The 245,827-nt window shown below is 41.9% G+C and overlaps 2 protein-coding genes across 2 annotated transcripts; one reads left to right on the top strand and one right to left on the bottom strand.

Annotated features, from left to right (window-relative positions):
• Positions 1 to 10,894: 10,894 nt before the first annotated feature.
• Positions 10,895 to 106,215, bottom strand: STT3B (STT3 oligosaccharyltransferase complex catalytic subunit B). Its single transcript, XM_063452216.1, has 16 exons — positions 105,625 to 106,215; positions 71,950 to 72,058; positions 54,214 to 54,501; positions 41,539 to 41,604; positions 40,715 to 40,814; positions 35,320 to 35,418; positions 29,271 to 29,417; positions 28,775 to 28,823; positions 26,895 to 27,049; positions 24,063 to 24,274; positions 18,087 to 18,274; positions 16,878 to 17,049; positions 16,260 to 16,433; positions 15,591 to 15,704; positions 13,398 to 13,610; positions 10,895 to 12,933 (listed from the first exon to the last, which is right to left on the bottom strand). The coding sequence occupies exons 1-16, from the start codon at positions 105,885 to 105,887 to the stop codon at positions 12,853 to 12,855; spliced, it is 2,430 nt and encodes an 809-aa protein (XP_063308286.1). The 5' UTR covers positions 105,888 to 106,215; the 3' UTR covers positions 10,895 to 12,852.
• LOC134608048 (histone H2A.Z-like) lies at positions 45,172 to 45,732 on the top strand. The gene has a single exon (XM_063450677.1). It carries the CDS (start codon positions 45,211 to 45,213, stop codon positions 45,496 to 45,498), a length of 288 nt encoding a protein of 95 aa, XP_063306747.1. The 5' UTR covers positions 45,172 to 45,210; the 3' UTR covers positions 45,499 to 45,732.
• Positions 106,216 to 245,827: the final 139,612 nt, after the last annotated feature.

Raw genomic sequence — 245,827 nt, 5'->3', positions numbered from 1 at the left:
TCAATGCACTATAGCCACTCAGAGCGTCAAAGCACGTTTTTTTTGTCAAACCGTTTTGGAAAAGTTTGACAAAAACATATTTTCACAGCCACTGTGGGCCACCTCATCTCCAACAACATTAATACAAAATGTAATCATCATTAGCAAAATTAATTTCATCTAACTAATGTGCCTGGAGAAGACGGTCTCTCATCTGGCCCCTCCTGGCTCCAACTCATCAATTTTGACAGGAAAGCATTGGGAGGCTATTGTGCATGCGCAGCAAAACGCTGTGCTGCGCCAATCAGCATCTCCTCAGAGAGATGCATAGTTCAATCAATGCTTCTCTATGGGGAATGTTCAGTGTCTCGCCGACGCAAGTGCTGCACACTATGCAGCACTGGACTATGAAGGATGTCTGGAGGCCATCTGAGTGACTGCCACTAGAGGTGTAACTAGCTAGCAATGTAAAAATTGCCTTTTCTTTGAAAAAGCAGCGTTTACAGTGCTAAGCCTCCAGGGACAGGTTATAGACACTAGAACCACTGCATTAAGTTGTAGTGGTTTTGATGAGTATAGTGTCCCTTTAAGACTTTAGGCAGATTTGTTTGTCATTAGTTGCAATTTCAACTGGCAAATAATGTGTGATGTGTAAACACATTAATTATACAAGAGCAATTTCTCTAAGTAGGAAAAGGACCAGGTAGATGAAGTTACAGTTCAGTGAAAGCAGAGATGATCCTGACAGATATCTGACCTTCAGTTTTAATATTTACATTGCGTGCCTTTTTCCACTCTTCATTAACATTAAATCCATGCAAGTCGTACTTCTAGATGATAATCTACTGAAGGCTGAATCTCTAACAGTAAAAGTTGATTAAACATAGAGGATTCAATACGGATGGGATTTGCAGGTATCTGAATCAAAGATCTTCAAAATGATCCATCCAATTTGTACCAAACTAAATGTTTCTGAACTGTCCTGAATCTTGGGTCAGATAGTTCAGATGTTGCCCAAAAGTAAAGCTGTGAAAAATTACAAAAGCAGTCCTGAAAGGTATACTTAATACTTGCATCCTAAGTGTGAGCTGATAAGAAAATTAAAAACCTAAATTGCTAGATCTGCCATGTTTTCCAATAGAGAAATAACCTCCACATGCTTCTACGTTGTATAAAAATGACACTGGAAGAAAAGTCAAAGAGTCAATTGGTCATATCACAAAAGATATCCTGAATGTGATTCGTTTATTGATTTAATTAGGGAGCGATATGTTACATACAGAGGATATATATATATATATATATATATATATATATATATATAAACAAAAAAATCAAGATGCACTCACAGGTCTTCCAGTATAAGAGAAAAATGGTGCTTTATTATATATATATATACTGGGACATAGAATACATTTAAAGATACCTTCAGTCTCCAACTAATTTATTCTGAAATGAATAAGGAAACATACGGGCAAGATTGATAGATACGTTTGTATCTTTTTTTACCTTTATACAAATAGCAAAACAGACAACAAGTTAAACAAAAAAATAGAAGGATAAATATCACAATAACTTTTCACCTGTACATGATGCCATTTGGCTATTGCAACAGATAGTTTACTTTTTATTGCAATAACATTAAAGGATCCCTATAGGGTCAGAGACACAAACGTATTCATGACCCTATAATGTTAACACCACCATCTAGCCCCCCTGGGCCCCTCATGCCTCCATAAATATAGTAAAACTCTTGCTGTATTCAAGTCAGAAGCTGTACCTCTGCATGCTGTTTGCCTAAAAAAAAAACAACAACAAGCAGTCTGTTGACATCATCAGAAGTGGTAGCCTGATCCAATCACAATGCTTCCCCATAGGATTGGCTGAGACTGACAAAGAGGCAGATCAGGGGCAGAGCCAGCATGATTCAAACACAGCCCTGGCCAATCAGCATCTCCTCATAGAGATGAATTGAATCAATGAATCTCTATGAGGAAAGTTCAGTGTCTGCATGCAGAGGGAGGAGATACTGAATGTTTGGAAGCAGTTTAGGCAGCCATGACCCAGGGAGGATCTCTAACAGCCATCTGAGGAGTGGTCAGTGCAGTTATCACTAGGCTGTAATGTAAACACTGCATTTTCTCTGAAAAGACAGTGTTTACAGCAAAAAGCCTGAAGGTAATGATTCTACTCACCAGAACAAATTCAATAAGCTGTAGTTGTTCTGGTGACTATAGTGTCCCTTTAAGTCTTATATATTAACCTTTCAACTGTTTTGGAATTGTTACTGCCTTAGACCTAAAGGACCTTGGTTTGAATGCTGGTCAGACCACTTTGCCATAGGTGTCCCTGGACAAGACACCTCATAATATATAATAATAATATAGCTGACTTCCTTAAATCCTGGTAGTTTGCATGCTCACGTGAGCAGGTCCTTCTTTACCACTAAACATCCTCTTTCTATACTGTAATTGTAAACCAGAATATGCTGGATCTAAAATAAAAAATCATAACAATGTTGCTTTAAAGTGTTTACTAGGCCAGGATTTCCTGCTGCAGAATAATATTGAACAATTAAAGGAGCACTACAATGTTAGGAATACAAATGTGCTTTCCTAATGCTATAGTGCCCTTTAGGTGATGGAGCTCTCTCTGCCAAGGTTAAAAAGGTGAGTTTACTTGCCTTTTCTCCTTGGAAGAGGTGATCTCCGAAGTGCCGCTCTGCCTCTTTCACCTATAGGAAAGCATTGCGAGGCTAGTGCTCATGAGCACAATACATAGATTCAATGAGACAATCTGACTGAAATACTATTTCAGAGGAATCACTTCTAGTGGCTGTGAGTATGACATGACATCCATTTCACTTCATTAAGATGAAGAAGTGTGGGTGCCGATAGTGTTCCTTTAAGGAATCTTAGCTGTTCTTTTTTTTCATTCCTCTGTGTAGGTAAATCCAGGAAGTGTGTGAATAACAGGCATGTGCATGTGCAATCACAGCTGTCAATCCAAGTCCACAATGATACGGTCTGATTAAATTACTAGTTTAAACCTAGTTATTGGCCTGAAAGATTTTTATGGAAATTCAGCTGTTCCAATGGAGGAATAAGAGGGCGATATGATCCTTTATTGTGAATGTATCTTTTAAGCAGAAAGCTGCAAGCTCCGTGATATAAATCATTTTTTCAAGTTAAAATAACCTTTAGCAGTGTGCACTTCAACTAATAAAAGGGCAATTTTTCCAAACATGAAATAACTGGGTGAATTGCTGTACTTTAGTAAATATGGGGTGACAGACACATGGAAGGGCTTTAGAGGTGAAGGAGACACATGTAGGGACTGGGGAGGTGAATGAGACAGATGGAAGGGCTATGGGTAAATAAGACACATAGAAGGCTAGGGGGTTAAGAGATACATGGAGGGGGTGAGTGGGTTAATGAGACACATGGAGGGGCTGGGGGTGAATGAGACACATGAAGGAGCTGGGGTGAATGAGACACATTGAGGGGCTGGGGGTTTTATTAGACACATGGAATTTCTGGTGGGTGAATGAGACACATATATGGGGTGGGGGTAAATGAGACACATTGGGGTTGAGGAGACACATTGAGGGGCTGGGGGTTAATGAGAAACACATAGGTGCTGGGGGAAAGGACACAGAGGAGCTGGTGGGCACAAAGAGACACAGATGGGCTAAGGGGAAACAAAGACACAGGAGCTGGGGAGACAAAGACACACAGAAGGGCTGAGGGGGGACAAATAGAGGGTCTAGAGGGCACAACGAGACACACAGAGGAGCCTTTGAGGCACAAAGATACACACATAGGAGCTGAGGGGCACAAAGAGATAGACAGATGGGATGGAAGGACAAAGACACACAGAGGGGCTGAGGGAGGACAAATAGAGGGTCTAGAGGGCACAACGAGACACAGTGAGAGGCACAAAGAGACCCGTATATAGAGACCTCTGTATATAGAGGGAGCCATGTTACTCTGTATATAGAGAGGAGCCATGTTTACACTGTATATAGAGGGAGCCATGTTACTCTGTATATAGAGAGGAGCCATGTTTACACTGTATATAGAGGGAGCCATGTTACTCTGTTTATAGAGGGAGCCATGTTACTCTGTATATAGAGAGGAGTAGTGATGTACCGAACTGTTCGCTGGCAAATAGTTCCCGGCGAAAATAGCGTGTTCGCGTTCGCCACCACGGGCGAACACATGGGCGGTTCGATCCGCCCCCTATTCGTCATCATTGAGCAAACTTTGACCCTGTGCCTCACGGTCAGCAGACACATTCCAGCAAATTAGCAGCAGACCCTCCCTTCCACACCCTCCCACCTCCCTCCCAGCATCCATTTTAGATTCATTCTGACGCTGCATGCTTAGTGAGAGGAGGGAAAGTGTAGCTGCTGCTGATTAGATAGGGAAATTGATAGCTAGGCTAGGGTATTCAGTGTCCACTACAGTCCTGAAGGACTCATCTGATCTCTGCTGTAAGAACAGCACCCCAAAAAGCCCTTTTTAGGGCTAGAACATCAGTCTGCTTTTTTTTTTTTTGTGTGTAATGTAATTGCAGTTGCCTGCCTGCCAGCTTCTGTGTCAGGCTCACAGTGCATACTGTGCCCATTTGCCCAGTGCCACCACTCACTCACTGCTGGTGTCACAATAGCTTAAGCTTGCATTTAAAACCAAAAAAAGTTTTTCACTGTAATAGATTGAAGAAGAGCAGTTAGTTGTCTGCCAGCTTCTGTGTGAGGCTCAGTGGATACTGTGCCCATTTGCCCAGTGCCACCACTCATATCTGTTTTCACAATAGCTTATGCTTGACATTTGAAAATATTTTTTTTTTCACTGTAATAGATTGAATAGCAGTTAGTTGCCTGCCAGCTTCTGTGTCAGGCTCACAGTGGATACTGTGCCCATTTGCCCAGTCAGTGCCACCACTCATATCTGGTTTCTCTATAGCGTGCTTTTACAAAGAAAAACAGTTTTCCAGTGTAAGCTAATAGCAGTCAGTGTCCTTAAAGCGGGTGTGTCAGGCCTTCCTTCAGCGTGTGCCCTGCAGAACCCTGCCAGTGTACTTTGACAGTTGCCACTCATATCTGGTGTCTCTATAGCGTGCTTTTACAAAGAAAAAAAGTTTTCCAGTGTAAGCTGAGGACAGGTGTCAATCCATACCTGCCAAGTGACCCTATGTAAGGGGAACAATCCCTATTCTGCTCTGTGTCAGTGTGTATCAGGGTCTCTGAGGACAGGTGTCAATCCATATGTCAAGGTGTCAATATGTCATATGTCAGGTGTCAATCCATATCCATTGCGATTTAGGAATGTTAGGTGATTTCTGCCCTTTATGGATTAAAACCAGACTCTGCATCAACTGTGTAATTTTCCATGGGAGTTTTGCCATGGATCCCCCTCCGGCATGCCACAGTCAAGGTGTTAGTCCCCTTCAAACAACTTTTCCACCACTTTTGTAGCCAAAAACAGTCCCTGTGGGTTTTAAAATTCGCCTGCCCATTGAAGTCAATGGCGGTTCGCCCGGTTCGCGAACGTTTGCGGAAGTTCCCGTTCGCCAACCGAAATTTTTGTGTTCGCGACATCACTAGAGAGGAGCCATGTTTACACTGTATATAGAGGGAGCCATGTTTACACTGTATATAGAGGGAGCCATGTTACTCTGTATATAGAGAGAAGCCATGTTTACACTGTATATAGAGGGAGCCATGTTTACACTGTATATAGAGGGAGCCATGTTTACACTGTATATAGAGGGAGCCATGTTACTCTGTATATAGAGAGGAGCCATGTTTACACTGTATATAGAGGGAGCCATGTTTACACTGTATATAGAGGGAGCCATGTTACTCTGTATAGAGAGAGGAGCCATGTTTACACTGTATATAGAGGGAGCCATGTTTACACTGTATATAGAGGGAGCCATGTTAGTCTGTATATAGAGGGAGCCATGTTACTATCTGAGGTGATTAACTATCATTGGCCCTGGGATGTTTGTTAGTCTGGCCTGCATGGTTGTCTGGCATGAATAAAAGTAGCATGTTTCAACTATGTTAGTAGTTAGACTAGTTTGCAATAAAACATAGAAGACATCCTAGTATTAATCGTGATCAACCGCTCTCAGAGACTATGCATTGCGACATGTATATGATGTGAAAAGGTTAACTGTTATGACTGTCTATAGACGAAGTGGCTTTAGCTGCACCTTAAGGATCACCAGTCCGTGGGTGCTGTATCTCTGCGACTGCTATTCAGGAGCCATAGATTGCTGGGTATTGTTGCCAATGCTATTCAGGAGCCATAGATTGCTGGGTATTGTTGCCAATGCTATTCAGGAGCCATAGATTGCCGGGTATTGTTGCCAATGCTATTCGGTGGGTGAGTCCTGTAGCCTCCTGGACTGTTTGCGGTGCGTTAAACGGGGAGTTTGGTCTGTCACTGTGAAGCGGGCGTAACCTGTACATTACCTGATCGATACAACATCATACCTGATGTTTTAAAGCACGTTATACCAAACAATTTAGGAATGTTAGGTGATTTATGCCCTTTATGGATTAAAACCAGACTCTGCATCAACTATGTAATTTTCCATGGGAGTTTTGCCATGGATCCCCCTCCGGCATGCCACAGTCCAGGTGTTAGTCCCCTTAAAACAACTTCTCCATCACTATTGTGGCCAGAAAGAGTCCCTGTGGGTTTTAAAATTCGCCTGCCTATTGAAGTCTAAGGCTGGTTTGCCCGTTCGCGAACTTTGCGGAAGTTCGCGTTCGCCGACATCTCTAGTGTTTATCAGTGTCCCCTTTTATGTTAATAAAGATAATCTCCTCTACAGGAACTGTGATCCTTAGCAGTTAAATCATACTAGGTGATGTCATAAACATAACTGCTGCTGTAACTGCTTGAACATTCTATATCTCCTCAGTTATAACAGGCTCTGACAGAGCTTTACCTATATTCATGGTTCTCATGCTAACTCAGTAGCATACATATCTATGCCTCGCTTGGATGTGTTTGAAGACTTAGAGCTTGACTACCCCCAACCTCTCAGCAATGGGATGTTATATTGTGCACAGCTACTCATAAAACCATTAAGTAAAATGGTTGCTTCTTCAAAGAGGAATTTTTTTGCAATGGGTGGATTGCCAATAGGGAATGGAGGGAATTGACTAGTGTATATCTTAAATCCAGGTATCAGTATTACCTCTAAGTCTTTGTTTAATCTGCTTTTGTACTCTGCTTTCGTAATCTGTCTATCTATAGTTGCCTGCCTTTTCTCTATGTATGTCTGCCAAGTGAAATAGTTTAACTCTTCAATCTCATTTCTCTGTGACACAGCCCTCTCGTGGTTCTTCTATCTCCCTAACATTCATTCAGTGTCTCCTTTTACAATGACACCTCCTCTCCTCACCCTGTCTTGGTTGGAGTCCTTTAAAGTTCGGTTCTTGGTCCCCTTTTGTTCTCTCTTTATAGTGCCTTGCTTACAAACTCAATTTATTTGGATTCCGCTACCACCTCTATGCTGATGACACCCAGATATATCTCTTCTCCTGATCACTCCCCTGCTGTCCTACAACGTGTCACCAATTACCTTTCTTCCATCTCTAACTGAATGTAATTCCAGTTTCTGAAACTCAATTTCTCTAAAACGGAGTTTCCAATATTTCCTCCTCATAACACTAATCCTCCTCTTTCGCTTTCCCTGCAGGTTGATGGTACATGCCTCACCCTGTCCTTGCAAGCTTGCTATCTAGGTGTCATTTTTGATCATGGCCTCACCATTGCGCCTTATGTCCAGTCTGTTGCTAAAACCTTTCGATTCCACCTTAAAAGCATTGCCTGCGTCTGCCCCTTATGCAAGATGCTGCCAAAGAGCTTGTTTATGCTCTAGCAATCTATGTGATGAATGCTGCTGCCAGGCTCTCTCCTGTTGCTCCTATCACACTGCACCCCTATGTCGAGCCTTACACTGGCTTCCAGTACCCTTCAGGTGTCAATTCAAAATACGTACCTATGAAGCTCTAACCAACTCTAGCTACTGAACAGAAAATTCGGTCAATTTAATTTGCAAGCCCAATATTTGACCCTGGAACTTTCCAAAACATAAAACCTGTACATGGGTGGCACTGTTGTACAAACAGATACAAAGAGACACATGCAAAATGAACATTTTGCCACCCTGCCTCCTACCTTTGGGGTACTTCCCTGTGGTAAGGTCAGCTGGTTCAGGATGTTCGGAGTCAGAGGATATCCCAGGTTGCACTCTCCTCCTTGCGGTCTTCATCCCGCACAGCTCTTTGATAGTTGGGAGGAAGTGACCAGTTATGACTTCCTCCCAGCAATGACATCCTTAGAGGAGCCCGGTCCTGCTATTAAAGCGCTGCAGTGCAGACAGCAGCCCCAAAGACACATTGCCACCCGATGGCCCACCTCAGCCTGTGACTGTGTGTGTGTCCCCACTACTGCCATTGCAGCTGTGCACTCTCTTAAAGTATGCCAGTGGCCCACAGTTGCAGGGGCCAACACTGAAGCTGGGCCCCCTGGAGTTACACTGGCTGGGCTGCAAAGGTATTCCTTGTGGGACGCAAGTTTGAAATGTTTGGGTTAAAGGAACACTATAGGGTCATGAAGAAAAACTTGTTCTTTACCCTATAGCAGGTGTAGGCAACCTTTTAGAGATACTGTGCCAAAAAAAAAAAAATGATCTTGAAGTCCCTTGGTGTGCTGGTCCTTTCTTAAAATGGAGTTGTGTATGTTGACATTCTGTTTGTATCATTTATGGGTGCTGTAGTTGCTGTGTAGAGATTTATTTGTGCAATGTGGGCCGTTAGATTGTATATGTTCATGAGTAGTTTGTGTGTGTGGATGACATCACATTGTGTGTTTGGTGGTGTGTGCATGTTTGGAGCTGCTTGTGGTATTGCAAGTGAAAGGCTGCTTGTGTGCATGTTTGTGGATTGTCAGTGGTGTTGTGTTTGGACTATGTGTGTTTTTGTATGTGGGCGGTTTGAATTATTTGTATGGAGGTGAGGCTTACTTTGCAGTTTTGAGTCTAGCATTGTGGGTGGCTTCCATGGGGTCCAGTGGGGACCGGGCTGGCTAGGCACAGGTCAAAGGCAGAAGCTGCGATAGCTGCTTTTGGGCTGCTCTATTACAGGACAGATTCCAGTTCACAAGTGCTCGGTGGAAGTGATCTGTGATTGCCTACGCCTGCCCTATAGGGTTAAAAAACCCATAAACACCCCCTGTGTGGTCTTACCATTATTCCAGTCTGCTGCTGCTGGCACTGCCCCATATCTGCCTGCTTGGCTGACATCATTCCAAGTGATTCTCTAAGCCAACCACAATGTTTTCCCATAGGAAGCATTGGATTGGCGGAGATTGTCAAGGAAGCAGATCAGGGGAAGAGCCAGCACAAGTCAAACACAGCCCTGGCCAAACAGCATCTCTAGGTTGTAATGCAAACACTGCCTTTTTTTCTAAAAAAGACAGTGTTTACTGCAAAACCCCTTAAGGGACTGATTATACTTAGCAGAACAGATACAATAAGCTGTAGTTGTTATGGTGACCAGTGTCCCTTTAAGCGATGTCCTAAGCTAAGTTATGTGAGGTTTCAAATTATTATTTGTTCATTTTTTGCTTAATAGTCTTGAAGCACTTCACTTTTGTTGCACTTTTATTGGTTTTCACTTGTCAACGACTACACATTCTTTGTTCATACACATTTCATGCACACCTACACATTATTTTAATTATCCATATTTATTCTAACTTTCCTATTTACGTTTTTACAAGACTGAACACAACGCAAACCAATGAAAAAAATAAAATCAAGAAAAACATTGTTTAATGAAAGCCCAGGTACTGTGTTTTCTTCAAGCCTAAAACTGGTCATCTGCTAGTACATTTAACTTTTTCTATTTGGCACTGCTTGGATTTGAACACATGGTTTTACATATTTGATCAATAAATGTATAATAGTAGCTTGCAGATAAAGGGGAACTGCAGTCCAACACAGCTGCTGTGCCAGATGCTAACAAGTATGCTGCATTTAACATTTTCTGAATGTTAATAAATTTGGTAAAAAACCACCAATAGTGAATGTTTGAGCCCAAATTCCATTCATGTGCAAAACAAAGTGCCTGCTCAAGTACCCCACCCCCTTCCAAAGTAGCATTTCCCAGGCAGCCTGCATTGAATACAGTAAAGTGTTAGATGTGTTTAGGTACCAGCCATCACAGCACAAGTAACCAGGTGATATAGTGCATCAATTTTAAAATTTACTCTAGCCTCCAGGAATGACTGCTCCTCTGTAAACACACACCAAGTACCCCTTCACATATTAACTATGCTTGCCATCAAGTAGATTGTCTACTTTTACAGTTTTGTGGGTCAATTAAAATTATTTTTGTTCTACACGTTCATGCCTTGCATCGTTCTCTATGCCATCCTTGTAACTGATCAATGGTCGTCTTGCTGGTTCATAATTACAGTCATAATATAAGTTTCATGCAGACATATTAAACTGGTCTTCAACACAAAACACCAGGGCTGAACATTTCCACTTGCTAGTGGCCTTTGGACTTTAGCTCTGCTAATGCAATAGTCATACCAAAAAATATGCAACACGGCTGCCCTTCTAAAATAAGCCTCTAACCAACCAACCTCTGGCACTCCAAATATCTGTCAAGATACTTAGCCAGAGAGTACCAAATGGTTTGCAGTTGTGATGCAAGGCATTAGTGTTTCACAGTGCAAAATGTTTATGCCAGCCCATGTGTTCTCTCACTCTCAGAAAGCACATTAACAGGGTGTGCCACACAAGTATTGTACAAATGTTGAGGCTATAATACACACACAGATGATTGACATATGTAAACAAAAACAAATTGACACCAAAGTAGTTTTCTACTTTTTATTTGAAAGTAAGGTTTTCCAGTTTTTACTGCAGGTCTGGTCATGTCATTCCCCCCCAAATAATCTCAAAAATAAGTTTTACCTATACCAAAAAACAAAAAAACGACCCCAAAGGGCTATTAAATCTAATTATGCCAAACAGTGCCTGCCTTGACAGATGAGACAGGTATTTTCCAAATTAGCTCATTTTATCCTGGAACAGAAACAGGACACTTAACAAAAAACCTTTATCAAAATTTTATTTGCCTATAGTCAACAACATTCTCAAAACAGTTTTATGATCCAATAAAATAACAGAATCCCAGCATGGTCTAATATTGTCAGAACCCATTAACAAGTTCAACAAGGGTGCAGCTTCATGGTCTGTAAATTAAACACATTCGCAAAAAAGCTAAAAAAAAAAAAAAACAAACAAAAGAAAAAAGAAAAAGCAAAATAAAACAAAGGCATAAATGTTCATTTAGCAAACCTTTCCTTTGGAAGGTTTAACCAATTTTGATTGATTGTACTTTTCTACAAAACGTTACATTTTCTGTTCTTTTTATTCAATACTTGCTGTGGAAAAGTTCCACACTTTCTTGGATTATACCAAAAAAAAGGGTGGAAATATTTATTTCAATAGCTAAGAATATTTCAAGTCTGTATAGTTCCTAAAGGCAGAAAATGAAAACAGATCCACCCAAATGCTCAACCCGTTGTACATTTTAGTGCATTTTAATTGACAGAATTGTCAATTCTATTCAAAGGAAAACCCCCACACTAGAGCAGTCATAGAATGAATACAATAGAAATCATAAACTTACAAGGGGGAACCAAAAATAAATTGTCCAGAAACTCAAATTCTAGTGCAGATACCTTCTACTCTATTTCTGCCACAGTGGATTCCTGAATACTTGTCAACTTTTAATGAGTACAATATAATTTGTTTTAAATTTTACACACTGCACTTTTGGTTAAAATTGCGTATTTTGAAAGGCCTTCGACACCCACCTAAACTAATCACGCATCTGCCTAAACCACAGATTTAAGCCTCTGTAGGTGGAGTCACATTGTTGTCACGGTGAAGGACATTCGCTTAAATCAAAAACTTATTCCCAGTGCAGAATACATATGCTGCAACCTAAGGTTCAGTACTTACTGCCAAATGTCTTTAGGATACTTTATGGCTAGTCTGGCATGAAAGACTAAATTTTTTCAGTCAGATGGCCATTAATGTTGCTCTATAAAACAATTATACATTTGCAGTTGCATCCAAATACACTCACACCATTGACAAAAAAAAAAACAAAAAACCAAAAAACCCACAAACCAAAATGACTACCCTTTGTGCATTTTGCAGTCATGAAAATAAAAAGTTAAATTTAAAAAAAAAAAACTTGAAAGAAGAAATCTTTATTGTTTCAGAATTTCATGCTTCTCAGCCTACTGTTGTACTGTTGCTTTATTACTTTTTATATGCATTAGGATAGGTCATTGAGAGATGCCACAAAGTCCATTCAATGTTAGGCATCTTTGTTTGTTTTAAATTTTATTTCCAATATAAAAAAAAAAAAAAAAAAAAATTGTATCAAAAAAATTGACAAGTATGCATGTTCCAATTACCAAATTAAAGGGCTCTTTGGTGCAATCAGTCCAAATTGTCAGATGTGAAATTATTTCCCCTCCAAAAAACAAAACCAAATATGAGAAGAAAAAAAAAAAAAAAAAAAAAAGTGCTGTTATTCTTGGACAACAGCTCTGTCTGGCTTCACATTACAAATCTAAAACAGCTGTTCTTAAGCCAATATATATATATTTTGTAATCAGACATTGCCTGAAAATTTTGTACAATAATCTGGACCAAAGATGGTTCTGTACCCTCATGTCTCTGAGAAACATGAGTTCACCTAAAGGCAAAGACTGGTCATCTCATAGACCACTTCCTCCTGTGAGATCAGTTTATTTAAACCGTCTTCTTGATGGGTTTCTTGCCTTTCTTCAGCGTTAGCTTATTTTTAATGTATCCACGCTTCCTCTTAGATGTCTAAAAAGATGAAAACAATAGATTACACTAGGAGAGTAAACCAATTTTTATTTACAGCTTTTCAGAATTATCCATTGCGGCATTCAGATAAAAGTAAAATCTGAGACAAACTGAATTTTTTGTGCAGGAAACTGCAATAATTACCACTGTAGGGTTAAGGCACATGGGACATTGCACCCAGACCACTTTAATGAGCTGAGGTGGTCTGGGTGCCTATAGTGTCCCTTTAAGGTGTGATATAGCCCACGAAGAAGAGGAAGAGCTAGTAAACATTTGCAGGCCCTGCTCCTATATGTGCCTTTAAACCATCGGCCTAACCTGCTTTAAATTTATTAGTACCATTCTTATTCATTTTAACACACGCAAAACCAAATTATATATGCAAGAGACTTTTTCCCCCCTTTTCATATACAAGAACAAAGAAAAAAAAGACCTCTACAACTTACATTCTACACAAAACGTACCTTCTTGGATAAATACTTCTGCTTGGGTAGAATGTTGGTCACTCTAGGTTTGTGATCAAGCACCTCTCTATTTTCTAGCTGTTTGACTTTGTATATTCTAACAAGCCAATGTTCTGATGTGAAGGCTTCTTCTAAATGCTTGAATTTGATATCTTTATTCCCAATTTCAGCATTACGTGTGCGGTCAAAGCCAGGTGGGGTCCGAAAATCTAGCTGTAAAACAAACGTCAACTTAATTGTCTGGACACTGGAATGCAAAGTTTTTATATACATTTACAAAATCCTAGCATTCACTTCTCCAAATCACATGGTTTACCACAAAATACAAAATTATTCATGCATTCTCTCAATCACTGTTTTGGCTAGGCAGCACAATTTTTAGCCTGATACTTTATTTTAAACCACCCTTTTGTGGATATTCGCATTCCCTAGAAACAGTTTTCTTAAAGTTGGGGTGGGGAGGAATTGGCTTTTGTAGATTTGTGACCCTCTTCCTGCTCTTCCATAATTGTGGATACTTCAAATGAGTCTTCATTATTTTTGGATAACATACACAGATTTGAAGTGGATTGGGGGGAATCAGAATTAGAAAATAGGAAGAGTTGTAGGTTTCATTCTCAGATTATTCTTGAGTAAGACCATAGAGGTGGAGGGCTCTGGAATCTGAACCACATGCATTGGATATCCTACAAATGTTGTTGAAGGCTGGACTATAACCAACTGATGAATGAGGAAACGTCCCTCACTTCCCCTTTGTCCCTTGTCCTTAGATTACAAGAGTGTTTGACATAAATGAATGGGGTAGGTTAAGGTTATGCCCAAACATGTTTTGTTAGAATGGTTTGTCTCACTTGCCTATTATACAAAGCTGCAGAACAGGTTAGTCCAAAATGACAATTATCGATATATAGCACCGTTTCACCTCCCCCACTGCATTTTTAGGTCAAGGGCTGTAGAGCTTTTTGTAGCCTCAAGAAGGGGCTATGTACATCCTGAGCATCAGGTGTTTGGCCTTTTTCTACAAGTTTATCAACAATACTATATATACACACAGACACCAAGGAAACTTGTGGCCAGGTGGAATAGACCTCTCGAAAACCTCAGTTCCCTCACCTCATTCCTGAAAAGTGAGGTGTGTGCTTTCCAATCCAGAGGACAGAAAGCTAGTGCATTTGGGGGGGTTGTTCCCATTATAGAGGTTAGGAGGTTCTTAATCTTTAAATTACATTATGGTTTGTGAGCAGCTATCTAGGTCGGATACCCCCAACGTACTGCCTCTATCGAATGGGGAAAAGTAATTACTTGTTAGTATACTGGCAGTTGACAAACAGAATGTTAGATCGTTCGATCTGCATGCTGATACTATCTATGTCTTATTAGTCTATCATTGCACAATGAAACAAATAATATAATGTGAATAAAACAAGCAAAGACTACAATGCAATTAACTCCGTATAGGCTCAGTATAAATTCATGTGATAATGTGATCTGCTGCATGAGCAAAATTAGAAACTGAATTCATAGATCTGACTTTTCATGCTATTCATGGTATTTCAGAATTGTATTCATCATTTTAAGATGCATTCTAAGCAACATAACCAAAACACGAACTGTAATGGTTCTAGTGCCAGAAGTCTATAGTAATGTCCCACAAGGAGTAATCAAACGTTTTTTTTTTTAAATTTGGCAAATAACTGGGTCTCCTTGGGCATGCATGGTTGTCCTCTTTAATTAGAAGTGGTTTTATTTCACTCTTGGTATATCAATTTTGTGCAACTTTTCACAACATTCAGAGAGATGAATGAGGTGTCAGGATAATGACAAAACAGTCCATAGACTGACTAGGCATGGATTTCAGATTACAGCAAATTTGAACACTGCAACTTGCAGGTAAACACTGATACTGTAAGATCAGATACCAGAGCACTCAGGAACAGCTGTCTACCAGCATTTCCAGAATTGTGAAGTCTCTCACCCCCACCAACCAAACTAAATGAGGGGTTATATATTTATGTAGAGTCTAAAAAGGCAGACTATTTGTCTTAAAAACAAAAAAACAAATGCCAGTGATCAAGTGTGTGCAGTAAATGAAGGAAATTACTGGGGAACAAATACATAGTAAATATTGTTCTCATCACAAAGGAGATAAGTTATAAGGCAGAAATAAAAAAAATAAAAAAATTTGCTACTGACCTGCATTTCACCAAAGCGATAATATGACATTTTATACATGAGGCAATTGAGTAAAGTTGGAGATCCAGCCTTATCAACTCTAAATTCTCCTTGTGGTGTAAAGTAGTCACTTTCCTAAAAGATAAACAATTTACCAGAGATCAGAAATGTTATGCTTGGCAAACTTTGAAATGCAGAAAATAAAATGTAAATACATATTATACAGGTTATAAAAATGTAAACTACGGTTTTAAACTCTATGAATGCCAGAGGTATTACCTGGATACATGTTTGGCACATAATCCGTAGAGTTAAAGAACACTAGAAGTACAATAACCACTACAGTGCGCTGTAGTGGTAATGCTGCCAAGAGTGCCCTTGCGTTACCGCCCCCATGTTAGTAAACAAATTGTCAATAATGCGACTTCTTACCGGCGGTCCACCAGGCACCACACCTGCCTCCTCACAGCCAGAAGCTTATGTTGTAAGTCTTTGCTAGGTCTCCGAATCGGAAGTCCTGCAGAGCATCAGCTAATCACTCTCCACCAATAAGAAGTCCTGCACTGTCATGCTTGGCTCAGTGAAGAGAACTTTCGATTGTGAAGAGGCAGGAAGTAGCGCTCCAGGTGAGAAGTCAAACAAATAGATAAAAGTAATTTACAATTTGAAAAGTGTAGAGAATGGTCTTACCCGGATATCTTTTGGATGCTCTCCTTCTGCTATTCTAACCATCCAAAGAAACTTATTGATATCATCTCCAGAGTAGCCAATTACACCGCCGAAGATAATCAATACATAATCTACATCCAAGCTTCGCATGATTTCATATGCAGCCGTTTCATTAGAAGACATTGCTTTTCCAACCTGCAAGGAAATAGAAAGTGCATGCATACTTGCTTGAGCTTATTAAAATAAAAGATACAAATAGCATAGGCATGCTTAGCTGAGTGGAGCTAACTAGATTATCCTACAAAAAGATTCTGGATAGATGTCTGGAGCGGCTTGCACACCAACTGGATTCAGGTAAGTTGGAAAGCATTAAGGCACTATACCCAACAGTGGGGCTACTGTGGATATGGTGTTTAAATGGTGTTCCTTTAACCCTGAAGGTGAATTTAACAGGCAAATAAAAATATACTGCATAACCATACTACTGTGCAAAGAGCACACAGGTCATAAATAGTATATAGCATTACATAACAACCGACAAACCAGGACTTTAAACAAGAATCCACACAACAGAATTAACTATGGTTAGCAAATTATGTAAGGGAAACAGAAAATTAGATTTTTTCCCCCCATTCTCACCAGTGCTATATGACTATTATTCCACGTGTTGTTGTCAACTAAAGTCGTCCGATTAGCCATTCCTGCTATTTGGTAACCATAATCCCACCATGACATAACACGGGCATGTTCATCTGTGTTTTGTCTTAACCAGTAGTATGCCTCTCTGAAGTCATCCAAGATATTTCGTGTTCTGAAATAAAAAACAATGGTGTGGAATCAATTAAAGTGATTACTCGCAACAAGTTACACACTTCATTATCGTGACAATGGCTTGAAAACAATATTTTATTAATTGAATCATCAAATTGAAAGAGGGATATGAGCACTAAACACATACATACATATATATCACACACACGTTCTAAAATCAGAGGGCTAAGCAGATGGCAAAAAACGTAATGGTGAGAATTCAGGGTCAAGGTTACCATAAGCCCAAATGACACTATATAGACCGAAAAAGCCATGCAAGAAATGACAATATATTGAGTTAATTATTGTTAAGACAGTTCTCTCTTTAAACGTTAAGAAGTACTAACAAAAATTACTAAACTAATTGATTGACAAAATGCAACACATTAGTAAATGCAAAATTGCATGTACCCAGAAACGAATAGTGAAATTGCATATCATTAAAGTGGGAAGAAATCCTTGACCTTGTGATAAAATGTAAAAATGCCATAAACCAATGCATGCACAAGATTACACCCCTTTCAGGTGAGGCATTTAATGGAATGTGGTTTTCGCTGTCCCACATTATTCAGAGTGTCAGGTGATGTGTTTGGAAAGCCAGAACTGATTAAGTACAAACACTAATGCCTCGTTTCCACTGAGCAGATCGGTTCGGGTTGGTACAGTTTGGAAGGTTTAGAATGGACTAGCCCATTCTGGTGAGCGTTTCCATTGCAAGTCAGACCTTCAGGGCCATGCAGGGTTTAGAAAAAATGCTCTTCCTGTCCACCAATCAATGGATTGTATAGTAGCTCCGGCCTAACCGAACCGTTCCATTTTCTATGGCCCTACATCTGAAGCAGGACCCTGAATGGATCGGTACGGTTCGCTTATATGGATCACTTTCATAATGGAAACACCCAAAATAGCGAACCGTACCGTACCGAACCGATCCGCTCAGTGGAAACGAGGCATAAATATGCTGTGTCATTTAATCAAGGCATTATAACGATATATGTTATAAAGACCAAGTTAAATAGGAATGTATGAATTTCTTACCCATCATGATTGTAAGACGCCAATACCACACTGGGGCTGGAGTAGGCATTGCTCGTTACCCATGTGCAATGTACAGCAAACATCATTAACAGCATGAGCATCAACATTGTGACTATGCTTTTAATGTTTGGACCAAGGCCTTCTTCTGTTTTCTCCTGCTCAGACACATGCTTTCTCACCTTTCCTGCCTAAATGGAGAGATAAAGAAAATAGGTTATTCAAGTAAACCAATTCTTAATTGTATCAATTTGAAGGCAAAGTTTCAGGCTCAACTGTTTTACATCATTCACATTAGGAGAATATATTGTACCCTAATGTATGGCACAACTGTATGCACAAATAGATTTTAACACATTATACTTATAATACTAGTAATTTACACTGCTTTCAGTTTTTGTCACTGTGTTTTCAGAGTATTCTGCAGACAGCAATTGGCTTGTCTGTTTTGAACACTGGTAGCTGCTTGCACTGGGAGGAATTTAACCCCTTAATGACAGATGATGGAAATATTCCGTCATGATTCCCTTTTATTCCAGAAGTTGTGTCCTTAAGGGGTTAAAGGACAATTACCATCAAATGTTTATTTCTCCTTTTTTAAATTGAAATGTTATCATCATAAAAATAAATTTACATAAAAAAAAAAAAAAAGTGGGGGGCGGAGCAGAGCAGCCAGGCTGAACAGACGTGCCGAGACAGCTCCTGAGCCAAATCGTCTTTTTATGGAGTAAAACCCGTGCAACTCGGCCCGTCCAACTCAGCTCTTAACAAGCGGGGGACACCCAGGCGAATAACCAGATACCAAAAAACGAGCAGTTCGACAGCCGGGTGCCCCGATCCAACTGAGGCCTGCTGACGCACCGCACGGCACCAACATACGGCCTGCTCACACAGGCAGCGCGGGATAGACGGCCGCTCTCCCGCCGCCTTCATATCTGGCTGATTTACTGCTTAGCCCACGTCCGTCCCCCTATGGACTGGTGGGGGTCATCCCGGTCCACATCACACAGGGCCACAAGCTCCCACAAACTCCTGCGATCGCAAACAACCCGCAACTGGCAACCAAAATGGCGGCCACCATCCACGCTCCGGGGCCTACACTCACCAAGTCTCCACAAGTGAGACCAATAAGTGGGATACCCTATGAGAACAGTATAAATGCAGCATTTGACCAATTGTGGGAGCGGCTATGGGCCACGCTGGCACAGATCCAAACAGCCAGAACAGCCGTGCGACAGCCCAGCACCCCCCCTGCACATAAACCAGCTCTGAAAAGCACCACGGAGCCACTAAATGAGAAGAAGCGGGAGAGAAGAGTGAGGGCTACCACCCGACCCTTAGGCTGCAGACCACGCATCAGACACCACCTACCTGGTCCTCGACACAAGCGGAGAACCCACACGCAGGGCCCACCGCTGCTCAAACTAAAGAGATACACCTAGGGGGGGCTACCGTCGGCCGGCTAGCGCACTACAAGCAGGGGAACAGAGGCGGAGGCCTCAAACCGTCCGGATGCAAATCTGACCAGGGGGCGCACTCAGCTCCACAAAGCAAATCTGACAAGCAGCGGAGACCACCAACAGTTCCTAAAGCGGCACCTACATCGGCAAAACTGATGAAGCAGCAGAACCACCTGAAGGTTGCCACCCACCACAATCCGCTCAACACCCACTATGAGACTAGCACACAACAAAGATCAGGAGCCAAGACAGGGGATGGGGTGAACTCCTAACAAGGTTATGCCTGGGCATTTCAGTGACTACCATGCTTTTATTACACTGACCGATCCGCCCCGGCCCTTGCCTGAACAGTCTGTGCCAAATCACCTGCTCATTTGACTTCCTTTGCAACTCTGATGGTACCGAAGGGTCGGGGCGTTCTACCCGACCTGAACAGCAAAGCTTAATGCTTAACTGTTATTGTTTCACCACACTCACCCCACAATCTACCAGGCACGCCTGATTGGGCTCAAGCGCCATGCCACCGGCATACTGACAACAGCCTAGGCCTGCCTACACTACCGTGTCCCTAGCTTAAGCCACCCGGTGGAGCGGAGATTAGCCTCAACACTCGACACACTAGCCCAGCAAAATACAAGCAGGGTACACCATCAACCAGTAATACACATCTTAGAAAACTAACTTCCATTGTAAAGCCTGACAGCTGACCAGTACCCACCTCAAGCTTTTGAACCAGCAATGTTACACACAAAACTTACACATAGGCTTCTGATAATAGAGCAGATCCCTCATATAAACATAAAAATGTGCAAGCATTAACATGTACCCCACTGTAATACTTGTTATTGAAAGTATGTGGATTGCCGTTGGGGTACCACATACACGTTGTGATATCTTTATGCACTGCAAAAATAAAGAATAAAAAATAAAATAAAAAAAAAGTCGAAGTGACCTCAGTGACACTACTTTATATGGATACCTTTGTTTTGATTGGTTGTTTATTTTTGGTGCTACATGGAGGTGCAGTAAAGAAAGAATTAAAATATTTGCCTCCTGTCATTCAAAGTAACATTTTGTCATTGAGAGCAAGAATAATCTACAATTATGTTGAAATATCATGTCAACATGTGATGCTATACATTTGATAGCCAAATGTTTTCCTTATGTGGGAATCATGACAATGGAACATGGGAATCTAATGTAATGTAGCTGGAGAGAAGCTCTAGTACCAGCTAACTAATTAAGGACAACATTTATAAAAAACAAATGCATGCAGATAAAACGATCAAAAGGAAAAAAAAAAAAACCCTAAAACTCCAAACAAATACATGGTTTTGCAGTTTTATAATAAAAAAAATAATAATAAGTCAAGACATTCCCTGGCAGCCTTTTGGCAGACTGGTACCAACAACACTACACTTACACAACAGCAGGCAATCTAGCATTAATCCTGCTGGGAGACAACCATCATGGAAAATAATCTGGCATTCAAAACTATAATTGTATAATCAAACAGTTACCCCGTACTTGAAATCCACAGTCAAAGTTTCATTTTGTAAAGTATCAAACAACGTTTTAAAAATAATAGAAAACGCAGACATTAAACAAGGCTGGCTAGCTCAATTGCAAAATTGTAAATTCAATAGAGAAATTAAATGCAAGCCAACATTTTTAAATACTTTTAACAGTAATCAAAAATTGATAATTTTCTTTATGAAAAGACTAAGTATCCATAATCCCAAAAGAAATCAGAGATAAAATGATGAACTATTTTCACCAATGTCACAAATTTGTAGATAATTCGATCAGTTTCATATAAGTTTTACCATTTAATTTGTATATTGCGCTACTGAAATCCCAGCAAACATACTGCATAGTAGGCCTACACAAGAGAAGAGATACTTTTCAGTGGACTGTGAACACATCTGAAATCCCACATGTGGCATTATAGGGGTGTGAAACCAACAGAGGCAATCATTTCACAGGTCTTTGAAAAGAGCATAAAACACAACCTTAAATATTAAACTACTATACACTTGCTAACAATTTTGATATCAAAACAAACGTGTCATTGCATGGGATATGAGCAGAGTTGACAAAGTTCAAAATCTGGAAGATTTAAAATGTGCATTGGAAGTAGATCTTATCAATTCATACAGTATAAAAAAAACAAAAATTAATGCAAGGGGCGTGGCTAACTGAGCAGCAAGCAAGACGTGTTTATGTGGAGCTCATGCTCAAAGAACCCAAAGACGACCTAAAACACCACGAAAATACAGCACTGGGACCCCAAAACCAAGCTGCAACCAGCACTGAAACCCCCCCACAGAGAGATGAGGCGAAAAAACGAAACGCTCGCCTGCCCGGAGGGCTCCTATCTGCCCGATCAGGCGATCCTTCGAACGGCCACAACAGCCTAAAATGGTGCCTAGTAGGCCTCGAAGCGCCAGTGACTCAGACACATCTATGGAGGAAGAAAATCCCCCGGCCATATACCCCACCACCGCAGTATACAGGTCAGAAGAATCAGACTTAGACGACTCACCCTCCACAAAAGGCGAAATTAAAAAGCGGCTACTGGACTTGAAGGAGATGTGGAAGTCCGACCTAGCTGGCGTGCAGACAGAGGTGGCTGGCATTACTAGCGTGAATAACCACCACATAAGAGTCTTTTAATGAACTCCCATTCAGGGCCCTGATGGAACGGCGGAGGTTTATGGCAATTACCCGCCTACTGCGAGACAGGGGCATTATATATCGCTGGGGGGCAGCGGGCACACTAGTAGTACCACACAAAGACACAGTCTTAACGCTGTCTGCAGAGGAAGACCCTGCAAGATTTCTACAGGACCTACAGCTGCCACAACAGGTACCTCTGGATCAGGGGAGCTGCAAGACTCAGAATACATGGAAGAGGACCTAGAGAGCGGTGCCGGAATGGAGAAGAAACGGGGAAGCAGAGACCACAAAACCCCCCATAGACCTGCCAGAGCAAAAGACTGTTACCCACACACCTACTACCGGAGTCTGGACACAGCCCTACGCAACACAGGCCCACACTGGACTTGAAACCTATAGGACGTTCCTTTTCATTTAATTTGTTCTCGTTTGATATCTTTTCTTGTTTTAATTAACCTCATTCTATAAGCAAGTTGACCGATAAGCTAAGTACTGCCCCCTCAGTGACGGAAACACCATTCCCACTAGCTCGCACATAGAGCCCTAATCTGCACCGCAAGGATTGACAGGTAGTGCAGGGGATCAACCACGGTAAGGCGGGCAGGGGGGAAAGGAGATACGGCGCAAACCCAGGGGAAGGACTACCAGTAGAGAAGAAGAGTGGATTTGACTTAAGGGCATACAGGCAAACGGGGTACCCACAGAGATCGCATACTCAGCAGAGTTACTCAGGCGATATACAGAGCACAACTCGACTATTAGAAAGGGATACACCCGGGTCCCCATACACAGGACAGCCCAAGGCCCCCACAAAATTCCCAGCAGGATACCTGCTTAAACTCGGAACTGCCACCCACACGCGAACCAGGCAGGTAAGGCACATGGGACAGACCAGGAACCTGAGAGGGATCAACCAACCTGGGGCGAGGACAATCAGAAATGTCAGAGGAAATAGACTGGCAGGACAGAGACGGTCCCAGAGCACCAATACAGCGGGCAACTATGTGCTAGAGAATAAATATAGAGACACTGAATGCAGACAGAGGGGAAGCCCCATAGCTCATGACACAATCACCATCCCTACCACACACCTATAACTTCTTATCTATATTTTTGACTTAAATTAATTTTTATGTTACTGAAAATTGAGACGATATTTATCTTATAAAACTGTGGCATATTTGACAACTGTTGATTTTACCGTTTTGCTGCCACAATACAAATAAAGAATAATAAAAAAAAAAAAAAAAAAAAAAGTATAATTCAGAAGGATTCACTGGACACTGTAGGCACTATTTATGCTTCATCTCATTAAATTATAGTGTTTGGAATCCCCCTGTGATATAATTTCATTCAGCTTTAATTTAGCATTAAAACCTGAAAATATTAAAAACTGTTTAGGTAATTTCCTCCCTCCCTCCCCCCCCATGTTGTTCTGACTAATGAGGAAGTAAGAGCAGAACACAAATGGGTGCAATGGGCAACTTTGATTGGTTGAGCATGTCAGCTGACTGCTTTTAGATTATTAGAGCTTTAACTGACAGTATGAATGGTATGACTACAAGGAAGTGTATAATCTCTGCCTTAGCCACACCTCCAGAAGAGCTAGACTATGGGTGGCCAAAAACCCTTAGTGTTAAAACAGAGGGACTGAATGGAGGGACAGTGCCTGGGGACTCTAAGCACTATAACCAATTCAAATAGATGAAATGGTTATAATGAGTACAGTGTGTCCTTTTAAATTCCTGAGCAGTAAAAGGGTCAAACTAACACTGTTTAAGGCATTTTCAATGTAGAAGTGCAGCAAATATAAAACCCACTGAATAGCGTTTAACTATACCTTATCGTAGAGGGTTCCAGAATTCCTTTTGTCATCCTCATCACTGCTGTCTTCGATTGGTGGATTTTCTCTTTTCATATCATCCCCCAGGTAATGCTCAAAAACATTAGAGAACGCGATGGCAGACAGCATACAGACCACAGGTGTCAAGGTCAGCATCAAACGAACCATAACACCAGCAAAGTACACTGCGCTAATTGCATACAGGGCAACTGTGGAGACAAATGGCAGCCCACATATTTAGACATTTCATTAACAAGACAATGAATATGAGCTAGTCAACTATTCCACCAATTCCTACTTTTACATAACTTATAAACACCTAATGAATTGTGAATACACGACAATTATGTTCTCTAACAAATTTTCAGCAAATACAGATGAAGCAGCTATTTTAGTAATGAAAGTCTGTTCTTGAAGCCAGGAGTGTATTAGAATAATTTGCGTTGGTAGCATATGTAACCCAAAAGGATTCCAGGTAAACTAAGGAATTAATAAACAGAGGTTTGCGATTACAAAAAAAGGCCACTGCACTGTGATTTACAGTTAACAGATGACATGGCTTTTAGACGCAATTGCAGTAATGTATTTTAGTAACAGCCAAGTAGGCTCCTTTTAACAAGCACTCACATGCACAGATCGATCAACTGCAATAGATGGGGGTTTGTGTGGAAGATTGAAACGCTATTAAATTGTTATAAAAAAGATTCCAGAACATCGTGTCTCTTACCGTTTCCCTTTTTTTTCTGCATGCATCGCCCCCTGTTGTCTTGCTACATTCCACATTACTGCATATATTTTTTTCCCTTTATTTTGAAATTTTGTTGTTCTATTGTAGTGCGTTCACTACTATTAAACCAATTGTGCTCGTTTGTAAGGCATCAGATAACACATGTAACCATGAGTTCAGTAGTCAAACTCTGAGTCTGTTATAGGTTTTACTTGATTAGACATCCTTTGGCTCACTTAGTTTTTCCCCTGGTTTACTAATCCACTTAGCTAAGCATTAAGTCTTTTACAAAATATTCACATGCTCTGATAAGTTTGTTTGCTGGATAATAAATTCTCAATAAGAGTTACAAAAACATCCTATGAAGAAGGGGTTTGCATTCAGTTTTCAAGCTATAGAACAGATTGCCTGTTCGGCTGAGGATCATAGAAACATACATGTATAGTAGCATATGGCTAAGTAAGCTTGACAGCCTGTACATTTAATAAGTAATACCAATTAAAAATAAATATAAACTTATCCCAACTAGATTTTATTTTCTCCCCAGGGATATTTACTGAAAATGTATCTTCGAGGGTTCCATTAAAGGAACACTATAGGTCAGGAACACAAACATGTATTCCTGACCCTATAGTGTTAAAACTACCATCTAGCACCCCCCCCCCCCCCCCCTGCCCTTAAATATAGAAAAATGTAACCTTTATTCTTGTCTGCTGCTGGCTCTGCCCCTGATCTGTCTCCTTGGCCGACATCAGAAGTGGTGTCTGGAGACAATCACAAGGCTTTCTCATAGGAAAGCATTGGATTATCAAAGAGGCAGATCGGGGCAGAGCCAGCACCAGCCAAACACAGCCCGTGCAAATCAGCATCTCCTCCTAGAAATGCATTGAACCAATGCATCTGAGGAAAATTCAAGGTCTCCATGTAAAGGGTGGAGACACTGAATGGCAGTCCTGCAAAATGTGCAGCACTGCCCCAGGAAGCACCTCCAGTAGCCATCTGAGGAGTGGCTAGTGGAGGTATCCCCAGGCTGTAGTGTAAAAACTGCCCTTTCTTTGAAAATAAATGTTTATGTCAAAAAGACCGAACGGAATGCTTATACTCACCAGAACAAATACAATTAGCTATAGTTGTTCTGGTGACTATATTGTCCCTCTAAGCAGTATTGTAACGCTATCCATCATGCTTAAAGGACCACTCTAGTTCCAGGAAAACATACTCGTTTTCCTGGCACTAGAGTGCCCTGAGGGTGCCCCCACCCTCAGGGACCCACTCCCGCCGGGCTCTGGGGGGAGGAAGGGGTTAAACTTACCTCTTTCTCCAGCGCCGGGCGGGGAGCTTTCCTCCTCTTCTTCCTCGCGACGTCATCGGCTGAATGCGCATGCGCGGCAGGAGCCGCGCTCGCATTCAGCCGGTCGCATAGGAAAGCATTCATAATGCTTTCCTATGGACGCTTGCGTGCCTCTCACTGTGATTTTCACAGTGAGAATCACGCAAGCGCCTCTAGCGGCTGTCAATGAGACAGCCACTAGAGGCTCTGGAGGCTGACTTAACCCTCAGTATAAACATAGCAGTTTCTCTGAAACTGCTATGTTTATAAAAAAAAGGGTTAAAGCTAGCAGACCTGGCACCCAGACCACTTCATTAAGCTGAAGTGGTCTGGGTGCCTAGAGTGGTCCTTTAATCTCTTTGTGAAAACAAGTGTGTTTTGTAAGTGGATGACTGCAAATGCATCAAAATGGCACCAAATCAAATTTATGAGCAAATCTAGAATAACAAACATGCAAAATAAGTAAATAAAAATACTAAAGAAACTAGCAGGCATGAACATTATGAGGACTTTTAAGCTACTTTAAAATAAAAGTTTAACCCCTTAAGGACACATGACATGTGTGACATGTCAGGATTCCCTTTTATTCCAGAAGTTTGGTCCTTAAGGGGTTAAAGTAAAATAACAAAAACAAACTCTTAACAGTTATAAATACAGAAAGCAGTGGGGTTATTTTAGACACTCAAATCTAACCCCTAGGAAGACAAGGATGCTTTTTGCAATTGCAGGAATAAGAGAACAAAGCAAGCTAAAGCTTTCTGCTTGTGCTTACCAAATACTCGTTCATCGTTGATATTTTTAATGCAAAACCAGAGGCCTGCGGGAAATGTACACACTAATATGTGCAGATCAAAAAAGAATGAAACCCATGTAGTTGGTTGATGTTCCGAAACAGAGGCAATTATGGGGATATGAATTTTTGCATACCTATAAAAAACAAAAGCAATTATAAGAACTATAAAAAAAAAAATAGAAAACATCTTAAACTTAAATATTCCAACTTCATAAATACACAAAATAGCTTGTTAAAGATCATACGCGGCCAGTCAGTATCTATAGAAGAATGGTCATACAGGGCTGAGAATTTGTCAGAAACATTTAAATTTAGGGACTATTATTCATGGCAATTTTAAACATAAGGCAATAGTCATGTTTGTTATTCGCATAATAAAATCTTCCATACAAGTCTGGCTATGGTAAACTTGGATATAAACTTGGATATACAAACAGAGGAACCATTCTGCCTTTATAAAGGTTTTAAAGGGCAAGACATCTGAAAATCTAAAACTTCTTCTGATATGGCTTGTATAGCTATACAATTTTTAAAATGTCACAAGTATTAATTAGGCTCACTGACCGTTTCAACAGGTTCCCGAGTTAGATTGCATATTCGAAATGCTATGAATCTACATTTGTTTGCCATGCCTAAAAAAGGAACGCATTCACCGTCTGGGGTCTTGGCAACATTGGTGTGGACTCCTGACTAATGATGCACCCTCACATATGCCATTATTAAGCACTTTTTAAGACCACTTAATTGGCATAGCCCAATGATCTAGCAAGTATTTCCGGTGCAAAATAAAACATGTCAAATCACTTCAGAAGAGCCCTGCAGATTTGCAGCCTGAATGAAGCAAGAGTCTTCAAGCCTGTTGTGCATGCACACTGGGCTGACCAAACTCTCTCTCCCCCCCCCCCCCCCCCCCCCCCTGCGGTCCCCCACATTGCAGTTCTATAGCTCACATAGGCAGGTCTGAAAAATTAGCTCTCAGCTCGTACCATGGCAGATACATGGTGCTTCTAATTTAAGAGGACTTTAAAATGACTAGAAAATGTACTTGTATGTATGAATTAAAACACAAAGGCTATAATTCTTTTTGAAAATAATTAATAGCTTTTCAGTATTCTGGAGGTTGGTTGTCAATTAAGGTAAACTACTGAAGACTGCGTGTGGAGGCATAGGAAAGTAGAAGTGAGCCAGATAATTTACTATCCTGTTTGGAATACAATTGAAGGGAAACGAATATCTTATAATAAGAAGCTGATTTTACATCATTGGACTACCTAAAAAGATAAGGGTATCACAAAAGCAGTTGGTCTTGAGGTGTTAACATAGGTAATTATTTTAAGAGCTAAAAGAAAATAGATTTAGAAAAAATAAATCACTTCGTCGATTTCAAATCTGACATTTAAAACCAGAATTCACTTTATAATCAAATGGTTCCATAGATGGAAAGTCACATTTCAAATTGAAACCTGCTTGAAGAAATACCAGCAGTCCTAGCACACAAGCAATGCATTAACACAGGCCTGTCCAATCTGTGGCCCCTAGATGTGAAAGCCAGGGAATCATGGAAGCTGTAGTTCAGCAACATCTGGGGGGGGGGGGGGGGGCGGTTGGACAGCCCTGCACTAACACGAGTCACTCTGAGCAAAAGCAAAGAGCATTCAGAACAAATATAAAAATCCCTTGATATCCAGGCACATAATAGAAACTGTATTTTACCAGTCTGATCACTGATTAATTCATACACACAGCACTTCAAAACCCTGCTTAAATACACTGCTTTATACAATAGGATCTGTGAAATAAGACAAATTAAAAATAAATAAGTTAACACATTTCAGAACCATACACCTAAGATCACTTACCCGGTATCCCAAAGAGAATAGAACCTCCCACTCCAAGGGGCAATGTATCCTGTTTAAAAATAAACAGAAGTGAAAAGTGAGTGATATTGCCAAAACAAATCCTGCAATAGACTAGATTGAACAGTAATACTGTTAGAGATATTGTACCTATATCTATCCTATATATTTATAGAGAGTAGAAATTAATATTTTTAACCAGGAGCCACCTGATTCAGCCTTTAAGCAAATAGGAGCGTTCTCAGAAAAAGACTAGAAACTTGGTAAATGTGATATTACTACTAAGCCGTTTAAATGGTTTTTATGAAGGAATGACCGTAATTAAAGTGTATTTTGGAAATACAAGAAAACAAGCAACATTTACTTGGCAGCATTAGGAATATAAAGTAAACATGAATTTAATAAAAAAAAAATTTGTATCTAACACGTTCAAACGTAAATTACAACTCAAAAAGGAATCACACAGGTCTTTAAATGTGAAAACAACTTTATCAATTACCTGTGTAGGTCAAGTAGATAACAGTTAGAAAAACAACTCCAGCAGCCAGCGACACTCCCAGAAAGAAGAGCGTCTGAAACTCTTGCTTCGTCAGCTTGTCTCTTAAGTACTGTAGTAAGGCATAGGCTTGCAACAGCGCAAATACTCCTGAATAGGTGGGAATATAGAAAATCTTTACAATTAAAATGTAACAATTATATAAGTTATGAAAACAACAGCTTTAGAATATAAAAAAAAAAAAAAAAATCAACTTACACCATTATCTGCATCAGAGAAGGGGTAACGTATAATAAATTAAGTCCGCTATATATTCTGAAAGATCTCCAAAGGCATGCTACCGCCAATATACAAAATTGTTTTAAATGACAGTTTAGTAGATATACCACAAATAAAAAAAAGGGCATACATTTAATTATGCATTTATAATTGGTGTATATCTAACAGCTTGCAAAACATTCAGTTCTCATCTGCGGCCTTTGCAAGACTTCAGCTCAGACTTTGTGGATTACCAATCAGACCCCCCCCCCCCCATGCAGCTCAAGGAGAAGCCTTTGCAAAGCAGGTGCTATGAACAATTGCCTACCTATTGAGTTTAGCTACTGAGCTTGAAAAATAAGTAATATCTGTATCATAAAAAGCTAAACATCAGAAAATGTGTGGGGTTTTTTTTAGTTTTAAATAGGAGCTCCTGTTCAGCTGTCCATTTTTTTAATGAAAACCATACAGGCCATTTAACAAACATGGATGAAGCAAAGGGAAAGTGAATCTGTATACATACAGTTGAATTCAGGGTAAGAACAAAAAAAGCTTTAAGGCTTTTCAGTACACCGTTTTATAGGATAGGCTCAACATCCTTTTGGCTGATCTCACAGAGGACCCTGGGTAATTGGTAACAAAAACAGGAGCTGTAATTTTTTTTCCCTTTAAATAAATATACACTGATTAGACCCATTAAAACCACTGAGGGGTGAAGTGAATAACTTTTATATAGTTACAATGGCACCTGTCATGGGCTGGGATATATTAGGCAGCAAGTGAACAGTCAGCTCTTGACGTTCATTCGCTGGAAGAAGGAAAAATGGGCAAGCGAAAAGACATGAGACACTTTAACCATTACTTTTTGCCACTTGTCAGATGAGCAGAACATCTAGAAACTGAAAAAGTCTTGCGAGGTGTTCCCAGTATGCAGTGGTTAGTACCTACCAAAAGTGGTGCATAGAATGAAAATCTGTGAACCGACATCAGCGTCATGATGCACGTGGGGAGTGAGGGCTAACCAGTCTGGTCTGATCATACACAGGTGCTACTGTAGCTGAAATTTCTGAAGAACTTAAGGCTAGTCAGGATAGAAAGGTGTCAGAACATAAAGTGCATCACAGTTTGACATGTATGTGGCTGCGTAGCCCCAGACAGGTTAGAGTGCCCATGATGACACTTGTCCACGCTTGTCCACTACCAAAAGCACCTTCATGGGGACATGAACGTCAAAACTAGACTATGGAGAAATGGTTGCCTGGTCTCTTTCACTTTTTCTTTTATATCAGGTGGATGGCTGGGTGTGTGTGCGTGCATTGTTTTACCTGGGGAACAGATGAAAGCAGGATGCAGCCTGCATGGGAAGAAGGCAGGCTGATAGAGGCAGTATTATGCTCTGGGCAATGTTCTGGCCTTTATGTGGCTGTTACTTTGACATGTACCACCAACTGCGTACACCCCTTCATGGAAATGGTTGAAGACTGCGTACACCCCTTCATGGAAATGGTGTTCCCTGATAGCAGGAGCCTCTTTCAGCAGGATAATGCACCCTGCTGCATTGCAAACATGGTTCAAGAATGTTTTGAGTGTTTAATATCTGTGGGATGTGCTGAAACAACAAGTCTGATCCATGGAGGCCTCACTTTGCAACTTGCAAGACTTAAAAGGATCTGCTGCTATTGTCTTGGTGCCAGATACTATACGACACATTCAGGAGTCTTGTGGAGCCCATTCATCCATATCAAAGCAGCATGTGGGAGTCCTACACAATGTAGGCAGGTAGATGTATGTATGGAGACACGGACGGGCGGACAGACACCTTTAAAATTATTCACTGCCAAGCAGGTTTAGTTTGAAAACCAATTAGCATTACATAGGATTGATTAAATACATAATTAACAAACATGATAAAACCATATTTCTTTACAGAATGCTTTTCTGATCAATTTAAAATTATATAAGTTTACACAATTTGTATTTTTAATTTGTTCATCCTTTATAGAATTTTTCTGGGCATGAAGAGTGTAGAGCAAGCATGTCTTGTGATTGTCTCACCTCCCACGGCTGATTGCATGCTCCCGCAAGCCAGCCACTTCCGCTTCACTCCTGCTTGCAGTGCCAGAGGAGCATTTGGCCTGCTTGAGCAGAGAAGAGCAGGGCTGGAACTGGAGGACAGGTGGCTCATTTTAAGGTAGGGGGAAGAGTGGCTTGGGGGACCTTCCTGTGTACGGTGTCAAATTCGGGAGGGGGACAGTATTAATTTGAGGGAGGGGGCAGTGTATTAAATTGGGGGAGAGAGTGGGCAGTGTAATTTTAGCGAGGGAGCACTTTATTAATTTGGGGGGAGGGAGACAGTATTAAACTGGGGGAGGGCGCAGTGTATTCTAGTGGTGGGAGGAGGGTCAGTGTTAAATTAGGGGTAGGGCAGTGTATTAGAATGGGTGTAGGGGCAGTTTATTAAATTTGGTCTGCATGGAGGCGCTGAACTTTTTCCCCTTTTCATGCACAACAGCCTCCCAATGCTTTCCCATAGGAGTTTGATGATCTCAGCCAAAGTGAAGAACACACTTATAGGATTTCAAAATCAACAAGATAACAATTTGTTTTTTACAGCTGGGCAACAGCATACATTCATAATTTCAGTCCCATTACCAAGCTTTTCTTAATATGTCAAAGTAGTTGGACTGAATTATTGGTTATATGGAAATGCAGGTCTCCTTAAAATAAATTTGCACTTTTGTTTACTTTGAAACCCTATGAGCGCGAAGACGTCCAGTGTCAGTTTTTTATATACTGACCTTTTCAAAATAAACCTACGTTTCTATGAAAACTGAAGTTTGGTTTTTGCGGCCCACAAACTTAAACCTTGTTTATTTGGCCCGTGTCAGCCTTTGAGTTTGACATTCTTGGTGTCCATTATCTGGTTGTATTTCACATGAGGTGGTGTAAAATAAATAAATAAATCAATCAGGTGACAAATATATACATTTAAAAAAAAAAAAAAAAAAAAAAAAAAAAAAAGAAGTAGCTATCCAGCTTTGCAGGTATTTGCAAAATCTCAGATGTTTAAGCAGTATAGCTTACGGAAAATAGGAACAGCATGAAAAAAAAATAATAATAAAAAAAAAATATTGCTGCATTTAAAGGGACACTATAGTCACCACAACAACTACAGCTTATTGAGTTTGTTCTGGTGAGTAGAATCATTACCATGAGGTTTTTTGCTGTAAACACTGTCTTTTCAGAGAAAATGCAATGTTTACATTACAGCCTAGTGATAACTGCACTGGCCACTCCTCAGATGGCTGCTAGAGATCCTTCCTGGGTCATGGCTGCCTAAAATGCATCCAAACATTCAGTGTCTCCTCCCTCTGCATGCAGACACTGAACTTTCCTCATAGAGATTCATTAATTCAATTCATCTCTATGAGGAGATGCTGATTGGCCAGGGCTGTGTTTGAATCATGCTGGCTCTGCCCCTGATCTGCCTCTTTGTCAGTCTCAGACAATCCTATGGGGAAGCATTGTGATTGGATCAGGCTACCACTTTTGATGTCAGCAGACAGCTTGTTTTTCTGAGGCAAACAGCATGCCGATTTAGGCTTGAAGCCAGGGGGCTAGATGGTGGTTTTAACACTATAGGGTCAGGAATACATGTTTGTGATCCTATAGTGATCCTTTAAGCATAATTTAGACATACAATATGTACAGTTAACTCCATTAAAATAAGGTATTGCTGCAACAATTTTGATCAAACCTGGAATGCCAATGTAGTGGTGTGATACAATCGAGCTCATTCACTACTATCCTCCCTTTCCCTGACTGTTGGAATGGTTGGAAAGGATTTAAGGTCTGCATTTCATTTTGCATTGTAAATTAATGTAAAAATGTTTACCGATTGGGACCCAATGTACGTCTGGAACTCGAAGTGCATATGCAACGTGTGAGGACACCCAGAGTCAAACTTTCTGAAACAGGAAGCACCTCTTTCGTAGACAGCCAAGAAAAGCAGTATTAGCACTGTGATGAAAACACTGCGGTTTCTCATTGCATGGCCAAGGGCAACAGGGACCGTACACCCACACCACTTCAATGAGATGGTGTTGTCTGGGTGCCTATATAGTGTCCATTAATACAGTTGTTGGCCCTCTAAATCATCCACAAGCCAAGCCATTGGATTGCCGTGTGTCAAGATCAAACTGTTAGACTCCATACTAGTAAGGGAGACTGGCAAGAGCCACCAAGGTATGCATCCAGCTACACTGTTCAGATGCCCTTTCCTATGGGGCATTGATATAGGAGTACACTGTACATCACAATCATGTCATGTACCAGACTACTGCTAGAAGTCTTAAGCATGAGACATCCAGCAATAGCTTTCCAGAGGAGGTGGAGTCATTGAAACACTTACAAATTTAACTTTTTTTTACAGTTAAAGTGATACTATAGTAAATTACATTTTGTTTAATGGTGTGGTTTGATGTGTCGATAATGTCAATGCTGTTGCACTATCCAATTCTCTTCCATTTAGGAGTTAAATCCTTATGTGTATGCTTCCTCAGACATCTACCTGCATGTGACTTCTAAGGCCATCCTAAACACTTTCTGTAAAGAGGTCTAATGTTTAAACTTCCTTTATTGCAGTCTGTTTCATTTAAAATTTCTTGTATACTGTTAATAATTTGGTAGACCCTCCTCTGTGTATTTAAAGTTCAATTTACAGAGCAGCAGATAAAAATGCAGAAAGTAACTTAACATCTGAATTTAAATTAAACCCCTAAGCGAAGTTAGGAGCTTCTGTTGTGCCCCACAAGGGACATGGGCCCATTAAATTAATTTGTACAAACTTGAAACCTGAAATTAACATGCTTGACTCCTCAAAATACAAAGTACATAGTGTCAAAGGTCTACATGTAGGCTTTTACTGTAATATCGCACAGTAACAGAATACAAATGTGTTTTTGGGGTTTTTGTTTTTTTTAAACACACAAGTGGTATACACAAGTTGTTTAATTTCATTCTAAATGTATCTTAAGATATACAGCTCAAAATACACTTGGAATGAAATTATACACTTTGTGCGCACCACTTTCAGAAAATACCCAGATTTGATATTCATAACAGGCCAGCAGAAATACAAGATCATTTAATTTGCAAACCCTATTTGGCTCTGTTATTTTCCAAAACTCCATAAAACCTGCACATGGGGGCATCATTGCACTTCTGGAACATCACAGCATGCAAATAGGTTTCTTTTAGTGCAGTAAAAGCCAACAGTATTTTTAGGACATTCACAATAAAAATGCTATGCAGAAGTTGAAAACTAATACTATTTATTAATTACTCACTTTATGTTATTCATATTAAAATTATATTTTATATATATATATATATATCCTCTTAAAACCTAGCTCATTAACTTGTGTCCTCTTTATTGGCCATTTAGTTCACATGCATCTCCTTTTATTCTTTTAAGCTAATCTATTAATTCCTGCTGTATTGTAAAGATGACACCCTGGGCTTTCCAGTGAGATGTCATGTGATAGGCTGGGATGCTGGCAACAGAGAGAAAAAAGGTCTTCCAATTTTTTTTTCCGTTTTGATAAAGGAGGATAAATATTTGATGTGAAATGAAAGCCATATTTCTCCTGAACAGAATTATATAGAAGTGTGGGTGCACTTAATATGAAAGAGCAAAATTATGGCTGAAGAGAAATAGCTCAAATTATTCCAGGTTTTGTTTACAATTTTGGCAATTGCCTCCTTCCTTAAGTGGTTAATAAAATGAGCTTACCTGCGGCTGCCATATGTTCGCTTGTTCGGATTGGCTGAAACCCCACGAATGGAATTTGCATGGATAAAATCAAACCCACAATGTAGAAAGTGCTATAAGCTGAAAAGAGAAGAAAAAAAAAAGTTATAGTTCACGGTTAGGATAAGGTCAAAGTTGTTAGTATTTTTTCTTGGTTTTGTTTTTTTAACACGATATGACTATTCGAGGAAACCGTGTTCGTAATAGGACAGGCTTAATATATTCTATTACATTGATGAGAGTTAAATACAAATATTAATATAATCTATATATTGCATGTGCAATATGCTCTGGAAGTTCCAGATCAGATCTTTATATGAGCAGCATGTTATGCCCATAGGCTCTAAAATCTGCCATACTGTAAATTTCTCAAATCCATGCTACAGTCCACTCAACAGACAAGGAAGGAAAGAAAATTAAAAGAGGCACTCCGTATGTACACGACAACCAATACAGCTCATAGTAGTCATCATTGAGACATCACACTTGTGAAACCATTTTGGAGACGTTATAAAAGAAAATTGTTGCTCATCAGTTGGATTGATAAGAGTTTGTTATACTTCCATAAAAGGAATTTCAATTTTGTCCAGTCTGGATGGAAGTGATAGGCTGATGGCTCTGGGCATTTTCTGGTTCAGTGGACCAATATGCTTACAGATCCAACACCAAATGTTTAATAATTTTGGCGTTGAAACTGAATTACTCTTTGTAATATGTGACCTCTAACGGCAAATAAACAGGACATTTTTAATGATATATGTAAGGTTTTAGTTTTATGTATTCATAATTCATATGTTATCACAAGAAAGTCATACCCATCTTTTAATAATACACATTTCATTAGTCATATTCTAGGTAAAATATGACATAGTAAAGGATTGGGAAAGGTTTGAAATAGGCCTAGCCACTAATATGCAAACATGCTCTGGAATGTAAGAGGGTTAATGGATAACAGTGTGGCTGTTCTATTGTGCTTTAAAAGCAAGTTACAAATTATTCCACTAAACCATGTAATAAAGAAAAAAATGATATGCATATAAAACAATTTCAGGTTATCAGAAGTATAAGGTGGTGTGGGTAAAAATCCATCTTTAATCACTTAATTGACAATTCGTTTGATTATTAATACCTTCTTGCACAAGGATGGATGGGACTTTTCTTACGTTTTTATTGAGGAAGAACATCTTAAAACGTGTCACATTTTGCCATGAGGATTATTTATTATAACTGTAAGACTGCCATCCTGTGGAGATGGGGGCGATGTACAATACTTGGAAATGTCCTTTGTAAAGGGACAACACTAAAGTGATAGTAAGGATTGCAGCTAAATTAATTTATATATCTCTCTGCTGCCGCCAGAGAGTGACAAGTCATCGCAGGGTGGTACAAAACAGAATTGCCCTTGCAGCACATCAAAGTGACTGGATACCACCTGCCATAGGGCAATTTTGGGGACTGAAATGACACCCAGCTCAAGTCTTAACTGACAAGTAAAGCAATGCGATCACTTTGTTGCTCTCCGATTTACTTGGTCTAGAAGTCAATCTACTAAACAGTGAAGGGTTACCATTGGCTTGGGTTTAAAAACGCACCAGCAGATGACGCTGGGAAGCAAGAAAAGAAGCATCTCACTTATTGCAGTATTTGCCCAATAACTTTCAAAAAGTAATTGTAATATTGGACAGTGAACATTTAAACAATAAAACTAATATGTGAATTTATTCTGCATGATTGCTCCTTAACTTAATTACCTGTACTATCAGAAAAACACAATAGCCAGGCATGCACTGCCAGCAAAGAACAGTGATCAAGTAAGGCCACTGCTACAAGACATGACAGTGCTGGTGAAAGCTGAGTAAACAGACCCTGGGTGGCAAATGACAAAGACAGTGGAGTTTGAGTAGAGCTGCATCCTTTGTCAATCTTTGAGCTGCACATAAGGAAAAGTAGTTCCTACTGAACTAAAATGGCTAGAGAATTATCTTTCTTTCTTGTATATTGACTAATGGTAATGATCAAGTCACAGCTTTCTATTTAGGAGCTATTAAACATTAATATGATCTTTGATTTACTCTTCAAGCTTCTTTGTGTTGCTCATAAGTAAAAAAAATTAAGAAAAGAAATTAGTATTTTTTGTTTTCTAAACGGACAAGGATTTCACCGATTATTTCTCACTCAACAAAGTACCATGGAGAATGATTGCAATAATGTTCACACACATTCTAATAATAGGTCTTAATTACAAAAAGTAATTGGCTGCACAAATTTTGCTTTCAATGTACTCAAGAGACACCTTCGACTACCACTTGCAAATAATAGTCTTTGCTCAGTGATAAAATGTTAACTTGACGGCTCAAGCTATAAGATTGCAATATTAAAAGCGTCTTTCATGATCTATGATCATCTTTTATGACTGAGTCTAAGCTAGACCTAAAATCACATCGTGGCATATACAAGTACACGTATCTGTTTGTAAGCTACATGTAGTAAAGTTACTGTAATCAAATGTAATGCACATGTGCAAGGCCTGAAACCACATTCTATTCTCTCCCAGTCCCTTATTGCCTATCCATATGAGGAAATCCTGTGTATACAGTTTACGGATTGGTGTAAGGATACAGTTGGGGGATGTATAGTCTATAAAAAGTCTGTAATTCAAGACTCCAGTGCTTGGACACGAGTCACCTGAGACACGGCCGGTTACAATAAATCTTTTTGCTTCCTCAATTGACCTGCATCTGGACTCTGTGTGGCCTTCTTCAGAGTCTTCCCGCTACACTTTAATTTGTTGAATACACTTCTCTCAATACATTCTCTCAATACAAACCTTGCACATACAGCAGTGCAAATATACATATCAGCCACAATTCTTCAGAATGAACAAATAGTGCATTGAATATATATTTCAAAATACTTTATATGTAATCGTTTTACTCAACAAGCCGTGCTTTTTCTACTTTAAAATTAGCACAAGGAGGAAAAAATGTAAATATATTATATATACATAATTTTTATTATAGATCATCCGTGGTCATTTAAATAAGAGTATTGCTTGTTAAGCAAGATTTCACACCAAGTCTTTGTTTTTATATTCAATACACTATATAAAAGTCAGCAAAAGACTGGTGCATATTAATCAAAAGTGAAGTGTTTCAACATCAACCAATAGTCATTTCCAACTTGGTGCATTTTAAAGGAATATTCCAACAAAATAACTGCTACAGAAAGCTACAGTGGTTATGGTGCTGGTAGTGTTCCTTTAAGTGCAATGCATAAATCATTTAACACACAGCTACTGCTGAATGTGACTAAAGAGTTATTAGCTAACAAAGCATTACAGGCGCTATAAAGCCCATAACAGCAGGAGTGCAGCTGTACTACAATGCCATTTCAAAACAGAACACCGCAATCCCCAAATCCGTTCTGAAATTGTGATTTATGCCGATAATCAGGATTGCCAATTCGTTCCAGGGATATTACTTCAAGATTAAATAATATTGAGTAAAAAAAAATAAAAAACAATAGGGGTGGAAAATTCAGCAGGAGTTTATGGTCATGAAGGGAACATGGAATTTTTCATCATCTACAAAGATTGCCATTTCAGACAAATTTTTACATAATGATTAATCATATGTTTTATATCTTTACGATACTGCAATAGTGGCAGACTGCCATTTCACAATTTGACATAAAAATAAAAATAGTTAAATACTATTATAGCCAAATCCTAAAGCTAACTGAAAAGGAAATACAGCATCTGTTACTGAACAATGCTCATCACAAGAGCAACATATCTAACTGCAGCTATTCAGACAATAACCAGCTGAAGATCAGATCAAGTACGTGTATTTTTGTTAGTCCTTTACACATGATCTATACTGCCGAGTAAACAAAAGCCTACTTATTAAGCATTGCCAACAAATTATGCCAAGAAGCACAACATCCCACTAAAGTTATTTTCTCAATTATTTCAAATGAATAATGCATTTCTTTATTAACAAGTATAACAGATGAGAGCACAAAACTAGAAATCCTAATATTTGATTTGCCTGGAGTGGGAATACAATTATGAAAGACACAGGTCAGATCTTACAGGTTCTACCTCACCTTCTATAAACATATGGCAGTTCTATCACAGAACGGTAGAAAGGACAGCAATTGCAGATTGTGGAAGGCGACAACGAACAGCTGGCATTACAGAACAAGGCTTCTGATCTCACACCAATTATACACCACATAAAATTAAAATGACTGTTTATGAGCAAGTGAAAAATTAGGAAACCATCACACAAAACAAAAATAAATAAAATACTTCATGCCTCAGTGAAAAAATGCATACATTTAAATGAGCACTATAAGGTCTGGAACACAAACATGTATGTATTCCTGACCCTGTAGTGTTAAACCCATGTGAACTGCCTCTATCTGCTGACATCAGAAGTGGTGGTCTGAGCCAATCACAATGCTTCCCAATAGGATTGGCAGAGACTGACAAAGAGGCAGATCAGGGGCAGAGCCAGCACAAGTCAAACACAGCCCTGGCCAATCAGCACCTACTCAGATCCATTGAATTAATGCATCTTTATGAGGAAAATTCAGTGACTGCATGCAGACACTGAATAACAGTGCTGCTTACTCTGCAGCACTGCCCCAGAAAGCACTTCTAGTAGGCATCTGAGGAGTGGCCAGTAGTTATCACTAGGCTGTAATGTAAACACTGCCTTTTCTCTGCAAGGACAGTGTTTACAGCAAAAAGTCTGAAGGGAATGATTATACTCCCCAGAACAAATACAATAAGCTGTAGTTCTGGTGACTATAGTATCCCTTTAAAATTCCCCAGTCTGAACAACACGGATTGGTTGTCAAGTCAATAGCCAACAGTTATTTTGAGAAGCATCATAAAATTGATCTAAAACAGTATTAATTAAGCAGAAAAACAGAACTTGATAAAAGCTGTATGCTTGAAGAAATAAGTAGGGTGATTGTTTTCCAAAAAAAACTAGTTAAATAGTGTGATGTTCTAGTACACATTCTTATGAAACTCGTGCAGAAACATATTTCAGTCAGTTTTGAGCACAAAATTTAAATTCCGGCACATGGTTGAACCTAAACTTCATAGATAACCAATTCTATAAACTGTTTTCATGTGCCAGAAGAAGAGGGAAGGACTCTGGTTCTAGAAACATGTTTTCTTCTTTTCCATAGATGTCATTAAGTAGTAGTTTGGAAACCACTCATTTTAAATGGAGATTCCCCCTCTCCCCTCCCCCCCCCCCCCCCCCCAAAAAAATGACAAACAACAAATTGGCTTGTGTGTCTAGGCATTGAATGGATTTATTTTTGGAATGTCTGTGCATGAACCAGCATTTGTCATTACCTATATAGACTCTCTTGCTGTAGCGCTGCATCAGTAGCAATACAAAAACATGAAGAGGAATAAGATTGATGATAAACACATAACCACCCCAGGCAGACACCTAGAAGATAGATGAGGAAAGATAATGTTAATTAGAAGCCAAATAAGATTTTGCAAAAAAAGACTAAATATTTGAAGCAAACGCATTTATCTATAGAAGCAGGCTCTTAATAGTGGTTTACAGCAAAATATTTTACAATGCATTAGATTACAGCTTGTCACAGATTTGCAATTTTAGATTATCTGTCTAAGTCAGATGATAATGCTGTAATGAGCAATGACGAACATGTAGACACTCTTAATCTAAAAAGGAGCATTACAACTTGTAGTAAGGCATGTAGTAAGTTGGACTGCAGATCTCAATTTACTATAAAATCATAGCTATGGAGTACTTCTTTAACTTAAACAATAATGATAGATCTTTCCCACGTCAAAGTCCCTGCTGTGGAGTGACGTGAAGTAATGACAAGTTTATTTTCAAAGTTATTAGAATAACTACCAGTTAAGTTAACAGTCATGTGAAATAGAGGGATTTTATATTAATGCATCAGTTTAAACACAGCAAATGTTGCAATAAATCTGCTCTTTTGAAGCCTGATGTAAAACCAAGCTTTAGATCTCAATTTGGCTACTACACAAACCATTATAACAGAGCACATAAAAAGGACATTATAGATTTAAATGTGCAGTTCACAAATTCTTAAACACTGCTTGTTTTTGATAACAATTATAAGCAAATACACATTGGGACTTCAAGGGCTAGGAAATGTGGACCCTATACTCACCATGTAAAAATAAGACAGACAGCAGCATATTGTCCAAAAGACAGAGCCAGTTTTAACAGACTTCACCTGAAAACAGAAGAATACATAATGAAAATAGGATAAAAGATCAAGAACTGGAGTAACAAGTGTGACTTTTTTTTTTGCTAAAACGCATTATATATATATATATATATATATATATATATATATATATAGAGTATATATATATATATATATATATATATATATATATATAGAGTATATATATAGAGTATATATATATATATATATATATATATATATAGAGTATATAGAGTATATAGAGTATATAGAGTATATAGAGTATATAGAGTATATATATATATATATATAGAGTATATATATATATATATATATATATAGAGTATATATATATATATATATATATAGAGTATATATATATATAGAGTATATATATATATATATATATAGAGTATATATATATATAGAGTATATATATATATATATATATATAGAGTATATATATATATATATAGAGTATATATATATATATATATATATATATAGAGTATATATATAGAGTATATATATAGAGTATATATATAGAGTATATATATAGAGTATATATATATATATATATATATAGAGTATATATATATATATATATATATATATATATATATATATATATAGATATATAGAGATATATAGAGATATATAGAGATATATAGAGATATATAGAGATATAAAAAAAAAAAGACAGATTATTCAAATCCCAAAAGCTCCATAAAAAATAAAATAAAAAAATATATGAAAGGAAAAACAAAGATTAATGCTGGCTACCAATGCACACATTATGCAGGCATTTAGCTTCCACTTATGCACTTTCCCCAAGTGAGCAATAATCCTACTAAGCTAGGTATTAACAGATTTGGCAGCATACAGAAAAATGTATTTATCCATAAAGCGTATGTTGTTACTAGACCTCCACAATCAATAATTTTCACTTTTACAGTTGCCATACAATGGCAAAAAATATAAATTCTCCAACAGCATAATGATGCTGCTTGCAAACAAATTCATAAACTGGCCAATGACCATGAATTATAAGAGAGATCATGTAGTGTCTATGTAGACAGACTGCATGCTCCAAGGAGACTAGCTATTATACTGTGCATAGACAACAAAGCACTCTACACTATAATGCAAACTAAAAGCAGAAATCCCACTCTCTCACAGTCTAATAAACATTCATGCATCCAACAGGAGGGATGGTGTTTTTTGCATAAAGATCTTTAAAACATTTTTGCACTTTTGGTGTCTGCAGAGCCTTAATACAAGATCAGGCCAAAAATGGCATCATTACACCTTGCCGCAGCGATAAACACTTTCAGTTGGTAAATTGTCCACAACACCTGAATGCGGCTGATCGGGATAACATTAGTTCATGCTCAGTCTCAATTAACCAGTGCTGTCGTCGTAGTCTTCCACACTACTTGAGTAATTGTGTGATGGCTGACACTTTCTTTCCACTTTCCTTAAGACTCTTCCAATTTATATTTCCCCGCAGCTTATCCACAAAGGTTGTCATCACTAATAAGCTGCTGAGAGATCAACAAGAACTACGTTCCCCAAACCATTGAGCAGCCTTAAACAATATCTCCTCCTCCATTCCCATGGTGTGCCTTGTCCATGAATATCTGCATGTATATAGTACTTAATTTTTCAAGAGCACAAAAATAAACATTAATGTCTCCTAATAATCAAATACTTGTTATAATGGTTAGCATTTACAGTTTCTCTGTATTTATAGTTCCCAGAATTAAAGTTTTCAATGGCAGAGCAAACTGATTAATTTGATCTATTATTTCCTATTGTCAATCACATCACACAAACATTTTACACTGCCTAGCTGTCCCACAAGCTCAAGGGCTGGGACACTGTCACTTCCTCCCAGACAGAGCAGGACAGAGAGAGGCAACAGCGGGAAGTAATCATTATGACGTTTATGTGCCAGCATGTGTATCACACATACACACAGTGACACAACCTGTCAGTGTGTGTATCTGTGCCAATGTATGCATCCGTCAGTCTATTACAGTGCGTGTTTGTGCAAGTATGTGTATGACTGCGAGTGTGTAATTGTGTATGTTAATGTATAGGTAAGTTTGTATGTGGAGACATCCCAACAAACATCAACACAACATGCAAACACAAACATGACATACAAAGACACTCCTGAACTCAAAATCTATAATTATACACAGACACTCAAGACACCCTACACTCAAACACCAATGCTACACACAAATGTACATCCACATTTTAAAATCAAACACTACATCATTGCATGTAAATGCAAGCATAACATAACAAGGGTGTGTTTGTATTAAAATGCTAGAATTATATACATACACCAACTCTACACTCAGAAATCACACCTGTACTCAAGCACTACAATCTGTTTACTATATGTAGAAATGTGCCAAAAAAGAAAATATTACCATCTGTTAAAAGGTTTGCGCTAGAGCGCAAAATGTTTTTAGGGGGTTCCACGATGTTGGTACACTATGTCAAAGCGTTCCACAGAACAAGTTGGGAACCCATGCTTTAGACTGGTCCATGCAACCAAATTTGTAGTATCTTGAGGTTCATAACTACTCTTCGCATTGCATATGTTGAAATGATGCAATATCCATGTTGTGAATTGTATACATGTATTCTTGCCCCCTCCTTTTTGCTTTCTGTATTTTCAATTGATAATTTTCAATAATAAAGAAAAAAAAAGCCAAATGAAATCTGTGTTCCTGACACAAATTGTCAAAGCGTATAAGCAGAAAGGGAACAAGTTGCAAGAAGACACCATTATCTCAAACCATGAATAAATATCATTGGGGTGCACTCGCTAAATAGTGGATTTTAATTAACTAAATGGCAAAACGTAGGTCAAACTAACTATAGCACAGTTGGAGAATTTATCCAAAATCTGTTTAAACCACAATGGGTAGGCAAAGTGCAAGTAACCATACAGAAACTTAAAAGACCTCTAAAAGCAACAATTAATGGAATTTAACCTATAAAGTATCCAGTCATTGAGAAAAGGCTTACCTAATAAGGACTATCTTAACACCAGATTCCCAGCTCTGGCTGATATATGTTTATATTGTATTCAATGCTGCAACCATATAAATAAATAAAAAGCTGCACAAGCATACTTTGCCATAGCTAAACATTAACACACATCCTAACTTATCTGGGAAAAAAAGCAAAAAACACAAAGCCAGCCATACTTATGTACCAAAGCATGCATGGGGAGTTAAATCCACAGAGAAAAGCAAGCAGATATTTGCAATGTCAGTATGTCAAATAGTACCCCTCTATAGGACCAAACTTCTGGAATAAAAGGGAATCATGATGTGTCAGACATGTCATGTGTCCTTAAGGGGTTATTAAAGGAAGATACTTTGTTTGCAGGTTAAATATTTATGAGGAAAAATAAAATGTAAATGTGCCCATAAAAAGGAATTGAGGCTTCCAGAATACCAAAAGCAAAGAGTGTGATTTTTAAGTTAAAAGAAAATTTAAAATAAAAATCTTTATTAGGTTTTTCAATATTCATAGACAAACATGCATAAAGTTACAGACAAATTCTATGTTTGAACTGTACGTCGCTGAAAGAAACCGATCGCAATCATGGCTGGTGGAAAAGTTGGAAAGGACACAGGCAAATCAAAGGCTACATCGGTTATCCGGTCAGCCAGAGCAGGACTGCAGTTTCCAGTTGGTCGTATCCATAGACTTCTGAAGAATAGGACCACAAGTCATGTCCGTGTGGGTGGTACTGCTGCAGTACACACTGCTGCTATCCTGGAGTATCTTACTGCTGAGGTCCATGAGTTGGCAGGAAAAGCTTCAAAAGATATGAAAGTAAAACGTATCTCCCCACGTCATTTACAACTTGCCATCAGAGGAGATGAATAACTGGATGCTTTTATAAAGGCTTCAATTGGTGGAGGCAGTGTCATTCCACATATTCACAAGTCCCTCATCGGAAAGAAAGGTCAACAGAAAACCGTTTAGTTGTGGTCATTATGAGGACACTACACACTCAAGCTTAGTTATGGACTTTTTACAACTAGTCCCTGGACGCTAGTTAGCCCTCCTGGATACAGCTGTTGTTGGGCCACTAAGCATCAGGATTGGAATCTTTATCCATTTTTAAGCTACATTTGCTTCGAAGATGTAAATTTAGAAATGGCTCAGATGGGCTATTATGTGGTTTTAAAACAGTTTTGTTTTTTTAAATATTTTGGAGACTTGTTTTCTGTGGACTTTAGTGTAATTTGCTTCTCTTGTCGTTGCTCAATAAATGAGTACTCCACATGTCTTGTGAAATTGTATAATTGATCTACTTTACCTTATACAAATATGCTTGACGTAGTTATTGGTTATGTTGCTTGAATCATTAAAATGTTATTTAGGCAGTGATCTTTCTCCTTCAGGATTACGGGTTTATCAGTAAATCTAAACGCAACGCTTGTATGACCACCTTTAGGTTAAGGGGAAAATTTCAAATGATGGTGGCTGCCCTCTAAGTTTATTTACCAAACTTGGAAGTTAACTTGGAAAACCACTCATACTGTATATACAGTTTTGCAGTTTTCGTCTCATAAATTGAGTTTCAGTTTGCTGCAATGTATAAATGATCTACTGAAGGAAGTTTAAATTACACTGGGGCAGGTGTGGGCAGCCTTCAGCACTCCAGATGTTTTGGACTACATCCTTTGCCAGCATTATGGAGGATGTGGTCCACATCTGGAGTGCCAGGGGCTGCCTACCCCTGCACTAGGGGATGGTTATAACTGCCACTTATCAAATTGATTGTAATAGTACTCACAGTAAAAAAAAAAAAAATGCAAATAACATACAAGAACTGGAATGATCTACATAGAACAAATATTACAAGGGACACTATAGTCACAAGACTAACTACAGCTTATTGTATGTTCGGGTGAGTAGAATCATTACCTTCAGGCTTGTTGCAGTAAACCGTCTTTTCAGAGAAAATGCAGTGTTTACATTACAGACTAGGGATAACTCCACTGCCCACTCCTCTGATGGCTACTATAGAGGTCTCTCTGTGGCAGTGCTGCACACTGCAGCACTGCCATTCAGTGTCTCCACTCTCTGCATGGAGAAAGTAAATTGTCTCAGATGCATTGATTCGATGAATCTCTATGAGGAGCTGCTGATTGACCAAGGCTAATTCAATCTTCATCCTTGTCAAGCTCAGCCAATCCAATGCTTTCCTATGTGAAAGAATCGTGATTAGCTGAGAAACACTTCTGGTGTCAGCCAAGCAGCCAGATCAGGGGCAGAACCAGCAACAGCAGACTGGAATAAAGTAAGATTTAGCTATATTTAGGGATAGCAATTGAGAGCCAGGTGGGCTAGATGGTTGTTTTAACACTATAGGGTCAGGAATACAAGTTTGTGCCTACTTAAAGGAACACTATAGGACCAGGAACACAAAGCCATAGATAAATTTATAAATAAATAGCTGCCAATTGTAAAAATAAATAAACTAAATTGATAGATGAAAGTACGGGTAAAGGAAGCAAAATAGTCTGGCCCAAGGAGATCAGATCTCTCAATATAAATCAGTCATACAGTTGTTTAAATAAAAATGTACTTTCATATTACATTGAAAGTCCACTTTATTTTTTAACATATCACAAAATAAGCCTGGAAGACCTGTAATTTCTAGCAATGCATAGTTTAGCAGCCATAAAAAAAGAATGAGCGGTCCAATTTTTCCCCTTCCAATTGGAGGTACCTTTAAGGTGGGAAATGAACATTTGGGGATATAGATTTATATCTAATAAGGTTATTTTTTTTATTTTTTCCCCCCAGAATACTTCTATCTTTCTTGATTATGGCCAACCCTTCACACTCCAACCAAATGTGTCCTCCCCCAGGGAACCATATACCATCTGTATAAAACATTTTATAATTGAGCTTCAAAAGGTTGATACAGTGGGTATATATTTTTTTGATTGTAGAGAAAGTCTGCAACAAATCCACCAGAAGGAATGGCCTATTCAGATCTGTTTCCCATTTAAGCAAAGGGGCCACTTTATCATTTGGTAAAGCTTATAGAATAATCTTCAAAGACCTTTAAAAAAAAAAAAAAAATCAGTTTTTGTTATGGTTGCTTAGAAAGTTTTCCAAGGTAGTGCTATATTACACATTTGCACCGTCTAAATTTTTATTTTTTAAGAATAAAGTTAAAAAATAAATAAAATTTATTTACGGAGCAGGCTGAATTTATGTTGCAGTTCAGTAAAGGGTGCTATGATAGGATTAGTAAACTAGTCTGACAGGTTAAGGATTACAGCTCATAAATACATTAATAATTATAGAAGGGGTTGATAACAAGAGTTTGTATCTTATACTGTACTCAATTTTAAAGAGACTTTATAAGTTTTAATTACGCCTTTTACTATAGGGTTCAGCATACGCTTTTTTTTCAGCTGTCCAATTTGCTTTCAAACGTAAATCTACATTTTAGCTTTAATCTTTTGTTTCTAACAGAAGGTCTGGATCTAATTTGTGTAATCTCCTAGAATTTAAATGGCCAAATTAGAGAGAAGCTAGATTTTCCCCACATTTTCACTTATATGTAGTTCCCAGCTTTATAAAGTTTCCACATTACGCACTCAGATTTGAATACAGGACCTCACCATTTTCATGGTTTCCAAACGGTCTGAACAAAAACAAGTCCCCTGGAGTTTGAATCGGACCTCAACATTTTGTTTTAACTTCCAACTAGTCCTAAAGCCATAGTCAGGACTATTCTAAAGGACTATTCTAATGGACTATTCTAAATTCCCAAGGAGATGAGCACATGGTCTGACCATGTGATGGGCCCTACCTTTGATCTCGTAATTTGCTCTGAGTCTTTAAAAAAAAAAAAAAAAAAAAAGTAAAAATCTCCCAAGGCCTCAGTTAGCATGTTGAATGTTTGAATCTGAGATTTAACTCTTATTTTTCAATTTCTATGAGCATTGCACAGTCTGACCTTGGGGTGAATTTGATTGGATATCAGATACCCGATCTTCCCATCACCAATTGTGTCATTGTTGAAATGGGCATATGTGAAAATGTAATGTGCACGCCCAGCTATGGGCAGATATTTCTGGTTGCCACCATCTTACAATCTTGAAGATTGTAGTGTAATATCCAGAAAAGTGATAAGAGGGGAAAACAAATAATGAAAAAAATCCATCTATATTTTGGTTTTATTTCACAAGAGTAAGGAATAGATTAAATTAAGGATCTTTGAAATAATGCCAAGTTTTCAGTCCTGCTAAACAACTACAATCCCAGTTGTCATTCTAATGCTTCTCTGATGGACACGTTTTCCTTAACACCGTTTTATGAGATGCATTTGATTGGACAATACCCAGGACTAAAAACAAAACAAAAACAAAAAAAAGTTATGCATCTAAATCACAATGCATTTTAAAATCAAGTGTTTTTGCAACACTTCTTTAAAGTTAGTCCTGTAATGAATACGTTGTATCATTCTGAAAATACAGAATGGATATATTCATGACATTGCAGTTCAACTGTGCAGGCATCAGCTTTTAATATTACAGCTTAGCTTAAAGGGACACTATAGTCACCAGAACTACAGCTCATTGTAGTTTTGGCGACTATAGCATGTTCCTGCAGGCATTTTCATGCAAACACTGTCTTTCAAAGAAAATGCAGTGTTTACATTGAAACCTAGGAACATGCTTTTTAGGGGCAGTGCTGCACAGCTCTGCATATATAGACACTAAACTTTCCACGTAGAAATGCATCTCTATGAGGAGATGCGGATTGGCCTGGCCGGCATTTGGCTCCTCCCCCACTTTCGTGGCACTCTTAGCCAGTCCAATTCTTTCCCCATGGGAATTAATTCTGATTAGGTCAGTCAAATAGGTGGTTTTAGACAGTGTTGGTGCCGGTTGTGCTGCACGGTGATGGAAAACAGGCAGGTTGTAACCCTTTTTAAGGGGGTATGACATCTAAATAGTGGTTAGGAATTCAGGTTTGTATTCCTGACCCTATAATGGTTCATTTAACCCCTTAAGGACCAAACTTCTGGAATAAGAGGGAATAATGACATGTCACGTGTCCTTAAGGGGTTAATGAAGCAGTTTGTGTATAGATCATGCCACTGAAGTTTCACTGCTCAATTCATATATAAATATATAAATATATAAATCCCTTTTGTTTGTTTATGCAACCCTAGACTCCCCTAGCACAACTGACAGCCCGCATGAAAACAAAATGGTTTTATTTTCAAGTCAGATGCAACTTACTTTGAAAGTTTTTATCTCCTGCTCTGCAAATTGAACGCTAATTACATACAGGAGGCTCCTGCAGGGTCTAGCAAGCTATTAACAGAGCAGTAGATATGACATTCTAAATTAAACATCTGCAATAAAGGAAGTCTAAACATTAAAAGACTCTTTACATCAAGTGTTTAGTAAGGCTGTGGAAGTCACGTGCAGGGAGGGGTGACTAGGGCTGCATAAACAAAGTGATTTAACTCATAAATTGAAGAGTATTGAGCAGTGAGACTGCACACCAAAACGGCTTCATTAAGCTAAAGTTGTTTTGGTGACTAGTGTCCCTTTAAATTCTACTTCTTCACTAAGCAACATACATTAAACAATTTAAGTTAACTAAATAAAACAAGAACTTAAAGAAGACAAAAAAATAAATAAATGTGAAACTTCCATTTCTGTCCAAAAGCTGAGGTTTTATTAACAGTGAATTTAATACCTGAACAAGAGCTGTATGGAAACAAATGCATCATGAGGTTTCTGTCTGCATCACAAAAAGGGTTTTTTTTTTTTTTTTTTTTTTTTTAGCTTTTTTCTATGCCTACAACCCACAGCTTTTTTCCTTCTTTTTTTTTAAAGTATTGCACTGTAAGGAGAGGGCTAGCATGACACCACATCATATGTATTTTGCAGTCAAGTAATAAGTGGAAAGATATCTTCAGGTGGTCTACCTTACAAAAACAGTCCCTTATAATTATTGCAAAGAGTCAGAGTCTGCAATACTGTTACCAATTAGTTTGGTTTTCAAATTCATGCACAACATCCCTCAGGATGGGATACTTTTGTTGAAAAATCGTATTGGGAAATGTCATGACGACAAAGGATTACATTTAAAAATACATATACGTATATTCCAATACAAATCTATAAGATCACAAAAGAAATGTCACAGATAAACGATGTGCTGAATGCTCACAATGAATGCGGTTTATTTCTTAAGACTGAAATGCTTCCTCAGGATGCTTCATTGTGAAGTCGCTGCCCTCAAGCATCAAACTGGTAATTTAACAAGACAGACTTTGGACTAAATTCATTTTGACCGCAGGCAGTTCGATCCAGGTGCCAATCAGAATGTTATCTTTGCAAGAATGCATGTATTGAAAGTGAAAATCTCAAACTCGAGTTCACATGAATATGAATGCATTAGGAAAAGGTGTCTGTGGATCTAAAAAAAGATCTTACACTTGTTTTTATGTTTGTTTCTTTGTAGCAATTTTTACAATGCATTTGTTCCACTGTGATTTCACATTGTCATTTAAGGGACACAAAACACCATAACCACTAAAGCTAGCTGTCGTATTTATGCTTCCAGGAGTCACCTGGCTTAACTGTCAACACGTTTAAGAATAAGCTACTGGGCACCAATGGTCATTATGGCCTGAGCGGGTATGGTAAACTCATACCAAGCTAGGACATTATTCATTGGCTGAGAGTGTCAACTGATGACTAAGCCAACTAATGTCCCTTAAAAGGACATTCCACTGCCCAAACACAAAATACATACAAATCAGTTTAGTAGATATACTCCAAGTGACAACATGCATTTAAAAAGGACACTACAGTCACCCAAATTACTTCAGCTCGTTAAAGTGGTATGAGTGCAGTGTTCCGGTCCCACTTAGTTGACTGTCGCTGCATGAGAACAGCGAGAACTTGCATGAGAACTTGACGGTCGCTGCATGAGAGGCACTACCTGGTGGCTAACCGAGATTTGGTCACTGCAAGAGAACATACACAGTCAGTTAAATCCCCATAGGAAAGCATTGAAACAATGCTTTCCTATGGGAAGGGCCTAAGGCACGTGCAGCACATGCGCTTTAGGCCCCGCAACCAATGCAGCTCCATGAGATGTCTTTGAAAGGCACATGTTCTGGGCAATTGTTTAGCTTCACTGAGCAAAACAAGCCAGGAAATAACAGGACTGGTTGTTTGCTTGAAAGCCGGAGAGTGTATGTGAGAGTGAATGAAGAAATAAATAAAATCGAATGACACGCTTTACACAAAGCTTTTCAGCAAGAAAAAGTGATTTAGAGGTCTGGAGTCTCACCTTTACTGTAGCAGCAGCATAAGAACCATCACTGTAGAGTAAGACTTCAGACTACAGTTATAAGTATCAATCTGCATTTCTGCTCCTACTAGAGGCAAACTCTCTTACTCAAGAAGTCAGTAAGGGAGTGCTGATATTTCCTATGGATAAGGTGGAGAAAAACTAAGGACTTTGTTCATTTCATTTATTGGATTCAAAAATATTCTCAACTGTGACCAATCAGTTTTGGAGAACCAGAACTCACAAAGTATATGTATTATTTAATATCCATGGTAGTATTTATAGAGTGACGAGTCTGGTGGCAATGTCCCTTTATTGGAGCAGCTTTACAAAAACTGGGGCTCTCCCAAGCCTATATTTCTTGTGAAGATTTACAATTAACAGTCTTCACCTTTGGTATTGTGAAACACGTTGAATGTTTCTGGAATCAATTCTTAACTATCAAAAGCATCCAACTGGCCAAGCATTGCCGTTGATGTTCATCCCCTGTAAGTAGGTCCACAATATTTTAACAGGAGGACATCCATCAGGAGGAGCAGTTGCCTGGAGCACTATCAATTTGTTTTGTTATTTTCTAGTTAAAGGGGGAAGTGAAAGGTTTGACTCTATACAATGGCACGGCAGGCGCAATTACCACTTTAACCCCTTAAGGACCAAACTTCTGGAATAAAAGGGAATCATGACATGTAATGTGTCCTTAAGGGGTTAACTTACTATTTATTTATTTTAAAGGGGTGTGGTTTGACTACATATAATGGGAGGGTGTCAGAACTATGGTCACCATAACCACTATACGAGCTCCTTTAATAATGCCTTCAATTACAGCAACCACAACAAAATTACAGGAACGCTATAGCAACTTGAAAATACTAGAGTGGTTATTGTGCATGCAATCTCGGGTACAGAGTGCTGCATCAATGCTATACTGTTTGACAGAGATGTTCAGTCCTCTGCAGCCCGGCCTCCAGAATGGACAGGAAAATTTAAGTTGCAAATACTTGGGTCTAAAAGGAACACTCCAAACATCTAAAATACCTTAGTTTGCTATAGTACCTTGTGTCCTATTTTTATTTCATAAAGTGCAGATTTCAAAAGACATTGAAACGGTTATAAATTAAAGGGACACTATAGTCACCAGAACAACTACAGCTTATTGAATTTGTTCTGGTGAATAGAATCATTACCTTCAGGCTTTTTGCTGTAAACACTTTTTAGAGAAAATGCAGTGTTTACATTACAGCCTAGTGATAACTTCACTGATCACTCCTCAGATGGCTGTTAGAGATGCTTCCTGAGTCATGGCTGCCTAAAATGCATCCAAACATTCAGTATCTCCTCCCTCTCCATGCAGACACTGAACTTTCCTCAGAGATTCATTGATTCAATTCATCTCTATGAGGAGATTCTGATTGCCCAGGGCTGCGTTTGAATCATGCTGGTTCTGCCCCTGATCTGCCTCTGTCAGTCCCAGCCAATCATATGGGGAAGCACTGTGATTGGATCAGGCTACCACTTCTGATGATGTCAGCAGCCATTTTTTTTGTGTGAGGCAAACAGCATGCAGATCTACAGCTTCTGGCTTAAATACAGTAAGATTTTGATATATTTATGGAGGCATGAGGGGCCCAGGGGGGGCTAGATGGTGGTTTTAACACTATAGGATCAGGAATACAGGTTTGTGTTCCTGACCCGATAGTGCTCCTTTAACCTTATTACACACCCTTGGCTGTACAGCAAACAACCGGTCCTGTTACTTCCTGGTTGTTTAGCACAGTGGAGCTAAACTCAAGTGGCAGGCAGGGCACCTGCCTTGCAAAGACTTCTCATTGAACTGCATTGTCAGTCTAACTGGACAGCCACAGAATGTCTGGGCTGTGTTAGAACGAAGAGCTCACAAAGGCTGCATACAAGAGATCTGCAGATTTTGCAAGCAGTTTTAGATATAACCCCAATAAAAAAATGCATTACATGCATGATTTCATATGGAAATATCTATCATTTTTGTCTAACAGGAAACTAAATTACACCACGGAAACAGATAACAGAAGGCAAAGTCAAATCCCCCCCAAAAAACCAAAATGCATTTTAGTCACCTTTTAAAATTGTGACAAGTATGCTGAAAAACCAGTGGTGTGTGAGTAACATGCAGATGAATGTGCAGACAATTTATGCAGTTCATAAAGGTAGTTATTGTTTCTCTGCCAGAGCGTAGAGAAAGGCTACAGGGAAGAGGAAAATCCAATTACTTACCCACAAATAATATGTAAACTGCAGTGCAAAAATAGCAATGCCTTCATTGTCAAAGGATCCAGCTACTGATCGGGATATGTAGCCTGGCACTATAGCAATAAAGCAGGCAGCTAAAAGCCCTGCTCCCTGGTTCCATAGTTCTCGAGTGAGCAGGAAGGTGGAAATTGATGTAAGGCCGCTGAAAACAGGCGCTAGGAATACACATACATCTCTTATATGAACGGTTATGTTCAGCATATTTAAAATCCAGTGGAAAAGGCCAGCAGTCACCATCAATCCAGGGTACACCTGAAAAGAGATAAAGATAGAAAATGTTCAAAATGTTCTAACCAAAAAAGTGGTAACATAAGTCTATAGTAAACCAGTAAGAATTAACAGCAATATTCTTATGCAGCTGCAAAACGGTTTTAGAAGTCATTGAAGGGAGTGAAGACATTTTAGGAGCCGAAGGAAATTTTTTTTTTTTTTAAATTATTATTATTCGAACTGCAATACTAGTTACCGTATATACTCCAGTATAAGTCGACTCGAATATAAGTTGAGACCCCTAATTTTACCATAAAAAAACTGGGAAAACTTATTGACTCGAGTATGAAAAAGACTAGGGTGGGAAATGCAGCAGCTACTGGTAAATTTCTAAATAAAATTAGATCCCCCAAAAAATTATATTAATTGAATAATACATACACACACATATATACACACACATACTTTTTAAATTATATTATTTAATTTTTTATTTATATTTATTTTCGTCCCCCCTCCCTGTTTGTTAGCTGGCCAGGGAGGGGGGCTCTCATTCCCTGGTGGTCCAGTGAATGGGTTGTGTAGGAGGGGGGCTGGCAGAGAGCTGTTACTTACCTTTCCTGCAGCTCCTGTCAGCTCCCTTCTCCTCCACTGTAAGTCTCGCGGCCGCGCGGAGCATTCCCCGCGGGGAATTTACAGTGGGAGCTGACTGGACCGGAGGAGAGAGAAGGGAGCTGACAGGAGCTGCAGGAAAGGTAAGTAACAGCTCTCTGCCAGCCTCCAACAGGCCTGGTCTGTATTATGGCAATGTAAATTGCCATAATATAGACATTAACTCGAGGTGTGTGAAGAACACTATGGGCCAGGGAAGGGGGGTGGGAGGGTGTGAAGAACAACGCTATGGGCCAGGAAAGGGGGGAGGTGTGAAGAACACTAGGGTAAAGAACACTAGGGTCCAGAGAAGGGGGCATGAAGAACACTGAGGGAAGGGGGGGGGGGGGGGAGGAAGAGAGGAACATTAAGGGAGGATACTAGGGTACAGGGAAGGGAAGGGAAAAGGAACACTGGGGTAGGGGTGGACCACTAAAAGGGAGAGAAACATTAAGGGGAATGGGGGGGCCACTAAGGGACAGCTAGTGGGGGTCAGGGTGGGGACGAGTTCCTACCGCACATATTTACACACACAAATATTCTTGAAAAACAAAAATCTGACTGGCATGTATATTTTGTGCATTTACCACTTCAGAAAAGATGTGCAAAAAAAAAAAAAAAAAAAAAAATTGTTAAGCTATCGGCCTGAAAGTTCACAAATTATAGGTAGCTGCTCTTAAAAAAAAAAAAAAAAAAAAAAAAAAAAAAAAATCAATATCGGTCGATCCCGAATTAACACCACTGAATATGACCTATAAAGTTAAAATTCAACACAACATCTTAAGGGGAAAAACATATTTTTTTTTTATTTTTTTTTTTTTTTTAGAAGTTATATCAAAGAAATTACAACTCCTCTTTAATAAGTGCTAGCATTCCATTTGAGCATCCCATCTGTAAATACAAATGGATAAATCAGAAGTTTAGTAGAAGTATTCATATTAATATTTACAAGATGTTGAAGTAAAAATAAATAAAATTTAAATAAAAATACAAATTAACAAAAATAAAATAGGTATGCTTTGGAAAGGTTTCACTCATTGAAATGTACCTTGGTCCTGAAACTTTAAATCCTACTTAACTAAAGAAACTGTCAAATTAGAAAAAGATCATTAGGCAGCCCATTTAAAAGTGTCCTAAAAAAAAATGTTACGGTATGATTTTTTTTGTGCTGTGCTATATACGGTTAAATCTTTGTAAACAGTTTCAGCACAGACACTGGCAGTGCTGTTGCTCTAGTGTAATCTGTTTAGTGATCAACCTAGCATTTTCGTTGCTAGTCAATTGCCTGGTAGCAGGAATCTCCATCATTCACCTTTTCATATAAATGTTTAGTGTTTCTGGTCCTTCAGCAACTACCTGTTACTTTTCCCTTACATAACACAATTCTCTACCTAGTTACAAGTTGGAGCCACTTTGATTGGTTTTTAACCCCTGTTTCAGGCAGATCTCTGCAGATTTGTGTTTTGTAAATCCTAGCTTGTTTGCCAAGCAACAGGTTAACCAAATGCAGAACTGCAGTCTTTGCTACTCTCGCTATGGGCTCACTTTCTTGCTCTCACTTAACCTTTGTAATCAATGTCCTATAAAGGACATCATGCATATGTCCACATTGTCTTGGTAGAAGCCTACTATAGGGCTAAAATATTGAACTTGTTTGCTGTGACACCGAATCTGCTTCAATAAAAAGGCAATTATATTCACCTGAAATTTGTTCTGCGAATGCTCTCATTTGTGTATATACAGTAATTATTAAAATCAGGTTTGTCAAAATGAACAGACTTTAGTTGAACAAATCAAACAAAAGCAATTGAAATGGCTCAACACAATGAATGCTTCAAATAGTTTCCCCAAATTCAACTGAAAATGCAACTTATAATGACCTCTAGAGTCTCAAAATTATTCCACCCCTTCATGGCAAGCATCTTTAGTACTTCGTAGAGAACCCTTTTGCTCTTATGACCTGCTGCAAACTAGATGCATAGCCAGCTTTTGGCAATATTTCTAACGAATCTTAGCCCCTCCAGTTCAGGAATATTCTTGGGCTTGTGTGCTGCAACCACCTTTTTTAAATCCCCCCCAGAAATTGTCTATGGGATTCAAATCAGTTTACTGATGGCCACTGTATAGTTTTCCAGGACTTCTGCAACCAAGCTTTGGTGGACTTTCAGGTATGCTTGGGAAGATTGTCTTCTTGGAAGGTCCAATGACCCCCAAGTTAAGCTTGCTCACAGACGGCATGACGTTTTCTCGTAGGATTTCCTGATACTTCAATTAATCCACCTTGCCTTCCACACATTCCAAGTTTCCAATGCAAATCAGCCCCAGAGCATCATCAAGCCACCATTTAACTGTAGGTAGATAGAAGATTGAAGCATACGCTGAAAAAAGAAAAAAAAAAAAAAAAAAAAAACTGCCTCCTGATATACTGCTGATCCATTGAGCCTAAAACTTCGTTGTTTCATTGCTCTACAGAACAGAACCCAAAACTTGTGTTCATGTACGTCCGACAAAAAAGAAAAAAGTCCCTAAAACGGACACTATAGTCACCCAGACCACTTCAGCTCACTAAAGTGGTTTGGGTGCCATCTCCCCCAGGTTTTAACCCTTCAAATGTAAACATAGCAGTTTTAGAGAAACTGCTATGTTTACATTGCAGGGTTAATCCAACCTCTAGTGGCCGTCTTCCTGACAGCCGCTAGAGGAGCTTCTGCGATGCTGGATGCGAAATGCGCATCCAGCGTGCAGAAAGTCTATAGGAAAGCATTGAGAAATGCTTTCCTATGGACTGTTTGAATGCGCGCGCGGCTCTTGCCGAGCACGCGCATTCCGCTCCACTAGGGAGTTGATGTCAGCAGGGGAGGAGAGGTCACCAGCGCTGAGGGAGCCCGGCACTGGATTAATGCAAGTAACTGAAGGGGTTTTAACCCCTTCAGCACCACGGGAGGGTGGCCCTAAAGAGTATATAGTTTCAGGAAAACAAGTTTTTTTTCCCCCTGACACTATAGTGATCCTTTAAAGGACCGCGGACATACCGGATACGTCCGCCGCTAGTTAGAGCGCTGGAAGCCGCTTTAATGGTATTGCAGTGATGCCTCGATGTCGAGGCATCATGCAATACCTCTCCTTACTGCCGGGTGATCACACCCTTGGAGCGATTACTTCCGGGTTGCTCCACGTGGTGCCCGGCAGTTAAGCAGAGCATCGGTAGCCATCGGACAAGCTTCCTATGCTCTGCCTTTGTGCCGAGTGCCTCGACGGGAAGTGAAAAAAAAATTAATGAAACCTAATCACCCCCTGCCATGTGGCTCCCAAGATAGCGCTGCCTTTCTAAAGGCAGTGCATCATGGGGCTTCTGGGGGTGTCCCTAGCCTTCATCATCATCGAGGCAGGCTAGAGACGCCCAATCAGAGCTTGCCCCTATAACCATGTATATTCTAACTATGATCCCCATTTGTCTGAACAGGGCAATATTAGTAAATATTGACTCTGATCAGTATGGATCTCCCTCCCTCTTCACTTGTATTTTAGTGAGAGATCTAGGTAGTAATTTGTAAAATTGTGAGACCCAAAGGCTCTTTTCAGAGCCATTAACCCCGATCTTCCCAGTGATCACTAATCACTGGCTCTTGCACAGCCGCACTTATTTTGCAGTCTGCATTTTTTTGGGGGGGTTTTGTGATCACGTCACAGAGGTCATATAGCGCCAAGGCGAATGCCATCCTTGCGTTAGATTATAACGCGTCTATGACTCCGACCCGGATTTTGACCCTGCCAAGTGCTCAGATACATCCAGAGATACAGTGTCTGCTGCTAGTGATGTATCTAGTTATGATGTATCTGTGGCTGCTAGTCCCTCTGCCAGGAGGATACGTGCTGCCTCATCGCCTGAGGCCAGATATCCCACCCTTCACTGCAAATCCTGGCATTAATGTGGATGTTGCAGGATTTAGCCCTCAGCAGTTTATGGACGAGTTTCTGGGCGATGATGTATTGGGGAACATTGTCACCCAAACAAATTTATATGCCCATCAGTTCCGTGCTGCAAAGACAGACTCTTTTGGCAAAGCAGCAATGGGCCTCTATCAATGTGCCAGAATTTAACAAATTTGGGGTATTTACTAAGCTGATGGGCATCATAAAGAAGCCCTCCATCCGCTCCCACTCGAGCAGTAGCCCCATCTGCTCTACCCCCATTTACTCCCAGTGTATGTTGAGGAAGAGGTATGAAAGGATTCTGCATTTCAAGCACTTCAGCGACAACAGCCTGTTCCCCCCTAGGGAGCATCCCCAGTTTGACAGGCTGTATAAAATCCGCCCCTGATTACCCACTTCGCTGACAGGTTTGCCAAGGCTTATAGATCTGAAAGGAATATCTGTGTGGATGAATCTCTAATTAAATATAAGGGAAGGGTGGGATTCAAGCAGTATATTCCTTCCAAGCGCTCAAGGTATGGTGTAAAAGGTGTGTAAGCTCTGTGATAGCAAAAACTAGGTATACTCCAGACTTCCGTGTCTACGAGTGAAAGGATACCCACCTTGACCCTCCAGGTTGTCCAGAACATATGGGAACCAGTGGCAAGATCTGGGACCGGATATTCCCCCTGATGAACTAAGGGTATCACTTGTATATAGACAATTTTTATACAAGTGTCCCTTTGTTCAAGCTACTGTATGGTTTTGATACAGTAGCTTGCGGTACAATAAAAGAACTGCGCAGGTTTCCCAGGACAATTTGCACGCACCAGGCTACGAGGGGGGGGGGGGGGAGGAGGGGAAGACCTCAGTTCTGCTCCAAGAGGAGCTGTTGGCAGTTAAGTACAGAGACCAGAAGGATGTGTACCTTCTTACCACCATCCACACTGAGATGACTGTAGAGATCTCTATACGTGGCAGAGCTGAGAGCACAAGGAAGCCAGTGTGCATCAAGGCCTATAACTGGCATATGGGTGGGGTTGATCTAGCAGATCAGCTGCTGCAGCCCTACCTAGTTATAGGTAAGACAAGGGCCTGGTACAAAAAGGTTGCAATCTACTTAATGCAGATTGCAACCCACAAAGCTTTTTTGTTGTGCACAAAAGCAAACCCCGGAATGCAACCGACTTTACAGTTTCAGCTCAAGATCATTTCATGGATTTTGTACCATGATGCACCTGCTCCCCGGGCAGTGATGGGAGAGAGCTGGGGCTACACATTTTATTTTTATAATCCCCCTACTGCAGCAAAGCAGAATCCTCCAAAAAGATGCAGAGTGTTTTAAGAGAGGGCAGAGAAAATATACCGTATATTAATGTCCTGATTGCCCTTGTCTGACTGGACTCTGCTTCAAACAATACCACACACTGGTCCATTTTTTATTTTATTTTTTAAACATTTGCCGTTGGGTGTACTCTGGAGGCCTTGCAGAAAACAACCTGGAGTGTTTTCTTGCAACAAACAACAACAGGCTCTCCTAAAGTCAAAAAGCAATGTGTGTGTAAAAATGTAAACTGAAAAATTACAACCACACTTTCTCTAATTTTTTTTGCATGATGACCAGCTGTTAAAATTCCAAGTTGGAAAACTGGAATGCGCACCCTCCAAATAAGGTATTTTAGCCCCCAGAGAACCCGACACACCTGTACATAGGAGGTATCACTGTACTCAGGAGATGTTGCTGAACACATATTGGGGTGTTCTTTGGCAGTAATCAGTACATGTATGTCGAAATAAATCACCAATTTTGTTTTTGAAAAATTTGGCATAGATTGGTGGTAAAATGGTTGCATAAAAAGTCAAAATACCACAAGTTTAATACTATATATATATATATATATATCCACATATATATATATATATACCCACCAATGAAGAGGAGCACTCAGGGGTGAGTGCCCAAAGGATTATTTTGTGTGTGTGTGTGTATATATATATATATATATATATATATATATATATATATATATATATATATATATATATATATATATATATATATATATATATATATATATATATATATATATATATATATATATATATATATATATATATATATATATATATATATATATACATACATTCAGGGATTCCTGAGAGGTACAGATACATTAACTTGCGTTAATTTTGAAAAACATGGTTTGGAAATAGCAAAGTACTTGTACTTATAGCCCTATAACTTTCCAAAAAAAGCCAAGATCATGTTAACATTTGGGCATTTCTAAACTCAGGACAAAATTTAGAAACTATTTAGCATGGGTGTTTGGCGGTTGTAGATGCGCAATAGATTTTTGGGGTCAAAGTTAGAAAAAAGGCGTGTTTATTTTTTTATACAATATGATGAAAAAAATGGTATCTTTTGAAAGACCATTTAATGACGAGAAAAACAGTATATAATATATGTGGGTACAGTAAATGAGTAAGAGGAAAATTACAGCTAAACACAAACACCGCGGAAATGTAAAAAGAGCTCTGGTCCTTAGCGGTAAGAAAATTGAAAAACGGTCTGGTCACTAAGGGGTTAAAACTACCAACTGCTACTCGCACACAAAACTCTGCGCTTGAACTATCGGCTACCCGCCAGGGTACCCTGCGGATTATCCGGTATTATACTTTTCTCAATCTGTTAACTGAACATGTTTATTACTTGTTTTTTTTGCCAATCTTTTTTTATTAAAGGTAAATGCAAAATATCTACATGCAAGTCAGATTTTTTTATGTTTTCAAGAATATATGAGTGAGTGGGGGGGGTGCAAGGAAGGGGGTATAGTTTCCTCTTTTTTTCAGATTACATTTTTTTTTACCATTTTGTTTTAGTCCACCCTCCCTGCTTCTTACCTGACCCTACTAGGCGGTCAGGTGGAAGACCTTGAAAATTGCAGCCAGCAGAACATGCAGAGCCACTACCGGAGACACTCAAAGCAGCCCTCTTCAAAACAGATACTGTGCCAGAAATGAGATGCAATCCTTCAATTTGACCGGATGTATTGGGGCTGCAGAGGCTAGACTTTAAGTCTCGACTGGCAGTTCATGCTGACAACTTTGCAGAAGATGGGATTCAGCCCCAATATGCTTGCGTGGATTTCTGCGGTATACATGACCCCCAAAGACATGACTGAATCAGTGGTTCTCTCCCCAGCATTCTTGATCTGGAATGGAACACACCAAGGGTGCCCTCTCTCCACCCTCCTGTTTGCCATCTCTTGAACCATTTCTGGAGGCTGTCAGACAGGTGGTGGCATCAAGGGGATTGCTTATGGAGGAATAGCCCACAAGGTGGCCACTTCTGCGAACAATCTTTTTGTAGAGTCCAATTGTTATGTTGCCAAACTGACTGGCTGCATTTAAGACGTATGGTATAATCTCCAATTTAAAACTTAATATGCTCTCCCTGTTCCATTGCCCATAGAAGATCGAACTGAAAAGCAATTCCCATTCAAATGGCGCACAGAAAACATCATGTACCGCAGAATATTGTTATAAAAGACCTGGACCAATTATACCAGGAGAAGGGGCGGGGGTGGAACTGTGTATATCATGGTTCAGCAGGATCAAAAGCGGTAAAGATGAACCTGCTACCACAACTCCTATACCTGTTTCAGACTATTCCGATCTTGATCCCACATGCTCTCTTCCGATCACGCAGATCTGCATTTCTGAAGTTTATTTGGAAATCAGCGTCACAGAGAATAAAGCAGACGCAGCCTATACTCCCGAAACAGCTAGCCATTACATGCTTCCTGCCCTGCATACAGTCATACTACCGTGCCACACACCTATCGTGGCTGGTTGTTTTTCGGTATTTGTCACATGACAGTCAATGGGTCCACTTCGAACGCACCCAAGTCCAGGTACGCTTCCCATCGGTGATCTGGTCCACTGCATATTAGGCTTGCTGGTTGAGACAATTGTCCTGAATGATAACAGGCCTCTTTCTGCACTACTTGCCCGTACGTAGGTTTTAACCTTATAAAGAAGTTTCATCACGGCAATGAAACCTACCAGTACAAAGAGGCTCTCCCCATACTTCAGGGGCACTAGCTGAATGTAACTACCAAAAGTCATACCCTAATACATCTTATGGTATATGCCTGATGCCACCAGAATCTGCCATGTATGCTATTGAAACCTACACTTTGTACAACTTATCTAGGTCTATTCTTATTAATATCTGGCAATATTTTTTTTTAATATAGATTGTCAAAAAGACCACAAATCTTTCAAAGGGGCACTCAAAGCACCAGATTAGCGACAGCTCAATGTATTGGCTATGATAAAATGAGTCTTTGGGCTCCACCTTCCAGGTCAGAGAGAGTCTGACTGCTTGAGTAGTCTGAAATATATTTAAATAAAAAAAAAAACAAAAAAAAAAACCACACATGAAGTACATCCCATCCAACATCCCATCCAAAAGATCCCAATATGGGATCAAATTTTATAAATTGTGTGAAAGTGGCAGTGGCTATGTGTACACCTTCCGTTTATACGAAGGAACGGATAGCCACCTTGATCCCCCAGGTTGCCCAGATATAGTAGGGACAAGTGGGAAAATTGTCTGGGACTTAACGCAATTACTCAAAGGTTATCACTTGTATATGAATAATTTTTATAATAGCATCCCACTTCTAAAAAATGCGGTACTGCTTCCAGGCCGTGGCCTGTGGCACTTTTTGGAAGAGTCGCACAGGTTTCCCAAAGGCTCTAGTGAAAAAAAAAAAAAATAGAAAGGAGGGAAACCGCAGCTCTCTGCCAGAAAAAACTGCTGGCACTCAAGTACTGAGATAAAAAAAAAAAAAAAAAAAAAAAAAAAAAAAAAAAGGAGGTTTTCATCTTAACCACCATCCATGGTGAAATCACTCGCAGGGTTGCAGTACGTGGAAGGGAGGAATTTAAACAGGTGCCATACAGCATTATGCATACAGCATTATGATCAGCATATGGGAGGAGTTAACCTGTCCGATGATGCAGCCGTATTTGATCAAGACCAGGGCATTGTATTAAAAAAAAAAAAAAAAAAAAAGTGGAGATAGAGATATATACACACACACACACACACACACACACATATACATACATATATATATATACATATACATATACACATATACACACATACATATATACATACATACATACATATATATATACCGTATATACTCGAGTATAAGCCGATCCGAATATAAGCCGAGGCCCCTAATTTTACCCCAAAAAACTGGGAAAAATGATTGACTCGAGTATAAGACTAGGGTGGGAAATGCAGCAGCTACTGGAAAATTTCAAAAATAAAAATAGATACCAATAAAATTACAATAATTGAGGCATCAGTAGGTTAAAGGTTTTTGAATATTTATTTCAAAGAAAAACAATATGGTATCAACAATAACTTTAACAGTACAAAAACCAACTAAAGCTAAAACAGCTAAAAGAGTTAAAATCCTTCAAAACTGGATTCCTCATCGTCTGTATGTCCAAACAGAGCTTCAACTGTAGCTGGTGTGAGGTTATCAGCGTAGACATTGTCATCATCACTGAGTTCGCAGTCATCACCATCACTGCTGTCCTCATACAAAGCGCTGTCTTCACTGCCATCCATAGCATTACTAATGCCACATTTCTTGAAGGCGCGTTGCACCATGTCCTCTGGAATCTCTTCCCATGCATCACGAACCCATGTTGCTATCAATTCTATGTCGGGCTTCATCAGATTTCCAACTTTTGTCAGTCGGGGTTGACCAGATGACATCCATTCATGCCACCTCTTTCGCACACGGTCTTTGAAAGGTTTATTTAAACACACATCTAGGGGCTGCAATACAGATGTAAGCCCACCTGGAATAACGGCCAAAGTAACTTGAGATGACTTTGCCAATTTTTTTATGTCATCAGATGTGTGGGCTCTGAACATATCCCAAACTAGCAATGATGTTTTTTTCTTTAAGGCTGCTCCTGGTCGTCCGTTCCAAATTTCTTCCAGCCATTTTTTTGTTCCGTCTTCATCCATCCAGCCTTTAACATGTGCGCGCACTGTAATTCGTGGTGGGAATTTGACCTTTTTAGGCAAGGTCTTTCTTTTAAAAATAATGACAGGCCGTAGCTTAGTTCCATTAGCCAAACATGACAGAACAACTGTGAAATGGTTTTTTTCATTTCCTGTGGTTCTGAGTAAAATAGTTTTTTCTCCCAAACTTGCCACAGTTCTGTTGCTTGGAAGATCAAATGTCATGGGTGTTTCATCCATATTCCCAATATCTCCCAGGTCATAGTTATGGATCCTTCTTTGTTTTATGATGAATGAATGGAATGACATCACTTTTTCATCAAGGTCTTTTGGCAACTTCTGGGAAATCTTTGTTCTTTGCCGCAAACATAGGGCAAACCTATTCATGAAGCGGGTACACCATCCTGCTGATGCAACAAAATTTTCAATGCCTGGTGCTTTTAATTTTTCATCTTTAGCCATTTGAAGGGCACGTAAGCGAATTCCCATGCGTGTTACGCAGTAACCATTTTGACGACACTCCATAACCCATTTATTCAATTCAGTTTCTAGAGCCCCATATGAAGTCGTTAAACCACGTCGAGCTTTTTTTGCCTTTGGAATCTTTTCCAAGTCAGCTTTCATTTTCCGCCACTCCCTCACTTGTTTTTCGCCAACACAAAATTCCCTACTTGCAATACGGTTATTGCTTTCTTCTGCTCGACACAACCTTGAGCTTGAAACCAGCTTCGTATGACCTGCGTTTTTGTTTTGGTCCGGGATTAGAAGTACTGGGATCCATTCCTAACAGGATAAAAAAAAAGACTTTGAAAAAGAATGCCAACTATGTTTGCATAGAGCAGCCTGTGTTGGGGCTCATACTATACACGCAGTGTTACTGCATGCGCTGCGTTACGGCCGGCGTGCAGGAGAAAAGAAGAGCGGTGATATCAACAGTCATTGGACCACCCACAGAGGCTGTAGAGGATGAGTGGGAGACACTGGAGAACACCCACACTGCACCGGAGAACCGGTAAGTGGGACCAGTGGCCCCTCCGTCCCTCCTTCTTACCCCCCCGACAGACAATAACACACACACATACAGAGACACACACACATACAAAGACACATACATACAGGCACACACACATACAGGTACACATACAAAGACACACACATACAGACACACACATACAGACACACACACATACAGACACACACACATACAGACACACACACACACAGACACACACACACACAGACACACACACACAGACACACACACACAGACACACACACACAGACACACACACACAGACACACACACACACATACAAAGACACATACAGACAGATCGACACAGTCAGACACACACAAGCCATACATACAAAGGCACACATACAAACAGACAGGCACACATACATATTACAGACAGACAGACACATACATACAAACACACACACACTTAATATTAAATATACCGTAGATAATATTTAAGTCACCCTCCTGTTGCCTACCTTTTAGGTGCAAAAGGGTGACTCAGGTTGATGGGAGTCTGACTCCAATTTCTGACTCCCTGTATATAATGCAGTGTGTGCATTATATATACACACACACACACTCTGCATTATATACAGAGTGTGTGTGTATATATAATGCACACACTCTGCATTAAATACAGGGAGTCAGAAAAGGGAGTCAGACTCCCATCAATCTGAGTCACCCTCTTGCACCTAAAATGCAGAGTGTGTGTATATAATGCACACACTCTACATTATATACAGACATTTGAATTTTATGTGCAAGAGGGTGACTCAGATTGATGGGAGTCTGACTCCCTTTTCTGACTCCCTGTATTTAATGCAGAGTGTGTGCATTATATACACACACACACTCTGCATTAACTACAGGGAGTTAGAAAAGGGAGTCAGACTCCCATCAATCTGGGCATTTATTTGTTTATTTATTTTTATAATTAAATATTTTACAGTGTTTTTTTTGTTGTTGTTGTTCCCCCCTCCCTACTTTATACTTGGCCAGGGAGGGGGGGCTGTCCGGGGGGAGGGGGGGCTGTCCGGGGGGCGGGGGGGCTGTCCGGGGGGCGGGGGGGCTGTCCGGGGGGAGGGGAGGCTGTGCAGGGGAAGGGCACTTACTGCCGGTGGAAATCTCGCGGTCTGCTCCCAGTGGAAATCTCGCGGCCCGCGTGTCTCGCGAGATTTACACTGGGAGCTTTGCAGAGGAGCCGCGCGGACGTGCTGGGAGCTGACCGGAGCTGCTGTAAAGGTAAGTAACAGCTTCTCCGGCCCCCAACATGTCATGGTCTGTATTATGGCAATGTAAGTTGCCATAATACAGACCTAGACTCGAGTATAAGACGAGGGGGCTTTTTGAGCACAAAAATATGTGCCAAAAAACTCGTCTTATACTCGAGTATATACGGTATATATATATATATATATATATATATATATATATATATATATATATATATATATATATATACACACATACACACACACACACACACACACACACCGTATATACTCGAGTATAAGCCGACCCGAATATAAGCCGAGGCCCCTAATTTTACCCAAAAAAACTGGGAAAACTTATTGACTCGAGTAGAAGACTAGGGCGGGAAATGCAGCAGCTACTGGTAAATTTCTAAATAAAATTAGATCCTAAAAAAATTATATTAATTGAATATTTATTTACAGTATGTGTATATAATGAATGCAGTGTGTGCGTATGAATGCAGTGTGAGTGCAGTGTGTGTATATGAATGAAGTGTGAGTGTGTGTGATGCAGTGTGTGTTTGTGTATGTGTTGGTGGGGGTGGGCATTTTGATAAATTATTAATTATTTTATTAATTATTTTTTTATTTATTTATTATTTAATTGAATTATTATTATTATTTTTTTTTTCGTCCCCCCTCCCTGCTTGATACATAGCAGGGAGGGGGGCTCCTTCCCTGGTGGTCCAGTGTCATTGGCAGTTCAGTGGGGGGGGAGAGGGGGGCTGGCAGAGCTGTACTTACCTGTCCTGCAGCTCCTGTCAGCTCCCTCCTCCTCCGCGCGGTCTGTGCAGCTCCATCTGTCAGCTCACAGTGTAAGTCTCGCGAGACTTACACTGGGAGCTGACCGAGGTGCTGAACGGACGGCGCGGAGGAGGAGAGAGCTGACAGGAGCTGCAGGACAGGTAAGTACAGCTCTGCCAGCCCCCCTCTCCCCTGGTCTGTATTATGGCAATGCAAATTGCCATAATACAGACTCTGACTCGAGTATAAGCCGAGTTGGGTTTTTTTCAGCACAAAAAATGTGACACACACACACACACACACACACACACAATGCCTTTGTAATTTTTACAATGGCAAATGCTGAGCTGAAATGCATTTTTTCCATTTCAGTTTCAGCTCATTTCTGGGTTGCTTGAGTGGGGACCATCAGTGGAGCCTAGCAGAAGAATGTGGCAGGTCACTTCTGCTTCAGAATTCCAAAAAAAAACAGAAAAGGTGCAGGGTGTGTTACAAGAGGGGCGTAAGAGCTGAGACCAGTTATTACTGCCCTGATTGGCCCTCCTCAGCCCAGCCTATGTATTGGCCACTGTTAAAATTTTCCACACCCAGGCCGAATAAGTAGACCAGTTTTGTGTGATTTTAGTCATCTGTCTGATTGGTTACCGAATCTTGGCTTTGTCTCCAGTGATCCTTGACCTCGGCTAGTCCTATCGTTGTTTCATTTCTCTTTACTCCTTTGACCTTGGCTATTCTCTGCTTTTATAGCCCAGCCATTTAAAGGACAGGTATTACAAGTTTCTCTCTGTGTTCGGTCTGTGTTTTGGTTTCGGAATCCATAACAGCTTTGTCCGGGACGCAGATGACTGGGTTCTCCCCCTGATAAGTTTACGCCAAATATTCTCCCTTTCACAGCAAAATCGTATGCACTTGTTTATAATTTGAATTGATGAGCTGTTTATATTTAAAAATAGAAGTGGCCTATCAATATCAAGGCTTAATGGAAGAGGCGATTTTAAAGATAACATTGTTGTATATAATAAAATATGGACAAAATGGCTCGATTAATATAAAGAATAGATAATCTGTGGACAACAAACCCGTGCATAGCTACTTCTACTCATACAACTCTAGCGATGCCTCCCCAAAAGATTGGCTCTTGATGAAATAATATATTAACAAACGCCATTGGTACCGCACATCCCCTTCTGTTCTCGTTTGGCTGCCCTGAGGTGTTAGGTATTTTTATGTTGTTTATATCATCTATGTTTTGTGCACCATTTAGTCTTTGTTGTTTCATATTCGATAATGAATTCAACTCAATTCAGAACTATAATAACCTTAGAATTTAATATCTACCGATTATGTAATTGAGAAACATAATGTATGAGATTACGTTGAAATATTGCAAGATAATATTGAGGTTTGTTCTGCTCGATATGAAGACATTGTTGAACATACATTGTTATTTGTTAATACTTGTTAAATTTGTAAAAAGGTCATTTGCAATCCTTGTTTGAAAAATATGAAAGTGGTGTGTCTCCAATGTGCCCCTTCAACATCCACATATGCCTGAAAAAGGTAACATGGGGGTATTGTTGTACTAAGACGACATAGCTGAGCAACATATTAGGTGTTAAACTGCCGTAGCATACATAAGGATTGCTACATATACAGTAACATCTCCAAGTGTGTCAAAAAGGCAGGAAAAAAAAATGCTAATTGCTACTAGACTTGGTACAAACTAGCAAAAAATGATCCTATGCCAAGGTTTAAAATATGCCTTTTGAAATACCCTGGATTGTTTACTTTAAGAAATGGTAGGCCTTTGTGGGGTTTATTTTTTTAAAAAATGTTTGTCAAACTGCTATTATGCCCCAAATTGAAACATGGGCCCATCAAATCCGTCTCTCAAAATTCAACTGTAAATACTGAAATGGACAGGTCTCCTATATGGCACTGTAGCTTCACGAAATAGTGCCAAAGACATTCATTGGCGGTATCATTTTACTCAGAAAACTTCGCTGAGCATAACTTTGGGGCTTTGAACTTCGTGGCACATATGAAATACTCAGCAGATGTAGATGAACACAAAATAAAGTTTTGTATAGGAATAGCACACACCAACTTTACAAAATACATATGAGAAGTTCTTTGTTATAAGTTTGTGTATCAAAAATTTAATAAAAATAAATAAGTTTTACTCCAATACTTAGAGATTGGTGGTAAGTAGAAAGTGTCAAAATAAACCTTCGTTAAATAGCCTGTGATGTCTACTTTATATAAATAAATATATACTTTTGTGTGGCAATTTTTTCTTTTACGGCTATTAAGCTTACAAGACAAACATACCAAATTCTAAAAATAGCTCCACATTAAAAGTTTATTTTACTAGTGTTTTGTGACCTGTAACTACAAAAAATAGAAAGCAATACTAGACCTGAATGCATTTTTGAATTTTTTTTTTTTTTTTTTTTTTAAGCGGCACGGTCATGCTGAGCTTACCTTTCTTTAATAGATTCCTCTTCTCTCCCTCTGTCAGGATCTGTTCTCCATTTCTTCCTGCGTGCTCTAGTTATCGTTTAAAACATAAGACAAAGTAGGGACTACTTGTCTTATGGATGTTTCCTACGCTTGACCAGCGGAGGAGCAAAGTGTGCTTCACATCCGGTTGTCAGAGCAATTTTCCCACCCATGGAGGGAAGCCATCTCCACCCATGGAGGGCAGCGCGCAGACAACTTCACAGGGCGGGGAAAGGCTTATAAAGCCTTCCCACACCCTGCAATTATGCTCAGAGCTTAATAACAGCTCCCCAATACTGTGAGAATTAGGGCTCTATCTACCAAGCAGCTGCAAGATGCAGTCACGGCACAAATAGGATCGGAGTTTTCATTCTAAAGTCCAGAATTGCGTCCCACAAATGGAGAAACTGTTCTCATTCTATTAGGATTAAATTCGGTAGTTTCGCCAGCATTCTAAGTGACAGGACGTTCGGGAAACGTGAAAGGAGGCTTTGCGGGAACACTGAGGAAAAGTGAGAATTGTGAAAATTGCTCTGACCACCGGATATTAAAGGACCACTATAGGCACCCAGACCACTTCAGCTCAATGAATTGGTCTGGGTGCCAGGTCCCTCTAGTTTTAACCCTGCAGCTGAAAACAGCAATTTCACTGAAATTGCTATGTTTACACTGAGGGTTAATCCAGCCTCTAGTGGATGTCACTGAAAAATCAGTGAAAAGACACTGACGTCCATAGGAAAGCATTAGGAGGAGAGTTCCCCAGCGCCGAGGGAGCCCGCTGGAGAAAGGTAAGTGACTGAAGGGGTTTTAACCCCCTTTAGCCAAGTTTGTTTTCCTGGCACTATAGTGCTCCTTTAAGCACACTTTGCTCCTCTGCTGGTCAAGCGTAGAAAACCTTCATGAGGCACAGTAGTCCCTACTTTGTCTTCTGTTTTAAAGCCAACTAGAGCAGACAGGGAGAAATGAAAAACAGATCCTGACAGAAGAAGAGAAGAGGAATCGATTAAAGAAAGATAAGTTCAGCATGACAGAGCCGCTTTAAGCTGTACCAAAACGGTGGAAAAGAAAAGTAAGACTTAAAATATATATATTTATTTTTTATTTTTTAAATAAAATGAGTATGCACAATATAGATGTATGGGTAACATCAAATTAAAGCCCTTTTTGTCCTTACAAAAAAAACTATATACATACACAAGAAATTAGAAAGCTAGATATTGTGGTTGAGAAGACAAACATTTGCTTTGGTCTTTAAGTACTAAACAAATAAAGCTTGGTCCTTATAAATGTTAATAATGAAAAAAAAAGTAAAAACACAACGGAAAGAATTTACAGTCTGATACTTACTGTTCCGCCTACTATTCTTCCCAGTGGATACCATGCTCGTTCATCAAACCAATTTAAAAACTCATAAAACCCATGGGATGCCAGGTGATGTGTTGATCTATAGTTGAACCTGCATAAGAGTATAAATGTAAGTTAATACTGTAAGACTAAATATGCCTTTTCACAAATAATGGCATGCTTGACATTTGCGTAAAAGAAAGAAAAAATGCCTACTGAAAGACTTACGCGAGTTCCAATATAGAACAATTTGTCTTCTACTGCATGGAAACTGACATTCAATAGAAAAAATAATTTCTAATAATATTGCTTGTTTACATGTTCCAACAGTCACTTTGTAGCTTCAGTCAACATGATAATGTATGTTCCTGTTTTTTGCCATAATGTGACTAATTGATAAAAACAAGAAACAGATTTACACTAACTGCTGTTTGCAGTTTTGCAGTTAACATGTATAGTCCAACAAAGAATAACTGCTGTGCAAGATACGCAATAAAATACAATCACAAAGGATTAGTGGCAGGCTTCTGATCAAAGAGGCAACCCTTCTGATATGCAGAGGAACATACAAATTCCAATTATCATACTAAGTTTCAAAATACATTTTATGCAAAATCAGTTTTCACAGGGAATGACATTGAAAGTCAAAAGATTTCAAAACAGAATCTCCTCCGGCTTTTTAAGTTCTAGCTGCAGCAGAAAAATGTCCCAGTAAACTAAAATATATCATTCTGACATTTGGAAATGGCTTTGACAGAGGAACAATTCCTTCTACTTTCAAGAGTATTTTGTTCATGTATAATTTGGGTTAGCAAACACTGCTCAAATAATTCACTTTATTCAAGTGCTCTCCTACATGCATGCTGAAATTGAACATGATCTCAAGAAAACATTGTAATGCGACAAAACCAAAGAATGCAACACTCCACAGACCAACCAGGAAATTGCACTAGGTGCAAAAAGGGACACAGCACCCAGACCACTTCAATGAGCCAAAGTGGGCTTTGTGCCTACAGTGTCCCTTTAACCCCTTAAGACCAGAGGGCGTACTATTACGCCCTATTTTAAGCGGCTCTAAACCCCGTCGGGCGTAATAGTACGCCCTCCTTTTTTTTTTAAACTTACCCAGTCGCTGGCGATCGCGGTTGGGGGCCTTGCAGGGAGCCCCCCGCGGCAGATCCGTCCTCCTGGGGGCCCCCCGCCATGTGAGAGTGGGGTCCTTGTGAGGACCTCACAATCACATGGCCGGCTGAGGCATTGCCAGCAGGGGGACTAACCAATGACAGTTAGTCCCCCTGCTGGCTGGAAATAAAATAAAAGTTAATCCGTGTAAAAAAAAAATAAAAAAAAAATAATCTACTTAGATCTCATACACACACAGTCTAGGTGTATTTTAATATATATAAATATCAAATTACACGTAGACTGATCCTGATTAAATATATATTTATATATGAAAAAATAAATATGTAAATACGTTAAATAAAATGTAAAAAATAATAAAATATATAGATGTGTTATTTCGTTCTAACTGTATTGTGATATTAATATATATCAAAATACATGTAGAACGAATATATATATATATATATATATATATATATATATATATATATATATATATATATATACACACACACACACACACACACACATACATACATACATACACATATACACATATATACACATATATACATACACACATATACATACATATATACATACACACATTAATTCTACACATATATGTAATATTTTAACATAATTAGGTATCCTAATTAATTACAATTAGCGGGACCTGCCTGACAACCCATGCCGAAAGTAAAGGGAATTTAGTTTGCTAGCACTATATTTAACCCTATAACTTTCCAAGACACCATAAAACCTGTACATGGGGGGTACTGTTCCACTCGGGAGACTTCGCTGAACACAAATATTAGAGTTTCAAAACAGTAAAATGTATTACAACGATGAGATCGCCAGTAAAAGTGATGTTTTTTGCATTTTTCATGCAACAAACAGCACTTACACGGACGATATTATTGCTGCGATACTTTTTACTGTTTTGAAAACACAAATATTTGTGTTCAGCGAAGTCTCCAGAGTACAACAGTACCCCTCATGTACAGGTTTTATGGTGTTTTCAAAAGTTACAGCGTCAAATATAAGGCTTGTGTTTCATTTTCATCACATAAAAATTCGCCAGATTGGTTACGTTGCCTTTGAGACCCTATGGTAGCCCAAGAATGAAAATTACCCCTATGATGGCATACCATTTGCAATAGTAGACAACCCAAGGTATTGCAAATGGGGTATGTCCAGTTTTTTTTAGTAGCCATTTGGTCACAAACACTGGCCAAAATTGGCGTTTTTTGCATTTTTCACACACAAACAAATACTAACGCTAACTTTGGCCAGTGTCTGTGACCAAATGGCTACTAAAAAAGACTGGACATACCCCATTTGCAATACCTTGGGTTGTCTACTATTGCAAATGGTATATAAATTGTATTCCTGGGCTACTATACAATCCCAAAGGCAACATAACCAATCTGGTGAATTTCAATTTCAAATGTAACGCGCTATATTTGACCCTGTAACTTCCCAAAACACCATAAAACCTGTACATAGGGGGTACTGTTTTACACGTGAGACTTTGCTGAATACAAATGTGTATTTTATTACAGTAAAAGCAAACAGTATTATGACATTGACAGTTAAAATGTCATGTAGAACTTAAAAAAAAAAAAAAATTCTTATTTTCTCCATTTTTCCATTTTTTTTTCATATTAAATTATGTTTCCTAGCTAAATATTTGATATTAAATGAAAGTCCTGTTTCCCCTGAAAAAAAAAAAAATGATATATATAAGGGGGGTACATTTAATATGAAAGAGGTGAATTACGATTGGACAGACATAAAGCGCAAATGCCAGGTTTTGTTTAAGTTTTGTTTTGTTTACAACTTGTACATTTGGCTCAGTCCTTAACCCCTTCAGGACCGCTGACGGTTCAGGACCGTCAGCGGTAAAACGTGCGTTTGGACTGCTGACGGTCCTGAACCGTCATAACGGTCTGGGGCTACTTACCTGATCGCCGTCGGTCCCACGGCGGCGATCAGCGCTCCTCCCGGTCCAGGGGGACTGCCTGTCTGCCCGGGCAGTCTCCCCTCGGCAGATCAAGACCCCACAGCCATGTGATCACATGACCGCAATAGGGGTCCATGTGTCTGCCTGCAGGGGGACTGTCTGTGCTGACAGGCAGTCTCCCTGCATTTGTAAAATCATAAAATAAAGTAAAAAAAATAGCAATCAGTGTAAAAAAATAAAATTATAATACGTACGTGTGTGTGTGTGTGTGTGTGTGTGTGTGTGTGTGTGTATATATATATATATTCATACCAAGTGTATTTTTATATTTATATATACGTATATTAATATAAAAATACACTTATATTAAATTACACACGAATATATACAATGGTATATATTATAAAATACAAATATGTTAATAAAAAACAAAAATAATTTTTAATAATTAAAAAAAATTATATATATGCAATTTTATTCTAACAGCATTTTGATATTGAGAGATAGATAGATAGATAGATAGATAGATAGATAGATAGATAGATAGATAGATAGATAGATAGATAGATAGATAGATAGATAGATAGATAGATAGATAGATAGATAGATAGATAGATAGATAGATAGATAGATAGATAGATAGATAGATAGATAGATAGATAGATAGATAGATAGATAGATAGATAGATAGATAGATAGATAGATAGATAGATAGATAGATAGATAGATAGATAGATAGATAGATAGATAGATAGATAGATAGATAGATAGATAGATAGATAGATAGATAGATAGATAGATAGATAGATAGATAGATAGATAGATAGATAGATAGATAGATAGATAGATAGATAGATAGATAGATAGATAGATAGATAGATAGATAGATAGATAGATAGATAGATAGATAGATAGATAGATAGATAGATAGATAGATAGATAGATAGATAGATAGATAGATAGATAGATAGATAGATAGATAGATAGATAGATAGATAGATAGATAGATAGATAGATAGATAGATAGATAGATAGATAGATAGATAGATAGATAGATAGATAGATAGATAGATAGATAGATAGATAGATAGATAGATAGATAGATAGATAGATAGATAGATAGATAGATATATATCTCTATCTATCTATCTCAAAATACACTTAGAATGTAATGATATATATCTATGTAAAAATAAATAAAAATACGAAATATACATATGTCCATATACATAATTACATAAATAATTTCATAAATATACACGTAGACGTCAAATATATATATATATATATATTAAAATTCTACGTGTGTATTTATGTAATATTTTTACCTAATTAAGTAATTTTAAGGATTGCAATTTGAGGGACCTGCCTGCCAACCCAGGCCAAAAGTCCAGATAATTTAATTTGCTAGCACTGTGTTTAACCCTGTAACTTTCTATGACACCCTAAAACCTGTACATGGGGGTACTGTTTTACTCGGGAGACTTCGCTGAACACAAATATTAGTATTTCAAAACAGTAAAACATGTCACAGCGATGATATTGTCAGTGAAAGTGGATTTTTTTGCATTTTTCTGCATTTTTCACACACAAAGCACTTTCACTGAGGATATTATTGCTGTGATACATTTTACTGTTCTGATACACTAATATTTGTGTTCAGCGAAGTCTCCTGAGTATAACAGTACCCCACATGTACAGGTTTTATAGTGTTTGTGAAAGTTACAGGGTCAAATATAAGGCTTAATTTTACTTTTTTTATTGAAATTTGTCAGATTGGTTAGGTTGCCTCTGAGAGCGTATGGTAGCCAAGGAATGTGAATTAGCCCCATGATGGCATACCATTTGCAAAAGAAGACAACCCAAGGTATTGCAAATGGGGTATGTTCAGCCTTTTTTAGTAGCCACTTAGTCACAAACACCGGCCAAACTTCGCGTTTTTTGCATTTTTAACACACAAACAAATATAAATGCTAACTTTGGCCAGTGTTTGTGACTAGGTGGCTACTAAAAAAGACTGGACATACCCCATTTTGAATACCCTGGGTTGTCTACTTTAAAAAAAAAAATATGTACATGTTAGGTGTGTTTCGGGGATTTATGACAGATAACGGTGTTACACTGTCACTATTGATACATTTAAAATATATATATATTGAAACAGCAATTTCCTACTTGTATTTATAGGCCTATAACTTGCAAAAAAAAGCAATAAAGCATGTAAACACTGGGTGTTTTTAAACGCGGGACAAAATTTTGAATCTATTTAGCAGTTTTTTTCATTAGCTTTTGTAGATAAGTAAAAGATTTTTCAAGTAAAAGTCCAAAAACATGTTTTTTTTTACATTTTTCACCATATTTTATTATTTTTTTTTTTTTTAAATACAATATATGACCTAATACAAATAATGGTATGTAAAGAAAGCCCTTCTTGTCGTGAAAAAAACAATATATAACTTGTATGGGAACCATAAATGAGAGAGCGGAAAATTTCAGCTAAACACAAACACCACAAAAGTGTTAAAACTGCTCTGGTCCTTAACGTACAAACATCGCAAAAACAGGCCGGTCCTTAAAGGGACACTCCAGGCACCCAGACCACTTCTGCTCATTGGAGTGGTCTGGGTGCCAACTCCCACTACCCTTAACCCTGCAAGTGTAATTATTGCAGTGTTTTTTTAAACTGCAATAATTACCTTGCAGGGTTAAGTCCTCCCCTAGTGGCTGTCTATTAGACAGCCACTAGAGGGAACTTCCTGGTCCCTAGCACAGGTTTTCTGTGCTAGAGCGTCGCTGGACGTCCTCACGCTGTGTGAGGACCTCCAGCGTCGCTCTATTCCCCATAGGGAAGCATTGAAATTCATTTTCAATGCTTTCCTATGGGGTGCGCTAATGCGCATCATTGCCGCGCATGCGGTCTCCTCGGCCGGCGGGCGAGATCAGTCTCGCCCACCGGCCGATGTAAGCAGAAGGAGGAGGAAGCAGCGACGTGGGACATGTCGCTGCGTCTGGTAAGTCACTGAAGGGGTTTTCACCCCTTCAGCAACTGGGGATTGGGGGGGTGGGAGGGAGAGGGATCCTCCAGTGCCAGGAAAACGGATCGTTTTCCTGGCACTGGAGTTTCCCTTTAAGGGGTTAAAAGTGGGGAAACCACCTAAAGCATTTGCTGTGTTGAGCTATTTCAATTGTTTTTATTTCATTTCTTGATTGCAAACAGCTGAAACTCTAAATTTTGAAAATAAACCTGATTCCCAATAATGATTAGAACTGTATACTCCAAGAATTTAAAGGGACACTATAGACCGAATAACTGCTTCATCTCATTGAAGTGGTTTTAGGATCTGCAGTCCCCTGGTGTGGTCCTTCCTTCCACCATTAAAGCAGTACTGTCATGGGCGAATACTGTTTATTTTTTTTAACCCCCCCCCTCCCGACTCCACTACATCTAACTGCCCCCCCCCCCCCCCCTAATATGTATGTATGTGTATATATGTATGTGTGTATACACACACATACGCGGGGATAGGCTCCCTAGATAAATTTTTTCCTTCGTCTAAATGGCATTATTTCACCACACTGCCACATTTAAATTATGTATATATCCCAGGCGTTCTCTTAAAATAACAGTTTCCCCTTTACGGTTAAAGGGCTTAGCCCCACAAAAACCCTCTTAAAGTTATCAAACTCCACGCTCACTTTTCCAGTAGCTCTTATTTTTAAATCTCTGTTTAATTGTAATACTATACTCAGGTTTCTTAATGTAAAAAAAAAAAAAAAAAAATAATGTTTTAGGTTGTACTACTTATTTTGTCAAGAAGACTCCAGCACTTGGTTCCAGTATCCAATACCACGGTATCAGGTAAATAAAAGGTTTAAAAAAAAAAAAAAATTACGTTTCTCCTGAGGCCTCATTTCAGCCTACACGGCCTTTTTACAATACCCTCCCACCTCCCAAAGTGGGCTCAAAACTTTAAAAGATGCCTCACTCTACAGGTTACTATTACATTAAATGTTAAATTTTGGTTTTAATTTCTACATATCTTGCGTAGACCTGCACCGTTGTGCAGATTCACTACGCCTTCAACGACCATCAGTCTACCTGGTTCCCGACGTTCCAGTAGTAGGTATCCCTAATCTTACTCAGTACCATTACGTCCTTCTAAGGCCTCACTTCGCCTTCATATCTGTCAAATAATATTGTTCAGTTGTGGGATCCCAGGGGCTTGTCTCAAAGAAATTTTGGACCTATGTTCAGGTCTCTCTCATTACACGAGCGTTTATGATACAGTGTTTCTGTTACACACCATTCCATACGTTCTACATTTTTACACTTGGATTATCAATTGCACGCCTCTGGCCTACTAGCATCTTTCTTACCCCTAGGTTCCTGGACAGTACCTGATTCTACAAAGGATATATAGACATATATATTGAAGTTGCCTGAGCAATTTCCAAATATACAGAACTAACACTCAAGGTCAGCATCTACATACTTCCTGCAAGAGACAAGCCCCCGTCAGGGTAGAGAACTGGCTTTCAGGGTCAGCTGCTGGCCCTAGCTTCCCCCAATAATACTGCGGTCCGCGAGGTCTACACCCCTACCTCATACACGGAGGTTCAGCCCCACGACCAAATCATAGCTAGCCACCTCGCTCTTCTTTAGGGCTACAGTCAGGGCTTCCCATGTCACAGCTTTGAATCTCTTACAGTCACCGAGAGGCCGACATCCTGCCACCTCCTTCTGGTGCCCACAAAATCCCCTCGGCCCAAATCATAGGTAGAGCCTCTCACTGCCGCTTGGCAATAGCAGGGCCTCATCTGCCACTTGGTTCTAAATTTTAATTCTTCGCTTCGGCATTAGCTAGCAGGCCAGTTTTCCGGAGGTTTCATCCCACCTCCACTATACCCTACTTATCCATATCATTATTCCTTTCAGGATGTCGCAAGAACCAATCATCGATCCCCCCATCAGACGATATACCCAGCACGCCAGCCAGGCCTGGGTCTCCGGTGGAATCCCTCACTCCTTCTACTCCCAGATGCCTAAGATATTGGACCATTCCAAAAATATCGGCTGAACTTAGGCTCAGGGGAATCCCCTTTCCAGCCACCGCCAGGAAGGCAGAACTTTATAAACTGCTGATGACTCAGGCCAACGAACCAAGGCCCGGCACCAGTTCACAAGGGCCTTCAGTTGGCTTTTCTGATTCCACCCAGGAAACTGGCGGCTATACTGGCCAATCTGCAATCCATTAACAGCAGGTTGCTGAAGGTGGAATCAGCCATAGCCACTCCAGGTGACTTAACAGCCCCAGCAGTCCCTACAACGGTAACCTTGACTGCTCATTTCCCCTCCACCACCACTATCCATACCTCACCAGCCCACTCTGTTCTGGCTTCCATCAAGAAAGATATTCTTGATGGAAAAGACGTCAATTTAATGTCCCTCCTCATAGCCTCCCAAGACGTCTTAGAAAATAGAGCTTACAACTACGGGGACATTTCCGTAGTCTTAAGAGCCAGAGACCCACGTTTGAATAAAAAAAAAAAAACTCACCATCCCACAGTTTGTTATCGCGTTCGGCACTTATTGCGACATTATCTGCACGGTGAACCCACATAGGAGAGAAGAGCTTGATTTATATATGCACAAGGTGGTTGATTTGGGCATCAAGTATGGAGGGTCCTCATTTTACAATTACCACAAATCCGTTTCGGCCAAGGCAGCTACTCATCTGACACAATTCAATATTAGAATCGATTGGTGTCAGATAGATACTGAGTTATTCTGCCGTCATTTTGCTGGTCTGAGATCCCCATCTTGTGCCTCTGGTGGTTCCACTTCACACTCCACTGATCTATGCCCTGGGGATGCAGACCCTTCCACTTCCACTTTGTCACCCAACCACTACCTAGACAGGAAGGTGTCCAGAGAGACAAGCTGGGCAGACCCATCACCTTCTTGGGCAAGGCTCAGGTGTGCAAAAACTTTAACACAGGCCTATGAAGCTACAGCGCATGCAGGTTGTTGCACATCTGCTCCATATGCTTCAGAGCCCACACCAAGTCTACGTGCCCAACCCGTCTGACACCTAACAAATAAGCTGGTTCAGCACACTTTAATTATACGACGACACCACGTCCAGTTAATGGCACATTCTCTTCGCAACCTTACTCATCTCAGGGGGCTGCTTACTTGCACTCCAAGTAATAAAGTGTGATTTGTCATTTTTGTATCCTTTTCCTCCAGATCATGGAATAGTTTGTCATACCAATGTATAATTTTGTTGTAATTTGCCTACATTCTACTATTCCAGCATGTAGGGATACATGCTTAAGCAAGATAGATATATCTTAGACCTCATTCTCTACACCTCCTCTACTCAGCTGCTAACACTCTTATGCTCTTAAATTACAGGTCTCCGGCCGGGCTCCCCCTCCGGCACACCTTCAATCAGCCAGGACGCCATCGTTCCTACGGCTAACCCTGGTTTAACAAACTATTACTCCACGCACAAACACTCACGCACCAAGCACTGTCTCCCAACACCACTCTCTCTTACGCTAGGGCACTGACTATCTTTAACAAATTCACAGCAGAGTTTTGCTTACAAGGTAACCTTTCCATCAAAACTATGGTGGCTTTTGCCATTTACACCTTAAACTCTCTTATAATACCACCAAACTCTACCTCACCGGAGTATAACACCACATTCTCACTAACTTCCCTAACCACGCTCCTTTTCTGTCTTCCTACCCCATTAAGAAAATCCTCTAAGGTTTTTTCAAGGTCAGAGTCCCTCCTAGCACGACTAGGCTACCAATAGACGGTCCAATATTCCGGCTCCTAAGCGACTTACTGGACAAATCCCCGTTTGACCGCAATACCAATTTAGTCATGAAATCTTCAATTTCTTTGGCCTTTTATGGGTTCTTTAGACCTAGAGAGTTAACCGTGGTACGTCAAGGAGACACAGTACAATGCCTCAAACTTTCTCACTTAAAGAGAGTAGACAACCATTTTGTACTCTCTTTGCCTTCTACCAAGACTAATCACTCTGCCTATCCCACTATCATTCCCCTCTTCCCTACCGCAAATTTGTGGTGCCCTGTACATGTTCTGGATATGCTCCTGGTTTCTCACCTCACGCACTCACCAGATACTCCACTACTTCTACTCCAAGGACACCCACTCACCACAGCTAAATTTATGTCACACATCAGAATTCTATTGTCTAGGTTAGGCTACAACCCAGCTTCCTTCTCTGGTCACTCATTTCGCATCGGCGCAGCATCATCAGCCTCTAGCACTAAACGCCCCGGTCCACATCATTAAGAGGCTGGGACGCTGGAAATCCTCAATATACAACTCCTACATCCCTCGACCAGAAAGGGAGGTCAGGCAGGCTTTCAGAAATCTCGCAATTTAAACTTGCAATAAAGTGGGTTTACTTTGAATTCCTTTTTGCCCTCTTTTTTACAGGCCTACTCGTACGTTGGTTTCGGCACACCTCAACCAACTTTGCTCCTACTCTACATTCCATTAACATAATAGAGATTCTGAGCACAAGTTGGAAGGCCAATTGGCCTGAATTTGTGGGAGGAGTTATGACCCTATATAAACCCTACCCCCCTACTTACCTTTTCCTTTCAAGCTGTTTTGACCCCTCCTTTACACATTTCTCTTTGTGGGCCCTCTTTTATACAGGCCTACTCATACGTTGATTACGGCACACCTCAACCAACTTTGCTCCTACTCTACATTCCAGTAAAGGACCACTATAGGCACCCAGACCACTTCAGCTTAATGAAGTGGTCTGGGTGCCAGGTCCAACTAGGGTTAACCCATTTTTTTTATAAACATAGTTTCAGAGAAACTGCTATGTTTATAAATGGGTTAATCCAGCCCTCAAATCCTCTAGTGGCTGTCTCACTGACAGCCGCTAGAGGCGCTTGCGTGATTCTCACTGAAAAATCACAGTGAGAGCACGCAAGCGTCCATAGGAAAGCATTGATAATGCTTTCCTATGAGACCGGCTGAATGCGCGCGCAGCTCTTGCCGCGCGTGCGCATTCAGCCGAATGGGAGGATAGGAGGAGAGCTCCCCGCCCAGCGCTGGCGGGATGGGGTCCCTGAGGGTGGGTGCACCTTCAGGGCACTATAGTGCCAGTAAAACGAGTATGTTTTCCTGGCACTATAGTGGTCCTTTAACAGAGATTCCGAGCACAAATATAAAACGTTTGTTACAGTGCCAAAAATTACATGAAGCAAAAATACAAAAACAAAATAGTTTGATGCACAATTCAGTTCTGGATATAAATGCATATACATTTTACTTTCCCCCTTTAAATGATTGAACACTGCAAACCTGTGTTCATGAATAAATGGATCACAGAAGTTTAGCAGCCAGGAGTACACATTATTAATCAGTTACATGTAAGAAATTACAGTTTGCTGTGTAACCTACATAGCCAGGTGCATGCACAAACAAGATTCATAGGATTTTGTTGGCATTAATCCAAAGTACTATGATTAAAAGAGGAAAGGATTTCGTGATCAGGGTTACCTCTCCAAGTGACAGTGGTTTAGTCTCATTAGACAAACTGTATAATCCGATATGCTGAACGGTTTTAATATTGCACTGTGTACAGCAGGGGTAGTCAACCTTTTTCTACCTACCGCCCACTAATGCATCTTTCTTGATGGAAAAATTTCCTTACCGCCCACCAGTTTTCGCGCAAGTGCGGAATATTTTTTAGAAAGGAGGGTGTTTTTAAAAATAAAATAAATGTACGTACATTTATCTTTTTATTTCTACTTTATCCATGTTTATAATGTTTTTTTAACTTTATAAAGTTTAATGAGAAAACAATAAAGTAAATTGAAATTACCTTTACTAGTGATTAATGAGGTCCTTGAGGTTGATGCTGCGAGACTAAATATTATCTGGTTCGATTTTCGCGAGGTGGGTAGAGGGGGGCCGCGAGGTGGGTAGAGGGGGGGCCGCGAGGTGGGTAGAGGGGGGGCCGCGAGGTGGGTAGAGGGGGGGCCGCGAGGTGGGTAGAGGGGGGGCCGCGAGGTGGGTAGAGGGGGGCCGCGAGGTGGGTAGAGGGGGGGCCGCGAGGTGGGTAGAGGGGGGGCCGCGAGGTGGGTAGAGGGGGGGCCGCGAGGTGGGTAGAGGGGGGGCCGCGAGGTGGGTAGAGGGGGGACCGCGAGGTGGGTAGAGGGGGGACCGCGAGGTGGGTAGAGGGGGGACCGCGAGGTGGGTAGAGGGGGACCGCGAGGTGGGTAGAGGGGGACCGCGAGGTGGGTAGAGGGGGACCGCGAGGTGGGTAGAGGGGGACCGCGAGGTGGGTAGAGGGGGACCGCGAGGTGGGTAGAGGGGGACCGCGAGGTGGGTAGAGGGGGACCGCGAGGTGGGTAGAGGGGGACCGCGAGGTGGGTAGAGGGGGACCGCGAGGTGGGTGGATGGGGGACCGCGAGGTGGGTGGATGGGGGACCGCGAGGTGGGTGGATGGGGGACCGCGAGGTGGGTGGATGGGGGACCGCGAGGTGGGTGGATGGGGGACCGCGAGGTGGGTGGATGGGGGACCGCGAGGTGGGTGGATGGGGGACCGCGAGGTGGGTAGAGGGGGACCGCGAGGTGGGTAGAGGGGGACCGCGAGGTAGGTGGATGGGGGACCGCGAGGTAGGTGGATGGGGGACCGCGAGGTGGGTAGAGGGGGACCGCGAGGTGGATGGGGGACCGCGAGGTGGATGGGGGACCGCGAGGTGGATGGGGGACCGCGAGGTGGATGGGGGACCGCGAGGTGGATGGGGGACCGCGAGGTGGATGGGGGACCGCGAGGTGGATGGGGGACCGCGAGGTGGATGGGGGACCGCGAGGTGGATGGGGGACCGCGAGGTGGATGGGGGACCGCGAGGTGGATGGGGGACCGCGAGGTGGATGGGGGACCGCGAGGTGGATGGGGGACCGCGAGGTGGATGGGGGACCGCGAGGTGGATGGGGGACTGCGAGGTGAATAGGGGGGCAGTATAGTGGGTAGGAGAGCTGTGAGGTGGGTAGGGGGCTCTATAGTGGGTAGGGGGTTGTATAGTGGGTAGGAGGGCAGTATAGTGGTTAGGGGAGCTGTGAGGTGGGTAGGGGGCTCTATAGTGGGTAGGGGAGCTGTGAGGTGGGTAGGGGAGCTGTGAGGTGGGTAGGGGAGCTGTGAGGTGGGTAGGGGAGCTGTGAGGTGGGTGGGGGGCTCTATAGTGGGTAGGGGGGCTCTATAGTGGGTAGGAGGGCGGTATAGTGGTTAGGGGAGCTGTGAGGTGGGTAGGGGGGCTCTATAGTGGGTAGGGGGGCTCTATAGTGGGTAGGGGGGCTGTGAGGTGGGTAGGAGAGCTGTGAGGTGGGTAGGGGGGCAGTATAGTGGGTAGGGGGGCAGTATAGTGGGTAGGGGGGCAGTATAGTGGGTAGGGGAGCTGTGAGGTGGGTAGGGGGCAGTATAGTGGGTAGGGGAGCTGTGATGTGAGTAGGGGGGCAGTATAGTGGGTAGGGGAGCTGTGAGGTGGGTAGGGGGCTCTATAGTGGGTAGGGGGCTGTAAGGGGGGGTAGGGGGTCTGTGAGATGGGTAGGGGGGCTGTGAGGTGGGTAGGGGGGCTGTGAGGTGGGTAGGGGGGCTGTGAGGTGGGTAGGGGGGCTGTGAGGTGGGTAGGGGGGCTGTGAGGTGGGTAGGGGGGCTGTGAGGTGGGTAGGGGGGCTGTGAGGTGGGTAGGGGGGCTGTGAGGTGGGTAGGGGGGCTGTGAGGTGGGTAGGGGGGCTGTGAGGTGGGTAGGGGGGCTGTGAGGTGGGTAGGGGGGCTGTGAGGTGGGTAGGGGGACTGTGAGGTGGGTAGGGGGACTGTCTGTGAGGTGGGGGCATTTGAATGGTGGGTAGGGGGCTGAAAAGGGTAAATACCCTTCAGTGTCCTCTTGGTACGGTGGGCAGCTTCCCAGTAACATGTGTGGGGGTGGAGCTTGTGGGCAGGAGGCAGAGCTTCTGTTTGGGGGCGGGGCATGCGGCCGCAATGATTTTAGAGTGTGCAGGGAGACTGAGAGGTCTCCCTGCAGCTGCTGGCAGCCACACCAGCCCCCAGCTCCTCCCTCCTTCCTCCCCTCGGACTGACAGGCTGGCACAGTCTGAGGGGAGGATTAATCAGAATGATTAGGTCTGTCAGCCCCAGCCACACCAGCCCAGCCACCCACTCTCTTAAACAGAAGATTTAGCCGCCGAAATCCCTACCGCCCACCTGGAATCCTGAAACGCCCACTAGTGGGCGGTAGGGACCAGGTTGACGACCCATGGTGTACAGGGACAAGTGTATGTGTGGGGGCTCATAAAGAGACATTTGGCTGTGTAGTAATAAATTGTGTCTACTGCATATTTTTCAAGTTATGAGTTTTCCTCTCCTTACTTCTCACAGAACCACATTTATCAAATACATAGCAAGATTAAGCAGCCTTTAAAAAGGACCACTATAGGCACCCAGAGCACTTCAGTTCAATGAAGTGGTCTGGATGCCAGGTCCCCCTAGTTTTAACCCTGCAGCTGAAAACAGTTTCAGAGAAACTGCTATGTTTACACTGCAGGGTTAATCCAGCCTCTAGTTGCCGTCACACTTAGACGCTGGACATCCTCATGGAGTCTAGCGTCAAATAAGATCCCCATAGGAAAGCATTGAGTAATGCTTTCTTATGGGCGGGCTTGAATACGCCCGCCTCTGGCCGCGCATGCGGCTCCACTAGGGAGCATAGGTCGGTGGGGGAGGAGAGGTCACCAGCACCAACGCTGGATTAAGGCAAGTGGCTGAAGGGGTTTTAAACCCTTCAGCGCAGAGGGAGGGGGGCACTTTAAGAGCCTACAGAGCCAGCAAAATTAGTTTGTTTTCCTGGCACTATAGGATCCCTTTAACATTTAATAATTATGCAGTTTAATGGCACTTTATTATTTACTACACATTCATACCCACAGAGATTAGCAAGAGTTTTATAGTTTGACAATAGTTTAGATGTGTATTTAATAATTACTAATAAAATGAAACTGGAAATAGTTGTGACGGTAGGACCCTGGTCTCTCTGGCAAGGTATACTAGTTTAGGCAACCCCATAGTCCGTGGGTTTCTTTTACCTAACCTGTACCACTACATGCTAATGCAGGATATACTGCAGAGTTGCCCACAGTATTGTAGACCAATTAGATCGAGCCAATTATCCTTTGACATTCCAAGTGAAAGGTTAGTTCTTCCCTTCCCTGTACACGTCAAACAAAGATCTGTACATCATCTTGGATGGTTTTAATGCCCAATTCTTTGTAGATGACCTTCAGATGTTCTCGTTTCCCTTCCTTTATTCCCACATCTCATGTTATTATTTACAGAGCGTCAGCAAATTCCGTAGCGCTGTACAATGAGTGGACTGAGACAAGCAATTGTAACCAGACAAAAGGATGCACAGGAACAGACGGGTTGAGGGCCCTGCTCAATGACCTTACATGCCATTCTGATGTTGCCCAATGGATTTCTTCAAATTAACATTGTCACAATGGAAGTAGTATTCTTCCCCACATACTCATCTCTCATTCCATACCCCACTCTCCCACTCTCTCTTCACCCACAGTTCACAACCTCTGGGTCGACTTCCTTATTACCCTTTGAAAAACACAAAGCAGCGGTCACTTCTGTCTGTCATGTTCACCTATTTAATATTTAGAAAATTCAACTCCCTACTAACCTTCACTTCTATAAATATCCTTAACCACACTCTTCTTCACCAGGCTTGATTACTGCAACTCCCTTATACTTTGTCATCAGGAAAACTTCATTAATAGGTTTCAACAAACCCAAAGTACGGTTACAACCATACCATTAACATTCTGCTCATGCCTGATCTCTTCTTTAAAGGCACAACTGGCTTCTGGTATGCCATTGGCCTACCTTTACAATTTTGCTCATTTTCCCCTCCTAGAACCCAACCAACTCAGTAGCCTTCTATCCCAATCCCTCATTGCTCAACATATATCCGACCACATCATCTCATTATTCCCCGACACCCAGCTGCAACTCTGGCCATTACCCAGATGCAACTCCATATTACAAATTCAAGCTTATACTGGCAGATTATTTGCTCCCATTGTTTCAGTCTAAATCTAAAATCTCTTTTGTATAACTACCAGTGTTATACAATACTGCTCTCCTAATTGGTCTCCCCAGAAACCATACTGCATTCACTAGAAAATAGGTTTTAGAAATATACACATGCAAATACTGGATACATATGCAGCAAAAAGTTGCCCTCTTTCAGCTGTTTAGTAGATTGCTCCTTAATTTGATAACCTTATGTGGAATTTCCATAAATAAAAGGTAAAAAAATTAGGGAGCTTTTGCTAAACTGCACCCCGATTTGGTATCCTTTGGAATAATTGTGTGCAAAAATTTCACCCATCTAGTAAATACACACATTAGAAGTGCATGAACAAAGCACTAGACAGGTCATGGGTGGAAAAAAAAAAAAATATATATCACTCAAAACAGCTTCCATATTGTGAGGTAATAGGGCCCATGGTGTACTCTGTACCATTAGAACTTCTAGAGCAATCTGATATGTATCCTGTGAGCAAGGCTGGTTTTTACATTCCCAATTGTAACAGATGTTGTCAAATGCCCAGCTTCACAAATGGAATTGGTTTCTTCAAAGTATTTCTATAGTTTAATAAAGTTAACAAGAGACTTGTGACTATCACCAATGATCATATTTTGTATCCAAACAGCAATACACAGTATGACAAATGTTGGGCAAAACTGACATTCTGTAAACTGAAAACATGAAGAAAAGTGGTAGTCGCGAAAATACTGTATGGGAGAATGCAAGACAGAAGCAGCTGGATTCCAATTTAAAACAGTCTACCTAGACGTGAGGGTCTACATGCACACTCATAGTACTTTTTAAAAGCTGTGAAAATACATTATTTGCACAGCAGATCTTCAGGATTTGTGCTTGTAGGTCGTAAAAAGAAAAATATATAAAAAAAACAAAAAACAAGCTTTCGTTAAAATCCTACAGAGATTAGAGGAGGAAGGGAGCAAGTGACATTTACTTAGATTTTTCATGGTCACAGGCAATGCATTACCAACATTTTGTTTTGCACTTGAAAGCCCAGTTTAACATCCTGATATTTTAATCTCTGCTTTGCTAGAGAAGACTTTAAAAAAATAATATCTGTATCCCATGTTTTTCTGGCTGCACTATCAAATAAAATAAAAATAAAAGACTTCTGGTGGGTAGAGACCCCATTTACTAGCAAGATTTCATCCATGTTTCAGACAAAACCTATAATCCTAACTTTAATTACAAATTGAAAGAAGAGCCTATGTACGGCTCAACATCATGTGTTCTGAGACTCAGCAGCAGGATCATTGCATGCTACCAAGCAAAGTACTCATCTACAGCAACACATTTTTCATAGTTGTCAATATGTGAACACAAGCTTAAGAAAGAAGTCTGTTGTAAGGTGTAACATAAGCTTGGTCATTTACAAAAGCCATACATTAAAAGGAGACTACATTCTTTTTGGAGAGATAGAGAATGTGTCCTAGTCTAAGGGGAGTTTTATCAATAAAATAGTAAAGCTTATTTAAGGGAAAAGGCATTTAGTAACCATAGGTTTACTGTTGGAGGTGTGTGGGTGGAAGGGAGGAGAGAAAGGATGCTTTTTTTTACCTATACAGTTCCTTTAATATCTGCTAAATGAAAGCGTGCCATTTTACTTTAATTTCCCACTATAGTTAAAGGGTCACTAAGCACTTAAACCAATGATCATGGTGTTATGAATTCCATGGTGCTCTCACCCACTGTTCAGAATTCTTTCAAACTGTTTGACATTCATTTGGTACCAAGGAGCTTGTGATCAACAACCCACCTTCAGAAATATACAGCTTGATGAAGCCAGGAGGCAAAGAGGCAGGCAAAACACATCAGTAATAAGTCAGAGAGGCGGATCTTCGAAAAGGCACATGGCGAAAATCAGAAGTAAATTTTGAAAGTCGGCGTTCTCTTGCCGCAATCTGCGCTTATGTGAGATCACTGTTGAGTATGCCCACCAATGTGGATGTAAGCAGTTTTACCAAATTAAAGTTGGTTTTACTGTGCCATTGGGTTCTTTTTGGTTGGGTCATCCCTACATCTACTATATCATTGCCACTACTGGGATCACTATTCTGGCTGCCTGAGCATTGGGAGAGGTATTCCCCTCTCAAAGAAGAGCCAGGGCCCTGGTACATGCAAGTGTAACCCCCATGTATCTGTGTATTATATTAAGGGTAATCTGCACTAGATTATTGTATTTGTTATTTCTTTATAGAATTTTCTGCATATTTGATATAAAGTATAATTTGAGCGCAACACTTGTCTTTGGGATGCTACTTGTCCCTTTGGGTGATTGCTACTTATGGTTATCACAATATATTGTGTTTTATTTCTTAGAGCGCTATTCACATTTTTGGTTGTTCAAATTATATGAAAACTAACTTTTAAAAGTGGGATAGCGCCAGGGAACTTCAGGAAACAACCACTATGACATGTTGGAAAGGTACACGCAGATACAGTGCCTTAACAATGCATCTAAAAAAGGAACCAATCCAAAACAGCGAAATAAGAATATCCACCTTTAAACTGATTATGTAGTGGTTCTAGGCCCTGGTCATACAGCCTGAGCATTGTAAAGGTTGATTTTTTTTTTAATTGTTATTTTTAGAGAAAATGCACCATTTACATTGTGCCCAAATCCACCCCTAGTGACTCACCTGGACAGGACACACAAAGAATCCGGGACCTTGTCCCGGAAGTTCTTTTAAAGGATTTACATTCAACGTCTCCACATTCTGCGTTGAGATCCTCAACATTCCCCAGAAAGCAATGAGGAGATGCGGATCAGCACAGCATGGTGATTTGCTGTGTGTGTACCAGCTACCAAATGCTTCCCATAAAGGGAGAATTGTTATGAAAACTCACTAAAAATCTCAAGTAATTGAAAGACAATACATCATAACCATTGTTTTTGAATTTATTTATTTTTATTTATTTTTTATGTACACAGATTGAAAAAACAAGTGTGGTAAAAGGCTGAACTTAAGAGACTTGCGTCTACCACATCTTGACATTTCCCATCAGCAGACACGTGTGTTGGCTGATGGGAACAAGCATCTTTGAGTGATGCCGAATACATGATACAGCACTACAAAGTCCTATGGACTCCTGGCAACTTTATACAACAGTTGGTGCAGACTGGAATATAGGGATGGGAATGAGGGCATGTTTAAGCAAGTATCTCTCATTTTCCACAATACCTCCTCTTCCAAGCTATCAACAGGCAAGTGGATTTGTCACGTGGAAGTAGGAATAGGGGCCTGGCAATAAATTTATAAAATGCAGAAAAACCACAAGAAACAGGGCCTCTAAATAGGGCTAAGCAAGCCAAGGTAGGTAAGGTAATTTGGAATTTACCAATTAATCTAACAAGTGTACTAAATTTTTTGTGAACCGGTCACACCAAAAAAAAAAAAAACAAAAAAAAAAAAACACACCTCTAAAAAGGAAGCCTCTTCTAATACCATCAGTGAATCAGCTGTCAGAATTTTACAATGAACAATAAATGTTTTAGTGTACTTTGCACAGAAAAATGATCACAATGCTTCCTTCATGGATATGGAAGAATATGCTCAAGGGAAAAAAAAAAAAAAAAAAAAAAAAAATCAATAAATGGTAACATGGGTTATTTTGACTGCTAATAATTCCTGATTGGGCCAAATCCACAATTTAACATTCAATTATACACTATGTGACACCTATTTTATTCTTTTTATTTATTTATTTTTAAACAAAGAAGTAGCCACTAAAATTTAAGCGGTTCTGTACTGAGAGACACTTGTTTAGAAGCACTAGATTTTGTCGATATCCCCCAGAAAGTGACCTTTCCCTACTATGACAGTTGCATTAAGCAATGCAAAGCAGCAGTTAAAGCACTTAGTAAATGAAACATTGAAATGGCTAGAAAAATAAAATCCAGGGGCGACATGAATAAAATCAAAGTGAATTCTAAAAATAGAAACATGTCAATAGCACGATGTTAAAGGAACACTATATAGTCTTCGTAATATCATGCATTCCAAACAATACAGTGCTGGAGTGGCTGTTTATGGGCCCAACCCAACCCTTAAATTGGAGAAAAGGCAAGTAAAATAAACTGCATAGCTGTGATCAATGTCTATGGGGATCATTTAGGATCCTCATGAAGACACTGAACGTAGGTACTGAGAAGAAGCACCTCTAGCGCAGGGCTCGACAAATCCCTGGCGCCAGATCGCCACTGCGACTAGAAATGTCGCCCTGGCGTCTGGCATTTGCCAGCTCTGTAGTTAGTGAGCTTTGACGGCGGCCGTCATGTGGAATATTGGAGGCGGCCGTCCGCCGGCAGAAGTACTGTGTGCGGCCGCCGCCCGCGGGAGCAGTACTCTGTTTGTAGCTCCTCTCAGCTCCCTCGAGCTGTCTAATGATGTCGGGAGCCGGAATATGACATTCAGGCACCAGCATCATTACAGAGCGTGAGGGAGCAGAGAGGAGCTACACGTACTGCTCCTTCGCACACAGAAAGAGAGCAGCCCCACTGGACCCCAGGAAAGACCCTCTCAGCTCTCCCAAATGTGTGTGTGTGTGTGTGTGTGTGTGTGTGTGTGTGTGTGTGTGTGTGTAAGCGTGCGCGAGCGCCTGTTCGCATAAGAGTGTGAGTGTCAGAGTGTGTGTGTGTGTGTGTGTGTGTGTGTGTGTGCGCGCGCTGTCGGAGTGAGCCTGTCAGAGTGTTTATGTATGTGTGTGAGAGCGAGAGCCTGTTAAGAGAGTGTGAGCGCCTGTCAGAGTTTGTGCGCGAGCCTGTCAGTGTCTGCGTTCAAGCTTGTTGTCCGCGTAAGAGTGTGCGCGAGCTTGTCAAAGTGTGTGCGTGCAAGCCTGTTGTCAGCATGAGTCTGTCAGAGTATGCGCGCGCAGGTACCTGCCCCCTCCGATCGCATGAGGAAGGTGTTTACTCACCTTTCTTACCATTTTCCCATGCCATGCCAGTTTCACCATGGCTGAGATGATCAATCTTTATGATCTCAGCTAAGCCAATGCTTTCCCTTAGGAAAGCATTGGGAGGATTTTGTGCATGCGCAGCAAATGTACCAATCTGCATCTCCTCATAGAGATGCATTGCATTAATAAATCTCTATGAGGAACATTCAGCGCCTCCATGCAGAGCTTGGAGACACTGAACCTGGGTGCTGCAGCAGTGATCCAGGACTCTAGTTGCCGTCTGAGTAACTCACTAAGGGAGAGGGGAGTCTTTCAGCCTTTTGGTAGATAACTCCCTAATTCCCACGGTATCAGGGAGCTATCTACTAAGCAGCTGCAAGATGCAGCCACAGCACGAGTAGGATCAGAGTTTCATTCATTCATATGAAATTCCGATATGAACAAAGTCCCGAATTGCGTTATAACACGAATGGAGAAACTGTTCTCATTCTGTTAGGAGGCAATTTGGCAGTTTTGCCTAGGTTCTGTCTAAGTGAACAGACATTCGGCAATACTGACAGGAAGCAAAGCTAAGGATTATGGGAAAATTGCTCTGACCACTGGAAACGAAGCACACTTTGCTCCTCCACTGGTCATGGCGTAGGAAGCCTCCAGAAGAGAAATAGTCCTTACTACGTATGTCTTCATTTTTTAATAAAACTCGAGCAGACAGGAAGAAATTAATAACAGATCCTGAGAGAGGGAGAGAAGAGGAATCGATTGGGGAAAGGTAAGTTCGGCATGACAGTGCCGCTTTAAAGGGACTTTCTAGTGCTAGGAAAACATTTTCCTTGCACTGCCTCTCTCCCTCCCACCCCATGTTGCTAAAGTGGTTAAAACCTCTTCAGTGACTTACCCGAGTCCAGCGTCGATGTCCCTCTGCACTGGGTCAGGCTCTGCATACTCTCCTCCCCCGCCGACATAATGCACATGTGCCGCAATGGGTGCGCACGTGCATTAGACCTCCCCATAGGAAATAGTTATTCAAGGCTTTCCTATGTGGATTTAGACGACGCTGTAGGTCCTCACATAGCGTGAGGACGGCCAGCGTTGTTTAAAACACTTGGTGTTCTAGGAACACGGAAGTCCCTCTAGTTGATCTTGACAGAGTGAGAGAAGAGGAATCAATTGGGGAAAGGCAAGTTCGGCATGACAATGCCGCTTCACCAGCTAGAGATCAGTGTAATGATGGAAAAAAAAAAAAAAAAAAAAAAAAAAAAAAACACTAATATAGGCACTCAGTGAAGATTAAAAATACAATGAAACAACTCCTAGAATACTACTGTTGGAACACAAAAAAAAAAAAAAAATCCCAATTTTCAAGGTTGCACTCACAGGATTTCAAATTAAATCAGGCACATCACAGAATGTAGATTTCAGATGTTCTGTATTTTCTTTGTTGTTAGATGACTCATGCAAAGAGAAAATATATATATATAGTGCAACACGGTAAAATCAACAGATCAGCTTTGTTACACTCACAAGATACAAATTTAAAAAAATTCCCATTAATCAAGTCCAGCCTCGATCCCCTCCGGCAGAAACGTCCAACGAGAGTGAAGTGTGCTTGCAGGTACAGGATATAAATATGTCAGATTAAAAAAAAAAATTAAAAAAAAAATAGAACCACAAAACAGCACGACGCGTTCTCTTTAAATCAAGACTTCCTCGGGGGCAAAGAGTTGATAAACAATCTCTCTCCTAGAGGGATCGTGCAGCAAGCCAACAGGTCCGAAGACTGTTACAGGGATCTCAAAAAAAAAAAAAAAAAAAAAAAAAACACAGGACACCCAGTGCTAAAAGGAACCAACATGCAAAGCTTTATTTTATTTTTCTTAGTTAGGACTAGCCAATATGCTTATTACATGTAACGTATGGTGACAACTTAATCAAATCACATCAGACAACATACAGGAACTTATAAAGATCTGTTCTCCTTTGACGCATACATTATACAAACTTGTTTTCACTATTTTTTTTCTTTCACATTATGGAACGGATTTGAGTTGGTGATGATATTGGATTACTAGCCGAATTTACTTACGTAACATACGAAGACCCCCTGCTTCTCAATCTAAATAAACTTTAGGACGCTTTGTATTTGAATTAGATGTGATATTAATTTTCAACTTCTAATCAAGTACTACCCTCACTGTATTAAGGCGTAACCCGTTTCTTTTAACTTGTATAGTATTTTTGGGTTGTTAGTGTATCCAAGTTTCAGAGTTTGCTGTCCAGCGCTGTATCTATCCTCCTTATGGTTTGAGGAATTTATAAAAAGGTGTGAGGTAGATAATTAACACAAAACATCTTCTGCCTGCAGAATTAGCAATATGCAAATTAACAAGCCTTGCTATTCAGGTAGTGCATATAGCTGTTGCTACCAACAGAGGGTGCTCTACAGGCTCCATAGCCACATCCACCTACTTGGCACCAAGCAACAGCAGGACAGGAGAGCACAAAAACACACCCTGCACGTATAATGAGCACAGGGTGACCGACATAGGAATAGTCCAGGAAGGAGCACTGGGCTAGTCCATAGTGAATATATAGTTTCTTTGGAAAAGGTGGAGGGTCAGGGAGACCTGTATCTAGCTAAGGTGACCGGAGGGTTTGTCACAAGGACAAACTAGAAGTCACAGGTTCCTATCTGGTGGAGCCTCTACCTAGCCAGTAGCTGCAAACCGCTTTTCAAGCTGTGCAGCTTCATGAAATTGAATGACGACTGCTGCTGGCCATAACTACTAGAGCATAATTAAAATGCTCCTTTAATATTTTTAGTATGATGGACCCTCTTTTAAGAAACCCCCTCCCCCCCCCGCCCCCCCCCCCCCAAAAAAAACCCATTTTCATTCCAGTTGCAGCCTTTCATTGAGGAAATGTGGTGCATACACAGTAATAACTTCTACACTCTCATGCTTTCTCTGTGAGAAGCACTGAGTCTAGTCAATCTCACAGGGAATCACAGCCAGCATACTTTGCATGCTACCATAGGATAGAAGATATTTCATTATGGAGTCTATGTCTATGGAAAATCCTTAGTGGCTTTCACTAGAGGCATGGAAATTAGGAAGAAGGAGAAAAAAAAAACAAAAAAAAAAAACATTTGGGTCCTAAGTGCACTTTCTTCTAAATAAAATCATAAGGACACAGTTTACATCTAAAACCATTCAGCAAGTTTAAGTGTGTCATGTGTATGGAGTGTTCCTATATTCACCCAGACCAATCTAATTGAAGTGGTGTGGATGCAGTGACCCAGTCTCCTGAGCTCTGGAGAAATTGCAAGCTTTACACTGCAGTGGGGAAAACAAAGCAGTTTTCCTGGCACTATAGGTTTCTAAGGAGCCCCCCTTCCCGCAAGGCTGAAGGGGTTAAAACCAGGGAAGATCCAATGCGTATCAATGACTGCGCGCACATTAGGATTTCCCCAGAGCAAAGCATTTGTCAATGTTTTGCTATGGGGAAAACCTGACGCTACACACCCTCATGCAGAGAGTTACTGCAGTTTCACAGGTTGACTCCGTAAAACGATGCTGTAAGTCCTCATTTTGCACTAGGACATTCAGCGTTTATAAAAAAAAAAAAAAACACAGGAAAGCACTGAGGCAATGCCTTCCTTTGGGGAAGGCCTAATGTATGTGCATAACTTACACCACACACACTAGATTGTAGGGATCGACAGATTATCGGTTTTACCGATATTAATCGGCCGATATGGTATTTTGTCAATATCGTCCAATAAAGATACCGATATTGCCGATAATACATACCAGGACCGCCGGGCTCATTACAAGGCATACTTATTTTTTTAAATGGACAATTTCAGCACCAAAATCACTCAAAGTGGAAAAACTATAGTGTTAGGAATACAAAACTAACGCTCCCCACAGCCATTGCAAATAAAGGGTTTAAAAAAAACAAAAACAGGGGCGGGGCCGGACCGCCGAGCTGGACGGTCGCAGGCAAAAGGAGCTCCTGCTATACATCATCAAATATGGGGAAAATAAACCACATCTTTCGCCAAAAGCTGACCGACAGCAAGAGTGCCCACAGCAGAGGGCCTGCTGGTGCCAGGGAGAGGCTGGCTCACTACGCTGCAGTCCCCTGGAGGAGAGGACCTTGCCTCAACCGGGGCCCTCTCCGGCGGTGAGCGGGGCGGACGGCTGCCGCACCACTATCCTGCCACACAGCGCCCAGCCTGGAGCTCGAACCAGGGTGGACCCGGCCCTGTCCCCCCCCTCCCCCTATGGACCGGGGGGGTGATCCCGGTCCTCATCCGGAGGCATGGCAGCCGGAACACAGGGGCTCCACCGCCACACCGGAGGGCCCGATCGCATGTTCCAAGACACATAAGATGGCGACTGCCACGTGCGCTGGAGTCAGCAGAGGGGAGCGCATACCAGCGGAGCTCGGAACACCCAGCAAGGCTGGTAGACAAGGGCCCACGGGGTCAGAGAAGTTGGCGACTCCACTTCATCGCAGCTCACCACGCAATTTCATACCTGTGCAAGCGGCTGGCCACGAGACAGGCAGGCAGCAGCGGAGGCCCACTGGAACCAAGGCGACGGATGCACCAGCACTCACAACCCTGTTGCCGAGCGAAGACAGCCACACAGTGACACCCAGCAGCACGCCAGAATATGCAACACTCGTTAACCTCGGAGAACACTCCTCCCGATGCCCAACAGCGGCAAGCTCCTGTGATGCACCTGGAGAGACACTGCTAAAATGACGCTAACACACACGCCGACATGCTGGAGCAGGCACTGGCTGACCATGTGTCCACTACCACCCACAAAGCATCGGACCCACCATGCTGACAGTCCCTGAAGTGAGAGCAGACGTACGAACTTTTGAGCAGCCAGGGTGATGTTATACTTACGGATTGCTGACTGACCTTGGCATGCTTAGGTTTAGGTACTGAGCCATACCACTTAAAACCTTTTCGTTTTAACACATAAAATTACTAGCATTGCTGGCACCCTAACATAGCAGAGATTGTTAATATACCTTCACCCGTGCATAACCTGCAACTGTAATGTTTTCATCTCTAGTGTTACTTATGTGTTCTCCCACTCTGCCTGCACTTGTAACGTGACTAAGCAACTACATCGCACAAAACATAGTATATGACCTGGCTACTCTCACTTAGTTCTCTAGTGCTTACTTCATAAAAAACACTAGGGTGTTAATTAGCAAACAGCACATCTTACTAGGTGGGATCTGGCTAACATTTTAATTTCCTCTTTCAACAATACTGCATACCTTTAACAAACAGGCAGCATTTGGCAGCAAACTAGTTCCCCCCTCAAGCGTGGACCACGACTATGGTTTTGCTATTTCTTGTCTAACCTATTAGAATATGTAACCTACTCGCTAGTCTGACCTCGCATGTCATGCCACAAAGCGACACCTACTAGCATGCTATATTAACGTGATATGTATAAAACAAAAAAGTGCATTGTCTATCTACCCCCCACTGTAACTTATGTCATGAAACCTGCATATGGAATGCTGTTGGGGTACCATATGTATGCCTGTAACCAATATACGCACTGCAAAAATAAAGAATTTAAAAAAAAAAAAAAAAAAAAAAAAAAAAAATCTGTCTTATTCCTCCTCTGAATGCACGTGATCGAGGGGGAGACAATCTAGTAGGGATATATCGGCCGATTAATATCGGTAAAACCGATAATCGGTCGATCCCTACAATCTAGTGTGTGTGGTGTAAGTTATGCACATACATTAGGCCTTCCCCAAAGGAAGGCATTGCCTCAGTGCTTTCCTGTGTTTTTTTTTTTTATAAACGCTGAATGTTCTAGTGCAAAATGAGGACTTACAGCATCGTTTTACGGAGTCAACCTGTGAAACTGCAGTAACTCTCTGCATGAGGGTGTCTAGCGTCAGGTTTTCCCCATAGCAAAACATTGACAAATGCTTTGCTCTGGGGAAATCCTAAAGTGCGCGCAGTCATTGATACGCATTGGATCTTCCCTGGTTTTAACCCCTACTAGATTGTCTCCCCCTCGATCACGTGCATTCAGAGCAGGAATGAGACCGATAGTTTTATTTTTTTAAACCCTTTATTTGCAATGGCTGTGGGGAGTGTTTCAGTTTTGTATTCCTAACACTATAGTTTTTCCACTTTGAGTGATTTTGGTGCTGAAATTGTCCATTTAACAAAAATAAGTATGCCTAAAAAAAAATTAAAAAATATAAAAATGTTCTAAAGCAACTTTCAATTAGAAACCTTGTTAACAGCCATTCTTCGACAAGAATAACGAAAAAAAAAAAACCTATGAGTGTTTACTGGGAGTACCAAGACTATGTAGTAGTCCTATACGAAGGCATACAACTTAAAGCTTTAATTTAGTAATCACAGCAGTGAATAAAATCAAATGCAGATAGGAATAGTGATCTAAGCTACCCCAACTTAGAATATTTAACCCCTTAAGGACTAAACTTCTGGAATAAAAGTGAATCATGACATGTCACACATGTCATGTGCACTTAAGGGGTTAATATTACAATTTATTAAGGTTTGCTTTTGTATGTTATCGTCTTTATAGTCTTAGTACTCCCAGTAAGCACCCTCCCTATTTTTGAGTACAAGTGTTTTTCATTATGTAAATTGACTCCTCATGTTTAGTTACAGTCCTTATTCTTACTTTTCTTATTGAATTGGTGAGTAAGAACAAAAAACTTGTACTGTGCTCTTTCAATTAATTTCCACTGTTGGCAGTGTTCAGGAAATCAAACCAATAGACAGACGTTTTCAAAATAATGTTACAAGATGCAGTAGCTAGATAGCAATGCTATCAGGATTTGTAGGAGTCAAAAATATAGAGATGAGCTAGAATTATTGAAGAAATATACACCATTTTCTTTCTCTCGACAAAAACAACATTTTAGTCCCAACCATCTATAGACAAAAAAATATATTAACCAATATTTTACAGATGTCAGTTCTTGTACCTTAGATCAAGAGTTCATTTTTTCTTAAAGAAAAAGGAAGAGATCAAACAGCATGTAAGGCATTAATGAAAAATGCTCTGAATCTAATTAACGGCACACAAAAGGCTGAAGTTGGTAATCACAACTTAAATGCTTCTTCGGTGAGCTGTCACTAAACCAGGAAGGGAATCGAATCGTGATAGTCTTAAGTACGACTAACCTTACTCAACAAGCGTGTTTTAAGGCACAATGAGCGTTTCTTGAAATCATAGTTTGTTGGTTTTCTACTATAGTCATAATACATACAGCAGTATTTTGCTTGTCAGCAAGTTTTTAATAGTTGATAATGATAGTTGTGCCGAAAGATACATTTTGCACATCATGCAAGTTGCTCTAGAGTGGCTCATACGTTCTTGTGGGATTGTTCATAAACTTCAGCGTTGTACTCGTAAGTACAAGAGTACAACTGTGAGACAGATGTCTAACAAATAAAATGCCAGGAGCTGAAGATAGAAGATGGTGGCTCCCACAAGAGCAGCTTCAGGTATTTAAATCTTCTGTTCAATTCCACACATCAAGCAGCTTGTGGGGGGGGGGGGGGGGGGGGGGAATTAAATGTGGGCACTGTTAAGGTCAGTCAAGTGAGAATTAAAACTGAATTTCTAATTTTGGGGCCATAACATCTAAACTAAAAGCATAGCGGACTTATTCCAGTTTGGCTATTCTGCCAATGAAAGAGGTTGTTTTTTTCCTCCCAAAAATAGTGGGATCATTGCTTTGGATGTATTTAGCAAACATGCTATTGATTGTATGATGGAGGTGATGAGTCACTGACCCAAAAGACCGTAATTCCTATTTTCCCATAATTGTAAGCTTTTATCCAAAATCTGCTTATCTTGGGACACAATAATTTATTAAGCAAGCAGTCATCACATCACTAACATGTTGCAGATATCACAGGTGTTCTAGTCTGAAGGGACTGTAACATGTGATATTGTTTTAATCGTTGGTAGGGCAACCAAGTCTTTGTGATAGCAGAGCATTTGAGCAAGCTCTATTGTACGATTTCATTCTTCCTCCAAGATGGAAGTAATCAGTGCCACCTCCCATTTTGACATTATCCCTTCCAATTTGAAAAGAAAGTGTAATTAATATTGATTAACAATTCGTATAAGTGTAGCGGAGCTGCAATATGAAATCCCAATATCTCCACTGGTTAAGAAAGTAATCCAAAGTAAAGCGCTGGAAAGTAAGGCAATATCCCAAATCCCCCAGTAACTGGACGAAACAGTTCTGGGAGTCAACTGAGGTCTTTATTCACATGCTCCAGTATTTATGCAATTCCCCATGCAAGGGGTTTCCTGAGTCACATCACAGGGGCATTACAGGAGTGGACTACATGGGAAACAATTTACAGAGCAGTTCTCCCACCATGCACTGCTGTACGAGAGGGATACTCCCACTAGAATATCCTGTTAAGTGTATTATCCCTCCGTACAGCAGAACCGGCTTTTAACATAAAAATACATAACTTTTGCTTTATTCGTGTGATTAATATGAATGACCATTCGGTAGATAGCTGGGGTCTGAGCGCATATTTCGTGCGAGTACCACTCAGATCCCAGCTTAAATAACCAAACGGCACACTAACACATAATTTCTTTTGCATTCACCTAAGAGTACAGAACACCGATTGGGGAACCCAACACTAAAAGACTGGAGCTCCCAAACGGCCTGGAAGTCCAGCGGTGTTCGTGTCGTCGAGTAGCCGATTTTAGTTCCAGGCGCTCGACGACCAAACATCGTTGGGCTAACAAAGGATCCAAGATGGCCGCCCGCCGCGTGGTCGGTAGTCGAACGACAGCACTTAACTACCGATTGCAACAATGTTGCAATCCGTTAATTGGAGCCACACGACCCTCAGTGTGTGGGCTCTGGTTCGGTACTTGGTTAGTTTCACGAACAGCCGGTAAAGTGGCTGTTCGTGAAACAACCATGTGAATGCTAGCGGCTTTCGGCTGCTAGCATACGAATGCCATAGGTTATTCATGCAAGCAGACATTTTCACACAGTACGCGAAATACATTTAAACATAGTAGTGCAGCAGTGTTCCGGACAACCTTTAAAGTCATAGCCATATAGTCTGAAGTGGCTAGGTTTGCCACAATAAGCCCCAGAAGCAAAATCATTTTGGTGGTGCATCACTTTCACACAAAGTCTCAAAGGGTTTAACAGACCTTGTCAAGCAGTGCCATTTAAAAGGGACACTAGTCACCAGAAGTTATTGAATTTGTTCTGGTGAGTAGAATCATTACCTTCAGGCTTTTTGCAGTAAGCACGGTCAGAGATAATGCAGTGTTTACCTTACAGCCTAGTGATAACTTCACTGGCCACTCCTCAGATGGCTGTTAGAGATCCTTCCTGGTTCATGGCTGTCTAAAATGCATCCAAACATTCAGTGTCTCCTCCCTCTGCATGCAGACACTGAACTTTCCTCATAGAGATTCATTGATTCAATTCATCTCTATGAGGAGATGCTGATTGGCCAGGGCTGTGTTTGAATTGTGCTGGCACTGCCCCTGATCTGCCTCCTTGTCAGTCTCAGCCAATCCTATGGGGAAGCATTGTGATTGGATCAGGTCACCACTTCTGATGTCAGCAGTCAACAATTGACAAAAGTGTGCAGAGTAGACATTAGCAGAGTTTTATTTACTTGCCTAAAATAGTAAACAAAGACCACATGTGCAAGTGAGAGGACAACATCAGGTTTCCTAAAGAACTCCCAATCATTTTGTTTTGTATGAAATAAGATGAATGGTGTCTGCAAAGCCCTTCACTCCTGCAAGAATTCTATGCAGGGGTTTCTATAAAAGGCAATGCTGACCAGGCCATCCTGTGCAGGATCTTCACCTTCTAGAAGAAAAGGCACTGTGTGAAGTTTTTGTGAAAACTTTGACCACACATAATAAACCAAATAATTGGTGTTAATGTCTTCACGTATGTCCTTTTAAAAACAATATGGAAGCAGTTACTATTACTTATTGTCCCATGTGTTTGGTTCTGTTTGCTATAGAGAGTCACATGCAATTACATTTATTAACCTTAGTGGGACAATCACTATTAAATTAACAGTCCAAAAAATCTCTGGGGGTTTCAGGTAAGAAGTGAAATGCATATTTAAAAAAAAAAAAAAAAAAAAAAAAAAAAAAAACCAAGATATCACTTTGCACTCTATGCATGTAATTAAGGCAAGAATTGTTACCCAAGCTGCATCTGTTTCATAATCACTTCAGTTTGAACAGCCGTCTAACTGCGGAGGCGGCCCTGGATTTCATAGCAATGCCTTCACTCTTGCCAGACAGCTATATGACAGTGCACTGAGACAGGAGTACATATGGCAAGCCAGTGGTACACCAGCTCAAGAAAACACTATCACTAAAAGATAAGACAGACCCCCTCCAACACAACAATATGAACAAAAAGCACAGCACCTGTTTCACACATACTTTATATACTGCATTGGAAATATGCAAATATCCCATGCAGAAAGGGCATCAATGCCACAAAAACCCATGGTATTTCAAGCCAGACAGGTTCAACATTTTTTACACAGAACAGATCTAATAAAAATAAATTTAAAAAAAATCAGCAATATAACATGTAAAGTACTTAAGCCACTTATGGTGCCTTCATCACCACATCAAGTAATTCTTTACAGTGAGACACATTTAGGCGAGTAGCTATAATTGGATAATTATGAAGTAATTCAGAGAAAGTTAACATGCTTTATTTGTAAAGCAATTTCAGTAGAGAAACCACAAGCTAAGTTTCACCCACATATAGAAAACTAAAACATCAATCCTTTCACATGTTATATGGCACTTTCAAAACCAAAAGGATTACCAACGATTTCTGTACTTATTAAAATAAATTCTACATTTTCTTTATCAACTCAGGGTTTGGAATATTAATAAACAAAGAGACAGGTACGCTTGAACCAATCTCACAGCTTATTAAGCAGTCAACACACTAGTGACACAATAAAATGGTGTGTGATGGCAGATAAGTTTTTTTTTTTTTTATATCTTCCCCATTATGAAAATGCACAATGACTGCTCTTTCCATGTGGTTCTCTAAACTAGCTCAACATCTAATTATTCGATTTCTGTACTACTTCCACTGGCTAACCTATATAAAAAGCATCAACTACCCTTTCTATTAAAATAAGGAAAAATGAACATTGCGTCCACATACCACCTAACCTGATGTTCCTTGAATCGTCTACATAGCACTAACTTGAATTGTATCAAATTAAGGATCCCAAGTCTATCAGCACTGATAACTAATCAGCGTTACTCCAGCTGCTGTGGACTAGGTTTCCCATGATGCTCAGCTTCGCGAGAAAGGTTGTCCACAACCTTGAAGTGGAAATAGTAATTATCATGGTATGCTGACCCTGCAAAACCTTTGCTTCTCGAAGTGTTAAACTAAAAATGCAGATCCAGAAACGTGACAGATCGTGTTGTGTCACCATCAGGAGGGCTGTGGCAACCAACTGAGCAGAGGACACCTATAGAGGATACAGACTGACAGCTTCACCGACATCTGCAGCCAACAGACCCAGTCTGCCTGCGCGCACACACACACACCAGAGTGCACACTCACTCAGCAGTCTGCCTGCCTGCACACACACTCAGCAGTCTGCCTGCCTGCACACACACCAGAGTGCACACTCACTCAGCAGTCTGCCTGCCTGCACACACACCAGAGTGCACACTCACTCAGCAGTCTGCCTGCCTGCACACACACCAGAGTGCACACTCACTCAGCAGTCTGCCTGCCTGCACACACACCAGAGTGCACACTCACTCAGCAGTCTGCCTGCCTGCACACACACCAGAGTGCACACTCACTCAGCAGTCTGCCTGCCTGCACACACACCAGAGTGCACACTCACTCAGCAGTCTGCCTGCACACACACCAGAGTGCACACTCACTCAGCAGTCTGCCTGCACACACACCAGAGTGCACACTCACTCAGCAGTCTGCATACATACATACATACACGAGCTCCCACTCACTCAGTCTTAATACACTCATTTGCCAGAGCCCAAACTCAGCAATCTGCTTGCACACACGAGAGCCCCCACTCACTCAGCAGTCTGCACACACACCAGAGTGCACACTCACGAGCCTCCATTCACTCAGCAGTCTGTCTGCGCACACACACACAGTGTACACTCATTCAGCAGTCTGCCTGCACACATACACGAACTCCCACTCACTCAGTCTGAATACACTCATTTACCATAATCCACACTTACTGGAGCCCAAACTCAGCAATCTGCCTGCACTCAGAGACCAGAGTGTACACTCACGATGCTCCACTCAGCAGTCTGCCTGCATACATACACGAGCTCCCACTCACTCAGTCTGAATACACTCAATCTGCCTGCACTCACACACTCCGCACAGAGAGCTGAAGGAGCAGCCATTCCCCCGCCTGCACTCACCAAGGGTCGAACTCGTGGATGATGCTCTCGAAGCGGATGACGGCGAACAGCCTGGAGCTGAATCCGGCCAGCCAGGCCAAGAACAGGATGGTGAAGGAGAGCAGGGACTGCCAGCCGGCCGGCTGCGACAATCCCCCCGATAGTCCTCCATGGGAGTGCACCCCCACAGCGCCGCCGGCCGCCTGTCTCAGGGCGGGGGAGGAGGCCCCGGAGTTGGCGATCGCCGCTTTGTGCTTGTTCTCCAGGGCTGCATGCTCCGCCATGTTGGATTCCCCGCCGCTCCTCCTCCTCCTCCTCCCGGGGTGGGGGTGTGTGGTGGGAGGCGGGAGAGAGGGAGGGGGTCTGGAAACGTTCGGTGACGGTTGGCGGCTCGGGGACGGAAGGCGCGTGCTTCAGCTCACAATGTGACCGACCCCTCGCTACTTCACTCCGCCACAGCCTCCCTGCCTCTCCCCGCGGGTCTCACTGACTTCCAACGACCCGCCGTCCACATCCCAGTGTGGGAATTAGTCTGAATTAAACACGCTGTACGAAGCCGGCTACCGCTCCTCCGCTCTATGAGGAGAATGACATTTCCTATTCAGGGCTGAGCGAGAGGGGCGGGGCTTAAACCGCCGACTCCACCCACTACCTTACCGAACCTAAACTGCCCAACCAATTACGGACCGACAGGTACATAGCAGGCGGGGTTCAAAGCCAAGCTCGCGCCTCTCGTACCCACGCGATCGCCGAGCCACACCTCTTTTTTTTCTTTTCTTTTTTTTAATTTTCCCTTTTCTTGACGACATTGAAAAAAAGGGGCGGGGTCGGAATACTTCGCCGTAGGCCCGCGGCACGTGCTGTCAGTTGGAATGGAAGGGTGGGCGTGAAGCGCAAAAGAGGCTTGATTGACTGCTGTTTACAGCCAATGGCTGAGTCTGTGCTTGCAGCACCGGTGGGCGGGGCTTTGTCTTGCCACTGCACTCGGGAGGGGGGGGGGGGGTGAAAGAATAATAAAAATAAAAAAAATCGCTCTTGGAGGAGGGCGGGGCCAGATGTCTTCTCCTTAGCCAATCGTTTGCTTCCAAGCGTTTGCTGCCAGACCAGGAAGTGTTCTAGCTTGGGAAAGTCGTGCTGTATTGTGGGCTTTAGTCACTGAATGTCCACCTGTGGTGACATAGCTATATGGATTGCTTCTCCATCCCAGCTATGGCCGCAGTTTGGCTCTTTTAGCCTTCATTTTGCCATTCTGGTTTCAATTCACTACAATACTATGTTTATATTGAATATATATAATAAATATATGTAGGCAGCTTTTGGCACGTCAGATGTTGTGGACATCTCCCATAATGCTGTTACAGCTGTAATGCTAGCAAAGCATCAAGGGATATGTACTCCACGCTATCTGGAGGGCACACCACAACCGACTTGCTCATATATCTAACTTATCATAGATACGGCTTTGGTCCCGACTACAAATATAAGATTTATGGGCCTGCTGATGTGTTAAACATGCCTGGGGACATTGACAATGACCGTACAGCATGGCTCAGCACTTTATTTGGAAGCACAGGCTTATTGGAGCTGTCATTGTACACGGCAAACGCAGGCTGCATCCCTCATCCATGTGCAGGGGGCAGCAGCATTATTTCTATATAAACCCTGCTGCACACTGCTATCCGTAAACTGGAATTATCTTTGGCAAGCGTTCAGTGACATCTCTTAGGATTAAAATCTTTACTGCCAGCCAGCAGTTGCCCTGATTTTATCACATAAAAAAAACACGTAGAGAGAAAAGCAACCGAAGGAATTGTAAATGTTAATCAATATAGTTAAAATGAAGGGGGGGAAATCCACAATTTAGGTATTTTTCAGACAGTCTGTTTTGCCCTAAAATTCCCACTTTTCCTTGATTAGTGTGAATTGTTGGGAATTCAAAGACGATTTCAATATCAGGCCACAATACCAAAACTAGTATAATTCTCAGCTATGCTTACAGTTTAGGTATTTTGGCCTAAAATGTGAAATTTACTGAATTTATGATCATTTTTCATTGGTTCTATGGATGGTACAAAGAATAGCAGTGAACTGAAAATTAAAATGCAAAATGTAGGCTAAAATAGTCAAACTTTGACTATGGCTGAATAAGAGAGGTTTTGCAAATCATCTACGTTGTGTGTCAACCAGTTTCTCAAACTGTCACACTACTGAGCTGACCATGGTTGTTTGCTAACCTTGGTAGAATCACTAATCTATTTAAATGACAATAGACATTTATTAAACAAAAACTGTACTGGATTTCACATTTTCAGAGACAGATTTAGAGATTTCTGCTTACTTGCTTTTCCTGGAGAAATAGCAGAAATATATAAAAATTTGCTCTGTCAAAAAGTTTAAAGAATATTTTTAAGAATTGAATCATGTATTTATCAAGGGCCTGGATGTACATCTCTATTCATAATAGTACATCCACTCCATTGCTTTAAACTACACCAAACTACACATAAGATGTAAGTGAAAGGGTTAATTAGTATCACTGGGAACATTTAGAGGTATTACTTTGGCACTTGGTGCTGGGGAAGACGAGCCAGAGACATTGAATATGGCACCATGTGGTGGGGCAGACAAGCCAGTGACACCATGCAGATCATTGGTATAATATCATAGTGTATAAGAGTGGTTTCTGCCTTAAAAAGAGACATGCATGCACATACACATTGGATGTGTATTTTTTTACAATCTGCAATATTGCTGTTGATTTGTTTTACTGTGCGGTCCCTGATGAAGTTCCTGTGTTGAACGAAACGCGTTGGACCTACTGCTGCACTTTTATATTTTATCTGCTTGGTGTTGTATCACCTTTTAAAGAAAATAAAACTACAAATATTTTCTACCATTACTCACCTGGAGTCCTGTGTCCCATTTGGCTGCTAGACACTACCGAAGGATACCAGCATCCCCCCATACTCCCTGGGGAGGCACCTTGAATGCTGTTTTACCTTTACTATCTCGTGAGTGCATCCATTTAAGCGCACATTTTCACTGTATATACTGTATCACACTATTGTTTTTTTTCCTTGTATGTTCCCTATATAGACTGTACAGCCGTATCCCACTTCTGCTTGTGGTTCTATACATATATATGATCGTTTTTTGGTGGATAACGATCGTGGGAGGCTACAGACTAATTGAAGTTAAGTAATCGATATTTTACACTTAACAACGTAGTTGTTTTGTTTTGATGCATGCACATAAGGCTTCCTGGACAGCCTGATGCCAGGGTCGAAATAATTGACATCAGCCACAAGCTGAGCTGCGCGGGAGGAAGCAGAGCAGGCAGATCATAGCTCCCTTTCCGCCCGCCTACAATATGTGCAGCCAGCCACCCGCTTCCACTCTCCCCCAGCCAGCCGCCCACTGGAACCCAGGGAAAGCCTATCCACTCCAGCTCTCCCAAAGGTGGGGAGGCTGTCTGTCAGGGTGTGTGTCTGCTAGGGTATGTGTGTGTGTCAGGGTATTTGTGTATGTTTCTATCATGGTGTATGTGTCTGTTATAATATGTGTTTCTTTCTGTCAGTGTACCTGTGTGTATTTCGGTGACCAGCCCCCTTCTGATTGTCCCCCTACTTTAGAAAGAGACCACAAAACCAGTAATTTTGCTCAATAACACTATCAATAAAGAAAATAAATGCTCTTCTTTATAGAATCTCTAATACTCATATCAAAGAGAGTCATTGAGATAGTTCTAAAAAAAAGAAGAAGGAACAGGAGAGTCTTTTCAAGATTATTTCTTGTGACAAAGCCAGATGACTAATTATTTTCTGTGTTAAACCTAAATAAAAAGTGAACAGCATATATAACCCAAGGCTCAGTTTGGATTTTTTTTTGTTTGCAATGCAAATTATTTAAGAAGGAAACTACTGATACCGGAGAAACTGACGGAAGCCGAGCACAGAGAGATGGACACAGGTTTCTTCAGGAAGGAAGGGATCTTTATTCGATTCACCGACCGGGACTCAGAGGGACTAATGTCACCAAAAACAGCAAAATCTGAGCCCTGATCATACAGTGTAGGTCCCTTATATAGGCATATAGCTCCTCCCATAATCAGCTCCACCCACACGTACTCTAACCCAATCAACAGAATAAAGACTAACTTCCTGTTTGACCACATGGCTTGCCCAGCACAATGGAGGAGGGGAATAATCGTATATCCTGTATTCCTGCACATGCTCCGTACATTACTGATTGTATCGTTGCCACGTGCAACCAACCGATACATCAGCATATGCATGTGCACATACCATGTGGCAATCTCGGCCTACTAAATTTATTTTTACCGAGATTCCACCACATTCCCCCCTTTGATGCTTCTGATATTTCATAATTCCAGATGCATCACTTAATCAGAGTTTGCTTACACCTCAAGTTGCGTTAAACCAGACTAGACTTTGCTACTCTCTAGAGATACGAACCCCTCAGCATTCCTCTTCCTGTACATGTTCTCCTTGATTTAAAGCCTCGTACCTGTAAACAGCCATTATCTGTGCAGCGGCCTTTCTCTCTGCTATATTCTCTATAATGCTCTGCACAGACCTAACTATCAAAGGAATCAGACATGGCAGGAGGAGACACAGCATCAAGATTAGCATGACTCCACCTACCAGTGCCTTGAGTCCTCCAAGCTGCTCGTGCCAATTACCAAACCAACTACTCGGATTATACCCTTTCCATACTTGAGTAGGCACATGTGCTAATTTAACCATATGGCTAGTAAGCTCAGCTATTGCTTGCTCTTCATCATCTATTTGAAGACAACAATTGCTTAGATTAAACTTCCCACATACACCTCCCTCTACTGCCAGTAGGTAATCCAAGGCTAATCTATTTTGGTAGATGGCTGTCCTCATCCTAGTGTTATGTTTTGCTAGGAGATTGAGCGCCTGCGATGTTTCATTGGTAATTATCTCAACCACTGCCTGTAACCTTATGATACGGTTGAGCATGTATATTGGGGTTCTATATCCAAAAGTACCATCTTCTGCCCACGTAGCTGGCCCATAATAATCTATAATACGCTGGGGAGGCCACTCATTATCTTCCCAGGTACCTATCTCTAAGGGTCCCCTTTTCTTTCTATGATTTACATCATACACTTAAACTCCCAAAGTCTCTCCTGTTTCAATTGGCAACAAGAAGAAGGATGGTTTGAGCATACCTAATACACATGCCCCTTCCCAGTCCTGTGGTAACTCAGAATAGGCTTTCTTACCACAGATCCAGTACAAATTTGCTGGGGCTTTCCAACTAGATGTAGCAGATAGGTCAAACCACACATCCTTTAACCCCTTAAGGACCAAACTTCTGGAATAAAAGGGAATCATGACATGTCACACATGTCATGTGTCCTTAAGGGGTTAAATTGGTATAAATTGCAAACTGATTAGGTGGTTCTGAGACATTTGAAGCTGACCACCAAGTTGTATCCCATATTAGTACCTCCACACACATAGCAGTTGGTTACATTAAGACTACCAGCAATGCTCTCGTCTAGATCTATAAATAGGTTCTTCGCATTATGGGGGATCTTATTTTCCACACTCATCTCCTCATAGAAGGAATGGAAGACCTGATGAGTCTGGGTTGCCACAGTATCGGTCTCTATCCCTATAAATAATATTGTCCCGGGATCCAAACCTGTTCCATATATCTGGAACCCAAATAAGTTCCCAAACCTATCTATGAATAGTTCTGGGTCATTTATAAGTATATGGACTGGGTTACACTCCATAGACTTACAATATGGCTTGGTAGGCAACTTAGTGACGATCATATCCTTATCTACTGTCTGTCCCCAGGTTGCCCATCCCACACAGGACCAATACGGACAATAATTATATTCTCTATTTGGACATTTTGGATCCATATATTTGTATTTACTACTGGGGCAAATATACTTATCATTAGACCCATACGTTCTTTCCCATTTAAGATCACCACATACATTCCACGTTTTTTTACCACCTGATATCGCCTTACATGCATCAAATAGCAAAACACCTGGAGAATGTACGGTTTCTAGTATGGTCTTATTTATCAGGGTCCCCTGTGAGTCTCCATTCCGAATAGTCAAGCAAATTGTACGGGGTTGATACTCTGGGCTAAAACACTTAGGTTCTCCTGCTCCTAAATGGCATACACTATAATCTATACCTAAGTATCTACACTTAGATACATGTCCTTTACACTCATATTGTGAATGCCAAATAAGGGTCTGGGAAATGTGATTGCCTGTTTTCGTAGTCTTAATGCAAACCTCACAGCCTGGTGTGTCGGTACCTCTACCTTCCTGAATAATTAAAAACACAAATATATACATTATCAAACACATCACTCCTGACATCTTCTTCCTAACTCTTCGACCGTGCGATGGCACCTCAGCTTCCAGGAATGTGAGGGCTGCAGGGAATGGAGTCCTTCGGATCCTCACTTTCCTTCGCAGAGATCCCTTCAAGACACTCTGACTATGTAACGTAGGCAGGTGGTCAGGCTTTATTATGGCCGTCAAAACACCTACTTGCTGATCTCTATTATTACTCTGGATATCCCAATATCTCCTCGTCACTCCGACTGAGTTACACGCTTCAACCGGATCTTGCAGGGATTCTCAGGATCTGGTGTAGCTTGCCAAGAATCTACTGCTGCTGGTTTAACCCTGGAGTGATGAATCCACGGAGTCACTTCGGCCACCTTTATAGCTGTTGGGGTAGACAAAAGAACAACATAAGGACCCCTCCACTTTGGCCCCAACGGTACACTGTTCCACTCCTTTATCCAAACTTGGTCTCCTGGATGATAAGAATGGGCAGGTGGATAAATATTCACAGGTAACCTATCTTGTACCTATTTCTGTACCTCCTCCATAGTTTTATCCAACTCTACAACCTGCTGCCGGGTAATTCCTTCTCCCAACTGACTCAAATCCCCCCTTAAGTTACCAAGTACGGGAGGTGGACGCCCATACATAATTTCAAAAGGTGAGAGACCCAACCTTCTGGTAGGTGTACTACGAATGCGCAACAAAGCTATTGGCAAAAGAACATTCCACTTGAGTTGGGTTTCTTGACACATTTTTGCCAATTGGTTCTTAATAGTTCTGTTCATCCTTTCCACTTTTCCAGAACTCTGAGGCCTATATGCCGTATGAAGTTTCCACTTAATACCAAGCATATGAGTCAGTTGTTGTAGGCACTGGTGAACAAAAGCTGGACCATTATCTGATCCTATAGAACATGGTAGTCCATATCGGGGTATTATTTCCCGCAACAGAAATCGCACAACTTCTCCTGCTTTCTCTGTACGAGTGGGACATGCTTCTACCCATCCTGAGTAGGTACACACAACTACTAGTAGGTAATGATGTCCGCCGGATTTGGGCATTACCGTGTAGTCTATTTGGAAATCGGACATAGGGAGCCCTCCCATGTACTGGACTCCCGGTGGTTTCACTGGACCTTGCCTTGCGGTGTTTTTGGCACATAACACACATCTTCGTACAATGGCTTGAGTCAAGTTGGACAATCTTGGTATATAGAAATGCTTCCTAAGAGATTCTTCCATACTATCTCTCCCGGAATGTGTCCCATTGTGATAGTTCTGGACAATTTCTACAGCTAGCGATGCTGGAATAACTATCCTTCCATCTTCTAACTGATACCAATTATTCTCCAAATATTTCCCAGTTTCAGTCTTTAACCACTCTTCTTCTTGAGCTGTATAAACTGGAGTCCATTGAGACAGAGGGGTCGGTATGAGAGCAGCTATACACTCCACATATTCCTGTTGTCCTGATTCAGCGGCACGCTTGGCTGCATTATCTGCCATCCGATTTCTCTTCACCACATCACCATCACCTTTCAGATGCGCTCGACAATGTATGATACCAACTTCCTTTGGTTCCCATACTGCTTCTAATAGTTGTAATATCTCAGCTGCGTACTTGATTTCTTTGCCCTCTGAGTTCAGTAGTCCTCTTTCTTTATACAAGGCTCCATGGGCATGAGTGGTTAAAAACGCATACTTTGAGTCCGTATAAATGTTTACCCTCAATCCTTCAGCCAATTGTAATGCTCGTGTGAGTGCGATTAGTTCTGCCTTCTGTGCCGATGTTCCTTTTGACAATGGCCGAGCTTCTATCACCTTGTCTATGGTTGTCACTGCATATCCTGCGTAGCGAATCCTTTCTTTCACGTAACTACTGCCGTCCGTATAGTACTGGACATCAGGGTTCTGGATGGGAAAATCACAAGGTCCGGTCTGCTTGAGAACACTTCAGCCATCACCTCTAGGCAATCATGTTGACTCTCAGTAGGTTGTGGCAAAAGGGTAGCTGGATTCAAGGTATTGACAGTCTCAAGATGCACTCTCGGGTTCTCACATAACATAGCTTGATACTTAGTCATACGGCTATTGCTAAACCAATGGTTACCTTTATAGTCTAGCAACGTCTGTACTGCGTGCAGGACTCGCACGTAGAGTTCCTGACCCAGAGTGAGCTTGTCAACTTCGGCTACCAGCAGGGCGGCGGCAGCTACAGCTCTTAGACAGGGTGGAAGACCACTGGCCACTGCATCCAGTTGTTTGGACATATATGCAACAGGTCGTTGCCATGATCCCAAGTACTGTGTCAGTACTCCCACAGCCATCCTTCTTTGCTCATGTACAAATAAGTAGAATGGACGTGTATGATCAGGTAGACCTAATGCTGGGGCGCTCATCAATGCCTTCTTAACATCCTCAAATTCCTTCTGCTGTTCGATGGTCCACAGGAAGGGATCGTGTTCTGTGCCTTTTATGGCGGCATAAAGGGGTTTCGCCAATATCGCATAACTGGGAATCCATATCCTGCAGAAGCCTGCTGCCCCCAAGAACTCTCACACTTGTCTTCTATTCTTGGGTATTGGTATTTGGCATACAGCTTCTTTTCTCTCTGGCCCCATTATCCTTTGACCTTCAGATCCTTTTGACCTTCAGAGATATGGAATCCCAGATACTTGACAGTTGGCTGACACAACTGAGCTTTCTTCCTGGAAACCTTGAATCCTGCCTTCCAAAGAATGTGCAGTAAATCATATGTTGCTTGCTGACATATCTCTTTTGTAACTGCCGCTATCAACAAATCATCTACGTATTGTAGTAGTACACATTCTCCTGGGATGGACTTGAAATCTAGTAAGTCCTGATTTAATGCTGATCCAAATAGGGTAGGTGAATTTTTAAACCCTTGTGGCAGTCTTGTCCAAGTCATCTGACGTTTCGAGCCCGTTACAGCATTTTCCCATTGGAATGCAAAGATACACTGGCTTTCTGTAGCAATACATAGGCAAAAGAAGGCATCTTTGAGGTCCAAAACTGTGAAGTAAGTAGCCCCACCCGGAATTAAAGCAAGCAGGTTATATGGATTGGGCACAACTGGATGTATACTTACTACCTCATCATTGACTGCTCTTAAGTCCTGCACAGGGCGATACTCATCTGTCCCGGGCTTTTGAACAGGCAACAATGGGGTGTTCCAGGGGGAAGTACAGAATTTTAGGATGCCATATCTTATGAACTTATCCAAATAAGACTGTATGTTCTTCTTTGCCTTTTGGGGAATGTGGTATTGTCTTAGGCTCACTGGATAAACCCCAAGCTTTAGTTCAATCCGTATAGGTGGGATATTGCAGGCAAGTCCTGGTGGGTTACTCTCTGCCCACACTCCTGGTACATTAAACAAGGATTCATCACTCTTAGGGTTTTGGCTGGTCAATACTGTATAAAGTCGCCACTCTTCTTCCTTTGGTACTGATATTGTCATTATACCTGAGGGTCCATTAAACTTCAAGGATGTTGTTCCGTTAGGCAGAAATGTTATCTGTGCTTGCAACTTCGATAACAAATCTCGTTCTAGAAGTTGGACTGGACATTCAGGCATATAAAGGAACTGATGTTTTACTACGTGGCCTCCCAGTGTACAGAGTCGACTTTTAAGAACCGGTTTAGCAGCACTCCTACCAGTTGCTCCTATTACGGTGATGGTTCTTCCTGAAGGAGGAGCGACTAGGTCAGTCACCACAGAATGTTCAGCGCCAGTGTCGATCATGAAAGAACTCCTTTTTCCCCCTATTGCTACATCGACCATAGGCTCTGCTCGGCCAAGGGGGATGGAGCCCGGTCGGTATCAATAGTCCTCCATGACAGTGTCAGCCAAACCCACAAAGTCTCTATCTTCTCTTTCTCGGGGTCTCTGCGCTGCTGGGTAATACCTATCTCCATGAACGCTTCCTCTATTATTCCCACCATTTCCTCCAGGGCCTCCTCTTCCTCTCGCTCTCCCTCTATAGTTATTACTATATCCTGCCCTTGTTCTATCTCTCTCATGTTGTTCCCTCTGTGGACACTCACTTCTCCAATGCCCTTCTTCCCTACAATATGCGCATTGGTTCCTACTTAAAGGCTCCCTATTCCACTTATTCTCGCTTTTCTCGGTTCCCCTATACACTTCCTTTTCCCTTCTATCTACACCCGCGATAGCTACTGCTAACATGTCTGCTTTCCTTCTCATCTTTCGGTCTTCTTTCTTTTTCGTCTCTGTCTCCCTATTCATATAAACCTTATTCGCTATCTCCATTAGTTGAGTTATTGACATCCCTACAAACCCTTCTAACTTTTGTAACTTTCTCTTTATATCTCCGTAGGCTTGGCTGACAAAGGCAGAGTTAACCATCCGGGAATTCTCAGGAGCCTCTGGATTAAAGGGGGTATGTGAAGGATTTTCCATGTACTTGCCTGTGGGCCCTCAGTTAAACCCTCTCCATGCTGTTTAAATACCTGTATCTGTTCGGTTGAAAATGTATAAAAGAAATGTATTCGTTTACCGAACAGAGACCACACACCTTGGGTAGCAATCAACATTAGAACAGAGAAAACCACAACTTAACTGCTACTAGGTGGCCGCCATTCGGCATACGAACACGTGGCGAGAACAAAGGATGGCGGCCATCTTAGAACTCACGAACGCGGTCAGCGGGACTTTTGCAGGGATTGCCTGGAACTAATTTCGGCACGGCAACCATGCGAACGCCCGGTCCCCACGGAAGTCCTGGATGAATACGTTCCCCTCCACGAATCAAACTGGCGTTCGGTAGATAGAATCTACCGAATGAGGGGAACATTCACATGTAACCAGCTATACCATACGAACGGTGGTTTTCGTGTAGTTAGATGCGAACGGAGACCAGCTCTTGCTACTGATTCTATGGAACTCTAGATCGGATACCTCCACATGGCAAGCCGGTCAAACTTCCACACGATGCGACACGGAAACTACCGAACGGAAATTCGTGAAATTTGGATATATGACCACCAGTATCCTCAGCTACCCAGGGATGTTGAAATTATGTTTGTATGTTGTATGAAAAGTACTTTTCTGAAATTGTTAAAAACTGTAAATGTTCTGGCCAGCAGATAATTGAGCTGTGTGTATTGTAAGAACTCAATTATCTAGCCTGGCCCAGAGGAGGAGTTATGTGTTGCATAAATTGTGAGTTCTGTGTGCCAGTAAATCAGTCCTGTTCCAGCATTAAGCTTTGGCTCATGTGTGGATTATTCGGCGATACCAGCAATTTATTACTCTGTGGATTACTTGGTGATTTTATTTTATGGGAAGAAGGGAATGCTTGACGGAGTAACGGATTGTACCGTCACAGGGTATACAACCGGTATGCCTCCAATAATCGATCATATTTGCATTTCTGCAATACCTCAGCCGTCTTATATTAATCACCTTTTTTCCTCCGGCTTTCATGCCAGCAATAATGGCGTCCCTGTAAGCTTTTAAATGGGCCATATCTGCGCCATTGACATTCCAATTCGGATCTACATTTGGATAATGGGCTGCGGCCCATGCTGCCGGGTTGGCCTGATTTTGAGTACGGGTCACTTCTTCCAGCGCTTTAATTGCCGCCTGATTTATCCGTGTTCTTTCCTCGTTATTGAACAATGTCATAAGCAATTGCTGGCAATCAGCCCAAGTGGGATTATGTGTCCGAATTATAGAGGTAATCAAATCTGTCATGGATTGAGGTTTATCGGTGTAGGAGGAGTTATGGGTCTTCCAGTTAAATAAATCAGTAGTGGTAAAGGGAACATAAACAAATACGGGATCAGCATGTTGTAACTGGCCCTCACCGTTAATATGTGTCGGGCCCGGTGTCAGTCGGAGAGGCATTTGATAATGTCGGGGTTGGAGGGTACCGGTCAGTTGTCGGGTTAGTATAGGGCTTCGTTGAGGAAAGTCGGTTATGGGTTCCGGTCGAGGGGAAGGGGACGCTTTTTCTTTACTGAAGGGAAGATCAGTAAGTAGAATATTCCGGGCCGGGCTGGGAGGAGCCTGACCAGGAACTAGAAATGACACCAAATATGGATAGGTGGGGTTAAAAGGGGTAGGTACCGGAAGGGGAGGGTTTAAAGCAAGTGGGCTAGACTCTGAGCTAGAGGAGGGGGTAGGTGGAGACAACGGGGCAAGGGGAGTAGTGTTACCAACAGCACCTCCTCTTCCTCTTCCTGTAGAGGAGGAGTAAGGGGGCGGCATGGGGATCTCTGACTCAGGGGGCGTGTCCAGAATGGGCGTAATCACGGCCTTAGTGGACAAACGAGTTCTGGCCCCCATGAGGCGACATTGCTCCTCGTGGCATACCCTGATCCATTTTGGCAAGTCATTTATGGCCCGCTTCCAACAATCAATATACGGAAACTGGCCGTAAAGTTCAGGCCTACCCGATACAGCCACGTGTACACACTGCACCAGATTAGGATCAAAACTACCACGTGGAGGCCATGCAGCCTCCAAAGTAGGCCATTCCCTACTACATAAAGTAGTCAGGCGTGTTGGAGACATCTTTACTCCAAAATCATGTACATTATATCCCTTCTTAAAGTTTTTTAACATACATTCTAAGGGATCAATGGTCTTTGAATCCGACGCACCCATACTTAGCAACGGAGCGTCGTCTCCAACAGAAGCAAAACAAACACACTTCCAACAGTCACACTCGTTCCCCTCGTTCACAAAACATACAGGGAATTCCCGTACACACACAGCTGTTACACCAGTCACTAAATAACTATTACTGTACCTTTTGGTGAAACTATACAATCACCCACGTTATAATTCTCAGTATTTAAATTACTCGTCTATAACATGCCCTAGTAACATCGTCTTTACAAACAGTAGTTATAGTACGGTTAGCATTGGTTAAAGTACAATTTTAAGTCACAGTTCAGTTAGTAGTGGTTATGATGTTAAACATACAACATAAACGACAGTTGTTAGTGGTTATTTACAGTATCAGTAATTATAATACATGGTTATGGTACCGTGCGCTATTATACAGTTACACACTATTCACACTCTCGCTAGACGGCAGAGCTCACGCTATCTAGCAAGATATACACTCTACTACAATACTTTTTAACACATTTACAATTTCCCAACTAATCTATTGGCCAGTACCTCGATGGACTACCTAAAACCATTTACATCCGTTTTGGTTAGCCGTCGCTGCCCAAGCACCACATATAGCGAACTAGAGGACGGAATTTACAACAAAATCCTCTTAGTCTATCTACTCTATCAATAGTCTAGTGGGTTCCAAATTTACACGCCTTCCCACTTAGCCAAGATAGGTTGAGATCTAGCGGACTGAATATACACCAGGCGCCGCTTAGTCTCCCGGCCCCTCCGACATAGCGAACAAAATATACACCCTAGATACGCTAGTCTAGACAAGACACCGGTGTCCGGCTTGGGCTATTTACACAGGACCCAGCCTGACTCCAAACCAAAATTAAACGGGCTGACTACAGGGCGTTTAATTACGAGCGGTGCGCCTTCGCTCCTTCCCTCTACTGAGGGGGCCAATTCCATACACAATACAACCCCAGGAAGGAAGAGATCTTTATTCGATTCACCGACCGGGACTCAGAGGGACTAATGTCACCAAAACAGCAAAATCTGAGCCCTGATCATACAGTGTAGGTCCCTTACATAGGCATATAGCTCCTCCCATAATCAGCTCCACCCACACGTACTCTAACCCAATCAACAGAATAAAGACTAACTTCCTGTTTGACCACATGGCTTGCCCAGCACAATGGAGGAGGGGAATAATCGTATATCCTGTATTCCTGCACATGCTCCGTACACTACTGATTGTATCGTTGCCACGTGCAACCAGCCGACCGATACATCAGCATATGCATGTGCACATACCATGATTACTTATTTTTATCTCAAAGCTGTACCAATTAGCCTCTTGACGGGACCAAGAATTTTCTCAAAAGTAATGGTTTTTGGGAGAAAGAGAAAGAATTTTATATCTAGACGATTGTTGTTAATAGCATCATCTGCAAAAGTGTATGATTTCCATTGTATTTTATATGAGTTGCTCCACTCCTCACACCCATAATTATTGCTAAACAGGGGCCTGGTCAGGTGCCAGCCCTTTAAGAGCCGACCAGGGCTCCTGTGATAATAGCCGGCAGAGAGGAAGTGACAGCCACTTCCTCCCTGGGAAGTGACAGCCACTTCCTCCCTGCTTCACAGAGAGCTGCCCACGGGGAGGACTGGATAGAGTAGGCAGCAGAGGCACACAGGAATGGAGAGAGGAGGAGGCTGGAGCACACAGCATGGAGGCAGGGGAGAGGCTGGAGTGGGCTGCTACTGCTAGGACCTGCACCCCAATCAATCCACCCTCCTGGACACAAAGGTAAACAAACAGGAGGGTGGCTGTGAATATATCAAATATGACATGTATGTGTAAAATTGTGTGTATACTTGTATGTGTATGTGCCAGTGTGTTTGACAATGTGTATGTTGCCAGTATGTATTTGTATGTCAGTGTGAATCTAAATGTGCCAGTGTGTGTATCAGTGTTTGTGTGTATCTGTGTGTGTATATGTGCCAGCGTGTGTGTCTGAGTTTATATGCCTGTGTCTGTATCTGTGTATGTGCCAGCAGGGGTCAAGTCCTGGGGAATAAAGTGTAAACTCACCCAAGATTCTCCCACCCCAAAAATGATATACACTCGTGTATATATAAAAAAAGTGCAGGAACGCCGTTCCCACGTGTTCCTGCAGGACGCGAGCCCAGTGTGCCAGTGTGTGTATCTGAGTTTATGCACCAGTGTGTGTTTCAATGTGTGTATCTGTGTCAGTGTGTATTTCATTGTATGTGTGTGTATATAATAGTGTGTGAATGTGTATGTCAAGGTGTTCATACATGTTTGGTGGCTGTGTGTGTGTGTGTGGGCGGGGGGGGGGTGAGGAGGGGGTTGAGGGGTGGCATGCGGTGGGGGTGTAGTAGCATTTTTGGAAGTTGGGATGTGTGTTATATGAATAAATGAATGAATAAATGAATATATACCTTCACAAAAAAAACACAATTCTTATAACTTGAGAATTATCACAATCTTAAATGCTGTTGTACAGGAATTTCTTATTGAAAAACATAAAAAGCTATTTATGTACAGCTGTCTAGAACATTATATATGATGCATTATTATTCTCCAATAAAAATTAGACCTATATAAAAGATCTGTAAAAAATAAGCTTTAGTTTTGTTTTTTTTACATTTGCTTTAATTCAGCTAATATCATGTAATTTCTCCACAATTCCCATTTAATTTAAGAAATCTTGTTTTGATGTTCATGAGTTGACAAGAGAATATCAAAGGCATTTGATCTTCCATCAGTATCAGAATGGGTGAGCTTGTCAGTCTGAGCTAGGTTGTTTGTGGGTGGAATGCTATTAATTGCAGTAAAACAATAGCAATGTCTGTGTTAATGAAATGGTTAGTCCTGTGAGCACCTTTCAGAAGTTTAATGTGGATCTGATACTTCCAGATAATTGGCAGTTCCTTGTTTCTTTATCCTAGTAAACACTGTTTCAGGTATGTACAAAGGCATGTAAAAATGTAATGTGCTGAACCTCTGTGGTGCATGCGCGAATACTACATTGAAATAAATAACTTGCTGTGCTCGTCAACAAATGTAAATCAAAATCAAATAAACTATAAGGAGTTTTCCATTCAGTTTAACTAATGCTAACTTTTATATATTAAAACCAAATAAAATATTTACTTGTGCATATATAAATAACTGGATTTTATTCTTATCACTACAATGGCCATTAGGTGTAAGCTCACCTGCCATGTGAAGGCAAACCTCCTAGGTGGGTCCTACACTAACAATTCACCTTGCTTCTTTCATCTTCAGGTAAAGAAAATATCTGAAACTCCGTTTCAGATGCCGAATACCACTGAGCGACCTGGAGCTGGAGGAAGCCTTTGGGGTTAAACCATTTAAGAGCGGTTTAACCCCTTAAAGGAAAGACAGCACCCAGGGGCTTCCTGGTATCATAGCATTTTCATTTAGATGAAGTTGTTATGGTGACCAGAATGTTCCTTTAATTTGCTTAAAGAAACACTATAGTGTCAGGAACACAAACATGTATTCCTGACACCATAGTTGTGAAAACGCTATTCACCCTGGCTTTATGTGATAATGACTATGCTCCTCCCCTTCATGACACTGTCAAAAAGGGGCCAAGCATGGTTGTCATTACAATTATGCCCCCCCTGGAAAAATTCCTGCGGACGCCCATGCCTGCGGTCCGAGGCTTTTAGCCTATAGTAGCTTGCCATTCACAAAATGGAGTGAGAAACATACATATTTTTCTGAATAGGGAGTTCCTGAGCGTTGTTCCCAGGAACATCCACTGCAGTCTAAAACTTGAAGCCAGTCAGCTGACTGTCTCAGTAACTCCCCATTCATAAAAAATATGTACATTTCTCACCCCAATTTTGTGAATGGGGAGCTACTATACTATAGGTTAAAAGCCTTGTACCGCAGATTATGATCGTGGGAAGTGTGAACGGGTGTGTCAATTTCTTTAGAAATCTGCACGTTTTGTAAAATAAAAAAAAGAGGAAACATTCTTCAAACATATAGCAGTTCAACAAGCTAAAAGAACTTTAGGGGTCTGAAGTGTCCCTTTAATCCCTGTAGTCCCTCTCCACCTCATCAATCAAGATAATCCTTCTCTTGATCAATCATTTTAAACCCCTGCAGCCTCTTTTCTTTACATCACTATTCATCAGCGCACCCCTCTTGTGATATCTGAATCCATTTAGTGAATCCAGCATTATATCCCTCAGTTTGCAGCTCCTGTGCTTACTATTTTGCACAGATATACCCCTTTTCAAAGCTGCTTATCACTTTTTTTTCAATGCTTCACGTTTTTTCTCTCCAGATTTTTAAATACTGAACCAACATTGTCCTAAACCACTTCAGCAATTGTTAATTGTCCTACTATTTCCTCATAGTAGGTCTATGTATACTGCACCTACTTATCTTTTGATGTAGCAAGACAGCAGCAGTACCTAGCCCTCCAAAACCCTCCCATAGCAATTCCTCTGGCAGAAAATATCTAAGTATACTTATAGCAGCAACATTCTTAAAACAAAATACACCATATACATAGTGATAAAAAAAAAGTAATAACACAATACATTATAATATTTTAGGGTTGGGTTAGGGTTAGGGTTACGAGTAGGGTTAGGGTTACGAGTAGGGTTAGGGTTAGGAGTAGGGTTAGGGTTGGGTTAGGAGTAGAGTTAGGGTTACGAGTAGGGTTAGGGTTAGGAGTAGGGTTAGGGTTGGGTTAGGATTAGGAGTAGGGTTAGGAGCAGGGTTAGGATTAGGATTAGGAGTAGGGTTGGGTTAAGATTAGGGTTAGGGTTATTGTTAGGAGTAGGGTTAGGATTAGGAGTAGGGTTATGTTTAGGGTTAGGGTTGGGTTAGGATTAGGAGTAGGGTTAGGGTAGGGTTAGGAGTAGGTTTAGGAGTAGGCTTAGGGTTGGGTTAGGAGTAGGGTTAGGGTCGGGTTAGAGTTAGGAGTATGATTAGGGGTAGGTTAGGGGTAGAGGTACCCTAACCCTACTCCTAACCCTAACCGTACTCCTAACCTAACCCTAACCCTACTCCTAACTCTAACCCTGCTCCTTGCCCAACCCAAACCCTACCCCTACTCCTAACCCTACCATAACTCTAAACCTTCTCCTAGCCCAACCCTAACCCTACCCCTAACACTACCCCAACCCAACTTCTAACCCTACTCCTAACACTACTCCTAACCTAACCCTACTCCTTACAATACTCCTAACCCTACCCCTAACCCCAATCCTACCCCTACCCAATTTGCCACTTTTAAGAAGTCCAAATCACTTCGGCACTTCCGAAATTCGTCACTTCGGCAATTCGGTTCGGTTCGGCACTTTGGAAATTTGGCACCACGACTTTTGACAACCTAATGCTTGCCCATCAGACCAAGTGATCTCTACTTTGACTTATATATCTGGATTGAGCTGGAATTTTAATGAAATAGTTAATTATAGGGTGGTTGGCCTTGCACAGCGGAGTATTGTTTTCTTTAAACTACTTGCACTCTGGTGGATAGCGCAGCTATTTTAAAACATGCCAATACCCTCACCTGATTGGCCCATGAAGCAAATGTGGTCATTTGTGCTAGTGGTCTAAAACTTGCAACGGAGCAGTGCTTAAGGAAACACTGACCCTAAAGTGTTAAAACCACCATATAGCCTCCCTGATTCCCCTTTCCTCCCTAAATTTAGCAAAATCTTACCTGTAGTCCCGTATGCTGCTGCTGGCTCTGGCCCTGATATGTCTGCTTGGCTGACACCATCAGAAGTGGTGATCTGAGCCTATCACAATGGTTTCCCACAGGATTGACTGAGACAGTCAAGGAGGAAGATCAGGGGCAGAGCCAGCACCAGCCAAACACAGCTCTGGTTGATTAGCATATCCTCATAGAGATGCATTGAATTAAAGATGCATTTTGATTAAATTTTTGACACACCTCTCTGGGCCTTTTGGGAAGCTATACAAAGCCTTGTCGCATGGATAACAAACTGCACATGATCTTTTACACCTTTTATTAGTCTTACTTTCAAGCCCCTGCTATGAGCTATTGCGCTGTTAGTAGTATGTGCATTATGGTTTTACCAGGCGAGCTACATTGTGGGGATATTTATGGGATAATAATGTAAACAGATGAGAAATTGCCCACTATTTCAATTCTCAGATCCCTAATCGTTATCGTGTTAAATGAAATTTATATCATATAATTAATATCACAAATTGTTATAAAATATAATTATTTTTTTTTAACAATTTAAATTAATAATGATGAGTAACATGCATGATAATAATCAATGGAATTTGAGTATAACATGAATATGTAATACAATATGGCAATAATAATTAATATGCAGTATAAAAACAATATGCAATACAAAGTGGCAGTTTACTTCCTGGTTAATACAGCATTGAATCTACAAGCTGTCAAGATAAGATTTACGATGGGCTTCACAGAGAAGGAATGTGATGTTTCACACACAGAGCTACAGCAATGGTAAAAAGAAACTTTCAGCTGGCAGTTTAGAAATAACCCTTGCAATGCTGGCTAGACCTCCTAAGTAGTTAAGATCTACTCTTGATCTACTCATTTAACCAGTCATCAACCATTTCCTTGATTTTATCCAATGAGAGAAATCTACTATGTTATATTAGCTGATATTTTAATTAATTTGTCTAAATAGATATTTTATCTTATTTTAGAGCCAATCAATACAGCTGGATAAATGGTCATGATATGCTAACGTGATATTAATCACATAAATACATTAATGGCTATATTAATCCCAGCTGCAGATAGGATGCTATAACCATATATATATTCTTTAATAATTAAGATTTCTAAATATGAAATCTAATCACGATTTATCCAGTCATATATCATGCTATTAATTTTAATTAATTTAAATTAATTAATTAAATGCCTGTATATTTACCAGTTAAGTAGATATTTTCTCATCAGATATCCTCAGGTAGCTAAGTGTCATGGATCTCTTTCTCTGCATGGAGTGTAAGAGTTTCTTGGTTACTCTGATCGCCCGATTCTGCCTGGATCTCTCTGAATCTCCCGAGAGTGTTGTAATGTCTCTCTCTTCAATCTTTGAATTTTGAATCTCCGACTCTCCCCCCTCTCTCCCTTTGTCTTAACTTTTTAAAGGGGAAATTCCTCTAAGTGATAGCCAATCACAAATGTGGGGTGTGGTTGCCTTCTAGGTAATCATTTTAGTATTCGAACTCAAGAGGGCAGCCTTGTTCCACTACACATACCTATCCAGGAAAGAGTTAACTTTTCCTGGTGGCTATTTTTGACGTCATTTACGTTATCTTTATGGTGGCTATAACTTTATATTTTCTGTCAGATCACAGGGTCTTTCTCAGTTTTGTCCAGACTATGCGTCTGCAAATTCTGCTATAATTCCTAAAATTGATAGTTTGTGAACTGAGTTTCACCTTAAACTATAATGGGACGTTGTACAATATCGAAAGTAAAATTTAATTATTGAATCCTCTGTCACCCAGGTCTGGGTTTTTAGAATTTATTATATTCCATTAGTAATTAGACAGTCTGTCCACCCCCATTCTCAATGTCTTATCTATTTGGTTTGTTTATATACACATTCCATTCAGCTCTGGCTAAGCGGTCAGTTTTAGAGAAAGGATAGAAATTTTGTGTCTTTGTTAACTTGAGAATAACAAAATGGAGTCTGGTCTGTTCAACAATGACTTCAGAATATACACTTTGTACTTCTATCATAGCACAAAATGTCTGCCGATATAAATACCCTGACAACATTACTAACATATTTTATCTATTTACTGTATTCACCGTATACTATGTATTGAGGTGGTGGAATATGTTTTATTGGTGACCCATACTCCCTTTTTTTCTTTCTGCATCCCCACCCTTTCTAAGTTTTCAAAATTCACAAAAGTTTCCAAAAGAAAAAAAAAGTGTCAAAAAGGCCTTGGCCACAAATCCGTCACATCTCAAAAAAAGCCTTTGTCGTTAAGCGGTTAATAGACTTTGGATGATGCAACAAAACAATGACCAAAAACAGAGGTAAATCAGAGTGGCTTAAGTAAGTCAATACTTGAATTGTGGTGAAAAAAAATGAAGGGAGCTATTTTCCAGCATGGAGAGGGTGGTTTAAATGTTCTACTAATCATTGGGTAACTCTCATCAGTAGCTATTAGATATATTTTGTGGTAAGTGTTGCTGCTAAGTGTGTTTCTAACCTTTTCGTAATTACAAGAATTCACAAATTCTGTAAATGTTTAAAGGGACTCTCCAGTGCCAGGAAAACAAATCCCTCCATCCTAACCTCCATCCCATGTTGCAGAAGGGGTTAAAACCCCTTCCGTGACTTACCTGAATCCAGCGCCGATGTTCCTCGGCGCTGGGTCAGACTCCGCCCACGCTCCTCCCCCCCCACCCCCCGACGTCAGCCGGCGAAGGGAAACCTAATGCGCATTCAATGCTTTCCTATGGGGATTCCGGCGACGCTGGAGGTCCTCATGCAGAGCGTGTTCTAAGAACACGGAAGTCCCTCTAGTGGCTGTCTGACAGACAGCCACTAGAGGAGGACTTAACCCTGCAAGTGTAATTATTACAGTTTATAAAAACTGCAATAATTACACTTGCAGGGTTAAGGGTGGTGGGAGTTGGCACAGAGACCACTCCAATGGGCAGAAGCGGTCTGGGTGCCTACAGTGTCTCTTTAAACAATGTTTTCAGTATTAACAATATAGAGAGAGAAGTTTTTATGTGTTGTTACATTAAGAAGATTGTCTATTGTTGTGACTTAACAGAATATTAGTCATATTTTCTAAGTAATTAAGTCAGAAAGAAGTTCACAAACCTTTTCTTGTAACTTTGTAACAAATATGTTTTATAGCTTCCATATACACAGAGTCTCTAAGGCAGTTTTCAATCGCACAGCGCTCATTGCAGATAGGATAATAGTAAAGAAAGGTCATCCGATAAATTGCAGAAATAAAAAAATCACATGTAAAAGGTGGCATCACATCTACCGTCTCAATATACAGACATTTCATAAACTGCAATAATAGAAGTGGCAATTAGAAAACAATGCACTGAAAGCATAGAATCTCTACAAAACAACGATTTTTTATTTTATTGTTTGCCTTAACTTGGTACTAGCTGTATAAGCTATCACTGGGCATCCTTGAACCATATATTATTTTAATTGTGCTAGAAAGTAATTCTTATGGGACTGAATGGAAATTCTTCTCGTTCCAGTGTTGATCAATGATCCATGATATATCAAGTTACTAATCGGCAGGAAGACACAATGCCATCCTTTAATGTTAATGCACCGCCGGACCGAAAGGTGTCTACAATAACAATGTAAAGAATAATAAAGAAATTACTGATGCTAACATATAATATGCTAACCTACTGAGAGAAAAAAAATACTCTATATTAGTATTATTTACAATGTACCAGCACAGTGTACAGCTTTGTACAGAAAATGTGATTGGAGATATTCTAAAGCAGGCATAAGCAACCTTCGGCACTACAGATGTTTTGGACTACACCTCCCATGATGCTTTGCCAGCATTATGGGTATAAGAGCATTATGGGGGATGTAGTCCACAACATCTGGAGTGCCGAAGGTTGCCTATACCTGTTCTAAAGATAAACTGGAGGTAATCTGAGGTATACAGGAGGACAAAAAAAACCCAAAAACAAAACAAAGTTAAGATTTGTTTTATTTTAATTATTCACCTATTATTATTAAATTATTCACTGCTGCAGAGACGTAGTAGGAATGGCAGATGGATTACTGTAGGATCTGGTAGACTTAGAGTTGTGGATAAAAGGCATATTGCACAGTCTGTTGCTCTACATAATTCATTTTCAGCACTTTCAGAGTGTAATGGTGTTATTGAGACAGGCTCAGGCACCAAGTGTAGTTGTGTTATGGAGACAGGCTCAGGCACTGAGTGTAGTGGTGTTATTGAGACAGGCTCAGGCACTGAGTGTAGTGGTGTTGTGGAGACAGGCTCAGGCCCTGAGGGTAGTTGTGTTGTGGAGACAGGCTCAGGCACTGAGTGTAGTGGTGTTGTGGAGACAGTCTCAGGCACTGAGTGTAGTGGTGTTGTGGAGACAGGCTCAGGCATTGAGTGTAGTGGTGTTGTGGAGACAGGTTCAGGCACTGAGTGTAGTGGTGTTGTGGAGACAGTCTCAGGCACTGAGTGTAGTGGTGTTGTGGAGATAGACTCAGGCACCGACTGTAGTGGTATTATGGAGACAGGCTTAGAGACTATGGAGAGGCCTAATAGAAAGCAGTTGTTGTTGGGGGATTCTATCATAAGAGATGTGGAGCTGGACAACAGTGGCCTTGTGAGATGTCTTCCCGGAGATACTGCTCACAGAGACAGGAGACATATTTGTAACATTGTTAAGCAAGCAAAGCAGGAAGGGGAATTGGATGTACTTGTCCATCTAGGGACAAATGACTTAGCATAGGGCTAATAAAGTTTTGATTAGTGAAATGTTCAACTAATGAACTCCAGATTAAATACTCCAATTCAACGAATAGTGTAATTAATTAGAATGTATCTCATAGGTAAAAGTAGCACAAATAAAAAATAATGAGCAGAAAAATTTACCTTACCAGGATTGTTAATTAATAGATCCAATAAATTATGTCCACTTATGTTTGTAGGGCAATGTAACTGTATTAATAAACAGATGGCAAACATTTGCCAACCATAAAAATAGAATCAATTTGTTTTATTTTAAATTCTGGGCTGTGAACTTATATATCCCTCTTCTTTGTTTTGCAGATTGATTACTAATTTGTGTGCTCCCTGACTATCAAAGAGTGAATCGATCCTCATAACGTCAAAGAAGAAGAGCTGGTTTATTGCAGAATTTTTATTATTACTATTACAGTTGGCACTAATATAGACTCTAGCAGGGTTATTCACTAAAGCAAGAATTCAGAGTGAACTCAAAGTGCATTTCAAATTTAAAATCAAAATAGCTGAAATGGAAAAAAAAAAACATCTATTCTTCTAGTTAAGCATCTTGGGCCTTACATTTAAAAGTCACTTTAATATTTATATAATTTTGTATCTGATTTCTTTACTGACCATCTATGAGGCTTACTCTATAGTTTATTTCCTGCCCTCATTCTCAAATTGCCACTAGATATTTTCATATAAAACGACTATCCACTATACATCTATTACATGATATAATCTAAGCTCTGCAATTGAACAGCTTTTCCTCACAGAAGTAAATGGCAGAACATCTGTTACCAGCATTATATCTTGTTTTAACAGCAGTTTATCTCTATTAAATGAGCACTATAGTGTTAGGAATACAAACCTGTGTTCCTATATTCCTATCGCTATAGTTTGCAGCTGTCTCTAACTTACTAGGTCTTCCCCTCCCACCACTCTTGAATGGGTTAACAACCCTTTTAATACTTACCTATTTCCAGCACCGAGGCTCCCTCAGTGCTGGCTTGGTCTCTTCCTCCTATGATGCATTCGCAACACTTGCCACACGAGCATTACAGCTTCTCCATGGGAAAGCATTGAAATAAAGCTTTCCTTTGGGGAATTTGAAGACATTAGATGTCCTCATGCAAAAGCAGCAAGTGTCTCTAGTGAAACAGCAATGTTTTACATTTCATGGTTAAGGGGACAGGGGCACTGCACCCAACAACTTCAATGAGACAAAGTGAGCTGAGTGCCTATAGTGTCCCTTTAATGAAATGCAGTCCTTAATCTAAATTGCCTTTGTGCTGTCCGGTTATACAGTGTTTGTGCTCAGGTTTAGTCAATGAACAGTGACAACTAAGCCAAATGAACAGTGCAAATGCCCACTGGCACTTCAATGAGCAGATTGAGGGGAGAGGAGGACACGGGAGGCTGATTATTATTGATATTTTTTTTTAATTCAATATTTTTTATTAAGAAAATAGACAGAGGTGCATATCATATACAGTAACAAGTCCATTCCATTCACCCAGGTATCAATAAATCATTCACAGTGCATTTGTGAGGTACCTACAGAGTTTTTCACATTGTGCCTGTCAAGGAATACCTTAATGGCAGACACGGTACAGTGGTGTAATGTCTCAGTTTATCATGTGATAATATACCGACTTTTCAACCATGTTACTGTCACACTGAACTTATCCCAAAGAAGGGAAGCGCGTTGGAGGAAGAAAATAGGGAGTAGGAATATTTGATTGCTGTAACATTGATAAGTGCACCGAAGAAAATAAACTTTGCACCCATTGGCTGATTATTACTCCCACAAGCTGGGCAGTTCAGAATGTTGCTGCGGGTTACCACCTCAGCGCACTTACAGCATTTTTAAGTGAAAAGGTAGAGTAATAAAGCCCTGTACGCGTTTCGCACCCCCTTGGTGCTTTCTCAACATTGAGGTGCACCAAGGGGGTGCGAAACGCGTACAGGGCTTTATTACTCGACCTTTTCACTCGGGTAGCTGTGTGGGTGGTCCCTCCCGTGTCTGGCAGCTGCAGGTAGTACTGTTTTTCGCTATATACCTTTTCATTTATTTTTTCTAATTTTTTGCCTAAGTTTGCTGTTTATACTTGAAAACCTATGCCACTTCAACATACCACGTCGTTTGTATGATATGTCATACTTGTACAACCTGCAGTAATTATGAGGTGACATGACAGTTTGATGCCATGTATTTAAAGTCGACATATATTTTTTACTATTAAAAGTGCACTTTTTTCATATTTCCATTTTTCTCTGTGACTTTTTTGAGGATTACCCATGTTTATGCAGACTATTGTTTATCTTTTGGGACTTATCGTTTAACAAAGTGACTGTCTGTCTGCAGAGCCAGCCACTCCCCCTTCCCTCCTACTCGTAGTGCCAGAGGAGCGTCTGGCCTGCTTGAGCAGAGACGAGCTGGAACTGGAGGTCAGGTGGCTAATCTAAAGGTAGGGGAAGAGGAGCTTGGGGGCCTAAGGGGGGGGGGGGGAGGCAGTGTATTATTATATTGGGGAGGAAGTGGGCAGTGAATAGGGAGTGTATTAAGCAAGTACAACAGACGTGGGAGTATATTCATAGTTAGGATATTAACCCCACCCAGCCAGCGGAATTGGGGTTTATTCCAAGTTTGTAGGTCAGATCGAATAGCATCCAGCAAGGGTGGATAGTTTTCCTCAAAGATGCGTATTGGGGAAGGTGTAATCCTCACTCCGAGATATTTAATTGAACTTTGCACCCATTGGCTGATTATTACTCCCACAAGCTGGGCAGTTCAGAATGTTGCTGCGGGTTACCACCTCAGCGCACTTACAGCATTTTTCAGTGAAAAGGTAGAGTAATAAAGCCCTGTACGCGTTTCGCACCCCCTTGGTGCACCCCCATGTCGAGAAAGCAGCAAGGGCGTGCAAAACACGTACAGGGCTTTATTACTCGACCTTTTCACTCGGGGTAGCTGTGGGTGGTCCCTCCCGTGTCTGGCAGCTGCAGGTAGTACTGTTTTTCGCTATATACTTTTTCAGTATATTAATATAGGGGAGGAAGTGGGCAGTGTATTAATTTGAGAGAAGGAGGGTGCAGTGTATTAATTAGGGGAAGGGAGGTGGGCAGTGTATTAAATTGGGGAAGGGAGTGGGGCAGTGTATTATAGTGGTGGTGGGGCAGTGTGTTAAATTGGCAGTAGGGCAATGTATTAATTTGGGGGAGAGAGGTAGTGTATTACAGTGGTGGGTTGGAGGCAGTGTATTAGAATGGTGGGAGCGGGGCAGTGTGTTAAATTGGGGGGAGGCAATGTATTAATTTGGGGAGGGGGCAGTGTATTAAATTGGGGGAGGAGGGGGCAGAGTATTAGAGTGGTGATGGGGGCAGTGTATTAGAGTGTTGGGAGGATGCAGTGGGTTAAATTGGGGGAGAGGGAGCAGTGTATTAGACTGCTGAGTCCATACACACACACAGACTGCTGAGTCCATACACACACACAGACACACACACACAGACTGCTGAGTCCACACACACACACAGACACACACACACAGACTGCTGAGTCCATACACACATACAGACTGCTGAGTCCATACACACACACACACACACACACATACATACTGCTGATTTCATACACACACACAGACTGCTAAGTCCACACACACACACACAGACTGCTGAGTCCATACACACACACATAGACTGCTGAGTCAACACACACACACATACACACTGCTGAGTCCATACACACACACATACACAGACTGCTGAGTCCATACACCCACAGACTGCTGAGTCCATACACACACACACACACACACACAGACTGCTGAGTCCATACACACAGACTGCTGAGTCCTTACACACACACAGACTGCTGAGCAGGGCTGCCATCAGAAATTTTAGGGCCCCTGACACAGCTCAAGATCTGGGCCCCCGGGGCCAGCCCAGAGTCCGCCCACAAGGATGAAGTGTGTGTGTGTGTATAGTGGATGTAGAATGTGTGTCATGGATGCAGTGTGTATAGTGGATGAAGAATGTGTATAGTGGATGCGGTATGTGTGTCATGGATGCAGTGTGTATAGTGGATGCAGTATGTGTGTCATGGATGTAGTGTGTATAGTGGATGCAGATTGTATGTTTTGTGTAATGTATGTAATGTTTGTATGCATGCATTAGATGCAGAGTGTGTGTGTAGTGAATGTAGGTGTGTGTAAAGTGAATGCAGAGTGTGTGTTTTTGTAGTGGATGTAGTGTGTATAGTGAATGTAGTGTGTTTGTAGTGAATGTAGTGTGTTTGTAGTGAGTGCAAAGTGTGTTTAGTGAATGTAGTGTGTGTGTGTGTGTGTAGTGCAAAGTGTGTTTAGTGAATGTAGTGTGTGTGTGGTGCAAAGTGTGTTTAGTGAATGAAGTGTGTGTGTAGTGCAGAGTGTGTTTAATGAATGCAGTGTTTGTAGTGAGTGCAGTGTATAGTGAATGCAGTGTGTGTAGAGCAAAGTGTGTTTAGTGAATGTAGTGTGTGTGTGTGTAGTGCAGAGTGTGTTTAGTAAATGTAGTGTTTGTAGTGAATGTAGAGTGTGTTTAGTGAATGTAGTGTATGTGTAGTGCATAGTGTGTTTAGTAAATGTAGTGCAGAGTGTGTTTAGTGAATGTAGTGTGTGTGTGTGTAGTGCAGAGTGTGTTTAGTGAATGCAGTGTGTGTGTAGTGTAGAGTGTGCTTGTAAGGATTCAGTGTGTGTGTAAAATAGGGGGGAGGGGAGTATTATTTTTTTTATTTATTTTTGTATATTTCAATTTTTTTCCCCCCTCCCTGGTACTTACCGTGTCAGGGAGGGGGGAGATTGCATTTCCTGTTGATCCAGTGGCATGGTGGAGGGAGCCAGCCGCGGTACATTGAAGAGGGGGCCCAGCAGCACACATTGTCTTCCTTTCCAGCTCCTCTCTGACTAACTCTCACGAGACAGGCCTGTGTGCTGTGCGGAGCGTTGCCATAGTAACCTGTGGAAACGCTCTGGCGGCCGCAGGGTGCAGGAAAGTTAGACAGAGAGCAGCTGGAAAGGAGGACAGAGTGTGCTGCTGGGCCCCCTCTTCATTTTACAGGTAGCACATATATATATGTGCACATAATGAATGTGGGGCTCGCGGCCCCCCAGGACCGCCGGGCCCATGACAACCGTTATGGTTGTCATGCCCTGATGGCGGCCCTGCTGCTGAGTCCATACACACACACACAGACTGCTGAGTCCATACACACACACACATACAGACTGCTGAGTCCAGACACACACACACACAGACTGCTGAGTCCATACACACACACACACACACACATACAGACTGCTGAGTCCAGACACACACACACAGACTGCTGAGTCCATACACACACACACATACACACAGACTACTGAGTCCAGACACACACACATACACACAGACTGCTGAGTCCAGACACACACACACACACACAGACTGCTGAGTCCATACACACATACAAACACACATACACACACACATCAAGCCTACCTGTTGCTGGGGGTCAGCCATCTTCCGGCCTTTGAAGCAGCAGCAGCAGCAGCATGGGCTGCGGCTTAACGGCGGGGGTGGTGCTTCTGTACGGGGGCGGGGCTTCGTCTGGGGGCGGGGCCTGTGCTGGGGAGCCTGTCAGTGCTCTATCCGGCCACACAGAGCCCCCAGCCTCCAGCTGAGTTGCACTGTCCTGCATTCCCTCGGGCTGTCACAGACTGTTACAGCCCGAGGGAATATAATTTAAATACATGGCCAGCAGGTTGCTGGCATTTGGGGGGGGGGGCAAGGGGGGGCACAGCATGATGTAGGGGGGTCATGGCCCCCTCTGGCCCCCCCCAGTGACGCCACTGATTAAAAGGTAGTGTATTAGATTGTGTGGAGGGGGCAGTGTATTAGAATGGAGGGAGTGTGGGACAGTGTATTCAATAAAAGTGGAGGGAGGAGGGCAGTGTATTAGATTAAAGGGCAGTGTATTAGATTGGGTCTGCATGGAGGCGCTGAACGCTCCCCATGAAGATGCTGATTGGACGCGCAACTTTTTGCCACACATACACAATAGCCTCCCAATGCTTTCCTATGGGAAAGCATTAGATTGGCTGAGATCATCAAGTTTGATGATCGCAGCCAAAGTGAAGAACACACTCATAGGACTTTAAAATAAACAAGATAACGTAATTTGTTTATTACAGCTGTGTAACAGCGTACATTCACCAATTTAGTCCCATTACCAAACTTTTCTTACTATATCAAGTTAGTTGGACTGAAACATTGGTTATATCCAAATGCACGTCTCAATAAAATAAATTGGCTCTTTTGTTTACTTTGAAACCCTACGGGCGTGAGGATGTCCAGTGTCAGTTAGGCAACTTTTTTTATACTGAACTTTTCTGGGGTTTTCCTTGTTTGTTTGGCCGGTGTTAGCCTTTGAGTTTGACATGCTACAGTGTTAAGATCACTTAAGGCTGCAAAGTGTTTTTTTTTTTGCTGGATGAATGATTTTGTGGTTGTTTCAGTATAAAACAAACACCACTTTATTGGTACCATCAAAAATACACTGAGTTCATTTTTGCAGAAAAGCTATTTATATTAAAATAAATAAAATCTCAAGTGCAAAGCACAGATGGAGAGTTGAGAAGAGTCTTCGTAGTTTCCTGGGTTACTTTTCTAAAGCAGTTTATCTATCCATTCAGATTCTTACAATTTCAGATGAAGTATAAAATATATGTACAAATATCTTCACCATTGCTTGACAAGGAGATGCATAGAGTTTAAGCAGAAAAAGACTACAAGCACACAGCAGCCTATAAAATAATTTAGTAAAAGCCTCCATTAATAGATACATGTGATCAATGACTTCCTGATACATTTGTAGTCACTATCATTCCATTATCTCTGCTCACTACTAACAATCTCTATTTTACCTACAGTAGAAAGATGCATTTAGCATCAGTGAGTAACATCAACATTTTAGTGATAATAATCATTAAAAGTCCTTACTGAGTAAAAATGCCTGCATAATGTAGGACAGTGGGTATGGATGTGGTGTCATATCCCCATTTGCTTTCCTCCTAGGCCCCTGAACTTTTCACGATGAGGAAGCCGTGCCTGGCCTGTGTCGGGGAAGACAAAGTCCCATGCTCCTTTGCTAAATATATAGGGTTATTCACTAAAGTGAGAATTCAAAATGTATTTTAAATTTTAGGTCAAGATAGCTGAACTGGAAAAATCAACTTTGCTTTCAGCTACTCTGATCTTAACTTATTAATTAACCCAGTTAATTATCATCCCTAAGGATAGGTCTGGTTCAGAGGGAAGCATAAAACTGAAAGAAATTATGGCCTTGATTTAATATTTTTTGGATACGATTTTCAAATTAGTTCATATTTTTGTTAAAACTTTTAAAATGATTAAATATTTGAAAATATGAAATTACATTTACATACACACACACACACACACACATATATATATATTGTTTGTGATGAAAAGCCCTGGCGTCTCTGGCACTGAAGGTGTACCAGTTCAGGCTCACTATCATTCATAGGTTTCTTTGACCTAACCTGTACCACTAACTGCTTCACTAAATGCTAGGACTCCGCTTTGGTAGCCTATCCACTGGCAATGCAGGATATACTGCACTGGTATATGGTTACTTTAGGATATTTTATCTATTTAGTCCTCTGGCAATATTCTTATTAGTAATAACGCTATAGAGGACAATGAACAGCAATATACCTGTGAGACCTCAAGGAAGAGTTACACAAGCTTCTTCTTAACAAAATTAAAAAGTACTCTGTTTGTTGTAGAAACATCCAGCTTACATAGATCACAGCATACAGTAAAACACATTGTACAAATATTTCATGGGAATGATAATTGGTATGGGCAAACAAAACACAAAGAAAAACATTGGCTCTAAAGCCATTCATTACACTAGTTCTCCCTGACAGCCACTAGAGGCGCTTCCGCGATTTACACAAAGTAAATTGCACTTATTTGACGCTGGACATCCTCACGGAGTCCCGCGACAAAAAAGATCCCCATAGAAAATCACTGAGTAATGCTTTCCTATGGGTGGGTTTGAATGTGCGCATGGCTCTGGTCGCGCATGCGCATTGGGCTACACTCAGGAGCAGACGTCGATGGAGCAGTGCCGAGGCAGCCCGACGCTGGATTAAGGTACGCAAATACATGATTAATTAACCATTTATTTGCCGCGGAACAAGGTCCTAGGCTCCAACTCAAAAACATAGCCCGCATCCGCCCCTTTCTTACGCAAGATGCTACCAAGGAGCTTGTCCATGCTCTAGTAATTTCCCGCATGGATTACTGTAACCCTCTCCTGATTGGTCTCCCCAAAAGCCGTACTGCCCCGCTACAGTCTGTAATGAATGCTGCAGCTAGACTGATTTTCCTATCCAGTCGGTCCTCTCACACCTCGCCCCTCTGCCAGTCCTTACATTGGCTCCCTGTATCCTATAGGAGTCAATTCAAAGTGCTAACCCATACATTTAAAGCACTGAACAATTCCAGCCCCTCTTATATCTCTTCACTGATCCAGAGGTATGCCCCTCCTCGTACCCTCCGCTCTGCCCGCGACCACCTCCTGACCGCTGCTCGCACCCGTACAGCCAACTCACGCTTGCAGGACTTCTCACGGGCGGCTCCTCTCCTATGGAATAACTTGCCTACTGCCATCAGACTCTCCCCTAGTCTTCAATCATTTAAGAAGGGCCTTAAATCCCATCTCTTCAGGAAAGCGTATGGCCTCCCAGAGTAATCTCTCCCTTACATACCTGTCCCTATGGGATAGTGCTTTGCTCTCTCCTCCAGCTCTGCTTCACTCCTACTTGATATTTCCTATCCTAATGTTTCTAATACCCCACTTCCTATAGACTGTAAGCTCATTTGAGCAGGGTCCTCTTCAACCTATTATTCCTGTAAGTTTTCTTGTAATTGTCTTATTTATTGTTACATCCCCCCCCTCTCAAAATATTGTAAAGCGCTACGGAATCTGTTGGCGCTATATAAATGGCAATAATAATAATAATAATAATATAGTGTTAGGAATGCATATTTGTATTCCTAACGCTATAGTGTTCCTTTAATTGACCCACAAAATAGATTTCTCTCTAGCAATGTAACACAGCACGTGACTATACTTTATGCCTGTATATAGAGTTGCTGTCCCACACACTGCTCCGTGCATAATACATGTACAAATAATACAGAGATTACTATGTCCATCGCAAACAATTTCTCATATCATCCATTCTCTTAGCCTGACCAACCACCATAAAGTGGCACAAAATGGCAAAACAAATCAGGGGAATCAGGCCATCCATAACATTGGTATTTATTTTGTTTTATATATATGACTACATATTTGAAAATATTTTATTATTTAGATTTTTTATTTAGATTTTTATTTTATATTGGTATTTATTTTCTTTTAGATATTATTTTCTTTTTTATATGTTCATATTTGGAAAACGCTAATTTGAAAAATGTATCCAACTATATTAAATAAAGGCATATATTAGGGAAAAAATAATAAAGAAATCAGAATGACCACAGCATATAGAAGCCTAATGAGAAACTTCCTCGTATCCAAGTAGGCCAATCTGGCTCTGCTTTTAATCTTGTGTTAAGCAATTATTTTTGCAATGCATCCTAACACGGTATGTTTGTAGCAGTTGTTTTTGTATTGGGTGTACTAGTTGTAGTTCACATTAAGTATTACAGCATTATTTTCATTTTTACCAGGGGATGGTTTAAGTCAACCCGCGGCCCCCCAGATGTTGCTGAACTACAACTCCCATGATTCTTTCAATGAAACAGATAGCCAGGGAATCATGGGAGTTGTAGTTCAGCCACATCTGGGGGGCCGCAGGTTGGACAGCCCTAGTTTAGGGTTTGGAACACACTAACCTTAAGAAGAAATATATTAATTCATTTGCAATGTTACATTGTGTCTTTATGTTCTTAACATATGTACTTCCAATTATATTACCCATTCACGATGGCCACATTCCACAACTTTCACTGTATAGTATAGCGGAGACTGAGTGCTTTGTCAATTCTCCGGATCCCCTACACATCCATGGGAAACTATTTCATTTGAACACTGTTGTCCCTTTATGTCTACCTACTAAAAACTGATCTATCACCTGTCATGTGCATATGGGACCCTATAGTTTTTTTGTTTTTTTTTAACAAACATTTTACAACTAATAGCTATTAAAAAATTTAAAAAAACAAACAGAAAAAAAATACAACCTTTTGTCAGAATTGACGCATTGTTACTGGCTCCCAATGGAACCATAAGAGAAATTACTACATCCACAATATGTATAATCTGTGCTTCATAAAGTTGTACAGAAAACATTACTAGCTAATTACTGTCTAATAGTATGCAAGGTTTAAAGCAGTCAAATGAACGTCGTCATTTTATTTGTCTTATTGATCCTATGATATTTAAGTGGAGCTGGAATTATTAACTTTTCACCAAGTGACTTTTATTGACTTTGCAATTATATGAGGCACTTCTAAAATGCCCTCAGAGCTTTCAGAGAATTTGTTCTATTTATCCTCAACTGTGCTTTAGTGCAATTCTTTCTGGTTAATGACATTTACGTGCTATTTTGTAGTTTAGGTTTTCTGGCAATAATGGCTTAGTATTGTTTTTAATCTATTTTTTGTTAAACATGTGAAAAATAAAAAAAATCACTGCTATTTTAGAACAAATAATATCTAAGAAGAAACATTCTGCTCTTGAATTATTACGTTCCCATTAAAAGCATTTTGGAAAAAATATTCCATAAAAACCCAATAGTCCTTCAGATCCAGCTCTAAATCACCCCAGTCTTGTTTATAACTTTACACGCCCTGAAACTATGTCCAGGTTATTCAGTAGAACGTTAATTACCAGTAATTCACAGCGATTTTAAAGTAAATATCTAATTTTTTTACAAAATAGCCAAACTGAAAATTTGACATGGAGGATATTTCTTTTTTTGTTTTTTGACAATCTTTTTTTTAGTTTTGAGATGTAACAGACAAGATAGAATATGAACTGAGAAATAAGGGTCTGATAGGACTAATATGCAAGTGTTTACATGGCACCATATACGTGTGTCACAGTTAAATGTGAAGAGCATATATATATATATACACAATATACGTTAATCAGTCCCATACACGTCGGCTTATCACAATTTGAGGTTCAACATTGTCAAGTTATTATTCCAGTTATTAAGATGAACGTTTCGAGAGCCATGTATCTCTAGTGTACTCAATACAGGTGAATAATACAGGGGAAATGGGGGGGAAGGGGTAAGATGAGTAAAGAAGGGGTAAGAGGTGTGCAGAGAGACCAACAGGGAAGAAGAAGGAAGAAAAAAAGGGGGGGAGGAGGGGGAGTAGAGGTTGGAGTTTTTATGAATGCGGCCAAGCCCGTTAGTTGGGTGGTTTTCATAGCTTCTATTCTGGGGATTCCGGGACCCTATCGCACTCTGCGCGTTCCAAACCTCCCTCGCTGGTAGACTTGAAGGATATTTCTAATTCAGATCCATTTTGGACTAAAATGTCTGACTTCTGACTATTCACAATTTAGTAAAAAAAAACCTGCCAGTGTGCATCTTGATCACTAGGTAAATAGTGTAACCAACTGCTTCAATACCGGAATATTAGTATGCATCTGCTACATGTATTTCCAAGCATTTTCAGGCATAGGCACCCTTCGGCACTCCAGGTGTTTTGGACTACATCTTCCATGATGCTTTGCCAGCATTATAAGTGTAAGAGCATTATGGGGGGTGTAGTCCACAACATCTGGAGTGCCGAACGTTGCCTATCCCTGCATTAGATTATTACAACAGTGGATCACATGTGGAGGTTTGATGACCTGACACAGATAGTGTTAGTGAACGAACTAGGACTCTGCCAGTTCCGCATATGCCTTTACTCACTCAGCATTGTACTATGGAGATTCTGCAATCATTACCCTTTTTTTGCCTCACCCCTAAATGTAAATATTTTACTTCATGATCATTATTCTTTACTAAAGATGAAGAATATGTATATATGTATTTTCATCTAGAAATACATGCACACAGGACTTTTCTTGGTCCATGGAGGTGCAAATGAAAACAAATTAAAGGGACACTGTAGTAAGCAAAACAACTTTAGCTTAATGAAGCAGTTTGGGTGTACAGATCATGCCTATGAAGTTTTACAGCCGTTTAGGAGTTAAATCACTATTGTTTCTGTTTATGCAGCCCTAGCCACACCTCCCCTGGCTGTGACTGACATAGGCTACATGAAAATAAAATGGTTTCATTTTAAATAAGATGTAACTTACTTTGAAAGTTTTTACCTCCTGCTCTGTAAATTGAACTTTAATTATATACAGGAGGTTCCTTTAGGTTCTAGTAAGCTATTGACAGAGCAGGAGATGAGAAACTCTAGATTAAAAAGAATTGGAAACAAAAGAAGTATAAACATTAGATGTCTCTTTACAGGAAGTGTTTAGGGTGGCTGTCTGAGTCAAATGCAGTGAGGTGTGACTAGGATTGCATGAACAATGTGATTTAACTCCTAAATGGCAGAGAATTTAGCAATAAGACTGCAGGGGCATGATCTGTCCACCAAAACCGCTTCATGAAGGTACAGTAGTTTTGATGTCTATAGTGTCCATTTAAGGTATTACTTATGGTAGTACACATCTTTTGTATGAGCTCTAGGGCCAAAGGGCCCATTGAAAAAGATCACTCATTAATGTGGGACAATCTGTGTCACTGATAATGTGCATAGTCGTACAGCGTGTTCTCCCACAAGAAGGATGTATGAAGAAAACATGCAATGTAGTGGAACATTGGCCCAAACTTCTGACTGTTGGCAAGTATGGCTAAGCAAATTATCATTTTGTTTCTTATGTTTTTTTTATTTTTTTAATTCTTTATTTTTCTTGTGCGATGAGTGGTAACAAACATACATAGCCACGACAGCTTTTGCAGGCAGTATATATAAAATTTCAAGTCTTGGCAGTTAGTACAGCACATTTTATTTTTTATTTTTTTATAATTAACATGAAGTCAACAGATTAATGTAAACATAAGTATAGAAAATATGCAGCCAGCTAGGTCGACCGTGCTTAGAACAATGTTAGGTTTGCGGACGCTTAAAAATGTGGTCGGTAGGGGAGACAGCTTTCGCTTCGCGTCTCAAGCTTGCCTAAACGGTGTATGATTGTCAAGGTATGATTAATAATTTATATAAGGAAAATAAACTAAAACCAGATAATCAATGCTCAATACTGTGTACATCGGCATGCGTGGCCGGTATGCTAATGGGCTCTTAGAACGTAATCTACGCGGTGGTTAAATTACGTATAGGAGAATCGCCCGTAACAGTATCGAGGTGTATGCTTAGTATTCGTTTCTTTTAGTTATTGTAGCGGATAGGTCGAGCTTAATATAGACAGTGACTAATGTTCGAGCTTTTACCAGAAACTACGTTCGATAGTCAATGTGCTAAGGTAATAAAATAAAATAATAAAATAAACTAGCAAAATAATAGAACCAGGGTTTAAACTGTCTATGACACATTATAACCTAGATATTTTTTCCCCCTTTCTCCGTTCCCTCCCCTCCTGTTATGTTATATCTTTTCCTTTCCCTTAAATCTTTAGTTGTGCAGTGCATGGTATAAACATTTCATAGGGCCCCAATAGCAGCACCAGGTCTATTGTCGCAAACCGTATCATGACAGGATTGTACAATGCACATTGTGATAATTTGGCAGGATAATACCGTGTGTACCAAGGGGTGAGTGAGCATGCCTAGCATCAGAATGAGGCGCGGGCTGGTGTCAACGGCAAGCTCACTATGAAGAGGGAGGGGGGGGGGTTTGCAAATATGCGATTATATTAGCAGTGTTATAGGTGGTGATGGTGTTGCCTTGTACTAAACATAGTGGTGAGTTGTAAGCAATTGGGTTAGTCGGCAGTGTGGATTGGGGTCGCGTGTGGCCGTCTCCTTAAACGATGTCCCTTATGGTGGGGCAATGTCCCGGTAACTCACACAGTCCCGAATTGACCTTCAGGTTGTGGCAATGACAGTGGGTGTTCCGTTCTGTCGTCTGGGGACAAATTCAACAGCGCTGGCAGTTTCCCAACCTGGGGGGTTTGTAGGTCTCTCCTTGTGTGCTGGCTGAGTCAATGTGTTCGGAGGGAGGCTGAGCAGCCCCAGGATCGTCGGTGCCTCTTGTATGCAGTGTATTTTGTGCGTATCATCACCCTTTGTTACCATCGGGGTGTGAGCTGGGCCCCAGCGGTATAATTTATATGTTGCTCCCGCAGGAGTGATGTCAGTTGTTGCAGGGGTCTCCTCCAGGCCAACGTTGCTCCCGAGAGGTCCGCATAAAAAGTTAGATTCATGTCTTCGAAGGGGTAGGTCGGCTGGACCCTGGCCGCGGCCAGGACTGCGGATCTGTCTCTTTGGGTTAGAAACTGCAGGATTACATCCCGAGTGGCTGATTCTGGAGCCATAGCAGGTTTTGGGATGCGGAACATTTCATCTAGTGTCACCGCTTTGGCTTGCTTTGGGTTGAGCATTACCGTGAGGAGCCGTCGCACGAAATGGGGCAGTTCAGAGTCCGTCGCAGTATCTGTTATGCCTCTGATCTTGAGATGCTTCAGCCGACGTTTGTCTTCCAACTCAGCATATTGTAGGTCATTCTGCTTAGACAGGCTCCTCAGCGCCCGTACCTCCTGCTGTAGTTCTTTAATTTGTGTGTCTTGGGTTTGCGTGGTGTGTTCCACAGCTCCGAGTCGTCTATTGAAGCCCTGCAGGGTGTCCCGAATCGAGGCCACATCTGCCGATATTTTTTTATGGTGGTCTGCCATTAATTCTCTGATGGCCTCCATGCTCACTGGTGTAGGGGTTGCGGCAGGTGGTGGGGGCTGTGTTCGGGTCGGTGGTGGTTTGAGGGTGGCCTGTATGAGCTCCCCTTCTGCTTCATTCGATGATTCACTGTAGAAGTCTGAGCATCCACCATGGAGGGACGCCATGTTGGGAGTAGAGGCTTCTTGGGCCTTCCGCCACAGCTCGCCAATTTGTGTGCCCGGTTTGAGTTTTTCAGGCTTCAACTTCTTCGTTTTTCGCCCCATCGCATTAGTCTAAACGGTTGGGTCTATCCGGGTTGGATTTGGCCCGATTGTGTTTTTTTTTAGTAGGTTTTTTCGGTTTTCAGGCCTGGAGCTCAGCAGTCCTGCGACCGTCCGCTTCCGTGGTTAGGCCACGCCTCCCGTTTCTTATGTTTTTAAAATGTATTTTGGTATTGTTTTTGGCATGATGATGGGTTACATAAATATTTTGAATAGTTTGCTTCTCCTTTGCTGTGTATCATTCAAATATCTTCATTATTCTTTTTAGCCCAGTGTTCCCTGATGTTTGTTACAGTGTCATAATGGGAGGGACTCTAAAGGTGGACGCTGTAAACAAACAAATCAGTCTTTGACTAATGGGACTTAAATGCGCCTGATGCTTTGATCCCATTTTCAGTACTGATTACTGAGTTATGTTTTTGTGATTAGTTGCAAATCTATTTTTTGTTGAACAGTCTAATCTGGTTGTTAGCTAAATAGCCAATACCCGCTGAAAAAGCTTTTTCAAATTAACCAGTCAGAGGACAGAGTAGTATAGGATCACATCTTGGACAAGCGGTCCAAACTGATTCTGAAAGAGCTGGAGATTTTGCATATATACACACGTTATCAGTTACAAACAAAGTAACGTGAGCTATGCGCCCTTGTTCTAACACTTCTCCCAATATAATTGACCTTTTGTTAGTGCTTATCTAGCAAGAAGGGGGAAATGTAGAATCCGTTGACCTTGAAAATCTTAGTTACTAACAGCGATAGTTTCATACAAATTATAAAAGCAATTTATACTGCAGAGCTAACACTTTTGCCTATTAACCCTTATTTTACCAGACAGCAGGTTTATCCAATATATCAGTTGGATTATAACGTTAGCATTTTAAGGTTACATAACTATATGGATATTTGCCACAATGGGATTTTATTTATTCTTCGCTAGGTTAGGAAACTGAATTACACTGTGCTCTCTGTTTACAAGTGATTTGGTGTGTGATTACATTACACTCTTTTTGTAGATTATGCTGGTAAACAGAGAATCTCGAACGCTAGTAATCAAATCCTCCTTGATTGTATTGCATATGGTGTTTTTAAGTAGGGTTTAACAGTAGCTAAAATAGCCAGACTGCAAAAATGACCAAGTTAGACTAGGGCTTCCCAAACGTTTATGGGCCGAGACCCACTTTTCAAAACGGTAATGTTTCGAGACCCACTTGCTTTTAATGCATATTTTAAAAAGTTGACACCATGGGAATCAGCTTTAGAGGCATAAAATTGGCAAACCATAGCAATCCGGTTTAGATGCACATGATTGGCACACCATAACAATTACTTTTAGAGGCATAAAATTGGCACATCATGGTAAACAGCTTTAGAGGCATAAAATTGGTACACCATGGCAAACAGCTTTAGAGGCATACAATTGGCACACCATAGCAATCCATTTTAGATGCACATGATTGGCACACCATGACAATTACTTTTAGAGGTATAAAATTGGCACACCATGGCAAACAGCTTTAGAGGCATACAATTGGCACACTATAGCAATCCTCTTTAAATGCATACATATGGCACACGGTGGCAATCAGTTTTAGAGGCATAAAATTGGCACACCATGGCAATCAGCTTTACAGGCATACAATTGGAACATTATGGCAGCTTAAGATGCATACAATTGACACACTATAGCAATCCGCTTCAGATGCATACAATTGGCACACCGTGGCAATCAGTTTTAGAGGCATAAAATGGTGCCATTGGAATGTAGTGGTGTACTTGTTTGTAATGTTTGCGTCTGAATGCATGGGTGTTTGTGGGGCAGTGTGTGTATGGGGGCAGTGTTTGTGGGGCAGTGTGTGTAGTGTGTGTATGGGGGCAGTGTTTGTGGGGCAGTGTGTGTAGTGTGTGTATGGGGGCAGTGTTTGTGGGGCAGTGTGTGTAGTGTGTGTATGGGGGCAGTGTTTGTGGGGCAGTGTGCGTAGTGTTTGTATGGGGGGGGAGGAGGCTAGGGAGGCTTTTTAATAAAAAAGAAATGTATTTAATAAAATAAATATATTGATGTCCCCCCTCCTTTCTTACCTTTACTGGGAGGAGGGGGGACATATTTCGATCCCTTGTGGTCCGGTGGTGGTGAGGTGAACTCTAGCCCGCGCTCCAGGGCTAGAGTTCACTCTCGTGAGATTTGGAGCGTTGCCGTGGTAACCGTGGCAACGCTCCGTGCTCGCGAGAGGAGGACCCGGAGGAGCTGCAGGCTGAGCTCCCGGGTCCTCCCTCCCCTGCCGGCTGCCTGCACTGTGCCTGCGGACCGGGGAGGGGGATCTCTCTCACCGGTCCGCAGGCACATTGCAGGGCTGGCACTTGGATACTGCCAGCCCTGCATTAGCCGGCAGGGGAGAATCTTGGGGCGGGAGGGGGGGCAATTGCCTTGTTGCCCCCTTCTGGATCCGCCACTGGGTCTTTTACTTACCTTTCCTCCATCACTGTGCTGGTCTCGCCGCGGCTGGCCCTGCATCCATTGCTGAAATCATCAGTCTTAATGATTTCAGCCAATCCAAAACTTTCCCATAGCAAAGTATGTGTGGAAAACAATGCATCTCTATGGGGAGCATTCTCTGAAAAGGCAGTTTTTACATTAAAAAGCCTACAGATACAAGCTATAGATATCAGAACCACTACATTAAGCTGATATGATGTCTATTAATAGATAATATTTTATTCCAAACAAAAAAGCGGAAATGACTCTTTTTGTCCTGCCAAACAGAGCTTACAAGCAACCCAAACTTTATTTTTGAAAAGTAAAATTTAAATATGCAAATAATGCACATACATTCACATCAAGTAAAACACATTTGACATTTGCGTGCATGTCATAAACATATGTACATTTTTTTGTATTTTTAAAGATTTACATATCGTTTATTGACACATAAAAAACTTACATTGTTACATAGTTATCTAAGTTGAAAAAAAGACTCATCTCACTTTACTCATCTATTTCTGCAATTGATCCAAAATATAATGAAATACCCAATTTGTATCAATATTGTGTTGTGCCACAAAAAATAGCTAAATAAATAGGGGCAGTGGTGGGAGGGGACAGAGCTTGCCTGCGAGCCTGAGCAGACACCATCACTGCTAGCTCCTGACAGGTTTGGGCAAAAACATAGAAAATCCACTGACACAGGGGCCATCCAACACTCGCAGAGCCTACATTTAATGCAGCAGGATTTTTTCATCTATAGATGCCTTTCTTTCAGCCACCGAAAACCACAAAACGATAGCACTGGTCTGGAGCCTACAAAGCACTGGCCTTTCCTGTTTGGGATTCACTCCTCGGCTGTTCGCCCCTTAACACTGACACAGAAACAGCAGCCCATCTCCTACCAACATCTACAGACTCCACACCAACCATGGGATGTAGATCACAGCCCCCACACAGACCAATGGATGAAACATGAGACATAATCACTATACTTTAGAAGCAGGAGTAAACCAAGATGATGGCTGAAGAGAGCACAGGCAAGTCACCCTCCTCGGACCCACTGGAATGCAGCCGGACAATCAAACCCTTTTGCTCGATATACAAAAGCTGCTGATGACTGACCTGGCAGTGATTAAAACAGATGTTCAAAATTTCAGATCATGTGAGGGCCACATAGCAGACATGATGGGCATTTGCACATGAAAGAATCCCTCCATAAGCTCCAGTCTACCCAACAGGTATTTATTTTACAACTGACAGCCATTGAAAATCATCATAGACGTAACCATAATGAGATCCGTGACATACCATCTGTAATCTCAGCAGAGGAATTACATCACTATCTATGGCGCCTTGTGGCATCTGTGCTACCACCCTAGGTAGCTAGAAGATTCACCATGGACGGGGGATATAGACTTTCTGGCCCAATCAAACCCTCCAATGCCTCATCATGGGATGTTATTCTTTGCTGCACCTCATCCTAGGACAAGTGGCAATTTTTGGCAGCTCTGCAGGGCAACCCGCCATTCTCATTTGAGAACTAGTTAAAACCCCTTCAGTGACCCCTTCAGTGGGTCAGGCTCTGCCCACGCTCCTCCCCCGCCGACGTCACCCCGCACACACATAAGACGGGGGATATAGACTTTCTGGCCCAATCAAACCCTCCAATGCCGAATCATGGGATGTTATTCTTTGCTGCACCTCATCCTAGGACAAGTGCCAATTTTTGGCAGCTCTGCAGGCAAAACGCCATTCTCCTTTGAGGACTAGTTAAAACCCCTTCAGTGACCCCTTCAGTGGGTCAGGCTCTGCCCACACTCCTCCCCCGCCGACGTCACCCCGCGCGCACATTAGATCTCCCCATAGGAAAGCATTATTGAATGCTTTCCTATGGGGATTCCGGTGACACTGGAGGCATAGTGTGAGGACGTCCAGCCTAGTTTAAAACACTTTTCGGGTTTTAAGAGCCTGGAAGTCCCTCTAGTGGCTGTCTGACAGACAGCCACTAGAGGTGGACTTAATCCTGCAAGGTAATTATTGCAGTTTATAAAAACTGCAATAATTACACTTGCAGGATTAAGGGTGATGCGAGTTGGCACCCAGACAACTCCAATGGGCAAAAGTGGTCTGGGTGCCTGGAGTTTCCCTTTAATACTATGATTTGGATTCTGTTTTTACTTTTGCCTTTGTTTTTGGGTTTATTTTTGTTAATGGTCGCTTAGCCTATGCCTATGGATAGAGATGTCGCGAACATAAAATTTTCAGTTCGCGAACGGCGAACGCAAATTTCCGCAAATGTTCGCGAACGGGCGAACCGCCATAGACTTCAATAGGCAGGCGAATTTTAAAACCCACAGGGACTCTTTCTGGCCACAATAGTGATGGAAAAGTTGTTTCAAGGGGACTGACACCTGGACTGTGGCATGCCGGAGGGGGATCCATTGCAAAACTCCCATGGAAAATTACATAGTTGATGCAGAGTCTGGTTTTAATCCATAAAGGGCATAAATCACCTAACATTCCTAAATTGTTTGGAATAACGTGCTTTAAAACATCAGGTATGATGTTGTATTGAACAGGTAGTGTAAGGGTTACGCCCGCTTCACAGTGACAGACCAAACTCCCCGTTTAACGCACCGCAAACAACCGCAAACAGTCCATTTGCACAACCGCAAACTCCCCATTTGCACAAGGTTGGATACCAAGCTAGCCATGTCCCGTTCCTTGTCCTCACTGATGTCATTGAAGGTCTTTTCCTCCACCCAGCCACGTACAACACCAAGGGTCCCCGAAAGGTGACAACAAGCCCCCTGGGACGCCTGCTGTGTTTGGTCTTCCACCTCCTCAAAGCCACCTTCCTCCTCTGACTCCTCTTCTTCAGACTACTCTCTCTGCGTTGCCTCTCTCTGCGTTATTATAAGGTGTGTTAAGTAGTACTATTCCTATCAGTTTAATCCCTGTTACGTCCCCTATCAGGGGACGTGTATATGGCATCGATTTTAGGAACCGGGAGATGGAAAAAGATGCTTGGTCGGTCCTCCTATTTCAAATTTGGGGCACTGCGCGTGCAATCTAATGTGCCACCAGATAGGAGTGGTGTGTTAAGTAGTACTATTCTTATCAGTTTAATCCATGTTACGTCCCCTGTCAGGGGACGTGTATATGGCATCGATTTTAGGAACCGGGAGATGGAAAAAGATGCTTGATTGGTCCTCCTACTTCAAATTTGGGGCACTGCGCGTGCAATCTAATGTGCCACTAGATAGTAATGGTGGGTTAAGTAGTACTATTCTTATCAGTTTGATCCCTGTTACGTCCCCCTCATCAGGCCTTTTTTAGTCGAATGTATCGCCCACTGTCAGTCCCTTCGGGATCCATCCCTCATTCATCTTAATAAAGGTGAGGTAATCTAGACTTTTTTGACCTAGGCGACTTCTCTTCTCAGTGACAATACCCCCTGCTGCACTGAAGGTCCTTTCTGACAGGACACTTGAAGCGGGGCAGGCCAGAAGTTCTATCGCAAATTGGGATAGCTCAGGCCACAGGTCAAGCCTGCACACCCAGTAGTCAAGGGGTTCATCGCTCCTCAGAGTGTCGATATCTGCAGTTAAGGCGAGGTAGTCTGCTACCTGTCGGTCGAGTCATTCTCTGAGGGTGGACCCCGAAGGGCTGTGGCGATGCGTAGGACTTAAAAAGCTCCACATGTCCTCCATCAACAACACGTCTGTAAAGCGTCCTGTCCTTGCCGGCGTGGTCTTGGGAGGAGGAGGATTACTTTCACCTCTTCCCCTGTTAGATTCCCGTTGTGCTGTGACATCACCCTTATACACTGTGTAAAGCATACTTTTTAATTTATTTTGGAACTGCTGCATCCTTTCCGACTTGCGGTAATTCGGTAACATTTCAGGCACTTTCTGCTTATACCGGGGGTCTAGCAGGGCCGGACTAAGAGCACAGTGGGCCTGGTGCTGACAATTATGATGGGCCTAATTACGGAATCTTATCGACCAAAAAAACTAAAACAGTCATACCTCCCAAGCATCATGTATCTGATGGAGATGGTGCTGGAGGCAAACTCATAGGATGCAGCTTTAAGAAAACACATACTCTATGCTAATCTCTCTCTAATTTATGCTTTTATCTTTCAAGTAAATCCATAACCTCTAACAGCAGTGTCCAGTGAAGCAGGAAATTAATGGGCGCGGTAAAAGGGTGTGCCACTGGCGTGAATAACGTGACCAGACCTGCCAAAAGGGGTGAACATGCCCAAAAATTGGAAGGTCAGCCTGGCATGAATGCAAGTCATGCTGCCTGCCAATCATGCAGGCTGTCCAACTAAGGGCATACTATGCAGGCAGCACCCTGAGCTTGACATAAATGCATCTAATGATGCGCTCACTCCATGCTTTCTAAGGACTGTCCCCTAGCACTCGCTGGTCCACTAGTCTCCTTACCTTCTTACTAGCAGGCAGAAGTTCCTGGTATATAATCTGAGACAGAAAAAAGGAGTATGTAGTGAGTGTAGAATAAAGGGGACATGCCACAGTGTTAGAGAGACCAACGTCTGCATTACCTAAACTAATTTTATTGTCAGCCAGTCCACACAAGTTTTGTTCCCATACATCCTTCTTAAGCTTCCAAACTTAAAAGGACACTATAGTCACCAGAACAACTACAGCTTATTGTATTTGTTCTGGTAAGTAGAATCATTTCATTCAAGCTTTTTGCAGTAAACACTGTCTTTTCCAAGAAAATAACTCCACTGGCCGCTCCTTAGATGACTGTTAGAGGTGCTTCCTTGGGCAGTGCTGCCTAGTGTGCAGCACTGCCATTCAGTGTCTCCACCCTCTGCATGCAGACACTGAACTTTCCTCATAGAGATGCATTGATTCAATTTATCTTTAAGAGGAGATGCTGATTAGCCAGGGCTATGTTGGACTTGTGCTGGCTCTGCCCCTGATCTGCCTAGTTGACAGTCTCAGCCAATCCTATGGGGAAGTATTGTAATTTGCTCAGACCACCACTTCTGATAATGTCAGCAGACAGTCAGTTCACAGGCAGAGGCAGCAGCTGCAGACTTGAATACAAGTAATATTTTACTATATTTAGGGAGGCAAGAAGGGGCCAGGGTGGTGGTTTTAACATAATAGGGTCAGAAATACATGATTGTGTTCCTGACCCTATAGTGCTCCTTTAAGCAAGAGTAGTTACAATTGCCACCTTTCTTGGAAACAAATACCAGCCTTAATCATTTGTATAATTAATTAGTTAAGTGTGACATCACATGATGTAAATCACAAGGAGTGACATCAGAGAAAATTCTACTCACAGTTTGATTCTGCTGTATAGATGGATTGCTCCCAGTGTCTCCCTGTCTCCCAGTGTCTCAGTCTCGCAAGTCACCCAGTGTCTCAGTGTCCCTATATATCACAGTGTCAGTTTCCCCATGTCACCCAGTTCCCTAGTTTCCCAGTGTCTCAGTGTCCCCATTTCTCCCAGTGTCCCAATGTCTCAGTGTGTCCCCATGTCACTAGGATACTGGGGACACAGTGAGGCCCAGGGACACTAGAGGCCCGGGGACACTAGAGACCCAGGGACACTAGAGACATGGGGACACTAGAGATATGGGGACACTAGAGACATGGGGACACTGAGAGACCTGGGGACACTGGGAGACATGGGGACACTGGGAGACATGGGGACACAGAGACATTTAGGGAAACTGGGAGAAATAGGGACACTGAGACACTAGGGACACAGACACTGGGAGACATAGGGACACTGAAACATTTGGGGACACTAAGACACTAGGGACACAGACATGGGAACACAGACACTGGGAGACTAGGGGACACTGGGAGACTAGCTGGGAGACAGACACTTGGGGACATTGGGAGACATTGGGACAGTTGGGACATAGACATGGGGACACTGGGACATATAGGGACACTGGGAGACATGGGGACACTAGGCACACCGAGACACTAGGAACACAGACACTGGGAGACATGGGGACACTGAAACATTTGGGGACACTAAGACACTAGGGACACAGAGACATGGGAACACAGACACTGGAAGATTAGGGGACACTGGCTGGGAGACAGACACTTGGGGACAATGGGAGACATGGGGACAGTTATGGACATAGACATGAGGACACTGGGACATATAGAGACACATGGGGTCACTAGGCACACTGAGAGACATAGGACACAAACACTGGGAAACTTGGGGACACAGACACTAGGGACACTGTCTGGGGGACATGGGGACACTGGGAGACATGGGGACATAGTGTCTCCGTGTCCCAATGTCTCAGTGTCTCCCAATGCCCCAAGTCTTACAGCATCCCCATGTGTCTCAGCATCCCCATGTGTCCCAGTGTCCCCTAGTGTCTCAGTGTCCCCATGTTTTCCAGTGTCCCAAAGTGTCTCAGTGTTCCCAGGTCTCCCAGTGTCTGTGTCCTAGTGTCTCCGTGTCCCCTAGTGTCTGTGTCCCCATGTGTCTCAGTGTCCCCACATGTCCCCTAGTGTCTCAGTGTCCCCTAGTGTCAGTGTCCCCATGTTTTCCAGTGTCCCCAAGTGTCTCAGTGTTCCCTGGTCTCCCAGTGTCTGTGTCCCCAAGTGTCTGAGTGTCCCCATATTTCCCCTAGTGTCTCAGTGTCCCCTAGTGTCTCAGTGTCCCCATGTGTCCCCTAGTGTCTCAGTGTCCCCATGTGTCACTGCTGCCTTTCCCCCATCCCTCACTTACCTGAGCTGTAGAGCTGCTGTCTGGACTCTGTGCTGTGTTGCTGTCAGGGTACCTGTGGTCTCTACCTCCGAAAGAGGTAGAGACTTAGCTGTTCCTCCATCCAGACGGCCTGATGGCTCCCTTCCCCACGGTCTATCCGGTCATGCAAGGCCGGCCGCGAGGGAGTGACTGCCTTTTACAGCATCTAGGCAGGAAGTTGTCATCAGGACACTCCTCCGGAACGACCTGTCACTCAATTGCTGCAGGACCAATCAGGACGCCTTGGAGGCGTGGTTACTGCTCTGAACAGGGTATTTAACAGAGCTTCTTTCATTAGCTCATTGCCCTGTCGTGGTTCTAGCTTGTTCTAGTCACTCAGTGCTTGTGTATTCTATTATCCCTTTTGGTTTTGACCCGGCTTGTTTACCTTACTCTGCTTATCTCTGTTACCCTTGATTCGGCTTGTCTCTCGCTTACCTGTCTTCTGTTACCCTCGACCTCGGCTTGTCTTTGACCATTCTATACTGTACTACTTACGTTAGTCCGGCCATTCTAAGGTCCGGTATACGTATCTGGCTACTGTTTGTACTCTGCGTGTTGGATCCCTGTCCCGATCCTGACAGTTGCTGCTCCCCCAAGGATCAGTGAGTAGTAGAGAGAGGCAGGGATATGCTGTAACTTCCTATCCCTGCCTCTCTCCACACACAGTGACCCCTACTGGCTGGTGCTGGTATTGCAGAGTAATCTCCATTTATTCTGAGAAAAATACCTGCATTTGTATTGCCGGTATTACTGCAATACCGGCACGGCCAGGCAGCCTCAAATACCGGCTGTGCCAGTAAAATACCAGTCAGGTGGCAAACCCAAGAGTAGTGTGTAAAAAAAAAAAAAAAAAAAAATATTTTTTTTTTTAAATGGGCCTATTCCAAGGGCCTGGGCCTGGAGCTTCAGCTCCATCAGCCCCTATGTTAATCCGGCCCTGGGGTCTAGTAGCGTGGACACCCAGTACAGGTCGTTCTCCTTCAGCCTTTTTATACAAGGGTCCCTCAACAGGCACGACAGCATGAAAGACCCCATTTGCACAAGGTTGGATGCCGAGCTACTCATGTCCTTTTCCTCGTCCTCAGTGATCTCACTGAAGGTATGTTCTTCCCCCCAGCCACGTACAACACCACGGGTACCAGATAGGTGACAATGAGCACCCTGGGATGCCTGTTGTGGTTGGTCTTCCTCCTCCTCCTCAAAGCCATATTCCTCCTCTGACTCCTCTTCCTCACAATTCTCTTCCAGCGTTGCCGCAGGTCCAGCAAGCGATGCTGATAAGGCTGTTTCTGGTGATGATGGTGACCACAACATTTCCTCTTCCTCTTCACGCTCATCTACGGCCTGATCCAGCACTCTTCGCAGGGCACGCTCCAGGAAGAAATCAAATGGTATGATGTCGATGATGGTGCCTTCGGTGCGACTGACTAGGTTTGTCACCTCCTCAAAAGGACGCATGAGCCTACAGGCATTGCGCATGAGCGTCCAGTAACGTGGCAAAAAAATTCCCAGCTCCGCAGAGGCTGTCCTAGCACCCCGGTCATACAAATAGTCGTTAACGGCTTTTTCTTGTTGGAGCAGGCGGTCGAACATTAGGAGTGTTGAATTCCAACATGTCGGGTTGTCGCAAATCAAGCGCCTCACTGGCCTGTTGTTTCACCGCTGGATATCTGAAAAGTGCGCCATGGCCGTGTAGGAATGCCTGAAATGGCCACACACCTTCCTGGCCTGCTTCAGGACGTCCTGTAAGCCTGGGTACTTATGCACAAAGCGTTGTACGATCAGATTACACACATGTGCCATGCACGGCACATGTGTCAACTTGCCCAAATTCAATGCCGCCAACAAATATCTTCCGTTGTCACAAACCACTTTGCCGATCTCCAGTTGGTGCGGAGTCAGCCACTGATCCACCTGTGCCTTCAGGGCGGACAGGAGTGCTGGTCCGGTGTGATTCTCTTCTTTCAGGCAAGTCAACCCCAAGACGGCGTGACACTGCCATATCCGGGATGTGGAATAGTACCTGGGGAGCTGGGGGGGTGCCGTTGATGTGGAGCAAGACGCAGCAACAGAAGAGGACTCAGCCGAGGAGGTTATGGAAGAGGATGGAGTAGGAGGAGTAGAGGAGGTGGCGGTGTCACCAACTCCTCTGCAGAGCCACGCATTCCATGCTTGGCAGCCATCAGCAGGTTTACCCAATGCGCAGTGTAGATGATATACCTGCCCTGACCATGCTTTGCAGATCAGGTATCAGTAGTCAGATGGACCCTTGCCCCAACACTGTGTGCCAGACATGCCATTACTTCCTTTTGCACAATCGAGTACAGGTTGGGGATTGCCTTTTGTGCAAAGAAATTTCGGCCGGGTACCTTCCACTGCGGTGTCCCAATAGCTACAAATACTTGGAACGCCTCAGACTCCACCAGCTTGTATGGTAAAAGCTTGCAAGCTAAGAGTTCAGACAAACCAGCTGTCAGATGCCGGGCAAGGGGGTGACTTTGTGACATTGGCTTCTTACGCTCAAACATGTCCTTGACAGACACCTGACTGTGGGCAGATGAGCAGGAACTGCTCAAGGCGAGAGACGGAGAGGGGGCAAGGAGGACAGCAGTGGTTGACGTGGTTGAAGATGCTGGACCAGGAGGAGGATGGTGGCTTTGAGTTTGTGTGCTGCTTGTACTCATGTGTTGATCCCATAGGTGTTTGTGATGTGCGATCATGTGCCTTCGCAAAGCAGTTGTACCTAGGTGGGTGTTTATTTTGGCACAGGTTGCAAATGGCATCACTGTTGTCAGAGGCAGACACACAAAAAAATGCCACACTGCTGAGCTCTGCAATGACGGCATTCTGGTGGTGGCAACAGCACGCCTGGCTGACCCTGGGTGCCGATGCATGCTGTCTGACTGTGCTACTAGCTCCTTGCGACGACCTCCCCCTGCTTCCAACTCGTCTCCTCCTCCTCTCTATCTCCCCATCTGAACTTTCCCCCTGTTCTTCTTCTCTTTTAGCGGGCACCCACGTGACATCCACGGACGCATCGTCATCATCAACCGCTTCACTTGTATCTGACAACTCAGCAAAGGAAGCAGCAGCGGGTACAACATCATCATCATCACACCGTAAGTCCATGTGTGTAATGCTGCCTGACTGAGACATATCCCTGTTATCTACATCCTCTGGCAATAATGGTTGCGCATCACTCATTTCTTCCAACTGATGTGTAAATAACTCCTCTGACAGATCAAGTGAAGCGGCTGTGGTGCTAGTGTTGGTGGTGGCGGCAGGCGGGCGAGTGGTAACTTGAGAGGTGCCCAAAGCTAAGCTGGAGGAGGATGGTGCGTCAAGGTTCCGAGCGGAAGCTGTAGAAGATTGGGTGTCCTGTGTTAGCCAGTCAACTATGTCCTCAGAACTTTTCGAGTTCATGGTATGTGGCCTCTGAACACTGGGAATTATTCTCGGGCCAAAGGGAATCACAGCACCACGACCATGACGGCCCCTGCGGGGTGGCCTGCCTCTGCCTGTCATTTTTTTTCCGATTAGTGGTACTATGCGTGCAAGCTACTGTGACAACAGATATGAGTGGCACTGTGCACTGGCAGAAGTTGGCAGATTAGACGCTGTAGGCCTGACACACACGCTTGCAGACAACTAACTGCTATTCAATCTATTACAGTCAAAATTGTATTTTTTTTTAAATGTACACTACTGTTACACCAGATTTCAGTTGCACTGGTGTGACACTGTGCCCTGGCAGGCCCTGAAATGCACACGTGTGAAGGAAACTGACTGCTATTATTTCACAGTCAAATTTCTAGATTTTTTTTTTGTAATGTACACTACTGTTACACCAGATATGAGTTGCACTGGTGTGACACTGTGCCCTGGCAGGCACTGAAACGCACATGTGTGAAGGAAACTGACTGCTATTATTTCACAGTCAAATTTCTATTTTTTTTTTTTTTTAAAGGACCACTATAGTGCCAGGAAAACATACTCGTTTTCCTGGCACTATAGTGCCCTGAGGGTGCCCCCACCCTCAGGGACCCCCTCCCGCCGGGCTCTGGGATGAGGAAAGGGTTAAAACTTACCTTTATTCCAGCACCGGGCGGGGAGCTCTCCTCCTCCTCTCCACCTCCGATCCTCCCATTCGGCTGAATGCGCACGCGCGGCAAGAGCTGCGCACGCATTTAGCCGGTCTCATAGGAAAGCATTTACAATGCTTTCCTATGGACGCTTGTGTGCTCTCACTGTGATTTTCACAGTTAGAATCACGCAAGCGCCTCTAGCGGCTGTCAATGAGACAGCCACTAGAGGATTTGGAGGCTGGATTAACCCATTTATAAACATAGCAGTTTCTCTGAAACTGCTATGTTTATAAAAAAAATGGGTTAACCCTAGCTGGACCTGGCACCCAGACCACTTCATTAAGCTGAAGTGGTCTGGGTGCCTAGAGTTGTCCTTTAATGTACACTACTGTTACACCAGATATGAGTTGCACTGGTGTGACACTGTGCCCTGGCAGGCCCTGAAACGCACACGTGTGAAGGAAACTGACTGCTATTATATTACAGTCAAAAAAGTTTTGTTTTTTTTAAATGCAAGCTATTGTGACACCAGATATGAGTGGTGGCACGGGGCAAGTGGGCACAGTATACTCTGTGAGCCTGACACACACGCTGGCAGGCAGGCAGGCAACTGCAATTAGATTACACAGAAAAAAAAAAAAAAAAGCAGACTGATGTTCTAGCCCTAAAAAGGGCTTTTTGGGGTGCTGTCCTTACAGCAGAGATCAGATGAGTCCTTCAGGACTGTAATGGACACTGAATACACTAGCCTAGCTATCGATTTCCCTATTAAATCAGCAGCAGCTACACTGTCCCTCCTCTCACTAAGAATGCAGCTTCCAAATGAATCTAAAATGGATGCTGTCCAGAAGGTGGGAGGGTCTGGGAGGGAGGGTCTGCTGCTGATTGGCTGGAATGTGTCTGCTGACTGTGAGGTACAGGGTCAAAGTTTACTCAATGATGACGAATAGGGGGCGGACCGAACATCACATATGTTCGCCCGCCGTGGCGAACGCGAACAAGCTATGTTCGCCAGGAACTATTCGCCAGCGAACTATTCGGGACATCTCTACCTATGGATGCTAATTCACCCTGTGCTAACAAACCTCTAGGGGTAATGTCTAGGGGAATGTCTTCTCATGACCTACTTGACCATGTGCTGTTGCGGTAAACCAACAACCTTACTGCTTGAAAGATTTTTTTATAACCCCCGTACCCTCCCCACCGTCCCTTTAGTTAGGGGTACTCAAACATGTGAAGCGCGTTGACCCAGTACTAGGTGGGCTAGAGTCCTCCTGCATTACTTAGCCATAGTTTTCTCTTATACCCCTGATGAGAGCAAAGCTTCTAGAATTTTCTTTTTTTAGCAATGGAACGATCCTATATTTTAATTACCTCTTGCAAGTTGTCCAAACCGAGCCTAACCAGTGGCGTACATACCAGGGTCGCAGGGGTCGCGGCTGCGACCGGGCCCGGCCCACCAGGGGGCCCGGCCGCCCCTGCGACCCGGTATGTACGCTCTGGGCCAGCCTCTTCTCCTGGGGGGCCCAGGAGCCGGCCACCTCCGGGCCCCCCGAGGCTGGCCCTGCTTACACCCGGTGGCCGGCTGGTGCGCCATCTTCCGGCGCCGGTATCAGTACGCGGCGCGCGAGGGAGCTGAAGAGGAAGCACTAAGGGGAGAGTGCTCCCTCGCGCGCCCGCAGGACCAGCCAGCCCGCCGGGTGACCGCCCCCCCAGGAGCCCAGCAGCACCACTGGACCCCAGGGAATCCCCTCAGCACTCCAAAAGGTAAGGAGGCTGGGGGGATTAAATTAAAAAAAAAAAAAACATGTGTAAGTGTAAGTGTGTGTGTGTGTGTGTGTGAGTGTGTTAGTGTTAGTGTGAGTGTTAGTGTGTGTGTGTGTGTTAGTGTGTGTGTTAGTGTGTGTGTGAGTGAGTGTTAGTGTGTGAGTGTTAGTGTGTGTGTGTTAGTGTGTGTGTGAGTGAGTGTTAGTGTGTGTGTGTGTGTGTTAGTGTGTGTGTGTTAGTGTGTGTGAGCGTTAGTGTGTGTGTGTGTGTGTTAGTGTGAGTGTTGGTGTTTGTGTTAGAGTGTGTGTCTGCTAGTGAGTGTCAGTGAGTGTGTTACTGTGTGTCTGTTAGTGAGTCTGTTTGATGTCTGTTAGTGAGTGTGTGTTTGTCAGTGAGAGTGTATGTTTTGTAAGTGAGTGTGTATGTATGTCTGCCGCTGAGTGTGTCTTTGTCAGTAAATGTGTGTGTCTGTTAGCTAGTGTGTATGCATTTGTTCGTGAGAGTGTGTGTGTGTGTGTCTTCAGCACTTACCTTTCTCCAGCGCCGGACTCCCATGGCGCTGGGGATCCCTCCGCCTCTCAGCTCCGAATGCGCATGCACGGCAAGAGCCGCGCACGCATTCAAACCGCCCATAGGAAAGCATTACTCAATGCTTTCCTATGGACGTTCAGTGTCTTAAAATGGCGCAAGCGCCTCTAGCGGCTGTCAGTGAGACAGCCACTAGAGGCTGGATTAACCCTCAGTGAAACATAACAGTTTCTCTGAAACTGCTATGCTTTCAGCTGCAGGGTTAAAACTAGAGGGACCTGACACCCAGACCACTTCATTGAGCTGATGTGATCTGGGTGTCTGTAGTGGTCCTTTAAGTGTGTGTGCATCTGCATGCAGTGGCGTACATACCGCGGTCGCAACCCCTGTGACCAGGTGCCCGCCGCCATGTGTTGCTGCCCCGGCCCGCGCAGAGTGGGGGGCCCACGGATCAATTTTCGCACCGGGGCCCCATGGGTCATGTGTACGCCACTGAGCCTAACCTAGTGTTTCTTTACTAGATGCTAGAATGCAATTGTGGGAACATAGGGGCTGCTACCTTACACATGACAATAAATATGAATTTACATGTTTTATAGTACAATTTCTGCATGCAAATGCTTTACTTTCATATTTTTCAGTTTATTGTCCTGCTGGAAATGAGAAACAGGATGAATAACATTATGGCCCGGGGCTGTTTGATGCTCTCATATTGTGTATTTTTATCTTTGGTGCTTGGGGTGATCCTTTAATGTAATGTATTTTTGGGGAAGAGCTCATCTTTAACTGAGGATATTTTATTTTCTTTGATAAAAATAATTCCAGAACATTCTAGAATATTGAAGAATAAAAAAATACTCACTAGACAAAAGGATTCAGAATATTTTTAATACAGATTTTAAAACGAATTCTGTGAATCATATAATGATGACTGAATTGCTACAGCTGTACAGAACATGTCTATTTGTTATTTAATGGGTAAAATTAACTTTTAAGGAAATAAATACCTGAAAATATTGTATAGTGAGGATATTTCCCCAACGCTTAAAGGAGCACTATAGTCAACATATAAAAGCAAGAAAGACAGGTCCCCTAGCCTTCTTTCTTGCTTTTATATTAACTTTCCTTTAATAAAAAATATTTTCGAGTCCTTATTATAGATAAAACTTACCTCTGCTCCAGCGCCGAGATCCTCGGCAGGCCAACCCCCTTTTTCGTCAAAATGATGAAGTAGCAGGGCTCAATCAGACGCTTCTCTTAGAGAAGCGCCATAGCGATCTGGTGCGCATGCACGGATTCGCTCTGCACCAATCACGTTCTTCATAGAGCTGCATTGAATGCCGCCCTATGAATGAACACTGAGCGCTCTAACGTGCATGTGCGCGGTATGTACGTTCGCGAGGTGAGCTGACTGACAGCTCAGCTCGCTGTCTATGCCCGCTCCCTCCTACCGCAACCCTCCACCCCAAAGTATATAGTACACAAACACTATATATAGAGTTATCTCTATATATAGTGTTTGTACACAAACACACACATTGAAAATAAATATTGTTAAACATTCACACACTCTATCTATTTCTTTCTATCTATCCATCTATCTATCTATCTATCTATCTATCTATCTATCTATCTATATCTATCTCTATTTCTATCTATTTCTCTCACTCACTCACCCACTTACTCACCCGCTCATTCACTCACCCTTCCACCCACCCACACTTACTCACCCACACTCACTCACACTCACCCTCTCACCCACACTCACTCACTCACTCACTCACTCACACTCACCCTCTCACCCACACTCACTCACTCACTCACCCACACCCTCTCACCCACACTTACTCTCTCATCCACACTCACTCACTCACACTCACAAAATAAGTTTACTTACGGTTTGGATCCTCCTGTTCAGTCTCCGGTCTTCTGCCTGTCAGCCAGAGCCGCTGTGTGTGCAGAAGATCCTTATCTCCCACACTGTCGGCTCTGATTGCTGACAGGCTCCGGGGTTAACTACAGGACACAGGAGGCACGTTCACAGTGCCTTATGTCTCCTGATATCACTTTTGATGTAGTCACCCAAGCGTGAAGACAGCAAATGTGATGAATGCGAATTAGGCAGCCCTGAACTCGGTGGCCATCTGAGTGACTACCACTGGAGGTGTTCCTAGCTTCCAAGGTAAACACTGTATTTTCTCAGAAAATACAGTGTTTATGTGAGAAAGGCTGCAGGGAGCTATAGTTCTCACCTGAACAACCTCATTAAGCTGAGGTTGTTCAGGTTACTATAGTGTCCCTTTAAGATGTGGATTGCTACTTGAATACATGGATACAAACTAGTTATATAACAATGCTTTATTGGCAACAAATCCAGCCTTATACAATATGCACATGATATGGTTTTATAATTAAAATATTTAGTGAAAACTAACTTGACCACATTGACTCTTCTCTGTACAACTGCCGTGAAAGGGTCCAGATTGGTATCTTCTAGGTGTAATTAGTAAATAACTAATCTCTTTGTGCCCCTCACATGGGAGCTTCAGATTAGAGTTTCTTGACTTGTGCAATATATTTCATGGCAAACTGCATGTATCACAGTTTATGAAACCTTCAGAAAATATTTTCTATTTAATTTGCTATTAAAGTACTGTAAAACATTTAGTTGAATGGTACTTCATAAAGTATGTAATGAATGTATTTTCAAACATATGGCTGCAGTAATTTTCCTGCTGTGTCCACTTGTTACAGAATTATCCAAGTACAAGACCTAAAGAAAGAGCAGAATAGTCACTGCATATATCTAAAATCTCATAAATGGCATAATCTTCAACCCAAAGAAGTGGTAATGATGATATGTCTGTGCTTTGCTGGTTATGAGTGCCGGGCAGGTGGTGTGTGTGTGATAAGGATGCCATGATGTGGGAGCTCTGAAACCATCCCAACGTGCATTTTTGAGAAATGCTTTCTTGCGTATGATGTGAGAATAACTACTACACTAGCTCTTAATTACATGTAGGATTTTTTTTTAATCCAATTTTTTTTAAGATGCACGTCTGATCCAAGAAGACTTAAGATAGCTGCTCCCATAATGTAAAGCTAAGGCAGAAGAGGTATTCATTAATATATGTGTATGCTTTAAAAAAATTAACCAATACAAACAGAAGCCACAAGACATTAAATTATTATAAATAATTTGAAATTATGAAAATGCCCTATTACAGGAGAACCTTGGGTTTTCCAGAACAAAACCTGTAATTTGTACTATGTGTTTGATCAACCACAATTTAAGGATATTTCTTTATGTGCACCCACACATATCATATATTGTTTTTTAAAGGACAGAAAGGGTTTCTTTTAATATTTTATATGTACACCTATCACAACATGAAGTATAGAATAAATGTTAAGTATGGAAAAAATGGTGACTTAAAGGGATATATGCAGCACTCACTTTGCTGACTGCCTATAGCTTAACTGTTAGTCTGGCGACACTAAATATGTCCTCAGCTAAATAAGGGTATCAATTGACAGAGGGGAGCCCCAGGTAAAATTGACAGAGGGGAGCAACAGCTTGATCAGGGATTTAACCCAGCGCGCACCAAACTGAAAGGATGTTATAATGGCTTTAAAGCCCACTATTTACAGGACCGCATGAAACATCCTAATGGTGGGAAGGTGTTACACCTGGCCTATTAAGAATATAGGAAATAGTGCCTCGGTTTTCAAGTTATAAAGATATAACCCATTTCAGACTGTTAATAATTGGTGCAAGTTATGTGTTGGTGGCTGTTGACAGATCTATTTTACTTGAGCAATATAACGTTCTAGTCCTGTTGATATGCTAATGAAATTGGCAACAGGGATATTCTCAGTATATGGATTATAGTGTGTATTGCAAGCAAGCATCTCCAACATGTATTTGTGCATATGATTACGATTGATAGGTCTGCAAAAACTTGAATGCTTGTATATAATGGGGAAAGGTTTCACCTTGATTGGCTAGATTTTAGATGGAGTTCCTTAAAGGGACATGCTTCACTTGACAATTTTATTTTTTAGACCAGCAAGTCTCCCTCTTACTTTCCCAATCCAGTTTGAGACCATTCCATAAATGACAGAAAGTGTACTGGTTTCTTCGCTTATAGTCTATTTTGTAGGGCACCTATGAGTAACACAGGTTCAGCCCTTCTTGTAGAATGATCCCAGGAACCAGAGCCAATCATTTGCTGTGCCTCCCTATTTAAAGAGAGCTCTCTAGCTGTTCTTGGCCCTTTCGTGGTTCCTGAGCCTTTTGCATGTTTATCCTAATTGAGTTCCTGTTTTAGACCTGGCTTATCCTTTCACAATTCTTGATTGCTGTATTTTTTGTACCAGACCTGGCTTGTTCATCTACCTGTTCCAGTCCGTAATCTTGAATTCTGTTTGTGTACCAGACCCCTGGAGTGGTTGTGGAAAGCATAAGAAAGAAGAAGCAGGTAAATATGAAAACAAATAAAAATAAATCATATTTACCTGCTTCTTTTCAGCCTTCAGATTGAGGCAACCATTTGTTGCACTATGACTTCTGCCATCAGTGAATTACCATTTCACTCCTTCTTCTCCAAAGTTGGTCTCAATCATCATTTTTTGACATCTCTAGCAGTGTGTTTGCTTAATATTTTTGTACCTTTTTGTATCTGAGCTGAAACATGATCCCAGCAATATTTTTGAATATTAAAACTTTAAAAATCCTAGTTCCATTTTTTTTTAAGAGTCTCTCAAGACAGAGCTCAAACTCACACCACCATCTTACTTCGAGGCTAGCTACGTGCTCTACTACTAATTGTCTCTCAATACAAACAAACAAAAACAGCCTTTGTGCCTATCGTTTGTTATAGATACTACTCCACAACATGCATAAACATATTTATAGAGAAAAAGATAACCATTGGCCAGGAGGGAATATAGTTCTGCTTTTCCTCCTCAATGATGATGACTTGGTTGAGACAAAACTGGATGACAATATCAGTTGCTCAACCATTAATATACATTTCAAGGTTCTTCAAGGTTTTATTCCATGGTTTCTATTTAAATCCCCCCCACCCCTGATATAAATAAAAAAGGATCTTTAGAAAAGCTGATCGTGACAAGAATGATGCTCTCTTAGACCACAAGATGGGAGTAGGGGTCAGCACTTTGAATTCCTTCTTTGGTACTTTGAACAGATATTGGTCCAAGGTATGGGGGGCATTGTGGTGAAGGCGCAAGAAAGGAATCAAGGGGCAGACCTGTATCAATATAATAGAAATGTGCAAATAATGTTCTCCCATCCTGAGTTTCAAGGGGGATCAGTCTTATTCTTCAACTGCGAGACCATTTTGAGTGGTGTCAAAACTACTTCCCCCTGCTTCCTAGGCTCCGGACTTCAGATCACGAAATATAATTAAAGGAATTTCTTAGAGGCAACCATCATAATTTGAAGAGCTCTCACAGATCTTTTCAATAGAATTACCATTGATCTAGTTGACACAAATTTTAAAACCCAAGCAATGTAAAAAGAAGAACCCAAGGGATGTTACAGTCTTTCTCAGAGAAAGCAATTATGAAATAAAGTGGATATAGAAATGAACAGCAATAATAAGGAACGTGCAAATGTTCACAGATCTGTGATGAACGAAATGCTATAAAACTAAATTCTCCTGGATTACTATGGAGTTGAAAGTAAAAAGTAAAAAATAAATGCACACAAGGATTTCCTATAAAAATTAAATGACACACATTAGATGTGTCATTCACATCATACTTTATGCTCACGGAAGAAATACAATTTCTGTCATGAAAGAAATTTGAAGAAGACCGACTCACAAACGGCAAGCAACATTTTTATTTTCTACCATTTTTGTTAATTTAAAAATGTATTGATTATCTGTTGTACCTTTTAGACAATGTTGCCTTTTTCTTTAACCAAGATAATTGAATTAAAACGGATACAAAAAGAATAGCTGTTAATTGTAGCGAAACGCTAGTCCTGACAAGGACTTTTCCCTCTGCTGGATCCGTGAAGACAGGAACTCTGGAACCACAAAAGGGCTGAAATGTGAATAGTTCTATTCCCCAAGTAACTGGATGACACACAGTTCTAGGAGTACAACTCCTTTATTCAGCCCAAACAGCCTTTTCTGCACAGACCCCGAGCATGGGGTCTCCATACAAAAAATACACAAGCCCCTTCCAGGCAACCCATTGTCTGAGAGATAATTGAGTAAAAACTGAGTAACTCTCTCAAGTACAGGAAAATAAACAGCACATATACAAAATCCCCCCCAAACAGTCATATTTTACTGGAACCACACAATTTGAATATTTCCCCGAACAGCTCTGATCTGAGCGCCCAACATATCCAAATAGAGATCAGATCTGTTTGGTAGAAAGGAATCACCATTCCGGTAAAGTTCTGACCGACCAGAGTAATGAGGGTGATGGCTGGTCGGCTTTCAGGGGTTCCTGTGCAAACACTGACAAATGCCCCCCTTGGCTTTTAAGGAGCGAATGCTCCCCCCAGTCGGCAGTTCATATCTTCAGAACGTCGTTCGTTGAGTTGGTCGGAAAGTAGAATAGGCAGCGGTACGAACTCCACCTGGGTTCATGGACTCATGTGACTGAAAATAGTTCCAGGCGTTTGACGACCATGTACGACTCCCTGTGTTCGAGAGACAAAATGGCCTCCATGCACCGGACCACGTGCGTTTGGTTATACGAATGGCAGCCACCCAGGGAAAGTACTCGAGTTAATGTGTTAGCGTGTTAATTTGTGGTGAACAGCCAGGGGAGGTCGGTGTTTGAGGAGGTATAAAAGGAAGGGCCACACACCATCTATTCAGGAAACGAACAAGGGGGTACGGACAACCAAACAAAAGGGAATAAGTCTGCTACATTAATTATATAAAAAGTAGTTTTGTCTATAAAAAAAAAGGGGAAGGCTGGCAATGTTTGGCCAGTGGTTATGCTGCCTGACTGCCTGAAGAACTAGGGAAACAGGAATGTCAGCACCGTTTTGCGTTTATTTTCAGAAGATTGGTTTGATGATGTAGTCCACATCCCCTTTGCCAGTCTGACTATGCTAGTGGCCTGGAGGGTAATTTCCTTCCTGATCCTCTTGTCTGCTCTCCCATACATATATATATATATATATATATATATATATATATATATATATGTATATATATATATATTAAGACTGTTATATTAAAGACTGCACAATTTCACATAATATATGAGAGTATGTAAGCTTAGCATACAGCTAATTCGCTGCAATTATATTGATATAGTCAAGCACCATTATATCATGATTGGCATTTGAACAAAATATATATATATATAAAGGACAAAAACATCAGAGACTTTTCATAATGTCATATATATTATCACACTCAGGTTTGGAGTAGATTCATATAATTTACATGTAAATATAGAAGGATTTGTGCAGGAAAGTAATTTAAAGATTAATCACTGTAATCAAGAAAAACGAATGTTTGACAATTGTAATTTGAAAAGAATAGAAGTAGATAAGATTAGAAAACCTAAGAATTTTCACATGATTCATAAGATTTGAAAGGATTAAAAGTTCACGAGTGAGTAAAAAAGTTTTATTTTTCCGTTAACAGAGGCTAATTAAAAAATGACATGTTTCTCTATCTATTCTTCACTTCTTTCTTCTGTTACCTTCTCCCCTATTGCCATTTCTTCTCTTTCCCCACCATCATTTTCCCCTACACTCTCTTATATAGGGACTATATATTGGTTTCATTAATGGTAGATGTAAGTGTACTCTTGACTTTCCAAATCCCGCTGCTCGAACCACAATTCGTGGATACTTTGGACTTGACACAATTATGTACTTCATGCAATTTCTATTCCGTGGAAAAATGAAAATATTCTTTGATTCACAATTTAAAAAAAATAAAAATCATTTTTATAGTGACTTGAATGAACGTTCAGATACAATAAAATACACACATAAACATGTGACATTATCTAAAACAAAATGTGATTGAACGAACAAACTCCACCCTTTAAACACTGAATCAAACCAAATATAATTTGAATTACAATAATAATACAAATTGGGGGCGGAGCCGAACTAGCCAGTAGACCAGTCGCACATTTCCTGAACTCCTGCAGTGTGAGCCCAAAACCTGCAAATAGCCCAAATCCACTTGATGGAAACTACCTGCAAATGGGCTCAACACACAGAGGAAGCCCTGTGGCGCACAGTAACGGCACGGTTCCCCGAGTCCGTGCCAACAAGATTCCGGCATCGCAACAAGTTGGAGAGGGCAACCGGTTAACCCCTGGCCAACCATCAACCCCAATGAGACCGTCAGGCATGTAACTGCAGCCTCCAGATCGGGCATCGGCTGATCTCACAGGAACTGACCCACAAAATCTCTCATAGCCTGTGCCTGGGCACAAATGTGAGAACTCTCTTTATCTAAGCATGCTTATTTTTATTTTTACTTATACATTTTTAGTACCTGTGACATTTCGTTAATTTGCTTTATGTTTAGAGAAGCTTCCCAATTTGCAGCATTGTAATTGCTTTAAGCACTTAGGAAAAACGTGGCAGGCAGTATGCTTAAACTGCCTGCAGCACTTGTATATAAGCAGACAAAGTACTCACACACACAACAGTTAACCTAGCATACTGCAAAACCACACAGCCCACATAAGTCTTATTATTAATTATAATTGTTAATGTGCAAGCAGATGTAAAGTCTATTGAAGCACCTTATTTAGCGATGTTAGTTGCAGTTCAATAGCAGAATGTATGCAGCCTTATACAGTAACTAGTCTGTGAACCACGAATAACTAAGGGGCACTAATATACTGGTATAACTACTGTCTCTATGTATGCATAACGTGTATAATACATAACCTGGTTTAAGCACTGTCTAGGTTTACTCATAATTTAACGATACTGTTAAAAACTGTATGCATAAGCTAACAAGAATATAATATAAAACTGTGCTTGATTATCATATGTCCCGCATGTTTGGCGTGGAAAATGCTAGAGGATTGCTTTCGGGGCACCTCATGCCAGCTTGTAAACTTTCTATGCACCGCAAAAAAAATAATAATTAAATTAATTAATTAATAATACAAATTCTCCCTTCCCAATACTTTCTTTGAGTCAAATGAGATTTGCTACTGACTCCTGGAGCTCTAATATTCTTCAATCTTGTAACTATTTACTGATCAGCTTCTACTTGCTCAAATGACTGTTGCAAGTGGCTAAAAGTACGCTGGTTGGTATGTCTATTAAACACATTACTGTGAGAGGTGAACTCTGCTCGTATGATTCTTTTTGTATTCCAAGCCAACCAGTCACTGAGATTTTATTTTATTTTTAAAAAATATATATATATATTTTTTGCAAAAACAGTCACAGAGATTTTAATGAAATTCATTATGTGGGAAACCTATATAAAGGGTTTTCTTACCTTAAATCCTCACTTGGCAAAGAGCCCTAAAAAATTGGTGACAAGGTTTGAAACTTGATGATAATTAGTGGCTGCTACTAACTACCAATTGTTAATAGTGACGGCTAGTGGCTGCTATTTACCACTAAGGTTAAAAAACGAGCCCTAAACTGGGCTCTACATTTTGGTTCAACATTACTGTTTTACTTAATACCTGCTCTGCTTCCTTTTCCCAGCACTGTATTCGGTACTCTGTGTGATTAGTCTGTTACTGCTTTGTTTACGCTCCCCTTGCATGTCTTTAGTTTGAATTTCATGACAGGCGCACAATCGGATTTGCCGGCATTTGCGCTCACCTTACCCAACCCCCATAAAGACACGGACACAGGTTATATTGTTGGAAGTATTAGTCCACAGCTTTATTAAATTATAAATAAAATAATTAAGGAATAACAAATGGGGTCATTGCCAACAGACCTTATTAAAGTTAACATCCCCCATGTACATAACATTCCCCTGGCAATGACCCCCCAATAATAATAATAGATAACAATCCAATTAACATGTTAATACAGAAACTGGCCGCCCAATATGGCCACGTTTCCACCCGGTTAAATTGTAGGGGTGTACCGAGACACCGCTAACGAAAAACATATCGATTGTAGGGGTGTACCAAGACACCGCTACCCACCATATCGCTTGTAGGGGTGTACCAAGGCACCGCTACCCACCATATCAATTGTAGGGGTGTACCAAGACACCGCTACCCACCATGTCCATTGTAGGGGTGTACCAAGACACCACCAGACCCCCAGGTTCGGAGCCACCGACGAGCTCGAACCTACCAACCACGTGCAACACTGTCCAATCCACACTAAAACCACAGGATGCCCACTTTCTCCTCCATCTGCCCTCCGATTTAACCAGGCCATTCCCCGCCGCTGTGAAAAAACGGGAAATCGCATAACCTAACCAAATACAGGGAGGGTGGGAGGGACAACTGACAGGTAAGCTTAATTTCTTTTACAATGGCCACTTCATAAAACAAATATACTTTTAAGTACCATTTATTTGTTATATTATATAATATATTGTTCTGTATTTTTTTTAATTTTAATTAGACTCAACCATGCCTGACATCTCACTGAGTTTCTGATCGTCAGGTACTTGTAGACACCATCAGAATGATGATCTACGGACATCAAGTGGACCATGTGTATATGAGTTATAGTTTATGTAGATCAAGATTCCATTCTATGATATAAAGGATATATGCATTACTTTTCGACTCCAAGTCTTCTCCCTTGGTATTTATATTATTTAGGTTCTTCCCACATATGCTAACATCATTTTGCTCACACATCTGTTCTTTAGGATTTTTCAATGCAAACATGTGATAATTAGCACATTTCCTGACAAGTTGGGATATATGTGTAGGAATCACAGCTCTTGCCTTCGCATACTCTGCATTTGTGGACAATCTTTAGCTTATCTCACCGCATCATCAGCTTTCTGACTGTAGAACTGGTATGAGTTTAAGGGTTTTATGTAGATTGTAACATTATCCTGGCACACACGATTTCTACTATTTCTAATGAACTGGGTGATCGTTGGATAAGCATGATTGTTTGTTTTGTGATTCAGAGTCCTGACCGTGGCACTAAAAAGAGAGAGATGATTTATGGGGAAAAAGATGATTGATAACTAAGGACAGCCACTAAATGTTGATTTTATTCATAGATCAAATGAGAAGTGTCCAGTAGAGGCTAATAAAAGGAGCAGTAAAAAAATCCTATATATACATCTATATATATATATATATATATATTGCTCGTCTTTTTGTCTTTTTCCTTCTATTGATTCATTTTTCTCACTTGATGTGTGAACCAAACGGCATGACAATGCTGCTATTATTGTACTGCAAAACATGTACAAGTTGCTGTACACTGACTGGCCCTTTTGGTTCATCCAAATAGTTTTCCAGAATATTTTAAATTGGACAATATTTTGACGAGCCAAATTGCCATATGAGCACTTAACCTTAACCATAACCTTTTTTTTACACATTTCTTCAGCTGAACCAAATGTTTTGGCAGTGCCCAAGTCTAATTATTTTTTTGGAGCGGATATATTCTTACAATTTACAGTGGATCTTGCAGTAGAAATTTGAAGCTAAGCATTTGGAGTTTGCTGTTATCACACATGCTTCATTTTGCAAAACTATAGTCGCATTGACTGCATTATTATTACATTCTCTGTGGGTTAAGTCACCCAGTCTAAAATTGTGGAGTTGTAAAAAGTCAGCTGTAAATAACATTTTAAGGGAAAAAATAGAAAAAAAATAAAAAATAATTCTGATCAAATAGTTGTTGTTTTTTTTTTTGGCATGGCTGTTATGTCCAGTAATTCTCTTTTTGTTATAGTTTTCCTATAATTCTCAAGTTATAGGAAGATTTTGTATCATTTCATGGCTATGCTCACCTTCCAGGCAGTGGTAATTATATAAAAGTATATATTGGAATGTTGAATAGTGCACAGGTGCAATTTTGTTTCTGTTTTGTTTATACATTGGAGCGAAATACTCAGTGCAGTATTCCAAGAGTGACAAGAGTTTGAGCAGTGGGCTCAGTGCTTTCTTTTGTCTTGTTATGTTAAGCCAACTACCCCAGGTGTTCCTTATTTAGGTTTGAATACTAGTCTGTAGGGTTTCATAAGAAAAGAGACTTGTCTCTCATTAGAGACATTGCATTTTAGTTGGAATCAGGTGATCGGTTATTATACATCTCACCTAAAATGATTTTTATTAAATGGAATAAAGAAAAATCTTCTATTTATATTTTTATTGTGTGAAGGCTACTTAGTTTTTGTTTTTCTTGTTTATACATTGGAGCTCAATATGACAACCCATTTATAGGAGTCTGAACACATGGCTAATATGTGTATGTATTTAAAGGGACACTATAGTCACCAAAAACAACTACAGCTTAATGTTGTGGTTCTGGTGTTTATAGCCTCATGCGTGTATTTTCATGTAAACTCTGCCTTTTCAGTTGCCTTTACATTGCTCCCTATGGACACCTCCAGTGGAGTTTTGCTGCACGTGCACATTAGCCTCCCAATGCTTTTCTATGGGAAAGTATTAGATTGGCTGAGATTGTCATTTATGATGATCTCAGCCAAGGAGGCAGATCGGGGCGGTGCCAGCACGCACAATGGAGCTGGAATGAAGGTAAGCTTTATACCCTTTTAATGGTGTCTAAGGTGGGTGGCCATCTAAATAGTGAAATTAACACTTTAGGGTCAAGAATGCAATACGTTTGTACCTTTAAAATACAACTGTTTCTGGAAGACTTTACAGTTTGTTAGAGAGCGTATCGAAACAAAAAAAAATCCTGAAAACTAAGGTGCAACCAAAACACATGAAAGATAATGTTAAGGATAAGCAATAATAATGGTTGTATTCTTAACATAATATCCTAAACATTTACCATCTTGGAAGAAAAACTGTTAAATCCATTATTTAAAAATGGAAAAAGTGTGGCACAACTGTGATCACAAATATGGAAAAGTGTTCTTCAATTTAAATACATTATTACAATAGATTATCGGAATCAACAAGCAAGTACTAATAACTTTTATATCTCAGAATATGTTGCATTGTTAAAAAAATACACAGAAAAGATCAGCTCATTTACAAAGGCATTTAATAAGTTTGATATAACTTCTCTGGAGTGAATATAATAAATGTTATGTTTATATTTGAAAGCATCTTTTACTCTGCTGGGGATGAAATATTCTATTCGCTTTTAAATTTTTGTTCTTGATTGTGAAACTTACAAAACTGTCACACTTTGATGACCTGTAGTAAAAACGTACACATGGTCATTTTTGCAACGAAGAACAGTCTTTTAAAGGGACAAATATATTCATACAGGTATATACTAAAGTACCAGGTAGAATAAAATGATTTTGCTTTCATACAAAAAGTAATTGACTCAGTCACATACATAGTAACACTTTTTCTTCACCGAACATATTTTTTTAGGAGGTCTGATTTTCCTTTTTCATTAACATAAATTCGAAAGTAAGATTATCCAAGACATCTGCTATGTGCTTCCTAAGCTGTACACATTAGATTTAAATGCGTTACATTTCATTTCTCTTCATCTTAAGCTTGTAAACAATCTTATATTCTTTACATCATAAGCTGCTTACTGAACAACTATTTATTATCATCTCCGTATTCATTCAGTTCTTGCTGGTGGCATGGAATTGTTGCCTGTTTAAAAGAAACCTCATGCCATACAGCTGATACCCATGCAGTTCCCTTCCCTTTCAAGTTACCCATTTGTTTATCTGGAGATTTTTTGGCAATAGTCTAATTGGATTTCATGAGTTTTTGGTGTATGGCTTTTACATTGGATACATTGGGTTTGAATATATTTACACTTATAATATTTATTTATTGCTCTTTGCACTGGCACATACTATGGCTATACAATGCTAAGGATTTCTTTGTAAATCGGTCATAGGTAAGGTTCAGGGCTGGAATAATAAGTCACGTACTGCATATATATTAATGTATGTATGTATGCGCATATTTATTATTATATTTCCGCTGTATTGTGTTTAAATCCATGAGTATAGTGAGTGTATGCAACTCTGTAAATTCAAGCAGGGTTACTGCAGGTCTGTGACTATTCAGTATTTTTATAAAGATATCATGTTTATGAAATACTGATTAAGACTGAAATTCCAATGCATAAGACATATCTCTGAAGACAAAGTACAGGACAAAAGGTGCAGGTCCTTTGTCAACTTTTGTCCAGTCCCAGCAGCTGACACACATGATGGCTATGGGATTCAGGCTTAGTCTCCCCGCTGTCTTGTGAGATCCTCTATAGCCCTTCGTGTTGTACTCTCGTGCATGCGCACATACATGCTGTACAGGAGCTAAAGAGACCTGTGGCATGAAGATGGTGGCAGGCACAAGGATCACCTGGAGGTAAGTAAAACTCGCCTACCCTGCACCCTGTGGCCAACGAGCCCACACCAGCTTTGTCAGTTTTGGGGGTACATCAGTAGTTTCGTTTTTAAGAGGAGTTAAACATCAGATTAAGGTAAAGGGTCTATTTTCAGGTTTAGGCTTTGAGGGCTGGAGATGAAGGGTTATTTGAAAAGTCCTCACCCTCCTTTCTCTTCTGTAGCCCAGTCAGATAGATGATATTTGAGGATTAATTTGTTAGTGTGCATCACTATAACTTCCTCTGCTCCTTCTGACATTTCCTGTGTGATGTGAAGTTATTTCATCTTCTTTTTCAGCCCCACACCCAGATATACCTTATATCTGAGATATAAAATAAGGCCAGGTACTACTGGAGGTATTTAGAAAATTGGGCAGACTAGGGGGGCAGAATGGTTCTTATCTGCTGTCACATTCTATGTTTCTATGAGACACTGGATAAGGTGGGACAGCACTGATTTTTACAATCTCTATAGCTGTTCCTGCAGGTCTGCTATTAAATGGACACCAAAGTCACCAGAACAAATCAGCTTAATGCAGCCTTTTTGCGGTAAACACTTTCTTTTTGGAGAAAAGACAGTGGTTACATTACAGCCTAGGGGCACTGAACTTACCTCAAAGACATGCATTGATTCAATGCATTTCTATGAAGAGTTGCTCGTTGGTCTCCTTGGCTGAGATCATCAGAATTTACAATCTCCGCCAATCCAATGCTTTCTTATGGGAAAGCAATTGTGATTGGCTGAGATCATCACTTCTGATGATGTCAGTCAAGGAGGCAGATCGGGGCAAATGCCTGTAGCTCTCTGCTTAATGGGAAATCTGGCCCTGGTACAGCTGACAGATCTGGAAACATAACGGCAAATTAATTCATCCAAATATTTATTTATTAAGTTGGACCATATTATGGTGAAAAACTTGCCATTACATGTTTAAAGGACCACTAAATTCATTCACCCAGACAGCGTAAACTAAATGAAGTAATCCTGTAGTTTTAACCCTGTAAGGTAAAACATTACTATTTTACAGAAAGGGCAATGTTTACCATGAAGGGTTAAACAAACCTTTAGAGGTGCTTCTACGGCACTGAGCAACTAAACCTTGGTCACGTGACATTGCAGCACATAGCTAAGTACTGGGTTCAATGATTTCCTATTAGAATCATAGGGTGAACCTCCTAGAGGAAATGCTATAGAGTTCCTCTAAGGAATGGGTTGAGTCTAGTTCCTATCCAGTAGAAGGATAGGAAAGGAAATAGATAGAAGGATAGGAAATAGCTTGCTCATTATGAGTAAGCTAGTTCCTATCCCACTAAAGCAGTGGTTCCCAACCAAGTCCTCAAGTACCCCCTAACAGTCCAGGATTCAGGGATTACCCAGTTGTGTCTAAGGTGTTTTTTGAAAAAAAACAAACACTTTAGACACAACAGGGTAATCCCTAAATCCTGGACTGGTAGGGGGTACTTGAGCACTGGGTTGGGAACCACTGTTCTAAATGACATTTTTGCCCCCTACTGGTCAGGTCCTGTTTAGAGATTGTAACTATCCAGCTCACACTAAGAAAGATAGTTCCTATCCTGCTTAAGGACCTTTTTTCCCATAGTGGTCAGGTCCTGTAGAGGCACTGGAACTATCTTGCTCACAATGAGAGAGCTTGTTCCTATCCTTCTAAAGGACCTATTGCTCCATAGTGTTCAGGTCCTCTTAAAGCATAGGTCCTCAAACTCCGGCCCCCCAGATGTTGCTGAACTACAACTCCCATGATTCTTTGAATTACATAGATAGCCAGAAAATCATGGGAGTTGTAGTTAAGCAACATCTGGGGGGCCGGAGTTTGACGACCCATGTCTTAAAGGATAGTGAGAAATGTATTTCTCATCCAGCATAAGGAGGACCTTTATACCTCCAGCTAGCCATGGTCTATTACAGGGACAGGAACTATGTTTTCTTAATTTACATAATGTGTTTAGATTGCTTACAGAGATATATGGATTTAACAACTGCCAGAATTTCAGTATAAAAATAAACCTAAATAATTACATTATTAAATGGACACTCATGACCCCTAAAGCACTGCTTGCTGAAATGTGTGAAAAGTGTGTGCTCTTCTTTTCGCTTTACAATGTAGATTTCATTAGAATTTGGTACTTTTATCAATGAACCTTGTTATATAATCAGACAACAGGTCCTGATACTTCCTGGTTTGGTTAGCTCGGTGAAGCTAAACTCAGACAACTGCCCAGAGCACCTGCCTTGCAAAGACTTTGAGCATTGAGCTGTATTGGAAAGTTTTGTGATTGGACAGCCACAGAAAGTGTTGGGAGAGCTTGCAAAAGCTGCAGATAAGTCAACTACATGTTTTCAAGTTATGTTTTAGATATACCCCAATGAAAAAAATGCATAATTAAATGCATGCATGTTTTCATTTGGAGTATATCACCTAAACAGTGGTGTTTTTTTGTATCTGGGCAGTGGAGTGTCCCTTTAAATGTATCAGGTAACATATAAATGTCACTTATTTCTTCTTGGTAGAACCCACCATGGTTTTTACATAAACAGACTTCTTGAATAATACACTTAAAGGGTACACTTACAAGATTTTCAACCCGTGGTTTAACCCCTTAATGACACAACTTCTGGAATAAAAGGGAATCATGACGGAATATATCCGTCGTCTGTCCTTAAGGGGTTAATAGAAAAACAAAGTTACAGCTGTACAAATGATCGATGCTTCGACCCTGGTGGGTCATTTTTTTTTGGGGGGGGGGGGGGGGATTGCCATTAATTTTGTATATACTGACGTGGGTGGAACCCAGGCCATTTATATATTTATTTTCAACGGAAGGAGAGTGCCAAGCTTCCATAAATTTATATATATATATATATATATATAAGAGCATTTCCGTAAGGCAACTTTAGAACCTACCTAGGGACATATGGGATTCTAATCATTCTTTGTTTATGTAAATACACATACATACAAGGGAAAGGGTAGGCTGATCCCTGAAGAAAGTATACCTCCAGAGGGAGGTAAATGGTTTTCATCTGTGCCCACACCTCCTTCTCACTGCTTCCGTATTGCCGGATTAACAGAAGGTGATCATAGCTATGACATCATAACTCAGAAAAGGATATTGTCAATACATACTAAATTAATACTATAGTCACCAAAACAACTTTAGCTTAATGAAACAGTTTTGATGTATAGATCATGTCACTGCAGTCTCACTGCTTTATTCTCTGCCATTTAGAAGTTAAATCAGTTTGTTTATACAGCCCTACACACATCTCCCTGCATATGACTTGCACAGCCTTCATAAACACTTCCTGTAAAGAGTCACCTAATATTTACACATAGGGAAAGCATAGGGAAAGCACTTTCCCATAGGGAAAGCACTTTCCCATAGGGAAAGCACCGGATTGGCTAAAATTGGCAAAGGGCGGGCCAAACGCCGTTTTGGCCAATCAGCATGAAAATGCCTGCAGGTAATGATTCTACTCACAAGAACAACTATATTAAGCTGGTGACTATAGTGTGCCTTTAAGTTACTAAAAATAAAGTCCAGTTCGAGCATATTTTATAATTTTTTGTAAAGTTTCGAATCTGTAAAGAACAGGTGGGGAATGGGGGTTACATTTCTTAAAATTACTGGATATCTATGTAGTAAGTCAGCTCAGTTGGCTTACTTTAAATATAACATAACTGTGCTGCAAAGATAAGGATAATTTCTGACAGTTATGTGATTTTATTTAATCAGGAAAAATAGAAATAGCATTCATACGAATAAGTCTGCTTCCATTTAATCATCTGTAGATTATACACGGGATATAACATGACAGTTGACTGTCTGTGAAAGTTTAAATCATAATTATTTGAAAGCAGAGTGATGTCACATTTTTTGACCTAAGGCCTAACAAAATCAGCATCTTGGTTAATGGTAGATGTATTCTGTTTTAACCTCAATTAAGACCTTATTTAAGGGGTTCTCTCTTACATGGCAAGCTTTTTAAATAATTAAACCTGAGATGTACAGCATGTGGCTCTGCCTTTCACGGTGGGTTGATTTTAATTAGTGATATAAATCACTCCAGGGAAGTATTAGTTCTACTGAAGGCTAGACACACTTGGACTGTTGTCATAACTACCCGAATGCTTTACTATTTATGTATTACAGATCGAGCATAGCTCATTTTGAAGTTGGTTGTGGATAAATTGTAGATAAAAAAAACTCAATACAAAGGAAAATTGGACAACTTACAAATATTAGCTTTAAATTTAGCTTAAAGGAACACTATAGTCACCTAAATGACTTTAGCTAAATAAAGCAGTTTTAGTGTATAGATCATTCCCCTGCAATTTCACTGCTCAATTCACTGTCATTTAGGAGTTAAATAACTTTGTTTCTGTTTATGCAGCCCTAACCACACCTCCCCTGGCTATGATTGACAGAGCCTGCATGAAAAAAAAATGGTTTCACTTTCAAACAGATGTAATTTACCTTAAATAATTGTATCTCGATCTCTAAATTGAACTTTAATCACATACATGAGGCTCTTGCATGGTCTAGCAAGCTATTAACATAGCAGGGGATAAAAAATCTTAATTAAACAGAACTTGCAATAAGGAAAGCCTAAATAGGGCTCTCTATACAGGAAGTGTTTATGGAAGGCTGTGCAAGTCACATGCAGGGAGGTGTGACTAGGGTTCATAAACAAAGGGATTTAACTCCTAAATGGCAGAGGATTGAGCAGTGAGGCTGCAGGGGCATGTTCTATACACCAAAACTGCTTCATTAAGCTAAAGTTGTTCAGGTGACTATAGTGTCCCTTTAACCCTTTAAGGACCAAACTTCTGGAATAAAAGGGAATCATGACGTGTCTCGCACGTCATGTGTCCTTAAGGGGTTAAAGCTCCAAAACCACTATATCTTAATCTAGTGGTTTTAGTTCACAGATCTGACAAATCTGTGCACCAAACAGCAATGTTTACATTTGTCACTAAGAATACCTTTAGTGGCTGTCAGGCACCGTCCCATTTGCCCATCAAGCAGTTAAACTTCTCTATAAGGAGATTCCAATTGGCTAGAATAGTTATTGCCATGTATGCACCTGCCTCAATTCTTCTCTGTGGAGAAGCACCATCTACTTCATGTATCTCTCTGTGTTTGTGTATGTGTGTCTGAATGTTTCTCTATATGTGTGTGTGTATGTGCGTCTGTGTGTGTGTGTGTTTGTATGTATGTGTCTGTGTATAAGTGTGTATGTGCGTTTGTATGTGTGCCTGTGTGTGCCGTCTGTGTATATGTGTGTTTCTGTATATATGTGTGAGTCTGCTTGTGCATCTGTTTGTCCGCATGTGTTAGGGGGGACGTATGGAGGGGGGTAGACGTATGGGAGGGTAGATGTATGGGGGGCTGTACTAAACACCGTACTAAAAAGAAACCCATCAAAATCATTGAAACAATCCTCGGGTAACACTCGAATGAGACCCCCCAACACCCTCATGGACACTGGCCTCCTAGCATCAGGAACCCTAAGCCCCTTCCGATACCCCTTAAGTGCCTGGCGAATCACAAAAAAGTTTTTGTGAGATCCTCCCACCCGTGTAACTTGAACCAAAATGCTAGTGCCGCCATTTACCTATCCACCACTGCCGGGGATGCGCCCCTCGCTAACAACCTGAATGTAAACCAAAGCAAGGCATCGAGCCGCGAATCCCCCACCAGCGCTTGATCCAACCCAGCCCACAAGCTTTCCCATGATTCCCAGACCTTACAATAGGCAGCCCACATGCCAGGGGCCAAAGAAGCTCTCACGTATCACGTATACCCCAAGCAAGAAGCTCCGAGCTGCCACATCTCGTCCGGGCACACCTGCCCCACCTCCTGCACTCCTGGTGCCGACCGAAACTGGGACACCTGCAAACAGGAAAAAGTGTCAGCCTCCATGTTCAAATACCCTGGCACATGCAGCTCACACAAAACCACATTGAGTGACATACAGAGAGAAACAAAGCGCCACCGGTTTCAATGAAGCAGACAGATTATTGACCGAGTGTACAACGGACACGCTATCTGAAAAGAAGACCACCTTCCAGTCCCGAGGCTTGTCACCCCAAAGTGCCAGCACCACCACCTGTGGGGATATTTATGGGATAATAATAGTAAACAGTTGAGAATTGCCCACTATTTCAATTCTCACATCCCAAAGATCGTTATCGTGTAAGTGAAATGTATACCATATAAATAAAATCACAATTTGTTATAAAAATAGATATAATTTATTTTTAACAATTTAAATAATAATAATGAGGAACATGCGTGACAATAGTCAATGAATATTCAGTATAACATGAGTATGCAATACAATATGGTAATATAAAAACATCTCCCAATGGCTAAGACAAGATTTATGACTGTCTTTCACAGAGACAAAGAAAAAGTTTCACACAGAGAACAGAATTCCTCAGAGTGCAGCGTAAGGTCATAAAAGTTTAGCTGACAGCTAGAATAACCCTTTCAATGCTGGCTAGTCCTCCTAAGTAATTAAGATCTATTCTCATGTAATTTTAAATAAAATAGCATTTAAACCAGTTCATTAGTCACTTCCTGGAACCATCCAATAAAAGAAATCTACCAAATTCTACAAGCTGAATTTTAATTTGCCTAAACAGATATTTTATCTTATTTTAAAACAAATCAATACGCCTGGATAAATATCACGATATGCTATCATGTGATAATAATCACATTAATATATATAATTATTATTAATCCCATCTGCAGATTGGGATGCTATAACCATATATATTCTTTAGTAACTAAGATTTCTGAATATCGAAATCTGATCGTGATTTATCCAGTCATATATCATGCTATTAGAATTTTTTTAATTAATTTAAATGAATTAAATGAAACCAGTATATTTACCAGTTAAAGAGATGTTCTCACCAGATGTTCTCAGGTAGCTAAGTGTCAAGGAATGTTTCTTTCTCGCTCTGACTCTGCTTGCTTCTCACTTAGCCTGCTTCCGACTTTCTCTGCATTCCTTCTCTTGATTTTTTCTGCCTCCCCTCTCTTCCCTTTGTCTTAACTTTTAAAGGGAAAATGTCTCTGTTCGTCACTAGGTAATAGACCAATAGAAACACTAGAGGTGTGGTTACCTCCTACATAACAATTTAGTATTTGGTCTATAGAGGGCAGTCTCGTCCCACTAAACATACGTATCCAGGAAAGAGTTAACTTTTCCTGGCGGCTATTTTGACGTAATTTACCTTATCTTTATAGTTGATATAATTTAAGTTTTCTGTCAGATCAAATAGTTTCTTTAAGTTTTGTTCAGACTATGTGTCTCCAATTCCTACTGTAATTTCTAATATGACAGTTCGTAAACTAATTTTGACCCCTTCAATACAATGGGATCTTGTACATATAGAAAGTAAAATTAAATTATTTAATCTTCTCTGTCACAAATGTCTGGATTTAGAATTTATTCTATTCCATTAGCAATTAGACAGTCTCTTATCACTTGATTTGTTTATACTATACATTCCTTTAGCTCTGGCAAAGTGGTTAGTTTTACAGGAAGGATAGACATTTCTTGTCTCTTTGTTAACTTGAAAATAACAAAATGGAGTCTGGTCTGTTCAGAGTGACTCAGAATATACACTTTGAATTTCTATCATAGCACAAAATGTCTGCCGATATAAATACCCTGACACACCAAAGGTAACAGCTCCAAAAATGCCAGGTAACGAATGAGTGGGCTCTCACCCCAATCCGCCGGCCACCGCTCTGCGCACCATAGGCCACCAAAATATGCCCCTGAAGCCCACGCTACCCGACACATTAGTGAAGAGCTCAAGATCAGCAAACAAAACCCCTGCCTTCTGAAAGCACTCCGTACTGTTGAAATCTCGCAAAAACACATCCCACACCTCCAGATCAGCCCGCATGGGCAACGACACCCTGATGAAATGGTGCGGTGATGCCCACCCCCCATAGCCCGACAGGCTCCGGCTTAAAATACGCCCCATAGGAATCACCCTGCAAGCAAAGTTGAGTTTCCTGAGGAGCGATTGTAGCTGCCGAAGTGTCACCTTCTGTGCCCGAAGAATCTCAGCCACCACGCCATGCAGCCCCATTAGCTTATCCTGAGGCAGCCGACACTCACCCTTGTCCGAGTCAATTTCAAGGCTCAAAAAACTGAGACCCTCCGTCGGGCCCTGTTTTACACGTGGCGAGCAGCACTCCGAACTTCCCCGCCACCCACTTAATGGTACGCAACAGGTGAAGACAGACTAACAAATTCACACAGAAAAAATCATCCAGGTAGTGCACCATCGACTTACTCCTTGCCTGCATCCGAACAACCCACTCCAAGAAAGAACTGAATTTCTCGAAGTAAGAGCAAGAAATCGAACAGCCCATCGGCAGACACAATCGACAAAATACTCCCCCTCAAAGAAACAACCCAACAAGTAATGACAGTCCGGGTGAACGGGTAGCAAGCGAATAGCAGCTTCCACATCCACCTTAGCCCAGCCTTCTTAACCAATTCGACCGCATGTTCAAATGATGCCTAAGAGACAGAGCATAGATCCTTATCGATGTCGTCATTCACTGACGCCCCCTTAGAGTAGGAGACATGGTGAACCACCCCAAAAGGAGACACTTGAAAATCAACCAGAGGAGGCATTACGAAAGGGCCCACCATCCTGCCCAACTGCACCTCTTTTACCAGCTTTTCCCGCACCACCTCCAGAAACTCTGCCACCGACTGCATGTTGCGAAACCCCCCAACCCATCCCTGTTCCAGAAGGGAATGAAGAAACCCGACTAGAAACCTCCACACAACAACTCGGCATCCGCCCTATTACCATAGTGTCTTAGCCAAGGCACCATCGCGTCTAACTAACACCAACGTGTCTGCACCCCCTGCTGAGGTAGAACCCCCGGCCTTACCTCACTTGAAACACCTATTGAGTCTGTGGGCACCCCCACAACCCGAGCACTCGTGCTTAAAGTGACATGCTGACCCCCACTTGCACTGACCCTCATTGAAAAACCAGCATAAGCCCTTTTGGAAGGGGTCCAATGAAGCGGACTGCCCCTTTGCGCCGGCCTTTTGCTGAAAGGGCTGAGCCTTTTATGCCATAATCAGCTTCATCCATAGATGTAGGTCCATCTGGTCCCACATCATACCTGGATTAGCCGCAAGTCGCTGCCGGAACTGCTTATCATACCTCCACCATGCGAGCCCGCCAAATGTGTGGTATGCTTCCCATATCCTGTCCAAGTAGCAAAACAACGATGAACACTTCTCACCGATCACACTGGCAAGGACGCAGAATGCCCTCAACCAATTACTGAAAGATTTGGGGATCTTACGATACCTTCCGTTTTGTCCTCCTCCTCCTCCTTTTCTTCTTTCTTGTCCTCCTCCTTGAGGTCAATAAAGTCCTCCAAAGGATGAAGCAAGAAAATTTAGCAAAACTCACTCTTTTACAACTTCTCTTTCACGTCCTGTTTTAGGTGTACCGCTAATGGCCCAGCGAACGAGCCACGTCCGGAATACCCCTGTCAATTCTGCATGTCCTCCACGACCCCTCAGTTGGCCCAGCGTCCCCCCAGGGCCACTCTCTGCAGCGCCACCTGCGCCCGACCCCCCGCTTGCCACGACACCTGCCCCGTGCGCCTACACCTGGCCCGCTCTAGCCACCTGATTACCCCCTGCTCCTAATGAATTAAGAATTATGGACTGCAATGTGTTCAGCAACGTGTGCAACTCCAGACTCACCGGTCAAGCCCCCTGTCATGGAAGACCCCGGACCTGTGACACAAAATCCAATGGGTCCAGGATGCGCAACATCCGGCATTGCCGCTACTCCTAGAATTCCCGCCACGGGCCACACTCCTGACCAGTGACCTCATCCTCTGTTGAAGTCCAGGGGCCCCACCATCGCCAGCATCACCAGCATGTCCTGGGCAGCCTCATGTTGTGAGGGGCCCCCCAGAGGCTCCGGCGGTGCCTGCGTCCCGAGCCCGCTCTGGCCACCTCGTGATTACCCAGTCCTCCTCCAAATGAACACAGCTCCAGTGACTTCTCACCAAGCACACTGGGGGGCCGACGTGGGGGCCTCCTGGCCGTTGCTAGCTGTCCCTGGCTGCTGCCATCCTTCTCCACCGCCAATACTGATCCCAGACGGGCCTGTATCTAGTCAGCCCCACAGTCCCTCGCCGCCATCCTGATTTCCCTCAAGCATCCTCTCCACCTCGTCCATCATGCAGAAAAGACAAAAAAGACCTACCAGGCCTAATAAGTGGACACACAAACTCAGCCAGGTAGGCAAGTGATTTTTCTAAGATGGCTGCCTATTTATACAGGCAGTGCAGAATTATTACGCAAATGAGTATTTTGACCACATCATCCTCTTTATGCATGTTGTCTTACTCCAAGCTGTATAGGCTCGAAAGCCTACTACCAATTAAGCATATTAGGTGATGTGCATCTCTGTAATGAGAAGGGGTGTGGTCTAATGACATCAACACCCTATATCAGGTGTGCATAATTATTAGGCAACTTCCTTTCCTTTGGCAAAATGGGTCAAAAGAAGGACTTGACAGGCTCAGAAAAGTCAAAAATAGTGAGATATCTTGCAGAGGGATGCAGCACTCTTAAAATTGCAAAGCTTCTGAAGCGTGATCATCGAACAATCAAGCGTTTCATTCAAAATAGTCAACAGGGTCGCAAGAAGCGTGTGGAGAAACCAAGGCGCAAAATAACTGCCCATGAACTGAGAAAAGTCAAGCGTGCAGCTGCCAAGATGCCACTTGCCACCAGTTTGGCCATATTTCAGAGCTGCAACATCACTGGAGTGCCCAAAAGCACAAGGTGTGCAATACTCAGAGACATGGCCAAGGTAAGGAAGGCTGAAAGACGACCACCACTGAACAAGACACACAAGCTGAAACGTCAAGACTGGGCCAAGAAATATCTCAAGACTGATTTTTATAAGGTTTTATGGACTGATGAAATGAGAGTGAGTCTTGATGGGCCAGATGGATGGATTGGTAAAGGGCAGAGAGCTCCAGTCCGACTCAGACGCCAGCAAGGTGGAGGTGGAGTACTGGTTTGGGCTGGTATCATCAAATATGAGCTTGTGGGGCCTTTTCGGGTTGAGGATGGAGTCAAGCTCAACTCCCAGTCCTACTGCCAGTTTCTGGAAGACACCTTCTTCAAGCAGTGGTACAGGAAGAAGTCTGCATCCTTCAGGAAACATGATTTTCATGCAGGACAATGCTCCATCACATGCGTCCAAGTACTCCACAGCGTGGCTGGCAAGAAAGAGTATAAAAGAAGAAAATCTAATGGCATGGCCTCCTTGTTCACCTGATCTGAACCCCATTGAGAACCTGTGGTCCATCATCAAATGTGAGATTTACAAGGAGGGAAAACAGTACACCTCTCTGAACAGTGTCTGGGAGGCTGTGGTTGCTGCTGCACGCAATGTTGATGGTGAACAGATCAAAACACTGACAGAATCCATGGATGGCAGGCTTTTGAGTGTCCTTGCAAAGAAAGGTGGCTATATTGGTCACTGATTTGTTTTTGTTATGTTTTTGAATGTCAGAAATGTATATTTGTGAATGTTGAGATGTTATATTGGTTTCACTGGTAAAAATAAATAATTGAAATGGGTATATATTTGTTTTTTGTTAAGTTGCCTAATAATTATGCACAGTAATAGTCACCTGCACACACAGATATCCCCCTAAAATAGCTATAACTAAAAACAAACTAAAAACTACTTCCAAAAATATTCAGCTTTGATATTAATGAGTTTTTTGGGTTCATTGAGAACATGGTTGTTGTTCAATAATAAAATTAATCCTCAAAAATACAACTTGCCTAATAATTCTGCACTCCCTGTATAGCCCAGCCACTCAACCTCTCAACCACCAATGGAAGTGAATTAGGGATAACAACACACGAAAAGGACTTGGGAATTGTTATAGACAACAAACTATGCAACAATGTGCAATGTCAATCAGCAGTGGCCAAGGCCAGTAAGGTATTGTCATGCATGAAAAAGGGCATTCATTCTCGGGACGAGAATATCATTTTGCCTCTCTATAAATCACTGGTAAGACCACATATTGAATATGCTGTGCAATTTTGGGCACCTGTTCTAAAGAAGGATATCATGGCACTAGAAAAAGTGCAGAGGCGGGCTACAAAATTAATAAAAGGAATGGAACATATCAGCTATGAAGAAAGGTTAACAAATTTAAACCTATTTAGTTTAGAAAAACGTCGCCTGAGAGGGGATATGATAACATTATACAAATATATTCGGGGCCAATACAAACCATTGTGTGGAAATCTATTCACAAACCGGACTTTACATAGGACACGAGGCCATGCGTTTAGACTGGAAGAAAGAAGATTTCGTCTAAGGCAAAGGAAAGGTTTTTTTTACTGTAAGAACAATCAGGATGTGGAATTCTCTGCCTGAAGAAGTGGTTTTATCAAAATCCATACAGATGTTCAAACAGCTACTAGATGCATACTTGCAAAGACAGAATATTCAAGGATATAATCTTTCAATGTAGGGTAATAACTGCTTGATTCAAGGATAAATCTGACTGCCATTCTGGGGTCAAGAAGGAATTTTTTGTCCTAGCTTGTTGCAAAATTGTGCTTCAAACTAGGGTTTTTTTTTTTTTTTTGCCTTTTGGATCAACAGCAAAAAACAAATGTGAGGAAGGCTGAACTTGATGGACGCAAGTCTCTTTTCAGCTATCTAACTATGTAACTATGTAACCAATCGCTACAAAGCTTCCTCCTATGCCCACCTCCTAGCCCTGTCAATGCCCCTTTCCACTAAGCTGTGCTTTTGTTACATGGGGCTACAGGACGACTGTCAGTAAATAGTGATCAGTGATCATTTGAACACTGACACAAAGTACTCGCTGAACTAGATAGAAGGGATAAAATGCCCATTTTATACTAATCTTTTCAAGTCAGGAAGTGGGGGAGCAGGAAGTGACATTTTAAGCCCCTTCCCTCCCTCAGCAAGGCTTCATCACACCGCATGGAGGGAACGAGAAGGCGATGAAGCTCCCAGGAGTTGGTAGCACTGGACCAGCAGAGTAAGTGGCCCTAAAAAATTATTGTGCTTGCGGAGAAAGACAAATTGGGATGGAAAGAGAGAGGGAAGTTGAGACTTGAGAAAGAGTTCAAGGGGAAAGGTGGTGGAAAGTGGGAGATGGAGTTTGGGGAAAAGAGGGGGAAAGAGCTGAGGGGAGAGAGGTAAATGGAGCCTGGTAGCTCCCTGAATAGTTACAGTCCATAGTTGGTGCCAGGTGCCCACTGGACCACAGGGAAGCTTCCATCCTGGCAAAAGGTAGGCAAAGAGTAGGGTGACTTAAACATCTTATATTTCAATACTTGCACTTGTATGTCAATCAGTGCTTGTGTATGTGTGTATGTCAGTGTGTGTGCATGTTAACATGTGTATGTGTGAGTATGTTGGTGTTTGTGTAACTGGCAGTGGGTGTCTGCTTGTCTGTGCATGTCTGTGTGAGAGTATGTCTATCTGGCAGTTTGTATCTGGGTGTGTGGATCCTTATGAGTGTATCTGAAAACTGTGCCACAAGCAGAGGGTAAACAGGAAGGGGTAGCCACCACTAGACACCAGGGACTCTGAACTGCTCATTTTTTTTATCACTTGCAGTTTTTTTTCTTTTATTATTGGTGTCATGTTTAGGTTTTGGCCTAAAGCCTTGCAAAGTTTAGAGCCGTCTCTGATTTTATCACATGACAGGAGGCTTCATATTTGTATAACTCTCTTTACTGAAAACTCCCAGCAGTTTATTCGGCTCCTGTCATTTCTAAAATTAAGATAATAGGTACACTACGTTTGCATAATCTACAATTACACTCTTTCCCCATTAAAGCATAAACCAGACATGGACATTTTCCTCATGGATTCTAATGACTTATCAGCCATAAGTCACTGATGAAGGCCAAACCCATTCCTAGAGTTGCTGTATCCCTTGTGTAAAAATAACCCTGCATGTTAAACTCAGTTGAGTAATTATTTTTCACCGCCTGTGGTAAAAACAGCTGCAAATCCAGACTGACACAGCTGAACTGCTCTGCTATCAAAGTTGTAGACATCTCCTAAAGTCATTTTTATCAGGGACTATATACAAAAAGTTTCATTCATTTATTTAACGCTCTTGAAATTATTCAGCTTTTTAGTTTGTATATGTTTCTTCCTCAGGTCTGTGTTCTGCATTTTAACCACTACAGCAGCTTGCCAGCAGAAAATCTGCCACTTCAGAGTAAATCAGGTCAGTTACATCTCAGTTGTTTGGAAATGACAGGATATGTGTTTTACTGATTTTGTGGAAGTGACACGATACTTTCAGTTGTCAGTTTCACTGCTGATCAATTAGAAAAATGTCCTTTAGAAAAATGCAAAACAGTGCAGTCCCTAAATGCTACTACTATTTATACTTTTTAGATGAACTTATATGTTTTATCTTCCATGTTGTACAAATATGTTGGTTCACAGAGACTGCATTTACTTTTTACCCCTAGAAGCTTTAGAGAGTGGAAAATAATTTTTATTCAAAGCACTTCCTATCTGAATCAGTTTATCCTTGGTAAAAGTAAAAAACAAAAAAAAAAAAAAAAAACCACACACATCAATTACATTGCAACTTCTAGCAGGGCATGCGTATGAGATTTTAAAACGTGGAATTCTTTGCAATGCAGTGTGGCTATGAACAGTGTTTAGGTTGGGCTGAGCCATGCAAGCTCGGGATTTTCTCCTCCCTGGCCAAATGTCAGGTTCCCTGTGTGCAATCCAATGCTGGGCTTAAATTGCTTAACTTAAAATGGTTTGGGTGGAAGATCGGGATTATTAAGGAATCATAGAATCAATATTACTGGTGCTCTCTTTGGTTCTAGACTTGCAATAAATCACAATCTGCAAACTACTGATTGCTTACCTTTTTTCACAGTGTTTAAAATTTTCACTGTGCCTTGCTCTAATAATACACAACACAAGTTTTAGAAAAACAACAAAATAAAGTACTCAGTTATAAAACTATTTTAATAAATAACTTTTTCTGTGGTGGAATCTCGGTAAAAAAATAAATTTAGTAGGCCGAGATTACCACGTGGCATGTGTACGTGCATATGCTGACGTATCGATCAGTTGGTTGCACGAGGCAAAGATACGATCAGTAGTGTACGGAGCATGTGCAAGAATACAGGATGTAGTATTCCCCTCCTCCATTGTGCTGGACAAGCCATGCGGTCTAGCAGGAAGTTAATTCTTATTTGTATTGATTGGTCAAGAGAATGTGCGGGTGGAGCTTAATATGGGAGGAGTTATGTGCCTATATAAGGAGCCTGCACTATTGTCCGGGGCTCAGAACTTGCTGTATTTTGGTGACATTAGTCCCTCTGAGTCCCGATCGGTGATCCAATAAAGAATCTCTTCCTTCCTGAAGAAACCTGTGTCCATCTCTCTGTGCTTGGCTTCCGTCAGTTTCTCCGGTATCATTTGGTGCATTGGCCGGGAAGCTCATCGTTCAACGGTAGCTGAGAGGCAGAGGCGTGAGACGGTCTATCTTTGCCCACGTTCTCTACGGCTGCACCCCTGAACTTCTGCGTGGACCTCCCTTCGTCTCGGCGCCACTGGTCTGTTGTCCAGGAGATCATCGGCCTCTACGTAAGAAGTGCTGGGGTGTTCCCGTCGATGAGTGTGAACTCAGGTTCAGGAACGAGGAGGTAAGACAACTGCTGTTTTAGACGGCAGACCCACTAGGGGTATACCGATTGTGCGGTAGGCCCATAAGGGGTTTGAATTGTGTATGGAATCTGCCCCCTCTGTCGGAGGGAAGGAGCGAAGGCGCACCGCTCAATCGAACGCTCTCAAGTAAGACCGTTTGATTTGGTTAGTCAGGCGGGGTCCTGTGTAAATAGCCCTAGCCGGACACCGGTGTCTTGTCTAGACTAGCGTTCTAGGGTGTATATTACGTTCGCTAGGTCGGAGGGACCGGGAGACTAAGCGGCGCCTGTGTAAATTCGGTTCGCTAGCTCTCAACCTATCTTGGCTAAGTGGGAAGGCGTGTAAATTTGGAACCCACTAGATTTTTGATAGTAATCGACTAAGAGGCGCCTGTGTAAATTCGGTCCTCTAGCTCGCTATATGTGGTGCTTGGGCAGTGTGGCTAACCAAAACGGGTGTACATAGTTTTAGGTAGTCCATTCAAGGTACTGGCCAATAGTTTAGTTGGGAATTGTAAATGTGTTAAAGATTGTTTAGTAAAGTGTATATCTTGTTAGATAGCGCGAGCTCAGCCGTCTAGCGAGAGTGTTAATAGTGTGTTGCTGTATCATAGTGCACGGTACCATAACCCTGTATATTTACTGACACTGTATATAAGTACTAATCACTGTCGTCCATTGCATGTTTAACACCATAACCACTAATAATTGTATTGTGACCTTAAATTGTGCTTTGACCTATGCTAACCGTACTGTAACCACTATTTGTAAAAGACGATGTTACTGGGGTGTGTTATAGACGGGTAATTCATATATAGAGAATTATAGCGTGGGTAACTGTATAGTTCCGCCAAAGGGCATAATATTGATTATCTAGTGACTGGTGTAACAGCTGTGTGTGTACGGGAATTCCCTGAGTGTTTATTGTGTTATTGTGTACGTTTCACTTGGTAACCGTACCACGTGGTGCTGTTGCCAGAGGAAACGGGTGTGACTGTTGAATAGTACGCGTGCATAGTATTCGTTGTCAACGACGTTCCATTGATAAGTATGGGCGCGTCGGAGTCAACGATTCCGGATCCCTTAGGTTGTATGGTAAAGAATTTTAAAAAGGGATTCAAAACATGTGATTTTGGGGTTAAAATGTCTCCTGTACGTTTGGTCACTCTGTGCACGTGGTAGTTTGGATCCAACCCTGATTCAGCGCGTACACGTGGCTGTGTCAGGTAGGCCTGAACTTTACGGGCAGTTTCCATATATTGATTGTTGGAGACAGGCCGTAAATGACTCGCCAAAATGGATTCAGATATGCCACGAGGAGCAATGTCGCCTCATGGTGGCCAGGACTTGTTTGTCCACTAGGACTGTGGTTAGGCCCATTTTGGACACGTCCCCTGAGTCCGAGATCCCTTTGCCGCCCCCTTACTTCCCTACAGGAAGAGGTAACGCGAATGCAGGAAGTTCTATACCCCTCCCCTCATTGCCCTCATCCATTTCCGCTTCCTCCTCCAGTACAGAATCCACCCCCCCTCGTATTAAACCTCCCCTTCCGGAACCAGAACCAACCCCCGTTAGATCTAAATATCCTGATTTGGCGCCACTTCAAACTTCCGGTCAAGCTTCTTCTAGCTCGGCTGGGAGTATTCTATTTACTAACTTTTCCCAAAATCAAGCTCCCACATCCTCATGCCCTATTTCTCCCCGACTGGAACCCATAACTGACGCCCCTCCACGTAGCCCCATACTAACCCGACAACTGACCGGTACCCAACAATTAAAACATTATCAGATGCCTCTTCGTCTGAATCCCGGGTCAGCCTATATCGATGCCGCAGGTCAAATGGCACATGCTGACCCAGTCTTCGTATATGTCCCGTTCACTACTACTGATCTCTTGAATTGGAAGACCCACAATTCCTCGTACACTGAGAAACCACAAGCTATGACCGATCTGTTCACCTCGATAGTTCAGACACATAATCCGACCTGGGCTGATTGCCAGCAGTTATTAATGACTTTGTTTAATAATGAGGAAAGGACAAGGATTAATCAAGCGGCCATTAAAGCGCTAGAGGATAGAGCCCGTGCTTTGAATCAAGCCAATCCAGCAGCATGGGCCGCAACACATTATCCTAATACCGATCCCGACTGGAATGTAAATGGCGCAGATATGGTTCAACTCAGAGCCTATAGAGACGCTATAATTGCTGGCATGAAAGCCGGAGGAAAGAAAGCTATTAATATGTCGAAGACAGTTGAGGTGATTCAGAAAAGTGATGAAGCGCCCAGTGTCTTTTATGACCGATTATTGGAGGCATACCGCTTGTATACCCCCTTTAATCCGGAAGACGCAGATAATTCCCGAATGGTGAACTCCGCCTTTGTCAGCCAAGCTTACGGAGATATTAAGCGCAAGCTACAGAAGTTAGAAGGGTTTGCAGGTATGTCTATCACCCAACTAATGGAGGTAGCGAATAAAGTGTATATGAATAGGTTAACAGAAAGTAAGAAAGAAGAAGAGCGCAAGATGCGTAAAAAGGCAGATATGTTAGCGGTAGCGATCGCAGGCGTAGATAGACGGGGCCCAGATAGAGGCGATAGTAGATGGAATAGGGAGCCTTTGAGTAGGAATCAGTGCGCGTATTGCAAGGAAGAAGGGCATTGGAGAAACGAGTGTCCGCAAAGAGAGCAGTACGAGAGAGACTTACCCAGGGCAGGTTACGGAAACTTTAGAGGCAGAGCGAGAGGTAGAGGAGGCCCCGGAGGAAGCAGTGGTAATAGAGGGAGTAATGGGAACAGAGGAAGTGTAAGGGAAGATAGGTACTACCCAGCAGCGCAAAGGTCCCGCGATAGAGAAGGTAGGGACTTTGTAGGATTGGCTGACACGGTCATGGAGGACTATTGATACCGACCGGGCTCCATCCCCCTTGGTCGAGCGGAGCCTTTGGTCGATGTATCAATAGGGGGAAAAAGGAGTGCGTTCATGATCGACACTGGTGCTGAACATTCGGTGGTGACTGACCTAGTTGCTCCTCCATCTGGAAGAACTATTACTGTAATAGGAGCAACTGGAAGAAGTGCTGCAAAACCGGTTCTTAAAAGTCGACTCTGTACATTGGGAGGCCACGTAGTAAAACATCAATTCCTTTATATGCCTGAATGTCCAGTCCAATTGCTGGGACGTGATATGCTATCTAAGTTACAAGCGCAGATTACGTTCCTACCAAATGGAACAACATCCTTAAAGTTTAATGGACCTTCAGGTATTATGACATTATCCGTACCAAAGGAAGAAGAGTGGCGACTTTATACAGCGTTGACTAGCCAAAACCCTAGGAGTGATGAGTCCTTATTCAACATACCAGGAGTTTGGGCAGAGAACAACCCACCAGGACTGGCCCGCAATATTCCACCTATTAAAATCGAACTAAAACTTGGGGTTTATCCAGTGAGCCTAAGACAATATCACATCCCGCAGAAGGCTAAGAAGAACATCCAATCTTATCTGGATAAGTTCATACGGTATGGTATCCTAAAATTCTGTACTTCCCCCTGGAACACCCCATTGCTGCCTGTTCAAAAGCCCGGTACAGATGAGTATCGACCTGTGCAGGACTTGAGAGCAGTCAATGATGCGGTTGTTAGTATACATCCAGTTGTGCCCAATCCATATAACCTGCTTGCTTTAATTCCGGGCGGGGCTACTTATTTTACAGTCTTAGACCTCAAAGATGCTTTCTTTTGCCTCCGAATTGCCGCAGAAAGTCAATGTATCTTCGCTTTCCAATGGGAAAACGCTGTAACGGGCTCAAAACGCCAAATGACCTGGACAAGACTGCCCCAAGGGTTTAAAAATTCACCTACCCTATTTGGTTCAGCTCTAAGTCAAGATTTATTGGATTTCGAGTCCATCCCAGGAGAGTGTGTATTGTTACAATATGTAGATGACTTGTTGATAGCAGCAGTTACAAAGGAAATATGTCAGCAAGCAACGCACGATCTACTACACATTCTCTGGAAGGCAGGATACAAGGTGTCTAGAAAGAAGGCTCAGTTGTGTTTGCCAACTGTCAAATATCTGGGATTCCATATCTCTGAAGGTCAAAGAATTATGGGGCCAGAGAGAAAAGAAGCTGTGTGCCAAATACCGATACCCAAGAATAGAAGACAAGTGCGAGAATTCTTGGGGGCAGCAGGCTTCTGTAGGATATGTATTCCCAGCTACGCGATACTGGCAAAACCTCTGTATGCAGCTATCAAAGGTACAGAGCACGACCCCTTCTTATGGACTCAAGAACAGCAAACGGCATTTGAAGATGTGAAGAAGGCTTTGATGAGTGCCCCAGCATTAGGTCTACCTGATCACACACGACCATTCTACCTGTACGTACATGAGCAAAGAAGAATGGCTGTGGGAGTATTGACACAGTACTTGGGATCATGGCAAAGACCTGTTGCCTACATGTCTAAGCAACTGGATGCAGTGGCCAGCGGACTTCCACCTTGTCTAAGAGCCGTAGCTGCAGCCGCCCTGCTAGTAGCTGAAGCCGATAAACTCACTCTGGGTCAAGAACTTTATGTACGAGTCCCACATGCAGTACAGACGTTGTTGGATTACAAAGGAAACCATTGGTTTAGTAACAGCCGTATGACCAAGTATCAAGCAATGTTGTGTGAAAACCCAAGAGTGCATTTAGAGACTGTAAACACCTTAAATCCAGCTACCCTTTTGCCACAACCTACTGAAAGTCAACATGATTGTTTGGAAGTAATGGATGAAGTATTTTCAAGTAGACCAGATCTTCGTGATTTTCCCATCCAGAACCCCGATGTTCAATATTACACCGACGGCAGTAGTTATGTGAAAGAAGGGATCCGCTATGCAGGATATGCAGTAACAACAATAGACAAGGTGATAGAAGCTCGGCCACTAGCAAAAGGAACATCAGCACAAAAGGCAGAATTGATAGCACTGACACGAGCGTTACAATTGGCTGAAGGTTTAAGAGTGAACATCTACACGGACTCCAAGTATGTGTTTTTAACCACTCATGCCCACGGAGCTTTGTATAAAGAAAGAGGACTATTGAATTCGGAAGGCAAAGAAATCAAGTACGCAGCTGAAATCCTACAACTATTGGAAGCAGTGTGGGAGCCGAGAGAAGTCGGTATTATACATTGTCGAGCGCATCTGAGAGGAGATGGTGATGTAACCAAAGGAAATCGGATGGCAGACAGTACAGCTAAGCGTGCCGCTGAATCGGGAAGACAGGAGTATGTGGGGCATATAGCTGCTCTTATACCAACTCCACTGTCTCAATGGACTCCAGTTTATACAGCTCAAGAAGAGGAGTGGTTAAAGACTGAACCTGGAAAGTATTTGGAGAACAAATGGTATCAGTTAGAAGATGGAAGAATAGTCATTCCAGCATCACTAGCGGTAGAAATTGTCCAAAACTATCACAACGGGACACATTCTGGGAGAGACAGCACAGAAGAATCTCTCAGAAAACATTTCTACATACCAAGATTGTCCAACTTGACTCAGGCCATTGTACGAAGATGTGTAACGTGTGCTAAAAATAATGTAAGGCAAGGACCAGTAAAGCCACCAGGAGTCCAGTTTATGGGGGGACTCCCCATGTCCGATTTACAAATTGACTATACAGTGATGCCTAAATCGGGTGGACATCGCTACCTGCTGGTGGTTGTGTGTACCTATTCAGGCTGGGTAGAAGCATGTCCTACTCGTACAGAGAAAGCAGGAGAAGTTGTGAGATTCCTGCTACGAGAAATAATACCCCGATATGGACTACCCTGCTCTATAGGATCGGACAATGGTCCAGCTTTTGTTCATCAGTGCCTACAACAACTGACTCATATGCTTGGTATAAAGTGGAGGCTTCATACGGCATATAGACCCCAGAGTTCTGGTAAGGTAGAGAGAATGAATAGAACTATTAAGAATCAGTTGGCTAAAATGTGTCAGGAAACCCAACTTAAGTGGAACGTTCTCTTGCCCATAGCTCTATTGCGAATCCGCAGTACACCTACCAGAAGGATGGGCCTCTCTCCTTTTGAAATCATGTATGGGCGACCACCTCCCGTACTTGGTAACTTAAGGGGGGATTTGAGTCAGTTGGGAGAAGGAATTACCCGGCAGCAGGTTGTAGAGTTGGGTAAGACTATGGAGGAGGTACAGAAATGGGTACAAGATAGATTACCTGTGAATATTTATCCCCCAGTTCATAGTTACCACCCAGGAGACCAAGTGTGGATTAAAGAGTGGAATAATGTACCGTTAGGGCCCAAGTGGAGAGGTCCTTATGTTGTTCTTTTGTCTACCCCTACAGCGATAAAAGTAGCCGAAGTGACTCCGTGGATACATCACTCCAGGGTTAAACCAGCAGCAGTCGATTCTTGGCAAGCTACAGCAGATCCAGAGAATCCCTGCAAGATCCGGTTAAAGCGCACGACTCAGTCGGAGTGACGAGGAACTTTGTGGATTACAAATTTTATTGTTTCAAGGATTTGGTAAGTGAGTGAGAAGGCCATAATAAAGCCTGTCCGCTCACCGACGTATAGTATATAAGCCAGGAAAAGTCTCGGAGGGACCCCTGTGAAGACGAGCAGAACTCCATTCCCTGCAGCCCTTACATCCTGGAAGCTGAGGTGCCTTCGCACGGACGAAGACTGAGGATGACGACGAAAGATGTGTTTATGATAATGTTTTTATATGTGTATTTTTATATTCAGGAAGGTAGAGGTACCGACACTCCTAGCTGTGAGGTATGCATTAAGACTACAAGAACAGGTAACCATATTTCCCAAACCCTAATTTGGCATTCACAATACGAGTGTAAAGGAGATGTATCAAGATGTAGATACCTAAATATAGAATATAGTGTGTGCCATTTAGGAGTAGGAGAACCTAAGTGCTTCAGTCCAGAGTATCAACCCCGTACAATTTGGTTGACTCTCAGGAATGGAGATCCTCAGGGGTCCCTAATTAATAAGACGGTATTAGAATCCGTACATTCTTCGGGTGTTCTGCTATTTGATGCGTGTAAGGCGATATCAAGTGGTAGAAAGCCGTGGAATGTATGTGGGGATCTTAGATGGGAGAGGACGTATGGGTCTAACGATAAATATATTTGTCCCAGTAGTAAAAATAAGTATGTGAGCCCTAGATGCCCAAATAGAGATTATAACTTTTGCCCATATTGGTCTTGTGTGGGGTGGGCAACTTGGGGACAGACAGTAGACAAGGACATGATTGTGACTAAGTTGCCTACCAGTCCATATTGTAAGTCTATGGAATGCAATCCAGTCCATATACTTATAAATAACCCCGACAAGTTCTTAGATAAATATGGTAATTTATTTGGGTTTCAAATATATGGGACGGGTTTAGATCCTGGGACAGTATTGTTTATAGGGATAGAGACTGATACGGTATCCTCCCAAACTCATCAAGTGTACCATTCCTTTTATGAAGAGATGAGCATAGATAATAAGATCCCCCATAATGCTAAAAACCTGTTTATTGATTTAGCTGAAAGTATTGCCGGTAGTCTTAATGTTACCAACTGCTATGTGTGTGGAGGTACTAACATGGGAGACCAATGGCCTTGGGAAGCAAAGGAGGTAATGTCCGGTTCTGAGGCAGTTGACCAATTAATATCTACACAAGCCGATTATCATAGGTTATGTTTGCATAGCAAGGAAAGGAATGATGTATAATACTTCTGTAGGAGAATTAACTTGTCTAGGGCAAAAAGCTTATGATGATGATACAAAGAATACAACTTGGTGGTCGGCTTCAAATGTCTCAGAACCATCTAACCCGTTTGCTAGATACGCCAATTTAAAGGATGTGTGGTTTGACCTATCCATCACATCTAACTGGAGAGCCCCAGCAAATTTGTACTGGATCTGTGGTAAGAAAGCCTATTCGGAGTTGCCACAGGACTGGGAAGGGGCATGTGTGTTGGGTATGCTCAAACCATCCTTCTTCTTGTTACCTATTGAAACAGGTGAGACTTTAGGTGTTAAAGTGTATGACGTGAATCATAGGAAGAAAAGGAGACCCATAGAGATAGGCGCTTGGGAAGATAATGAATGGCCTCCCCAGCGTATTATAGATTACTATGGGCCAGCCACGTGGGCAGAAGATGGTACCTTTGGTTATAGAACCCTAATTTATATGCTCAACCGTATTATAAGATTACAGGCAGTGGTTGAGATTATTACTAACGAGACATCACAAGCGCTCAATCTTCTAGCGAAGCATAATACCATAATGAGGACAGCAGTATACCAAAATAGATTAGCCTTGGATTACCTTTTGGCAGTAGAGGGAGGTGTATGTGGGAAGTTTAACCTGAGCAATTGCTGTCTTCAAATAGTTGACGAAGGGCAAGCAATAGCTGAGCTTACTAGCCATATGGTTAAACTAGCGCATGTGCCTACTCAGGTATGGAAAGGGTACAATCCAAGCAGTTGGTTTGGTAGCTGGTATGAGTGGTTTGGAGGGCTTAAGGCAGTGGTAGGTGGAGTCCTACTGATTTTAATGTTGTGTCTACTCCTGCCGTGTCTTATACCCTTAGTAGTTAGGTCTGTGCAAAGCCTTATAGAAAATATAGCAGAGAGGAAGGCTGCTGCACAGATAATGGCAATTTATAAATATAAGGCTCTAGATCAGGGAGAACCAATGCAGGAAGATGAGTGTTGAAGATTCACATCATAAGATAAGTCTGGTCTGGTTCAAGGTAACTTGCGGTGTATGCAAACTAAGGTTAAGTGATGCCTCAAGTAATTGTGAAATATCAAGAGGCATCAAAGGGGGGAATGTGGTGGAATCTCGGTAAAAAAATAAATTTAGTAGGCCGAGATTACCACGTGGCATGTGTACGTGCATATGCTGACGTATCGATCAGTTGGTTGCACGAGGCAAAGATACGATCAGTAGTGTACGGAGCATGTGCAAGAATACAGGATGTAGTATTCCCCTCCTCCATTGTGCTGGACAAGCCATGCGGTCTAGCAGGAAGTTAATTCTTATTTGTATTGATTGGTCAAGAGAATGTGCGGGTGGAGCTTAATATGGGAGGAGTTATGTGCCTATATAAGGAGCCTGCACTATTGTCCAGGGCTCAGAACTTGCTGTATTTTGGTGACATTAGTCCCTCTGAGTCCCGATCGGTGATCCAATAAAGAATCTCTTCCTTCCTGAAGAAACCTGTGTCCATCTCTCTGTGCTTGGCTTCCGTCAGTTTCTCCGGTATCATTTCCTTTACAAACAAGCAGTCTCCCTCCCCTCCCCCCCCCCAAAAAAACCCTTCTTTAAAAGACTTTCCATTTCATCTCTTCTTTCACTTTCGTCACCTCCATCACCTCTTCCTCATTCTTCTTCTCCTTGTCTTCAATTGCCATCTTACCTCTCTTGGCCAAGTCTATTAAGACTATCTGTAATACACAGAAAACTGTGGCCACTAGATAAAGGTGCTCATAAATAAGGAGAAGGAGGTACACTGCGTATGTTGTGCTCAGGAAGACTGCCGTATAATGAACACAGGATTTGACCGTCCCTTGTAGAAATAAAGAGTCCAGCATTAGCCGACATGCTGCTGAGTTCACAGAAATACATAGATAAATGCACGTGTAACAAATGAGCAGGAAAAAGCTGGCACAAATATAGAAATATTCACTGCTGATGGAGGGTGGTGACGGTTTAAATTTCCCATTCACTGAGAATTTTACCTGTATTAAAGAGGAAAAAACGCTGTTAGATGGAGTACATAATTTTGTCGAGAGTCAATCTTTCCAGTTTGATTTTTGCTATTAAATAATGATGGCATAGGACACAGAAATGTACCTAATAACTGGAATATCTATTAGAGGCAAACAAATCTTACCAACTGTTAGCTACCACTCACTTTAGGCAGTCTGACAGTGAAATAGCGAGTTGATAGCCATATGTCAAAGTGCTGTTTAGATTGTATTGGGGAGATGGTAGATTGAGAGGGAAAGAATGAGGAGAGATGGGAGCTGTAAAAAAACGGACAGGTAGCTAAAATAAAGTATGTGTGAACAGAATCCTGTTGCACAAGCTGGTTTTAAATGCCAAGTATAGTAAGACATATTATGGAAGCATGGGTTGGTGAATAAATTAATTGAAAAATACACAAATAAATATCAACTGTGTCTGGTCGAACCAGAAATGGTAGCAATGAGTGGTACGGGTATTGAAATGTCAAAGCAGTGGTTTCTGAGAAAATGGATATATGGCTGCCGGCAGCATAAGAAATAAAGGTAGGAATACATGTATTATTTTAACAATCACCAATGGTGTATTTACATGGAGATTATTTATATCAATACTTTATGAACAGCACAAGGAAATCAGTTAGGGCTTTATCATCAATCATTATTATTTACTATTGATTTGTTCGTTACTGTTTAAGCTCATATTTTAAGTTTTTATTTCATGCAAAAAAGCAACAACAAAATAAAGCCTTAAATTGTGATTTCACTGCTTTTAATTTTTGGAAAATGATAGATAGTAAGATGGAGAGATAGAGGTAGAAAAAGGAAGCACTCACCGTTTTCATTATACTAGTTTCAATAGGATAAAAACAGCAAAGTACAAGTCAATGGAGCTGTACTCAATAGGTGCCTTTTCACAAGATCCCTGTGCAGGCGAGTAGTAAATATATATTTCCAGTTAATATAATCACTGTCCAAGTGAAGTGTAGCTCTGAGTGCTGCTCAGTAGCTCTGAGTGTCCATGGAATGTTTGAAAATGACATCACTGTGTGTTACCTAGACGTACTCTGCTTTCATATATTATGCCATCACAGCTCTTGTGAATAGGCCTTACTAAATACTGTAAAATCGACTTTGTTGCATCTTGCTGTTTTTTTTTTTGGGTAAAGCAGAGAAATTTCAATTACAGTGTTAACAAAATAATTAAAATGTTATGATATTATGCACAGTAGTAAGTAATAATTATACCTACGTCACTTAGATATTTACAAGTGCCATATAATAGGTGTTAATATACCATATAAGTAAATGCATCATCAATGCTTGTAAAATACGAACTTTATGCCGTCCTCTATTTATTTATTTTTGCTGCAATCAACTTGGACTCTCTCATGACTCTTAAGTTGACCTTGACATAAACATATAAATAAATATGCAAACAGACAGATTGATCGAGGGACCTATACCTGTTAGTGAGTGCTCTCTTTTGACTTATTTATTAGACCAGAGAATGCATCAGGGTACTTTTAAGTGTGAGTGCGTGGCTCTCCGCATACAATTTTATATGTATATATATATCTGAAGGATAGCAATACACTCACTCTTGAAAAGTAGGTACCCTTATAATAATCAAATTAGATAGATAGATAGACAGGCAATATTAGACAAACAGATACACACAGACAAATATAATAAACAGGAATGAATGTAGTGGGTTCCTTAGATGCTAACAGGACACATACCTAAAACTGTATGATCAAGTCATGATGCGTACTTACTTCTATTCATATAAACTCTATGTATCACACTGCAAGTGATGATACATAAGCATATATCTTCAAATGATTCATTTTTCATTTTTTTTTTTTTTTGGGGGGGGGGGGGGGGGGGGGATAACTATTCCTTTAACTTGTCAGACACACACGACAGCTCTATGCAGCAGACTTCTAATGAAACCAAGTCATTATAAAGGAGGTTTGGTGCAATACACAGAAGAAACAATTTAGAGATAAGGATTCTCCTACAGATAGCAATGCTGGAATACAGAAAAGAATCGCACAGATACCCAGAGGGACAACATTTAGCAATCTTGCAATGTTCAGACAAATCATCCTCTACAAACTCATAGCAGCCTTGCAAGAAAAAAAAATTAAGACAACACATTTAAAATGGAAAGCAAGAGCTTAGATCAGTAGGATAAAGTGACTAATACATATGATGTGTATAAACCTGAGATTATGTCAAAATCTGCTTTTATAATGATTAGTACATAGATGCATTGCTAGAAGATATAATGGATAGCACTTATTGTAATTATACAAATAAAGGTATTAAGCCCCAAAAGGCCATCCATGCCTTCAACAGTCACACCTTTTACAGTCTTCCTATGTACAGGTTTTAGGGTGTCATGTTAAGTTACAGGGTTAAATACAGTACTAGCAAATTAAATTCTCTGGACTTTCTGCCTGGGTTGTCAGGCAGGTCCCAATTGCAGTCAATAAAATTACTTAATTATGTTAAAATATTACATAAATATGCACGTAGAATTTAAATATATATACATATTTATATATTTGAAGTCTACGTGTATATTTATTAAATTATTTATGTGATTATGTATATGAATATATATATATATATATATATTGCATATTATTTTTATATATATATATATAATTTCATTCTATGAGTATTTTTATATAAACATATATATTAATATCAAAATACAGTTATATATAATCTTTTAAAAACATTTTTTACATTTTTTTATTTATTTATTATAATATATATATATATATATATGTATATATATATATATATATATGCACATACACACACATGTGTAATTTTACTCTAGGTGTATTTTTATATTAATGAATGTATACATAAAAAAATACACTTAGTATGACGTTATATATAAGATATATATATTATATCATATCTATATCTACACACACACACATATATATTTTTTATTTATTAACATTTTTATTTTACTTTTTCACCAGCAGTGGGACTGCCTGTCACACACACAGACAAATACAATTAAAATTTTGCAAGGCTATTTAAAATCACATAGTTACATATTGTTACATAGTTGAAAAGAGACATGGGTCCACCAAGTACAACCTTTCTCACAGCTCATTACTCCATTCTCATGCTCATTACATTTAGATTGCTGTGAGAACTTCAATAAATTACAAATAACCAAATCATATTAGACAACATACAGTAACTTATAGTAACATAATGACATATTTATAAAGGGGTGGGGGAAACAATAATTAACACAAAATATCTCTCTTGCCTGTAGAATTAGCAATATGCAAATATACCTGAATAGGCAAATTAACAAGCATTACTATTCAGGAAGCGAATATAGCTGTTGCTACCAACAGAGGGCACTATAAAGACTTCACAGCCAAACCCACTTTGTTTTCACAAGCATCAGCAGGACAGGAAAGCACACAAAACATTTAACCACAACCAATTATATTAAGCACACCCTGCACCTACAATGGGTGGATTACCCTATCTAATAATAGAGTCACCTACCATCACAAACTGTCTAGCCTTTCTTACCTGCTCAATCCCATTCTTACTAGATGGGCAGTTCCTTTGGCTGTTAGAAGTACTCCTGAGCTGATGCTCCCAACATCTTCACTCAACTAGGCAAATCTGTTAGGATGTACAAAGTCAGGACTCGCTAAACCTTTCCTCTTCCTTCACCTGCTGCCACGTGATAATGCTACCTGTTCCACAGCTGTCTTATTTCCTCCGATTCAACTACCTGTCTCCACTAAAGTCTGGTCAGTGAGCAGCAGACACCTTTCAAGATTGTCAGTCTGTCTCAATGTTGCAATTTGGTTCTCCAGATTTCTAATCTCCAATCTAAACTTCCAGAGAAGCCACTTGATCACACCTGTCACAGAGGTACCTACCCTAGCAAACAAATATGGGTATTCAGTTACACCATATGGCCAAGGCAGTCTTTAATAGTGACCCATCTGTCGTCCAACTCCAGCAATCCAGTGACAGTTGGGGCTTTACTATTTACCCATGTTTGAAGGTTTGTATTTAGCACTAAGCTGTTTTTGTGTGTTTGAATGTGAACAGGTTTTTGAATGGAATATGTTTGTATGTGGTGTTGGCATACTTGCAAGCATGTATTTATGTGTAGTGTTGGTTTTTGAATGCAGGGGTGTGTCTACATATAATTTTGGACAAACACAGACGTGTGTTTGTACGTAGTGTTGGAGTTGGAATGCAGGTCTGTATTTGTATGTAGTGTTAGTGTGTGAATGCTCAGATGTATACACAGGGCTCGAGTCCTGCAGGAACGCGTGGGAACGGCGTTCCTGCACTTTTTTCACAGGAGGAACGCCGTTCCCCCTGCAGGCACTCAGGGGGCGGCAAAAAATGCCGCCCCCAAATGCCCTGTGTTCCCCCTGTCATGGGGGGGCCACCTGATTAGCCCCCCCGGCGGGCGGCTCTCTCCCTGTCACACACGGCGAGGGAGCTGTGTCCTCTCTGCTCCCTCTCGCCGCACGCCGTTTTCTGATGCAGGGAGCCGGAATATGACGTCATATTCCGGCTCCCTGCATCAGAAGACAACCCACGCGGCGAGAGGGAGCAGAGATGACACAGCTCCCTCGCCGCGTGTGACAGGGAGAGAGCCGCCCGCCGGGGGGGGGGGGGCAATCAGGTGGCCCCCCCATGACAGGGAGAGAGCCACCCGCCGGGGGGGGGGGCAATCAGGTGGCCCCCCCATGACAGGACCATCTTTAACAAGGGGCAAAAGGGGCAGCTGCCCCGGGCCCAGTTATTCCTGGGGGCCCAAAGCAGCTGCCCCTTGCACCTGCAACAACTTAATCAGGGACCTGTGGCCCTTTAAAATTCCCCTTTGATTTTGTTCTAACGGCCTGCTGGGAGGAAGTGAGTTCAGGACAGGTCACTTCCTCCCAACTAAAAAAGGGCTGTGTGGGTAGGAGGAGAAGGCAGCACATGCAGAGCAGGAGAGGAGCTGAGGAAGCCTGGAGACACAGACTCCCATCAGCCTAGGTCAGCCAGCTCCCACTGGACTCCAGGGAAGCCACCCTTCTGCATCAAAAGTAAGTAAACAGTGGCTAAAATATGTAAATTGTAATTTGCTTATGTATGTACCTGTTTATATGACTTTGTACATATGTGTGTGTGTGTGTGTATGTGTATGTCAGTGTGTATGTCAGACACCTGTGTGTCTATGTTTGTGTACCTGTATGTCTTTGTATGTGTACTTTTGTATAAATGTTTACCTGTGTCAGAGTGTATATGTACCCATTTGTATGTGTACCTGTTTGTGTATATATACTTGTGTGTCTGTGTATCTGTATGTATGTGTACTTGTGTATCAGAGTGTATGTGTACCTGTGTGTCTGTGTTTGTGCAACTGTGTGTCTGTGTTTGTGCAACTGTGTGTCTGTGTATGTGTGCCTGTGTGTCAGAGTGTATGTGTACCTGTATGACAGAGTGTATGTGTATATGTTCCTGTGTATCTGTGTACTTGTGTGTTAACATGTACTTGTGTGTCAGCGTGTATGTGTACCTGTGTGTCTGTGCATGTGTACCTGTGTGTCTGTGTATGTGCACCTGTGTGCCCATTGGCGTACACACACTCCATGGGGCCCCGGTACAAAACTGATCCGTGGGCCCCCCCTACCGTGAACCTCTCCCCCTGACTGTTGGCCCCTCCCTCCCGACACATACATACAAACACATACACACACCCCCGACAGACACATACATACATACACACATGCAGACACATACATACAGAGACACACACACACACACAGACACATACATACAGAGACACACACAGACACAGACACACACATACAGAGACGCAGACACACATACATACACAGACATACATACAGATACACACATACAGAAACAGACACACACACACAGAGACACAGACACACAATCATACACACATACAGAGACACAGACACAAACATACATACACAGACATACATACAGATACACATACAGAGACAAAGACACAGACATACATACACACAGAGACATACATATGGATACACACACACACACACACAGAGACACAGACATACATACAGATACACACACACACACACATACACAGACATACACACAGATACACAGACACATACAGAGACACAGACATACATACACACATACACAGACATACATACACACATACAGAGACACAGACATACATACATACATACATACAGAGACACAAATACACAAAATGTTTTCTACCATATGTGGGTCCAGTGGTGGCTCAGCCTGATGGGATTCAGAGTTCCCACTCTGACTCCTTACTCCTTTCTGTTTCCTCCCGCGCGGGCTCTCAGTATGCTGGGAGGAGTGACGTGCGGTCACTTCCTCCCAGCCGTGATGATGTCCTCACAGGGGGCCCGGTTGAGCACTTAAAGTGTTCAGCGCAGACCGGTCCCCCTTAACCCCTTAAGGACCAAACTTCTGGAATAAAAGGGAATCATGACATGTCACACATGTCATGTGTCCTTAAGGGGTTAAAATCCATGTCCATCGGGTGGCCCTGACAGCATGGGCCACCCGATGGACCCCTTGACATGTGGCCCCGGCGGTTTGCCGCACGGGCCGGGGCCGCAAAGCGTGGCAGCTGCTACCCGGTCGCGGGGGGCCCCCTGGAGTGCCGGGCCCGGTCGCAGCTGCGACCCCTGCGACCACGGTTCGTACGCCACTGTGTGTGTCAGAGTGTATGTGTACCTGGTGTCTGTGTACTTATGTTAGTGTGTATGTGTACCTGTGCGTATGTGTACCTGTGCGTATGTGTATCTGTTTGTATGTTTCTGAGTGTGCATAACGGTGTATGTGGCAGTGCATACACCCGTGCATTCCAATGCAAACACTGCACTTGCATTCCAACGCTAACACTATACACAAATACCCCCCTGCCACCCCCCCACACACAGTCACTCGCCCCTACACACTGTCGCCCCAAAATACATACTGTCCCCCTCCCTCACACACTGTCACCTCCATCACTCTGCTACACTCACATTTACTCCCCCAATCCTGTCTCACTCACCCATGCCACACTCACCTCCTATCACTCTGCCACACTCACCCTAACACCTTCTATTTCTGTTATATTCATCCCCCCAGCCATGCCACACTCACCCTGTTACATAAAGCTCCCCTAATTGTATCACGCTCACCTCCCCTCACCCTGTCACACGCCCTCCTCCAACCATACTACATTCACCCCAACTCTGTAACACTCACCTTCCAACCATGCCACACCACCCTGTCACATTAACCCCCGTAATCCTGACACACTTACATCCTCTCGCCCTGTCACACTCCTTCCTCCAACCATGTCACGACCACCCCCTAACCCTTTCACACATACTCTGTCAGACTCACCGCCCAACCCTGTCTCATACATCTCTCTGGCCCTGTCACACTCACCTTTCCACAGTTACCCCTTTTCTCTTCCTGACACAGTCACCCCCTGAAGATAGTCATCATACGCACACAGTCTTGAAACATAGCTGCGCCATAAACACAATGCACAATGACCACATACAGCCCCCCATACAAGCAACACATTGCAAACAGTTACCCCACACACATATGGCCCCGTACACAAACATACACATGGTCACAGAGACATACATTTAAACACAAGGACAATCACTGTTAGACTCACACTCAGTCACAGTGACTGTGATATTTATTAATGGGCAAAGGGGGGCTAGAGGGCCCAAGCAAATGCTTGCCCAGGGTCCAATCTATATTAAAGACAGCCCTGCCCCCATGACAGGGAGAGAGCAGCCCGACTCACTGCTGCAGCCCCACTGGACCCCAGGGACCCATCCATGCCAGCTTTCCTAAAAGGTAGGGAGGCTGGGTGGGTGGGCAATGTTAATTTTTATAATTTGTATATGTATGTCTGTTAGTGTATGTCTGTTAGTCTATGTATGTGTGTGTATGTCTGCTAGTGTATGTGTGTATGTCTGTTAGTGTATGTGTATGTGTGTGTGTGTATGTCTTTTAGTTTATGTGTGTATGTATTTTAGTTTATGTGTGTATGTCTGTTAGTTTATGTGTGTATGTCTGTTAGTGTATGTGTGTGTGTCTGTTAGTGTATGTATGTGTGTATGTCTGTTAGTCTATGTATGTGTGTGTATGTTAGTTTATGTCTGTTAGTGTATGTGTGTGTTTGTGTCAGTGTGTGTGTATGAGTGTATTTACGTCTGTTAGCATATGTACGTGTGTGTGTATGAGTGTATGTGCTTCTGTTAGTGTATGCACGTGTGTGTGCGTATGAGTGTATGTGCTTCTGTTAGTGTATGCACATGTTTGCGTGTATGTGCTTCTGTTAGTGTATGTTTGTGTCTGTCAAATCAGTGAGAGTCTGTTTGTCATTTAGTGTGTGTGTCTGTCAGTGTGTTTGTGTGTGTCTCTCTGTCAATGAATGAGTGTGTCAGTGAATGTGTGTGTGTGTGTCAAATCAGTGACGTGTGTGTTACTGTCAGTGTGTATCTGCCAGTGTGGGTGTCTGTCAGAGAGTGTGCTTAGAGGGACACTATAGGCACCCAGACAACTTCAGCTCATTGAAGTGGTCTGGGTGCAGTGTCCCAGTCCCCTTAAACATGCAAGTGTAATTATTGCGGTTTCTCAGAAACTGCAATAATTACCTTGAGGGGTAACTCCACCTCTAGTGGCTGCCAGACAGCCACTAGAGGGACTTTCGGGTGGTTAGGTGACCAAAAGTCGCCTAACTGATGCTGGACGTCCTCACCCTGTGCATGAGGACATCCAGCATCTGCTAAATACCCATAGGATTTTAACCCCATCAGTGTCGAGTGGGGGAGGGGAGGACATGAGGGAGGGGGGGGGGGCACTATAGAGAATTATAGTGCCAGGAAAACAGCTTTGTTTTCCTGGCACTATAGTATTTCTTTAAAAGGAGCAGGAAAAGGTGGAGTCTAAAGAGGATGGGGTGGGTTCTTAATCAGGAAGCGGTGTGCCCTTGACAGGAAGGGGTGGTAAATTTAGATTAGGGGGTGCTCAGGTATAGTCATGCCTAGGGCAGCACAAAATTAAAATACACCACTGTGTGAGTGTCTGATTGCATGTGTGTGTCTGTGAGTGTATGTGTGTGCACGCGTTTATATATGCATGCAAGTGGGGTTTTTTTTATGCGGGGGAGGGGGGTTGAGTTCCCACACTTTTTTCCCCAGGACTTGACCCCTGTGTATACACATTACACACACACTTAGAGAGATATATATACACTGAAACACATGCAGACACACAGATATACACACTGGCACACATGTAGATATACAGACACATATACATACTGACACACACAGATACACTGAAACACACAAAGACAGCATATAAATACACATTGACACACATACAGACACACAGATACACACACAGATATACAGACATATAGAGACAGAAAAACTTACAGACATACTTACACAGACACATAAACTGACAGACATACTGACACAGACATACTGACATAGGGACACAAACACATACTGAGACATACTGACATACATTCACAGACACACACACAGACCTACTGACACACCCAGACAGACATACTGGCACACACAGACATACTGGCGTGCACACACACACACACACACACACAGACCTACTGACAGACACATACTGACATACGCACAGACAGACAGTGGCACACACAGACATAATGGCGCACACACAGACACACATACCTACTGACACACACAGACCTACTGACAGACACACACACAGACATACAAACACACACACACACACACACACACAAACTTTACACTTTAAAGCCCCCTCCAGTTTCCTACCTTCCCTGGGGCCCAGTGTGCTGGCTTGGGTGGTTAGGAGTTGGGGACTGTCTCCTGGCTCAGCCTCCCTCCTGGGTGGCTCATCATCTCTGAGGGAGGAAGTGACTTGCGGATGTCACTTCCTCCCAGGCTGCTGTTAAGCAAGGCGCCCGGTCGTGCTGTTAAAGGGCCACAGCACCCGACTGGGCCCCTGCTGAAACGTCCTCACTGGGTGGCCTAAATGTATTGGCCACCCGGTGAGCCCCCTTAGAGTACGGGCCCTGGTGCAGCCGCAATACCAGCACCGTGGGCCCATGGGTGGGGGGCGGGGGTTTGTTTATGCAGGCTATGGGCAGCGGTGCCACCGGGCAGCTGCTTTGGGCCCCCCAGGAGTAATTGGGCCCGGGGCAGCTGCCCCGTTTGCCCCGCGCTAAAGACGGCCCTTCATATGGCCATATCATGTTAAGCCCACCACAATATCACAGTACCTCAATATCAGTGGGTCTTAGACTAATTTTAAGATGGGAGACACATTTAATACTGCCTTCTCACAATTTAATACTGCCCAACAACTACTTAAATAGTGCTAGTACTAAATGAAAATGATAAACTTAAGTGCATTCTATTATTCAGTTGTAAGAGTATTGTGCATATATATCATACCAATTTAATGTGATATAAAACACAATAAAAAAAAGACCATAACTAAATAGTGAGAGTTCTTATATATATATATATATATATATATATATATATATATATATATATATATATATATATATACACTCACAATGCATATCATATATCTGCTCTGCATCAAATAAAAATGGCTAAAGTGGCATTGCTATCCAAAATCTCCTGAAATGTATACTCTCTCATGGCCACCTACAAAGGGGCGCTTCTGAAGTAGAAGGGTGGGTGGGATTTTCAAACCAAAATGAATCTGGTCTAGACCCTAAATACACGTAGGAAAAATGATAATTACGGGCAAACACAAAAATCCAATTTAGCCATATGCTGTTACTGAAAAATACAACGTAATGTAAGATGTATTTTTGTGCTTGCGCTGTTCCTTAATCTATATTTTGTATAAATTTAGTTTTTTACTTCAGCACTACTGCAAAATGCAATTCCCCTTTTTTTCTATCTGTAATTCATTGTGTAAAATATGTTGGTAAGACATAACACATATAGGCACAAAGTGGAAGTGTTAGAAAAATACAAAAAACAAGTAAAGTGACAATAATACAAATTTGTTTGAGAACAAAGTAGTCCTAGAGTGTAAGCTTTTAAGGCAGCTCAGGTTATTTATTCAGGCAGGAGTAGATGATCAGCTTATTAAATGTGAATTAGTCACATGCAGCATTAAACGGTTCCCTTTTAACTTTAGATAAAAGTAAAATTTCATCAGTAGTTGCTAACAATTTGGCTACCGGGTATAGATGAAATCTGGCTCTCTTTAAGTACAACCACACAATTTTTTTCATAACGTGTGACCTTTAAAGGAAAATTAATTATCACCTTATTACTTGTCATGTTAATGAAACTGTGCACAGTAAGAAATACGACATTTACTGGCTGTTAGACACATATTGTGAGATTATACAAGGTAGCATAATATGAGTACGGCTGAGAAAAATGATTTAAAATGTTCTGTGATGTAATGTTCTGTCCTAATCTCTGGAACAAATGTATAATATAATATATTTTATAAAATGAAACACTAACTAAAATTATATATTTTCCCCCGAAAATTAGACCGGGTCTTATATTAATTCCTCGAAAATTCCCCGAACATAGATCAGTGAACAACTAGGGCTTATTTTGAGGCAGTGGCGTACACATGACCTATGGGGCCCCAGTGCGAAAATTGATCCGTGGGGCCCCCCCGCACGCTTACTCTGCCCAGGCCGGGGCCGCAACACATGGCGGCGGGCACCTGGTCGCAGGGGTTGCAGGGTTGCGACCCCTGCATGTACACCAGTGCATGCAGATGCGCACACACACTTAACCCCTTAAGGACCAAACTTCTGTAATAAAAGGGATGTGTTCTTAACCCCTTAAGGACACATGACATGTGTGACATGTCATGATTCCCTTTTATTCCAGAAGTTTGGTCCTTAAGGGGTTAAGGGGTTAAAGGACCACTACAGACACCCAGATCACATCAGCTCAATGAAGTGGTCTGGGTGTCAGGTCCCTCTAGTTTTAACCCTGCAGCTAAAAGCATAGCAGTTTCAGAGAAACTGCTATGTTTCACTGAGGGTTAATCCAGCCTCTAGCGGCTGTCTCACTGACAGCCGCTAGAGGAGCTTCCGCGATTCTAAGACACTGAACGTTCACAGGAAAGCATTGAGTAATGCTTTCCTATGGGCGGTTTGAATGCGTGCATGTCTCTTGCCGTGCATGCGCATTCTGAGCTGAGCGGCGGAGGGATCCCCAGCGCCAAGGGAGTCCGGCGCTGGAGAAAGGTAAGTGCTGAAGACACACACACACTCTCACGAACAGACGCATACACACTAGCTAACAGACACACACATTTACTGACAGAGACACACTCAGCGACAGACATACATACACACTCACTGACACTCACTGACAAACACACACAGTAACACACTCACTGACACTCACTAGCAGACACACACACACAGTAACACACTCACTGACACTAGCAGACACACACACACACTCACACTAACACACACACTAGCACACACACACTAACACACACACTAACGCACACACTAACACACACACTAACACACACACTAGCACACACACTAGCACACACAGTAACACACACAGTAACACTAACACACATACTAACACACACACTAACACACACACTAGCACACACAGTAACACTAAAACACACACTAAACACACACACTAACACACACAGTAACACTAACACACACACCAACACACACTAGCACACACTAGCACACACTAGCACACACTAGCACACACTAGCACACACTAGCACACACTAGCACACACTAGCACACACACTAACACACATAGTAACACTAACACACACTAGCACACACTAGCACACACACTAACACACACAGTAACACTAACACACACACTAACACACACACTAGCACACACAGTAACACTAACACACTTTTTTTTATTTAATCCCCTTACCTTTTGGAGTGCTGAGGGGATTCCCTGGGGTCCAGTGGTGCTGCTGGGCTCCTGGGCGGGCGGCCGGTCACCCGGCGGGCAGTCAGGCAGGCTGGCCGGTGCGCGAGGGAGCACGGTCTCCCCTGAGTGCTTCCTCTTCAGCTCCCTCGCGCGCCGCGTACTGATACCGGCGCCGGAAGATGACGGCATCTTCCGGCTCCAGTATCATTGCGGTGCGCGAGGGAGCTGAAGAGGAAGCATTCAGGGGAGACAGTGCTCCCTCGCGCACCGGCCAGCCTGCCTGACTGCCCGCCGGGTGTAAGCAGGGCCAGCCTCGGGGGGCCCGGAGGTGGCCGGCTCCTGGGCCCCCCAGGAGAAGAGGCTGGCCCAGTGCGTACATACCGGGTCGCAGGGGTGGCCGGGCCCCCTGGTGGACCGGGCCCGGTCACAGCTGCGACCCCTGCGACCCTGGTATGTACGCCACTGTTTTGAGGGTAGGGCTTATATTAGGAGCATCCCCCGAAAATAAGGGAGGCATTATTTTCAGGGGGATGTCTTATTTTGGGGGAAACACGATATATATATTTTCGGGGGATGTCTTATTTTGGGGGAAAAACTATATATATATAAATCGTGTTTCCCCAAAAATAAGACATCCCCTTAAAATAAGCCCTAGCTTATTTTCGGGGGATGCTCCTAATGTAATTCCTACCCTAAAAATAAGCCCTAAAAATTCCTACCCTAAAAATAAGTTGTTCACTAATCTATGTTCGGGGAATTTTCCCTGAACATAGATTTGCAGAATTCAATTCGCGAGTAAGCTTATAATACTATACTATAATACTATACTATTCATGAGTGGTTCACTTGCTTTGTATCTTTTCCTAAGTTGTGTTTCAAAATAAATATAAAATAAATATGTATAAATATATATAAAAAAATCAAAAAGGTTATGGTGGGGAAAAAAATTGTGATTGAAAACCCCTTTCCACCTGAAGTCAGTTGATAGTTAATACAATGTTAAACAAAAATCCCACAGAAATCCCAAATCTGCAGTGATGTAACTACCGCAAAGGATTCTGGGTGGGCATATTTAAATTGGTTTAACAAAGAATCACATTTTAGCCTCATTCCATTTTAAACAGATTCCTTTGAGTCTGTTTTTGCTGTATATAACAGATTTGAAACACAACTTAGGAAAAGATGCAAAACCAGTGAACCACTCATGAATTGTGTAAATTATACTTGCCTTTATTCTATCACAGCTTGAGACTGACAAAGAATATATTTAGCAAGAGCTTGAAATGACAATCAGTTGAATGTTATGACTGTGTGAATTAAAATCAACTAAAATACAATATAAATACATCCACATACTACAAGAATGCCATGGGTATTACTGCCAGTTAAAAAACTACCAAAGCAGCCCTGCACTTAAACTCCCACTGCTCTTGAAATGACCAATGGCTATAGTATAATTTCCTCCAAATTGTGAAGTTGAAATACATTATTGATATGGGATTGTTGCCATTTTAAAGGCCACCAGCATTATTTACACTTGATGTGCTTTTGTAGGCTTTATTAAGTGCAACTCAATCCAAGTACAATTTCGTAGATCCTCCACAAAATTGGGGGGCACACCTAGAACATGCATTTCTTAGTAGTAATGCTATTGTGAAGACCAACATGTATGCAAAACACTTATAAATCTTAAAATCACCCGTCTTGCAACTAATACAATTATTCAACTACTGAAAGTTAATGACAATACCACAAATGATGCAAATACAAAAGAGTCCAGTATATCTAGACAAGATCAACCTTTATGTTGCATTTGTACATTACAAGAGCATCCAGGGCAGGGATAGGCAACCTTCGGCACTTCAGATGTTGTGGACTACATCCCCCATAATGCTCTTACAACCAGAATGCTGGCAAAGCATCATGGGAGGTGTAGTCCAAAACATCTGGAGGGCCAAAGGTTGCCTATGCCTGATCTAGGGAATACACTTGATTGAGTATAACATTTTGTTTATTATGTTTGTCTTTGTTTATTGTTGTGAACACATTGTGAACTAATTGTAACTAATGGCTAAACATCCAATATGATTATATTTTTATGCTTCTATCTAAATCAAGAAAATAAAATCACCTGTCTTGGCAAATGAATATGGGGATTTGGTCCCATCATAAGGCAACCACTGCATAAAAGAACCCCAATAACAATGGCTCCTATACTAATTTTAACATGGGAGATAACTTTTTAATCCCAATCGCACTAGTCAGAGAATGGGAAAGGATGAGTAAACAGCTCATGCATTATTAAAAGAGCACTATATCATTAGGAATTCAAATAAATAGAAACAAAAATTCTGTAGTGTTCTTGTCCGTTGTTTTCAGGTCCCCCCTGCCCCTTTGCATAAATAAAAAAAATAAAAATAAAAAAAAAAAAAACGACCATGTGGCAGCCCAGGAATGAGAATTACCCCCATGATGGCATACCATTTGCAAAAGTAGACAACCCAAGGTATTGCAAATGGGGTATATCCAGTCATTTTTAGTAGCCACTTAGTCACAAACACTGGCCAAATATTAGTGTTTTGCTTTTTTCACACAAAAACAAATACGAAGGCTAGACTGGACATACCCCACTTGCAATACCTTGGGTTGTCTACTTTTGCAAATGATATGCCATCATGGAGGTAATTCTCATTCCTGGGTTACCATATGATCTCAAAGGTAACATTACTAATCTGGCAAATTTAAATGTGAAAAAACTGAAAAATGGAATGTGCTATATTTGACCCTGTAACTTTCCAAAACTCCATAAAAACTGTTAATGGGGGTACTGTTGTACTCGTGAGACTTTGCTGAATCCAAATATGTGCTTTTTTTTTGCAGTTAAAGCTAACAGTATTATGACATTTACAGCTAAAATGTCAGGCGGAACTACACATTTTTAAAAAAATCTTAATTTCTCACAGTTTTTTAAATTTTATTCATAATAAATTATGCTTCAAATATGAATAGTTCATGAGAAATTAAAGTCCAGTTTCTCCTGAACAAAATTATATATAATAAGTGCGGGTGCACTTAATATGAAAGAGGTGAATTACGGCTGAACAGACATATAGCGCAAATTCCAGTTGTTGTTTACATTTTGTTTTGATCAGAACGTGTACTATTAACTCCGTCCTGAAAGGGTTATATTGATAGTGATATTCAGGATACATTATGCATTCTGGCATATTTTTGGAAATTAGTGAATAACCCTGTAAATGTCACTAGTCAACAGTAAAAAAATAATTATTGTGTCTGCTGTTGATCCTGTAAATGTGCCAATCTAAATTAACCCCAGATCGCCGCAATCACGGTGAACGCGGGGTTAATGGTGCTCCGGTCTGCCTCTGTATTAGAGGCAGACCGGGAGCACCGGATCGGGCTGTCCCAGCACATGTGCCCGCTCTGACAGCATGTGAGAGCGAGCACATGTGCTGTGTATACTCACCTTCCGCCTCCCTGCACTTCCGGGTTCAGTGTGAAGTGCAGGGAGACGGATCAGTGCTGATCTGCTTCCCTTTGTAAAAAAAAAATAAAGTTTATTTAAAATCCCACCCCCTTTAGCATTTTAATAAAAAATTAACCCCTTCCCTACCAATTGATCACTGACTACAGTGATCAGTTGGCAGGGATTGCATTTTACTATGATCTGATTTTTTTTTTTTTAACCACTGAGGGTTAATTCTTTTTTTTTTTTAACCCCCAGGGGTTAAATTTATTTTATTAATTCATTTAAGTATTTTAAAATTATATATTTAGCTAGCTGGGGAGGGTGGAGGTTAGTGGGGAATTGGGGGATTTGGTGTTAGGCTAACTAGGGGTTAAAGTTAAAAAAAGTTTTAAAATAAGCTTTAAAAAGTTAAAAATTAAGTTAAAAAAAGTTTTAAAATAAGCTTTAAAAAGTTAAAAATTAAGTTAAAAAAAGTTTTAATAACGTTTAAGTAAAAAAAAAAACACCCCCCTTTACCCAGTCCAAATAAAAATTAACCCCTTCCCTGCCAGTCGATCACTGCCTACAGTGATTAAAACACAGATCACAGTATTATACTGTGATCTAATTTTTTTTAACCCCTGACGATTAACTTTTATTTATTTTTTAATCCTCAGGGGTTCAATTTATTTAATTAACTAATTTAAATATTGTATAATTAAATATTTTTTTTCTAGCTGGGGTGGATGGGAGTTATGGAAAAATGGGGAATTAACGGTTAGTGCTGCTTACTGCTAGTTAGGGGTTAACGGTAAAAAAAAAGCTTAGAAAAATGTTAAATCTGTAAAAAAAGTTTTAAGAAAGTTTAGGAAAGTTTAAAAAAAATTAATAAGCAAAACAAAAGTTAAATTTTTTTTAAAAAAGTAAAAAAAGTAAAAAAAAGGTTAAAAAATACATTTAAAAACGCTCATTACCACTACACCTAAAACAAACTAGAGAAAAAATGATCCCACGCTAAGGTTCAAAATATGCCTTTTGAATTACCCCAGGGTGTATTCTTTAATAAATAGTATGTGTTTGTGGGGAAGTTTCAATAACCAACCATCTAAACTACTACAAATTGGAACATGGACACAGCGTAAAACTTCAAAGTTAGAAAAAAACTGAATGGCTGCGTCTCAAATCTGCCCCTTCAACATCCACATATACCTGGCAAAGGTACATCCTGGGGTATTGCTGTACTCAGACCACATAGCTGAGCAACATATGAAGTATTATACAGTCGTAGCACACATAAGGTTTGCAAAATATACTGTGCAAACTCACTTTGTGTGTCAAAAAGGCAGAACAAACGCTTATTAGCACTACACCTGGTACAAGCTAGCGGAAAAATGATCCCACGCTAAGGTTCAAAATATGCCTTTTGAAATAACCTGGGATGTCTTCTTTAAGAAATGGTATGGCTTTAGGGGGTATTTGGATCATATAGCCTGGTAAAATACTCTAAAATGGGACATGGGCACAGCATAAAACTTAAAGTTTGAAAAAAACCTGGAATGGCTGTGTCCCAAATGTGCCCCTCCGATGTCCACATAAACCTGGCAAAGGTACATACGGGGGTATTTTTGTACTCAGCCGACATAGCTGAGCAACATATGAAGTATTATAGAGTGGTGGTACACATAAGGTTTGCAAAATATACTATGCAAACTCACTTTGTGTGTCAAAAAGGCAGAAAAAACGCTTATTACCACTACACCTGGTACAAGCTAGCGGAAAAATGATCCCACGCTAAGGTTCAAAATATGCCTTTTGAAATACCCTGGGATGTCTTCTTTAAGAAATTGTATGCCTTTGTGGGGTAGTTTGAATTATATAGCCTGGTAAAATACTCTAAAATGGGACATGGGCACAGCGTAAAAATTTAAAGTTTGAAAAAAAACTGGAATGGCTATGTCCCAAATGTGCCCCTCTGATGTCCACATATACCTGGCAAAGGGGTATTTTTGTACTCAGCTGACATTGCTGAGCAACATATGAAGTATCATACAGTGGTAGTACACATAAGGTTTGCAAAATATACTGTGCAAACTCACTTTGTGTGTCAAAAAGGCAGAAAAAACGGTTATTACCACTACACTTGGTACAAGCTAGCGGAAAAATGATCCCACGCTAAGGCTCAAAATATGCCTTTTGAAAAACCCTGGGGTGTCTACTTTAAGAAATGATAGGCCTTTGTGGGGTAGTTTGAATTTAAAACCTGCGAAGATGCTTGGAAATTGCACATAGGCCCAGCGTGAAAATTCAAAGTTCTGTAAAAACGGATATGGCTTGGTCTCCTATATGGCACTGTAGCTTCACAAAATAGTGCCAAAGACATTCATTGGGGATGTCTTTTTACTCAGAAGACTTAGTTGAGCATAATTTGGGTTTTTTGAACTTAGTGGCACAAATGAAATATACAAAATGCCCAGCAAAAATGCAATCCGTATGTAACAAAAAGCCCCAAATTATTTTTTACCACATACTTTGGCATATATTGGTGAAAAAATAGGGGCATGCTAAGGCACAATATGCACCTTATGATATACCCTGGAGTGTCTACTTTTACAAATGGTAGGCCTTTGTGGGGTTGTTTTGAACAGTCAAACTGTTATGATACCCCAAATGGAAGCATAGGCTCATTAAATCCGTTTCTCAAAATTCTACTGTGAATACTGAAAAGGACAGGTCCCCTGTATGGTACTGTAGCTTCACGAACTAGTGCCAAAGACATACAATGCGGGTGTCCTTTTACTCAGAAGACTTAGCTGAGCATAATTTGGGGGGTTTGAACTGAATGGCACATATGAAATATACAAAATGCCCAGCAAAAATGCAATCCGTATGTAAAAAATGCACAAAATTATTTTTTACCACATACTTTGGCATATATTGGTAAAAAAATGGGGGCATGTTAAGGCACAATATGCACCTTATGAGATACCCTGGAGTGTCTACTTTTACAAATGGTAGGCTTTTGTGGGGTTTTTTTTTTTGAACAGGCAAACTACTATAATACCCCAAATGGAAGCATAGGCTCATTAAATCCGTTTCTCAAAATTCGACTGTGAATACTGAAAAGGACAGGTCTCCTATATGGCACTGTAGCTTCACAAAATAGTGCCAAAGACATACAATGGGGGTGTCATTTCACTCAGCAGATGTAACTGAACACAAAATAAAAAACTTTGTACAGGAATAGCACACACCAACTTTACAAAATACACATGAGAAGTTCTTGTTATAAGTTTGTGTGCCAAAACCCCCCAAAAACACAATTTTACTCCAATATTTAGCAGAGATTGGCGGTGAAATGGCTACGTAGAAAGTGTCAAAACAACTTTAGGTAAATAGCCTGTGGTGTCTCCTTTATATAAATATTACTTTTGTGTGGCAATTTTGTTTTCTTTTATGGCTATTAAGCTTACAAGACAAACATACCAAATTCTAAAATTGCTCCACATTAAAAGTTTATTTTACTCCTTGTGCTTTGTGACCTGTAACTACCAAAAAAAAAAACTTTAAATCCCAGACACATTATTTATTCTGTAAATCAGAACAACTAAATTTATTTTTAATTACTTTCCTTAACCTGCACCAATTGTGCACACATTATTATTGCAAAAACTGTAAAAAAAAAAAACATTTTTCATTTTTTTTGCATTTTTCTGTATTTTTTTATAATAAATAAGCATGTATATATATATATATATATATATATATATATATATATATATATGTTACATTAAATTAAAGCCCTTTCTGTCCTTTAAAAAACGGTATATAATATGCGTACAATAAATTAGTCAAATGCAAATTGCAGTTGAACGCAAACAGCAAAAAATGCAAAAAATGCCGTTGTCATTAAGTGAAAGACAAGCTTCCGAAGCTCTGTCCTTAAGGGGTTAACTATTATGGGCTATATTATTTTGTAAGCCGTGAAATGCTTTGTAATTTAGTCCTCTGTCACAATCTGTCTTTTGATAATCATAGGCAAGGTAGCAAGTAATGAGCAGTTAATGATGCTGACGCAATCACAATTACACCTTTCTAGTGTTTTTTGACAATTTGTTTGATATTGTTGGTTCAGCAAAGAAAGGACCCTATATCTTGTGTTAAGCTAAAGTGATTACAATCACTGTAAATAAATGAATCAGGTAATGGAGTACAGTTTCCCTTGTTTAAATCAACAACCAAAATGAAAGCTAAACAGCCAAAACTATGTTATAAACTCTTGATTTCTTATTAACACCTAAAAACGATCAAGCTTAACAAAGCGCATTGCAAAATAAAACGCTACATAATCCTCATTTTATGACAAAACTTACAAAAATATTTAATATTTGATCAACTAAAGCAAATAAATGACAGCTAAGCGTTGTTGCACTAATATAACTTGATAACATTGATAACACAAGTCCACATGTCCACAAAATGTCTTCTTTGGTTGATACACAATATGTTCTCTGTTATTATTATAATTGCAACTCTTAAATAAAAAAGGTAATTTTGTTTGTTGTTAAAGGGTTACTCCAACCACCATGATCTTTTCTAATTTTAGAAAAACACTACACACTCATAGTTGCACTTTTGTACCAGGGGTTGGTTCCAGGTGGTCTAATATAAATTCTGTGGAAAAAATAGGTCTGGCGTCAGTGTGCACTGCACGCTTATGACAGCCGTTGTCAGCTTCCCCCCTTGCAGACAGTACGGTGAGTGTGCCTGCAAGGGGCAGCCTTGATCTCCCCTCTCTCCCTTCTTCAATTCAGCCCTCCCTGCCATCCACACCTCTCTATAGTTTTTTTTGTTTCCCTTCCTCTCCCTGTCCTCTCCATTCCTCCCTCCCTAGCACATAGCATGCACATGCGCTCTGAACCAGAAAAATGGTCCAATCAAATGCTTCCATTTGAGAAGCATTTGATTGGATGATGGAAAAGGAGGCTGTGGCATCGGATACAGCTATGGAATCAAGTGAAGGAAACTTTGCATGGTGCTGGATTCCAGATATGTTTATACTTTATTTCACTGGATTTTAAGGTGGGACCTAATAACTAATTCCCACGAGAGTATTCTGCATTAAAACTATTTTATTAAAAATGATTTGGTATATATCATTATTATATATAGCAAATATGTTAACACATGTATATCTATGATCAAGGACAGACATGTATAAATATTAGCTGGCTATTGCATGCTCATATTCTAAAGTTCCCCTATGTGCAACAACTCCTCTGGCAGAACTCTGCCCTCTATTCCATCCAACCGTAGCACCCACCTTTTACTTGTGGAGAAAGATCAGAGTAACTATGGGATTGATGGACCAGATGCCTCCATTTTTTCCAATAACACTACCCCCTCTTCCAAAGTGGTCTACAAGAGGTGGACCCCTTCTACCTACTACACTATGCTAGTGGATGTCTTATGAATAATGCTGCAAACAATATCAATCACATAGTCACCTTCTCATTTCATTGACAGCACAACTTTCTGAACCTTTAGCTCTTTCTAAATTCGAACAAATCTTCTCAGATACCAAAACCCTCTGAAAACACCTCTCAGTATTCTACAATATTGTACTAGATGCTGTGGCTCGGGACTTGCCCTCCTTCACCGGTAGCTGGTCTACCTACCTAGACATCACTTTGTCAGATGATGACTGCAGGAAAATATTTGATATGGCTCATAAGTCATCCATTAATGCTTCTATGTGATTAGTAAATTACAAATTAATAAGTAGGTTGAACTGTATGTTTCCTTCAGTCTCCAGGTCATGTTGGAGATTCCATTACTCAGTAGGAACTACTGGCCATCTATGGTGGCATTGTCACAAAATTGCTCCGTATTGGAGAACTATAACCTGCCTCATTAATGCTATAATGGGAATTAAAGTACCATTTACACGTGAAGCCATTCTCTTAAATTTATCTCCCATGCCCAAGAAACAATATCTTCACTCCCTTATTACACAATTTATGAATGCGGCAAAAGCCATTATTCCGATCTAATGGAAGAACACCAAACCACCTTCAATTAAAGAGTGCATCACTGGACTTAGGAACTAAATTCCGCCCATACCCGTCGGACACTGATTTTGGTTAAATGTTGCTTATTTACTGTGATCTGCTTTGTTTATTACACAACCTTCTGTATACCGGGCTTCACAACTAATCTATCATGGTACAAAACACTATGGTTTCTATTATCATTTGTAAGTTTCTTTTTCTTTGGTATGTTTCTTTTTTTCTTTTTGTTCTGCATATTTTATTGATATGAATATTGTACCTCTTGTTAGATCAGATAAATCTTGCTAATGGTGCATGAGTATTTAATGTAATACTACAAAACTTTTAATAAAAAAGTTATGTATGTATGTACTTTATATATATGTATATATACAAAAATGAAGACGAGTGCACTCAGAGGTCTGTAGAAAGTATTAAAGTTGATGCTTTTTATTTAGCACAATTGAACATATGCTGAATCGAGATGTCCCGAACAGTTCGCCGGGAACTGTTCGCCGGCGAACATAGCTTGTTCGCGGTCGCCGCGGCGGGCGAACATATGCGATGTTCGGTCCGCCCCCTATTCGTCATGGAGGGTCTGGGAGGGAGGGTCTGCTGCTGATTGGCTGGAATGTGTCTGCTGACTGTGAGGTACAGGGTCAAAGTTTACTCAATGATGACGAATAGGGGGCGGACCCAACATCGCATATGTTCGCCCGCCGCGGCGACCGCGAATAAGCTATGTTCACCGGTGAATAGTTCCCGGCGAACTGTTCGGGACATCTCTAATGCTGAATAAAAAACATTCAAATGTGCTGAATAAAAAGCATCAACGTTAATACTTTCTGCAGACATCGGAGTGCAATCGTCTTCATTTTAGGATATTGTGGCTGAAGATGGCACCGGGGCACATTTAAGAACTTGAGTGCTGGGATCGTGGACTTATATACGTATATATATGTATACATTGGAATAACCCTTTAATATATAAGATCATGTGTATAATGATAAGGGCAAAAGATAGTCCCGGTTTCAAGTTGAAAATGATTTCTAACTCCGATGGTATTAACAGCAGAAAAGGATTATGTGATTGTGTTGAAAGAAAACACACAATTCTGACCAAAGTACAGAACACATTATCAAACAAGACAGTCGCTGAATTGTTATTGATGCCTTAGTTGCGTCATTCTCAAGGGACAGTTATCAGCATCTGAAAATATATTTTAACTACAACGAAACCACTGTGGGAATGTATATGAAATCCAGGTAAAGCTAACCTCTGTGCTTCACATCCAATGAAAGATAGGGATAATATGCAGATGGGTCATTATTTAAGAGAATCCTATAGTGATGTTTTAATCATAGAGATTAAAAGTGGTTTAAAAGTTTAATTTGAGAAAATATATTTATCTTTACAATGGATGTTGAATATATTTTTGTATTAATGAATGAACAAGATAAAACATTTGAGAACAGCCTAAGTATTATTATGATGCTTCCCAGTAAAAAAAACACTTTGAAACCTGTGTATGATAATCTTATTTTTGGCATATATTATCAGATTTGTCAAGTGTCTTAATCATCTTACTATTATCCGTACATGTGAGTAATATTGCCTATATCTGCATACATTTTATTTAAGAGGCTTAATTGCATGATGGTACTTGAACTAGGTAATGAGAGCTGTGAAAACAACTTGTACTTAAAAGAGGATGTTAATACTCATTAATGTACAAGTGTGTGCAATATTCTCTCTGTCTGTCTCTCTGTCTGTCGGTCCATACACATGTTTATATATCCATCCACCTATCAGGCTTTCCATCTGTCTCCCTGTCCATCCATCCTTAACCCTGCGGAACGTGGATGACATATCCCATAAATCTCTAGTGAATGCACAATTTATAGTTGTGCTCTAAATTTGTGAATGTATTCATGTTATGTTTTAAAATCTTTTTATGTAATTAAAATTCTAATGCATATTTGAAATCTTTGAAGGTAAAGAGCATCCAAGTTTTTCTTTGCACTTGCACCACATGGTAATTGTAAATTATTTAGAAAATTGGGCAGACTAGATGGGGCGAATGGTTCTCATCTGCCGTCACATTCTATGTTTCTATATTCTGCTATCTTTAGTGTACATATAATTTTAATTTTATTAAGGACAGGAGTCTTCATATTTTTCTCAACTTTCTTTACTAAAACTCGATAGCAGCACAAGTTTGACTAGAAACAGAAACAACTAATCAGAAAACAACAGAGGCAATAAGACTCCCTTCCTCTGATGACTCATCCTCTTTCATGCTGCGAAAGTATCGAACAGGAACAGATGACCAAACGAAACTAGGTGAGTCAATTGGGTAGTAATCAACAGTAAAATCCAGCAACAGGATAAGGCCGTAAGCACAACATCTATAATGAGATAACAGCAGGGGCGGGCTGGGCCGGGGGGCAGGGAGGCAATTGCCCCCCAGGCCGCCCGAAATTATTTTAGGACCGGCCGCGGCGGGCCGGCCCTTTAAATGCTACAGCCGCCGAGCGCTCTGTAAAGAGCGCTCAGACGGCTGCAGCAGCTTCTCCCCTCCCCTGTAGCGGGGCCGAGCGGGTCTCCGGTCCGCGGTCCCGGCCGGAGTGATGGGAAGGTGCACACTGAGTGTGCACTTCCTGTCAGTCCGGCCGGGTACAGGAAACAGAAACTCCTGTTCCGCGCGGAACAGGAGTTTCTGTTTCCTGTACCCGGCCGGACTGACAGGAAGGTGCACACTGAGCACCTTCCTATCACTCCGGCCGAGACCGCGGACCGGAGTGCAGCTCGGCCACCTACAGGGGAGGGGGTAAGAAGAAGGGGGGGGGGGGAGAGTAAAAAGAGGGGAGGGGGAGAGTAAAAAGAGGGGAGGGGGGAGAGTAAAAAGAGGGGAGGGGGGAGAGTAAAAAGAGGGGAGGGGGGAGAGTAAAAAGAGGGGAGGGGGGAGAGTAAGAAGAGGGGAGGGGGGAGAGTAAGAAGAGGGGAGGGGGAGAGTAAGAAGAGGGGGGGGAGTAAAAAGAGGGGAGGGGGGAGAGTAAAAAGAGTGGAGGGGGAGAGTAAAAAGAGGGGAGGGGGGAGAGTAAGAAGAGGGGAGGGGGGAGAGTAAGAAGAAGGGGGAAGTAAGAAGGAGGGGAGATAAGAAAAAGAGGGGGTAAGAAGAAGAAGGGGGTAAGAAGAAGAGGGGGGAGTAAGAAGAAGAAGGGGGTAAGAAGAAGAAGGAAGGGGTAAGAAGAAGAAGGAAGGGGTAAGAAGAAGAAGGAGGGGTAAGAAGAAGGGGGGAGTAATAAGAAGGAGGTAAGAAGAACAAGGGGGGGAGTAAGAAGAACACAGGGAGGAGGGGGGGTAAGAAGAACACGGGGGGTGAGAACACACAGAGGGAGGAGTGAGAAGAACACAGGGAGGGTGGAGGGGGGATGAGAAGAGCACAGGGAGGGTGGGTGAGTGTGAGAAGAGACCGCTAGGGGAGGGTGGGGGAGAGGAGAGACCACTAAGGGGCAGGGGAGAGCTCTAAGGGACAGAAGGGACAGCTCTATAGGACAGGGGGCAAGACAGGGAGCTCTTTAACACTACGCGCACGCGCGCACACACACACACACACACAATGCATCCCTATACATACACAGAAACACACAATGCACCCCTATACATACACAGAAACACACAATGCATCCCTACACATACACAGAAACAGAACATGCTTCACTTACACACAGAGAAACACACAATGCATCCATTACACACACACACTGCAACCCTTACACACAAAGACAATGCATCATTTGCACACATACACAGAAACATACAATGCAAACCCTTACACACACATGCAAATACACACACACTGTTTTTCTTACATACACACAGAAACACAATGCATCTCTTACACTCAATGCACACACATACAGACACACACCTTGCATCCCTTTTCATACAAACACAGATTCACACAATGCATCCCTCACACACAACCAGAAACACATAATACATCCCTTATACACAAATACACACTGCTTCCACTACACACAAACACACTGCATCACCTGCACAAACTGGATCCCTATACACTACATACCATAAGCACACATATGAGATAACACATAACACATCCCCTACACACTCCACTCCCTGTGAGCGAGCTCATGGGTGGGTGGAACATATAAGTGGACTTATGAGTGGGCCTTATGGGCATACTCACCGTCAGGCACTGGGGCCCAGATCTTGAGCTGTGTAAGAGGCCCCCAAAAAATGGAGCTTCTTCCAATTCTCCCAGAACGTTGAATTTTGTGACCACAGTTGCAAACAACCTCCAGAGGTCCTGTTCTACACCAGACCAGTGGAGCCAAACTGCAGCCCATCATCATCCTCATCTAATTGTAAGTAGGCAATCTAGTATATTATTAGTGACACTAATCTATAATTTACCTCACATTAAAGGCACACTATAGCTTAATGAAGTGGTTCTGGTGTCTATAGCTGGTCCCTGCAGGCTTTTTAATGTAAACACACACTGTGTGCAGCACTGGCGTTAGTTCATATGGCAGATCATATGGGTGGGGCATTGTGATGTCACATGGGGGGGCGGCAAATTTATATTTTGTCTAGGGCGGCAAAAATCCTTGCACCGGCTCTGATCCTGGGCAGGTGCACCAGTCTACTGGTGACCCACAGGAGGGGAGTGCACTGATTGCACTGCACTCTCCTCCTGCCCAGACACGTCTTGACTGCAGTGCAAGTGCCCTCTGCCCCTAATTTACAGTGGCTCACACTCACAACAAGCAGTACCTAGAGCCCTTTGCAGAGACGGAAACAAAGAGGTTCTGCGGCAGCTGGCCGTCCTGCAAGCATTACATTAAACAGCTGTTCCCCATGCAGCCACAGGTGGCGTTGTGCTGGGAGACTGTGATTACTCTTCACTTCCTCCCAGCCTACGGAGCAGCGCATGGGGGAGAGAGGAGGAGGCATGATTTAATCTTGAATAAATCCTCTAAGCAAACCTTTATAAATTTGGGGGGATCAGCTCTGTTTCCACAGTTTATTGGTGTTTACTCTCATCTCTGTATTAATATTGAGGGATGTCTAAGTAGTAACATCAGTGTGTGTCAGCAGGGCCAGCCGTTAGGGTGGGCAAGCTGTGCGGTCATGCAGGGTGCCATGACAACAGAGGCGCCCGGCGGCCAACACAGCTCACAAGGTACACCAGCATATTTAATTTAAACGATTCGCTGGTGGTCCACTGGTGCGCACCAGCAGTAGGTGCAGTCAGATCAAATCCTCTCCCTCGTGGTTCCGGCGCTCAGTTAGTGAGTCAGAGCACAGGCTCAGAGATTCTCAGCCTGTGCTCTGACAACATTGAAAGTCAGAGCCGTGAAGGAGCGGGTATGGCAAAGAGCTACTGATTAGCATAACATCAATATCCGTTATAAAACCAGGAAAAGGTGGGCATGGATGGTGAACTGATTTGGTGGCGCAATGGGCCACTTGACTGGTTTTGCCCCCCAGGCCTAAGGCTGCCAGCCCTCCCCTGGATAACAGAGTTGAAAACAAAGGATTAATCAAATAAATGGACTTGAAAAACGACATGGAAGTCGTACATGTATAATACATGAATATAATGTCAAAGAATAATTTTATGGCAGGAGAGGAGGCTTCATATTTGCTTTACCTTCTTTACTGAAACCTCCAGCAGCAAAGAAACAGTTAACAGAACTTTTCAAAACAACCAATCAGAACAAAGCAACAGTAGTATAAAACCCCTTAGCATGCTCTTCCACTTCCTCTTTCTTTGCTGCTGCCTCCAGGTGAGCACTCACCAACTCAGAGTTTTCTCTGCTCTGGGTTGTTTTTTATCCTACATGCTGCTTGTTTATTTGAACAGTCTGTTTACTCAGTCTATTTAATAGGTTTGTTTAGGCAGCTTAATTGCTGGATTTATTTAGGCAGGTTCTTGCTGGATTTGTTTTAAAAGTTTGTCTGCTGTGTTTATCTAGGCAGTCCATTGCCGGGTTTAGCTAGGCAGTTTATTCTGTGGTATTTCCTATACCACTTCATACTATGTAGCTGCTGTACCACTTGTTAACATGCTGTATTTAGGCTACTTATATGATAGATTCTGGATACTGCTCATTGATTTATTGTTATTCTGGGTTACTTTATGCAGTTTTTCTCACTCTGCTGCATGGGGACTGGATGTCCCTGTTTTGATGCTTTGACTCTGCCTGTACTCTGTTTCCCCTCCCTGGGTTCCCACTGCTGGGCTCTGTCGCCCATACCCTTTCTCCCTTATTCCCCACCTGCTCCCTGGCCGCGTGCTGAGCAACTTTTTCAGCCGTGGCAGTGCCGCGCGAGCACCACACGGTAGGCCGCGTTAGTCCTTTTTGTGGCCGCGGCGGCCATTTTGTTGGAGCCGCATGGGCTCCGTGCGTCGCAAACAGCCTGGTCTCACCCACCGAGCTGCCCTGCTGGCCATGTGGCCAGCCTTCCCTCTTCCTATATAAGGGGAGATAGCCTAATATTTCAGCTATCCCCCTACTTACTGTGCCTGTCTCACATGCTGCATATGTGACAGATCCTGGATAGCAGGATCTGTCCCAGGCACTCTCACAGTTCACACTGCAGCTTACTATGATGTCTGATGCAATGTGACTAGGTTATCCTAGCAGTAGACTTGCCACACTTTTTACTACTAAGGAGAATCTTAGATTTACAGGGGTATGTTACTGCTCAAATAAATATCTTTGTTTAAATATCTTTGTTTAACAAGACTATGCCACATGTGATATATGCTAATCAAGCCTCTCTCAACAAAAGTTATATGGTCTGTTTTCAGCACCTAGCTCCCCTGCCAAGGTTTTGCTGCCCTTCCTGCAAGGGGCTTAACATTTTCCACTATACATACACTTCAAAGTGTATCCTAATATTATACCTGAGTGGTCTGTAGATGTGAATCAGCTTCTAGCTGTATGGACCCTTCTACCCCCCCCCCCTCCCCACCGTCCATATTTCTGGGGGTCTACCCGCTACTGGACAATAATAATGGACGTGTGACACCATTGCTGGATCTGCAGCGTCCGGGTATACCCGTAAAAGAGGGTACCCCTCTCACTGATTGAGCTACTGTTCTTACGGTGCCCTGCTATACGCAGATACTGAGGGTGACCCCCTCCTATGGACTATTCTGCTGGACCTACGGGGTCCTGTTATAACCATAATGAGAGTGACCCCCTCTCGCTGACTGCACTACTGGGTGTACAGACCTCTATGATACCACACTGAGGGTGACCCCCTCTTACCTACAGCTCTGCTGGATCTGCAATGCCCGGTTATGGTTATATGAGGGTGACCCCCTCCTGCCGTCGGCACTGCTGGACCGGCAATGTCTGGCTACTTTTATTATACGGCTAACCACTACGGCACTTCTGTACCTACAGTATCCGATTATGTTCAGACTGAGGGTGACCCCCTCCCCTGCTGGCCTATACTGCATAGTATGCTTGTGCTTGTTGGGTGACCCCTCTTGCACGCTGGGTGACCCCCAGCTGGCCGCACCAGGTATCTCTCAGACAGTGTTACCTCTATGGCAGTTATGCAATCACGTCTGAAGGCTAACAACTACGGCACTACTGTACCTACAGTGTCCGATTATGTTCAGACTGAGGGTGACTGAGGGTGACCCCCTCCCCTGCTGGCCTATACTGCATAGTATACTTGTGCTTGTTGGGTGACCCCCTCTTGCACGCTGGGTGACCCCCAGCTGGCCGCACCAGGTATCACTCCAACAGTGTTACCTCTATGGCAGTTATGGCAGTTATGCAATCACGACTAAAGGACAAATCTCCCGTGCCCAGAAGGTCACTTGGCCTGTCCTCATGCCACCCCGCTGACCTCACTGCCAGAAACCATCGGTACCCTACAGGGGACACTCCACCGGCCATCCTAGACGCTACACCAAGCACCCCTGGTACGCGTTGGCTAACGGATGGATTCATCTAGAGGATCAGTCTTCATGAGTCCGGAAAGGACCCCGCAAACACCTGATACAGGGTTAGCACTCTATCCGGGACTAACCACTGGATGTCGACGACACGCGGACACAGATGACGGGACAAATGACGCGTTACAGCTTGGAAAGCGGAAAATACTAAATTCCCTTTGGGAATGGACCTATATGACTTATAGGTATCGCCTAGTTGGTTTCTACCCCTGAGAACCGCAAACGGCCCTTGTCCGAGCTGGACATCAAACTGACGGATTTGGCATCCAAGGGCTGAGTCTGCTCTCCGGAGTTGCCCTCACGTACAAATTGAGCTGACACGTCTCTATTCATAGGGTTCCCCTTAACTAGCCCCAGAGGTCTCTCGGACCGTGCCCGGACTCAGGATCAAGGTTGCGGAACCTTGGACCGTTCCGTGTGCATTACGCATGAGCAAAAGAGGCGTCCATTCCGAAGTTGCCATGCTGGGTGAAGGATGTGGCGGAGTGGACTGCCGCCCCATCCCCATGCTACATGCTCCCAATGCATTTGTCGCCTGTGGACACTTTGAGACGGAGGGCACTCATCCCCTCAGAGAGCTGCTTGACGTGGATGATTGGTTCTCTCCCTCGACTGGACATGAGAGAAACCCACATGGATTTTGCCATCAACATGGACATATTGAATCTGACTCACTCCCAGTCAACCCAGTTTCTGGTCTTTCATAGAATATTCGGTCCAGGCGGTGCTCCGCCTCCCGAGGACCAAGATGTCCATCTTCAAGGAAAATGGCAGGCATATGCTCCGCAACCTGCGGGTCACACTTAGGGGCCCAACCCGGTCGATTGACCAGTTGTTATTCGCCATCGAGGCCATACCTCCAGGATCCGGTACTATCAGCCGCTCCAACATGACGCTTTCTCGGGTCTTCGGCCTGGTATGACCGAATCATGTGACCTTCGGATGAAGGTCATCTAAAACTTAATTGATGACTCCGACATAGGGGGACCTGGCCTACCTAGGAGTTTCAGACCCCAACCAACTTCGGCCTGGACTCTGGAGTCGAAAGGAGGGACCTCTTCAAGCCAACTGCATGGAACTACCTGCAGGTTTGTTCAACATTTACAGCTTTCCCAGGGGAAGTAGTACTGCTCGCTACCTTCTGGCCTGGACTTATCACTGGTTACCCACTTTGGACTGCAGTCGGATCTCACGTAGGATCACTATCTATAGCGTCTGGACAAGTATTCGTCATTTGTGACAATGTCTGCGGGACGAGACACTCATGTGGCGGACGGCTTCACCCGACCATGGAGAGACCCCAATGATTGGTTGCCTCACCCTCCGGGGTCTCGAGTACTGGCATGATTAAATTCGGTGCGAACTGCCACACGGAGCGGTTCTCCAGCTGGCTGCCGGACCCTCAGCAAGGCGAGGGACGCGTTTTCCAAGCTTGGTCTTCTTCGGGGCGTACGCATCCTGTTTACCTCCAGGATACTTCGGGCTTTGCTTCAGAACGAATTCCTGGGAGTGTCATTTCGCCTGGCCACACCACTTCGGAGGAGTCCTCCGTGCTTTCCCCTTTTGCTGGAGTTTGCCATGGGAAAGCAATCTACGACTCCCTGTCTCTTCATGTCCTGTGTGGGATCCACAGGGGTAGCCTGCCATGACTGGTGTCTGGAGAGATGTTTAGGTCCCTATGGCTGTCCCCATTGTCTGGCTGAGTTTCCCTCTCAGGGTAAGATCGTATGGGGCCATTCACGTCCTATGTCAGCTAGAGGACGACTCGTGTGCATTTCTAAAGATTCTGGCATTGGTAAGGATCTCTTGGTCTGCAGTCTGCCAAGAGGAGTATACCTTACAGGAACACTATCTCTCGCCATTCCTCATGTCTAGTGGTATCGTGTGTTCTGTATTTCCTTGAGGAATGACCTGATGACAAAGACTTGCCTTGCGCCAGTTTTTCCGCTTAAGGTTTTCCCCAGTACATCTTGTATTTCATGGCGTTCTGACGTCATGGTATTGATGTAGTGTCTTCTTCCTTCTTGCCGTTCAGTACATCGGTTTCTGCTCCGTACATATTTCATTTCTATCCGTCCTCTGTGTTGTACCCCTATTCTCCGGATAGGCCACGGCTCTGTTGACAGGTTGTACACGACCATGTAGATCCAGGTTCTGGTTCTTTCATCCGTCTACTCATGGACAGCTGTTGATTTCCGCGTACGGCCGTTTTGAACTGTTTCTGCATCTTCGCTCGCCCGTTGGATTTGATGGATCCTCTCATTGGCTGACCTTGAGAGTTCCTCTGGGACACTTTTGGTTCGGGGTGCTGTCACCTCAGCAACTTTGGAAGCCGTTGGGTCCCTTCTGCATTTTCTCTACACCGCTGCTTGGTTTAGGGAATGGGTTTTTCCACTCTCCTTTTATTTCAGTCCTCTATGTCATATTGCTTCTGGTTCTACTATTTGGGCGTTAAAATTGCAAATATGAAGCCTCCTGTCCTGCCATAAAATTAGGGATTATTCTAGCCTCGGTGAGGGAATAATCTAAATTTTATTAAAGACAGGAGGCGAATATTTCCCCCCCTTTTCTTACGTTCCCTCCCTGGATTTGGGTCTTATAATTAATTGGGGATATTGTTATGTTTTGTGAATGCATTGTTTTACATAATAAAGGTTATTTCTATTATTCGGTGATGGTTGTCTGTGTGCATTTTTATTCATCATGTTTGTGTTGTAATTATGTTTCGTCAATGCCTTTTAGTTTAGGTACATACTAGATACTAGGTCTTCATAAGATCTGTAGACTTTGTTTATTCATCAGGTATTATGATGTGCAAGTGATATTGTGTGGATATGACATCTTGCCTTGACAGTTTACTTTCACGATGTTTTCCTTTTTCTTGCAGTGTAATCTATTTTCTCTCTGGGCTTGACGATTATTTCTCTGGATGTGTCTGCTACAAGGTGGATTCGTTGGTTTCCTTGCTCTCCTGCTCAACCTCATCAAAGAAAGAGGAAGTGGAAGAGCATGCTAAGGGGTTTTATACTACTGTTGCTTTGTTCTGATTGGTTGTTTTGAAAAGTTCTGCTAACTGTTTCTTTGCTGCTGGAGGTTTCAGTAAAGAAGGTAAAGCAAATATTCGCCTCCTGTCTTTAATAAAATTTAGATTATTCCCTCACCGAGGCTAGAATAATCCCTAATTCACAGACACATCAGATGACCAATAAAATATAATAGTAAGAAACTATAAGTTTAGATATTGTATAGTATACATACCAGCCACCATCCAACGCTAAAAAAACTTGGGTAGGGAGAAAATGGGAGGGAAAATATATGCTTCCTGTCCTAAATAAAATTAAGATTATATGTGCACTAAAGCTAGCATGATCTGCAATTTTATTACATGACAGGTGGCTTCATATTTTGCCATTTTAACGCTTAGTCAGCAACGCAAAAAAGCACGTTCAGTAGGACGAAAATGTAAACGTCAGATAGTATTTTCATGAGACCAATCTGCTGATCGGAGAATGTCCTGCAGGGATTCCCTGGCCATTAAAGACCCGAAAGCCGCCGCTTCCCTGACTGAGTGTGCTCCCAAGATAGACTCAATACCTTCTAGGGATAGCAAACGTCTGATCTAATGAGCCAAAGTACTAGATGAAACTGGGCCGTGAGGTTAAACATAGGCGAAATAACAGTTGACCAGAATGAGAGGGTCGGAGAGATGCGGTGACTTCTGTGTAGCGGGATAGTGCTGAAGCTACACAGAGTTTAAGAGAATCTCTAAAATGGTGATAAAAAAATCGTAGAAGAATCCGATTTAGTAAGTCTAGATACAGAAAAAGTAACCCCCTCTGGATCAAAGGTAAAAGCGTCTACATCGAGTGCCCGAACATCTGAGACTCGACACAAGAGAAGAATGAATTTCACTGAAGTTGATGAAGGGAAAGATCTTTATTATCTGGCCAATCTAGAAGGAATCTCAGGACGAGATCAATCTCCCCAAAGGTGTGAATATTTGGGTGCCAGAGGATGCGAGGTTTGATGACTCTGAGAAGTCTACAGATTAAAGGGTCCTGTCCAACAGGAGAACCCTGAACTGGGACGTGTGCCGCTGATATAGCCGAACAGATCACATTAATGGAAAGATGATTTCCCTAGATCAAAGAAGTAAGACAAAAAATTCAAGACTAAGGGAACAGGAGCAATAAAGGGATCGGTATGCTGTTCCAGGCACCAACTATACCCAGGAGTCCCAGAGAAGGACTATAGCTGTCTGCGATAGGAAAAAAACAGGATCCCTGGTATTAGTCCAGGCTACCAAATGCAGATGTCTTCTGTCACCATCTGATAAAGATTGCCCCTCGAATCGGAGAGGGGGTCCGGTATTGATGGGAGGAGAAGTGGGTCTTGATAAAACAGGACCAGAAGGTCTGGTAACCAAGCCTTGCCCTGTCAAAGCGGTATCAACAATACCATAGTGACTTGTTGGCAACGAACTTGAAGGAGAACTCTGGAAATCACAGCGAATGGAGGAAACACGGAGACTCCCTGGGGAAAAGCATCCACCGCTGTGCACTTGCGATCCGGGAGCCAGCTGAAAAACTCGGGAGTCTGGTAATTAGTCCAGTAGGCAAATAGATCTATCATGAACGGACCCCTCAACTGCGACATGTGAAGGAAGATCGATCAATGGAGATGCCAGTTGCTGGTGTCCCTCCAACTCCTGGAAAACAAATCCGCTGTTAGATTCGCTGTACCTGGTAAGATGTGACCCGGCTCCACCAAGGCCGTTGATGTACTGTAATGTGCTAATATGTTGTCCAGGATCAGGATCCTCTGATGAAGTGATCTGTGTGTCACGAAACGCGTTAGGCGGCATCTCCACATCGGTACAGATCGGTTCCTGAGAGTGAGAATTTGGAACGCATCCAGCAGCTGCAGTGGAACGCACGCGGCTAGTACACAGTGTTATTCCAGCACAAGGAGGTCCCCATTCACCTCTGTCCGGCTGGCAAGAGAGTGTTATCAACATCTTTGGACCCCCAGTCTGCTATACCTGGTATATTGCCTCTCTCATTTGGGACTGTATTTATTTACTTGTCTTTTATATTATTGTGTGTTTTGTAGACAGTTGATATGTACTAATACATTTTTATAAACAGTACTCTGTCTGATGCACCATATATTAGACTTAGTTCTAAGAATTTTATAATCCCTTGTGGGATTTATTTTCTTCTTTATTATATATCACTTTTCAGCATGGTGTATTGATTCTATAGACCAGGGATAGGCAACCTTCGGCACTCCAGGTGTTATGGACTACATCCCCCATAATGCTCTTATACACATAATGCTGGCAAAGCATCATGGGAGGTGTAGTCCAAAACATCTGCAGTGCCAAAGGTTGCCTATGCCTTCTATAGACTATAGAATCTTTACTAGATTAACCCCTTAACAGCCAGTGAATTTCACCTACCTTATTCTATAGGAGGTTAAGATCTGACTAGCTGACACATTCAAGGAGAATTTAAGGATATTCTTATTTATTTATCTGCAATCTGCTTTTCCATTTCCACTGAGTCCTGTATTCATAAGCATCTTACATATAGAACGTAAAGCCCAGTCTCTAATAAAAGACGGATCAAAAGAACCGCTTTGCGTAAGGACTTCATCCGCTGGAAGCAGGATCTTTGGGGGTCTGAGAACATCGAATAGCTTGACTTGAGCCAGCCTAAGGCTGCGATCAATACCTGTAAGGAGTCTTACCTGATGGGGAGTCCAGCTAGCAGAGTTATACACTCACCCTTGCAAAGTAGACACAGACCAGGGTGACCAGGTAAGACGCCACCTGACCTGTGAGTCTGTGCACGGGAGCTTTCCAGGAAAAGTGCTCCAAGTCGAAGTACAGCAGGGATTAGCAGAAGCGTAGACAAGGAAAGCCAAAATCAGGGAAGCCAGAGATCAGAGTAGTCCAGGAGGAAAGCCATGGTCAGAAGCCAGAATCAGTCAGGAAATACTGGAACGCTGATACAGAGAGACAGGAACCAAACAAGGGAACCAATGAACTGACACCCTTCCCAGGATGAGGCAGGCTTTTATATCAGGCCAATTAATATGGGATGCAGGTGTGCTAGAGCAGCCACAGGTAAGTTCAGCTCCCAGTGCTGGAAACAAGGCAAGGACACCTATTAAAGCAATACTATGAATGGCTGGATAGCACAGTGGCAAAAGAGCAGGATTCAAGAAGCCAAAGTCCAGGGTTCAAATTCCCTGCTGGGCACTCCTGGGATGACCTCGTCTGGCAGACTGGATGTCGCGGTGAGAACCACGGCCTAGATTACCTGCTAGGCGGGGACTTCCTAAACGACCCGTGGGACGCATCCCAGGACACCTCCGACCACGAAACCTCAGGGATGGGGAGCAAAACCCAGAAACCCCAACAAGGTACAGTGGCAGCGCAGCCTGACATAGGCACCATGTTTCAGAGGCAAACACCTGCCAAGATGGCCGCCGCACAGGGCCCAGACTCCCCACAAGAGACTGACTCATTAGAACTAAACAATCAGGGGGCTACTCACTCAAACCCCACACCCCAACAGGGGACCACAGACCCGGCCACCAAACAAGACCTGCAGCACATGCAAAAAATGCTACAAGAAATACAAAGCCTCCTTGCAGCAGACCTACCTACCCTCAAAACCAGCATGCAACAAATCACAGAAAAAGTGGTACACACACAGGGAGAGGTGAAAGGGATCCAAAGAGAGGTCTCAGCGCTGCAGGACTCCATCCTCCAACTACAACACAACCAACAAAACTTAGAGGTTCAACTGGCAGCCCAAGAAGACAAACTCAGGCGCAACCATATTAAAATCCAAGGCATCCCAATCTCGGTCGCCAAAGAGGACCTACCACACTACGTGAGACGTCTCATGCAATCAATCCTACCCCCTGCAGTGGCGAGGAAAATTACTTTTGCAGGCATATACCGTCTAACCACTTCGAATAGGGCAAATACACCTCTTACAGGAGACGTCATAATCAGCTGCATCCTACCACAAGATCGGGGACACATAATGTCAGTGCTCAAAGGCAAGATGCCATTCAAATTCGAAGATTCCCAATTGACTGTCTACCAAGACCTAACAAAAGCTACTCTCCAATGGAGAAAAACCCTCAGCCAGTTACGCTCAGCAGGAATACCATATCGTTGGGGAAACCCACGCCACCTACTGGTCACACATCAAGGAAACACATACAATATAACCTCTGGTACAGACGCCACTACGATACTACCAAAACTAGGTCTACCAGCCACGAACAACCAGACCGCCACTCCAGCCTGGGACCAAGCGACGATATAGCCGTTCACTCCGAGGACCCGGAGAATGGACACTAAGGCCACCTGACGGGTAAGGGGGGAGAAGTCTCCCATCCCAACCTGTTCAAAGGCTAAAAGCTGTTAATTGTCTCTCAAGTTAAAGTTTTACTAAAGCCCTATGTTGAAGGCCTGCAAGTTAAAAGTCTGGCCCAAATGCCCTCAAAGAGCTTACCAGAGAAGGCGCAGGCAACCTGGCTCACCAAACACATGCACAACGACACAGAGCGCAGCTCCCCCCCACCGTCAGCCCGTAGGTTAGGGTCACCACCCCTCAAGAGCAGCTCCCACAGACCACGGAACAGACCTCTCCGTTGAGAGGAAACATTCCCTGACAAGCTGCTACACGTACAAACCGATTGCCCAATCTATCGGCAACCATAAAAGATCAATGAAGGGGACCAACCACACACACAACAATCACTCTATTAATATAAACCCGAATACCCGCGACGGATCGCATCACCAACATCACCCCACGACCTAGGTCAAGACATGCACAACCACTTGACATATCCACAACAAATGCCACATAACCCACTGCCTAGGATTTCATAACCGTTTCACAAATATAAAAACTGTGCCAAATCACGACATGTGTATTAACAATCTGATGTTGATTTCCACTCGAATGTTCGATACTGCATATGGCAGCTGTACTTCTTGTTACTCGGCACACAAAAAAAAAGAATAAAAAAAAAAAAAAAGAAAGCAGCTAAATAAACATATCAACAATGATGTGCCACCTATTGCTCAATATAGGAGTGTGTCGTTTATCTGTTTGCAGAAAATAAATGATGGTCGAGGCACTCAAGGTAAATTCAGTGAGCAGGTTTATTGGAGAAGATGAAAAGCAACATTTCGGCTCACAAGAGGGCCGAAACAGTTTTTCACCCTCTCCAAAAAACCCGCTCACTGGTTTTTTTTTGAGTGCCTGGACCATCATTTATTTTTTGCAAATTACATTGTGAGGATTAGCCAACCTCAGGCCCGGTTGCACCCCAGGATCCAGGAGAGTGCAATATTCTTTACGGTAATTACATTGCAGTTTATCTGTTGACCTTTGTTTGTCTTTATAAATATGATTCTTGGAGGCACCAAAGGCAGTGACCTGGCAATTTACTCAGAGAAATGATTGTTATTAGAGAGCAAATTGACAAGACGTGTAACCACACTTCCCTTTCCAGAGCTAATAGCTCTGCAAATATTTTAAACAGTTCAGTCGTTATTCAGTCATAGAAGCATGAAAAGTGGTTTTCACTCCGGCTAAGTGTCAATCCTTTATTAGCACCTCTTCCATCAACCTCCGTGTTTGTATTTAGAAAGGGAAATCATTATCTAGGGATCTCTGTGATGTAAATCCATCTCAATGTATCCATCCATAGAATAAAACTATTGTTCTCGAGTTGCCAGTCATTATGCATGCTGTGAAGCAAACTGCGACATTGTATCTGTTTAACATTCTTTATGCTATCTTCCTTTTTTTTATTCTTTGCAAATTCTATAATTGTGCTGGTAGATGTCATGTCTGGGTGTTGATTTGTTTTGTTAGCCAAGAAGATGGATATTACCATTTGGCAGTTGTTGTATGAATCTCTTACCATGTGGATATGTTGACTTTGCGGCTGCTAACCTACTCTGCCAGTTTGTTCTCCGGTGTGGTTTCCCCAAAGTCATGTTAAATGCTGTCGCAACCCACAACAGTACAAATCAAATTATTTCAGGAGCAGATGTCTTCCCTGGAAAGCCGTTTGTGAGGTCATATTCTGGGATTTCTTCCAGTTCGAATAGGATTTAGAAAAATGAATGCATATTTCTTTAATGTAGCACATTGTTCTGTATGCATATTCATTCGAAAATCGGCTAAGAGATCATAATCCCTTATGGATCTCCACTCGACTTAACATAACAACAGAAGCATCTTGCAATCATCACTCTATATTATAAAAGATGATAATCTAGCAGGCTTTTAAAGAAACCGGTTACAAGAACACGCCATGGAAAATGTAATTTTAATGGTAAGTGTAATAGGACCTTTATGGAAGCAAACATATTTAGAATGTAGAGTGGAGGTGTCCTACATTTCAATATGCCCTCTCATGGGTTTTCCTTTAGGGCAATTTATGAATTTATAAATTACATTTTTCTAGGATGTCTGAAAAGAAGTAGCGTGTGGTTGAAGCATTTGGATTTTAATTCAGTTTGTATTTGAACGGTGAATGTTGGTGCACTAAAACCCAGACCACTACATTTAGGCTAAAAGAGATGACTAAATGGGTTATTTAATAAATTGAGATTTCAAAGTGAATAATATAAGTACTAATAATAGTACTGACAGTTTAAAGTAGCAAGTGTCTCTTGCTACTTCTCTTTCATGGGAATTTTATTATAAATATTTACATGCTACCTTATAGAAACAAAGAATGTGACGGCCCCATCCAGTCTGCCCGATTTTTAAATACTTTCATCTGTCCCCGGCCTTATCATATATGTAAGATAGCCTTATGCCTATCCCACGCATGCTCAAACTCCCTCACTGTGTTAACATGATGCATCTTATACAGTGTGGCAAATTAGGTAGCAATAGGCAGTATGTATGCTCAGGGCTGCCACCAGACATTTTGGGGCCCCTGACAAAGCACAAGGTCTGCCCCGCCCTCCCACCCACGAGTCCGCACACAGGACTCCTACCTAGTCCGCTGACAATGATGGAGGACTGAATGTGGTGTGTATAGTGGAAGTGAATTAGAATGTGTGTAATGGATGTAATGTGTGTATTAGATACTGTTTGTGCAGTGAATACAGAGTGTGTGTTTGTGTAGCGGATGCAGTGTGTATAGTGAACACAGAGTGTGTTTGAGTAGTGGATGTAGTGTGTGTACAGTGATGTAGTGTATGTTGTTGTAGTGAATGCAGAGTGTGTGTCAGTGTAGTGAATGCAGAGTGTCAGTGTAGTGGATGCAGTGTGTTAGTGCAGTGAATGCAGCGTGTTAGTGTAGTGAATGCAGAGTGTGTGTCACTGTAATGAATGCAGTGTGTTAGTGTAGTGAATGCTGAGTGTGTGTTATTGTAGTTAATGCAGAGTGTGTGTTAGTGTAGTCAATGAAGAGTGTGTGTTAGTGTAGTCAATGAAGAGTGTGTGTCAGTGTAGTGAATGCAGAGTGTGTGTCAGTGTAATGAATGCAGAGTGTGTGTCAGTGTAGTGAATGCAGAGTGTGTGTCAGTGTAGTGAATGCAGAGTGTGTGTCAGTGTAGTGAATGCAGAGTGTGTGTCAGTGTAGTGAATGTAGAGTGTGTGTCAGTGTAATGAATGCAGAGCGTGTGTTAGTGTAGTGAATGCAGAGCGTGTCAGTGTAGTGAATGCAGAGTGTGTGTCAGTGTAGAGAATGCAGAGTGTGTGTCAGTGTAGAGAATGCAGAGTGTGTGTCAGTGTAGAGAATGCAGAGTGTGTGTCAGTGTAGAGAATGCAGAGTGTGTGTCAGTGTAATGAATGCAGAGTGTGTGTCAGTGTAATGAATGCAGAGTGTGTGTCAGTGTAATGAATGCAGAGTGTGTCAGTGTAATGAATGCAGAGTGTGTCAGTATAGTGAATGCAGAGTGTGTGTCAGTGTAGTGAATGCAGAGGGGGTCCAGCAGACTGCAGCAGTATATTACAGCTCTTTCCTCTCTCTAACTCCCGCGAGCATGGCGTGTGTGCCGCGCGGAGCGTTGCCATGGTAATGATCTGACAGCAGCACCTCTCGCAGGGAGTTAGAGAGAGGGAGTTATTCACTACACTAACACACACTCTGCACGTCTCGCGGCAGTTAGAGAGAGGTAACAACTGTGCAGTCTGCTGGGCCCCCTCTGCAAATACAGGGAGCTGGGGGGACCGCGGCTGCACATATATATAGCGATCATCACTATATATATATATATATATGTGCAGAGAGAGAATGTGGGGCCTAGGACTGCCAAAGCAGTCGTTATAGTTGTCACCCCCTGATGGCGGCGCTGTTATGCTAACACCTCCTCAAGAGAGCTCTGAAAGGAATATAGGCAATAATGATGTTGGAGAAGGATCAGGATTAGGGACATGATGTAAGTAATATACTGCTCCCTTCAAAAGAAAGTAGGAGTTGTGAGCGAAAAACTGCGTTCCAAGGAACACCTCACATGACATCTTAAAGTTATGTAAACACAAGAGAAATAAAGAATAACATAACAAAAACATTGAGCTGTAAATATGCATGCAAGAAGTTCATGACACCAAGTAGATGAAGGGATTCCCCGGTGAGCCGCAGGTATAAATGGACAGACCTTCTCGGGATCCCAAGCAGTGGAGATCTTCAGCATCAGAGGAGTAGGTATCTCGGTGGCCTGTACAGATAGCCCACCTTTCTGTAGGATATTATAGATCTCTCAAAAACACAGACAGAGAAAACTTGCAGGCTCCAGGAAAACTGTTTCCTGGAACCTGAAAAAACTGTTAGAAACTCCAAGTGTGTCTAAGGACTTAACCCTATATTGCAAATACCAATATACAAACACGCACTGAATCCACACAATGTGGGTAAGTGCCAATTTGGAAATGAGGTAAGTATCCTATCCAATATAGTAAATACTATAGTTAAAAAGACCAAAGGTCAAAAAACTAAAAAATATTTATTGGACACTGTATAGTATAATAAAAATAGCAATAACCCAAAAGTGCTAAACCAAAATACAAAGTGAAAAAACAAAACAAAAAGGTAAATAAATACGAAATGCTGTTATGCTACATATATTGATGAGACTCCGTACTGATTTACTTAAGATACATGTATCGATAAGTCTCAATGTAATACAATGATATAGGATACAGTATACTTATACTATACAGTATCCAATAAATTCTTTTTTGTTTTTTGACCTTTGCTCTTTTTAACTCGTGCTTCAGATTCTTATAAATTTTTTGGTTACTTTGTAGCACAGGCACACGTTGTTTCCTCCCAATACTTTCTTGGTACACTATTCTCAAGTTTACAGTTTTATATATATATATATATATATATATATATATATATATATTGTTTTATTAAAAATAAATTCTTATATCCCCCCTGCCTGCTTACCTTTACCTTGGAGAGGGGACATTACAAAACAATCCCTGGTGGTCTGGTGCTGAAGCCCTGGTGGTCCTAGTGGTGAGAGTCAACTCTAGCCTGAAGCTGCAGGTTACCCCCCCCCCCCCCCGGGTCCTCTCTCTCTCCCTCCCCTGCCAGCTGCCAGCATTACACCGCTAGCAGGGCGGAGAGGGAGATCTCTGATCTCCCCTAATGGTCCTGCAGAGATGGCAGTGGAGAGAGAGGAACAGTTCCCGGTGCCAGGGCCGCCACCAGAAATTTTCGGGCCCCTAACAGAACAAATGGTCTGGCCCCCCCCCCCCAATTCACAAAAAGTGCAAATAAATAATAAATATAAATATCAAAACAAACAAATAACGCAGGAAACAATGAGCAAATATATACAAAAATGTGCAAATAGTGCAGTGCAAACTAATTTTACACAAATTGACTTGCTCGATGTGTTTTAATACAACTTACCAATGTAGTAATCTTCACATGTCCTAGGAAGTTACAAGCACGTACGTGGTCATGTAACAGGCAGAAATACTCACCTTTCAGGAAAATTGCAGGTGTCCATCAGTCGCAAGGTCTGAGCAACAAGAAACAAACAAACACACTGATGCACAGAGAAACACACAAACAAACATACATTCACAATGTGCATTTGGCTCTGTGTATTTCTAAATGTGTCTGAGAGTGTGTGTCAGACAGCAAGTATCCTTGTAAGTGAATGTGTGTCTCTGTGAGCATGTGTGTGTCTGGGACCATGTGAGCAAGTGGAAGCTCGTATGTATGGGGGGCTGATTGTGATCTTTGTGCATTGTGTTTATGGAGAAGCTATATTTCACGACTGTGTATGATTACTGTCTTCAGGGTGTAACTGTGAAGGGGGAATATAGGGTTAACTTGGCAGAGTAAGTGTGACAGGCAGGGGCGTATTAGCCGCGAGGCAAACAAGGCATTTGCCTTGGGCGGCATTTTCCAGGGGGCGGCAAAAAAAGCCGCCCCCAAATGCCCAAGGCAAATGTCTTGTTAGCCTTGCCTAGGGCAGCACAAAACCAGGATACACCACTGGTGACAGGGCGAGTGTGACAGAATTGGGGTGAATGTGGGGCTTAACCCCTTACGGACCAAATTTCTGGAATAAAAGGGAATCTTGACATGTCACACATGTCATGTGTCCTTAAGGGGTTAAAGTGACAGGGTGAGTGTGGCAGGGAAAGATTTGGGGATGAGTGTGACATAGTTGGAGGAGGGAGTGTAACAGGATAAGGGGTGTTAATAGAAACAGAGAATGTGACGGCAGATAAGAACCATTCGGCCCACCTAGTCTGCCCAATTTTCTAAATACTTTCATTAGTCCCTGGCCTTATCTTATAGTTAGGATAGCCTTATGCATATCCCACGCATGCTTAACCCCTTAAGGACCAAACATCTGGAATAAAAGGGAATCATGACATGTCACACATGTCATGTGTCCTTAACCCCTTAAGGACACATGACATGTCTGACATGTCATGATTCCCTTTTATTCCAGAAGTTTGGTCCTTAAGGGGTTAAAGGACCACTATAGTGCCAGGAAAACATACTCGTTTTCCTGGCACTATAGTGCCCTGAGGGTGCCCCCACCCTCAGGGTCCCCCTCCCACCAGGCTCTGGGGAGAGGAAAGGGGTTAAAACTTACCTTTCTCCAGCGCCGGGCGGGGAGCTCTTCTCCTCCGATCCTCCTCCTCTCCTCCCATTTGGCTGAATGCGCACGCGGGGCAAGAGCTACCACTAGAGGCTTTGAGGGCTGGATTAACCCATTTATAAACATAGCAGTTTCTCTGAAACTGCTATGTTTATAAAAAAAATGGGTTAACCCTAGCTGGACCTAGTACCAAGACCACTTCATTAAGCTGAAGTGGTCTGGGTGCCTAGAGTGGTCCTTTAAGGGGTTAAAGGGACACTCCAGTGCCAGGAAAACACTGCAGGTCCCCTCTCCCTCCCACCCCCCATCCCAAGTTGCTGAGGGGGTTAAAACCCCTTCAGTGACTTACCTGTATCCAGCGCCGATGTCCCTCGGCGCTGGGTCAGGATCCACTCACGCTCCTCCCCCACCGACATCAGACGGGGAGACCTATAGAGCATGCGCGGCCGTCGGCGGGGGAGACGCACACAAACAAACGCGCATTAGACCTCCCCATAGGAAAACATTGAAAAATGCTTTCAATGCTTTCCTATGGGGATTTCAGCGACGCTGGAGGTCCTCACATAGCGTGAGGACGTCTTGTGCCATTATAGCACACTTTTCATGTGCTATAAACACAGACGTGTCCTCTAGTGGCTGTCTAGTCTAGAAGACCGCCATTAGAGGAGTTAACTCTGCAAGGTAAATATTGTAGTTTATGAAACTGCAATAATTACACTTGCAGGGTTAAGGGTAGTGGGAGTTGGCACCCAGACCACTCCAATGGGCAGAAGTGGTCTGGGTGCCTGGAGTGTCCCTTTAAGGAGGATTAATATTCAGGTTCAGTGTGACATGGTTGAAGTGTGAATCAGTGAGTGTGACAGCATTTGGTGCTAGTGTGGCATGGTTGGAGGATGGAGTGTGACAGGATTGAGGGATTATTATGACATGGTGAGTGTGGCAGAGCGAAGGGTGTTGAGTGTGACAGGATTGGATGTATTAATGTGAGTGTGGCAACGTTGTTGGAGGGGAGTGTGATACAGGATTAGCAGGGATAGATGTGAGTGTGGCATGGTAAAGGGGATGACTTTGTGTGGGGGTGAGGGTGACAGTGAGTGAGTGGAGGTGTGGGTAGCAGTG

Source organism: Pelobates fuscus, chromosome 4, assembly GCF_036172605.1.
Source record: "Pelobates fuscus isolate aPelFus1 chromosome 4, aPelFus1.pri, whole genome shotgun sequence".
NCBI lineage: Eukaryota > Metazoa > Chordata > Amphibia > Anura > Pelobatidae > Pelobates > Pelobates fuscus.
This window is presented reverse-complemented; position numbering and strand designations above follow the sequence as displayed.

What these genes read in the sequence shown, in the direction of transcription:
- LOC134608048 (XM_063450677.1), top strand. Translation starts at nt 45,211, where the DNA reads ATGGCTGGTGGAAAAGTTGGAAAGGACACAGGCAAATCAAAGGCTACA.
- STT3B (XM_063452216.1), bottom strand. Translation starts at nt 105,887, where the DNA reads ATGGCGGAGCATGCAGCCCTGGAGAACAAGCACAAAGCGGCGATCGCC. An exon ending in TATCTACTTGACCTACACAG is followed by an intron (nt 28,824 to 29,270) that starts GTAATTGATAAA and finishes ATTTTTAAACAG; the next exon opens with GATACATTGCCCCTTGGAGT. An exon ending in ATAATAGTCATATAGCACTG is followed by an intron (nt 16,434 to 16,877) that starts GTGAGAATGGGG and finishes ATTTCCTTGCAG; the next exon opens with GTTGGAAAAGCAATGTCTTC.